General features: G+C 45.1%; 1 protein-coding gene across 5 annotated transcripts; it reads left to right on the top strand.

Moving 5' to 3' along the window:
• Positions 1-87,828: 87,828 nt before the first annotated feature.
• LOC146857827 (PRKC apoptosis WT1 regulator protein-like) lies at positions 87,829-254,754 on the top strand. 5 transcript variants are annotated; one of them, XM_085648503.1, is made up of 8 exons: positions 88,258-88,457; positions 114,621-114,767; positions 164,139-164,614; positions 165,668-165,763; positions 204,455-204,489; positions 233,067-233,229; positions 233,521-233,638; positions 236,244-254,754. In XM_085648503.1, exons 3-8 carry the CDS (start codon positions 164,186-164,188, stop codon positions 236,258-236,260), a joined length of 858 nt encoding a protein of 285 aa, XP_085504629.1. In that variant the 5' UTR covers positions 88,258-88,457; positions 114,621-114,767; positions 164,139-164,185; the 3' UTR covers positions 236,261-254,754. The 5 variants fall into 5 exon arrangements, with proteins under 5 accessions (XP_085504627.1, XP_085504628.1, XP_085504629.1 ...); XM_085648499.1 differs by having other exon boundaries at positions 88,259-88,457; positions 233,534-233,638; XM_085648501.1 differs by lacking the exons at positions 88,258-88,457; positions 114,621-114,767 and adding an exon at positions 87,829-87,925 and having other exon boundaries at positions 233,534-233,638.
• The last annotated feature ends 15,967 nt before the right edge of the window (positions 254,755-270,721 follow it).

The following is a 270,721-nucleotide window of genomic DNA, read 5'->3' as shown; positions in this document are numbered from 1 at the left end:
GAAACCGGTCCTAGGATGCTTGTTTCCAGTCCAGGGAGGACCTGGCTTGGCAGTTCGGGCTGGACTGTTCCCATGAGGCACTGGGTCAAGACTGATTTGCATATGGCTGGGTTCAAACTGGAATGGCATGGTGAGCAAAAAACGATGTATTTAGGCCCAGATCTCTGTACTGGGGTAAATGTATGACATTGTTCTGCATTCTGTCCATCAACTGTTGTTTTTACATCTCTCTGAATAGTGGCTGGTCTGAGCCAGCTACCTGCTGCTGTGTGGTACCCTGACGTGTGCTCTCCAAGGGCTTGTCAAGCTTGCTTCCTGTTCTTTGATATCTCAGGTACATCAAAGATCTCGTACGAGGAACTCCCGCTGTCTGCCTGTGACAGACAGAGCAGTGTCCTTGCATGTGTGTACATTGCCAGCTGGAATCCACCTGGTAATACGGCGTGGGTGAAAGACTTAGAAAAGCTTTGAAGGCATGGGGCCCCCTGATCGTAGAGACTTCGGCATACATAAGCATCTTGTTGGTGGTGAGTGGATTCACTGGTTGTAGGATCCAAAGTGACCCGCGTCGCTAAACATGCCGCATTTCTCTTGTGCGACACGCCGACTGCATGCTCATTATGTGTGGTGTCCGATTTACAGGTTGCGGCCCTTGAGGGCGTAACCGTAATAGTGCCTTATTCTACCTCATGAGGCATTGCTGAACTTGCGCCTGAGTATGTGTGTCCGGATTGTCTGCTGTAACAAATATCAACGTGCGCCAGATGTCGTGCCTCATTTCCTGGGAGGTATGGAATTGTACTCTTTTATTTTGTCAAAATCTTTTTATTGGATTTTCACAAAAATACAAACTTTATAGCTCAACCGAGCTCATATATTCCAACAGATACATGGCAAGATCATTAGATAGCTAAAGATAGTGTACAGCTTATTCACAAGTTCCTCGCTTGCCTGAGGAATTTAGTCAAGAATAGGAAGCCCTATAAAGGCAAAATCTCCTTACAACACATTACACGTCACATGTTATTTCAGCTTCCTGTTGTAGGAGCTAACAAAATAAATCTAACTTAAAACACTAATTTATTAAAGGAAAGAGAAAAAAGAAGAGAAACAAACATTTCCAAGGTGTCATGAGTAAACAGTTACAATATGGAGGGGTGGAGAGCGAAGTATTCGCCTCCCACGACCAGCGTGAGAAGGCCTGGGGGAGATCAGGATCCTTGAACCCCGGAGGGGGCTCTATCAATTATATTAAGAAAAAGTGGAGGGCTCTCAGCCTAGACCCACAGGCAAACAATGGAACTCCTCCGACAAATATCCCACCAAGGGACTCAAAATGTAATCAAAACTTTTTCGTGAATCTTCGATGACATCTGTCATCCGTTCAAGGGCTAAGGCGTACCATAGATGAGCGTGCCATTGGATAAGAGAGGGGGCCTCAGGTTTTTTCCAGGAAGCAGCTATGTCCATCTTAGCTGCCCCCAAGCATAGCCACATAGTAGATCGGTCTCCATGGGTTTGGTGTTTGAGGCCGGGGTCCCGAATACCCAAGAGTGCATGTTCAGAGAGTCAGAGATCGGATAGCCCAGGATTTGTTTGATTTGGGAAAGGATCTCCTTCCAGAAGGGTTGGATAGAGGGACAGTCCCACCAAATGTGACGGAAGTCTCCCAAGAGTACGCATCCCCCCCAGCATCGATCAGATGTGTTTGGAAAAATAGCGTTTAATTTCTGGGGGTGGAGATACCATTCATATATAATTTTGTAGTGGGCTTCCCTCTAGAACATAGAATGGTTGTACTTGGTAATATCTTTATCGAGGGACCCCCATTGCTTCTCCATCGGAGGAGCCTGTAAAATGCCATCCCAAAATCTTCTGTGTCGTGGAGTCTGGTGTGGACTGATGAAGAGCAAGAGGGCAAATGAGAAGGAGATGCAGCCCTTAGTTGTGATACCAGATTGGACAAATCTTTCCACTGGGAGCAATTCTCTGGTCACCGCCTATTGTAGCTGAGTCTGCTGTACCCAGTGTTTTAACTGACCGTAATGGTACTCTTCTGTAGATGGGAGCTTAAACTGGGTGATGCAATCTGCGAATGTCCTCACCTCTCCCATATGGAAGAGGTCCAATATCATGAGACAGCCCCCCTCTTACCATTTAACAAAGGGCCCTTCCTCGAGCGCAGGGGGAAAGGCAGGGTTGAAGTGAATAGGGGTGTAAGGGCACTGAAAAGTGGTTAACGGCAGGGCATTAGTTACACTGTCCAACATCTTTAGGGTGGTCACTGTGAGGATAATCAGGTAGGTGTTAGTCGGTCTATCTGTCTTCCGTTTCCAGGGCAAGTCCCAGATAGTTCTTCCCACCACCTGTCTATCCATATGAAGCCACAATTTCTCTGAACCCTTAAGGGACCATTCTACCAGGACCCGAAGCTGCGCGGCTCTATAATACAGAAGCTAGTCCGGGAGAGCGACCGCCCTCTGAACATGGTCTTGTGAAAAGACGTTGGGGAAAACGTGCCCTCTGGTCTTGCCAGATGAATTTTGTAGGCTAATCAAAAAAGGGAGAGAGAGGTACGTATCATATAATTAATCAAAAGAAGTCAACTCAAAAAGGATTATTCAAAATTAATTTTCCTAAAATAACCCTCACCAACCAAAAGGGTACTTGGTGGCATGCTTTTCATACTTTTTTCACTATTCCTTTGACCCTTCCTCTCCTACTCCAACGATATATCCCACACTTTCCACAAAAGTGCTTCCACGTCTCCATCGGTCGTAGCACGCCCGTACCGCAGCGGGACAGAAAGAACCCGATGATGAAGCACGCCACCAAGGGGCCTTTTGGTGGGTGAGGGTTATTTTAAGAAAATTAATTCTTTCCCATAGGGATCACCAACATTTGGAAAGATAACGTTTTGAATAAGCTTTTTTGAGTGGACTTCTTTTGATTAATTAGATGAATTTTGTATTCATAGTTGTAATTCTTTAAATAGTTCTTTATCTAGGGTGATAGGGAAGCCCTGGAAGAGATAGAGAAGGTAGAAAGGACGTTCATTTTGATGGCATTAATTCATCCTAGCCACGTTAGGTATGCCGAGCTCCATCTTTTTAGATCGGCTTTGAGTTGTCACAGCAGGGAGGGAAAGTTAGCCTTGTAAAGGTCTGCCAGTTTGGGGGTAATATTGATGCCCAGGTATGTGATTTCCTTGCGTGCACATCTAAATGGAGATGTACCCTTAATGTCCCTCTGCATACCTGGAGGCATTGTCAAATTTAATAGGAAGGATTTAGAGAGGTGAACCTTGAACCCCGTTACTCATTCGAAGTGCGCCAGTTCAAGCTGTATCGCTGACATTGAGTCAGGGAGATTAGTGACCGGTAGAAGGACATCATCTGCAAAAAGTAAAATTTTATGTTCGTCAGAGCTAAAACTGATGCCACTAATCTCCAGGTTGGATCTTATCTTTGCCGCAAACGGTTCAATACTAAGGGCAAAGAACATTGGGAACAGGGGGCAGCCCTGCCTGGTGCCACACGCTAGATCATTAAAATCAGAGGCAACCTCATTTACCAATACTCGGGACTTCAGGGATCTATAGTTAGCTTTCACCATTCCCAGGAAGGCCTCACAGAACCTACAATGGTGTATGGTATGTAGTAAGAAGGACAAATCGAAAAGGCCGAAGGCCTTCTCTGCATCCAGAGAAAGCAGGGCCACGGGTATACATTTCTTCTGGACTTTATCTTTGAGGTGGAACACCCTACGAAGATTATCATGGGTCTAGCACCCCTTGATGAAGCCGATTTGGTTGGGGTGAATAAGAGTGGACAAGACCTCCTCTAATCTATTGGCTAGGACTTTGGAATATAGTTTAGCACCTAAATGTAACAGGGCAATAGGCCGATATGAGGGGCATTCTTGGGAATCCTTCCCCACCTATGGGATTACCGTGATTAGGGCTTACCCTATGGAAGAAGATACAGTCTGGTTCACTGCTATATTGTTAAAAAGGTCAGTGATTTGGGGGAGTTTGCTCGGTGACAAACGTTCGGTAGAACTGAGCAGTAAGTCGTTCAGGTTCCCGGGGCTTTATGCAGCTTAAGCCAGTCTATTGCGCCTGGAACCTCTTCTTGTGTTATGGGGCGGCTGATCTCGTCATTAGCAGCTGTAGTGACTTGGGGGAGCACCATTGAGTCCAAATATTGGGTCTGGTCTCATTCCAGAGGTGGATTGACGTATAGAGGGCTCGATAAAAATCACAGAACGCCCCTGCTTTACTTGTTTCGCTCAGTTGTAGGGCACCCTCTTCATCGACAATCTGTTTGACATATTCCCTTTCCTGTTTTGCCCTAAGCAATCGCGCTAGCAGTGAGCCAATTTTGTCCTTACCCTCATACCCTCATGCCTGGGGTCTCAAAAAAAAATTCTCAGCCCTATTGGTGTAAATGGCTTGGAGCTTCCCTTTGATAGCTGTAACATTCCACAAAGTGGGGATGGACGGGGAGTCTTTGTGCACCCTCTCTGCCTCATGTAACTACTTCTCTAGTGTCAATCTTACCTTAGTCTGGAGTTGTTTCAAGGAGGTAGTGAGTGTGATGCATTGCCCTGGTATAAAAGCCGTGAAGGTGTCGTAGTTGTTTACGTAGGATGTATCAGCAGAGACATTGGTGATGAAAAAATCCTTAATCGATTTTCGCAAGTCGTCTCGGTGAAGTCTATCTCAGCATAAAATATTGGGAAAATACCATCTAGCCAGTTTGGAGCATGGCGCCAGCCAATTTAATAGACAAGTTAAAGGGGCATGGTCCAAAAGGCTTATGGGGTGGAAGTGGGGACCCGTGAATGTCTGTAGAAGTGATTGACTAACAAAGACATGATCAATCCTTTAGTATGATCTGTGGGAGTTGGAGAAGAAGGAGTAATCACATGCTGAGTGATTAAGGGCCCTCCATACATCCAGCAGCCCTATTAGCTGCAAGGATGATTTCAGCACCTTACTAAAGACTCCCCCCGTGGCCCTCTGTGGATGAGTGGTGTCAGTCTTGGGATCCCAGATAAGATTAAAGTCTCCCATTAAGACGATGTCCCCTGCGGCAAATCCCTCCAGTGTTATGAGAATTGTGAGAAGAAAGTCTGACTGTCCAGTATTGGGAGCATAGACCGTGGCAATAGTGCAGGGCCGACCCATCAATTCCCCTCGAACCATCAGGAACTTCCCCTCCCTGTCTGTTTTAGTGTCGTGGGGGTGAAACTGTATAGAAGAGTGAAACATCAAAGCCACCCCATTCTGCTTTTTCACGTTGGAGGATCGAAAAATCATGGGGTAGCTTCTATGCTTAAGCCTGTGGTTTTCCCCTTTCATAAGATGAGTCTCCTGTAGAGCGACTAATTGTGCCTGCTGGTCGCCAAGGAATTTCCACATGCGTTGCCTTTTGTTAGGGAAGTGGAGGCCCCTAACGTTCCAAGACATAAAGTTCACTACCATTCATGGTGTCATAGCGTACTGTCCCTATGAGGACCCTTGTTTCACACAGTCCTCCCTGTCATCTGGACCCCTGCCCCCCAACCCCCATCAACCCACTCACAAGATCCCCATGTTAGACACCCTGGAAAAAACATTAACAATGAACTATACCAAAAAAAGGTGGTTTTGGAAGTCCGCAAGGCCCCCTTAGGGCTTCATTTTGTGGTGGCTTCTGGGGCAAGACTATTCCCGCTCCCAAAACCCGTGAGTGTTCATTTTGGACAATGAATCTGGAGCGACAATGCTTGGAGTCCATGGTGAAACAGAAAGAGAGCATCTGAGGGCAAACTGTTCCTCAAATAAAGAAAGGACAGGGGGTTCTCCCCAGCTCTGGTTCCCAATAACTGAGATCACTTAGAGACTCTATGGTGTGACAACCTCCCCTGTGACAGATCCATCATCGGAGTAGCAGAAGATGTGTGCCCACTCTGCCCGGCATCCGGACAGTGATGCAACCCCATTGTTAACATTGTATTGACCTGCCTCCCTTCTTGGATGTCTGCCAGGGTCCGGGTGTTCCTCGATCCGAAGGTCACTCCGTTCTCATGTTCCCAGTTGGTGCTTCCTGCTGCGGAGTCGATTTCCCGAGGCCGAGGAGGAGCGCTGCCTCCTCCGCCTCCGTGAAGTGGTGTTGTTTATTGCTGATAGAAAAGGCTATCCCGAAGGGGTAAGTCCAGCAATAATTTATCTGGCACTCCCGCAAGGCCGCTGTGATCAGTAGGAATTGTTGACGACGAGCGAGCGTGGCCTGGGCCACGTCTTGGAAGAATGCGCAAGATGCGCCCTGGGATTCCACAGAGTCTCTTCTTATAGCTTTTTGAAGGACTAGTTCCTTGACTCTAAAGGAGCTAAATTTGGCTAGGATATCTCGCCTTGTTGTGCTGGGCCCACTCTGTGAACGTGCTCCAATCGAACCTCTGCAGCGTTTTCACCAAGCACACTAGTGAAGAGGCCTACCATGAATGAGTCCAAATCTGATCCCTCTCTTCCTTCTTCAAGGCCCCTCATTCTAATATTGTTTCTTTGGGAGCGATTTTCCAAATCTTCCCATTTTATTAGGGCAGAGTTCAGCTGAGCGATGAGGGATTCCGCACTCTCTTCCAGTGGTTGAAGTTGGCCTTCCAGCTCCTGACATTTTACCTCCATATCCAGGGTGTGCACGCCAATTGAGTCCACATCTCTGCTCTGAAGGAGTCAAATGAGGCGCAAATGTCCGCTTTGATGTCTTCCTGCAGTTCCGTCTTGAACTCCTTCAAGGTTGCCAGTAGATCCTCTCGGGTGAGCGCCATCTTCTCGGCCACTGGGTTTCCTTCTTCCTCACCCCCACCAGGCCTGGATGAGCCAATGTAGCTGGAGAACTTGTTGGGCTTGGCTTTTTTCGGTGGCATTGAGGCAGGCAACACGGTCTATGCCGCGCCACCCACTGTGTGAGCTAAAAGGTCAGGTGCGGAGGTGTGGGCGCCAGGGGGCCGCTTGCTGTCAAACTCGCAGAGTAGTGGCGCGGAGGTTCTTGGGTGCCTTCAGTTCAAGTCCAAGTGATGGTTTCTGTAGGGGTCCCCCCTCAGCTTCCAGGGTGCATAGTTCGATTACTGGGATTCACTCCTCGTCTCGACATGCTGCTTTCATTTTCCCTATTTGTTAATGACGAGCGCCATCTTAAAGTCAGGCACTGGCCCTCGTGTTAATCAATTCGCTTTGGGAGACTTCTCACTTTCCCTCTTGGGTGGCTTGGATCGCATCACTTAGTCCTAAAATTAAATTTGCCTTCTGTCACTTCTTGGGAGTTATCCTCCCGTGCCTTAAGCGCTGCGGGGAGAGCCGTCCTTACCATCCAGTCGCGTCTCACCGGGCGTGTCACAGGGCCTCACCGCGACCGGGGACTGATCATATCCCAGTGGGAGCAGAGGTGACCCCACGGGCAGTAACTTTTACTTGGGGCGAGCTCCACCACAGGGTCAATCTGCAGGAAGGCCTCCCAATCTGGCATCTAGCAGCCGCCGGGCTCCGCCGCCATCTTGGCTTCACAGCGCGGCTCCGTTGTTGCAGTCTTGGAGTTGAAGCCGCTCTTCTCTGCCGGATAAAGAGTGTCCAGAATTGTCTGCTAATGTTCGCATGCTTGGCACCGGCCTTTCAGAGTGTTTTCACCAGGTGCCGCATAGCGAAACGGGCAGACTCACGGGGCTCATCGAGGAACCAATCGGAGTCACGTCCTCGCGGCCATGATGGCTGGCCACGCCTGGAATTGTAACTCATTGTGTGTGAACAGAATGGGCTGGTGTGACTTGTATCATTGCACACCAGATGCTGTGCCCAGATTGCCTGGGTGTGACTCCGATCAACGTGTAACTGACGAACAGCCTCTTCCTTCCGAGAGGACCACATCTCTGCTTCACTCTTCATTCCTCACTTGTTTCCTTCCAGCCATCATCGCGGCAGACCAACTTCCCTCTCCTCACCCGGCCGTCCCCTATGACATTGTGGTGCCAGGAAGTATCGTCTGGCTGGGGCAGAGTGGTGAGAGTGATTGCCTGGGATGAAGGAATGTTTCCATGCTTTGCAGAGTGGGCTGGTGCTGGCAGGCCCTTGTGGACCCCTGTTGTGTGACCGGCTATTGCTCTCAGCCCATTCCTGCTCCGCATCCTATGGGTAAACTTTTCGAGTTTCTGCCAAACCCTTTAGTCCAACCGCCTCCTAATTGACCTTGCAACCTATCCCCACCTGCTTCCCTGGGACCCTGACTAAGAGTGACTTTGGCTGCATGCAGCCTAGTGCCTGGAGGGAAGATGGGGTGTCTCCAATTACGGGGATATAGGTTAGTCTGGGTGAATTGGAAGGAGGAGGGAGGCTTGGGACCGTGGCGTCTGCTGGGTATCAGTGGCACCACATTAGGGTGCTAGGTGCGTATGTGTGCAAGCATGTCCTGTACGGACGTGTCTGATACCTGTTGCACTATGTAGCGGTGCGGAGTGAGAGTGAGTGTGTGAATGGGAGTGACAGTGGGCAAACCGCCTGTGATTCACAACACTGGCTGGCGGTCTGACAAGTTTGTTTATTTCTTGTTAGGAAAGAATTGCATTTGACATTGGTTTTTCCCGCACTGCCTTGGCCTGCGGTGCTGCTAAAAAGTGATATAATTTTGTAAATTAACATAATTTTGATATTGTTTTGACCCCATCTATCTGTGTGTTATTTATTTATATTACTTGTTGGGGTAGGCCTGGTGTGGATAACGCATAGCACCGCAGAAGGGTGCTGGGGGAGTATAGGAGAAACTCTTTCCCATGTGTGCATATTAGTGATGTCATTATAACTCGGGTGGGCCTAGTACTGCTAGAAATAATTCTCAATGTGATTTATGCCCAGAAGCACATGATGTTCATGTTATGTTGATTATTAAGTGTTTGTTGAATATAAACATTATTTGCATACATCACGTGTGAAGTCTCTTTTGTGACACTCCAAGTATTTATTGTGATTGATTTCTGTGCCAATGCTTTACACATTGCCTCTGTAGTAGCCTGACTGCTCATTGCCAAGTTACCCAAGGGTGTGCAGAGGCTATACAGTGTGTCAGATCACCTGCCTCTGAGGGGAGCTGTAGGATCTGCCTGGCTGGGCATTTGCCTCAACCAATCAGAAAGTGCTGGTTCCAACAGACCGGGTCTAATATTAACCATGTCTCATTATCAATATTCCACATGCACACTTTTAGTTTGGTTAAAAAATCATGAGTGTTGGCTATGAGCATAACCTTATTACAGACCATTCCTGGCTTTAGGAGTATTAATGGTGGTTCATAAATTTGTATTTGTATTTGTATTTTTAACTTGTAGAGCGCCTTATCACCCCGGGGTCTCTAAGCGCTTAGCAGACGAGTGAATACTGGCAGGAAGAAAAACCGACTAGATGTTACCCCATGCCTCTTGAAAGAGCACAGTTTTTAGCTCTTTCCTAAAAGGCAGGAGTCTGGTTTCTTTGCGCAGATTTTCAGGCAGTTGGTTCCAAGCTTTGGGCATTGTGTGGGAAAATGTCCGACCACCGATGGTGGATCGTTTGATCCTAGGGCAGATCAATAGGGCGGCGTTGGCTGAGCGTAGGTTCCTGTTAGGAGCATATGGGACAAGGCGTTTTTTGATGTATTTTGGGGCTTGCCCATATAAGGCTTTCTGCGTAATGCATAGGCCCTTGAACTTGGCTCGTTGATTCACTGGCAACCAGTGTAGCTCCCGGAGGAGGGGGGTGGCCGGTGTCCTTCTTGGTTTATTATATATAAGTCTGGCCGCGTCATTCATGACGATCTGGAGTCTCTTGGTGAGTTTTTTCGGAATGCCGAAGTACATGGCATTACCATAATCCAGTCGGGCCAGAATTAAGGCTGACACTGCTCGTCTGAGAGTGTCTGCCTTTAGGATAGGAGCTAGCTTGCGCAGTTGTCTCAGGAGGCCTACACAAGTGCCCACCACCGCCGAGACCTGGGCTGACATAGTGAGATTTGTGTCGATGATTATGCCCAGGCTTTTTACTGCTGTTGCCGGTATTGGGGCGTTACCTAATTCGGATGGCCAAAGGAGGTCGCACCAAGGGCTAGATGACGTTGTGATAGGTAGAACCTCCGTCTTGTCCGGGTTGATCTTCAAAAAATTTGCCGTCATTCAGTTGACTGTAAATTTTAGAATATTCTTCAATTTTTGATCAGCCATAGGGGAATCGCCTATCTGAATGATGATCTGGGTGTCGTCGGCATAATTATATATGTTGCAGTCCATCTGATTCAGAGATGAAATGAGGGGCTGCAGATATGTGTTAAACATCAAGGGGGACAAGGCAGAGCCCTGCGGGACGCCGCATGTGATTTTAGCAGCCTCTGACACCATGTCATCCAGTTGTACTTTCTGAACCCGTCCACCAAGGAACGAGGTCAGCCAGGCGTGGGCCGTGCCCTTGATGCCAAACTCCCCCAACCGCGACAAAAGAAGGTCATGATTGACCGTATCGAATGCCGCGGAGAGGTCGAGTAGCACCAGGGCACAGGGATCTTTATTATCTGTTTTAAGACGTAGGTCATCTAGTACTGATAACATGACTAGTTCCGTGCTGTTGTGGGCTCTAAACCCTGCTTGGTTGGGTTCGAGTAGTGCGTTACTCTCCAGGTGGTGCGAGAGGGCGGACAGCACATGATGTTCCAGTATTTTTGCTAAAAAAGGTAATTGAGATATGGGCCTGTAATTCTTTAAAATCTTGGAATCGGCACCAGCCTTTTTTAGCAGGGGGATCAGTCTCGCTTCTTTGAGAGTAGATGGGACTAGTCCCGAGGTAAGGGAACTATTTAGGAGCGATAAAATGTCCTCCTCAAGGCCTGGCCATGCTTGTTTAAATATCTGCGGGGGGCAAGGGTCCGCTGGGGAGCCTGATTTAACTTGGTTCATCACTTTTGTCAGGGAGTCCTTGGTAAATAGGGGTAGGGAGGTTAAAGGCTCTGTGATTGCGGGCGGGAGAGTTAGCGGAGTTTCCGGGCAGTCGAATCTAGGGGTACTTTCGATCTCTATCAGGAGGTCAGATATCTTTGAGGTAAAGAAGGATTGAAATTTATGGCAGTCCTCCTGCGTAAAAGAAGGCGGTTGTTCCTTCTTTTTCCTCAGTTCAGTAAGTACTTGGAAGATTTCCTTCTGAGGGTTAGGTGCTGTGGCAATTCTGCTCTCGTAGAACTCACTTTTTCTAGTTCTGATGGCTTGTTTATACAAGGCAAGCTTTTCCTTGTATAAAGTCTGGCAGTTGAGATCATACCCCTTCCGCCAAGCTCTCTCGCACTGACGCAGGGCCCGTTTTAGGAGTCTCAAATCGTCATTGAACCAAGGAGCGCCTTTGCCTTTTTCCCTGATTTTTATCTTACGAGCTGGGGCTACCACCTCAATTGCAGATTCTAGTTTTTGCGATAGCTTTTGACTGGCCTTCTCTAGGTCATCTTCAGGTAGTCTGTTTAGGTGGGAGGGTTGCAGTAAAGTAGATAGCAAAGTATCCGGATTAATGGAGTTCCATCTTCTCACTACCCGCCATTTGTCGGCTGAGATGCTTTCTTGTTTCGGGAAAGCTAAGCTACCCTGTAAGAGGTAATGGTCTGACCAAATGCAGGGCAATGAAGTGACTGGGCGCAGGGCAGGAACAGAGGTCCATATCAGGTCCAAGGTATGGCCCTTCATGTGTGTTGGGCCTGTCACAATCTGGGTTAATTCTAGTGCGGTCATTGCGTCTTCAAGCTGTTTAGACGTAATGTCTCTAATGGGCTCCTCCCAGTGGAGGTTAAAATCGCCCATTACCACAAGACCCTCATATCTTGTACGGAGGTCGTGGACCAGACCCAAGAAAGGTTCTAAAAATGTTGGGGGGGTTTTGGGCGGGCGATATACGATGATTATCGTGAGGCAGTTTGTGGGAGAGCAGAACTTGACGCCTAGGATGTCAGCTCCCTCAATGCATTCAGCACAGATAGTTTCTGCTTTAAAGGCATTATTATATAGCAGCGCGACTCCTCCCCCTTTTCTGCCATCTTTTCTGTTATGGGAGATAGCCCCAAAGTTGGGTGGGAGGGCGGCCACTAGGTCGGGTGCGGAAGAGTCATCCAACCATGTCTCCGTGACTCCAAGAATATCTATATTCCCCTCCTGGAGCAGGGAGAATACCTCTAGATGGTGTTTTTGGAGCGAACGAGTGTTCAGCAAGCTGACGCTCAATGACGTTACCGTTGCTCTCCTTCTCTGATTGGTTTTTTTTTTGGCTGTTTCAGCTGCGGGTTTCAGTATGTTCTCCCGCCTCAGAATCTGCTGTGTAGGTTGGCTGATGGAATAGGTAGTACTATTAAGCGCAATTAGGTTTTCCTTGGAATACCACGGCGCTGAGCTAAGGGTCCTGGCCCCTGGTCCCGGCCGGTCGTGGACGGGCGCAGACGGGCTTGCCTTTGGTGCGCCTTCGGCGCCCCGCCGGCGCCCCCGCTGCGCCCGTCCGCTGCGCTGCCTGTATGAGGGTTCCATTTTATGCCCACGAGGGCGGGAGGGTGGGCGTGGCTAAGTGCTTGCTTCTTAGTCCCCCAGCCTTCTCCTCATCTAATATGGCCGCCGCTAATAGTCCTACCTCGAGGTCAGTGACCAGAGAGCAGGGATAGCTTAGGATAGGAAAGCAGATAGATTTTGAAAAGCAGGACCCGGCTTTCCGCCTCAGGACACTGCAGAACAGAGCGTTTTAGGCAGAGGGTAGGTACTGTGCAAAATAGCAGTATTCACAGTGCAAAACACGCAGGTTAAAAAAAAGCAACAAGTATTTTTAAAATTTGTTAAAAATAACCAAACGCTTTCGCGCACAAATCGTAGTACTCACTCACTCTCAATCAGTGAGGAGAATGAAGGAATCGATTCTTTTATGCCCACGAGGGCGGGAGGGTGGGCGTGGCTAAGTGCTTGCTTCTTAGTCCCCCAGCCTTCTCCTCATCTAATATGGCCGCCGCTAATAGTCCTACCTCGAGGTCAGTGACCAGAGAGCAGGGATAGCTTAGGATAGGAAAGCAGATAGATTTTGAAAAGCAGGACCCGGCTTTCCGCCTCAGGACACTGCAGAACAGAGCGTTTTAGGCAGAGGGTAGGTACTGTGCAAAATAGCAGTATTCACAGTGCAAAACACGCAGGTTAAAAAAAAGCAACAAGTATTTTTAAAATTTGTTAAAAATAACCAAACGCTTTCGCGCACAAATCGTAGTACTCACTCACTCTCAATCAGTGAGGAGAATGAAGGAATCGATTCTTTTATGCCCACGAGGGCGGGAGGGTGGGCGTGGCTAAGTGCTTGCTTCTTAGTCCCCCAGCCTTCTCCTCATCTAATATGGCCGCCGCTAATAGTCCTACCTCGAGGTCAGTGACCAGAGAGCAGGGATAGCTTAGGATAGGAAAGCAGATAGATTTTGAAAAGCAGGACCCGGCTTTCCGCCTCAGGACACTGCAGAACAGAGCGTTTTAGGCAGAGGGTAGGTACTGTGCAAAATAGCAGTATTCACACTGCAAAACACGCAGGTTAAAAAAAAGCAACAAGTATTTTTAAAATTTGTTAAAAATAACCAAACGCTTTCGCGCACAAATCGTAGTACTCACTCACTCTCACACTTGGATTTTTTGTCTGTTTTCTACTGAAGGGACATGAGACCTTGAAAAGGCAACCACCTTCCTATTCTGAGGATCTGGCATGTATTTGATGACAATGTCAAAATCTGAGAAAAACAAGGGCCATCGAAGCTGCTGAGGAGTAAGGGCCCTGGCAGATTTTAATTTTTTTTAATTCCAGTGGTCAGAATACATTTCAATGGTATGTCTGGCCCCCATCAGATAATGCCATCATTCTTCGAATTCCCGTTTTATCGCCAACAGCTCTTTATCTGTGATACTATAGTTTATTTCACATGGAGTACATTTTCGAGAATAATAGGCCATCGGATGCATCTGACCAGTATCCGGGTGAGGCTTTGAGAGAACCCCTCCCATTTCATAAAATGAAGAATCTGCTTCAAGTATGAATGGGAGGTTGACGTCAGGATGCCTCACGATAGGGGCTTGATTGAATTGTTGTTTCAGATTTTGAAATGTTTACTCCAATTCTCCTGTCCATGTAAATGTAGCTCTTTTCCTCAAGAGGTGAGTGATGGTTTTGACGAAGCTTTTAATGAAATGCCTGTAAAAGTTGGCAAATCCTAGAAAGCTTTGAAGAGCTTTTACATTTAACAGAGTCTTCCACTGAGTTATAGCAGACATTCCTCTTTCATTCTTATGCCTTCAGGATCCATGCTATTCTCAAGAACTTGCTTTCGGAGATGTAAATTTGGCACTTTATATGTTTTGCAAACAGTCTACATTCCCTCAATTGACTGTAGATGGCCTTTACATGACCAATTTGTTCCTGAATGGTGTCTGAGTATATTAAAATGTTATCAATATAGACAATACAAAATACATCTAAGTATCTTCGCAGTACATCGTCCATGAAATATTGGAAGACTGCCAGAGCGCTGTAGAGTCCGATGGGCATGACCTGATACTGAACAGGACACATTTGGTCCTGAATGTGGTCTTCCATTCATCAACCTGTCAGACTTTAACGAGATGGTAAGCGTCCCAGAGGTCCAGCTCGGTAAAAATGTTCACCCCTTTCAACTGATCCAGCAACACTGGTATTAGAAGTAGAGGAAACCTACTTCTTACTGTCACTGGATTTATTGCTCGATAGTCTATACCAGGCGTAACTCATCTCCTTTCTTGGGCACAAAGAAGACAGGAGAGGATGCTGGTGACTGAGAGGGTCGCATAAACCCTGTTGCTAAGTTCTCGGCTAGGTACTCTTGCAAATGTTGAGCCTCTGGTTCAGTCAGAGCATAGATCCTGCTGCATGGCGTTGCTACCCCAGGGACTATATCTATCCACCAGTCATATTCTTGATATGGAGGCAACAAACTGGCTTTTTGTTTATCAAATAATTCCTGATAATCTTTATACCATTCCAGAAGAGTATTAATACAGCAAATCTGAGACTCAGCACTTCCATAAGTTAGGTATTTTGCTGGGTTCTCTTGATTTGGATCTTGAAGTACTACCTCTTTTAAACAATGTTTCTTACAAAAATCCGAATTCATTAGTACTGACTGTACTGCCCACTGAACTGAGGGTTTGTGGAGTTTAGGCCATAGAATTCCCAATATGAGCATAAATTGTCATGCATTGATTAGATCAAGTCTAATGTTTTTAAGATGATCCTCACCAATTCTCAAAATTACTTGTCACGTATGGTAGCGAACTGGTCCAGACTTCAAACAGGTTCCTGACCACCGCTTTCACTTGATCCTGTATGTCTTTCCTGATAGAAAGATATCGTAACTCTCTGGCAAATTTCTTATTGATAAAATTCCTAGTGGCCCCAGAATCTAAAAAGCAGGAGTCCCTAGTTCCTGACCACTTGGTAATTTAACTTGGGCGCTAATGTTCAACTTTGTTGGGTTTTCGCCAATACCACAGAGCTCTCGTAAAGGCCTCTCTCAGATAAGGGACTTCATGCCTATTATGGAGAGCTAGTTTTCTGAAACTTCCTTGATATTGGAACCAGTGAGCACCACTGCCTGAATTTTACTTTCAGTTACTTTGGTCCTTGCGCAACCCACCTTTATAAAATGCTCTTCTTTCCCACAGTACATACACAATTTTAGTCTTCTTCTCTTCTCTTGCTGTTCTTTGGCCAAAGAACCCGTAGTCCCTTCATTTGTAGTGGCTCTACACCATTTGAGCTTTTACTCCATTCATCTATTATAGGTTTGTTAAGTCATATCACAATCAACTTAGAGTCTGATTGAGGTCTATCTCCTTTTTGTTCTAACAGTCTGGGATCAAGTTGTACAGTAAAACCCCATCCACTCCTCACAATTATTTGGAAGATTCACAACTTGAGTCATCACATCTTTCAGTTCACTCGTTAGTCCTTGTTAGAAAAGAGAAGCTCTCTTCCTAATTGGCCACTCAGTCTCAAATACTAATCTGTTAAAGGTTGTACTGTAGGTTAAAGGATCTTGGAACCCTTGCTTTAGAGTAATAAGCTCTCTGTCAAAGGAGAGAATATGGGATTTACTGTCAAATAGTTTTTTCATTTCTTCACAGAAGTTAGAATAGGGTAATCTCTTCCAATTTGATGAATTGACCAACAAGCGGCATTTTTTAATGCCATGTAGGGTAACACAAAAGATGTCTTGGTCTGTTCATCAGGAAAAGCCATTGGTTTACACAAAAAGTGAAGCTTACATTGATTATTTAAAAATCCTAAATTTATTTTGATTCCCATAAAAATGTTGGGGGGGGGCTAACAGAACTACAGGTGGTTGAAGAACATGAATGGAACTGGCAGTAGTCTGTGCAGGAGAGGGAAAAGCAGATTAAGATGCCACACCGTGAATTCCATCCCTTGAAGGAGAAAAAGTAGTTGTCTGATTAGACCATGTTCCCATATCTACCTAGGGAGGAGGCAGAGTCAAAAGTTTTAGAGTTACTCCAGCTCTCTCACCACCTGTCTCAGTTTTTCTCTGACGGGAAAAACCTGCCACTTCTCTCGTATTTCCATAACTGCTCTCTTAAATCCTGAATTTTAGCCCTAAAGTCTTGCATTTCTTGTTGCAAATTGGTGATGGTTTAGAAAATAGTAGTTAAAATGTGATTGGTGTCCATTGCTCAGGCTGGGAAGATCAACATTGGCTATGCAATCTGTCAGATACCACAATTACTGAACAGAGATTTACTAATCTGTGATAACTGGCTTGGATGGAGTGATGCACAATGCTTGTCCTTCCACCTCCCCTGATGCTCAACTAAGCATGTTGTATACAGCACTCATTCTGGAGGAACACCAAGGGGAATGGCACGAAATACGAAAATAGCCAATCGCTGACTGTATGACAGCTTCCTTGTGTCACCCTTCAGGCTCGTCTGTCATCTGCCTTTGAATGTGCGAGTGCCTGAACAACCAGAACAAATACTTATTTAATTTTTTTTTTACTGCTTTTCATTTACAGTTTTCAAACATTTACATTGTCTCTCTCAATCTAGACTCAATACACCTGGTAATTCACACGAGAATCCTTTACACCATTAGCTCTTTCTGTTCTAGTTGTTTCTTCACTAAAATGAAACTAGTCTCTGGATTTGGCACACGCTGTGTGGTGTCCTTAATGTGTTTCTCTGGTTAGCACAGATTGCACGATTCATCAAATAATAATTAAGTACTTTGTAAATAATCAACTATCTTGCATTTTTGTCCACCAAGTTCTTTTATTGCTGCTCAATAATGATTCCTTTTTTTTTTCAAATTCTTGACTTCTTGCTGATTATTGAGAACTTTTTCTAGGAAGCGTAAGGTTAACAGAGGAAGTAGATTTCCTGGATATGCAGGTAAGGTAAGTCGCTAGGAAAAACACGGGTGATGTCTTTACTGGCACTCCGATTACCTAGCAAGGGTAGCAAAGGGAGTGGTATTTATAGCCTCCTGAAATAAATGATGGCTGCCACCATCACATGGCTGTTTTCAGAAACGTCTGGCTTTTTCAAGATGGATTGTCATGTGCTATCAGCGTCTATTTACTGGCTTGTTCCAGAACCTTCTGGTTTGTTCCTGAACCTTCTGGCTTGTTTCTGAACCTTCTGGATTTTTCCAAGTAGATTGCAATATGCTTTTAGAGTCTATTTATAAGTGATTAATCGACAACCTTGTTTCCTTTTACCAACAGTCTTAAATTATGTTTGTTTGTTGCAGTTCTATTACATTTAAACACCTGTGACTCCCCCTGCCTTCAAAGCTTTGGAAACTATCTTTTTACATTTCCACAAAATTACTCATAAGGACCTACACCCTGGGATGTCCTGTGAAACACCTGACTCTGTAAACTGGGTGGCCATGTCAGTGAGTGTGGCTGTTCAAGTAGGCATTGCCAGTGTTGTGGAGAGCTTTGTAGGTGTGAGTGATGAGTAAAAGTATGCGGGCTTGTCTATCAGGAGCCAGTGGAGTTCCCTAAGGTGTGGTGTGATGTGGACTTGGCGTGAGAGATGGAGGACTAGTCTGGCTTCTGCATTTAGAACGGTATGCAGTCTTGTTGTGAGCTGGTTGTTATTCTCTGCATACATGGTATTTTCATATTCTAGTTTGCTGGTGATGAGGGTTTGGGTGATTATTTTCATGTTGTTAGTCAGCATCATTACTGTGTTGAAGCAGGCGGAACCAATGCGTTGACTTGGGCGGTTGTGTCCAATTTATTTGTCTATGATGATTCTGAGGATTCTTGCTTTCGATCAGGCCTTGACGGTGAGTCCAAGGTCTGCAGGCCACCAGATTGAGTCCCATGGCAAGGCGTTCTTCCCGAAGATAACAACCTGGGTCTTGTCCGAGTTCAATTAGAGGCAATTGGATTTCAGCCAGATGGCTACTTCTGTCATGCATGTGGTGAACTTGTTCCTGGTGTTTTGTCTGAGAGGAACAGTATCAGTTGTGTGTCATCAGCATAAGTGAGGATGTTTATGTTGTGAGGTCGTATGACATTAGCCAACAGGGTCATGTAGATGTTGAAAAGCTTTGGGCTGAGTGAGGAGCCCTGTGGGACTCTATGAATAAGAGTTTGTGCTTCAGAGGCATAGGGGACATGTTGATGGTTTGGGTTCTTCCAGTGAGGAAGGAGCAGATCCATTCGAGGTGAGTCCCTGGATTCCTGCTTCATGGAATAGTTGTAATAGGTTGGGGTGAGAGAAGGTGTCGAAGGCTGCTAATAAGTCTAGACGGATGAGGGCTGAGGTTTCACCTTGCCGAGAGGCTGGTTTTTGGCGATGTGGTTGGAGAGGTGTTTGTCGATGGCTTTTTTCCAGGACTTTGGCTGGGTAGAACAGGAGGGCTATCAGTTGATAATTGGCGAGTTTGGTTGAGTCAGTCAAGGGTTTCTTTAGGAGGGCGTTGATGGCTGTGTGTTTTCAGAGTTCTGGGAAGGTGGCTGTACTGATGGAGGTTTTGCGGATAGGGGTGAGGGCCTTGCTGATAGGGATTTCGCCTTTGTTGAAGGCATGGTGGGGCAGTGGTCCGCTGAGCCCCAGAGTGAATGGTCTTAATGATTGTTGTGGTTTCCTCTGTGCTAATGGTGTCCCATGTGGTGATTGAGTTGCCAGTGGGTCTAGTTACAGAAGAAGTTGGTGTATATGGTTATGATTTTGCGGCAGAAGACTTTTGAGAGGACATTGCACAGATCTTGTGATGGGTTGATGTTTACAGTGACGTCTGTGGGTGTGGTGAAATCTTTGACGATTGCGATTATTTCTTGCTGTTGTTAGAGCTGGTATTTATTTGTTTGACTAGGGCCTTCCTCTTGGTTCTCAGATGAGCTGGTGACACATCCTCTGGGTGACTTTGAAAGCGTCTTTTTCCACTTCCAATTTTCTGGTTCTCCATTTCCATTCCAGGTGTTAGTAGTGTTGCTCGGTCATTTTGAGGTTTTCTGTGTACAAGCTAGCTTGTGTTCTGGTTTTTGCTGTGTTACTTCATTTCATGGGGGCCAGAGTGTTGCTGCAGTTGGTGGTCCCGTCGTTGAAGTTCTTGATATTGTGTGCCAGGATGTCTGTGGGCACCAATCTGTGAGTCATCTAGTCTGCCTCTGTTAGGTTATTCCAGTGTCGGCGTGATGGGCCTTCTGTGGGGCCTCTTCTGGGTTGGGGGATGCTGATTGTAAAACTGACTATAGTGTGGTCTGTCCAGGTGATAGGTCTTGGGAAGTTGATAGTAATGTTATCTAATGATGTGGAAATGGGGTCTAGGATGTGTCTGGCAACATGGGTGTGCTCTGTGACGCATTGGGTTGGTCTCAGGTTTCCGAGGCTGTCAAAAAGGGCAGCTGAGATGGAGTCCGTCTGGTCTTCAAGATGAAAATTGAGGTCTCCTACGAGGATGATAGTGATGGCATAGAGGACAGGGGAGGGTGATGAAGTCGGTGATGTTGTTTGTGAAGTTGGCTCACAGGCCTTGGGGGGCGGTAGACTAGGGTGAAATTTGCTGTGATTTGTAAATTGAGGTTAGGGTGAACCATGTAGTTTGTTCCAGAGTCGGTGGAGGCAGGGCATATGAAGGCGTCTTTGTAGACAATTCTTATTCCTCATCCTGGCCTGTTTGGCAGCCTTACTTGGAGCTCTTGTGTCTGGCAGAAATGGCTGTTGTGATGTCTGCCATTGAAGCTGTGGTCAGTCATGTTTCTGTAAGGAAGAGAAGGTCTGGGGCGGCATCTTTCAGCAGGTCCCAGATCTCCATAGATTGCTTGCTGAGTGAGCGGGTGTTGAGGAGCATGCATACTATTGGTGTGTGTATTGCTGTGTGGGTGTGTTTGCTGATAGCTGTTTGAGTGTGTGGGGGGTGGGTGTAGTGGATGTTGTTGGTTGGTGTTGCAGTTGCTGTGGTGCAGATCTAGCAGCATAGGGAGCAGGTGAAGACTCTATCCATGTTGTGTGGTGTGACGTGCCAGCAGAAGGTAGTGGGGCGTCCGGGTTCCAAGATGCAAAGGAGAGTGTCAGGGTAGTGGTGGACGATGGGGGTGACGAGGACGGGGGTAGTAGGCGGGGCTGGGGAAGAGCTTGACAGCAGGGAGGGAGAAGAGCCTGAAGGAGCAGGTTAGGAGCAGAGTGAGGAAGGAGTGAGGTGCATAGAGGGAGAGAAATGGATGCAGAGAAGCTGGAGAAATGGCAAATATCAGAAAAGGAGTGTGAGAAATGGCAAAAAGAGTGAGTGAAATGACACAGACAAGCCACAAAGAGAGTGAGAACAGAGTGAGAGAAATTGCACAGAGGCAAAAAGAGCAAGAGAAATGGTATAAAAAAGTCACAGGAATGGTGCAGAGAGGAAAATGTGTGAAAGAAATGGCACAAAAAGTCACTAAAACGGCACAAAGAGGCAAAATGAGCGAAAGAAATGGCACAGTCACACAGAAAGTGAGAAGTGTGAGAGAATTGGCCCAAAGAGGCAAAAAGAGCAAGGAAAACGGCCTGGAAAAATCACGGAGAGAGTGAGAGAAATGGCACATAGAGACAAAAAGAGAGAGAAACGGCACTAAAAGTCACAGATATGGCACAAAAAGACAAAAAGCGCAAAATGGCATACAGAGGCAAAAAGAGCAAAACGGCAGAGAAAAGTCACGGAGTGAGAAAAGAGTGAGAGAAATGGCACAAAGAGTCAAAAAGAGTAAGAGAAACGGCAGAGAAAAGTAACAGAGTGAAAAAAAATCACAGAGTGAGAAAAGTGTGAGAGATGGCACAAAGAGGTGAACAGAGCAAGAGGCGCCACAGAAAAGTCACAGAGAGAGGGAGAAACGAGTGAGAGAAATGGCACAAAGAGGCAAAAAGAGCAAGAGAAATGTCACAGAAAAGTCAAAGAAACGGCAAAAACAGGCAAGAAGAGCAAGAGGAACAGCACAGAAAAGTCACAGAGAGAGTTAGAAAAGAGTGAGGGTAATGGCACAAAGAGGAAAAACGCAGGAAATGGCACAGGAAATTCGCAGTGAGAGGAAAAGTCATACAGAGAAAATGCAGAAAGAGTGAGAAAGAAGGGACAACGAGCAAGTAAAAAAGGCACAGCCTCAGTATGAGTGAGAGAAAAGGCAGAAACTGTGTGAGAAGTGGCTCAAAAGTCCCAGAAAGCGACTGAGGTGAGAGAGAGAGCAAGAGGGAGAGAGGTGAGGCGGGTTGCTGGAGGCGCTGGAACCGGGTCCGCATGTACCTTGACTAGTTGGAAGACTGTTCGCAGGTAAGTCCAAAAGGGGCTGGGCCTATGCACCTGCTTGCTATAGCGAATATATCATAAGTCACCACTGAAACAATCACTTGGCAATTGAGGTCCATTGAACCATGTGCTTTCAGACTGAGGGCACATGAAGGAGTGGCCAAGTATTAAAACTGTTAAACCTGCCATTACTGTTGCTGCCAGGTCTGTCAAAAGAGTGCTTAACATATTGGAGTGGTGGATGCTATGCATTGGGAACACCACAAACTGACACCCTAGAATAGGGCAGAAATTTGGAGATGATGGTGCATGGGACTTATGATAATTTTTGATTCAAGCCCCATTACTGCCTTCTTCTAAATTAAGCCATAATTTGCGTACCCAGGAGCGAGTTCAAGACTTCTGCCCATCTCGTCTAACTACACGTAATGTAATATGGTAAATTAATATGAACAGCTAATTGTTTGTGTTGCGTTGCTTCAAGAGATTGGTGTGTTAGTACTATACTTGGGCATATAGTTGGATCATGTAAAGGGTATATATATATTTTTATAGAAGCCGGAATGTAAAATGACTTTCAAATTTGACGTCTGCTAATAGGAAAAGTACGGTGTTCATCAGGTTTTGCAAGCATACAGACCACACTTGTGACCATCACTCTTTGTTCTTTTCTTTCGATCTCACACCATTCTCAGCCTTTCATTTTTGTTCACAATGTTTTGAATCTTTGTCTTATGTCTATTTTAGGGTGTCTTCCTTTAAACAATGTTTTCTACTGTTTCTCTTTCTTTCGTTGCCTCTGTTTTCAGTCACTGATGGCCATTATTCACTGACGAGGATTAATCACATTCCCAACCCTTGATGTTTTTCTGTTTATTATTTGTAATCTTATTCTCCTGGTCTTTGGTCATCTTGATCTCTGGTAATCTTGGTCTTTTGGTTATTGATTTGTCCCTGATCTCTCTTTGCTCTCTCCTCTGTTTCTTTTTTGTTCTCTTTCCTTGCGTCACCCTCTCTGCCCTTTAAGCTACATGGTTCAGCTTTTTCATTTGTTCCTATTGGTTATGATTCCTATGTTTCATTTTTTCTCCTTGTTCTCACTCATCTTTCTCAGAGTCAGCCCAATTACTCCTCATCCCTTCATTTGAGTTGCCAGTTACCTTATATTGACTTCTTTCTCTGCCTTTTGTTCATCTCACCTTTAAAACTCTATCTTTTCTGTACTCTTGTTCTGTCTCATTTTATGCCCTTGATCCTGTTCTCCTTTCCTGATGACCTCTTGATCTTCTATCTTGATCTTTCTGTTCTTGTTTGTTGATCTCCCAGTTAATTGCCCTGACGTCTCTTATTAGTTACCTATTATTGATTTTCCAAGTTATTGATTTTCTGTTCGATAATACTGTTGAGCTCTGTTGCCTTTTTCACCTCTCTCTGTATTTGATATCAATTATCTTTACTTAAACGGTGTTCATTCTCGGCTTTCAGTCTGCTATTTTTCCTGAACTCTGTTTTAACTCTTATTTTCCCTGATCCTTTTTTTAAAATTGGTATTTGCAGTATAAACCAAGCCACAACCATACAACAGTATGCATTTAGGGATCAGAAAAAACAGTATCATGAAAAATCAAGGAAAATGGAATGCACCAGGGAGGGGATAGGGAGAAGAAGGGAGGATTGGAAGGGGAAGGGAATAAACTGGCCACTCATTAGAGGTGATATTTGGCATAGATGGTGGTGTCCAACATCATAGTTTCTAGTCTGACTATTGGTTTGATCGATACTCCTAACTGTTGGTAGTGTAAGTTAGCAGAACTCCTTATGAAGATCATTCAAGCATATTCTCAGCCCAGGGAAGATTCCAGGGGGTCATCTCCTGCGTTGTCCGTGTGCTGAAGACTGAGGAATGTCCCCAGAGTGGACAATATGTCTGTTGGGCGCTAACGGGCAGGCATCAGATCCCAATATGCGTCATGTTGCTCTTGGCAATAGGCAGCATCCTGTGGCCACATGTCCCTACTAGGTGCCAGTCGTCTACCCCAGTGAATCGCCACCCTTCACTTATCCAGCAGCAGCTTTCTTGCCGTCAATCTATGCATGTCTGGGGGAACCTCCTTAACAAAGCCCAGCAGCGCAGGGTTAGCACTAAGGGGAATGGCCTGTGATACAAGAAATATCAGCAACTACTACCATCCAAAAATTCCTGACATCAGTTCAGTCCCATGCTAAGTGTAGAGAGTCAGCTTACAATGCAGTGTGCGTCTGTCGCCAAACCCATCCTAAGTTTCTGCGCTGGTGTGCAATAGATCCTATGTAAGAATTTGAAATTTATTAGGCACAGCCTGTAATTTGGGGAGAGAGCTTTGGATTGGGAGCAGCAGTATTTCCGTTGTTCATTGCTAATCTAGATATTTAGGTCATCAGACCAGACTTGTCGAGATGAAGGTGTGTGGAGCGGCGCAGTCTCTTGCATATCAGTGTAAAGGCACATTATAAATCTGCGGGGGATGGCTTAGTAAGAATTGCTTCTAAGACAGTGAATTTTGGGGGCGCAGCCGGGAAGGTGAAATGCAGGGCTTGCAGGAACGCTTGGAGCTGATAGTAAGCTAGGGTGTCCAAGGTACCCTCTGGGTATATCACAACGACAGATGTCAGCTGCAGCCGAGAAGCCTTGAGCAAGCTCCCGCTTCTGCCGACATGGTCAGCAAAGGATGACTCGCAAAGGTGAGCGAGCCGTGCCCTTTTCCGCAGCTCATTCCATGCCCAAACCGTGCAGACCACTGTGTCTATCTGGTTTTGTGAGGGGCCATACAGAGCCATCTGCAGTGGGCACAGTGCGGGATCATGCTCAGGCGCTGTATGCATCTAGAACTGTGTGCGGTGCAACCAATAATGTGCAAAGTGTGCCTGCACACAAAAGAAATATAGGTCCATACCAAGTGACCCTAGCCCACTCTGTTTGAAGGGAAGTATCAATATCTCCCACGCTACTCATGGTTGTGTGCCTGCCCACGCTAGTGATATGAGGTGGGACCATAGTTTCTTGTGAAAGAACACCAGCAGTGGAATTTGCAAGTTGATATCCAAGTACATGAATTTAGGAAATACGACCATTTTGCCACAGCCAGCCTCCCAGTGAGGTATAGTGGTAGTTTCGACCATGCCACAACCCGGTCCTCGAGCAATGTCATCAAACAGCCACAGTTCTCTCTCTAAAGGTCATCCAATCCTGACTAAGCCAAATCCCCAAGAACTGGACTGGGGCACGTGCCCACGTTAGTGGGAATTGAGAGATGAGGGCCTGGGTTGCCCCGTTATCGGAAATAAGATGTATTTCGCCCAATTGGTGGTAATACCCGCAATGTCACTGAAAAGAATGATTTTATTAGTGACAATGGTCCCCATCAAGGAAACATAAAGTCATACACACAGGACTACAATCAGAGCTGTGTGGGTGTGTGTCTAAATGGAAACAATGTATTTATTTAAACTTTCAATTAACACAAAAAACATATAATTTAATGCAGTGAGCAAGAGGTGGCAGGGTTCGGAAATCACCAGATTTGCAGACCTCAACCATTTGTTTCCCAAAGTGACTTTTAGTGATACATTTTTTACATCAGTCACAATGACGTAAACATCTTATGCTCTACATAAAACATAAGCAAAAGGTTGGAGTCAAGATGTAGTTGTTGTCGACGTTTTGATCCCCAACTGTGGTTGGGGGATCATCATCAAGACAGATGCCTGAGAGTTAGCCTCTGTAAGGCAAGAGAAAGGGGGCATGGAAACAAGGAACAAAAGGAAGGGAGTAGGGAGGTGAAAATGGGGGAAGAGGAAAAGAGGAAAAGAGAGGAAAAAGAGGAAGAAAACCAGGTTATAAAGGGATATGTGGGAAATAAACAATTCAAGGCATGCGATTAGTCATTATGGAGGTGTGCGGTGGGTGGTGTTGCAGTGAATCACATTTGCAATAGGCTGTCCGATTGTGCTGATAGATGTAAGAATGGGAAGGCAGGGACATGCTTAGTGAGGGTAAGGAATGGAAGTTCTGTCCAAGGTGGAGGTACTGGTCCAAGGTGAATTGCGGTGAGTGAGATGCCTCCAAAAACTGGATAGATCTAAATTGATCAGTAGAGGACACCAAATGATGAATTAAAAAATCACGGGAAGAGACGCCGAACTTACTGCCAGCCCAAGAGGTGAACCGCGAGGTCAGATGAGTAAAGGATCTGTCCTTGGCAACCGGGTGCCAGGGCACGGGGTCGGGTGGCGATGAGAATGTCTGAAACAAGTGAGTAAGGATCAGTGAGTCCCGAATGACAGGGTGTGGTGACCAACGGTGCCTGGTGAGACCGCTTACTTATCGAGTTCCAGAATAATGCAGGGTCAAAGAGGGCCGCGGATCAATGTCCTGCCCATGGCGTCCTGCTGCCAAGGCTTGAAGTTGAGCGGATAGTAGCAGGGATCCTGAAAGCATCAAATCAGGCTGATTAAGGTTCAGTGAGTTAATTAGGCATGGGGGCCAAGGATGGTGGGTGAGTGTCCGGTCATAGTGCTTACCTCAGGGGTCTTGATTAGCGTACCAAATGGAAATCGGTAACCAAGGAACTGGAGCCCAGGAACACCGTGAGTGTGTGCCAGTGCCCGTATTAAGTAAGGCAGCACCTAACACGAATGCGCAAGCGCATTGGGGGTGACGACTAGATGGACCAGTAGAAGGAGTGTGGAGATCCGTGGGCGCCAAATTGGGGCGCCTCGTGAAGGACAGAGGGGTGGTAGGGGTGTGAGGAAATGCATTGAGTGGATAGGAAAAAGAGAAATAGTAGGAAATCGCATTGCTAAAGATTTCGCAGCATGGAAATACTTTGTAAGGAGAAACACTTATGGAAAGAGACACAACCAGCATACGACCCAGGTGACTCTGGAGCGGAGTAGGAATAAGCATAGTATTGAACCATAATTACATGTAAATCATACATAGGGTGTTTTGATCAATCATGCATAGCTGGTACCAATAATTGCAGTATTCAGCACATCAGACAACCATAATTAATGCGCTGCGTGAGCAGCAGTGCGGAGGCTTGGGGTACCCAACAAGTGTGTTGGCAATGATGTGACTTAGACAACATTAAGAATAAGAGGCCAAAGAACCTTTAAAGAGAAGGAATTGGTAGAGAAAAAAGAGATTAGAGAAAACAGAGAGTAAAAACGGTCACTGGGAAAAATTTGTGGTTTAGACCAGTGGGTCGGCAATGACATGAATTCAAACAATATTACGCATAAGGAGGCAAGAAACTTTAAAAGAGGGAAGGAATTGGTAGAGAAAACAGAGATTAAGAACGGCCACTGGAAACAATTTTGTGGTTTAGACCAGGTTAGATTAATCCACCAAGCGGTTCAGTCCAGTATGGAGGCTGTTGGTGCGTAAAATCCATTTCAACTCCTCCTTATTGAGGATTCCATTAATGTCTGTACTCCAAGGTGGTGGTAGCACCACATTGATAACATGCCACTTTAGATCATTTTCCGTGTGTCCCTGACTTGTGAAGTGTTCCACCAACGGCGTGTTCGGTTTTTGGCATCTCAGCCTGCTTTGGTGTTTGGAGTTTCTAATCCTGACTTTCTGCGTGGTTTGCCCAAGATAAATCTGATCACATGGGCATACAATCGCATATATGACATTGTTGGTGTTACAGTTGGAAAAATGGTTTAGGGTTACATCAATATTCCCATAGACAAATGTTTTGCTTTTAATATTAAGGTTCAAAAAAGAAACAAGGAAACCCTGAGGTCAGAAGTGACCAGGGGTAGACAAGTATTTGCAAGGAACAGTGGTCCCATTCAAGAGGAGTCAAAATTAAATATCACAATTACTACAATAAGGAATTGGAATTCAAGACAATGAACAATGCATGTGATGAAAGAAGGTTTTTAATGTAGATTTTGTAAAAACACGTGATAAATAACAAAATGAGTGAGCTAGCCGTGAGGAGGTTAGAAGGGAAATCAGCCGATTTCCTTAACCCAGGCTGGTGACTTAAAAAGTGACTTTAGAATAAACAATGCAAATACGTAAAGTCAAATCAACATCTCATACTCAGAAAACAAATGTACAGTAGGGTTTTGAGTTTAGAGACGTAGGTCGAAGACGTTTCGATCCCCATACGGATAGTGGGATCTCTTCAGGACAAGGCGGTGGTAAGGATGCCTGGGAAGTTAGCCTGGGTAGGTGGGGAGAAATAAAAAGGAGGGAAGGAAAGGGAGGAGGGTAGTTAAACCAGGGCGGTGGGGGGGGGGGAAGAAAAAGGAATTAGGTTCACAGTAGGTGCTGGATGAAGCGAATATGTAGAGAGAATTAGTGATATATGGAGGTAAAGGGGTAAGTACCGAGTGAAAACCCAGGTGGTTGAGGATGGGGGCAAGAGGGTCAATCGAGAAAATGGAAGGGGGAGTAAAGGAGGGGGGGTGGGGGGGGAGGAGAAAAAGGAAGCAGGGAAAGCGACCAAGGGAAGTTGTGGTGGAAGCAATAAAAATAGAAAGGATGTGTGTGGCTGGTGCCAAAGGATAAAGGCTGGCACGGAGGGGGAAAGAAAAATAGAGACAGGATTGAAGGAGACGAGGGTGCTGGGAGGCAGGCGTGGTAGCGAGGGTAAAGCGTGTGCAGAACGAGGGCCGGTGGGCTCAGGTGTAGGAAGACAAGAAAAGAAAAGCCCGTCAGGCGTAAAATAGGACTTACTGGGAGGCCACGAGATGAAGGAATGAATGGCCGAGAACCTCAGGTGCTGAGGCGCACACAGAAATGAGGCGAAGAAGGGGCGTCCAGGGTCCGCACCTTGGGGATGCCAAAGCGACACTGCGAAAGAATTAGCTAGCGGTCCGGGTCTGGGCCGCAGGGCGGCGGTGAAGACAAGCTCGCAGGTGCTGGAAAAATAAATAAAATAAATAAATAAAGGAAAAGGGGATAGTCATGTGACGGTGGGACGAAGGGGCGCTAAAAGGAGAGATTGCAGTGTCTCCTACCTGGTGGGGGCTGTGATGCCGGTATGAGCAGGGAAGAGTACCGGAGCGGGAAATCCAGCGCCGTATGTGCCGTGGTCCGTTGACCAAGGGTCGGCGGTAAAGGGGCTGGAGCCTACGATGAGCTTGGGACGTCCGGGAGCTCAAAGCATGGCAAGTCACGTAGTGCGGGCTCTCGATAGAGAGTGGAAGAGACGGGCAAGTGAGGGGCGGGCCTTGCTGTGTGTCAATGCAAACTTAAGACCATTACAGTGGGTATTAAGGCATTCAAGGAATAACAGCAAGGAGGCCTCATGTCCTTTCCAAATCAGAAAAATATCATCTATACATCTCTTCCACTCCAAGATGTTAGGTGCAAAAGGGCATACCATGGACAGGATCGTATTGGTTTCAAGCCAGTCCATATATAGGATGGCAAACTGGGCAAGTCAGAAGGGTTTATTCGCAAGAATGACTTTCTATACCTTAACACCAAATCACCTAGGACACCAGTGATTTATACCCTTCCTATAGTACACAAAAATTCTGAGCCCCCCTCTCCCCCCCAGGTAGGCCTATTGTGTCGGGATGCGGTTTAATTTTAGAAACCCGTAGCTGTTATGTAGATTACTTCATCAAACACTCTCCACTCCGGCTCCCCGTCAGACCCGTGCCCTCACCACATCTTCAACAAAGCCAGTACCACCATCGCACCCCACCTCCGCAAAGCCATCAACATCTTCTTCGGGACCGCGACCTTCCCGGAGAGCTGGAAGCACGCCGAGAAACCCAAAGCAGACCTCAAGGATCTCAAGAACTTCCGGTCCATCTCCCTGCTCCCGTTCCCGGCAAAGGTCATCGAGAAAATTGTCAACAAACAGATGACCCGCTACCTCGAGGAGAACAACATCCTGGACCCGTCCCAGTCCGGGTTCCGCAGCAACTACAGCACCGAAACTGCCCTCATCGCCACCACCGATGACATCAGGGCCCTGCTGGACAACGGCGATACCGCGGCCCACATCCTCCCTGACCTATCAGCCGCTTTTGACACAGTCTGCCACCGCACCCTACGCACTCGCCACCACGAGGCAGGAATCCGAGGCAAAGCACTGGACTGGATCACCTCCTTCCTCTCCGACAGAACGCAGTGCGTCCGCTTCCCCCCCCCTTCCGATCCAAAGCCACCAAGATCATCTGCGGCGTACCCCAAGGATTCTCCCTCAGACCGATGTTGTTTAACATCTACATGGCCCCGCTCACCCACGTCGCCAGACTGCACAACCTCAACATCATCTCGACGACGACACACAACTGATCCTCTCGCTCACCAAGGACCCTCTCACCGCCAAAACCAACCTCCACAAAGGAATGAAAGCCGTCTCCGAATGGATGAAGAACAGCCGCCTGAAGCTGAACTCAGACGAGACGGAGGTCCTCATCCTTGGCTCCACCCCCTCTGGCACCAACACCCACCAACCACGCACGCACGCAACCTGGGATTCATCGTCTCCATGACCAAGCAAGTCAACGCCATCTCATCCTCCTGTTTCAACACCCTCTGCATGCTCCGAAAGATCTACAGGTGAATCCCCACTGACACTAGAAGAACAGTCACCCAAGCCCTCGTCAGCAGCAGACTGGACTACGGAAACGCCCTCTACGCGGGAACCCCGGCCAAACTGCTGAAACTACTGCAACGCATACAGAACGCCTCTGCACGCCTGATCCTCGACATCCCTCGCCACAGCCACATCACACCCCACCTGAGAGACCTGCACTGGCTTCCCATCAACAAGAGGATCACCTTCAAGCTCCTCACCCACGCACACAAAGCACTCTACAACACCGGACAAGCATACCTCAACAAACGACTCACCTTTTACACCCCGAACTGCCAGCTCCGCTCCACCAACCTCGCCCTCGCCACCGTCCCCCACATCCGGAGAGCGACCACTGGCGGCAGATCATTCTCCCACCTTGCTGCCAAGTCCTGAAACACCCTCCCCATCCTCCTACGGTGAACCAAAGAGCTACTAACCTTCAGGAGGCTACTCAAGACCTGGCTGTTCGAGCAGTAGCAGCAGCCCCCCCCCACTAGCGCCTTGAGACCCTCACGGGTGAGTAGCGCGCTTTATAAATGTCTTGATTGATTGATTGAAGACTCTGTCCCAAACACACGCTGTTATATAAAGGATACCATGGACATGATCAACTTGGTTGAAGAACTCCCATTCGACACCACCAACTGCATACTTTGCACCCTGGACTGCCCCCTTGAGAAATTGCTCACTCCAAAGCCTAGAAATAATAGTGACTGGATGGTATGTGTGACAACAATTCCCGACTTCCAATCAGGTTAAAAAATGTATTATAAAACACTGGCCAATTTTTAATGCTGGCAATATGACACATGAACGCCCTCTCTTTGCATTCCACAAAAACAAAAATATAAAAGATTACCTAGTCAGAGCAGCATTACCAACCAAAAAGACTTCCCAAACACTGACTGAGATATGAGGCCTACCACCAACGCTGGGCCACTATCGTTGTGGGGATACAGTGTGTGCCACCTTACCACTGAAAGCCAAAAATTTGTCTATGGGAATATTGATGTAACCCTAAACCATTTTTCCAACTGTAACACCAACAATGTTGTATATGCGATTGTATGCCCCTGTGATCAGATTTATATTGGGCAAACCATGCAGAAAGTCAGGATTAGAATCTGCCAACACCGAAGCAGGCTGAGATGCCAAACACCGAACGCACCGTTGGTGGAACGCTTCACAATTCAAGGACACACGGAAAATGATTTAAAGTAGTTATCAATGTGGTCCTTCCACCACCTTGGAGTACAGACATTAATGGAATCCTCTATAAGGAGGAGTTGAAATGGATTTTACCCACCAACAGCCTCCATACTGGACTGAACCGCATGGAGGATTGAACTAACCTGGTCTAAACCTCAAAATTGTTCCTAGTGGCCATTCTTAACCCCTTCAGTGCCCATGACGAGATGGTCTCGTCATGAACTCCGCCCGCTAATAAAAAGCCCGGCACAGGGCGGGGAAAGGGCAGGGCACAGAAGGGGTTAATCTCTGTTTTCACTACCAATTCCTTCCCTCTTTTAAAGTTTGTTGGCTCTAATGCTGGTTGAATTCATGTTATTGCTGACCCACTGGTCTAAACCACAAATTTTTCCCAGTGACTGTTCTTAATCTCTGTTTTCTCTAATCTCTGTTTTCTCTACCAATTCCTTCTATTTTAAAGTTTCTTGGGCCTCTTAGGTACCCCAAGCCTCCGCACTACTGCTCACGCAGCGTGTCAATCTTGGTTGTCTGATGTTTTGAATACTGCAATTATTGATACCAGCTATGCATGATTGATCGAAACACCCTATGTATGATTTACATGCTTATTCCTACTCCGCTCCAGAGTCACCTAGTTCATATGCTGGTTGTGTCTCTGTCCATACATGTTCCTCTTTACAAAGTATTTCCATGCTGTGAAATCTTTAGCAATGCGATTTCCTTCTATTTTTCTTTTTACTATCCACTCGAGGCATTTCCTCACACCCTTAATGCCCCTCCGCCCTTCACGAGGCGCCCCAACATGGCACCCATGGATCTCCACACTCCTTCTACTGGTCCGTCTAGTTGTTCCCCCGATGTGCATGCGCATTCGTGGCAGGCGCTGCCTTACTTAATACGGGCACCGGCACACACTCACGGCGTTCCTGGGCTCCCGTTCCTTGGTTACCAATTTCCATTTGCACGCTAATCAAGACCCCTGAGGTAAGCACTATGACCGGACACTCACCCACCACCCTTGGCCCTCATATCTAACTAAATCACTGAACCCTAATTGGCCTGATTTGACGCTTTCAGTATCCCCGCCACTAGCCGCTCGACTCCGAGCCTCGACAGAAGGACGCCATGGGCAGGACATTGATCCGTGGCCCTCCTTGACCCTGCATTATTCTGGAACCCCATAGGTAAGCAGTCTCACCGGGCACCATTGGTCACCACACCCTATCATTCGGACTGACTGATCCTTACTCACTTGTTTAAGATCATTCTCATCGCCGCCCGACCCCATGCCTTGGCACCCGATTTCCAAGGACAGATCCTTCACTCATCTGACCTTGCAGTCCACCTCTTGGGCTGGCAGTAAGTTCGGCGGTTCTTCCAGCGGTTTTTTAATTCACCATTTGGTGTCCTCCGCTGATCAACTAAGATCTACCCTGTTTTTGGTGGCCTATCACTCGCCGCAATTCACATGCGGTCTTGGACCAGTACCTCCACCTTGGACAGAACTTCCATGCCTTACCCTCACTAAGCATGTCCCTACCTTCCCATTCTTACTCCTACCAGCACAATCGGACAGCCTATTGCAAATGTGGTTCACTGCAACACCACCTACCACACACCCCCATCACCCCTTTTAACTAATTGCATGCCTTGAATTGTTCATTACCCACCTATCCCTTTCTAACCTGGTTTTCTTCCCCTTTTTCCTCTCTTTCCCTCATCCCCCATTTTCACCTCTTTACCTCCTTCCTTGTGTTCCTTGTTTCCCTCCACCTTTCCCATGCCTTACACAGGCTACCTCTCAGGCATTCAGATTTTTCTGTCCTGATGATGATCCCCAACCACAGTTGGGGATCGAAATGTCGACAACTACATCTTGACTCCAGCCTTTTGCATATGTTTTATGTGGAACATAAGATGTTTACCTCATTGTGACTGATGTAAAAAATGTATCACTAAAAGTCACTTTGGAAACAAATACCTGAGGTCTTGAAATCTGGTGATTTCCAAACACCGCCACCTCTTGCTCACTGCATTATATGCTTTTTGTATTAATTGAAAGTTTAAATAAATACATTGTTTCCATTTGGACACACACCCTAAGCTCTGATTTCAGTCTTGTGTGTATGACTTTATGTTTCCTTGATAGGGACCATTGTCACTAATAAAATCATTCTTTTCAGTGACGTTGCGGGTATTACCATCAATTGGGCGAAATACATCTTATTGCCGATAACGGGGCAACCCAGCCCCATTGTCACTAATACCATACTGCTTACCCTTGGTCCCTCTCGACTTACAGGGTTCCCTTGTTCCGTGTTCACTGACTGAAAAGAATGAAGCAGATCCAGATTAGATGAAGGGTCTCTAACATATAAGATGATGTCATCCGCGTACATGGAGACTAGGATCTTCCTGTTGAGGAACGCAAGCCCACTGTGAGAATGGTGCTGTCATAATCGAACTGCCAGGGGTTTCATGGCAATTGCGAAGAATATGGGTGACAGGGGGCACGAGACACCAGAAAGGAAGCAGAAATTGCTCCATTAATCCTAAGGTGCATGACAGGCTGCGCATAGAGTATTCGAATGAGCCGTAAGAATTTATCACTGATCCGAGGCGAGCTAAAAGATGGAAAAGGCAAGGCCATTCTAATGAGTTAAGTGACTTAATGGCATCTAAGAACACTGCAGCAGCACTGAGGTTAGGCTCAATAGTATGTAGAAAAGCAAAAAATATGCGAAGGTTATGAGTTGTTGAATGGGCAGGTACAAAGCCTTACTAATCAGGCCAAACTATATTTGACAGCAGAATGAGGAGGCGCGAAGGAATCAGCTTGGTTGAGGTTTTATTATCAATATTTATCATAGAGAGAGGCCGATAAGAATAACAGCGCCAGGGATCCTAATCTGGTTTCAATATAGTAACTATGAGTGCCTCATATAGAGAGGGAGGAAGCAGTCCACTTGTTACAGCCTACTCGTACATATTTAGGAGATGGGGGGCATGTAAGGGTGTGTATACTTTATAAAAGGCAGGCAGCATTAAGGCTGTCAAGTGCTGGGGCTTTATTCCCTGGTAAGCTTCCTATGAACTGGACTGTTAGTTATTGGGTGTCTAGTTGGCAAAAGTATGCACCCTGTCCAAGTAGGGACCACCATTCTAGTCAGGGAAAGTCAGATACTCACCCTAAATTAACCTGTGCTCACCCTGTGATAGCTTGTCACAGAGCAGGCAGGCTTAACTTAAAAGGCAATGTGTAAAGTATTTATGAAACACTTAATAGAGTAAAACAGTGAAAATATCACACAAACATAATCCACATCTTGTTAGTAAAATAGAGCCTAATTTATTGAACAAAACAAGACCAAAACAACCAAACTCCAATAAGTGGAAGTGGAGGTATGAATTTTTAAAGAATATCTTGAAATATAGGGGCACATCATCAAGGCGGAGCAATAAAATGATCGCAGCTTTTGCGTCTGTTTTCGGCCGAAAACCTGCAATACATTTATCGCCTTATCAGCAAGGTCACGCTATCGCGTGAATCCTTGCCTTAGCGCCCTTTCCCTTAATGCCCAGCTTTGCATCTCTAATGAGATGCAAAGTGGGCGTACCTTGCCAAACTTACATGGAGAATGACGCTAAACGACATTTCTCCAATTAACAAGGAAATCGCTAACCTGCTTAGCGATAATAAAAGGAGCGCTAACCGCGCTTAACGCAGGTTTCTGTATGCCTACTTTTAATCTGACTTAGTCATGTAATCCAATAGGAGGTGGATTACATGGCTAAGACCACCCTGCCCTATCAGCAAGGCATCGCCTGTCGCAGTGTGATTATCACCGTTTTTTTAGTGATAATTGCACTGTTTAGTAGCTAACGCTTGAATTTCTATCGCTTTGAAGATATGCGTTGCTGATAGCACGCTATCTCCACAATAGAATCCAACGATAGCCAGCGATAATTATCCTAGCACTAAGTGCGCTTAGCGATAATTATCGCCGGTTGTTGATGATATGCCCCATAGTGCTTAAAAGCTCCATGTGCAAAACCGGGGATATCTGGTCGTCAGTCGCGGCCCATACAGGTAAGAGCGGTGGGGCAATGGGGCCGGGTGTGGGTGATTTTTGATTGACGATGACCAGGGCAAACAAATTATTTATTTAATTATCCCTGGTTATCGTCCATCGAAATCCCCTCACCCGGCCCCACTGCCCACCGCTCTTACTTGTACGGGCTGCAGCTACTGGTTGTGCTGCACCGGGTCCAATCTGAAAGTTCAAGTCAACTACAATGGAGCACTGGTCAGATACAGGGATCAACCTTGTCCCACTGAAAAGTACCTAGGATGGAGGGTGCGTTGACGTTGAAGACCTGGTGCGGGGAGCAAAGGAGGTGATGCATCGACATTGATCCCTTAGGATGTGGGCGATGCATTCATTCCGACCTGCGCTTTCGGAGATGCGTCATCGGCGAACCCTTTATGGTGAAGGCGATGCGCCATAAATGATTGGCTGAGAAAAAGGAGGTGGCCCTCTTCCAGCCACAACAATTTTGTTGTATCCAAATAAGATAAAATGTGAGAGTGGGGCAGTCGCTGAGAAGAAGAGTACAGATCAGTATAAAAGGAAACCATAAGATGCCGCTTAGAGTCTGTGCCTGAATGTACAGCATGGTGATCGTCTATGAGTTCGACAATATAGGCGCTCGCCCAGAGTTTGCGCAGAAGCCCATTAAGAGTCTAGTCGGCCCTATCCCCTTCGCTGTAGTGCCCAGAGCAGGTCTCCCTTCCCAAATAATGTGTTTCCCAAAGTACTGCCTCCTCATACTCCAGTAGTTTGCTGCGGATGAACACCAGGGTATCTGCATTGCAAGACTCAAAGCAGTGGGGTTCCAGAGCGTGAATCTCCTCTTCGAGGCACATCAATTCCCCTCATAGCGTTTCTATCACCCCTGCTTGCTTAACAAAGCACACTCCATGGATGACCACCTTAAAGGCCTCCCATAGTATGGACAGAGAGGAAACAGACTGCAGGTTATGTTCAAAATACTCAATAATGGTTGTGTTTATACCTCACTCCAGACACCTGATTGCGCAGCAGTCCCGGGGGTATTTCATTGTATTTATTTATTTAATTAATTATCACATTTTATATAGCACGAACTAGACCTGAAGATATCTGAGTACTTTACAGGGATATCAAAGCAGCAATAATATGAGATACATGTGGAGTTAATAAAAATACATAGTGACACTATATAAAAATAGAATAGAACATATGATAAGATATGTAGACAAATAGTTTGGAGGTTGTTAAGTTAGGGTGTTACAAAAATGGGGAGAAGTGGAAACACAGAGCTGACACAGCAGCAATTACATGAGTTACATATCAAGTAAACGAAAATACACAGTAACAGTATACTTTCTTTATCCGGAGGTGGTCCGGATGCTGTTGGGATGTTTGCCCTCTTTCTGGCCATGGCATCAATAATTGAGTCTGCTGGTACTGTTATGTTCCATATAGGTACCCTAATATAGGCCCGGGTAATATCATACACTTTCACCTAAATTACTTCCCCTACATTACACAGTAATGAGCCTTTTAGGATTGAACCGTTACCTAGTTCTAGTCATGGGCGCAGAAGGAGGGTTTTCCCTGAACAATAGTGTTCGAACTGGGGTCACCAATTCCGACACAGTAGCTTGGCGCGAGGCAGGAAGACACCCGAAGGCAATGTGTAAAGCAGTGGTGCAGCACACACTCACACTGAGACAGCAACTCGCACGCAATAGAAGGATGCATGTGGATTATTCAAGTAACATTTCTTAGGCCTGGGTATCATATAAGTAACATGCACAACATTCCCTATGCAGGGGCACTCTAAACAGAACAGTCCCTATGCAAGGGTTAATTCGGGGCACAATTCTTAGGCAGTGTTCATACTCAGGTAGTACCTTCCTCACTAGAGGCCCCACCTAGGCAGAGCATTATTCAATTTAGGCCCCAGTAAAGTGGCAATGCGGGGCAGATTCCCCTAGGAGGAGCAGTTTCCCCCCTCCCTCCAGCGCGGCATTGCAGGCGTCCGGCCCTCAGCTGTCTCTCACTCACCAGCCGAGTCCTGGGTAGGCGCCCCCTCCCCAGGCAGCCCGCTGCTTTTCTCTCGCGGGGCTCTCACCTGGGGGGGCGACGGAATTCTCTTTCGGAGATGGAGTCCGCGCAGGCAGGGAATCAATCAAGGGGCTCCCACTGGCAGCGGAGCCCCTCCGGCGATGTTCGTGACTCGCCCCGGACCTCAGGCCTCCTCGCGGCCCAGGAGCCAATGGGGTCACGGCGTCTCGACGGCCGGGCACGGCAACCAATCAGGTGGCGGCTGTCAGTGGGCGTGACTGTGGCAGCCAATGGGTGCACGACTTGGAGGGGGCGCAGCCGATGACGCGGCCAGATCCCCGGTCGCGTAGCAACGGGTGCGTGCAAGGCCTAGGCCCAGCACAGCCTTCGTCAATACCGCGGCGGCCCTCCCCAGGCTTTGGGGGCCGCGGGGGTGCAAGGGACTGCACGCTCTTCTCCTCGGGTGGCCTCAGCTCACTTCTTCTCCTGCCACGCCGGGCAGCGGCGGTGATTTTTGGCAGATAGCGCGCTTACCGACACAGCGCTAGATCGCAGGTACCTGGGCTGCGGCGGTGATCGGGGCATGCAACGCTGGGAAGTCACAGCACCATGGCAAGGCATAGCCACAGTACACCGGATGGGGGACAGATGCGGCACTATAGCGCAGGATGGCCACAACGCTTTAGGCAAAGGGCCCAGCCTCAGCAGGAGGCATCAAAGCTTCTCAGTCCAGCGCTGGCAGCAGGGGCTTCTCAGACTAGCGCTTGGTTGGCACAGCGCTTTACCTGGTGATCCCCCAGTAGCAGCAGCGCTCACAGGGTTCTCAGCACTTCAGTCCTAGCGCAGGTGGTGGTGGTTCTTTAGTTGCAGCTTCTTTGGTTGCAGTATCTTGGGGGAAAAGAAGGGGGTTGAGTTGGCAGGCACAAGAGGCAGGATGGTTCCCTGCAGCATACTGGAGTTGCTCTCCTGGGTTTCCCCCTCACTGGGCAAGGTCAGCAGTCTGGCAGAGTCCCTCAGCTATCTTGGGTACAGCAGGGCCTAAGCTCAGTCAGTCTCAGTAGTGTAGGTTCCCTCCTAGGTCCAACCGCCTATACTCCGGCAGAGGTTCCCCCAGGTCCAGTGGTGCCCCACTGACTAGTCAGGTTTCCCTCCTTTCCTCTTATACCCCTAGGTCAGGTGACCCTCCTGAAAGGCGGCAAAGCATAACTCCTCCCTGGGCTGGAAGGTTCCAGGAGCTTCGACATGTCTGTCTATGGGACAAAAAGGCGGGACGGCAAAGATACAGTAGCACTATGTCCCAGCCTGCTCCTGACTACTGGTGCGTTTGTGTTCAATGGCCACTCCACAGTAGCAGGGGCCTGTGGCAGCCATGTTATTAGGAGAGAGCACCTGCACCTCAGCACTGTTTGGCAGTGGTAAAGAGCCCAGAGACCTAGGTCCAACAAAAAGATGGTGGCGAAAAATGAGGCGCAAAGGGAAAAAAACGGGCTAAGACCACCCTAGGGCTGACAGGTCTAACAAATAGCGTCCTATAACTTCATCAATAGACTCACACAGTATGAATGAATATTCATAAGGGTTCTTGGAAACCAGGCAGGGGCTACACCACCTGCATAATATCTACGTACAAGGTTCATACCATACGTCATCCTCAAATCCAACAATGGCTAACACAAGAAACAAGGGACAAAGGAACCCTAGATACTTTCTGTAGAAATACAGCACATCTTGCTAGTTTTAGCTAGAGGAGACCGAGACTTCCAGCCAACACACTGAACAGAGATGCTAAGGCTCCTGCATGCAGATGCTCCAGCTGACAGTGGTCTGACACATCCCTCTCGGGGTGTCCAACTCGAGACCAGGACGGAGTCCCACACTCTCTCACTTTAGGTAATGGGGTTAGACTAACTCCTAGAGGGATTCTTGGCTGCACACCTACTCACATGCTAGGTACACTTAGGTACATCTAGATAGGCATCGTAGGAGTACGCGCTTTCTTTTTATCATGCATTTTTTATTCATGTATGTATTCATGATCATTGCAAGATGGTAGAACTATACTATCCTTTTATATTCACTGTACTGCTAATCACATATATATGCTATTGTCTTACGGTTGTTGCAGCACATCTATTTTACACTAGAAGAACAACTGTGCAATAAATTCTTATTGTAACACACCCAACTGTTTCTTCTGTGTAACTCTCTGAGACCGAATAAGTGAGCACGAGTGACTGAGCGAAAAGTAGTACATTGTTTCCATGATTCTGAGGGATCAGGGTTCTCATGTTCTAAGGTTGCCAGAAACTTTTCTTTCCCCGATAAGAGGAGATTCTAGTGGCAATGTGAGCTAGTTAATGCAAACAGGTTAACATTCTCGGTGGGGGTGCTCGGAACCAGTCTGCCACCAAACCCACAGTTTGTTATCCGAACGCGCATATTCTGTATAGGAATATATAGGAACTACACGACATGGCACCGCCAACGTTTGTTGGGTCCTTATTTAATAATAGAATCTGAGTAGTTCAGTCGTGCTATTCTCAGAAACCCATACTCATAAAACGCTAGAGACGTCTGGAGTGGGTGGGCACAAACTCCGCCACTGCTGAGTAGACGAAAAAATCCTATTTATTAGCTGTTGGTTAATCAAGCTTGAAGGACACAGTGTTCTTAAAATTGTGTAATAAAACTTTATCTTAGTTCCCCTGAACAGACTTCTTCGTTACAAAAATGACTGAGACAAGAGATAACCCAGTACTGGATCTGCACCTCTCAGCAGGAGAAGAAGATACAAACGCAATTCAAATTGCATCTAAATTCAGACAAACAATCACTCTGATACTATTAGAAATTGGTTAGTAGCTTTTGTGATTGAGGCACAAGAATCAAACAAAACAGAGGTATTTTATTTGTGGGTTACATTCCCAGTAGCAGATGCGAGAACACAAACATTTCACTCTTACACAGAGGGAGATGCACCATTGGAATATGGCCCGATCGAGGACATAGAGATTCCACTCACGTACCCGGAACACTTATACTGGTTTAAAGGCGCCCTACCCCACATAAGAAGATGAGTAAGATTAGGCCCGCTCAGAGGAGAGGGGGCAACATGGCTGATATTAGCAGCCTACACACCAAATCCTGACATTGAAACAATGCTACAAGGAGACTTACTCATACAACACAAAGATTTACTTAAAATTTACAGAAACTTGACGCAGTTCGTCATGAGGACTTTCAAAGTCCAACCAGCAACAGGAACTTAATCTCAGGGTACAGCAACTAAAATTACTCCACAAAGTTACACGCGGTAATGGGTAAAATGCCCACGAAACGTGCACAAATGCCATTCTGGGTAGCTCAGAAAATAACTTAGCTCGAGGCATTATTTCTGAATACTACCTATATGAAAAACACAGAATGCTAACAATCTGCTTGACCATGGGCATAACTCCACAAATAGAGGATTGTATCACTTGGGGTACAGTCTTTGCTGTCATTTATACCAGGACTCATGGTATTCCTTTATTAGCGGTGATACCGGATGTATTAAGACAAATACAGAACGAGTACGGAGCAGAGCCTGCTGTGAACTTAGGGATGAAATTACTAGATAATTATGACCAGCGGCCGGCTCTCCTGCTCGACCATGATGCAGTAGGTCCTAATTGCTGCCCAATGTACGGCCTGAAGACGGTTTTTATTCTGCCTCATGGCATCTCCACCCCTCTGTACTACTCTGGCCTCAGACCTCTTACCCACTGTCCTGACCAGACGGTTTCTTTTGAAATGAACTTCAGTTCTGGTAATATCGCAAAATTTTCTAATGAGTTGAACTGTATTCTCCTTAACACAAGGTCAATGGCAAAGCATAAGTATGAACTGGAGGACCTTATTTCAGCCACCAGTTCAGACTTGGTCTTTCTCACAGAAACTTGGTCATCGGTCACCTCTGCCCCAGATTGGAACAGTGCTATTCCCCCGGGATACTCACTGGCGCAAGTAGACCGGACAGGATCGGTCGGAGGGGGTATTGCGCTCATCTATCGCTCCCACCTCAAAATTTCTTTCAAACAAGAATCTTCATTAGAGGCCGAAGCCATGTCATTCATTATAAAATTCAACAATGTGGAACTTCTATCCGGTCTACTGGTCTACCGACCTCCTGGAGTAAGAGCTCCTTTCACAAAATCTCTACAGACCTTTCTTGAATCGTGTTTTGATACCACAACACTTACGGTTCTAGGTGACTTCAACTTCCACCTAGATGACCTTACCAATTCAGACTCATCTAACCTTATTGACATCATGGCAGGATATGGACTTTGTCAAATTATAACACAGCCCACCCACTTGGCAGGTCATATACTAGATGGAATTTTCACCAATAATGATAGGCTTGAAGTAAAAGATATTCAACGGGTCCCTTGGACGGACCACGCAGTAATCCTTTTTAAGGTGAACCTCCATCTACCCATAACTGGACGAAAATCTCGCCCTCGGCTGGTTAACACCCGCCCTTGGAAGGACATCCAAGGCATCGAACTAGCTGAAGCCTTGCTAGATGGTTCTCCCCACCCTAAGGATAGCAATGGCGGGCCCACCAAATTTGATTCCTGGATCAGTAAGGCAATAGACAAACTAGCCCCAGAGAAACCTACCCAGCCAAAAAAACGACTACTGACTTCACCCTGGTATACACCAGAGCTGAAACTTGCCAAAATCAAATGCAGACGGCAGGAACGTCTTTGGAGATCAGATTACAGTCCTGCATTAAAGAAGGAATATAATCATACTCTGAATCTGTATAAGTCCTTAATAAAACAAGCCAAAATCACATATTTTACTAACAAAATACAAGAGGCTAATAGTTCCTCGAAGGAACTCTTCAAAATAGTGACATCTTTATCTAAGAGTCCCAACGATTCCATTTTCTGTCCTGATCAAAAATTTGTTGATAATCTCGCCCTTTTCTTTCAACGTAAGATCCAAGATGTTTAAAATGAACTCCAGGAGCTACAATCTGATCCTGGGAAGAATATAGGCCATCCCTTGGACGACCCCATATCGCTCAACAGCCTGTCCCAATTCTCTCCTCTTAGTGAGAAACAGGTCAGTGACATACTACTCCAAATAAAATCTGGTTCTCCCCTAGATCCCTGCCCTCCTCGTATTTACCACTTGGCCCCTACGGTAATAAGTGCATCTTTGACTCCCTTGCTAAACGAGATCATTAGCTCAGGTGTCTTCCCTTCAACTTGGAAAAAGGCTTGTATAAGGCCTATTCTCAAGAAGCCTTCACTTGACCCTCAGGACACTAAACATTATCGCCCTATATCCTGTCTCCCACTGCCCTGCAAAGTTTTAGAAAAAGTGATCAATCAGGAGCTAATGCAATTTATCGAGATTAATAGTTCCTTGGACACCACACAACATGGTTTCAGACCGCGCCACTCCACTGAATCTGCCTTAATAATGGCCACAGAGGAAATTCGTAGAGTCATGGACAGTGGGGGCAGGGCTACTCTTGTCCTACTCGACCTAACGGCGGCGTTTGACACCGTCAATCATGGAGTCTTACATGATAGATTGAACCAGCTAGGCATAAAAGACTCTGCTCTGGCGCTTCTTCGCTCTTTTCTCGAGTCCAGATCTCAGCAGATCCACTGGGATGGACTCCAGTCTGAAGAAGTCTCTCTTCCCTGTGGTGTTCCTCAGGGATCAGCATTATCTCCCACACTGTTCAATCTATATGTAACTCCACTAGCAAACCTAATAAAGGATCATGGGTTAAATCTGGTTTCTTACGCAGACGACACACAATTAGTGGTGTCCCTGACGCAAAGTGTTGAAGTTACTGCAGAGAAATTTAGAACCTGCCTCTCCAGTGTGATGAGATGGATGAGCCTGAACTTCCTCAAACTTAACACTGAGAAGACGGAGGTGATGGAATTCGGTCACAAACCGTCCATCTGGAACCATCTTTGGTGGCCTTCTGAAGCGGGTACCTGTCCAGTTCCCGCACCCAAAGTAAAGAACCTAGGTTTCCTGATGGACAAAGACCTCTCATTGTCGCTCCAAGTCAATCAGGTGACCTCGGCTTGTTTCCTGATGATCAAAATGCTCCGGAAGATCCTACCTTTTATCCCGTTCTCCTTACGGAAAACAGTAGTGGGGGCCTTAGTCCTCAGCTCTCTAAGCTTCAATCCCTGCAAAATGCGGCTGTCAGAGTTTTGCTCGATCTCCCGAAGCATCATCCCACATCTTCTCACATGAGACTCCATTGGCTCCCTGTGCGTAACAGGATACAGTTTAAGACCTTATGTCTAGTACACAAAGCTGTACATGGAGGAGGGGCTGACGACATGAAGTCCCTTTTTCCTCCCTATGCCCCCACTCGCACACTCAGATCCTCCACCATGGGCCTAGTTTGCCCATCAAAATTTAAGAGGTCCCGATGGGGAGGCAAGGCCTTCTCGTTCCAGGCAGCAAGATTATGGAACACCCTACCAACAGTACTTCGATTGGGAACAAACATGATCCCGTTCAGAAAGGCCTTGAAAACCTGGCTGTTCACCAAATCTTAGTCCAGCTCCACCTCACCTCTTCTATCACAGCGCCAAGACGCCTCGGCATAAGTGCGCTTAATAAATAACTCAGTCAGTCAGGTATCAGCCATGATACTAGCTAATATTAAAGGGGAAGCAGCTTCAGTGGCAATCTGCCAACGCCTAAGGGAGTTCAGTGCTTTGGATCCTCAACACAAACTGCCCAAAATAATTGAAACTGCGTATGCAGAATTAGGCAGAGACCGTTTGGGTGGGAAAGCTTTAAAACCGCAACTGATGGGCAGTCCTGAAAAGGACACTTCTAAGCAGACACCTGCTTCTTCTAAAAAGAAGTGGGATAATAAAAAACAACATAACTTTAACGGAAACAGATCTCAATCCCGAGGTAGATCTCCTCCACAGGAGCCCTCTGAAAAGAGGTACAAACTTAGGAATAGGGATAATATTAGGAAACCTGACAGGTATCAGGATACTGATACATTCCTTTCGTTTCTTTCAGTGCTCGACGAAAAACTTCAGGAGAGAAGGACGGTCAGAACACAAAGAAGAGCGTACAAAGTCCAGAGACAAACAGCACGCTCAAGATTATACTTCCAAAAAAGAAAAAAAGCCAAAATCAAAACCTCAGTTTAAAAAGAAGAAAGTTGCAGGCCTGAAGATCAGACACGCCCAGAATTCTGAGGACACAACTACTGAACGGGGAATGGGCTTTGACGATGCTAGACAGTGCGGCAGGGTTAACAATAGCTCGCCAGAACCTGATGGAATTTCTGGTGACAGCGTACTTGAATGATTACATCCCGGTGGAAACACCAGATATGAGGGTGAGCATCCCACATAAGTTACTTGAAATAACACTCCAAATGGAGGGGCACAAGCCCAGGAATGTTAAAGGTCTCTTTTGGGAGAACCTGTCATCTGGTTCTGACATCCTATTAGCTGAACAAGATTGGCTGCCAGCATTCGTTATGGAGTGCCCTAGGGGAGAAAATATAATTCTTCCATCCTTCTCCAACCTCGTTCCCATTCATATTAAACACATATATGCATGGGAGTGGGCAGTTGCCCTAGCTCCAGCATTATACAAAAATCATGCCGGATGGGATGAGGATTCAACCCACCACGTGATCCCGTTAAAAGTCTCACCAAATGCACATATCCAATAAAGCAAGAAGCTAAAAAACAGGTCAGGGAGATCTTAGATCAACTTGAATATCAAGGGGTCATTGAAACCTGCACCTCATCAATGAACAATCCTTTGTTTCCTGTATCAAAACCAGACAACTCATATCATCTAGTTTTAGATTACAAACATTTAAACACTTGCACAAAGACATTCGCTGTCCAAAAGGCACAAAGTGGCGCATTAATGCATAGCATTGTGTGGAAAAAGTACAAAACAACACTTGATTTCTCAAATGGATTTTTCTGCCAAAATATAGCACCTGAAAGCAGGTATTTGACCGCATTCTCAGCGTTGGGGTCTCAGAGACAATTTTGTCGTCTCCCTCAAGGGTATATGAAAAGCCCGGGGGTATTTCCAGCAAGGGTAACTGAGTTACTCAAAAATTTTGATGAGGATGCATTCTCCTATGTGGATGATATTTATCTGACGGACGATGACTTAGAAAGGCACTTGACCAGGGTGAACACCATAATTATGGGATTTGCCTCTGAGGGCTACAAATTTAATTTAAAAAAATGAAAAATCGCCCCCCTCAATGTCCTGTTTTTAGGATATGAGCTGTCAAGTGAAGGGGAAAGTCTGGCAGCTAACTTTTTTGAAAATTGTGCGCTGCTCCAAACTCTAAAATCATTAAAAAATTTACAATCAATACTGGGATTCCTAAATTTCGGCAGAACATACATTTTGGAATACACAGAAAGAGTAAAAGCTTTCTATGACTTAATAAAACCTGACTTTTCAGTTAGACATGGACACAGGAAAACACAAACATCCTACATTCACTACAAGAAGACATGATAGCTTCAAAACACTTACAGACACGGATAAACGTACGCAACTTAGTGATCCGTGTAATAACGGGTCAATGCGGGTACACTTACTTAGCCTTCAATGAAGGCGAAACAGTACCAATCACTTACAAATCACACCTATACACAAATGCAGAAATGCATTTTACTTCAACCGAGAAAATCCTGCCAGCAGTTCAGACCGCTGTAGCAAGAGAAAGAGCACTGCCTCAGGGAAAACGCATAATTGTCGTAACCCCGGTACCAGCTTTAGAAGCTGTTACAAAGGCTAGCATTCCAAATGCAAAAGCCTTAAATTCGAGATGGATACAATGGGCTAATTCTCTTACTGCAACGGATGTTGAATACAGATTTTATCCAAGTCTAAAAACACAAGCATTCCTGCAATAAGAACAAGAATACCCTCTACCAAATGAAATCTTGCCTCTAGATTAGCATGAATATATAATTTACACTGGCGGATCTAGTAAGCAACAATACAGTGCGGCACTCGCAATCGCTAAAGGTCGTATGCGGGATAGAAAGTTCCATCCAAGTTGCACGAAAACACAGTCTCTCGGGGATTGTAGGGCACAGCTGGCAGAATTAAAAGCATTGATACTGACACTGGTGAATACGGATCACGAAAGGTGGCACAATTAAACATAAAATGCTGTGGGAACAGGTAGTTGAGTTGAAAGACAAACTACCATGGGCTCACGTGATTCATACACTGAGTCATCAATGTGATGGCGTTCACGTTGAAGGGAATTCATTGGCTGATGAAGCCGCGAAGGGGGATGTACGCACAGCTTCCGTAGCTGCAATCACTCATTCAAAAACGAGGATAGACGGTGATAATATGGTTGCTGTCATTGCTTCACGCAAGGGCAGCTCAGCAGTACCAAAGAAATTTCCACTCAAGCACTCCTACAAGTTAGATGCAAACAACATTTAATATGCTCAGATTCCTGGAGTGGGGGATAGGGTAATACCAAATATGGATCGTAGACCAGGTTTGATTGTTGCAGCACACAAGGGTTTGGCCTCTGCGCATACAGGTGTTACAGCGACTATTTCATTATTGAAACAGCACTATTGATGGGCAAGTCTAACAAAGCAAACTAAAGACTAGGGGGCATATTCACAAGGATCTATCGCCGAGTTAACGTCATTTTATTGCAGCCAGAGTTGCGATAAACTTATCACCCCAATCACAAGCTGGTGTAAACAGCCCACAGCACCTGTTTACCCGCGATAGCAGTTACAAAAAACATCGCCACAGATGACCCCCACAACTATCACTAATGAGATTCAGAGTAGGCGTTCCCGTGCCAAAAGCCGCGTCAACACCACTCCACAACTTTCACAACGACAAGCCAGAACTGCGATAAGAACACAAAACAGGCGATAAGGCGTGTTAGCAGCAGTAAAATAACACTTGCTCTGACCTGGTGCAAAGAAGGACCACAGCCTGCACCACAAAAGGGAGCACAGCCCACAGCCACACCTTAAGAACAACAGATGCACTCGGGCAACTGAACATGCAGCCCGGAGGCCCGAAAGGGCAACAACACCCGCCGCCACCACCCGTAGGACCCTCCCGCCCCAGTCCCCCCACCAAAGACATGGCACATCCGCTACACCTAAACATGCACAAAATAATCCGCTTGATGTAGCACAATCACAACTGGTGACATGCATGTATTGTCACAAAAATTAGCATCACACATTCACTTTCGAAGCAACAAATGAAACTTTATTAAAATGAACACTGAAATGAAATGAAGACACATGGCGGCTCCCCTTGGGACAATCCGTAGGTCACAGCCTGCAAGACCTAAATCATGATGAGAAGGTGTGTCCTGCGCACATCAAAGGGCAGAGAGAGAGCGAAGGAGAGAGAGAGGAAGAGAGAGAGAGAGATAAGAAGAGAGGGGGAGAGAGAGAAGAAGAGGGGGCGAGAGAGAAGAAGAGAGGGGGAGAGAGAGAGAAGAAGAGAGGGGGAGGGAGAGAGAAGAGGGGGGACAGAGAGAGAGAAGAATAGAGGGGGACAGAGAGAGAGAAGAGAGGGGGAGAGACAGAAGAAGAGAGGGGGAGAGAGATAGAAGACGAGAGGGAGAGAGAGAGAGAGAGTGTGCCGCCCCTGTGCACCCAGGCCACACTGCTCACCTGCTGCCACCAGTGTGTCTCCAACCACTTGCTGGTATGTATAGCAGTACACCAGGTCACACATCTGAGATAGAGCCGTCATCTGAAACAGAGTCCAGATACATGATTGTCACAGTACACACACTTGCACAAGACAACATCACCTGCCCGCCTATGCGCACCCAGACAGAGGCACCCCAGCCCCTCCTGCCGCCCATCGGAGCATGCCCGCCCATGCACACCCAGGCAGAGGCACCCCAGACCCTCCCGCCGCCCATTGGAGCATGCCCGCCTATGCACACCCAGGCCTCACTGCTCACCTTGCACCACTGGCAGGTAGACAATAGGTCCCACCACGCGCCGCTGCAAGCCACAAGCCCTGGGCCCGTGGACATGACACCCTCCACACCATGCAGCTCCGCTCCGCAGGCCACCAGGTCTCACGTTTGGTGCTGGGAATTGATTACTGCATGGCAGAGGACATACCAATGCACCCGGCATCATGGCAGGCTGCACACCCGCTCAGCCCAATGGGTGCTACTAACTCTGGGATCCCGGGAGCGACGCCACGTGGCCGTAGGCCTGCGCTGCCCGCTGGCGCTGGCCTACACTGCGGTCCAGCAGGGCACACAAAACCTGAGCTGTCCGGACCACCGGGACGGGGCATCATCGTAGGCTGCACACCCGCTCAGCAGCTTAAGGTGCCACTAACTCAGAGCACCCAAAGTCAGCGCCATGTGGTGGTAGGCCTGTGGCGGCCACAAGGCCTCGGTTGCCACTAACCCTGTGTGCAACAACTCATGGGCCCTATATGATTGAGAACCATTGAGCGTCCGTCATTCAGTCACCACAGGCAGAGGGGAATGTGACGTCGTCAGCCCCTTATGTTGGCAGAATCACATGGCCTGTGCCGCCTGTGCCGGATGGGTGTGGTGTGCGTGCAAACCTGCCATCAGGGAGTGGCTATGACATGCTGACAACTAGACCAGTGACCTGCACACCACCAGCTAGTGCGCCTGCGACGGGTAGCAGTGAGGGCCCCCCTCGGAGCGTAAGCGGAGTGGTCTGGCCTGCCGTATGCCGGACCAGCGCAGGGCTCGCAACAATGACTTGTGGGCTCTAGGCATGGTTCAGTCCATGTCCGGACATGGAAGTGACTGATGCGTGTGTCCCTGTTGTAGTGTGCATTAGACCTGGTACACAATATGCAATGTAGCACCCGCTGACTGACATCCCACAGTATGGGCATCATTGACGCAAGGGAAATCACTGCCCCTACATTCATCCACACATTCATACATGAATGATGAAAGACATGACACAGAAGTGCGTCACTGGATGTTTATTGCACATCCAGTGCAGTTCTTCAGCTGGAGTGGTACAGGGCAATGCCGAGCACACTACATAATATGGGCCCGTGGAGGGCCAGCCAGAGTCCATCTGGGGATGATAAGTACTGCGGAAGAGAAGGGGTACAGTCCGCAGTCTGGTCGCCGTGTCACTGGTCATCAAACAGGATATGTCAGTCCATGTCGCTGTCCAAGATGAGTGCATCGGAGTGTATCGGGGGTCAGTGGAAGGTCATGAGGCCATGTGCGGCACCAAGCAGAAACAGGCCAGGTGGCGGAAATTAATGTTAGTGCCCCCTGATCACGAACCCATCCACGTCCTCGTCTCCGGATGTGTGCTCAGCCCCACCTGTGGGTGTTGCAGTACCTGGTGAGGCACTGTGTGCCACTGACACATCAGGTTCCGGAGTGGATACATCTGCTGCACTGTGAGGCAATGGCACACCAGGGGGCAGAGATGTGTATGGTGTGGGGGCAGCAGCATTCATCTGCGCCACGCCTTGTGGCAGCAATGCCATGATGATGATTTGCAGGGCATGGTAGATCCCAGCTACATTTTGCTGATGTACAGCGGTGGCTGCCATCCTTTCCGCCTCCATACGCACCATGTCCTCAATGAGCTTCAGCATGTGTGCCAGCTCACAGCTGGTATTATTGGTGTCCCTCTGAGCGGACAGGTGTTCTTCTCTCCCCGTCAGGACTCCAGCGATGTCAGTCAGGGCTCGTTGGTGACCATGGAGCGTGCCTAGACACCCATGGATGGTGTCCAGTTTGGTGGCCATGAGGTCGAACCCCACCTGCACCTGCTCAGCCGTCTCCCTCTGGCCCTCCAGCACACGGCGTTGGAAGGCCATGTGTTGTTCCTGGGGGTCTTGGGAGACTGCTGGGCCGTGGGTGCCTCCTGCTGTGTGGTTTAGGTGGTGGGATGGGTCTCCTCCATGCAGCTGGTCAGCCCTGATCCTGAAGGTGACTCACGGATGATGTCAATGATGTCTAGGAGGGCTTGTCCATCGTTGCTGGGGTTGTCCTCCTCATCATCAGTGAAGAGTGGCTGGGACTGCTCTGTAGGGTGTGTTGACGGTAGTCCTGCAATGTGAAGGGGAGATGGTGTATTGCAATGTGTCCACATGTATGTAGCCGCATGGTACATGTTGACATTCAGACAGCATGGCATTGTACATTGTGACAGTCTATAGATCTGGGCGATGACCCAGAGTCATTGAGGGTGTGCACTGTGCTCTGCTTGATTGTGCATGTGTGCCATCGTGGCCATCTCCACCCATCCCCAGTACCTGGTGGTCACTCACCCTGTTGCGGTTTTGTTGTGTCCTGTCGAGCAGTGTCCGGTCCCCCGACTCCGGCCACAGTATCCACACTGATGACTGTCGACACCAGCTCCTCCATGTCATCCAACACGAGCTGTGGCGCTGGGCCCCCACCTCCAGTCTGCATTGCTGCCTTCTGGTTGGCAGCGAGTTTCTCCTTGGTCTTTCTCTTGATGTCATTCCATAGCCTCTTGACCTCGTCCATTGTCCTCTTGTGCTCTCCGACGGCATTCACCTTGTCCACGATGTCCCGCCATATTCCAGTTTTGGTGCCCAATGACACGTTGGAGATGATAAACAGTTGTTGATGGTGTTCCATCACCTCCATGACTATGAATGATCCTGTTCGCCTGCGGACTGAACTTCGTCTTCCTCTTCTTCTTGTCCTTGCCCTTCCCTGTCCCCGAGGTCTCGGCTGGTCGTCCGGGGTGCTTGTGGGGTTGCGCTCATCCTCTGCGCATGCTCCGGCTGCCTCCATGGTGCTTGGGTGTTGGTCAGTTTGTGTTTGGGTGTTTTTTCTACTTTTATGGTGACTTCCCACCTGCCAGGTGTGTGTTGTAGGCCTGGTGCTGCTCATCGCTGATATCCTTATCGCGCTTTGGCCCATCAAAAAACTTTTTGTGTTGTGGTTTGTGTTTTTATCTCCATCGAGGTGGGTGTATCGCGGACATTGTCCGTGGTTTAGGAAGACTATCGCAGGGTACCGCCTTGTTGTGAATTCCACGTTGACACAGGGTTATTTTCCCGCGATGGGCTGCGATGTTGAGAGTTACGTTAAGCTACTGTTGCGGTAGTTATCACACGTTCTTGGGTCAATCAACTATATGGGGTACAGAGAGCCCTCAACAACCAGCCAAGAAGTTCTCTAGGGGATGTCACTGCTTACGAGGTCCTATTAGGGACGAGAATGTGGGTACTTGATTGTGAATGCACAGTGGCAGATGAGAAACCATTTGATATCCATGATCGTTTGGCTGTTTTACAGGATCTAAATGATTCCAGGACACAACAAAGTAACGTCCACATGAAACAAACCGCCACTGGGGAAGTCAAGGCAGTCACGGCAAGACCTGTCTGGATCCCAAAAGTCAGGGATCTGGTCAGAGAGAAAATAGCGGATAAAAAAGAACTTGGACCATCATACAGAAAGCTTGTTAGGTAGGTCGCTCCCCCTCCGCACAGCACCACTCATGCATCCTGACCCTGCCCCAGCTACCTCTGCTGAGGAAAGTTGAGGCCCTCCTCCACCCGCAGGCTACCACCTGCGCCCCATCCCTGATGGCCAGTGGTAGGCCTCAGGTCTGTCCTATTGTCGGTGTCATTCATTGTATTGCCCTTATTGTTTTTTGGTGTCTGCTGTTGTCTGTCTTCCCCCTGTGCCTGTATTTTCTCCTGTACCCTTTTTTCCTTCTGTTCCCATCATTACCCCCATGACTCTGTGCCCTTCTCCTTTGGTTCCCATCGTTGCCCCCGTTATTCTGTACCCTTTTTTCCTTCTGTTCCCATCGTTACCCCCGTGATTCTGTGCTCATTTTTCCTTCTGTTCCCATCATTGCCCCCGTTATTCTGTACCCTTTTTTCCTTCTGTTCCCATCGTTGCCCCCGTGACTCTGTGCTATTGCCTTCCGTTCCTTTCACCGCTCCCGTTCCCGCCGCTGCGTCCCCTGCGGCCCCCCCTGACTGCCCATTCGCTGCCCCTGCCCCCTGCCTCCCGCTTTACAGCTGCTCCTCCCTCCCACCTCCCCATATATGGCGGACACGCACAGCTGGCACGCCCGTCTGCACCCGTCCGCACCTGGACCGCACCCAGCGCCAGAACCCCTGGTCCCGGCGCCTGCCACGACGACCGCCGCCACTACAATGCCAGCACACTGCACGCTCTCAACTCCGGACGGACCCACACCTGCTTCAAGGTCGCCCTGAAACGCACACACACCCCCTTCACCTGCTGGAACTGCAGCTACATCAGTCTCAGAGCCGCCAAACCACCCGCCAAGAAAGACCTCAACCACCTCCAATGCATCCTACTGAACACCCGCTCCGCACGCAAACACGCCGTCGAGCTCTGGGACCTGCTCGACACATCATCCCCGGACGTCGCCTTCCTGACAGAGACTTGGATGAACGACTCCTCCGCACCCGACATCGCCATAGCCATCCCAGACAGCTACAAGATCACCCGCAGAGACCGCACCAATGGAGTAGGAGGAGGAATCGCCATTGTCCACAAGAACAGCATCAGAGTCTCGACCAGCACCGACAACACTCTCAGCACCGCCGAACACATGCATTTCCAGATCCACAAAGACCCCAACTCCACCCTCAGAGGCACCCTCGTCTACAGACACCCCAGACCCAGACCCCAGTTCAGCGACTCCATCGCCGACTTCATCAGCACGCATGCCCTGACCTCCACCGACTACATCCTCCTCGGAGACCTGAACTTTCACCTTGAGAACAACAACGACAGCAACTCGACAACCCTGATCGATAACTTCGCCAACCTCGGACTGAGGCAACTCGTCACAATGCCTACCCACTTCACTGGCCTCACTCTTGACCCTGTCTTCTCCTAAAGCCCCCACGTCTCCTTCAGCCACACCACCGAACTCCTCTAGACCGACCATCGCTGCATCCACTTCACCTTCCAGAAACCCACCACACACCATCGCACCCAACAGATTCTCCGCCACTGCTGGAGAAAAATCACTTAGACCAACGACATGCAAACCTCGCTCTCTGCCCACCCACCTAACCCTTCAACACCGACGACGCTGCCCACAGCCTCAGACACTGGATCGACGACTGTGCCAACACCCTCGCCCCGCTAAAGAAACCCCCCCACAGAGACACCAGCAAGAGGGCCAGCGGTTCACTGCAGAACTCCTAGCCTCCAAGCGAACATGACGGAAACTAGAGAAGAAATGGTACAGTGAACAGACTCGGACAGCCACGCAGCCCACAAGGAGGCCTCCCGCAACCACCATCACCTCATCAGGACTGCCAAGAGGGCCTCCTTCAAAGACAGCCTCGACAAGAATGCACACAATAGCAAGGATCTCTTCAACATCGTAAAGGAACTCTCCAACCCCAACTCCAACACCAACGACATCCCGCGTCGCAAGCCCTGTGCGACTCCCTCGCCACTTTTTTCCACCGCAAGATAGCAGACATCCACGACAGCTTCAACACCCAGACAGCCCCAACAGACAGCAACAGAACAGACTCTCTGCACACCATTGACCACGACCCCCTGCTAGCCTGGACCAGCGTGAGCATCGATGACACCTTCAAGACCATGAGCACAATCCACTCCGGCTCCCCGTCAGACCCATTCCCGCACCACTTCTTCAACAAAGCCAGCAGCTCCATCGCACCCCACCTGTGCAACATCATCAATCTCTCCCTCGAGACCGCGACCTTCCCAGAGAGCTGGAAACACGCCGAGATGAACACCCTACTTAAAAAACCCAAGGCAGACCCCAGAGACCTCAAGAACTTCTGGCCCTTCTCTCTGCTCCCGTTCCCAGCCAAAGTCATCGAGAAGATCGTCAACAAACAGCTAACCCGATACCTTGAAGAAAACAGAATCCTGGACCCTTCCCAGTCAGGGTTCTGCAGCAACCATAGCGCCGAACCGCCCTCATCGCCGCCACCGACAACATCAGGACCCTGCTGGACAACGGTGAGACCACAGCCCTCATTCTCCTGGACCTCTCCGCCGCCTTCGACACCATCTGCCACCACACACTACACGCACGCCTCCTCACCGTAGGGATCCGAGACAAGGCTCTGGAATGGACCACCTCCTTCCTCTCCGGCAGAACCCAGAGCGTCCGCCTCCCCCATTCCGATCCGAAGCCTCTGAGATCATCTGCGGCATACCCCAGGGTTCTTCCCTGAGCCCGACACTGTTCAACATTTACATGGCCCCGCTCGCACATGTCGCCCGACAGCACGACCTCAACATAATCTCCTACGCCGACGACACTCAACTGATCCTCTCCCTCACTAAGGACCCCATCACCGCCAAAGCCAACCTCCACGAAGGAATGAAGGCCGTCGCCGACTGGATGAAAATCAGCCGACTGAAGCTGAACACGGACAAAACGGAGGTCCTCATCCTAGGCTCCAACCCTTCAGCCTGGGACGACTCCTGTTGGCCGCCTGCACTGGGGACAGCCCCGACACCCACCGACCAGACACGCAACCTGGGAATCATCCTCGACTCAATGCTCTCCATGACCAAGCAAGTCAATGCCGTCTCCTCCTCCTGCTTCAACACCCTCCTCATGCTCCACAAGATCTACAGGTGGATCCCGACAGATACAAGAAGAACAGTCACCCAGGCCCTCGTCAGCAGCAGACTCGACTACGGAAACGCCCTCTATGCGGGAACCCCAACCAAGCTCATCAAACAACTGAAACACATCCGAAACGCCTCGGCACGACTGATCCTCGACGTACCACGCCACGGCCACATCACCCCCCACCTGAGAAACCTGCACTGGCTCCCCGTCAACAAGAGGATATCCTTCAAGCTCCTCATCCACGCACACAGGGCACTCCACAAGACCCTTCCAGCCTACCTCAACAGACGACTTTCCTTCTACACCCCCAACCGCCAGCTCCGCTCCGCCGACCTCGCACTCACCACCGTCCCGCGCATCCGAAGAACAACCACCGGTGGGAGTTCATTCTCCCACCTCGCCGCCAAGACCTAAGACCTGCTGACCTTCAGGAGGCTACTCAAGACCTGGCTGTTCGATCAGTAGCGGCCCCCCTACCCCCTCCCAGCACCTTGAGACCCTCACGGGTATGTAGTGCGCTCTACAAATGACTGATTGATTGATTGATTGATTGATGATTGATTGATTGAATGATTGTACCTGTCCCAGCAATTCAAGGAACAAGAACTGTACTTTTGCCGCCTCTTGCCAGGAAAAAGGAGAAAAGATTTGTCTCAATTGACTTAATCAAACCACACTATGAGGCCAATCCTAAGCAGTAGGCCTCGTGGACTCCACAGTAGCAGACGCCCTCCTCCAGCTACAATAAAAGAAGTTCAAACAGAGAGACTCATCACGTTTGAAGAGCCTCCTGTACGGAATGAAGCACTATGCAACAATGCTATGGAACTCGTTCCCCTAGAACCTGAAGTTCAACTTCAAAATAAAACTCAAAATAACAACCAAGTTGCAATTAGACCAAATACAGATGTCTACGTCAACATGCCTCGACAAGAGCAAAATACGATTTCAACAAATCCTGTTGCAATTCCAACAATTGATCGAACTGCTTCTGGCTACTTCATGAACTTTGATACGTTTTCTTTGGATCCAAGTGAACCAGAAACAACACCAGCCCAACAAACACGCAAGCAACAAGTCAAGAACTTTCTTCACTTTCTCAAAAAGACTTACCTGGTATCGCCTTGGGTAGAACTCTGGGTAATTACTGGGATACTGTTCTTTCTTTTCTGGCTAGGCTTAGTTATAACTTTTAACATGCTTATTAATGGACGATACCTTCAACAAAGCTCTACAGCCCAAAAAGTTAATTTGATTCTGAAGCCACATCAATCTTCTCATCGTAAACAAAAAGACTTGTCATCAGTGAACATTACAGCAGTTCCTATACCGGACAGTATAGTTTGGGACAAGGTTGATTTCGACATATTCGGTCTGACTGAACTTAGAAAAATTTCTCATGTATTTAAAATTTAATTGAGTGATATCATTACCTCCAGTACACTTTCTGATGATTGGGACTCTTCTTTTCTGGCTAGGCTTAGTTATAACTTTTAACATGCTTATTAATGGACGATACCTTCAACAAAGCTCTACAGCCCAAAAAGTTAATTTGATTCTGAAGCCACATCAATCTTCTCATCGTAAACAAAAAGACTTGTCATCAGTGAACATTACAGCAGTTCCTATACCGGACAGTATAGTTTGGGACAAGGTTGATTTCGACATATTCGGTCTGACTGAACTTAGAAAAATTTCTCATGTATTTAAAATTTAATTGAGTGATATCATTACCTCCAGTACACTTTCTGATGATTGGGACTCTGAAACTGTTAATAACATGTTGTCTTATTTAGAGAAAACTGCTGTATTTCCGAACACTGAAATGCTAGAAGGTACTTCAGACTATGACACTTTGTACTGTTACCAACATTATGGTCATCTTTTTTTACACAAATCTATAACACCTAGAAATGTTTTTGAGTACCATCAGTGGGAACATTGCCCTGCACCACCAAGAAGCAGTTCACAAACATTTGCACAGAAATTTTCATATTTTTCAGGGTTTAACACTTCTGACAGACTTCATTTTATTATAAAGCTAAACTGACATCGGCACTGAAAATTATGTTGACAAACACCAAACAGATTTACTCTGCTTCCTTTATTGCCCAACTGTCTGAACAGGGTTTTGACCTATGGAAGGACACTCTGGGCCCGATTCACAGAACTAACTTAAGACAAAATCCTAAACTTACTACCATTTTGGTATTCACAGAAGGCACTTACTCATTTTGGTATTCACAGAAGGCACTTACTCATTTCGGCATTCACAGAAGTTAGGAGTCCTAACTTTAGAACTCCTAAATGCCTTCGGTGCATACCGAAAGTCTTATAGTTAGGATTTTTCTCGGTTTAGGAGTAGTAAAGTTAGGACTCCTAACTGTAGGACTCCTAAATGCCTTCTGTGAATACCGAAAGTCTTAAAGTAAGGATTTTTCTCCGTTTAGGAGTAGTAAATATGAACCAATCGATATTGCTAAGACTTCATCCTTAGCACATATGAATAATTGATGAGTACACACTCCAGGAGGTCTACTTCACCTCTCCCATAGACGCACAAGGTTTAATCCCCAACGTCATCCTCATACTGAACAATGGGTAACACACGTACATAGACTGTATAAATACAACACCTCTTGCTATCAGAAAGCAGGAGGGACCGAGACTTCACGGCCGACACACTGACCAGAGATGCTGCAGCTCCGGCATGCCATCGCTCCAGCTGACAGGGGTCTAATGATCCCTTGCGGGGTGTCCAGCTCAAGTCCAGGACGAAGTCCCACACTCTCACTATTTCAGGTATGGGAGTTTGACTAAAGCCTAGTGGGATTCTTGGCTCCTAGGCTCAGGCTATATAGCTACCACTCACATGTTAGGTACACTTAGGTACATCTAGTCAGGCATCCTAGGAGTACACACTTCATTTTATAAATGCATTTCTTATTCATGTATATGTTCATAACTATTGCAAAATGGTAGAACAATACTATTCCTTTTTATTCACTGTACTGATGGTTCTATATCTCTGCTACTGTGTTACAGTTGTAACAGCGCACCTATTCTACATGAGAAGAACTACTGTACAATAAATTCTTATTGTAAACACCCTGACTGTTTCTTCTCTGTATCTCTCTGAGAGCAAAAACAAACATGCACGAGTGACTAGGTAAAAAGTAATATATTGTTTCCATGAGTCTGAGGTTATTGTGTTCTAAGGTTGTCAAAAACGAATCTCTCTGATATAGGAACTAAACTACATGGCGCCCAATGTGGTATATTGAAGGCGCACTTACTCAACAGTAGAATCTGAGTAGCCCAGTCATGCTTATTCTCAGAGACCCTACTTACAAAACCCAGAGACGTGTGGAGTAAGTGGAATAAAACTCCGCCACAGCTAAGTAGGCAAGATATCCTATGTATTGGCTGTTGGTTAATCAAGCTGGAAAGAAAAATTTCCCAAAATTGTGCCTAAAACCTTTGCATAAAACCTTTTCATACCTTCCTTAGACAATTGGCCTGTGTTCAAAACACAATGGTTGAAGAGGGAGATTTAAACGTTCTAAATCAAGGACTTAATCAGTCTAGTAAGGAGGATGCAAATGCAATACATATTGCACCCAAAGTAGACAAACCTTCACAGTTAAACTACTCAAACAGGGGTTACCACCCAGAGGAGTTGTAGTAATATTCGTGATAGAGGCACACAAAGATTTCAAACCAGAGGTATTCTACTCATGGGTTATATTCCCAGCAGCAGATGCTGTAACAACATTTTTTCATTATTACTTACATGATAACATTCCAGCGGACTACACTCCTTTTGAGGAGACTGAGATTCCGCTTACCTACCAGGAACGTATTTTCTGGTTTAATAGCACCCTACCCCACATAAGAACAAGAGGAAGGCTTGGTCCTTTAGGGATTCCAGGAGCAACATGGCCGATATTAGCGACCTATGCACCACATCCAGACATTGACACAAGGCCAGGTGATGAACTACTTGTTCAACAGAAAGAGCTGATAAAACTCTGCAGAAACATGACACATTTCGTCTTGATGACACTCGCGGTCCAACCTACAGTAATTACACAGACTGCAGCTCCTACACAGAGCTCAGGGACTAAAATTACTCCACAAACATTACACGTGGTAATGGGCAAAGTGCCCACAAAACGTGAACAAATTCCTTTCTGGGTAGCTCAAAAAATAACCCAGTTAGAAGCAGTTTTTCCAAATACAACACCATTTGAAAAACACAGAATGTTAACAATCTGTTTGCCCATGGGGATAACACCACAGTTAGAGGACTGCACCTCTTGGGGTACAGTCTTTGCTGCCATATATACAAGAACTCATGGTATTCCTTCACTAGCAGTAGTTCCAGATGTATTAAGACAAATACAAAACGACTATGGGGCAAAACCTGCCCTGAGCTTAGGGATGAAGTTATTAAATAACTGCAACCAGGTATCAGCCATAATACCAGCTAACATCAAAGGGGAAGCAGCTTCAGTGACAATCCGCCAAAGCCTAAGGGAATTCACTCCATTAGAACAGGAGAACGAACTACCCAAAATAATTGAAACTGCGTATGCAGAATTAGGCAGGTATAGTTTGGGGGGAAAAGCTTTAAAACCTCAACTACAAGGCAGTCCTGAGAAGGATACTTTTAAACAGACACCTACTTCTTCTAAAAAGAAGTGGGATAGCAAAAAAGACAACTCTAAAGAGAAAAGATCTCAGTCCCAAGGTAGGTCTCTTCAACAGGAGCCCTCTGAAAAGAGGAACAACCTTAGGAATAGGGATAATATTAGAATACCTGACAGGTATCAGGATACTGATACACGTGCCTCTAGTTCGTTTCAGGGCACGAAGAAAGGCTCCGAAAGAGAAGGATGGTCAGAACACAGAGAGGAGCGCAGACAGTCCAGAGACAAGCAGCGCACTCAAGACTTTACTTCTAACAAAGAAGATAAGCAAAATCCAAAACTTCAATTTAAGAAAAAGAAAGTTGCTGATCTGAAAATCAGACATGCCCAGAATTCTGAGGACACAACTTCTGAACGAGGAATGGGCTCTGACGATGGTAGACAGTGCGGCAGAAGTAACAATAGCTCTCCTGAACCTGAAGGAATTTCTGGTGACAGCAGAGTTGAATGGTTACATCACGGTGGAAACATCAGACACCAGGGTGAGCATCCCACATAGGTTATATGAAGTAACACTCCGGCTGGAGGGCGACAAGCCTAGGAAAGTAAAAGCTCTTTTTTGGAAGAACTTATCATCTGGTTATGACATCCTGTTAGCAGAACAAGATTGGCTGCCTGCATTCGTTATGGAGTGCCCCAGCGGAGAAAGTGTAATTTTTCCTGCATTTTCCAACTACATTCCGGTTCTCTTAAAACATGCTTATGCACAGGAGTGGGCAGTAGCCCAAGCTCCAGCACTGTACAAAAATCATGCAAGGTGGGATGAGAACTTAACCTACCACGTGATCCCGTTAAATGTTTCACCAAATGCTCAGAGGCGATACCCAATAAAGCAATAAACTAAAAAACAGGTCAGGGAGATCTTAGATCAACTTGAGTACCAGGGGGTCATTGAAAAATGTACCTCTCCAATGAACAATCCTTTGTTTCCAGTCTCTAAACCCGACAATACATATCATCTAGTTTTAGATTTTAGACATTTAAACTCATGCACAAAGACATTTGCTGTCCAAAATGCACACAGTGCCGCATTAATGAATAACATTATGCGCAAAAAATAAAAAAAACACACTTGATATCTCAAATGGATTTTTCTGCCAAAATATAGTGTCTGAAAGCAGGTTTCTGACCACCTTCAGTGCGCTAGGGTCTCAGCGACAATTTTGTCGTTTGGCACAAGGGTATAAAAACAGCCCAGGTGTATTTTCAGCAAAAGTAACAGAGTTACTTCACAAATTTGATGAAGAAGCGTTGTCATATGTGGATGATATTTATCTTACTGACGACGACTTGATGAGGCACTTGACCAGGGTAAGCACCATTATTATGGGATTTGCCGCTGAAGGCTATAAGTTCAACTTTAAAAAGTCGAAAATAGCCCACCTCAATGTCCTATTTTTGGGATATGAGCTGTCATGTGAAGGCAAATATCTGGCAGCTAACTATTTAGAAAAGTGTGCGCTGCTCCAGCCTCCAAAGTCATTTAAAAAAATTCAATCAATACTTGGGTTCCTAAATTTCGGCAGAACATACATTTTAGATTACGCACAAAGGGTAAAACCTTTCTATGAATTAATTAAACCTGACTTTTTAGCAAAAGATTGGAACCAAGAACATACTAATATTCTTTGTTTAATCCAGGAAGACATGATTGCTTTAAAACACTTACAGACACGCGTAAATGTACGCCACTTAGTGATCCGAATAATTGCGGGTCAATGCGGGTACACATATTTGACCTTTAATGAGGGAGAAACTGTACCTATCGCTTACAAATCACACCTGTATATAAGTGCAGAAATGGGTTTCACTTCAACAGAAAAAATACTGACAGCCATTCAGACTGCGGTAGCAAGAGAAAGAGCACTGGCTCAGGGGAAACGCATTATTGTCGTAACTCCAGTATAAGCTTTAGAAGCTGTTACAAAGGCCAGTCTCCCAAATGCAAAAGCGTTACATCCCAGGTGGATACAATGGGCAAATTCTCTAACTGCAACAGACGTTGAATACAGATTTGATCCTAGTTTAAAAACTCAGGCATTCCTGCAATATGAACAAGAATATCCTCTACCAAATGAAATCTTGCCTCTTTATCAATATGAATATATTATATACACTGACGGATCTGCGCCACAGGCCTTAGGGACTAAGCAGCAATATTTTTCGTAAAATGTAGCATGCATGATGGCAAATTCCTTCCTAATTGCACAAAAACGCAATCACTAGGCGACTGCACTGCTCAGTTGGTAGAATTAAAAGCCCTGATTTTTTTATTTTTTTTAAACAAACTTTATTGTGATTTTCATATGCAGGTATTACAAATTACACCTCACATTGCACAGGTAATTATTTCCGGAAACACAGGATACAATTCAGGTTTTGTGTATTATCCTGTCAAGTTGCGCTGTTGTCCACAATAGAACACGATAACGTCCCAATCACGCTAGGAGGGTCGCCTGTACGTCACAGTATTATGCTCTCCCTACCCAGCTTTTGAACGAATGTGGTCAGGAGGAGCGGGAACCGCTCAACTATTCACAAACCCCAATCCCACCCAAAACCCACCCTCCATACCCACCCACGCCACAAAGTAAACAGTCACAGTCTGGGGGCCTCGAAGCATTCACTTGGGGGGGGGGGGACGGAAGGGACCGCCAGCCGGGGCAGAGGGCAACCCCATCCCAAGCACATGGATGAGGGCAAACAGAGGCCAATCCATGTATCCCGACAGAGGGGCCCCGATCACACCATACACCCCACCGCACAACACCCGGAGTCAGGCACCCCCTCTCACTCCCACCGATCCACCTCTATCAACGATCACCACCACTGATGCGGGGGGAATCCGGGGGGTAGGCACCGTAGCTCCTCCCTCCGCCTCCGAATTAAAAGCCCTGATACTTGCACTAAAAAATACGGATCACAAATTCCCCACATTAATTGTGTCTGATTCTTTTTACTGCGTAGAATGAGTACTTACAGCATTGGGAACAGAACAGGTTTAAAGATGCAAAAGGTTGCACAATAAAGCACAAACAGGTAGCGGAATTGAAATCCGAACCACCAAGGTCTCACGTGATCCATACACCGAGTCATCAACGTGATGGCGTGCACGTTGAAGGGAATTCATTGGCTGATGAAGCCGCAAAAGGGGCTGTTCGCACAGCTTCCGTACCTGAGCTGACTCGTTCAAAAACGAGAATAGACGGCGATATAATGGTAGCTGTCATTTCATCCCGAAAGGCAGCACAGCAGTACCTACAAAATTTCCACTCAAATACTCCTCTAAATTAGATGCAGAAAACATTCCATATGCTCAGATTCCTGGAGTGGGGGATAGAGCTATACCAAGTATGGATCGTAGGCAAGGGTTAATACGAGCCGCACACGAGGGTTTGGGCTCTGCGCACACAGGCGTTGCTGCGACTATTTCTTTACTGAAACAGCGCTATTGGTGGCCAGGGATATCCAAGCAAACTAAAGACTATGTCTTGAAATGCGACATCTGCCAGCAGGTGATGAAAGGCTCCACCGTCACATGCCCGGCACAGACACCATTACTAAAATCAGACAAACCTCTCGCATGTGTATACTTGGACCACTGACGCCTCTTACAACTGGACGGGGCTTACAGGTATATAATGGTTGCAGTGGGTTCATCCTCAAGATTCCTATGGGTTTGGCCTCAGCGTTCTGCTGACGCTTGAACTGTTATAAAAGATTTGCAAGTCTTTATCGGTACATACGCAGTCAGCACGTTACACTCTGACCGCGGACCTGCCTTTAGCTCTCTGGATTACAAAGAGGCCATGGAAGGGATGGGCGTAGCATTGCAATTCTCATCTCCGTATCATCCTGAGGGAAATTCTGTTGTGGAGAGAAAAAACCATGACTTAAAGCAATTTTTAACAGCTAGGGTATTAGGCAAGGGCGGTAGTTGGGTCACAGACCTGTATGGGGTTCAGCGGGCATTAAGTAACCAGCCAAGAAGCTCTCTAGTGGGAGTCACTCCATATGAGGTCCTCTTTGGGACACAAATGTGGGTACCTGATTTTGATTGTGAAAGCGCAGTGGCGGAAGGAAAACCATTTGATATCCATGATCGTTTGGCTGTTTTACAGGATCTGAATAAATCCAGGACAAAACAAAGCAATGTCCATCTAAAGCAGACCGCCACTGAGGAAGTTAAGGTAGTCACGGCAAGACCTGTCTGGATCTCAAAAGTCGGGGACCTGGTCAGAGAGAAAATAGCGGACAAAAAGGAATTTGGACCTTCCTACAGAAAACCTGTACCAGTCCTTGCAGTACACGAACAAGAACTGTGTTACTGCCCCTCTTGCCGGAAAAAAGGAGAAAACATTCATCTCAATTGACTTAATCAAACCACACTATGTGGCCAATATTAAATAGTAGGCCTAGCGGACTCCGATGTAGCAGATGCTCTCCTCTAGCTACAATCCAAGAAATTCAAACAGAAAGACTCATCACGTTTGAAGAGCCACCTGTAAGGAATGAAGGACTAAGCAACAATGCTATGGAACTTGTTCCACTTGAACAAAACATTCAAAATAAAAATAAAAATCAGAATAATTCACAAGTTGCAATTAGACATAATCCAGATGTCTACATCAACATGCCTCGTCGAGAGGAAAAGGATATTTCAACCAATCCTGATGCAATTCCAAAAATTGATCAAACTGCTTCTGGCTATTTCATTAACTTTGATACGTTTTCACTGGATCCAAGCGAGCCGGAAATGACGCCAGCCAAAACACAGTTCAAGCAACAAGTAAAGAACTTTCTTCTCTTTCTTCAAAATATATACCTGATATCACCTAGGATTGAATTCTGGGTAATTTCTGGGATAATGTTTTTTCTTTTATGGCTAGGTTTAGTATTGACTTTTAGTATGTTTATTAATGGACATTATCGTCAACAAGATTCCACAACCCAAAAGGTCAACATCCTCCTGAAGCCACACACATCGTCCCATCGTGAACAAAGAGACTTGTCATCAGTGAACATCACAGCTGTTCCTATACCAGATGGTATAGTATGGGACAAGGTTGATTTTAACATATTCAGACCAACCAAACTTTTAAAAATTAATCATGTATTTAAAATATCATTAAGTGATTTCATTACCTCCGGTACATTTTCTGATGATTGGGTCACTGAAACAATTAATAACATGTTGTCTGATCTAGAAAAAACTGCTGCATTTTCAAAGAATGAAATGTTAGAGGGTTCATCAGACTATGACAAATTGTACTGTTACCAACATTTTGGTCATTATTTTCTGCACAAATCCATTTCACCTAGGAATGTATTTGAGTAAAATCAGTGGGAACATTGCCCAACACCACCAAAGGGTAGTTCACAAACATTTGCAGAAATATTTGCATACTTTTCAGGGTTTAACATCACTGATCCAGCCTCATTTTATTATAAGGTTGCACCAACATCAGCACTGAAAATTATGTTAACAAACACCAAACAGATTTACTCTGCTTCCTTTCTGGCCCAGCTGTCTGAACAGGGTTTCGACCTATGGCAGGACGAAATTGACACAAAATCAATTTGGGGTTCAAGGGACTGGCAAGTCCAGGGTACAGAGGCACTATTTAGAGCATGCCTCATTCCACAGCAGATGATCTTTATAAACGATACTGTGCAACAGACATCCTGTCTTGGAATAGCCAAGATAAAGGAACAGAACACTCCAAAGTTTCCAGCACCAAACCATGGGTGGCAGAATTCTTCTACAAAGGTAGGAGCAACACTTGATGACATACTAAAGTACAATAGAACAGATCCCAATTGGAAGGAGTGGGCGGTTTGGGCCTTAGACAGCAACACTTGTCACAAACGGTTCCTGCACAGCAGTGAGGGACTCAATATGCATAGGTCAGACCCACGTCATGTACAGAGAGCACATCCAGGGGTAGTGACATCCTATAGTGTTGGGAAGTTGTGCCTACAATGGCTAGAAACCTCAACACTTTCAGAAGTGAAACAACACTTATCTCTACACTCACAAGACATGGATCCTAGGACCTTTTTACTAGGCCCTAGGGTAAAACAACGTCAAAAACGTTTCATATATGCAGGCATTTATGCTGCCTATAATGAAATCTGGAAAATTTCCCAGCAAGAAGCCGCAGAGAGAATACGGGAAATAGACTGTAATAACCTAGAAAAAGCATTTGCTGTGGTGGATAATGGGTTAACAACTTTGACCTCCGGAGTATATTCATTGGGCAACATTGTATCTTGTGCTATTGACATAATGGAACAAGACTTAGTCATATTACAACAAGGCCAATCACAGTTATGTTCTATCATGTTATTGAGCTGGACGCTGCAATCTTTGCATACAGGCCTTATGCCTTGGGGTTTTATAAACAGCATGTCTCTGTTTTCAGAATACAATCTAACTGATACACAGATTGAAATGGCACAAAGGGGAGCTAAATATACAATGCTGCAAATTGAAAAACTGCACAGGCTACCATTTACAGTGGCTGAATTACCATCAACAGAATGGCTAATCCATGGCCACACAACTCTACCAGTCACTACTTTTTCAGTTTCAATGTTGCCTTGAGCAAAGGCAGGCAGGCAAATATGAAAAAATGGGTAAGGAATACATTAAGGAATCTTGGGAGTTACCACACAGATTTCGATGCCAGAGTGGGGATCAAGAAGTGCTTCTAAGCGGCACAAACTGCAAGAACGCTTTAAGCAGTTCTCTCATGTTCCAGGACATTTCGCTCTATGGAGCATGTAATGGTTCGGTAGCAAACTTGTCCAGCCACATGAAAGGGACTCCAGCGGCCCTGATTACTCCGGTATTCAAGCTGCTCTTGAATGGGAGTTACTTGATGCTGAACGATCAAGGTTGCTGTGGGATGCTTCCGGGCATTTCCTATCTGGTCACTGTGAACTCCAGGTTACTTGCTGTATGCAAATATTGTCCCCCCCCCCGTTATGGCCTTCATTGAATGTTTCCTTTATACAGTTTGATACTTAGAGCAGAATGAAAGCCTTGCTTTTACAGCAAACCGTACCCTTAACTTCTGCTCGAGAGACCTTTGAACTTCAAATTGCATGGACCTCGACTGAAATACAGGCACATATATGTACAAACTGCCCCTTTCATTTCACAGAAATGGTGTATCGTATCTTTAACATGTCTGATATGAGTGGTATTGTACACCTATTGAAGACCATAGGGTCAGGATTTCTAAGCGCCTTTCAGACAATCCTCGGAGTTATTCCAAATTTTATACACTCCGTATTGAGAAGCATTTTTGGAGGTCTAACTCTGATCCTGCTCTCAATAGCAGGACTCCTGATTGTTATTTTTCTGCTACTCAATGGACGGCCCAATCACCAACAAGATGGCATAAGCACCCAGGAGCGCAAATACCGTGAGCGCACGGTACAACATCTGGGCAAACCTCGCCTACGGGAGCTGAGCGCCTCTTGGTTCCCATCGTTTATACCAGTCTGGATGAACTGCATCTTACCTGTTCTTCGATGCCTGTTTTGTGGAGAAGAATGCGTGTTGGATCTCTGTCTAACACTTGCATAGGACACACCTACGGACTTGAATATCAGGCTGGAACCCGTGAGGTCCCATGCTCAGCAATGTCCCCAGCATACTCCTATATTGATGGCTGCATTCTTGGAGAACCCTCAGGTGCCTTTTGCTACAACTGGGTTGAGCATCAGCTCTTCCACTAGCACTCAGGTATCGACTACAGCACCAGCTGCCTATGCACCAGCTGCTGGCAGTTCTGAATATTATCTGTGCTCCATCGACGTACTCTGCGAGGTGTTACAGGGACCTCCCTCTGAAGCGGCAAGCAACAATGATGTTGCTTCTCCCAGCTAGGACACTTAATCTATAATTGGCTCATCGTGTGCTGGGAAAGAATTCAGATTTTTTCTTTTTGGTTTCAAAACTCAACTAAATTTGGAACATTTCCTAAAAATGTACACTTTCGCTGGAAAAGCATGGCCTTCTGACGATTGTAGTGTTTCGACTTATGTAAACAAGCTCATCTGGGACTTTGGCTTGAGTAACAATTCCAAAAACTAATTTTCAGAAGAAATTTTTTTTTCCCCCTCTTAGACTATTTTTAAATGATTTTAATGATTTAAAATGTTTTTATGAGGCTCACTGATAATTTAATGTGCTGCTACCTAGTAAAAAGAGTAGTTTGCTAGCATTTTATTATTGTTGACTATTCGGAAGAGGAGTGTGTGTTATGTTCCATATAGGTACCTTAATATAGGCCCGGGTAATATCATACACCTTCACCTATATTACCTCCCCTACACTACACAGTAACAAGCCTTTTAGGATTGAACCTTTACCTAGTTCTAGTCCTGGGCGCAGAAGGAGGGTTTTCCCTGAACAATAGCATCCCATAACTTCATCAATAGACTCACACAGTATGAATGAATATTCATAAGGGTTCTTGGAAACCAGGCAGGGGCTACACCAACTGCACAATATTTACCTACAAGGTTCATCCCATACGTCATCCTCAAATCCAACAATGGCTAACACAAGAAACAAGGGACAAAAGAACCCTAGATATTTTCTATAGAGATACAGCACATCTTGCTAGTGTTAGCTAGAGGAGACCAGACTTCCAGCCGATACACTGACCAGAGAAGCTGAGGCTCCTGAATTCAGACGCTCCAGTTGACAGTGGGCTGACACATCCCTCGCGAGGTGTCCAACTCGAGACCAGGACGGGGTCCAACACTCTCTCACTTCAGGTAATGGGGTTAAACTAAATCCTAGAGGGATTCTTACCTGCACACCTACTCACATGTTAGGTACACTTAGATACATCTAGATAGGCATCGTAGGAGTATGCGCTTTCTTTTTATTATGCATTTTATATTCATGTATGTATTCATGATCATTGCAAGATGGTAGAACTGTACTAGCCTTTTATATTCACTGTACTGCCAATCATATATATATGCTACTGTCTAACGGTTGTTGCAGCACATTTATTTTACACTAGAAGAACGACTGTGTAATAAATTCTTATTGTAACACGCCCAACTGTTTCTTCTGTGTAACTCTCTGAGACCGAATAAGTGAGCACGAGTGACTGAGCGAAAAGTAGTACATTGTTTCCACGATTCTGAAGGATCAAGGTTGTCAGAAACTATTCTCTCCCCGATAAGAGGAGATTATAGTGGCACTGTGAGCTAGCTAATGCAAACAGGTTAACATTCTCGGTGGGGGTGCTCGGAACCATCCTGCCACCAAACCCACTGTTTATGTTATCCGAATGCACAGATTCTGTATAGGAATATATAGAAACTACACGACAGTACAGTGACTTGAATGGGTGGGTGAACTAGGAGGCTTAACACCCTCCCGGCATGGTAAGCGATGGCTGGTCGGAAGGGAAGACTAATGTCACTGGGGTAGGACCAGAACCATTGCCAGGGCAACGCAGGTGGGCTGCCCGACAGGATGACAACTACTGGGGGCATGCCGGCTCCCGTCAAAGAAAGGAGTCATTGAGAGAGGCCACCATTTCCGGCATCATGGCCTATCATTGTTACATATGTGCAAAGTGGAGATGTTCTGTCAGTCATTATCGCTGAGGTGACTACGGCTCGATCTATCAGTTGGCAAGGAGGAGACGGTGGTGGCAGGCCTCTAGAAACGTAGTGACAGCCTTGGGGGTCAGTGAAGTAATGGGTTTTCTGGAGTGGTGTATGTGGAGTTTGGTTGGGTAAAGCAAAGAATACTTGGGCTCCGTCTTCTGTAATTAGCTTTTCACTGGCTGCCTGCACTGCTAAGTTGAAGTCTGGAAAGAAGGTGATCTCATTGCCCCGATATTGGAGGGGCCGATGTTCTTTGTCCAAGTGCAGCGTAGGTGTCCCTATCTCGATAGTTTCAGAGCGTGGCAAGGATCATGTGCACAGGGGCGCCAGGGGGTGGTCTCTGGCCCAGTAATCTATATGCCCTCTTGATGATAAACATAGGGTCGAGGGTATCTCCAAAGAGAGTTCGGGGCAGCGCTTCTACAAAGTCCTCCATGCGGTCCATCGCTGTCGACTAAGGGACTCCTTCACAGATTATTTCATTACGAACATGGTTCTAGGTTTTCATTCCTGTTGTGGATAAAATCAAGTACCTTCTCCATCTGGAGTAGGCACTGCCCAGCCAAGGAGGGTGCATCTTCCACTTTAGACAAGCGGAGTTCAAGATGGTCTATCTGCTCTTCATGCCTGTCGACTTTCTCCTTCAGGCTGTCAAAGCGGTCAGCAAGCAGATCTATTTTCATTTCAATGGCGTTCAGGCTCTGCTTGGGTTCTAGAAATATGGAGTCTAGTGAGAGCCCATCATTGTCCTGAGGGTCCAGAAGCTGACCCTCAGTAGCCAAGTCAGTAGTGGGCGTCGTTCTGTGCGATTTGAAGGTCAACTTGCATTGCTTATTGTCTGCTTTCCCCATGGGTCAGATGAGCCACGAAGTTAATCGTAGGAGAGGAGTGCCACTAAAAAGGAGGTGCTGGGACATGAATCAGCCTTTAGCGCCCACTGTGCTCCTTCATTCTCTAAATGTGTCTCGCAAGGGGGTAAAGGTAGGTCTAGTCAGGAGTCACTATGTGCTGTGCTCAAGCAGACTGTCATTCTCCATGCACAAACGCCCCCGAAGGCAGCCTGCGCCATATCAGTCAACAGAAGTACGGATATGGCAGATCCCAGATAGAGTACAAAGACAGATCTTTTCCCATTGGCCACACCTTGCTCCAAAGACCAATCACGGGAGGCAGGAGCAGGGGCCCACAGCAATCCCCAAAGGGCAAGGTGCAGTCACAGCGGGAGGAGTACTTAGCACTAAACAGCACAATTATGGAAGCAGGCAACAGCTCCTCCCGGCATGCCCCGGGGGGCCCAAGCAATTTGTGCAATCCGCGTGGCACCAATATCGTCACTCAGGCCTCACCAGGACCTGCCACCTCACTCATCACCATCACCGCTTTACTGATTCCCAGGAAGGTGAGTATCTCTATGAGTTCCCAGACCCCACCTTACCCGAGTGACCCAGCCCGGGGGGAAGGGCACGAGCAGGCCTGGGGGGATCAGAAGGCTTCTCTGGAAGCAGCGTTCTCAGAGCCGAGGAGGAGAGGAGTGGCCTGCAGCACAATGGAAGGAGCAGGGCACCGCTCTACCTTCACGAGCCGCTGCTGGGACCATGTAGCTCAGGTACCACAACTCACCCCCGGGGCCACGTCTGGCACTGTCAGTGCATCCGTCTCTGTCGCCATGCTCCGGGTCTTTAATAGGGAACATCCATACCCCTATTCACTAAGCTTTTTAGTACTAACCATTGGGGACACTAATTAAAGTATATTTCGTCTCCTTTGAGTTCGTTTTAATACACTTTTTTCACTCTATTTGCACTTTGCCCCTCGCTCCGTTCTTCCATTGGATGATTTACGAACAAAACACCTCACGCTCCTCTTCTTACAGGAGAGTTGAAGCCCACACTGTGAACCTTGCGGTCACAGTGTGCAAGGGGAACCCAATGATGAATGTCACCCTTGGGTTTGTGAGGGTTCTTGTCTTTATAATGCCCTAGCCCTTCCTTGCACCGACACCATAGTCAGTAACAGATAAGATCGTGATATTTTTTGTGAGTTTAGCCATGCTCCGGGTACCAGCACAGGAGAGGATGTGAGGTCCACAAGGGGAACAAGCATGTCCGGTGGCATCTAATCAACAGGCTGCAGCCCACCTAAGGTCTGCAAATGGAGGGTGTCTCTTCTTCCTTTGCAACAGGAGCAGGTTCAAATGGAGCAGTGACCGCCCAGGAGCTGAGGCACCGCCAGTCTAGCCCAATGCCTCCAGAAAAAGCCAGATTAATGATGGATTTTCTTTCCAACTGGCAGAGCCGCCTTAGAAGGTGGCCATCTTGTGGCCGGGTTTGCTAGTGCACACCTATTTTCCATGATCTTTGTTGTCTTGACCACACCTGAGTCCCTTCTTTATCCTTGCTATCAGTCATCTTATTGTGACCTGTCCATATTTATACCCTTGATCTTTATTATTTTCACTTTACATCTGTACCTAACCTCTATTATTTTCCATTAGAATGTGCCCATACTTTATAATTGATTTGTTATCTTTAACGAGTTTTTTTGTCTTCTTAACCTTCAATCAGTCAATGAGGATTTATAAAATGTTGCTAATCCCCTGATAGGGTATCCAGGTGCTTGCAGGTACTGAAAGGCTCATTTAAACAGCAAGGTCTTGTGGGCCCATCGGAATTCCAAAGTGAGGTGATGGTCCGAAGTTGTGTGGGGAGGCTGTTCAAGGTCTTTGCTGCAATGTAGGAGAAAGAGCATCCTCCACTTCTGCTTCGGTGGAAGCAGGGAGTGTGGGCAAATGACAAGGAGGTGAAATGTAGTCTTCTCGACAGTTGGTGGAAATTCAGGCCGTGTTTAATGTAAGTGGGTCCTTGGTTGTACAGAGCTTTATGTGCATGGGTCAGCAGCTTGAAATGACATCTCTTCTGTATGGGGAGCCAGTGGAGTTGCCTGAGGTTGGGTGTGATGTGGTTCATCAGGGGGGTCGAAGATGAGTCTGGCTAAGGCATTCTGTATAGTTTGACGTCTCTGTAGGAGGTGTACGGCAATACCTACGTAGAGAGCATTGCCATAGGCCAGTCGGCTGGTGATGAGGGCCTATGTCATGGTGTGTCATATGTGCTTGGGTCGCACTTGAAAATCTTACATAGCATACACAGACTGAGGTAGCAGATGAAGGAGACGGCAGTGATCAGTGATTTCATGGTGAGCTAGTTATCAATGATGATTCTGAGGTTTGTGGTGTGGTCTATGGGTGTGAATGCTGGTCCTGGGTCTGATGGCCACAAGGAGTCATTCCATGGGTTTCTGTTGTTGCTGAAGATCAGTACTTCCGTCTTGACCATATTCATGCTTCAGGCAGTTGTTCTTTATCAGTCATTGACACTTGTCATGCATCTATGGAAGTTGGTTCTGGTGGTGGTGGGTCATCAGTGAGTGAAAGGATGAGTTGGGTGTTGTCTGCATAGGATATTATGTTGAGACCGTAAGATCTGATGATGTTGGCTAGTGGAGTCAAATATGCGTTGAAGAGTGTAGGGCTGAGGGATGAGCCCTGGAGGACACTGTAGAAGATATCCGTAGGTTCAGAGGTGAAATGTGGTAGGCAGACCCTCAGTATTTTGAATCTGATTGTGTCCCTTTGGATGCCGATGTAGTGGAGTCTTTCGATCAGCGTGTGGTAGGATATGGTGTCAAAAGCGGCAGAGAGGTCAAAGAGGATCAGAGCTGCCATTTCTCCTTGGTTAAGGAGGATTCAGATGATTTTGGTGGCTGTGACCAGGCTGGTCTTGGTGCTTTGATTGCTGCAGAAGCTGGATTGGATGGCATCTAGTAGCTGACTCTGCTTCAGGTGTGTCGTGAGTTACATGTTGATAGCCTTTTCCAGTACCTTGTCTGGGAATGGGAGCCAGGATATTGGCTGGTAGGGTTTGAGATCTCTCGGGTTGGCGGAGGGTTTTTTGAGTAGTGGTCTGACTTCGGCGTGTTTCCAGGAAATGGGAAATGTTGTGGTAGTGATTGAGGTGTTGAGCAGGGTGGTGAGTTCCTGGCCGATTCTTTGGTTTCTGAGGTTGAAGATGTGGTTAGGGCATGGGTCTGTGGGAGCATCCGAGTAGTCAGATTTCATGACGGAGGTGGAGAGGTGGTTCCAGGTGGTCAGTCTGTGGTTTATCTTGGTTGTGGTAGAGGCGTATCTGTTGAGGGAGTCCAAAGGGGTAGGTTGGGGTTTGGAGTTTCCGTATATGGGTTGCGATCTGGTCATGGAAGAAGTTGGCAAGTTTGTCGCACAGCTCTGGCAAGGGTGTGATGTTGTTTTCGCTAGTACCGGGTTGGAGAATTCCTTAATTATGTTATAAAGTTCCTTCCTGTTTTTGGTGCTGGTTTTGATGTGTGCAGCTAGAGCTGTCTTCTTTATATCTGCGAAGACTGTACAGGGAATTGACTGCAGTTTCGTACCTTTTGAGTTAAAGAGAAATTCTGTGGAACCATCTGTGGAACCATCTGTTGTTGTCATCTCGTAGATGCTGAGAGACTTTGATACCTTCCTAGATCCACTATGCTGAGATTGCTCTCTATCTAAATACTTTTCCATGACCTCTTTCTATATATTTGAGTATTCCCTTCAAGCTCCACTTTCTTGTGAACAATGCCATCCGTCTCTTTTTGCCTATTTTCAAGGCAGATACATATATAGGGATTCATTTTTCTCTGAGTCTTTGGTGATCTGTGCCAGGGTTGCCTCTCTTTCCTTTGGACCTTGATATACTTATTACGCTTGTTGCCCTGAAGAAGGTTGACCTCAGACTGAGGTCTATACCAAAACACAAGTTGGTGCTTCTGTTAAGAACAGTTAGACCAGGACCACTACTGCAATTGAGCCCTATTGGATGTAGGAAATGTGGGCCATCCTACAGCTTTAAACGATAAATGATTGGAGACATTTATGCAATATGTGATTTACCTACATTTTGTGAATCTTGGTGTTTATGATGTGTATTTGTTGGAAAACGAGGCAGCATCTGTGAGGCCTGCACAAATAACATGACTACATTTGTCCTTCACTGGGAACCAAACACCCAATTGTAGCGCCTGACTCTCAGAGGGTAGCGTTGCAGAGCAGTCTGAGGCTTACTCAAGGGGAGGTGATGTGGGCTAGTAATCGCCATTTGCAGGTGCGCAAAAATAACACTCAATAATTGATTGTCCAGTCTGTACTTTGCTTTAGAAAAGTAAAAGTACATTTATTAAACACACACACCACTCAATACTATGCACCAATTTACAAATATACATAAGCTGTTGGAATAACTTTGTGACATTGCATAACATCTCCAACCCTCCCGCAGGGGGGGTGGGGTCTAGTACCACCACTCCCATGTATGCACATCATCTTGCCCCCAATGCAGTTGGTTGAACATAGCCTGGGGCGAGGGCCCGGCGCACTAGCACTATCACAGTGGCGACCCCCCCCACCATTATCTCCACAAGCATTTAAAATAGGTAACCCTGCCTCGGTGACATATAACCCTGACTGAGCATGTCCTACTGACCATAAAGTATGCACCTCTATATCTTAAGGGTAGCAGTCTGGGTTCTTCACCTAAGCGCAGCAGCAAAAAAACATGTTTAAGCAACACTTTAGAATGACAGTACTCATCACATTTGTGGATCACTAGAATGCATTGCAATTGCAGCCCCTAAAGGCATCACAGATAAAAAATAATCATAGGATTACACATATACAGCCAGACACCCTAGGAGGAATGTGGGGCAACATAATCCCACTTTGCTTATGACATCACCTCGCACAAGTACTTCACATTACACATGTGACCTTCAATTCTTCTACAAGAAATAACATTAGTAAAAGCATTTCTGGTGCAATTACATCTCTTCACCTCCAGGGGATGCCCTTCTCTAGACATCCCCTACTCAGCCCTTCACTCCATTATGCATTTCTCGACCCTCCTCCAGCTGTAGAACAAATGTTCCAGCCCAAGAAGAGTTCAAATTCTGGCTGATCCCTTGAGGGGTTTTTCCTTTTAAGGAAACTTAGGGTGACTTTTCTCTTCGTGCTGGGGGGGAAGACTGAGCGTTCCAGCAGCTCCTCCCAGCACCTTTTCACAAGTGAGGGTGACCCCCCCTCCTCTGGGGGCCACCAGGAACCAAAACGACAGACTTCCAAATGCCTGGCAAGGCATTATGGGGCGCTTCGTGCTCCTGGTTATGAATACTAGATGAGCCGCTCTCCCGCTGTGCTGGGGAGAGCCGCGCTGGCAGTGTTGGTGGCTACGCCGTGTTCTTGTGCCTCGGTGGGGGGCCGGTCCCAACCGGACCCCCAGGTGAGAGAATGTGGCTCGGGGAACCCCCCCCCCTCGGCCCGTTTTCAGGGGCCCGGTCCCACCCAGGCCAGGTGCAGTGCCTTGTGTCCTCTCTGAGTCCCGGTCCCACCCGGGACCCCCACTGGCCTTCCAGTTGGAGGGAAGCCAGGGGAGCCCACCCCCGGCTGCCCCCACCGGCTCCACGTGCGGCCAGCACCCTCATGTGCTGCCGTGGGAGCCGGACGATCACTTCTGGCAGACGCGTCCTGTTCTCCGGTCCGGCTGGACTGTAGGGGAGGGTGGCGGAACTTCCCCGGCCTCATCCCCTTCTTCAGGGCCCGGGGATGGGGTCCCAGGCCCCTGGAAATCTTCGGGGGGGTGCGACGGCGCCCCCTTCCATCCTGGTCTCCTCGGGGCCCAGGGATGGGGTCCCAGGCCCCCTCCTTCTCCTCGCGGGGAGCGCGGCGGCGCTCCCTGTCTTTGGCGGTTTTGGCAGGCGCCCGGGTGGGCTCCTGGCACTCCGCTTGGGGCATCTTCACGGGGAGCGCGACGGCGCTCCCCGACTTTGCGTCGGGGCCTGGGGATGGGGTGCCGGGCCCTGTACATCTTCGAGGGGAGCGCGACGGCACTCCCCTGCCTCTGGAATCACCGGGGGCCAGGGTGGGCTCCTGGCCCCCTTCAGGGAGCATTACGTAGAGCGCGGCGGCGCCCCCCGCCTTTACTTCTTTGGGTGGCAGCCCCCGGGACCTGACCCACCCCGGGGGCATTTCTGAGACCGACAGCAGAGCCCCACACGCTTCGTCGTCGGTCTTCTTGGAGGTCAAAGGTCGCGTACCTTCTGGGGGGCATATCTCAGCCCCCAGGGGTCCACTCTTCTCCATTTTGGCATCTTCTTGCTCCTGGTGGCGCCCCTCAGCCACTGGGAGCACTCTACTTCGCCCTCCGGGTCTCCAAGAGGGTGGATTCAGCAGGGAGCTGTCTTCACTGGCTCCCTGCGCCAGCCTTTCGCCTGGCTCTCCTCCTTGGCCTCTCTTCTCCCTGCGCAAAGGCCACTGCTTCTGCACACCGGTCCTGGGCTCTTCTTCTGGTGCTGATAGGGTCCTGGGGGCAGTCGGGGTGTCTCTCCTTCCAATTGCCCATTGCGCCAGGCTCCAGCCCCTTCAGCCTCAGCAGACCACACCCCAGAGAGAGCTTCTCTTCCTGTGCAAGCACTTTTAAAAAGTTGAGTAGGGGGCTGGCAGGAAGTCTCTGTTGGTCCTATCAAACAGCGACACATCACTTCCCTGCTCCCTCCTTCTTGTCCAGCCTCTGGGCTTGTTCAAAATGGCGTCGTCCAGGGTCTCTGGCCACATGTCTCTGAAGCCCTTTCCCCCTACGCTGCCTTCCCTCCTTGGTGCAGCCTGGTGCCTGGCACCAAGTGACAGCTGCTAATGGATGAGCCTGTAGCCCCACCCATCTTCTCTTCGTGGAGAGGAGGTCCTAGCTTGTGGAAGAAAGGTTATCAATCCATCCAGCTGAGATCAGCCCTCAGCCTGGGTCTGGTCATGGCTGGCTCAGAGAACTATGACAGTTCTGGATGACCCAAAAACAGTACAAATATGACTTTGGACTCTGCAGAATACTTCTTTTCACATCCGCTACAGTGGACTTAAGTGTGTGTCTGGAATATGTAGGCCTAATGGAAGTTAATCTAGCCCATGAGCTCCACATTCCCATAGGGGAATAAGGAAGTTAAAAAAAACAGTAAGACACACTGACTTTCCCTGGCATGTTTCTTTCCAGTGTATAAAGCCTATTCCATGTCTCCACCCAATACTGCATAAGTCCTGCCACACCATTCACTTTGTAGCTGCTCCTGGACTGCGCACGCTAGGAATCTCCCCTGCGCAGCCCGTACACGTTTGCACACGCATGTACACATGTGTCTGCATGTAACCAGCCCGGTGTCCCTTACTCCAGCTGCTGCGCAGTGGCCTGGTCAAGCCAGGGGGACACCAGTAAAATCCCCTTGCAGTCTCTTACATCCTAGGTTCACTGTGGGTGAGTCCCAACTTATGAGGCTCCCCCACAGTAAAAGCTCAACAATTAGGTGCTCAAAAAGCAAAACATCCGGGTGGCCCATAGTGTCAGAACCACCTTCTAACACACGCCGCGCCCAGCTGATTCCTACAGTGAAGAAGTAGCCACTCTACATGGGCACACTTCCCGTAGTCAGCGATAACTAGTAATAAGCGGTTCTGATCAGACCCCCCTTACTGACCAGTTATCCACTCAGACCACCTACTCCTCCCATCCATGAAATCTCCACCCATGACAGGGATCCCAGACCACTCTAAGAACCCTCCGGGCTCTAAGTTAGATACCTCTAGGTCACTAATGGTCTACATGGACCCAGCCTAACTAGGCCCACCTTTGACCTTGGGCATGCAACTCTATGCCTACCACTTCTCTGGACAAGGGTACAGTGCCTCAGCACCGATGCGGTCTTCTGGGATAGGTCTACATCCCACCCCTTGGGTCACTAGCTGGTCTCCCTTCCAGAGTTTGTTCCAACCAGTACCCTCTCTCCGTTTGGTCCTTGAACCTCAAAGGTGCAACCTCTCTGGACCCTCACCCTCAGCCTGCCGCTGAGGTCATTCTGCTGCCACCACCCTTTCGGGATCACTGGCTTCCCTAAAGAAAGCACAGCCACTAGTGCTTCCCCACACTGAAAAGCACCCTTTGGCCACTGGCCTGGCTCCCTGATAGGACCTCAGACCGGCCTCACCACCACACTGGCAGTGCCAGGGAGGAACACTGAGGGTGCCTCATCAGACATCCTACAGCTCACTCCCCCCGTCAGTAGCTCCACACGGAAACTACCCCAGGAACATAGACCCCTTCCTTGTTCTCCGCTGGGAGAACAGGGCCTATGCACCCTTTCCTCCGAGAGGTGCGCTCTCCTCCCGAAGTACCCTTATAGAGCCTGTGGGCCCCGAGTTAGCTAGACCCAGGCCCTCCACTCCTAAATCTCCCCGGTCTCCTGCTGTGCCTTGGGAGACCGCCCAGGGACCTACATGGTCCCTGGATGGCCTGCACCACCCCTTCTGAAGAGCAGGGTCCCTTCACTTCAGATAGGCCCCACCTGCCTTCAGGGTAGTACTACCACTCTCAGCCCGGGACCCTAAAGATCCCGGCTAGGCCTGCACCACCCCTTTGCGAAATACAGGGTCCTTTCACTTAAGATAGGCCCCACCTGTGTTCAGGGTGGTACTACCTGGCAGAAGCCCACCTCCCGCCTCGAGCTCGGGGATCACCCCCATGCTCCTGGTCCTGGGGTTCAAGTCCCACAGGGCCTACCTGACTGGTTACCGGCTACGCATCGCCCCAGCCACCACTTCAGGTTCCCTCCACCAGCTCCTGGTTCTGGGGTTCAAGTCCCACAGGACCTACCGGACTGGTCACCGGCCACCCGACCCTGACACCTCAGGGTCTATCACTAACCCTTCACCAGGAACTAGGAAGCACATCGCCCCCACTGGGTAAGTTACCTAGCCCACCTAGGGTACCTAGGGGCTACCACTATACACCATCACTCAAGAACTACCCTCCTTGGGGGCCACCCACTACCAGGGGCCACCCCTGGGTTGCTCACCTCCCCACCAGTTAACTTGGGGGACCTACTGGACACCCAACTCTACCATACCCTGTTCCCACCGTGATGTAGGTATCATCAATCCAAAGCTTTGTGGGTATTGCTTAAAGAGCTGCACATCCATTTATAATAATAAATCTAGGTCATTTGATTTTGAAAAAAAAACTTTTTTTTCTCCTCTTTGGGGTGCTCCAATGGTGTTACACTACCCACCCACCAGGGTATATTATCACTATAACTCAAGAGCCTAGAACAATGTTTCAACCAAAATACACCAGAGCACACCAGATCATTATATCTATATTCCACAGGTGAACTTTTTGACACCAACGATGTTCCACTTGACCATTAATCAAATGTCCTTTTGATCAAAAAATAGAGTAGAGTCTTGCATCAGGTCCTTCTGAAGAATTTTATTTTCACTTCTTAAAACATGCAGAGCAACAGCAGCCGACGCACGTTTCGGGTCCCCCCCCCCCCCGGGCTTTTTCAAGGCTCAAATTTGACGAAATTGTGTCCTAATCAAAATATCACTGTTCACGAAAAGCTAACCTCTTTGTTGGTCATTCCCAGACATTTCACAGATGCGAAGCCATCCCAATTATTCACGATGTCAATTGCTTTAAAATGACAGGTCCTTTCCAAGCGCTAATTCCACAGTCGCAGACAGCCGCTTCGTATCATTTGTAGGACCTTGATAAGTCCTGTATCATGTACTTATTCACCGCTATTTGTAATCGGCAGCTCAGTGATGTAGGTACCAGTTGCTGTCCCCATCTCTTGAGGAGATACCCTCCTCATGCAGGTGTAGTGTATGTAGTGTTAGGGTTCAAAGGTGTACAATATGGCTTAGAACATTTGTATGCAATCATTTCCTGGAAAGCACCATCCCGCTAGCACATGATAATCAACATTGCGCGGTCATATCAGTACAGTTTACATTTAAACCATAATAACTTCACATGACACATATGGGCGTGGGGCTTTCCTTTGCCATACCTTTAGTTCACATAACCAAAACTTTGAACCCTTCTCAGAGCCTTGCGCTCCTCCGTTTTCTCATTGCTGCATAGGTAATGTGTGGCAAAACTGGACTTATCAAATGCTATAAATGCGCACCAGAATGAGATACTATGTTTCCCGCCGCTAGACACCAATGTTGGAAAACGGGGCAGCATCTGTGAGGCATGTACAAATAACGGGAAACATCCTGAACAACGAATCCGGAACAATGAGTTCCGGAGTCACGAAAGCGGAACAACGACTTGCCCGAACAACGACTCTGACTTAACCACGCATGTGCGTGGTTAAGGCTGAGTCGGTCTAGTGTTCGGCCACGGCGGAGTTCGGACGAGCATCACAGTGGCAGAGGAACAGGTAAGAGGGGTTGATTTTTATAGGGTGGGGGTTATGGGTTAGTTTATAGGGGTTTGGGTTTAGTATTTAGGGGGTATGGGTGATCGTGATAGATTAGAAGGTGTGAGAGGGATTAGTATAAAGGAGTAGAATACGTAAATAGGAGGTGGGGGTATACGTGATTAGTAAAAGGGAGAGGGAAATTCGTTTTATGGGGGTTGAGTTAGTATTTAGGAGGACGGGGGTTTCGTGATTAATTAAAGGAAGAGGGGAAATAGATTTAAAGGGGTTGAGTACGTATTTAGGATGAGGGGGTTTTGTAATTATTTATAAGGGAGAGGGGAATTCGATTTAGGGGGGTTGCGTTCGTATTTTAGGGAGTGTGAGTGATCGAGTTTTTGTTTTTGGGTGGGGGGAATTCGTATTTAAGGGGTGGGGGATCGGGATAGTATTTGGAAAGCATTTTTTTTAACACGCATTCCTTTAACAAGAAAAATCGTGATAAAGGAATGCGTGGTAAAAAAAACGTGGTTTAGACGAGGTCGTGGTTGCGACCTCGTTGTTAAGGAAGTCGTGGTTGGGGAACTCGTTGTTACAACATACAACCACAAATAACATGACTACATTTGTCCTTCACTGGGAACCAAACACCCAATTGTAGCGCCTGACTCTCAGAGGGTAGCATTGCAGAGCAGTCTTCCAGTTGGAGGGCAGCCTGGGGAGCCCACCCCACCAGCTCCCCGCGTGAACAACACCCTTGTGTGCTGCCACGGGAGCCGTCTGATCACTTCTGGCAGACACGTCCTGATCTCTGGTTCAGCTGGACTGTGAGGGAGGGCGGCAGCCCTTCCCCGGCCTCATCCCCTTTATCGGGCCCGGGGATGGGGTCCCAGGCCCCCGGAAATCTTCGGAGGGGTGCGATGGCGCCCCCTTCCATCCTGGTCTCCTCGGGCCTGGCGATGGGGTCCCAGGCCCCCTCCTTCTCTTCGCCGGGAGCACGTCGGCACTCCCTGTCTTTGGCGGTTTCGGCGGGCGCCATGGTGGGCTCCTGGCGCTCTGCCCGGGGCATCTTCACGGGGAGCACGACGGCGCTCCCCGACTTTGCTTCGGGGCCCGGGGATGGGGTCCCGGGCCCCCATACATCTTCGTGGGGAGCGCGAAGGCGCTCCCCTCCCTCTGGAATCACCGGGGGCCAGGGTGGGCTCCTGGCCCCCTTCAGGGAGCTGCACAGGGAGCGCGAGGTGCTCCCCGCCTTTATTTCTTTGGGGGCAGCTCCCAGGACCTGACCGACCCCGGGGGCATTTCTGAGACCGGCGGCGGAGCCCCATGCGCTTCGTCATCGGTCTTCTTGTAGGTCAAAGGTCACGTACCTTCTGGGGGGCATATCTCAGTCCCCAGGGGTCCGATCTTCTCATTTTTGCGTCTTGTTGCTCCTGGTGGCGCCCCTCAGCCACTGGGAGCACTCTCCTTTGCCCTCCGGGTCTCCAAGAGGGTGGATTCAGCAGGGAGCTGTCTTCACTGGCTCCCTGCGCCAGCCTTTCGCCTGGCTCTCCTCCTTTGCCTCTCTTCTCCTTGCGCAGAGGCCACTGCTTCTGCGCACCGGTCCTGGGCTCTTCTTCTGGTGCTGATAGGGTCCTGGGGGAAGTCGGGGGTCTCTCCTTCCAACTGCCCATTACACCAGGCTCCAGCACCTTCAGCCTCAGCAGACCACACCCCAGAGAGAGCTTTTCTTCCTGTGCAAGCACTTTTTAAAAGTTGAGTAGGGTGCTGGCAGGAAGTCTCTGTCGGTCCTATCAAACAGCGACACATCACTTCCCTGCCCCTGCTCCCTCCTTCTTGTCCAGCCTCTAGGCTTGTTCAAAATGGCATTGTCCAGGGTCTCTGGCCACATGTCTCTGAAGCCCCTTCCTCCCACCCTGCCTTCCCTCCTTGGTGCAGCCTGGTGCCTGGCACCCAGTGACAGCTGCTAATGGATGAGCCTGTAGGCCCACCCATCTTCTCTTCGTGGAGAGGAGGTCCTAGCTTGTGGAAGAAAGGTTATCAATCCATCCAGCTGAGGTCAGCCCTCAGCCTGGGTCTGGTCATGGCTGGCTCAGAGAAATATGACAGTTCTGTATGACCCAAAAGCAGTACAAATATGACTTTGGACTCTGCAGAATACTTCTTTTCACTTCCGCTACAGTGGACTTAAGTGCGTGTCTGGAATCTGTAGGCCTAATAGAAGTTAATCTAGCCCATGGGCTCCACATTCCCATAGGGGAATAATGAAGTAAAAAAACAGTAAGACACACTGACTTTCCCTGGCATGTTTCTTTCCAGTGTATAAAGCCTATTCAATGTCACCATCCAATACTGCATAAGTCCTGCCACACCATTCACTTTGTAGCTGCTCCTGGACTGCGCACGCTAGGAATCTCCCCCGCAGCCCGTACACGTGTGCACACGCATGTACACATGTGTCTGAATGCAATTAGCCCGGTGTTCCTTACTCCAGCTGCTGCGCAGCACCAGTAAAATCCCCATGCAGTCTCTTACATCCTGAGTTCACTGTGGGTGAGTCCCAACTTATGAGGCTCCCCCACAGTAAAAGCTCAACAATTAAGTGCTCAAAAAGCAAAAAATCCGGGCGGCCTATAGTGTCAGTACCACCTTCTAACAGTAGTATATAAGTATTTTTCTATTTTTGTCAATGTATGTGTTATATTGTTGTCTGAATTGTATCATTGTTTTCTAAGTTATGACACAATATTTATATAAAGAACAAGAAACAGAAAAGAATACATTTTATAAAAATGTCATCTTTGTGATAAATAAATCACTGTAAGGGATTGCTTGTCACTGTGGCGTGGTGGGCTATTGCGCAACATTTTGTGATCTTCAATGTATGATCCTTTCATTGGAATTGTATTTATTCACCAGGCAGGAATTGCTTTTGTTTAGGGTTCTTTGTTGCCCTTAGCAGCCTGTGGTAAAGGTTGAGGGAGGTCTTGAAGGCTGCTCTGTCAGATGTGTCCTTGCTGGAGTGCCATCTCCTCTCCATCTGTTTGCTGTCCCTTTTCACTGTTCTGAGTTCTTGGGTGTACCAGCCGGCCATTTTGGAGGATCTTCCGATTGTTGCTCTTGATGAGGGTGATGCTAGTGGCACAGTTGGTGATTCAGGTGTTGAAGTTCTTAATTCTCTGTTCCAGGTTGGTGGCAGCAGCTGGGTTGGAGCCGTTGAGGGCATTCGTCCAGCTGATCTGTGAAATTTTGCTGCAGCTGTGGTGGTGGGCGCTGGCCATCTTGTGTGTGGAGGTACAGAAGTTGGAAATGCTGAAGTGGATGATGGAGTGATCGGTCCATGTGAGTTCTGTGACATGGCTGTATTTTACACAGTTGCTGGAGGTGAAGATGGGGCCCAGCGTGTGTCCTGTGGTGTGGGTGGGGTCGTGGACAATCTGGGTCAGTGGGATGAGGCTGCTCATACTGTCGAGGAGGTGTGCAGTGTTGTTGTTGTTGGGGTTCATCGGTGTGGAAGTTGAGGTCGCTGAGGAAGATTTAGTCTTTGGAGTCCAGGGCTAGGGGCACAATGAAGTCTGCAACTGTGTTGCAGAAGCTGGAGAGCAGGTCCAGGGGTTGATATGTGAGGGTGCCTTTGATGGTTTTCTTGCAGTGTGGAGCTTAAAGTTAAGGTATTCCATGGGGGGGGTGGTATTGTCAGTATTTGTGGTGCACTGTATGGTCTCTTTGTGGAGGATGGCTGTTCCTCCTCCCGGCTTGTTGGTGCAGTCCTGATGAGTGATTTTCTATTCATCGAGGATCATTGTGGCAATGTCAGGGGTGATCCAGGTCTCGTGAGGAAGACAATGTTGGGTGCGAAGGTGGTGATGAGGTCCCAGAACTCGGTGGAGTGCTAGCACATAGAGAATGTGTTGAGGAGTAGGCAGTGGAGTTGGTGGATCACTTCTGGTGTGGTGAGACGAGGGGTCAGTGCGGTGCTTTTTAGTTTAAGGGTGATTGTGCTGGTGCAGGAGAAGGTCTATCTGGTGCGGGAGAATGGCTATACCATATAGTTTGGTGTGGCATGGTAGCAGAGTTTGCTGGGTTGTCTGGTGTTCATGTCACTCAGGATGGCTGTGTCGTACCTGTCGTTGTGTCGGGAGCCAGGGGTCCTGGTGCTGGGCACAGTCCAGATGCAGACGGGTGCAGATGGGCTTGCCTTTGGTGCGGCACGACCATGCTGCGGCCTCCATTAGGTAGGTCCGGGGAGGAAGGAGGGTCTGGGGAGGCGGTGGGTGGGGCTAGGCGGGAGGCGAGAGCACGGCAGTAGCAATCATGAGAGGGGTTTGTGGGAGGTGAGAAAAACAGGCAGCAAGAAAAAGCACAAGAATTGAGCAAAATGAATAGCGCAGTGAGACAAAAAGCACAAGAATTAAGCAGCAAAATTGGCACAAGAATTAGGAAACAAGAATGACGCAGTGAGACAAAAAGCACAAGAATTAAGCAGCAGAAATGGCACAAGAATTAAGCAAAAAGAATAGCGCTGGGAGACAAAAAGCACAAGAATTAAGCGGCAGAATTGGTACAAGAATAGGCACAAGAATTAAACAAAAATAATTAAACAAAAGCACAAGAATTACCGAAGCACCAGCGAGGGCTGTCAGCACAAGGGGGGTCTGGGACCTGCTCAATGGTGTCGCACTGCAGCCTCTATTTAGTAGGTCCTAAGAGGAGTGAGGAGCGGTGGGGAGGGCTAGGTGAGGAGAACCGGGGCAGCAATTGGAGGGGGATTGGTGGGAGGCGGGAAAAAACAAGCAACAAGAAAAAGCACAAGAATTGAGCAGCAGAACTGGCACAAGAATTAAGCAAAAAGAATAAGGCAGTGAGACAAAAAGCACAAGAATTAAGCAGCAGCATTGGCACTAAAATAGGAACAAGAATTAAACAAAAAGAATAGCGCAAGTAGACAAATGCACAAGAATTAGCGAAGCAGGTGGAGGGCTGGCAACACAAGGGAGATCTGGGCCTGGGATGCTTAACCTCGGTTATTTACTCTTGATTTCTATCTATTCTTCACCTATACACTCAGTTATCTTTCTTTGCCCACTGTTCTCCATCCTTGTCTTATATTATATTGCATTTACCTTTCTCTTTTTCTGTTATCATTGCTTAACATGAATCCCTTCCCTACACTTTTCAACATCATTTTCCAGTGACTTCTATCTCTACTGAAGAGCCTTGATTTTTGTTATAATTCCTTGACCATCTCTTGTGCATGCATAATGTCTGTCATATTCCATTGATCTCTCTCTCTCTCTCGATCGCTCTTTCTATTGTCTGTCCTCTGACTTTGGTCCCATCTCTCCCCTATAGTTGGCCTTTATTCTCTCTCCCCTTCACCACTGTCCTCTCTCTGTCCTTGATCTAGGTTTTCATTTTTCGAATTCTCTCTGTTCTCTGTTCTTGACGTATATCTTCATTATCTTCAATTTATGTCTCTGCTTTCCTTGACCACTGCTCCTTTTTCGCCTTCTTTACCCAGGACCTCTATTATCTTCTCACATCCTCTGTCTGTTCTGTACCCTTAATCTTCGATCTATTTTCTTGATAAGTTTTCAAAGTGTATGTTTCTTTATGTTTATGAGATTTATTGAGAGCATAGCTGCTCAAGGGCTTCCCAGCGCTGAAGAGAGAGGGAGTGGGGGGGGAGGGGGGGAGAGGGGGTGTGTCGAGGAGGTGTAGAGGAGCAACACTATTATCTTCCACCTGCCTTTCTATTTTTTTTTTACTCTTGACCTCTATTATCTTTCGTGAAAGCCTCTTCTCTACACATTTTTCTTGACTTCCCTTGACCCCTGTCTCTTCTCATTCCTTGTTTTCTACTATATATCCTTGTTGTCTCTGTTTTCTAACCTTGATCTGCACTTGTCCTTTGATCTCCCTGCCTTTCTATCCCACTTCTGCTTCCTTCGCTTGGTTTCTGTTTTTCTATCCTTGATCTCTGTTATCTCCCCTGGACCTCTTTCTTCTCTACCCTTAGTCACTGTTGTCTTCCTTTGTTATTCATGTCTTTGATCTATTGTGTTCCTTTATATCTGTCGTTCTGTCGTATATATGTTATTTGCACTTAATCTCTATTTTTTCTACTGCCCTTGACCTTTGCCCTTCACTTGCCTTGCCCTGTGTCCCTCGAGAACCTTGAGGGGTTATTTTCCTTTGGTTTCTCTCGCCACTCTTGGTCGTTGTTATTTTCCCTTGGTGTCTTTATGTTTTATACACTTGATATATCTTCCATGACCTTGACATCTGTCGCTTTCAAACTCTTGATCGGGTATATTCCCTTGGTTTCCTTCTCCACTCTGTACACTAAATAATTGTTATTTTTGCTTTATCTCCTTTAGATTTCTGCCCTTGATCTGTTATCCTCCTTGACCATTCATTCTCTGTTGGTCCTTTAGTCTCTGTTACCATCCTCACTCACCGTTGCCTGTCTTTGACCTCCGTCCTTCCTCTCCGCTTGATCGCATCTTTCGTGCAGTTGTTATATAGCGTGAACCCGACTCTGAAGGTCTTGAAGCGCTTTACACGAGAACCGATTCTCCCCCTAGATCTCTACCATCATCCCAGATCTTTTTGGTGTGCTACTTTTCTTCTTCCTGTTCTTTGGCACATGATGGCGCACTGACTGCAGATTTGGGATGTTAAGAATGAGTTGCTAAGAATAGTTGCTGGCAGGACCCCCTCCTCCGACCCCCACCGGCGGTCTCATTCTTGGATCCGGAAGCTCTTCAGCCTGCACTTCAATGGGTGTTGACTGGGTAACCTGCGAGCAAGAGGGGTCGCCTGCAAACGTGATGTAAATTGGGGAGCTATGCAGGGTGCTCGACTTTGTACGTGCTTGAGCTCATTGCAGACTCACTGAGGGGCGGGAGGAGGAGGGTGTCCCACTGCTTGTATTCTCATTCCTCCCGTAAAAGATCATATTGACTTTCTTCCTCATTTTATCAATCTTCCCGTCTCCAACTTTCACAACCCTACGCTCGACTATGCTTCTTGAAAGTAGGAGTTCTCTCTGCCTACAGCCCGTTTTCCACGCTTCCCCTGTTTTGTCCTTCATTCCTGTCTCGCTATCTGCTTTCTGTCCCTACCCCTCCCTTTCCCGCGTTGGTCCCTCCCTGTCCCCTCCTTCGTCTTCGGGAGCAGTAAGTTTACATGTAAAACAGTAAAATATGGACAGAGACCTCTCTTGAACAGGCGGGAGATCCCCACCCGACAAACCTTCGCTGCACTCTGTGGTGAGCGACAGAGTGCCCGGTGGGTGATTCTGTCTGCGGAGTGACCGTATCTATCTACAGCGAACCCCTCTCTGCTGCGAGTGCCTGCTTGCGGTGAGTAGCTGTCTAGGCGGGTGAGTGACTGTCTTCAGCGAGTGACCGTCTCGGGAGAGAGACTGTGAGATTAAGTGGGTCACTGTGTTTGGTACGCAACTGTGTTCTTGGTGAATGGCTGTCTGGTTGCACACATGCTAGGTTAACCAATGTTTCTTTACAGTTTCTGTGAAACGGGGTCTCGTGAGTGTGTGTCTTAATTTTAAAATAGTATATGTATTGTTTTGTTTATCAAGTAGATTTTGTGAATGATGTGTGCATCTATATGTTTTTTATTAACTGCCAATAAAGCTTTAGCCCGGAATGTGTATGGCTATCTGCGATGTGACTGTTCTGACGTCTTCTGCTCCTTGCAGTGAGAGTGTGGCTGCAGAGACGGTCTGCTTCAAGCGCGTTTCTACAGAAAGTGACTTAGTCTGCAGTGAAGTCCAATATCATCAGTGAATGATTCTGTCTGCAGAGAGTAACAGAGTATGTGGTAACAATATAGGTAGAGAGTCAGTCGCCAGTGGCTGGATCTGAGGTGAAGGAATGCCAGTGATGACGTGCTGCCGTGATAAGGCTGCGTGTGATCAACAGCTACAAATAGAATGAGAGTCTGCCCCGGATGAAAGACCGCCGAGGGCGGTGTTGTGTAAGGTGAGTAGGTGTCCACAGCGAGACAGTGACTGTGGTGAGTGGCTGTCTGTAGTGACCGACCAAGCGTGTCAGCAGGGAATCATTTTATATTTGTCAGTTGACTGTGTCTGGGGTCGGTGACTGCCCTCAAGGTGCGAATGTGCCCTATCGGTGATTGTATCTACTGCGAATACGGAGGATGCAGTGTGTTAGAGTTAATCGGCTAAACCAGCAGTTCATAATTGTAGTGAGTGACTGCAAAGAAAGGCCGTGGGCAAGGAATGACTTTGTGTCTTTTTTAAAGTTTTAAAGAGATGATGAGGGACTGTTCGTGGGCGTGGCTAGCTGCAGCGAGAGGGAAAGACAGTACTGAGTGGTTTCCGCATGATGTGACATGCATTGAACGGCAGGCAGTCCGCCGTTAAATTATTGCCTTCTGTCAGTGACGCCTTCTGTGACAAAGCTCTTAAGTGTCTGTCGTGGGAATGATGGATCTGCACCGAACAACGCTGGTGAGAGGCTTGATCTAGAGGGGGGGGGGGGGGAGAACAGCAAGTGACTATGTAAGGCTGCCCGGGGGGGGGGTTGCGCAGCGGCCCGCCCCTTTGAGGGCGGCCGCCTTAGTGCCACAGGAAGGCACAGGGGTGGGAGGTCGTGTCCCTGGGTTTGACCAAGGGAGACCCCAGACAGGTAGCTGCTTCCGGCGGGGAGGAGCAAAGGGGGGTACATATGCTGTCCCCGCCCCCTCCTCGCCCTCTTGTCCGCTCGTTCGCCTTGGGTTAGATCGTCGTCGCGAGTCGTCGTATCGTTGCGCCTGCTCCTTCTGATTTCGGTGAGTTGGCCGGTTGCATTCCTCGCCCCGGCCCTGTCCCTGGGCAGTGCCAGGCGACGGGGCCCTGTGGTAGGCGTACCACGGGCGGGGGGTGGTCGTGCCCTGAGCTGAGGCCAGTTATTGCCGAGGCGTGGGGGGGGGGTACGAGGTCGGGGTCGCGTTTTAACGTGTACGGTGGGGGAATGAGTGAACAGAATACTCGCAGCTCGGCATGGACTGCAGTACACGGGACACGGGTTTGGTCCTGGGAGTCGTGTCTTCAGCTGTGTTCATAGGCAAATCTCACCCCCCACCACTATCCCGTCGTGATGGTTTGGAGCAGGGAAACAAGTCTTGTCTTGGGGGGGGGGGGATCGCGCACGCCTCCGGCGATGGGCTCGTTTTCCCCCGCGCTTACAGGTGTCAAGGGAAGGCTGGAGCCTTCTCGGGGCTCGTCTCTTACCAACGCGCCCGTCGGAGCGGGGGTTGTTCGGTCTACCACGTTCACCGGCGGGGGGCAGGAATCCTCGGTCACACGAGGCGGCTGGGAGCCCCTTCCGGGTCGCCGTGGGCAGCGCGGCGGAACAGGGCTCCCGGCGGCCGCTGAAAGTACGGGGTAGGCTCCCGCGTAATTTACCTATCGCGGGGTGGGCACCCGATATTTCGTTGTCAGCGTCAGGTCCCGGACGGGGTGGGCACCCGCTAAGGACAAGCACTCTTGCGATAGTTCCCGGTTCGGACCGGGCGGAAACGCATTCAGGCGGGGTAGGCGCCCGCGATTGAGTTGCTGTGGCAGAGGGTACGGCGGAGGCTCTTCCCTTAAGGGCACAGTGTTAAGTTTTTTCATTATTTCTGGTATAGAGGCCGGGTGGGCTCCCGGATGGACTACGGCGCCGTGGAAAATCAGGTCGGGGGCCACTGGCCGCAGACATCCGCCTCGCACCTACGCAGCGTATGCAAGGGGCCTCTCGCGTATCCGGCTACGGCCTGATTCGCGTCAGGGCATATGGGGCCAGCGGGCCGGGAGTTCCCTCGCTTAATTTTACGTCGCTTGGCCCGGCAGGAGTGGGCAGTCGGCTGCCGGGGGTGCAGGTTGCAGGCGACTAGACTGGGGGTGGTCTCAGCAGATAGGGTCCCTGGGCAAGTTATACATTTTACCCCCTCTTGGCGCCTGGATAAAACCGCCGACGTGCGGGTTTGCGGTAGCCTACAGTTGTTGTTTTACTTTAGGAACGACCAACGCTGCACACTAGCAATTGCTATGGGTGCGTTTGCCTACCGGTTTAGATTGTTAATGAGTGATTTACACCGGTATATGGTTCATATCTCGTATTGAAGTTGATGAGTTGTAGGAGTCATTCCGCATTTCAGTGTTATGTTCGCCGACGCTGCATTGTCAAGCTACGCTCTTTCAGAATACCTTGGACCCTCGTTGAATGTTGGAAAACCCGTGCTGCTTTCATCTTGGTCGGTGAGCTTAGTTGGTTAGATCGGGGGCTAATTACGCCAAGGTCGTGGTTGGACCCCGTACGGGCCAGAATTAGGTATACTTCCTCATGTATTTATTGTTACATTCTTGTGTCGCGGTTCCAAGTACGTAGATAAGGACTACACCGGTTTGTGACTTTGCGTATTTCGGGCCGGTTGGGTCTTTACGTTAGTTATCGCCCCTCACCTGTATGCGTAGCGTATTGAGGCTTCTTAAGCGCTACATTCATCGGGTTGTTTCGCGCCATATAATTATTCGTATCGGACATCGTGCTTCTCTATCGTTTACCCTCGGCCGGGAGGTGCATTGCTTATTGGGGCCCGGCCTGCGCTCCAACTTCTTCGGGTCCCGTGCGCGACAGCTTGTTGGCCCGTGTAGTGCTTAAACCGGGGTTCGAGCCTCTCGTTCGAGCGTTCCTTACCTCTGGGTCGCGCTCGCGCCCACATCATATGCATCTATATGAGCGGCATATTGAAGTTGCCGTGGCATCCTGTGCTTGTATGTACTAAAACAAGTGCCCTGCCAGGCGCGCCATTCCCTCGGGTAGCCACCGCGTCATGATGGCGTGGCGCGGGGGCGAGGGCAGTGGGCGTGGCTAGAGCAGCACAGAGTGTCTGTGCGAGTCCCGGAGGGGCCTTTGGCAGGGTAGCCTTGCATACGCAGTTGGGGGACAGGAGGCGGGTTGTCCCGTGTAATCTACAAATAAGCAAGGCACCTATGCACTGACTTGCAACTGCAGTCATGTATTTATTCATCATCTGAAGAAGCGTTTGATGAGTGGGTAGCACGCATCTCCACACGCTTCAGGGGGCGCAGGTGTAGGGTAGCTTTCTGACAGGGTGTTGAGGTGAGGGAGACTGCATTACTGGGGCACAACATTCAATATCGCCGTGACTGAATATGTCATATGGTCCGAGTCCCCTGCTGTCAGTTATTTTCAGCTAGGAATACAATTGCAGATGCTCTTGTGAAATGAGGCTGTACGCACTTTGGGTAACACAATCTTGCAGTGGCAAGCATTGTTCACCAAACCCCTCTGGGTGGGGTGTTGGCGCGCCACTGTAAATTACAGTATGATTACTGCTTGAAAAGTGCTGCCAGGGGTAATACCAGGCCTGTAGCGAGTGGCTGGTGAATTTGTTGTTAGGCCCCTCTGTTATGTTTTCGTAAGCAGGGAGGTTAGCATCTGTTTTAAAAACGTATTGTAAGTTTTCTGGCACAGCACTGGCTCAGGTGCAGTGCTTTTAGGTTCCTCCGGTCTCTTTGTAGTTTTATTGGTGTTCTGACAGCCCTCCCGGTAACTCCTTGGTAGCTGTATTGTTGTGGCCGCACATCTGGTTTGGGCCGGGTCCCATTAGAGAGAGAGAGACACAGGAGTCCACTAATACTAAGAGCATCAATAAGTAAGTGAGTTTGGGGTCGCAAAGTGAGTCACTTGGGTCCCCCCCCCCCCCCCCCCCCCCGGCTTGCTCCTATGGGAGCCCGCTCGTTCTCGGCCCTGGGCTGCGCAGCCCTGGTTCCAGTCTCGGCGGGGGCAAACAAATCAGTGAATCGGGGCAAAATCCTTCGACCTCCCCTTGTCCAATAAATAAAACGTGTGTAATGTAAATGGGCCTTATGTAAGTGCTCCATGTTGGGGCCACTGGGTGGCATTGGCTCGCAGGAATGTTCTCCCTGGACTTGTGATTTATTTGTATTATGGTTTACTTCCAGAGTCGATTGTATGCATGTACTAGTGGCTGATGCATATTTTCAAATTGCACTTTTCACTCCAGCAATTGATACTACCATGCCAGGTGTAGCTATCCACCCTGTAGGGCATATTGGGAGTGTAAACGTCACTATGTTTAGCTAGTAGAGTGCTTTAATCATGAAATAAGTATGCATCGCGGACCCTGGCTCACACGGATGTGGGCTAAGATCACACACACCACTGGTGCCGAGGCCTGCTCTGTTGCCTGGCATAGGGGTCCCGGGTACTTCTGAAATGGCCAGCCCTTCAGATACTGAAAGGATGTCCGTTGTTAGTTACTCGATTGTTAACCGATTGGTCACTTCCGGGGCCATCCGCGGGTGTAGAGCGTTAGGCTCTTGTTGTCCTTCCAGCGGGTCGTTTTGATGCGGGTTCATGTTTTTTGGGCACAGCCACGTGGTGGGTCCTTCTGTGTCTGACTGGGGTTAGCCTCCCTTATCTCCCGGCTTGTCACACACGGTTGTATGACGGGGGGGGGGCTACCAGCCCTGTGCTGATTGAGTTGTTACCACGGTTATTGGTACTAAACACATTAGGTTCTCGTGGGACTGATATTTGCACCCAAACAATAGGTACTCCAGGACGCATGTCCTCCATTCGCACATCTCCACACAGTCAGCCCCTCCCCCCCCCCCCCCCCCCTTCAATTCTGGGAGCTTAGGGGGACATTTTCTTGTGGGGGTTGGCAGGCTTGGCCAAGAGGTTGGTGGGGCTCCCACTTCATTCGGTAGGAGGATTTCATAGAGTCTTGGGGCAGGTCACATGCCGCTTCCTCCCGCTGTGATCGTTCTGCTAGGTGTGGTCGGGTCAAGTGTCGGAGGAGAGCAATCATCGCATGGTATATCTGGGCATAAAGGAATGACAGGCAAGATGGTAGCGTAGGCAGATAGTGGTACTCAGCGGATGTTGGTCTCTATGGCATGCCGCCAGGCAAGGGGACCATGTACCTAGGTCACGTACACCAGGCAGTGACAGGTGAACTGGGACCATCGGACTAGAATATACAGGAGTGGTTCCCACCACGGTCGGTCAGGTGGGCAGCTGCCATCTGGATTCTCACTGGATACCCTTACTCCATCACGCCTATTGTAAGCTGAGGATGCCTGTCGACGCTGTTAGACCTGCTATTCCACTTACAGTTGCAGCTTCTTTATAGGTGTGATTAAAATGGTATCTAAAAGGAATGTCGTGCCATGCGGCTGATCACATACCACAGTCAGTCTGCCCTTTCAAACAGCAAACTTTTCGCACCAAGGGCCCTCCTGCTCCTGGTGCCTTGCGGCAGGGGTGCGATCCTCTAGGGGTTTTGGTTTCTCAAACTGATGCAAGTGCTGAGAATTTTTCGCCGTAGTCTTGTTTGGATTACGTCGCGATAAAGTGTCACTCATAGGTGCATTCTCACGAATTACACTGACTTCGGAAACGGTCACACATAGCAGTCTAAACTCTGGCTGCTTTGTTCAATGTGTTTGAACCCAGATCCTCTGTGTAGGTCGGGCTGATGCGGCTATTGCATAGCACCCAATCTTTGCCCACCGGTCACACAGCAGTATAATTGTTCTATCTGCAGCAGTCTGTGGGGAATGTCTGAAGTTTTGCAGAAATGGTGAGGGAGGTCAGGTTCGGGAACCGGTCCCCGGGACATGGGTGGGCCATTAATCACGTTGAGGGTTTCTTATTTAAGGGCACAGTACGGCCTTGGGTACAGTAGCCACACGTACCTCTGCTTTACTGCTATATTTAATAACGCACAGACGGTAGGTGCATTATGTGGTGTGCAGTTGATAGGCGGGATGCATTAGTGTTAGAGCAAATGTTTGTTCTCACGTCCCCTTCCCTTCCACAGAGGTCCCAATTCTGTCGTAATGCTTTGCTCCAAGCTGAGTTCACCAATTTCAGAATTCATCAGGTCAGACTTCCACAGTTGACAAAGAGTAACTGAGCAGAACCTCAACCACTCTGCGCTGCAGGTCACGGTTCGTTGCTGAAGATAGATGATAGCTCTGGCTCACTGTAGGTACCACATACTGGTCCAGTGGCTACCGGGCTGACCACTGCCCAGGATGTTTGTATTAATTGGGGGTTTCTGAAGACCTCGAATAGTCGCACTTACACACAGGTACTTGGCAGCGTTGGCACTGGGAATAGGTGAAGGAAGCTGGAGTGGTTCTTGACTGGTGCCCTGGCCTGACAGTTATTTTAAAATCATGCACTGCCTAACGTAAGGGTGGTGTGATACAGTGGAATTTATTTTCGTTGTCGTGTGCTGCACTGTTTGACCAATATTAGGCCACAGATGAGCATGTCCATTGAACAACAGTCCCACAGTGTCGAGGTCAGCACAGGATATGTCACGTGTTTGAGCAGTCACGACAGGAGCCATGCTTCGCAGACGCCTCACACAAGCACACAATTTGATTAATTTCATTATAGGACCACTCAATGCAAATACAGTTAGGGGCTCAGACTGGGGGAGAGTTCTTTCCCATGATGGGGTTGACTTCTGGAGCCAGCGAGACAATTGAACTATACCGGCAGTCAGCATCACAGGTCTCGCCGCCCTAACATGTTTCAGTAATGTGCATGGGTAGGTTGGACATGCGCCATATCATTGACGGATTTCGCTCCCACTGTAGTGCCATTTATAGTCTTGGAATGTCACCCACAGGGGCGTGGTCATTATGAAAATGTCATACATAGCAATATGAAACCTTGGCAGCTAGGGATGTAGGCGTCGTGCCTTGGCTCGGTTTGTCTCGCATCAGGGCCAGTTTGGGGTTACTGGCGAGTTGTTTGCTCTACGGCGGAAGCGGGTGCTTCTAGAACAGGGCAAGATGGATTAGGCCAGGCAGCATGTCTAAGGTCTTTTAGGCACTGGCAGAAGGGTGCAGGCAGCGAAGTAGTGCCATTACAGAACATGGATTTGCCAACATTCAGCTAGGAAATGATTAGCAGCAGGAAGGTATTGAACCATGGTGAGCAATTGCTTCTGGGTTCGTGCTCAACAGGAGCAAGGGAATTGCATTTTGTTCCATCAGGGTACGGGGACCGTCTATAGCACCGGATACTAGGGCGGAGCATGGTTGCTCACTTAGCAGCCCGCCCTTGAGTTTGACGAAACATGCACCGTGATGCGAGTATCGTTTCCGGTTAACTTCTCCCGCCCTCCGGCACTGGCTGGCAGCTATGCAGGTTGTGGAAGTGGCCTTCCAACAGGGGCGTGTGGTCCATATGATCGAGGGAAACACCGGGGTAACACCTTTGGGCTCTATTCCGCAGGAGAACATTTGGCTTTCCCAGTAGTCAATTAGAGAAGCATTTTACAAGTTTTTCTCCTCTGTGGTCACCCTGACCTGTCCCTCCCTGGTATACTAGCAATTTTCGGGAGGGCAAGGCTTACAGTTGAGGGTGACTGATGGAATGCGATGGGCGTACTCCAACGGAGCGAAAGAGGAAGCAAGGCGGGCTTGTTATCTCTTACCACCTCCCGCATGGGCACTGCCAGGCAGGAGTGTCTTGTCAAAGGGACTGTTCTGTAGCCATGCAAAGGGAACCTTGGACCATCGCTCATTTTGGTGTAGGTCAATACAGTCAAATCCATGGGAGAGTTTAAAAGGACGGGGGAATTCGTCCTGTTGGTACACGCTGGCCGCCGGCCCGGTTGAGCGTAGTCTTGTTTGGCTGGACCTGGGAGAAGCCCGGTACCGGTATGCTATAGGTATAAAGGCCTACCGGGAGCCATGCGCAGTGGCGCAGAGCAAAGAGGTCTTGGCATCAGGATGGTCTTATACACGCCAAGTCCACAGGGTGCCTGGAGGGAGATGAAGGGCACCCCTCTAGTTTAGGTATGGATGTTCTCCGACTAGACCTAGGGGAAACTTTGTCTGCAGCAGGTTTTAAGTACATAGGTCTACCTTGGTGGGGGGCCCTGGTAGTGACGGTGGCCACTCCCAAGGCTGTGGAGGAGTTACAGGGCGATCCAGGGTCTGCACATACCAAGGGGTATAGCATGCAGCAGCACCGTGTGGTGCTAAGCCAGGATACCCAGGGATCTTTAGCGTGTCCACTGGAAGACCTACGGCGCCCCGCTAACCGACAGGCGGTTGTGGGTCTGAGCAACCGGGGGCTGCCATGTATGCTCCGCCCACCCATCACGGGGGGGCGTGTGAAGCATGTGGACTGGAGGTCCACGGATGGGAGGGGGGGACCCTCCCAACATTTGGTAGACACCAATTGGCGTTGCCATGGTGACTCTAGGCTTATCAGACGGGCAGGCGGCATGGGGCTGGCCTGCCCTGGGATCGCCCGTAAGATAACCCACCGTGTTTGCATATTTATTATGCTAATAAACCTGCAGCAATATTTCTCCACTTACATTCAGTGTCGTGTGTTTTATTTATGTACTTATGTGTGTTGTGATAACTGTTGCCGATATTGGCACTATGTAAGGCTGCCCGGGGGGGGGGTTGCGCAGCGGCCCGCCCCTTTGAGGGCGGCCGCCTTAGTGCCACAGGAAGGCACAGGGGTGGGAGGTCGTGTCCCTGGGTTTGACCAAGGGAGACCCCAGACAGGTAGCTGCTTCCGGCGGGGAGGAGCAAAGGGGGGTACATATGCTGTCCCCGCCCCCTCCTCGCCCTCTTGTCCGCTCGTTCGCCTTGCCCGCCCATCCGCTTACCCGGCATCCGGAGGGACAAAGGGGGGGGCAGGTTTTTCTAACAATTTTCACTTTGTGTTGCAGGAGGAGTTACAGGGCGATCCAGGGTCTGCACATACCAAGGGGTATAGCATGCAGCAGCACCGTGTGGTGCTAAGCCAGGATACCCAGGGATCTTTAGCGTGTCCACTGGAAGACCTACGGCGCCCCGCTAACCGACAGGCGGTTGTGGGTCTGAGCAACCGGGGGCTGCCATGTATGCTCCGCCCACCCATCACGGGGGGGCGTGTGAAGCATGTGGACTGGAGGTCCACGGATGGGAGGGGGGGACCCTCCCAACATTTGGTAGACACCAATTGGCGTTGCCATGGTGACTCTAGGCTTATCAGACGGGCAGGCGGCATGGGGCTGGCCTGCCCTGGGATCGCCCGTAAGATAACCCACCGTGTTTGCATATTTATTATGCTAATAAACCTGCAGCAATATTTCTCCACTTACATTCAGTGTCGTGTGTTTTATTTATGTACTTATGTGTGTTGTGATAACTGTTGCCGATATTGGCACTATGATCGAGTGACGTGGTCTACCATGATGAATAACAGCTGAGAGCCTTGTGTGAGCCTGGGGCCAGAGATGGCCTCCGATATTTTCATGGCGAACATGCCCCTGTGTCACAGAAAGACGTGCCAGGTGTGGCGCTCTCATACACGGCCCGGCGATGCAATGTGGCGCCTTTTGAAAGGTGGCTAAGGTTCAGCGCCAGGAGTCAGCAGGCGGTGATAAAAAGCAGTGAGCAAGTTATTAGCAGCTCAGTTGTGCCCCCGTAGTTGGGAGGGAAGAGGCTGGGTTTAACAGCCCCCTAGAATGAGAGGTGGTGCTCGTTTTCCCCATGTGTGCTGCGAGTTTGTACTAAGTGCATTATTCACAGACTCGGTATTCTGGGCATGTGACTTTTGGGTCAGATGTGCGTAATTTGTCAACTCACAGTATGTGTGACAAGAAAATGTGTTTGATCCGGTTACAAAACATATTTTACAGACTACTGAAAGAAATTGGTAACCTGCTCACAAACAGTAATGGTCCCTAAGAGAACTCTTTCCCTCAGTGAATTGTCAATAATGTTTATATTTGAGTGGTCAGTGGGACAACTGCCTAGTCTTAAAACATTATTGTAAAAACTTTCCTTTTTGTAAATGCACCCCGTTCTCCTTTAAGGAAGATTGCTTTATTTAAAAGCAATCACAGACATAGTGATCTGCTGACCCCAGCAGGCTACCATCTCTGTGATGGCAGTAAATCCTAGTGGTTCGTAACTTACTCATTGATCAAATTGCAAACCGCTGTGATTCACTATTTTGTGAAGCCACCTATTAGTACATAGGTCACTTTGCAAAAAAACATAAGATTTGTAAAAAGTTGGTGCACAAATTGTGACCACCTTTTGCGAATTTCATCTTAGTATATCTGGTCCTACATTTCTGCACCCTGTGACAAAATACGAAAGTGGCATGAGTGGGATTGCGTAGACAGATGTCCCTGGCAAGTACGGCACTATCCTATGGTGGATGATTCTTTATCATCGACCCTTTACAAGTCGGCCAGAATTCCACGCAAATATTCATGGCAGTCAGATTTACTGTTACTAGCCGGTCTATCCCTATGGAATTTCACTAGTATGAGTTTGAGAGAGAGGTATGATTGACGTCAAATAGGGAGATGGTGAGAATGAGAGAGTTGCATGGTAAAGTGAGAAATAGGGGTGAATTTGAAAGGTGTATAATGAGAAAGGTTCAGAGAGGAAGGTGAAATAGAAAGAGAAAAATTGATATATAGAGAGTGAATTAGAAAATAGTAAGGTAGAAAGAGGTGAGTTAGAGAGAACCAAGGCTGAAAACGTGAGAGAAAATATGGAGAGGTGAAATAGAAAATAAATGACTTGATAAATTGAGAGGTCAGGTCGAGAGATGAAGAGAAAGTGGTGTGGTAGAGAGAGATGAGAGTGATGGAGAAGTGAGCTAGAGAGTGAAACGAGATAGATAAAGAGGTGATGTAGAGTATGCAGAAACAAGATAGATTAACAAGATAGATAAAGAGGTGAGGTAGCGTATGCTGAGGCAGCGAGATTGCTGAGGTGAGGTACAGGGAGATAGTGAAGTAAAGTAAAGAGAGTGATGAAGTTGAGAGAGGTGAAATAGATGGTGGGGATACAGGGAGGTGATATGGAACCAGCACATTGAGAGGTAGAGATGTAGAAATAGATAGACAAGTGTGCGAGAGCAAGGAAGAGAGGCGTATTCAGAAGAGTGAGAGAGAGTAAAGGTAGAAATAGGTGAGTCAGAGATAGTTTAGAGAGATACAGTGGTTATGCACATAGAGAAAGCCAAAGGCTGATAGAGAATGAGACAGAAGAGGCAGGTGAAGAAAGGAGAAACATGGGACAGACATATTATTTTTCAATGTAATTGGCACCAATTGCCAGAGAGTGTGAGGGCTAATAGCGCACATGCCCAGCTGCCAAATTAAAAATTAATGTTTTTCATGCACCCTTATAGTTGGACTTCTCACTTTTAAGATCCCTTCAAGGATGGGGGCTTTAGCAGATGGAGCCACTGGATGATTGCCCGTGCCTTAAAACATCGCTGTTGTAGGCTGGTAACCATCAGGGGAGCAATAGTACAGTATTGAGGATAGTCTATAATATGCCACAGAACCTCTCGAGCTGTAACAGAAAGGAGGTTAACCACAGGCCTGGATGAAGAGGTGAGTTTTCATGGATTGCCTGAATTTCAGGACGTGGATTTCAAGTCTTGCTATTGAATCTATGGATCACTACACTCAGTGAATGTGACCAGGGACTCTTTAGAAAAGGCAGCATGCACTATTGATTGTTGGACATTGCAGTGAGTGGTTGTTTACAGGTCCTCGAGTTCTGAATTTCTGGATTTAATTAACCAAATCATGACTAATAAAACTTTGACATAGGAGTTTACTGTCTATAGAACACTGAATCTATTGTGAGCATTTGTATATCCTCACACAACAGTGCTGTACATAGTTAAAGGCAAAGATACAGTCAAAAAATGATTAGAGAGGAGCTGGGTTTTGAGAGAGAAAATTACCTGTTAATGTTTTATGGTACATTATGCTTTAAAGTGGCCTGCCTTTAGTTCTTTCCTAAATTGGAGCAGTGTTAGTTGGTCCCGATGATAGGGGGATGTTGTTGCAGGTCCTGAGTGCAAACATGGAGAAGTCCTATTGTCTTTTATTTTCTTTTTTTTAGTTTTTGCACTTGCACTTCTCCAGTCTGATAGTGTCCTGGATGTGGGTTTGCCAAGAGCCACCAAAGATGGTAAGCTTGTGAGCCAGATAGGCGTGGGTGGAGGTCATGACGTCTTTGTACATGATGCAGCTACCTTTGAAGGTGATGCGGGCTGGCAAGAGAAGTGTGCAGAGTTCCATCAGTATGGGGTGTTGTGGTCATATTTCTTCAGGCCGTTTATGTGGTGTTGCTCCTGTTCCAGATGCAAGAGTACAAGTGCTTGAACAGCAGTTCTGTAGTCACATTCTCTGAGGAATGTTTTTGCTGTATTTAGTAGAAAGAGCTGGTACCGGGTGCCCTTGGTTTTCTTGCCAATCAACGTGTTCCTTGAAGATGAGGTTGGTTCCCATGTTAAAGTTGAGTCAGTTGGCATTGGTTAGAGTTGGGCTTTGAATCAGTGCAGGTTCATATCTTTGAGCCAGGATTGGATTGTTTTCAGATGTGTGCACGCTCTGATGAGTGGTGTTTCTTTAAATTGGTGCACTTTGGATAGTATAACTGCATGCTGTGAGTTCATTTATCTCTACAGTAAGATCAAAGGACCTAATTCACAAACCTAAGGTACACTTCTGAGTAAGTTTACATTTTGAAGTAAGTTTACTACTTTTGGAATTCACAAACTCTGTGTAACCTTAGGACAAGAGTATAAGCCTCATGTCTCCAACAACCGAGTAATTCAATTGGCTTACTCTTGCATGGGTTGGTGAAGTCCTGTAATAAACCCCTCTCTATATCTGTGACTTTTTCCTAATCCCATCCCCTTTAGTAGTCAGTCTGCCTCTTTTCCCACCCTCCCCCCTGTGTCCTCCCAGGTATATTATTCAAATCTATACTTATATGTGCGAACACTCGACAGTTGAGGCAGATAAATATATGCAACATTTACATTTTGTAGTATGTTTATAGTACTACAAAGTGCAGTTTGAGAACCAGGCCCTAAATATATATCTGTAGATCACTCTGCTCTCGGGTGAGTGATTGGCACAGACCCTAAGGGTTGATATTCTAATGAAGAGGATCCAGAGAAAAAATTAGTCTGAAGAGATACAAGGTGGTTTGGTGAGCTAGTTTGTGTTGATATTGAGAGGCTGGAACAGCTGGCAAAATACAAGAAAGTGAACTGAGCATGATAATAGGGTGCCAGGGGGAAGGTGTTGTCCAGGGCTCTGTTGTGTGTCAAGTCCCACCCAACCTGGCGTTTAAAGCAGGTATCGGGGACGTGTAAGCCTAATGAGACTGATGAAGAAAGCACATTTAGTTTTTTACTCTCCAGTGTGAGTATCCGTATATATTGATGCACTCATCAGCATGTACCTGCCTATCAATTACTGCACTCTGCGGTGAGTGGGTGTACATTTGTTCACTGTGACTAGACAGCCTATAGATCACTGCACTCTGTGGTAAATGACTGCAATTATTTTGAACCTCTGATGAGGGGATACATTTGGGTTGCAGCAAACTGTGGTAAGTGATAATTTCCATTTTTATCTCTATTATTAGTCTCTCTTTCTCTCTTTTTCTGTCTTTTCACTAATCTGCGTGAATGACTATTCTTACTTATATATTGTACACTATGGGCCTTTTATTTCTATGAATGGTTTCATTTCTCTATTTCTATACCTCTTTTTTCACTCGCCTCTATTTTGTCCTGCCCTGGTCTGTTATGCCACCTCTCTTTCTCAGTTTTTTTGTTACTCCCCTCTTCAGTTTCATTCTGCATTTCGTTTTTTAACTCATTAGCTTCTCCTCTTTGTACCCTTTCTCACTTTCTCCTTTTATTTTTCTGCCTGGTTTCTCCTCTTTGTTTCTACACCCCTTTCTCTGTTTTCTCCTCCCATATTTTTCTGCCATGTCTTTCTTTTCAACTCCCCCCTTGTGTCCCGTTTCTCGCTACCTATAGTCTTCCTTTCTGTGTTATTTATCCTTTGTTTCTCTTTTTATCCCATTCCCTGTTACTCATCATCTATTTTTTCTTTTCTTTTGCCTTCTTCTGTTTCTTTCTTAATCTGTTCGTAATTATAGTTCTCTCTGGGAACTCTCCTCCCTCTCATTCTTTATTTTTCTGTTTCTTCCCACAACTCTTTCTCCCCTCTATGATTTTCCACTCTCATTTCCATACTTTTCTCTTGTCCCTGTCTCAGTTTTACCTTCCAATTTCCCTTCTTGTGATTTCAGGCCTCCTCTGTGTGTATAGTTCTGCTTCTCACCCTCCTCTGAGTTTCTAGTGCTTCTTCTCACATTTCTACTCCTCTCCACCTATGTGTGTAAACCATCTGTTTTGGAATAGTTTTTTCTCTGTCTCACTTTGGTTTCTGCTCATTTCATAGGAGTCTCTGAACTAAGGGAACAAATCAGACTCACCTGTTCTGCAGAATATGGTTTCTTGGTTTTCTCCTTGGTTTTGGATGACTGAGTTGCTGGGTAACAATTGAAAAATTACTTACTTGGGCCTACACTCTACTTGTTGAGTGCAAGAATGTAAAGAACAATAAAAGAATAAAAATACCAACAAAAATACCCAATACCTCATATAATGCTCAAGGGATAAATATGACAGAAGGCCACACACACACTTACACACTCACACATGCACAGACACCCTCCCCCACATTTAACACTGTACTCTAAGCCTAAGTACCTAAATGTAAACAATAGCATCGGCATAACTGGGTACAAATACATTTCTGTTTGATTGACTGCCGCCGTGTTCCTGAACGAAGGTTGCGTCGGCCAAACATTTAGTTAGCTCACTCCATATAAATCCTTCATATCCCTTCACTCATCTCAAGAAAAGATGCTGACACGTCATAATTTGAGAAAAAACACAGTTCCAGGGTGTCGGCAGCTTTTCTTGAGATAAGTGAAGGGATAGGAAAAAAAAAGAAAACTATATATATTACCTAGTGGCCAGTATGTAGTTCTAGTCAGGATGTAGTTTCCATAGGAAGAGCTTTTTTTCATTTGCCAATAACTTTGGCATTGCTTGATGAATCACACATTTTTCAAAACTAGTATGGCGCTCACCCCAGCTGCTGTCTTGGAAGTTTTGTGGTGATCCTTCAAGCAGGGACCGAGAAAAAAGGGGCATCCCAAGACGTGTTTTCCCCATGCTAATTCCCAATAAACAGAATTACACCAAATTTGGTAGGAAGGCAGATTTTGGTCCAGGAAAATGCCTTTTTGTGATTTGGTGTAAATCCATTCAGTAGTTTTAGAGATATTAATGGAAATCCAAATTTGTATATATAGAGTTGCAAAGGATCTGTGGCTCCGACTCGGTACTAAGTGAGTCCTTGCGCCCAGAGGAGTGCTGTAATTGGCTGGCCGCAGGCTGTCTGTTAAAAAACATGGAAGGGGTCAGAATAGGAGTGCCCTGACCCTCTGGGCGTATTGTAGGGGTGTGTAATGGATTCGTTATGAGTTCAAAATGTCAAAATTAGTTTTTTCCCCGCGTGGATGAAGTCGCGACCCCATCGTGGCCCCCCTTGTAACATTGTGATGGAGGTGTGAACCTCGCTAAAAGAAATTAAAAGAAAAGATTTAGACCGCCATTTTATGAGGTGGGAGCCGGTCCCAGGTGACAGTTCTAAACGTAAAAAAGATAGAAGGGATCAGGGTAGGAGTACCCTGACCCCATACCTGTATTGTGCGAGTGTGGTATGGAGGAGTCACGACCCCATCGCGGCGCTCAGAGAGGCCCCTATGTAACATTGCGGTAGAGTCGTGAACCTTGCTGAAATAAATCAAAAAATACTTTCAAACATTAATTCACACAAAAATGCATGCACTTACACAGACACACACATCCACTTACAAACCCACTCAGAGATTCATGCACCCACTGTCAGATCCACTCACCAAACCACTTAGAGAGTCACTGAAACACTTAGCCTTTCAGTCACAGAATCATGCATGAACTTCCAAATCCACTCAGAAACTCATGCATTTACTCACAGACCCACTCAGAGAGTCATGCACCCACTCACAGAGCCACTGATACACTTATACACTCATGCAAAGACCCAGTCAGACTGATGCACCAAGTCAGACAGCCAGAGTCATGCACCCATTCACAGACCCATTCAGCCATTTAAACACTGTCTCACAGACCCCCTCAAGGACTCCTGATCCCACTTACAGACCCATTCAGACACTCACTCGTGCACTCACAGACCTACTCAGAGTCACACAGCCACTCACAAACCCAGTCAGGGACTCACACAGCCACCCACAGAATCACTCCGACAGTCTCTCACCCACTCAAAGACTAAGTCTCAGACTCATACATCCACTTACAGACCCACTCATGCACTCACTCACAGACCCACTCAGACACTCACACACAGATCCACTTAGAGACTCACCCACCCACTCACAGACCCACTCAGAGACTCACCCACCCACTCACAGACCCACTCAGAGGCTCTTGCACTCTCAGATCCACCCAGAGACTCATGCACTCACTCACAGACCCAATAAGATGCTCACACCCCCCCACAGACCACTCAGTCACTCTCCCACTCACAGCCCCACTCAGATACTCATGCACCTACTCACAGACCCACTCAGACCCCATGCACTCACTCACAGACCCATTCAGAGACTCATGCACCCACTCACAGACACACTCAGACATTCAAGCAATCAGTCACACATTCACTCAGAGACTCATGCATCCACTCACAGTCACTTGGAGACTTATGCACCTAGTCATGCACCTATTCAGAGACTTGCACCCGCTCACAATCTCACTGAGAAACTAATTGCACCCACTCACAGACCCACTAAGACACTCGTGCTCCCACTTAGACACTCACCCACAAATTCAGAGCCCCACTGAGATATTCATGCACCCACTCAGTAATAAACCCACTCACAGACATACTTAGAGACTTATGCATCTTTTCACACACCTATTCAGAGACTCATGCACCCACTCACAGATTCACTGAAAGACTTGTGCACCCAATTACAGACTCACTCAGATACTTAGACACCCACTCACAGACCCATTTAGAGACGCATTCTCTCTTTGACAGACCCACTCAGACATTGATCCAGCCACTCACAGACCTACTGAAAGACTCATATACCCACTGATAAACTCAATTAGACTTTTACGCACCTAGCCACACACCTATTCTGATACTTATGCACCCACTCGCAATCCCACTCAGATGCTCGTGCACCCACTCACTGACACACAGAAACACTCATGCACCCACTGACAGACCTACTCAGAGACTCATACACCTACTCACACACCCACTCAAAAACTCACGCCGCCGCTCACAGACCCACTCAGAGACTCATGCACCCACTCAGACATCCACTAAAACACTCATGTACCCACTCAGACTGAGAAAGTAATATATGTTGACACAGACCCACTCAGACTTATGGACCCATTTGCACACACATTTATACACTCACAAAACTACTCACAAAATCCTTGTAACATATATAGATGTAAAATCAGAGTTTTAAATCTAAAATGTGGTGTTGTGCATTGAATTCACGCTTTCACCTTGTGGGTCCACGACAGAGTCGCAACTCCAGAAAATATCTTATTTTTAAAAAAGATTTAAAATGAATATCATTTAGTATTGGGCAATATGGTGGCTCTTGAGAGACTCTTTGTATTCATTGTGAGTATATGATAGCTACATATAAGACAGGATGCAGAGTTTAAGGTTGCTGAGAAGCACCTTGTTGCCTTCATCTGTAAAGTGAACTCCATCACTTCTGTAAATTCCATGCATGTTGAAACATAGATTGTTGTTGTAGATAGAGCCCATGTTATGATCTCTGTGGAATGCAGAAACAGCTAAATTAACATGTTTCCTGGCTTTGTCAGTCTGCGGAGAGAATTGATTTGACCATTTCCATTTCCGCCTTTGTCTTATGTTGGAATATACCAAGACGGTGCAAGGCAAAATTGTAATTAATTGGCCAAAGATCTGTTCCATTGCAATTTCTGAACCAACCCCAGCAACAGTGCCTAGGTCATTGCCACCACATTGCACTAGTAAGAGGTCTGGATATTGGTTATGTGCAATACCCTCAACCAAAGGCAGCAATTGGTGCCACTTTAAACTTCTCTGGCCAAACCATTCAATATCCACATCAGGGAAGTCCAAGTCCCAGTCAATGCCACTCTTTCTCCCACACTCTCAGTGGCCCAGAAGACATAGCTGTAACCCACAATCCACACTCTAACCATTTTGAAGGAAGGAGTAGTAGCACACGGGACAAAGCTATAGCTGAATGTGACTGTTGGTAGAATGAAAGGCTGGCACAAGGAGGAGTGGAGTTGGTTTCAGGAAATTATGTATTTGACTGTGTGGTGTAAATAATGTGATAAGTAAAAAGAGGTTGTGATTTTATTACTAATGCAACTACATCTGTGATTGGCTGCGGATAAATGTTTCACAAATTATACTATTGTGTTTAAGCTTACATTTTAAGCACTCAATCACACCTGTTATAGTTGAACTTGAAACTGGTATGTTCCAGTTAGAAAGTGTGTAAACCTTTGACCTAGTGGTACAGTAGAATGTTTTAAACCAGGTTGTTATGGGAACTAAAGCAAAGCAGTGTGGGGGAAGGGTTCTAAATAGTTTGTGGTTTTCGAACTATACTACTTCAGATCTAGTTTATAGAGGAAAATATTTGTTTTTCAATGAACTACTATTATTGTATCTCATATGTAATTGAAAATATATACTAGTACTATTGTAAATGCTTCAACGGACTCCCATATGGAGTCATGACTCCATCACGGAGTTACAATGAAGCAACAAGAGAGGGTCTCTGGAAATAATACAGGTAAGAGGGAAAAGCCGGGGAAAAACGTACTAATCAACATGAACAATGTCCCCCACTCAGTTTTTATGCAGAGAAGTAATAAATCCAGCCAAACATATATGCGCCCCACAACACTTTTAATTTTAAATCATTTATTATCAAAAATACACATATCTTTTTTGTTTTTCATTAGTTTTTCATTTGTTTTCTCCAAGATAAAAAACATACAATCCATGATATTGTATCTAAATAGAAGGGGAAAGAGAAGAAGAAGAGCCCTGCAATCTATACTTGATAGACATTCAATAGTTATACATGTTTCCAAGGTGAAAAACATAGAAATCATGTGAAAAAAAACCAATACAATAATATGCACACCTAAATAAAACATATAGACAACATTACATTACATACAAAAATTACCAAAATGGATACAAAAGATTACAAAACAAAGGAGAGTTTGTGCCGACTCGCGTTTCGGAAGTACCATGTAGTTATGAGTCCTTCATCAGGGCGTAGGATTCATCATTGTTCAATAGTGGTCCGAATTGCCATCTGTAATTATGGTACTATAACCAATATTAACATTCAGCGGGGCTCCGAATAATAAAAATCAAGTTTCTGTGGGGGCAAACACACAATGAATATTCATAAAATAATGGTCAAAAGTTGCTATTAATGTGGAGCAAGATCAATATCTATATCCGGAATTTGTGCAATACAAGAGCCATCACCTAGGATATAAAAGGTAATGATACCAGAAAAACCTGATAATGGGAAATGTATAGCAGCGTGTATACCAGGAAGGAAATACATGAAAGAGATAAAGAGTCAATCTTAAGATGAAAAAAAATGCGGAAAAAAGAAAAACCAATATGTACATACTGTAAAAGCAAATCATATTCACAAGGAAAGTCCAGATTCTGGGTACAGTAGTAGGGCGTCTCAAGAAGCAATCATACCACAGGTGGTACTATGTATTGTCTAGAGTTCCTGTAACGATAATGGTAGAGGCATTACATCTCTATGGGAATTTCTTATCTATAAGTAACTCATAATGGTTAGCAACATATTGGTACATACGTAGGTTCCCTAGTCCATGCCAGTAATGGTATGCAATTGATAATATGGGCTGGCTTAATTAGTTATTCACAGAAATGTATGTGGAAAATACCTATAATCTTAAAGGTCTGTAATGCCGGGCTAAGCTCCCCCGAAGTCGGAATGGTCCACACTTAGAGAGGATCCATGTATACAGATAGAAAGAATATATAAAGAATGAGCAGTGAACTTAAACATATAATAATAATCCACATTTATAAAGCGGGAACAATCACCCGTAAGGGTCTCTAGGCGCTGGGGGCCGTCGGGAAGATTAAGCAAGCTATTGCCCAGAGTCACATGGTGCTGGGCTAATCTGTCGCCGGCGCCGGGGATCGAACCGTGATCCCCAGATTCCGGAGTCAGTCGCCCTGGCCACAGCGCCACACCTCTTCTATATATATAGAGAGAAATCTATAAAGAAATCCATGCAGCCCCATGGGCCATAAACTACGTACAAAGGTTGTAAAGGTGATCGGTATCCCATAATGCTCAGGGGGCGGATATACAATAAAAAATAATTTGCAAATGACAAAGTTTGGAGGTAATGAGGTGAGTAAGTGGGGGGCTGGAGGTGTAGAGAGAGATCCCGCCCCTCCTTACTTCCCGGGGCAAAGTATATTCACAATTAATTCATGTCGGCAGTGTGAGGAAACACGTCGGCCATTTTGAAATGGTATTGAATAAATATTTGGAGATGCAGTTGAATAACTAGCGACTCACCGAGTAAATCGCTACTACTTCACTCAGAGGCATAGTAACAAGCCTCCATAAAGTTAGTGAGATAAAGCTGAAGTGCCAGATACGCGCATATTAGGATGACCATATTACAAGGAGGTAAACTGGTACACCGAGATTGAGCATGATAAGCTAAAGCAGGGGCCATGTTACAAGTGAGTAAAACATATTAATAAAAGGATAGAGGGGTACCTCCCACTCTATTATGTATTGCACAATTTTCGGATATAGAATGTGATCTTGCTCCACATTAATAGCACATTTTGACCATTATTGTATAAATATTCATTGTGGGCCCGATTCACAGAACTAACTTAAGACAAAATCCTAAACTTACTACCATTTTCGTATTCACAGAAGGCACTTACTCATTTTGGTATTCACAGAAGACACTTACTCACTTCGGTATTCACAGAAGTTAGGAGTCCTAACTTTAGGACTCCTAAATGCCTTCTGTGAATACCAAAAGTCTTAAAATTAGGATTTTTCTCAGTTTAGGAGTCCTAAAGTTAGGACTCCTAACTCTACTACTACTAAACTGAGAACAATCCTAATTTTAAGGCTTTCTGTATTCACAGAAGGCATTTAGGAGTCCTAAAGTTAGGAGTCCTAACTTTACTACTACTAAATTTAGAAAAATCAAAATTTTAAAACTCTCGGTATTCACAGAAGGCATTTAGGAGTCCTAAAGTTAGGAGTCCTAACTATACTACTACTAAACTGAGAAAAATCCTAATTTTAAGACTTTCGGTATTCACAGAAGGCATTTAGGAGTCCTAAAGTTAGGACTCCTAACTTCTGTGAATACCGAAATGAGTAAGTGCCTTCTGTGGATACCAAAATGATTAAGTGCCTTCTGTGAATACCAAAATGGTAGTAAGTTTAGGATTTTGTCTTAAGTTAGTTCTGTGAATCGGGCCCTGTGTGTTTGACCCCACAGAAACTTGACTTTTATTGTTCAGAGCCCCGCTGAATGTTAATATTGGATATAGTACCATAATTACAGATGGCCATTCTGACCACTATTGAATAATGATGAATCCTTCTTCCCTGATGAAGGACTCTTAAGTACATGGTACTTCCGAAATGCACGTCGACGCAACTTTCCCTTTGTTTTGTTATCTTTTGTACCCATTTTGTAAATTTTTGTATGTAATGTAATGTTGCCTATGTGTTTAATATAGTTGTGTATTTTATTGTATTGTTGTTTCACATGATTTCTATGTTTTTCACCATTGAAACATGTACAACTATTGAATGACTATCTAGTATAGATTGTAGGGCTCTTCTTCGTCTCTTTCCCCATCTATTTAGATACAATATCCCGGATTGTGTATTATATGTATGTTTTTTATCTTGGATAAAACAAATGAAAAACAAATTAAAGATATGTATATTTTTGATAATAAACGATTGAAAATTAAAAGTGTTGTGGGGTGCATATATATTTGGTTGGATTTATTACCTCTCTGCATAAAAACTGAGTGGGGGACATTGTTCATGTTGATTAGTCCATCACGGTGTTACACTGAGGGGCTGCGCTGGGCAACGCATTGGGGTTGTGACTCCACCCACAGGCACTATCAGATTGGGCTTCTTAACAGTACACTAATAAAGGGTTAAAAAGAACTGACCAATGAAAACATCTATAAGAATGGGAAAAAATGGAGGAAAAGTTTTCATTTTCTTACGAAATTAGAATCACTGGAAAAGAGAGGGAAAAATTGCCATTAATGGTTCTTTCTTGCAGAGAGTGGTACTAATTATTTTCTGTGTGCAGAAATTTGAAGTGAAAGTGTGCTAATATTTGAAGCTCTACAAAGCAAATTAGCGAGTATGTTAATAATGAGGAGATTGATAATGTATAACTATTAATATATATATAAAGGTAGACTGTTCTAAGTGATAGTTTAATGTACTAAATTTTGAATCATTAGTTATATAACGTATAACATAAATGCAAAGGATTTGAAATATTTGCTTATAGATGAAGAGTAGTGGATATGGAACTAGTTATGTATTTGAATAGTAATTGATATGCACATTTAAAGAGTATTTTAGATACGTATTTGTATAATGAAACACTCAGCATCACTAAAGCTTATCTTTTCAACCTTCCATTTCAAATTAGATGATTGATTAGTTTGAGCTGGTTTAGTGAATATCTTTAAGTGCTATATGTTGTGTTGCTTCCTTATCTGGAATTAGTTTATTTTATTTGTTTGTAAGGTTGTACTTCAATGGCTACTTGTAGTGGAATCCTGTGCTGTAGAACATGTGTATGAAGTGCCACTGCTTGCTAGATTTGAGTTTTAAAAAACATTGTTGAATTTTAAATTGGTGTTATGCTACATATAAGTGAACTATTAAGTAGCGGATTCATAGGCCATAAGATACTCCCCTACATGCATAAAAGATAACACACGTAGTTAGAAGTTTAAGAGAGCTATATGCACACTTACAGGCCTATTTGCTGAGTTGTATATTCACTCTCCCCCCCAGAGTTGTAACATCTATATGCACATCCAAAAGCAAAGACCCACTAATACACCCCCTAAGACAGTGTCAGAAGCATATAAACATCCATTCACACACACAGAACCACCTCCTATATAGCTAGGGTTGATCAAGGCAGTGGCACAGTCCAGTGCTTAATTTGTAAAATATGAAGTGCAGGTGCTCAAATGTTTGTCGGGGGCCACACCTACTTTTCTCCGGCCCCACCCACTTCCTCCAATGGCTCCACCCACTTACTCTATTAGCTCCACCCACATCCTCGACTGGCACTGCTAAAAGTCAGATGTAATACCTGATCTGAATTTCAGCAAGGGAGCCTACCTCATAGTAAGATTTTGATAGGAGGTTCCCCTGCCCTGTGAACTTTTTGAAAAAGATTACATCAAAAGTGCATTTAAAGCACAATTTTGGAATAAATTAGCTAAAATCACTAAGGCATTTCAGTGCTCTATGTGCTGATTTGGGGAAAAGGCAATACTGGGGTAAGCAATTTTTAACAGAGTCTAGGAATTTAAAGATACAACTTTAACATAGCTGATGGGACAAAATAAACCAAACTGTTGTGAAAACACTCTAAACAGATACACTTAAGAATACCTTTACCAGAGGCGCATCTACTATTACTGTCACAGGTGGAGTGACACCAGGGCCTTGAATCCTGATCATTGCTGTATTGTACTACCCCCACAGCATTAAAAGGGGCCCTTTTCATTGCTTGCACCAGAGCCCATGGTATCCTAACTGTGCGACTAATCCTTACACTATACACAGCTTTCCTTTATATAATTTACGGTTAGTAAACCTCAGAAAACCTTTACTCTATATACAGCTTTTCATTTGAATCATCTATGGTTAGTACACATCAGAAAACGGAATTAAATCATGCAATACACTTAAATGAGTCAGTCACTGTCACTTCCAGTGGCTGAAGGCGTTTAATTTCACAATAACCTTGTTGTCCTAAAAATTACAAACATTGCTTAAAGTTGCTGAACAATCATGGACGCGTAATGTCCTGTTTGGGAGCATAATGTAGCGGAGTCCCCGGTATTCTTTCTCTCTCTTACTTTCTTCTATTTTTCTCTCTAGAATCTCATGTAAGCACATGCGAAAGGAGACTACTAATACATGCTCTCATATGGTATCATAAGCATGTAAACCTTCACTAACATGCACAGACACAACTCTTATATATCTAGCAATAATGGAGGCAGTACGCACTCTCTTTAATAACCCATTAGTGACTGACTTACCCAAGAGGCAATGCATGCCAGTCCTTACATATAGATTTACAGACCCATACAGTCAGAAACAGAGGCAGTAATGTACCAACAAACTAACTTACGTATGGAAAGACACATTTACATAGGAACTGGGACAGTCATTCACATATCTAGTAAAGAACTGATAAGAGCAAGTCACCTATCCAGGGAAGTAGACCTTTAAACATGTCTCAGGCCAGCTGCATTTGAGGCTGTGCATTCAGATCAACTGCTAGCCGTACTTGGCATTTAAAACTGCTTGACAAGTGTTAACCTGCTCTTCTACCACATATAACTCACCCCTAAGGTAGCCTGTAGCTAGGCCATATGGTACGCTCCTATGGGCATAAAAGGTAGCACACGTCGTTAAAAGTTTTACTGATCTATACACACACTTTCACATCTATATGCTCAGTTATACATCCAGTTTTTCACCCTGATTTGAATAACAATTAAGTACATACAAAAGGGGGAAGCCACTAATACACTCCCTCAGACAGTGTCACAAGCATTTAAACATTCACTGACATGCACAGACACAACTTTTATATATCTAGTATTATTGGCGGCAGTAACATATTCAGTTAAATAACCCAATAGTGACTAACATACCCAAGAGGCAATCCATTCTGACCTTTACAAATACATATACAGAGCCAGTCAGTCACAAACAGAGCCAGTGATGTACCAACAAACTTACTTACATATGGAAACACACCTTCACATAGGGAGTGTGACACTCATTCTGATAGCTAGTAAATAACTAACACTACCAAGTCACCTATCCAGAGAAGTAGTCCTTTAGACATATCTGAGGCGTGGTACACTCGAGGCTGGGCACCCAGTTATATTTCTAGGCCGAGTTGGCATTTAAAACCACTTGTGAAGCGTTAACCTGCTGTTCTACCACATAAAACTCAACCCTAACGTACGCTGTAGCTAGGCCATAGGGTATACTAGTTATACAACATATTGCTGTGTACTTGGGGCCAGAATTGTAAATAGTAAAATAAACATATATCTATGATTTTTTATTAATGATTTTAGCTAGTTTAATTATAGAACATTACATTTGTATTATATTTTCTTTTTAGATATCTGCTTCAGTTCAAACAGAGTACTTTAAGATTCCCAGAAAGGAACGGAGGAGAAAAGCACAAAAAAAACAGTACTACTTTGAAAAAACTCATAAGAAAAAAGAGGATAATGGACAGAATGTTCTACAGAAAAACAATGTACTGGTAAGAAAATTAAGCAGTTTCTTAAAACGGTTGTAAGAAAAATGAAAATTATGGAAAATGATGTCAACAAAAAGAAAACTTTACCAACAACCCAGAAATGAAGCGCAGTAAGTCATGTTTAAAGATGAAGCCATTGCAAAACAAGGAGAGGGGCTCAATAAAGTCCAAAGGGATAGAGCACCAATAACTGTTTAGTTAAGAAGATTTTTCTCTTTGAACTAAAAAATAAAAAAACTTTTTTCCTTCCTCCAACCATATTATTGTCTATATGTTACTCTGTCTATTTTATTTGCATCAGAGGTTATACTTTATAATCTCTTGCTTTCTTGATATGAAATCCCCTTTTATTGTATTCCTATAGTTGAGGCTTGATTTTTAGCTTGTGATTTGTGATTATTCCTATGCAATTTAACAATGAGTTGTTTTTAATTTGTCAATAAACTTCAACTGATATTTTTTACTCAAGTTAGGTGTTCTCCATTGTTAATTTTCCAACATTTCATGTTAAGTGTTTACCATTGTGGCTGTGAGTGTGTAATTGGACGAATGCAATACGTGACCTTGATGTGGAAAAAGGAAAAAAGTTTTTTTATTTTTTAGTTCAAAGAGAAAAATCTTCTTAACTAAAGATGAAGCCAGTCTAAAAAAAGTAGTAATCTAACAGCTAGGCTGAAACAGTACACAGAGGAAGGAAGAAGAATGTTTAGAAATAGGGTTATACAAATTTTGTGAGAAATATAATACAGTGTAAGAGAAGAGCAGCAGCTTATGAGCAAAAATAACACATATAAACTGTAGTAGATAAGGGGTTTGCCTTGAAGTGAAAACTGTTTATATTAAACAGAATGAAAACACTGGATAAAACAGTGTTACGTTTGAAGAGAAAAAGTCAGAAAGAAAGACTTGTGAATAAAAATAACTTTTGTAAAAGTCTTAGAGGTGAATGGAAGCATACATCTAGCAATGAGCCTTTATTTAACCAAGAAAGCTACTTCCAAGAGAACACATTAGTGCATGCAGTTGAAACAACTGGTGGATGTTATGAAGTGAAGGGTGTTATTCCTGTTGAAAAAGAGGAAATTGTTCCTAGGAAAGTTGAAGAAGTGATAGCTGAAGAGGTACAGGGAAGACTTAGACAGGCCCTTGTATATAAGTGGAATTGTAGCAGTATTTATAGTGTTTGGCAAGAATCTATTGACATAATGAGCTGCTTTCTACATGAGTTTTCATGCAGAAGTTTGAAGCAGAAAATTACAATTTTGCAAGGCTTACATCCATGTAAAGTGAGAAAGTATAATAATTTAGAAGGATATTCACTAGTGTGTTTATCAAAGAAAGTGTGTGAAAGCATCTTTCATCATTTCAGAATGTTAGCTGTTCCCCACTCTGAAATGCGGAAGTTAGCTAGGAGACTATTACTCTGTTAAAACTCCCACGCTATGTTTACAAGAAATGAATACAGCTCTTTTGAATGGTACAGTAGCAGACATAGAACATTTTTGTGATGATGTTCAATTTAATTTCTTTGGTCCTGAAGAGGAGTGTAGGGAAAGTGAGGACTTGCCAAATGCAGTTGTAGTACAACAATACATAGAGCTTACTATTGGTAACTTTGTAGAAGAGATTACAAAATGTAACACAGTTTCTGCTGAAAAACGAAACTGTGTTTGTATTTATTGTCGACGTGCTCACTACAAAAGACAAACTCGAAATGTTGATTTGTATCTAAAAAGTGAAAAAAAAACAATGATAAGTGGCAACCATTTGCTGTTTATTTATTTGTACAGAAGTTTGACTTGTCGACCCGTCAAGTTATATGCAACCTCTGTGACAGCAAATTAGAAGAAAGCAAAATGTCAGCTAGAGCAGTAAATTATAACTTAAAGTTGGTATCTATTCCAAAAGAACTAGCAGATTTAAATGTTTATGAGTCTATTCTAATACAATGTGTACATCTATTCCAGGCCATAGTTTGTATGGAGCCTAAGACAGGGAAGCTCCCACTAATTGGCCTACAAAAAGGTCTTAAAGGAAGAGTTGTATACTTACCTTTAGATTTTTAAACAGAATATTACAACTGTTTGTGTAGACAGAGACGTTCAACAACCACTTGTTATTCTAGTGAATGGTGTGCCTACAAAAAATAGATAAATCTGGCAAGAGTTACTAGATATTAGTAAAGTTAAAAATCCAACATCATACCTGGCGCAAAATAATGTTTAATACAAGAATGTTGATGTTCCTGAAGATACGACAGATATACTGGATGAAACATTACATATAAGCGGACAGATTGGAAAAGTACATTGATCCAGATCAGAAGAGATTTATGAACACTACAGCATCCATCCTCTAAATTCTACAGAAGTAATCTGTGATGCTATTGAATTATTTCAAATGCAGCAAGCAAATGGAGCTCACATGAGTATATGGGAGAAAAGTTTAGAAGCTCGCTGTTTTCCTCAACTCTTACCCACTGGAGAAGGTGGACGCTTTGATGACTGTCCTGTAAAGATACCAGCATCTGAATACCGGTCAAAAAGATCATACTCAGAAGATCCAAGGTTTCGACAGTGTATTCCCTACATATTTCATCTTCTGTTTGTGAGTGATTTATCTGGGCTTTCATGCTCTTTTAACCACATATTAAAGACAGGACTTCATCTAAAAATCTTTCTGCAAGGGAATTCATTGACAAACTTCATTGAAGAAATGAAAATTTGGAATATAGCTTCATCAATTTGATAGCATGCCAACATGGTACCAACGAGTATTGGTATTGTCATCATGGTGAACTCAAATGCATGTTGAGAAACCTTGGAGCACCTACTTGGTTTCTAACACTCAGTTGTGCTGAGTATGCTTAGTATGCATGAGATGACCTGCTTGAATTCTTGTGTGAAGCAAATTCAAGCATCAAGAATATTGAAGTTAAGACATCCAGTGAAGTTTGTTCCTTAAATCCTGCTAATGTTTGCTGGTATTTTAACCACAGATTTGAAGCTATGATGTCTTTCATCTGAAACAAAAGAAATCCTTCTCTTAGAGAAGTAACTGATTTCTTTTGTTGAAGAGAGTACCAAGCCAGAGTTGTTCCACATTTACACATGCTATTATTGATAAAGGATGCACCAAAATTTGGAACAGATAGTGATAAGGCTGTCCTGTCTTTCATCGAGCTGTATTCCACATGTGCCATCCCAAAAGATGGTGGTGAAAACACCTTGAGACAACAAGTTTTATGGTTTGAAAGTCATAGATGTGGAAAATACTGTAGTCGAAAATGCATATGCAAGGCTATATTTTAAACAAGATGTCGTTTCAGATTCCCACATCCTGTCATTTCACAAGGAAGGGTAAACAGTTTTTTTGAAAACGTGGATTTCAAACATGTATTTTCAGTTTGTTGCAGATTGCTGTTGCTTGTTGCGTCACATCATACATTAAAAAATCACAGAGGTCAGAGATGAAAGAGACGTGGGAGGAGATTTCTGCGGAAAAAAAGTCTCAGCAAAACATTGTACAGCTTCAGCTTGAAGATGCTTTCCCATAGAGAAATAGAATCCTATGAGTGCTCAGGTCGGTTCAGCTGAGCCAGTTTGTTCTCAAAGTCAAAAAGAATAATTTGGGTAAGCTTAGGCCTAGACAGCACAAAGATTGTTGAAGTCTACGCCAGAAATCCAATACTTAGCAGAGTTTGAACCAAAAAGTACACTATCCAAAAAGGAGTCCACATCAGGAAAATATGAAGTAATTCAACACTACAGGTATAAAACAAATGGAATAGAAAGCATACAAAAGAAAAGTATACAGTAGTTGGATGTGACCAATGTTTGTTCAAACATAAAAGAATCATATTAACCATAGAAAACTCTGATGCCAAACTCAGAATAAGAGAACATTTTTCTATTTAGCACTTCTGCAACTCTTCAAGCCTTGGCGTGTTGAAACAGAATTACTTGGATATTATGAATGCTATGAAGTTTCTTTCAATGCTGTAAAAGACAGTATTCAGTGTTCAGTCTTTCCTATCTATTTGAAAATGTTAAATGATGAGATTGAACAAGACTAAACTATTACAGTTGAAATAGCTAAAGAAAGTTCACAAAGTAGCCAAAGTTCAGGACCAGTAAGTGAAGATCCTCTTGGACAACCATTTATTCAGAATGAAGCTGCAATAGCCATGAATGAGGTGGAAACTGCAATGGAACAAGAGAGACAAGACACTATTGATTTTGAACTGTTAGAAGGACAATTAAGCACTGAACAGAAAGAAATCTCTATAGAAGTAAAAGATAAAATACAACAAGGATTCCTCCACAAGAAGAAAGAATGTCAATGCTCATCATTTAAACCTATTCGATTATATACCAGTGGTCAAGCTGGAACAGGAAAAAGTTTCTTAATTAAAGTTCTCACTAGTTATCTACACAGCACTACAGAATCAAATTTATCATGTGCAGTAACAGCACCAACTGGATTAGCAGCACACAACATTAAAGGATTTTTTTTATATTGGCTACTTATGCTACCTGTTAAACATGATAATAAACTGGAATATCAGAAGTTATCTGGTAAAGCTTGTCATGAAGTCTCCAGAGTACTAAAGAAAATTAAGCTTTTAATAATTGATGAGGTGAGCATGGTCTCAAACTTAATGCTTGCCTTTGTACACTTGAGAATGCAACTGATTTTAAAAACAGAGTATGACGTCCTGTTTGGAGGAAAACCTTTAAGTGTCCCTGTGAAAGGGCAACCTGTTTTCAAGACACTTCCCCATAATGAAACAAGGAATTCTTTGGGAAGCATTGGCAATGTAAATATTTGGTTAAACTTCAAATACAAGGAACTACTTAAGAATATGTGTCAAGCCTCTGATGTGGAATATGGAAATATTCTAAAGGACATTAGAATAGGAGTTTTGACTAAAGACAGCAAACGTGCTTTGGAAAGTCGACTAATCAAAAAAACAGTTTTCCTCTCAAAATACACCAGCACAAGTAATGTATAATTCCATTGCAGAATACAAATCCATACTTTGTATATTGCCTACACTACAAGAGTGCTCCAACTTGAATGAAGAACTACTAAAATTGTAAAAACTGCATATTTTGGAAATTATAGCTATTGATCAAATGGAACACCAGGGAGTAACAATACCACTAACTGGAAAACTAGAAGCAAAATTGGATTCTTTGGAGAAGTCCGTATCGAAGACTGCAGGTTTAGAAAAGTGTTTATGTGTGTGTAAAAACTGTTGGTAATTTTGAGGCAAAATTTGAATGTAGAGGAAAGATTAGTAAATAGTGCTATGGGTAAAGTAATTGATTTCATTAATTATCCAAGCAAGGATCAGATAGAATTCTTGGCTATAAAACTTGATCAGATTTATAGCATAAAGCAGATTGGGTGATGTGTTGTAAGTTTCTTACTTGTAAAGGACTTGTATGTCCGACTACAACAGTTTTCAGTGTGCCTAGCGTGTGCTTTAACTACCCAAAAATCTCAAGGTTTAAGTGTAGCTTTTGTGAACATTGGTAGTAGTTTTTTAAAGAAGGAATGGCATATGTTGCATTATCTCAAGTAAGAACATTATCCATTTTGTATTTGATGGAATTGTATGACAAAATATTTAGTGCTGATGGAAATTGTGTAAGAGAGTACAGTCAGTTAAGAAGTCTATAGGCTCTTTATTTAGGTCAATACAATTTTTATGAGAAATGGATAATGTGCCCAAAATGGAATCATAAAAAACAATCAACTGATGTCGAAGAAAAGAAAGCAGGACAATGTAGACGGTGGTAAGAAGAAAAAAGTGGAAAGTGAGGGAAATATTGTAGGACACCAGTTGGAAAACACGTCAGGTATCAACTGCTAAGCAAATATGGTTCTCAATGTAGACATTCATATACTACATCTTGTTAATCAAATTGAACAAAAACATGAAAAAAGGTTCTGTTTTGCACTGTATCATTTACTCCAACATTTAGTTATTGATAGAAGTGTAATACATTCTGCTTCAGGCATTTAAGATCTTTTGGATAATTGTAATGGTTCAGTAATATTTAGTTTCAACATTCAACAAGACGCACAAGAATTTATAATGGTGATGCTTGCTGTTTTAGAAGAAGAAGTAAATATTTGGACTTAGTTTCAAATGGGACCATGACTGTGAAGATTGCTTACTTACATCTACCACTGAAAGAAATGCTGAACTATTATTATACTCAACACTACCAGATTGCAAAACAGTATCTTTTGACAGATTAATTAAAACCGCAACTCAAAATATGACCTGCCAAAATTGTAGATAAGAGGTGATGTCTACGTTGCGAATATAAAGAAGTGGAGAATACCCCCTATTAATGCAATGATGTAGAGCAGGTTACAATGCAACAGTCTGGCTAATTTTTTTTATAAATAAAGTGGAGCAAATATATTTAACAATAGATAAAACTAGGCCTCTAGTACATACCCAGTTAGCACCCGAGTCGGAGTCCATTTTTTCAAATGAACTGACAACTAAACTCGAAACGTGGTCCCCTCTTAATATTGTTTCTCTAAGAAAGATTTTAAACAGCCTTAAGTCAGGGTCTCCTTGCGATCTTCTTCCAGCTTTTGTACTTCAACAATTTGAGTTGCCATCTTTGGAAAATATTATGAGACTACTTAATGCTTCGCTCCAAGAGGTCATGCTTCCGCCTGACTGGAAACATGCTATGGTCCTACCACTCCTGAAAAAGGTCAATGCTGATCCTTCAAGATTCTAGAGAAACACGTTAATCTACAGCTTACTGAGTTATCTTCTAATTTTTTGCATTCTTCCCAGTCTGGCTTTTGTGCAGGCTTTTCGACTGAAACGACTCTTCTTGGTGTTGCTGAATTGTTGCGTCAACACTTAGATAAAGGTAACACAGCAGTCCTTGTTTTGTTGGACTTGAGTGCTGCATTTGACACGGTCTCCCATACCGTGTTAATTAAATCCGTGTAGTCTCTCGGTGTTTCCGGCACGGCACTTGGTGGTTGTCCTCTTTTCTATCTAGACAGACTTTTCAAGTCTTTTCCTCTAGAGCCACCTCAAAAATCCATTCTTCACCTTATGGTGTGCCTCAGGGGTCCATCCTTAGTCCTCTTCTATTCAATATTTATGTGCAACCTTTGGCAACAATTGCAGAAGAGGCTGGGTTGTCTCTCTTTTCGTACGCCGACGACACCCAAATAATTTTTTCCCTCTCAGCAGATAAGCAGTTAGGCCCTTCTACTCTTCAAACTGGCCTGAGTAAGATTGCCTCTTCGATGCAAAGTAATCTTCTCAAGCTCAACGGCGAAAAAACCGAGGTCCTTATCTTAGGGAAAAACAAAGATCTATGGGGCCCCCAACACTGGCCCACAGAAATGGGTCCTCACCCTGTGCCCTCCTCTCAAGTCCACAACCTAGGATGTATCATGGATCGTAATCTTTCCATGAAACAACATGCGGTTAAAACGGTGGCCACCTGCTTCACCATACTGAAATGGTTAAAGAAAATCATTTGGATGCTCCCTATTACTACCCAAAAGACAGTTGTCCAGGCACTGGTAACATGTAGACTGGATTACGTAAATATTAATTTTTTGGGCGCAAATAGGGATGTTCTACGTAAGCTTCAGGTGGTTCAGAATTCGGCCGCAAGACTGCTTTGCAAACTTCTTAGAATGACTTCCATCACTATTGCCTTGAGAGATCTTCATTGGCTTAGAGTGGAAAACCGGATTAAATTTAAAGCTCTGAATTATATGTTCAAGATTAAGACAGGTACTGCTCCCCACTACCTGCAAAAGTTAGTCCGTCCCTATCAACCATCTCGCTTGTTACGATCCACCACTCAGGAAAAATTTGTAGTACCCAGGTCAAGCTTGCATGAATGGGTGGTCGTTCCTTCTCCTATCCCCGCCCTCTCTTATGGAACTCTCTCCCCATAACGATCCGTAGAGAAACACTATATACGAATTTTCACAAATTACTAAAAACCTGGTTATTTAATCAATAAACATTTGACTTTTCTCTTCCTCTGACCTCCATCCTGCGCTGGGAAACCCTTTTTGGGTAGCTGTGCGCATCATAACATTATTTTAACATAACATAACATAACATAAGCTGGAAACAGAAATTACAAACTTCAAAGCAGGTCAAATATCAATTTCTAGAAGAACAACAGTAGCTATTATCTTTCATGAAGGACTTAGTCTAACATCTGGACACTACACTGTCTATTTAAAAAGTGACAGCAGATGTACGGATTGCAATGATAGCAACCTTAAATTCAAAGCTAAACTGCCATTCAAACTACGACATCATTACCTCTTGTTTCTTCAATCAAAGTTCTAACAACATCATTCGGCCTATTGGGTGTGATGTCCTTAAAAAGTACTCTACAATACATCTGTCCTTTTATCTTCTGCAAAAGAGTTCTTACAAGAAGTATATATAACACTGTCTAATACGACTTAAAGACTGAAAGAACAGATTGGAATTCTAGCACCCTTCAAATGAAACCAAAAATGCCTTTGGAAATCAAATGTATTATGTTTTCTTTCTCCAACAAAAGTTCAATAGCCTATTTGTACGAAAAACGAAATGTATTGGATTTCATCGGCATGGATCATCAGTGTTTTAGACATCGTTCTGCCTAATAGGTGTGTTATTTTAAAATCTATCTTGAAAATTCAAGTATGGGATACATTTATTTGTAGTACTGTACCAGGTATAATAATGATAGAAAATATTTTAAGATGCATTTGTTTTCAGTACTACATGAAGTCTAGATAAACCAACTAATTATCAAATCGTAGTGATGGCAAGCATAGTAACACATATTTACAATGATGTATTGTGCAGTTCTGTTTTTCTTTTGTACATTCCATGCAATTGTTTTTTCCTCACTGTTCTAAGATGATGCTACATACAGACCACCGTGTATGGTGAAGTAGTATGAAAGCAGAGAACAGAAAAAAAAGGAAATTAATACGTTTATCACATTGTAATACAGAGCTATAGTATAAGAAAGATGTATTGTTATAATACTGTAGTTTTCAAGATCACATACTAATTTATTTTTCTGCCTTTTTCTTTTTAATAGTGGCTACAGTTTAACATTCTAAGATGTCACAAAATACGTTTTTTACCATAAACATATTCATTATAAGTATTGATGGATAATGATTTTATAAATGAAGTGGTCTTGTGATAGCTTCTCATTACTTTGATTTGCCTGTTTTGTAATTAAATAGCAAAACGGCCTAGCTGTAGAACTGCATACTCAAGCACAAATGTCCCAGGCCTGGATGGGTGACTTTGTACTGTCAGTTCTTTAGTAGATATCTAAATTGGTGTCTCAGTTCCTATGTGTGGGGGGGGGGGGGTGTTTCCATATGTGACCAACTTAGTTGGTGCATCACTGGCTTTCTTTGTTACTGTAAGGATCTGTAACTCTATCTGTAAGGGCAGCATGGATTATCTCCTGGGTCTCTTAGTTAATATTGGGTTATTTAAGTTAGTCTGCATCCACCTCAATTGCTCCTAGATACATAGAAGTTGTGTCTCTGCACGTGACTGGGTGCCCGATGTACAACCCTTTTTAGCGGCCGCAAATGAGCAATCAGCCCATTTGCGACAGCTAAAATGGGTAGTGGTGTGTACAAACCCTATTTTGCGAGTCAGTAACCTATTACGGACTTGCAAAATAGGGTTTGCGATTCGTTATTAGTAAGGGGCGTGCCAAGGACATCCCTTCCTAATTGCGAGTCACACTGGTATGTACGATTGTTTTGCGACCGCAAATGCGGTTGCAAAACAATTGCAGTTACCACCTGCTTCAAGCAGGTGGTAAGCCAATTGCAAATGGAAAGGGCTCCCTAGGGGATGTAAGTGAAAATATTTTTTTAAGATCAGGCAGTGATCCCCGGACCACTGCCTGCCCTTAAAAAATGAAAAGATTTTTTTTCTTTTTTATCTTTTAGACTTATCCCATTTTCCTTTAATGAAAAGGAGCTGCATTTGAAAAAAGAAGTTGCTTTATTTAAAAAGCAAACACAGACATGGTAGTCTGCTGTCCCCAGCAGGCTACCACCGCAGTGAAATGTGAGATTCCTAAGGGGTCGTAAATTGTGACCTACCTCATTAATATTAATGAGGTAGGTCTTTAGCGACCCCATTTGGAATCTCAAACAGTATCTGAGACACTGTTGTACATTCCATTTTGCAAGTCTCAAATTGCGGGTCGCGAAACTTCGAAATTTGCGACTAGCAAAATGGAATGGTCGTACACGTGGCACTGAAAGTTTACATGGTTCTGACACTAGGATAGGGTACGCTCCTATGTGAATCAAAGCTAACACATGTAGTTACTAGTTTCAGTAGCCTACATGCATACTTTCAGAGCCATATGCTCAGTTATACATCCAGTCTCTCACCCTGATTTGTATCTTAGATAAACATATAGAAAAGGGGTGACCTACTAGTGCATCCCCAAAGAGTATGTCACAATCATTGAAACATTCACTCAAATGGACACACACAAGTCTAGCACTAATGCAGGTGGTCACACTCTGCTAAATAACCCAATACTGACTAATACACCCAGAGGCAATCCATGCCTTACCTTACATATACATTTACAAATATATACACTCACAAACAGAGACAGCAATGCACCACAAACATACTTACATGTAGAAACTGACCTCCAGATAGGGACTGAGACAGTCCTTCAGATTTGTAGTAAGGAACTGACACTACCAAGTAAACCTTCCAGAGTAGTAGTCCATTAAACATGTCTTATACCTGGTATACTTGCCGCTATCCATCCAGTTCTAATGCTAGGTCAACTTGACATATAAAACTCCTTGAGAAGCCTTACTCTCTTGTTCTGTCAGATATAATTCAACTGTAAGTTAGCATATAGATAGAGAGTAGAATACTCTCTTATGTGTATAAAAAATAAAACATCTAGTCAGTAATTTCAATGACCTACAACTACACACTCAGGCACATATACTCAGTTATACATCCATCCTCACATATTACATCAATCATGACATGATCAGTAATATCACTGATGATATCACTCATGTCATCTTAAATATTATTACTGATGACATCACTCATGACATCATCCACAGAGCCATTCACACACTCTCTTACACCCCCATATAACCGCTCGAACACCCATTCACACACCCATACAACACCTCACATACCCATTGAGACATCCATACAACAGCTCATACATCCAGTTACTCATTCATGCACCAACAAACACACCAATTCACTCACTCATACAACCACTCACACAATCAGTCACTCACCCATATAGCCATACCTGGAAACAGTCATTCACACAAACAGCCACTCACATATACATACAGTGACCGATACAGCTACTCACAGACCCACGTATTCACCTATACAGCCACTCACACACCCATTCACTCACCCATACAACCTCTCAACACAGCCACTCACCTATACAATCAATCAAACATTCAGTCACTCAAAGAGTCAGTGACTTACCCATACAGCACATTTACATACCCAATCACTCACCATACAATCACTCACATACCAATTTGCCCACCCATACAGCCACTTACACACCCATTCAGTCACCAACACTGCCACTAAGACACTCATCCATACAGTTACGTATACATCCATTTATTCACTCATACACTCACTCACATAGCCCGTCAATTACACATTCAGTTCATCACACACCGGTGACCCACATAAAATGCACCCACTTACTGACTCATACAGCATCTACTCTTATACTCACTCACTCAGTAATGCATCTATGCACACACTCTGGCATCCCCCCATACATCCACTAATACCCCACTCACTTATGCACTTCTCACTCAGTCACACAAGTACTGAGACAGCCACTGATTCATTAATAGAAACAGTCAACATCCATTCACCTATGCATAGAGGCACTCATACACTCTCCCACTCACATATATTCACACTCTCACAGTCGGTCACTCACTTATAAAAGAATTCATATACCCTGCCACACATCCATACAACCACTTACACACACACAGAATCACAAATACAGTTACTCACATACACAGTCAATTTCATACACACTAACTCACACACCAAAACGTACTAGACATATGCACACTGTTAAAAACATACATATACCATGTCATTTTTCTTTCTTAAACCAGAATAAGTGGTTCTAGAAGAATCATGTTTTTAAAACAATTTTATAATTTTTTTGTATTTTTCCTGAAAAATAAAACAATAACAGGAACAGAAAAAAGCTGCGCTTTAACAGTAAAAAAAATTAACAAGTGTTAATAGGGTTCAACATCTTTGCGACAACTTGCGCATCCACACTTAACACACTCTTGCACTTTGGGCAGAACAGTCCAGCCTTGCAAAGTCAGGCAAAGTTAGAGGAATGTTGACAACTTGTCCTCCTTGTGTAGATTTTCCAGGCTGACCTTCTCCAGCACCTTGTACCGCTACCTGCTCCTTTAGTCTTCTCAACTCTGCTCTGGCTAGCCAAGTGCTGTGAATTGTGCATAGATGTTTGTATATCGACGATGTACCGCAAGAGTATTTTCGGTCTGTGTCACATGACAGCACTTGCTGACACACTGTGCATCTCACTTTCTGACCATTAACCTTTTTTGGCCCTCTGGAATGCTAAATAATTCCCACACCACACATGCTTTTTTCATCTTGGGAGGTTCTTCATCCTGTTCCTGCAGAGTATCTTCTTCCTCCTGCTGGAAGTCTTCGGCAGCTGCCATCATGAATACAAGAAAGCAAAAAAACACCCAAAAACACTTCAAAATGGAGGATCCCTCAATAAGTGTGACCTCTAACAGCCACACCCGAATTTAAACAAAAGGGGTGGGATCTGTCTTTCTTGAAGATGGGAAGCTGTTTAGCCTAACAAGTCATTTTATTATTGTGTCACATGGAATGCGTGACCCCTACTCGGCTCCGTCGCGCCTGGAACATGAATCCATAAAATATATTAAAATCTTATTTATATTAAGTTACCTTAACAAATATACCATTTCTTTTTTCCTATCACTATACCTCTTTCTTTAAAGTAAAGTAAAAAAGTCTTAAAATATACATTTTTGTAATGTCAAAAAAATGCCATTGTCACGTCCCCTCTGTGGCGCTGGAAATACGTGCTGCGACTCCATAAAATCTAGTAACATAACCATTAAAATGTTTTCTATCCAATATTCCGTTACTTTTTTTTCTGTATTAGTAAAGCTTTTGGGTAAAAGTAAACTATAGAAGTATCCATATATATGTATTACTGCTACCAAAACTACATTAGTGTCGCTTCCACTGCATGACTCCAGAAACACAAGCCGCAGCGGTGTGCGTGGGCATAATGATGCCTTAAAATCAATGAAAATCACTATAAACATTATTTTTACTTCTTCCTACAGTTTTATGTTTAGCATATTACTAATCCTCTAACCTCAAACTAGATGCTAGAAATCTCTAAATATATATGTTATTATGGTCTATAGTATGTTGAAGTCGTGTACCGTACATGAGGGGTCTAGATGGGTATGTGACTCCTAATTTAAAAACAACACAAAAAACTTTAATTACACTATACACACCTTACAATGCACTGTTTTTTAAAAGATATTGAGTACCATTTAAAACAACTTATTGCAAAACTACTTACACTTATTCACTCAACTATCCATACATTCAAACAGAGATGCTCCCATTCACAGACACAATCAAACACTAACAAATGTCATGCACCCACTTACACAGTAATGCATACTGTCACACAACCATTTTCACCAGTTAATACTTACAACAATATATGGAAAAAAACTGTCGTTATTAACTGTTAATAACAAAAATTATAGGGAACTTTTAGTTAAACCATACAAATTCACTGAAAAAAACAAAGGTTACAGGGATGTTATAGTTAGGAATTAGAATTAGAAAAATCTTAGAAATTCACAGAAAGAAACAGAGGTTACAGGGACATTATAGTTAGGATATATGACTTTATGTTATATATATATATATATATATATATATATATATCCGGCTCAACTTTCCGTCACGCCCCTTCACTCGCGGTCGGGTGCTTTCTCTGCGGCGACGGACACCGCACTCAGTCAACGCTCCGGGTACACAAGCACCAGCACTCACGGGAACAGTTATCCAAACGCGTTTCAGCTATCGCCTTCGTCAATTGCTAGAGGCAACAACTTTGGAGTGGACATAAATACTCCCTTTGCATAGACAACAACATAGGACTTGCTTCAGTCCACTTTGGCGGCCATCACTGAACATGCAAGTACAAATACATTTCTTTGTTGCAATACAGTTCAGCCCTGAATCACACCCTGGATGGGTTTGAAATCCCCATTGGCGGCCATTACTGAACATAAATATAGTTCTCTTTCATGATAATACTGCCCTGAATGGGCCAATTCACAAAATCACACCCTAAACGGGTACTTTTTCTGTCATATGTTGAAAAAACAATTCAAAATAATTAAAATTATATGCAGCATAATTAAAATCAATATATAGATACTTTTAAACTACAGGTGTACAGCCAACTCCTCCCCACTATTCAAACCAAGTGGCATTTTGGTCTGAACATCAATGATATACCTTGATTCAAGTTTCCTTAATTGTAACTGCCTGTCGCCCCCTCTAACATTTAATGGAACATGATCCAGGCAGAAAAAACTCAATAGATCCCTATTGCTCTGGTGAAAAGATTCAAAGTGCCTCGCCACCGGATATGACACATCTTTGTTCTGAATCGCCCTCATATGTTCCAAGATGCGAACCTTAGTTGGGTGAATGGTGCTCCCTATGTAATATAAACCACAGGGGCAAACCAGGCAGTACACTGTAAAACTGGTATTGCAATTCATCAGTTTATTAATCTTTCTGGGAGACTTAAGACCTGGGACTTTGTAGTGTGTTGTTTTCTTGCTATTCTTACAGGCCCTGCACTTTAGGCACGGATAAAAACCAGTTATTTTCCCAAATGGTGGTGCTACCCTTTCTTTATTGCAGTGGCTTTGTACTAGGTCATCTCTTAACGTTCTGGCTCTCCTGAATGTTAACGGTGGTGCTTTTGGTATATCTTTTCCTAAGACTGAATCCGTTTTTAGGATGTGCCAATTCTTTCTCAGTATGTTTCTGATGACCTGAGCATCCTCAGAATAATCTATGATAATCCTGAATTTGTTGTCAATCTTACTTGCTGGTCTAGTAATGTGATCCTCGGTTTCAATCAAATCAAGTCTGGATTTTGTTTCTGCCTTCCTCATAGCTTCATTAAGGATGTCCTGATGATACCCTCTTAACTTGAACCTATTCATGCTTTCTCTTGCTGCTGCTTGATAGTCACTATCTAGGGAGCAATTCCGTTTGATTCTAAGAAGTTCACCATAGGGTATGCTACTTATGGTCTTCTCAAAATGGCAACTCCGAGCATGCAATACGGAATTCCCTGCGGTCGGCTTTCTATGCAGGCGAGTGCACAGTCTACCTTCCACAGGGAACACCTCTAAGTCCAAGTAGTTCACATGTTTGTTACTGATATCCCCTGTGAACCTGAGGTTAAGGTCATTGTTGTTAAGTACTTCCACGTAATTATTTGCCATTTGCTCAGTTCCATTAAAAACAATGAACAAATCGTCAATGTATCTAGTCCAACAAATGACTCTATGAGTCCAACATGCATTGGTCTCCGCCCAGGCCACCTGCTCCTCCCACCAGCCCACAAACAGGTTCGCGTAGCTGGGGGCGAAGCAGGTTCCCATCGCGGTACCGCGTATCTGTTTAAACAAGACATCCTGAAACAAAAAGATGTTATTATGCAGGCAAAATGTCGCAAACTCAATTATCATTTCATTATGTTCTGCCAAATTAATTGGCCGATCATTCAAAAAGTGTTGAACCGCCTGCATTCCTTGATTATGATTGATACTCGTATATAGACTAGAAATGTCTAGAGTCATCATTACATAGTCATTCTCCCAGTGGATGTTTTCTACTCGTTTTAAAAAGTCCTTGGTATCCTTGATGTAGGAGGTGAGTTTGGTGACTGGTTCAGACAAAAAGAAATCCACATATTGGGACATGTGCTCAGTTAGACTTCCCAAAGAGGAAACAATTGGGCGTCCGGGGGGGTTTGTAGAGTCTTTATGTAGCTTTGGTAAGTGGTAAAATGTTGGAATTTTAGGATATCTGCACTCCAAAAAACCATATTCCTCTTTAGATAGCATCCCCTTATGGTACCACCTATTGAGAAGATTTCTGTAAGATGTTACGCTACTTTCAAATTCTTTGCGTGTTATCTTCTTGTAACTAGATGTATCATTTAGTTGGTTCAGTGCTTCTTTTTGATAATAATCAAAGGTCATCAAGACAACATTCCCCCCTTTGTGTCAGACGGTTTGCAGACGATTGATTTGTCATTCTGTAAACTTTTGATTGCCTGTTTTTGTTCTGCAGTAATGTTGCCCCTCCTTCTGTTATTCATGTTGCTTCCTCTGAGTTTGATTAGATCCTGAGTCACTGCCTCAGTGAAAATATCTATGGAGTCAGCCGGCATCACCGGCACAAATTTAGACGTTGGTCTGAATGGGCTGCCTGGATTTATTTGAATGATCTCAGATTGATCCACACTTTTCTTTGCAATCAGTTGTCTAGGATCGCCCTCATGTTGCAAATCTTCCATGACTGCCAACGTTTCCAGATCACCGGCTGTGAGATTTTCAATTTCACTGATAGATGTTATTTCTTTCTGTTTTGTAGATTTTTTGCCCTGAAAATATTTTGCGAGTTTCATTTTTCGCGCAAATCGGAACAGGTCAATTTTATTTTGCGTGTATTCAGATCTCCTTGAGGGGCAGAAACTTAAACCATATTTAAGAACTTTTAGTTCCGCCTCCGTTAGTGTTCTTGGTGTCAAGTTTACCACCGTGAGAGACTCTGATGTTACCGTCTCGCCCCTCTCCTGCTCCGGGTGATCCGAGGCGATGCGGTGCTGCTGCTTTCTCCAGCCGCCCCTCCTTGTTCTACGTCTGCTTTTTTCCTTTGTGGCATTGGTTTGCCTCTTCCACCTCGGCTCCATGTTTCCCGGATAATGCGAAATTCCTCGTGAAAAGGTGTCGCCGCTGCTGCCTCAGCACGCCTTGCTTCTTTTTCATCACTGCTCAACTCGGCATCAGTGACATCTGACTCTGATGTGTCACGTTGCTCAGTTGTTGTTTTGCCTCTGCGACTCAGTAACTGTCTTCTCGGTAAGTCATACCTTTTGGCAAAGGTCAATACGCGTCCTTGTTCATAGTCCCGCTCATCGCGTTCAAACTTGCTTTGTTTCCTTTGCTATATATATGAAAAACCTTTTCCTAATCGCTAACTTGTTTTGAAATGGTTAGCAAATCGCTATTTGGAAGCATCGTGTTTTGGGTGTCCTTTCCAAATGAAGATTCGATTCCCTGTTGATCAATATTTTGCAATGTAATCCGGGTGGAAAATATTCTAATTTGGTCAGAAAATATTTGCAAGATACCGTTTTCCTAAATTACTGGTGGTCCATTGATAAAAAGTGTAGGCAGTGGTCCAAGGGACCACTGCACAGCCTTAAACTTAAAAAAAAAAGTATATATAATGAAGTATTAGAAGGTGACGTTCCAGTTGAATCTCAAACTGAGACTTTAGAAAAGGAAGATCATACCCCATTCCGACTGCCTTCAAGGTTTATACCACAAAGTGCACGTGATAATTTGGATATCTTTGGGGAGATTGTAACAAAGGAGTTGAAACAACTGTATTATAAAACTCTCCAAAAGAAGAAGAAATTTAATCCGAAGAAATCGATCTTGCACAAAACAGTGGTTAAAATACAGAAAGATGAAGGGGTAGTGGTAAAACCGTTGGATAAAGGCAGAAATGTCGTATTATGGGGACGAGAATTGTATAAAAAGGAAGCACTCAGTCAATTGGACAATTGTGAATGCTACTCAAGGATTACCATGAGGGATTATGAAAAAATGAAGGAACAATTTTTAATGAGACTGGAAGCCTGGAAAAAAGAGGGATTGCTTAGCTGGGATGAATTTAAATTCATTAAACAAGAGAAACCGGTCTTACCAGTTTTTTATATGCTCTCTAAAGTGCATACGAGCACCACGAATCCACCAGGGAGACCCATAATTTCCTCTTGTGGTAGTCTTTTTGAGAACGCTTCGAAGTACATAGATTATTTTTTAAATCCCATTATGAGGACATTAACATAATTTATTAAGGATTCAACAGACTTTTTAAAATGTATATATGATATACGTTGGAATGTTAACAGCATGGTAATATTAAGCCTCGATGTTGCTACTTTATACACCAGTATAAGACATAGGGATGGCCTAAAAGCGACAGAATACTTTTTACATTGAAGACCCATAAGATTTGTAAAGCAGAATTTAATGATTTTGGAATTAATGGAGTGGTGCTTAACCAGAAATATATTTTTATTTGGTGATGAATTATTCCAGCAGGAACAGGGGACGGCGATGGGCACCTGCTTCGCCCCCAGCTATGCCAACTTACATCTAGGCTGGTGGGAGGAGCAGGTGCTCGGGGGCCCCCCCCTGGAACTTTGGTCAAACCATATATTATTATGGGTCCGATTTATAGACGACATTTTTGTGCTGTGGCAGGACACAGAAAGTGAAATAGAACTGTTTGTTAATGATCTGAACCAGAATAACCTCAATTTGAAGTTTGTAGGACATTATAGTCGAACTACTATAGACCCCCTGGATGTTAGAGTAACACCGCAGGGGGATAAATTGGTGACCACAGTATTCAGAAAGCCAACAGCTGGTAACACTATTCTTCACGCGCATAGTTCACACCCCGCACCTTTAATTAGGAGTATACCATTCGGGGAATTTTGCAGAGCAAGAAGGGCATGCAGCGATTTAATTGAATATTCAAGCATAGAGCAGGAAATGACTGAGAGATTCATCCAAAGGGTTTTAAAAAATGTCTAAAGTGTAAGGCGTGCCAACATGGACTGAATCACACTAATTTTACAATTTTTTTTAACAAAACAGTGACTGTCAGAGGTTTCCTAACGTGTAGATCGAGTTTTGTGGTTTATATTCTGCAATGCCCATGCTCAAAAATGTATATAGGGAGTACCACTCTACCTGTATACCAACAAATCTTGCAACATCGTAGAGCAATTATCAATAAGGATAGAACTTATCCTATTGCGAGACATTTTGAATTGTATCATGAGAGCAATCCCTCAAGTCTGCAGTACAGTTGTTTAGCAGAAATCCCAAAGAAAAAGAGAGGGGGGGGGACAGGGAGAGAGAACTCAGGAAGCTTGAAACTGATTTTATTCTAGAGTTCAATAGTAAGGAGCCTCATGGGTTAAATATTGATGAGGACCTTTATACCTGTCTCAAATAAATAATAAAAAACAAAATAGAAAGATGAAGAGTAATGCTGCACACAAGGAAACCAAGATCTTTTGTAAAACAATTGGACATTTTTTGATAGACATGGAATAACAAAGTTTTGGAGATGGAGGGTTGTTGAAATTTTAATTTGACGTTAAAACAGTACAATTAATTGTTTTGTTTTGTTTTGAATTTTGCTAATGGTGCTATAATAATTAGGGTGGTCATATTTCATGAACAAACAGAAGTATATTAGTTGAAACTAACTATATAAAATTCAGCTAAAGCATTTGCACTTTTTACTCATGTAGCTACTCACCAACCCATGCAGCCACTTATACACAAGGTGAGAGACTGATACAGATATTTACATATTTAAACATTACTCACTAAGCCATGTATTCACTAAGATACACTTAATCAGTCAGTTATACAATCAATTTTTAAAAAACAAATCATCCATTTAGACACTTATATACCCATTTATTCTTCCATCGACCTTGAGATATACATATATAAAACATATGTAATTTTCTGAAAAACACACATTCACTGGATGATGTCATCAGTGATGTCATTTGAGATGTCATCAGTGATGTCATGAGTGATGTCACTGATCATGTCATGAGTGATGTAATATGTGACGTCATCAGCAGTGCATTGCGGGCGCGCGAGTTATAGTTAGCTGAACTAACTATAACGGGGGAATTTCAATGGTTTTGTACGAGTGAAAAGTCCAGCTAACTATAACGCCCCTGAAACCTATGTTTTTTTCAGTGAATTTCTAAGGTTTTTTAAATGCTAATTCCTAACTATAACATGCCTGAAACCTATGTTTTTTTTCAGTGAATTTCAAAGGTTTTTTAAATGCTAATTTCTAACTATGCCTACAGAGATAGGACATGTGAAGAAAGAAGAAAAAACACACAGAAAGAAAACAAAGAAATGCAGAAAGAAGCAACAGAAGTCCTCAAAGACGAAGAAAAGTGCAGGAAGAAGGATAACGTGCAGAAAGAACAAACAGAAGAGCAGAAAGAAGCCTTGTTGCAAAATCATCCTGTACCCTCAACTTTTTCAGACGGATACTGGTGGTAACTAAGTCTGACTAACCAGTCCTAGAGCCAGTGCTATGTTAAAAGACACTCAGAATACAGTGAAAACACCTACATACACTAGGGAACACTATGCGTTGGGGTCCCCCTGTGATCAGCATGACCTCCTCTGTAAGCCCCTAGTATATAATAGGGCAGTGGATTAAAACTACCTCTTAAAACGCGCCACAGGGCGGTTTGCACACGTCACCTCAGGCCCCGTCCCCTCACTTCCCCACTGTGTAAACACGCCCTGTGGCCGTTTTAAGTTGGGAGATTAAGTCCCCTTGAATCCTGAGGGTCCCTAGGGTCCAACTAGACCACTATGTACCTCCAGTAAGCGCCACAGTGCTGCGTTGCAGAGAGATGTAAAAAGGGGCACGGCCTAGACCACCTCTCTGCAACGCAGCGCAGTGGCGCTTTCTGGAAGCACCTGGTGGGCTAGTTGGCCCCCAGGGCCCCTCAGGATTGAAGGGGAATTACTTTCCCAACTTAAAACGTGCCACAGGGCTTGTTTGCACATGTTAACTCAGGCCCCGTCCCCTCCCTTCACCACTGTGTAAACACGCCCTGTGGCCATTTTTAGTTGGGAGATTAAGTTCATTTGAATCCTTAGGGTCCCTAGGGTACAACTAGCCCACTAGGTACCTCCAGTAAGCGCCACAGAGCTACGTTGCAGAGAGGTGTAAAAAGTGGCACGGCCCGGACCACCTCTCTGCAACGCAGCTCAGTGGCACTTACTGGAAGCATCTGGTGGGCTAGTTAGCCCCCAGGGGCCCTCAGGATTGAAGGGGAATTATTTCCCCAACTTAAAACGCGCCATAGGGCGTGTTTGCACACGTCACCTCAGGCCCCGTCCCCTCCCTTCCCCACTGTGTAAACACGCCCTGTGGCCGTTTTTTAAGTTGGGAGATTAAGTCCCCTTGAATCCTGAGGATCCCTAGGAGCAAAATAGCCCACTAGGTACGTCCAGTAAGCGCCGTTGCAGAGAGGTGTAAAAAGGGGCACGGCCTGCACCACCTCTCTGCAACGCAGAGCAGTGGTGCTTACTGGAAGCACCTGGTGTGCTAGTTGGCCCCCAGGGTCCCTCAGGATTGAAAGGGAATTATTTCCCCAACTTAACGCGCCACAGGGCGTGTTTGCACACGTCACCTCAGGCCCCATCCCCTCCCTTTACCACTGTGTAAATGTGCCCTGTGGCCGTTCTAAGTTGAGAGATTAAGTCCCCTTGAATCCTAAGGGTCCCTAGGGTCAAACTAGCCCACTAGGTACCTCCAGTAAGCGCCACAGAGCTGCGTTGCATAGAGGTGTAAAAAGGGGCGTGGCCTCAGAACACCTGTCTGCAACGCAGCTCCCTGGCGCATACTGGAGATACCTGTTGGGCTAGTTGGCCCTCAGGGACCTTCAGTATTGAAGGGGAATTAATTCCCCAACTTACAACTGGCCAGGGGGCGCGTTTGCAGAGTGCTGCAAGGAGGGGGCGTGGCCTCCGGCGTGATGCCGGTCTTTTATTTTTTTTATTTTTTTAAGAAGGAGGGCTGTGTGGCCCCCCTTCTTTTTCTAATTTACTGGCCCTGGGGACCCCATCCCCCAGGGCCTGCACCCTAATTTGTTTTGTTGAAAAAAAAAAATGTGGCCCTCTCAAGGCCTTAATCGGCCCCGGGGACCCCAACCCCCGGGTAATGACCTTTTTTAAAAAAAATTCTTTAGGAGGGGGCTGCGTTGCCCCCCTCCTCAGGCCACTTATGGCCCCGGGGACCCCATCCCCCGGGGCCAGCCTATGTTTTTTATTATTTAAAAAAAATATATATTTATAGAAACACCTAGGACATGCTGGACAAACTGTATGTACCTATGACCATGACGATTTGCGTGATATTCATTAAAAGGCGACTATGCATAGAATGAATCCACATGGAATGTATTTACACCGCTAGTGAAGCTCTGACGTGTTTGACGCCCTACCGTGCCTAATCTCGGCACCCCGCCGGTGGGTACTCTCCAAGTAGACACCCTTGTCGTTTATTTATACAAACATGGGTAGCTATTGACAGGCACATTTAATATACAGGCACACCAAGCCATTCAAAGGGGAATCAACAAAAACTATGCAAGAAATTCCCCTCACGGTTAATAAAACACACATCCACCGCCGAATGTGTAATACTTTTTATTTTACTCTCTGGAAAGGAAACGAACCTCACTTGAGAGTCACAGCGTGCTCCTGGCTGAGCCCAATGCTATGTTACACCCATCAGTGCCCGCCGAGTGCCTCACACCTCTGTGTTGTATTCCACCAGCTAGTGCGTATGCTATGACACTCTCTAGCCCATGTGCACTGTAACACCACCCCGTGAATATGTCATGCCACACTTGCCTTCGCACGGGTTATATTGCCCCATCTAACGTGCCTTCCTCGATGCCTATGTTATAACGCACAGCGCTATGCCATACATATTACAATCTGGGATCCATATCTTTGTCACAGTGCATATGCAACTTTACACTCCCCAGCACATATTTTATATTACCACTTTAGAGACTAGTTAGGTTACACAACACTGCCCTGTGCATATTACACTCCAAGGCGCATATCGCATAGCACGTGCTAGTGCCTGTGTTATCTCGCGCTCTCCAATGAATCTGTCATTGCGCACAATGTATTGCATATTACATTTCACGCCCCAGTTCATCTTATATCACAGTTTTTGGTGCATAGTTTATACCATATACTATATCTAGTTTTCATTTTCAATCGTGCTCTCAGGACTATGTTCTATATAACACTGCGTCCACCTACCCTTTTCACGGGCATTACATTTTGCGATGGGGGGGTGGAGGGTCAGGGGGTGTTTCTGCCAAGTGAGCCCGGAGTCACAGTCACAAACGTCCTCTTCTTCCTGAATAAAAGTGAGATTATGCTGCATACTTGTTCATATTTTAAGTAGTTTGCACAGACACACATTTTAAAAACAATAAAGTTCCTAATACCCACCTTCTCTGAACAGTTAGCTTGCTGCCCCATCCACCTCCTCCCTATCCTCTGTTGTCTGAATCCATGGACTAGCCTCCTCCCTCCTGCCATGCATGGTCTGATGTGCTGCTGCTGGAGCGGGTTATGCAACATTTTTGTATACCCATCCCATTTTGCATGTCGTTTTATTAATTAGATTAATTAATTAATCATAATCGTACTAATGGCTTGGAGTGATGTGGAAATAACTAATCAACCTTATTAATGACCGAAATACACATGGGATTTGCACCTGCATGGCCTAATTAATGACGTGAACTAAATTTCGTACGCATATTAATGATAGATAATTAGAACATTGCATGATATATGTCGCTTTGGTGATGAAATTGTGATTCGTGCTTTATTTAGTGAGTATAAACTGCATTGAGTGTTGCTTTTGGCTAGATAAATACACACACATATGGGTATTAGCGAGGGAATAACATATAATTAGTCATTTCTATGTATTAATTACGTTTTTGTGTTTCTTTGCTTAAGTTGACTATTCTGGCCTATCAAATGATGGCTGCTTTTGGTGCCTAACCCAACTGCCGACGCTGAACCAGGCTTGGGTGAAGTGCGCCTGCGCTAAAAGATGAGCAACAATGGCCCTGTCTTGACCCCAGGCAAGCTGTACTTATCAAGGCCACTGGGAAAGGTGCCAGCGCTACAGACAAAAGGCTTTATTAAAGAACCGGAACCAGCAAGTATGCTGACAACATGGACTAAACCTTATGGGAATAGAGAGGTTGACCCCTGATCAGCCAATCAGAACAGTTTAAAACTCAATATTGTTACATTTTGCTATTAAAATATTATAAAACCCATAGAATAGAGAGGTTGGAGGGTCGCTCCTTCGATTTCCTGATGATATGCTGACGAAAAGGACGGTGACACTGCAAGACAGCTGTTAGCCTGAATCTTTGACGGACTGAATTAATGCCCAAAATCCTGATGAACTTAACCTGCTAAATTGATGGGCATAGATTTGCGAGATTGCCAGATTTGACATAGAGGACGACTTTAGCCAGAATAGGTAAATATGAATGGCAACTTGATCAAATGAATGATTTAATCTGCAATATTAATATAAATTTGGATTTGAACATCTACAGAAATGAGTTGGGTTGTTTATTCATTGAAATGTGTTAATGAAAAGGTTAATTAGAGTATTAGAAATTCATGTAAATCTACAACTAACAGATCCATCCCGGTCATGAGGGGAATACCAAATGTAGAATCTAGGGCCTAATGAGTATAAGAAGGGTTTGTAGGTTTGTTGCTCATTAGGGTAAAGTGGTATCTTCCTCCCTCATTATCCAGCACTTGGAAGGATAATCGCCTCTCGTACGGACTGATGGTGAGTGTGTGTTGGTGTTATGGGCCCCACCATCGAATGTATGGATAGTGTGCGTGCGTGAGATCTTTTGGTCCGCAATGGTAGGGAGGGATTTTGCACTCCGCGCTGGAGCACTGCCACTGCCCTCCATTTAGCATGATGTACCAGTCCACTCCTCCTGCCCTCCATTGCCCAATTCTATGGCCCATCATTGACCTCCTGATTAGCCTCTGTGCTTAGCTTGCTGCCCCTATTCTCCTTCCCCCTGCCCTCCGATGTCTTTGTGCATGCCCCTGCTCCATCCTTTTTACCCACCATGTTCCATGGACCTGCCACTCCTATCTACTCTGAGTGTTCTGTTGAGCTGCCACTCTCCTCTCACCTGCCTAGCATTGTCAGATGACTGTAACCTGTCCCTGCCACCTCCACCCTGCCTGTCCACATGCCATGCCCCTATCCCCTTCCTCCTGTCCTCCATGGTCCATTTTACTGCCACACCCTTCTGCCCTCCCTGGTCTGTTGTGCTGCAACTGCTCCTCCTGCCTGCCCGCGCGGTCTGTTGTGAGGCCCCTTCCCCTGAACTCTCTTGTCTGTGCCCAGGTCCTGACCCTCCCTTCTATCCTCCATGGTCCTTTGTGCATGTCCCTGCACCCTCCTTCTTGCCCATCATAGCCATTGTGCTGCCACTAACCCTCCCGCTTGCCATGCATGGTCTTCTGTGCTGCCATGGCCCCTCCCACCTTCCCTGTGTGGTCAGCTAGCTGCCCCTGACCCCCTCCCACCTTCCCTCCAAGGTCTGTGTGTATGCCATCATAGTCTCATTGTTGCTCTCCATGGTGTGTTTTGTTTCTAGTGCCCAACCTGCCTGACCTCCGTGGTCATCTTGCTGCTCCTGCCTTACCCCCTTGCCCCCAGCCCTCTGTTTCCATGTGCAGACCCCTATTCCCTCCCTCCTGGCTTGTCTGTTCCATTGTAATGCCCCTGATCCGTCCCTCCTGCCCTTTATGGTCTGTTATGCTGCAGCTTTCTCTCCTGTCTGCCCATTATGGTCAGCTAGCTACCATTGCCTCTTTCCCCTCTGTTCTCTGTTGTCCATGTGCATGGTCCTGTCCCCTTCCTATTGCTTTCTATGGATTGTTGTGCTGCACTCCTGTCCCGCATGCGCTGTGTGGTGTATTGTGCTGCTGCAAACCCTGATGCCTGCCCTGTAGGGTCAGTTTGGTTCACCTCTCCAAGTCCCTCTTGTCCTCTGTTATCCGAGTCCATGTCTCTACCCCAATTCCTCCTGCCTACCATGATCCAATGTACCATACTTGCGAACATTTTGAACTTGGTAAGAGGGAGATTTTGAAAAAAAACTGGGGTATTGAATTTCCCCTTTGAGTTACATTGAAAAAGAGGAGATTGTAGACAGGAGAGAAATCAAATAAAGCCCATTTGAGCTTAAAAACATTGGACGTTTCCTGGCTGAAACGGGTCTGTTGGCATGTATGGTTGTACTACCACTGCCTCTTCCTTCTGCCCACAATGGTGTATTATATTGCCACAGCCTCTCTTGCCAGTCCTGTATTGTTGGTTTGTTGCCCCTGCCCCCCTTTCCACTGCCCTCCATAGTCTGTTGTGCTGCCACTGCCCTTCCTGCCTGCCCAGTGTGGTCAAATTGTTGCATCTGCACTCTCCTACCTGCCTTCAATTTTCAGAGTCCGTGCCCCTGGCCTCTGCCTCTCAACAGTATCCCAATGAACAACTAGATTGCTAACATTCTATATTTATTACAAAAGTGTGGAACGCCTGACGTCATCTTGATGTAATCAAAACTGTAATACCTAGAGTATTTCCTTTAGAAATTACATATATGAGAGGGTCTTATTTGCATCAAAATTATGGTTAGTGCTCTAAAAAACTAAAATGAGGACATATTTTCTGAGTTTTCAAATAGCGACAAAGAACTTTTACATTATTTGTATTCTTTATGTTTTTTTTATCCAGTTGACCACTTGATTAAATGTTGCACCTAGGGGAGAGGATGTGGTGTTACTTTCAGAGCTGCAGACTTTGCAACTGGGGAACCAGGTTGGAGTTTCTGCTTCAGCTCAACATTCTGTGATTCTGGTCAAATCACTTAATCTCCCCATGTCTACAACCAAAATTAATTTGGTCTTGTGTGATGTAACCAATGCTCATGTAAAGCACTCCAATACCTGACAAGTCTGCACTATATAAAACTGCAAATAGTCAAAAAATAAGTGTTTTGTACACTTCTGTCATTGGGCTACATGTGGGCTACATCTGGGTGATATTTGTGCTGCATTTGGGCTCTTCGGGAGATTTATTTGTTATGAAGTTTCCTAATTTCCTCATTTACTGCAGTCTCCTCAGTAGGAAATGCTTTCAGTTTTTTACTTTGATTCCATCAAGAAGGTATTCAGATATGTCACACATTTGCCATAAATTCGGAATGTTAGCACTCTAGTTGCTCATTAGATCACTGTAGTAAAGCTACTGCTCACCACGGAAGTCTGCTGCTGGTATTAAAAGTGCATGTTTCAGTCTGCATATCAGAAGTTTTTAATGAAATAGCAGAGGATTTGAGAAGTCACTCAAAATGTGCCCTAATTTTTCTTTCTTCAGCACCAATCATAATTTCTATGGCAAAATGAACCCCCTCATTGTGTTCCTTTTTAAATTAAATGTTTTAAGTGTTACCAGTTTTTTCCAATCAAGATGGCTTCAGGTGTGCCATACTTTTGTCATAAGTAAGACAGTAAGCGCTCTAGTTGTTCTTAAGAACACTCTGGGACATTCTGTCATTGGGCTTTACTTGGCTACATCTGGGTGATATTTGGTCTACATTTGGGCTCTTTTGTCTCTGGTGGCCATCTTGGGAGATTTATTTGTTATGAAGTTTCCTAATTTCCTCATTTACTGCAGTCTCCTCAGTGGGAATACTTTCAGTTTTTTATTTTGGTTCAATCAAGAAGGCATTCAGATGTGTCACACATTTGCCATAAATTCTGAATGTTAGCACTCTAGTTGCTCATTAGATCACTGTAGTAAAACTACTGCTCACCAGGGAAGTCTGCTGCTGGTATTCAAAGTGCATGTTTCAGTCTGCATGTTAGAATTATTTTATGAAATAGAAGTGGATTTGAGAAGTCAAAATGTGCCCCAATTTTTCTTTCTGCAGAACTAATCATAATTTCTATGGCACTTGGTGAATTGGTCAGTGTTTAGTGTCATGTAATCCTTATTTGCTTGTAGGAGTAGCACCAGATGTGTACCTGTGTTTCGAGTAGTTTTGTGAAACTGATACCTAGTGAACCTGATTGTTTTGTTCTTCTATTTCAGTAGAATTAATGTTGCTAGTTTGAGTGTCCTTATTCTTGTGACGAACTCTGAGTCCTAACTTGCACTACGCATTGAGTATGGTCGACTTTTGTCGTATTTTGTCTCAAGTAGCACTATGCTGATATCATAATTTTGAAGTCATTCTAGTATGTTATCGCACATGTGACACGTGTGACACTCACCATTTGATTCATTGACCTTGTGGCTTGTGTATATATTCACCCAGTCCTGATTTTGCACTTCGGGCATTATGAATTTGGGGTTTCACGCATATTCTATACCATATTGGACTCTCATTTCAATGTCAAGCAGCACTATGTTGTAACCACCATTTTTGAAGTCCTTACGCATGCTATATGCTTTAGAATATAACTGTGTTATTTCAATATGGCGACTTTGCCAGTGAACTGCCTGAGCCTTCGCTTATTTTTCGAGTATTATGATAATCTTCACAGTAGTACAATTTTCGCTATTCATAGCTATGCATATCATCGGTATCATGTTACTGTTTCATTTATGTTGCATGCTTATGTTGAACTACCAGACATTCCATTATGGCGATTTCGCCAGGTTAATACACGAGTCTTCGCCAAGTCCTCTTTTCTTTGCCATGACATTTCCTTTCCTTTTCACATACAACATTATTTAACTCTGTGTGTTTGTGTTTTTTGATTACACGTGATCAAGGCTCTCGCCGAAACGCGTAGTGTAATAAATATTCTGACGTTCAGTGAAGTACTGGGAATTTAAAGCCCAGCGGTGCAGGGGAACACACCCTAAGACTTCGGGTTCTTCCTGTTTCAGACCTACAGAAACACAGAGTCTTCTAGGTGAAGTCAAAGATCGATTTATTGGCTGCAGACCAATTGCAGGTATCCGAGAAGTACAACACAATGTATGTTCTCAGGAGACTGCTTAAAGTTACAGAAACGGGCTTCTCCTTAAATACAAAATATCATGCTTCAGGCATACATTCCTTGTTTTACGATATGGTCATCTACATGTATCCATTACAAACGAAAAGGCAGAGTCATGATGACCATCCCACATTCCAGTTAAGCCAGCCCACCATTATTTACCCAGCGAGGCTCAGATCCCACATCAGATATCAACAGGCCCCAATAAACACGGGCATCTCCTGTTTGTAAAACAAGCCATAGAGCAGGAAAAGTCAGGTGTGAAAGAGATTAGCCGGAGGCTTGTGTGGGATGAAAAGGCTTTATGGTGTGTCAAACCCTGATGCTAATCACAGGTGGCCGTAGGACGGGGAGCTTGTGAGACCGGACTGACCTGGGGCAGCGGAGCCAAGCTGCACAGGTCACGGGGAAGTCAAACAGAAAGTACATGTGTTCTAAAGGCCCATATTTGTTCGTAATGTGTAGCCTATGTGAGGGCAACCATAAGATGGCCACCGCTCTAAGATGGAACCCACGAAGTCAATGTAAAATATCGTATACACAGTGCATTTATCGCTAAAACGTTATACAAAGCACTTGTACATACCGCATTGACCATTCGCGGTTTGCTAATACCGGAATAGACAGGGGTAGGGCCCTGTCTCCTACGCGGTCCCAAATTCTAAAGTACCACAGACCCTCCTTTTGCCCTTACATAGGCAATAACTATATTCACATCAATCCGAGTCTAGGTCAATATTCACGAAGTCATGGAGATGTTGCTGTAGCATCATCCTATTACTTAGCTCGTCCCTCGATACAGGTTTCCTTACACATAATGTAGCACAGAGGCCACATATCGCAGGAGCACACTGTATGCACAGACAGAACAGGAAAAGGATGGCTAAGATCATTCCAATGACCATCAGAATTTTCCAACCCCAGGCAGATATCAGTTCCCAGAACCACCCCACCAGTGACCAATCTCCTTTATCCACGTGTATGGATTCAGATATTTTATGCAGTTTGGAGATGGCCTGGTAAACTGTTGGAGCGTTGTCTGGTATGAAAATGCAACAACTAGATTGGATAACCTTACATACCCCACCGCGGTCTGCAAGTATGACGTCTAGAACCATGCGGTTCTGCAAAGTCATGAGGCGATCCGCTTGGAGCTCAGCTGTCAAATTACCAAGGGCACCAGCCGTAACATTAACAGTGGATTCAACCACACAAGTCAGTTGTCTCAGGTTCCTACTATTGACCATAGGTCCCCAAAACGGCAGGAAACCCAAAAAGAAGTCTACCGCTTCCTGACCGACAGTATCCTCCTTACTAATCACGCCTCTTACAACTCTGGTCTTGTGATAGTCAGAGGCAGCAGTAAATGTTGGCGGTAGCAAGTTTGCAATATAGCATGTGCCCGAGAAATCAGGGGGCAACCATGTATATGCTCGGTCATTGCAGACAAAATATGTACCCTTGGCAGCCAAAAACGCAGGGGAAAACTGTGATGGAAAAGTGTACGTTTCAGTACAGTCACTTTTCCCCAGTTGAGCTCTTGGATTCTGACCATTACCTTGTAAACAGAACCGACCTATGTGGGGTACAACCCAAATTGGGGATGAAATTTTCCGCTGCTTTTCACCCAGACTAATGCTATACCCCGTCGCGTTCCACCCTACATAAGCTCGCAATTCATCCTTGGGAATAGATGAGTATGCGTCGATATCTCTGCTCATATCGGCAACTCCTTTCATTAAAGCTTTATTATTTGTGCTAGGTCTGATGGAACGCAGTTGTCGCGGGGAGTAGGCATCTAGTGCAAAAAGAAACATGGTCTGGAATGCCCATGACGATCCATTGTAACTAAACGGCAGCACTAGATAAGGAATACCCTTGTTAATGGTATGTGGCATTAACCCACACACCCAGCAATTGGTTGTATTCAAGACTAGTTGGTGCTGGTGCAGGAGCTGAATAAACGAGTTGTTTACAAACTCTGATCGTCTAGCTTGTTCGTGTTCAGGCAGGGGGTGGAAAGAGTGTGAGGAGACAGTAGGAGGAGGTATAGGCTGTACAGTGGGTGCAATGGGCTCTTGAGAGGAGAAGAATACAAATCCTACAGTAAACACCATCATACTACATAGTATAAACAGACATAAAAATACAAAACGTTTGCTCTTCATTATTTTACATATTTTCGCTTTAAATTTCACTTCCTCAGCGAGTCTCTCCATCTTGAAAAACTCCATCCTCTAATCGTGCCGCTCGCGGTGGGTGAGTATCTTCTGCTAAGGAGTACGCCTGTCAGTCCAGGGAACGCCCTAGACCAACCAGAACCGTTGACCTAACGTCTTCGGCCTGTACCCCAAAGTCTTGGCACCGCGACCCTGCGGCTGAACCCGGATGGTGGTTCGAAAAACAAAAATCAAGAAAGTCCTTCAGATGGGAGAGCTATAATATCAAAAAATAGTAAGGGAAGGGGATCTTTATTTGTCCATAGGCCTTGGTCTCAAGTTGTAGTGGAAACGGCCAGGTACTGACTGGTCTTGAAACAAGAGTTCGGGCTCTGTGGTGTCCAATCGAATTGACGGTGGCACAGCTTCTTGCAAAATATCGTCACTCTGTTGTGCTGAAGTTGTGCCTCTTACGCGTGCATCACTAAATGGTACAAAACGAGATACAGTGTCTGTTTCAGAATCGGCGATACCCTCCTGGACCCACTGGTCATATGGTAGAGGCAAAGGGATCCTCCTGCAGTGGGCGCCATGAATCCAATTCTTCTTCCCCTTTACTCGAACCGCTGATCTTGTCGACAGAAGGACGAGGTGAGGGCCAATCCAACGGGGCTCATCGTTGCTCTTTCGCTGGAAGTTCCTCACCAGAACCCACGTGCCAGGGTCGATAGGGTGTCCTGGAGCTTCAGAGGCCTGGGGGAGAGTATCATGCACCTGTTGGTGTAAAACACGCAATTTAGCCGTCAATTCATACAAATAATCAAGCAGTAATGGATGTTCGATTTCGCTGAATTTTGTCGGTCTTGGCACACCCCATACATTGGCCGGGCAGCCAAAAATTATTTCATATGGGCTAAGTCCCACTCGTGAACGCACGGTCATTCTTGTGGATAGGAGTGCTAAAGGCAGAGCGTCAGGCCATTTAAGACCGGAGCTCGCCTGGATTTTGGCTAGTTTTTGCTTGAGAGTGCCATTGTAGCACTCTACTAATCCAGCTGATTGGGGGTGATTTGCAGCGTGAAACTTTTGCTTGATCCCTAACCCCTCACACACATTCTTCATCACTCGACCCACAAATTCACTCCCATTATCACTCCACACCATTCTTGGCATTCCAAACCTAGGAAAAAATTCATTCACAAGGGCTTTGGCTGTGGATAAAGCAGTGTTGTCTTTTAGGGGATATGCTTCTATCCATTTTGAAAAAGCGCAAACAACAACCAATACATATTTCAGGTTGTTGCACCTTTCCATGTGGATAAAATCTAGCTGCAAAACTTCAAATGGATATGATGGAGGCGCAAAATGACCAGCTGGAGTTGGGGTTCCCCTACCAGGGTTGTATTTCAAACATACCATGACAATTCTTGACCACATTCTCTGCACACTTGTGAATTCCAGCATTCTGCCATACTGGAGCCAACAACTTACAGATTCCTTTCATACTGATATGTGCCATTCCATGTGCCATAGTAACTACTGGAAGCACATATGCATCAGGTAACAACCATCGCCGGTGTTCTGACAAATCAACCCAACAACCATTCTCATCCAATTTACCCGTACTTTCTCTCCACTTGCTCAACTCTTTCTCTGTGGCTTCAGCTTGAAGAGACTTCACACTCTCTATTGTGTCTTCACACATTCCAACATCATTAACCCATCTTGCAGGGCCCGCAACATACATTCGAGTCTTCACATCTTTTGCTGTTTCTTTCGCGATTTCATCAGCAAACGCATTACCACGACCAACATCATCAGTGATTTTCTTATGCGCACTGCATTTCATAATCGCAACTTGTAACGGTAGGGTCAGTGACTCAAGGAGATCATTCACTAACTTGCCATTCTGAATTTTAGCTCCATGCGAAGTCAGGAACCCACGTTCCTTCCATAATCGCCCAAAACTATGAGCCACACCAAAGGCGTACTGGCTGTCAGTATATATGTTCACTTTCATTTCTTCAGACAATACGCATGCTCTTGCAAGGGCAATCAATTCTGCTGCTTGAGCCGAATTATGTGGCACACGTGCAGTTTCAACAATCGTGTGCAAAGTCGTGATAGCATATGCAGCAGTCGTATCACCATTCGGAAGCTTGAAGCACGAACCATCCACCCATAAGGTACCATCACACTCAGTCAGGGGAGTATCTTTAAGATCTATTCTCCCTTTCGTCTCTTCTTCTGTTCTGAACAGACAATCATGTTGCTCAATCTCATCTAGGTCTGCTGGAATCGGCAATAATGTAGCTGGATGCAACGTGTTGCATCTCTTTATGTGTATATGATTTGCCAATAATGTCAATTCATAACCTGACAATCGCGCACTAGTTAAGTGCTGTGTCTTGGTCCTGTCTAACAATGTGTCCACAGCATGTGGAACCATAACAATCAATGTATTATCCATTACTAGTCCAGCAGACTGTCGTATAGACATAGCTGCGGCGGCTGTAGCTCTCAAACAACTTGGCAATGCCCTCGCTACCGGGTCCAAGGTTGACGAAAAATACGCGCACGGACGCGGTCTGTCTCCAAAAGGCTGTGTTAACACTGATAATGCGCAACCATCTTTTTCATGAACATACAATGTAAAAGGCTTACTGTAGTCAGGGGTACCAACACAGGAGCTGAACATAATGCATCACGCAATTCCCAAAAACTTTTCTGACACTCTTCAGACCATGGAATAGGATTCGGTGTGTCTTTACATGTTAATGCTAACAGAGGTTTTGCCAGCAAAGAAAAATTTGGTATCCAGTGCCTACAGTATGAAGTAATGCCCAAGAAAGCACGCACTTCTCTCTGTGTTCTTGGCACGCTCAATTGTGCAATGGCTTGAATTCTTTCTGGGGTCAGTTTCCTTCCCTCCTTCGATAAGAGATGACCTAAGTAGGTCACTTCTTGTCGACAATATTGCAGTTTTGAGAGAGACACTTTGTGATGGAAGGCAGACAAATGACGCAACAATGACAATGTAGCTTCTTTGCAAATCCTTTCAGTATCCGTGGCGATTAGCAAATCGTCAACGTACTGAATGAGGATAGCGCCACTAGGTAAAACCAGTGCATCAAGCTGCGCTTTCAAAGCCTGACTGTATATTGATGGACTTTCTCAGTAGCCCTGGGGAGCGCGTTTAAAACGGAAGCTTCGACCTCCTAAACTAAAGCCAAAAATGTCTCTGCTCTCCTCTGCAATTGGGATGCTAAAGAAAGCATTCTTTAAATCGATCACTGAGAACCATGCAGCGGAGGCTGGAATCATAGTTAACAAGGCAGTTATATCAGGGACAACTGGAAACTGTGGCACAACAATCTTATTTACCTCTCTAAGATCAATCACAAATCTGTAAATAGGTGGCTGTGAAGGGTCCGTTCGTTTTAAGACAGGTAAAACAGCACTATTGCAAACGTTGCCTCTTGTCTCTTCAATCACACCCTTTTTAATCAAATCACTGACAATGGCTAGCAACGCTTTCTGACCTTCATTGGAGATCTTGTACTGGGGAATATGTGGCAATCTGACATTGGCTTTTAAAGTGACCACGTATGGCTATATTTCCAAGAGACCCACATCATTGGGACCAGTAGCCCAAAGGACATCCGGAAGGGATGACAATTCAGGCGGCATTGCATTCTTAGACAAATACATCGGGGAAATCACTTCCTTACCTAATGTAAGTTGTACTCCTGAGGGAGAACAATATAGCGTCGCATGCAATCTTTTTAACAAATCCAATCCTAACAAATTTTCACCACAACCTGTCGTTAAGATGAGGGGTGCTTTTAGCTCACAAGGTCCAACAGAAAGTGGCATAGGACTAGAAATCGGGTTTCTAACTGGGGTGCCAGAAAAACCTACTGAAACATTCATTTCGCCAGACAAAGGTGCGCCAGGGAGTTTTGAATGCATGATTGAACTCTTTGCAGCACCAGTGTCCAGCAGAAAGGGCTCTGTTACACCCGCTGTAGTCACTTTAACATATGGTCCACTCTGATCCACTGGTACTGAAACAACTCCCTCTCTCAGTCTATGGCTGTCCTAGTAATCATTACCTTCCACATTGTCGTCTTCTGCATAATAATCATTATTATAGTACTGAGCTGTATTACCAGTAGCATTGGCTTGCTGATCAAAGCTATTTATGGTATTTTGAGGCGGAAGAGTATGCGCGTTCTGGGGAACATTTCCACGCCCCCTACCTCTAGGAGCTTGCTGACCACCTCTACCTCTTGCACCATACGCATTACTAGTACGCTGCATTAATTTAGGACAACTATACTTGAAATGACCTTCCTCTCTGCAGTATGAACATTGATTGGGACCTACAGGGATACGTGGTTGATAATACCCATTCATTTGCTGGTTATTCTGAAACTGTTGGGGTTGCTGATAGATACCTTGCGTTTGCCTATAATTATTCTGTCCTCCACGTGGCGGATAAGCCTGCTGTAAAAGGACCTTCGTTTTCAGTTCTTTCGTTTTCTTATCTGTTCTATCCTTCTCGTCTTTATCTCTATTTTCATAATACTGTGCAGTAGCCAGTATTTGCGCCGAAGAGGAAACAGCCCAAGAACTTTCTGAATCTTTTAATTTCTTACACAACTCGGGGAGTAGATTCTGCACAAATGTATTCACAAATAACCGTTGGACACCTTCAGTACTCATGTCTTGACCACTGTGGACGATAAACGTTTATTCAAACCTGGTAAAGAAATCAGACACTGTCTCATCTTTCTTCTGCTTACATGCGGATAGTTTATCCCAATTTACGCGCATCGCGGGCATTAAAGTTTTCATGTATGTAATAATTCTACCAGGGAGGTCTTCTACCAAAGGGTCAGGCTTCGCGCCACCAACTTGGCCAGCGTCTGCAGCAATGATATTAGCCCATGTGCCCCCTAGTTCTGCAGCATGATCCGTATTACGGATGGATCCCCATAAAGGCTGTGGAACAACATTCCCGAACAACATATCTATGTCAGCACGATTCTGCAGTTTGTGATAACTCCTCATAATATCCTGCAGGGTTTTTACGGGGGTCAGGCAATGTCTGCTTAAGCGCTAACACCTCAGAACGCTTCCATGGGACATGTACCCAAACACGCTGAAAATGTGCTGGAGCAGCAACAATACCTTGAGCGGCATCAGCCGCAACGGCTTCCTTCCATACCGGAGGGACTTCTCTCATAGGGTATTGTCGCGCTTTTCCCTTTTTCCCCACAGGGAATTCCTGTTCGAACAATGATTGCTGACAATCACCATTCCTGAAGGACAGTAAAGTAGCAACCGCTCTATCTACATCGGGACCCACAATTGTACCTTTTTCGAAATCAAACCGCACTCGACATAACTCCTGCGGGTTTGGGTTTGAACCATGACCCTCCAATTCCTCACAGAGGAATTCACACATTTTGTCAAAGACATATCTCTGTTTTGGGGCATCCCATTGGTGGAAAACGTTAACAACTGATTCCACATTATAGAGTGTAGGGAAACCAATCCACCTACGCGCCAGATGATCTAATACCTCTTTCTCGTCAGGACCAGGCAGCTGACTACGCAATTGCTTACGTTGTAAACCAGTAGTCACACTAGATGACCCAAAGAGAGGCGTAATTAAACTAGTAACTACATTAGCTAGTCATTGTCGTGCTGAAGGAGAAGTTGAGGCGAAAACGGGGGGATAGACAGAGGGAAGAAAAGCGGATTCAGATACAGGTACCGGGATAGTGCAAGAAGGAGCGCCGGGGGGGCAGCTGATGTGCTAGGCAAAGTCGCTGGAAGCGCGGGGGCAATAAGTAACACAACTGGCAGCCCTTGAGAGGGCTGCACTGCAGGGATAGGAGCCAGCTGAGGAGGAGCTGGCGGCTGTGGGAAGGCTTGCGGCATATTAACTGGGGGCTGCACATTTCCGAGCTGTGGAGGCGCTGTGGCATTTTGCGCATACGGGGGTGGCGAACTTAGCAAATGGGACATTAGGGAATCTTTCTCTTTCTCTATTGTTTCATCTTGCACAAGGGGTGACAAAACAGGGTAACATTTATCGATCCCTAGTTTGCGCTGTCTATGTAGCTGTTCATTCATTTGTTCCTCCTCATTATCTTTAAATTGCACAGCTGCTTGCATCATTGACATACCTCTTTCTCTCTTATTCCTTTTCGCTAGCTTAATTTCCTTCTGTTTGGCTTCCTTTCCCCATAGGCGGAAAGAATCAAACATCGCCAGCCGGGCTTTCTTTTTAAACAATTTAACTTCCAAATTATCTAAGATATCTGTATCGAAACTACCATTTTGGGGCCATTTTAAAACACCGTCCTTTCTGGTGTATCGGATCCATACTTCATTATATGCAATGGGGCCCACGCCATGTTTTACATAAAGCTCATAAGTTGGAGTTCCAATTGGAGGAACCGGACATGAATCCTCTAACTGGGAATCCCTTCTACAACCCAAACAAAACAATCTTCCAAATACACTAGAACCAGGCATCTTCGCTCACTAGTCTAGTTTCAAACTTCAAAGGATTATCGATTACGATAGTCTCGTGAATACACGAGTCCTCTGGCTTTGGCGCTTGCAAACTCCAAATCAAAATGATCCCGAAGGATACCAAATTCCCAAAGGATACCAAACAAACTGGGAGACGCTCCACTTATACTTAACTGAATATCGATGATCGATGGCGTCACCAGAAGACTCTCTCGATTGTTTTGCTCTACCAAAATCGTCAAGGGTCCAAAACAGGGCGATTAATCAGGGCAGCAGTCCTTCGTAGCCGTCGGGACGCGGAGAACCTCGCAGAAAAGACTTTCGGACCACGTCGACATGCAGGGGTCGATGAAGTGGCGGCCTTCCTCCAGAATTTCCACACGAAGCTCCTCACGAACCTCTGGCTTGGACCGGTACCGCTGAAATCGTCCCGAGTTGGGCGCCAACTGAAGTACTGGGAATTTAAAGCCCAACGGTGATGGGGAACACACCCTAAGACTTCGGGTTCTTCCTGTTTCAGACCTACAAAAACACAGAGTCTTCTAGGTGAAGTCAAAGATCGATTTATTGGCTGCAGACCAATTACAGGTATCCGAGAAGTACAACACAATGTATGTTCTCAGGAGACTGCTTAAAGTTACAGAAACGGGCTTCTCCTTAAATACAAAATATCATGCTTCAGGCATACATTCCTTGTTTTACGATATGGTCATCTACATGTATCCATTACAAACGAAAAGGCAGAGTAATGATGACCATCCCACATTCCAGTTAAGCCAGCCCACAAATATTTACCCAGCGAGGCTCAGATCCCACATCAGATATCAACAGGCCCCAATAAACACGGGCATCTCCTGTTTGTAAAACAAGCCATAAAGCAGGAAAAGTCAGGTGTGAAAGAGATTAGCCGGAGGCTTGTGTGGGATGAAAAGGCTTTATGGTGTGTCAAACCCTGATGCTAATCCCAGGTGGCCGTAGGACGGGGAGCTCGTGAGACCGGACTGACCTGGGGCAGCGGAGCCAAGCTGCACAGGTCACGGGGAAGTCAAACAGAAAGTACATGTGTTCTAAAAGCCCATATTTGTTCGTAATGTGTAGCCTATGTGAGGGCAACCATAAGATGGCCACCGCTCTAAGATGAACCCACGAAGTCAATGTAAAATATCGTATACACAGTGCATTTATCGCTAAAACGTTATACAAAGCACTTGTACATACCGCATTGACCATTCGCGGTTTGCTAATACCGGAATAGACAGGGGTAGGGCCCTGTCTCCTACGCGGTCCCAAATTCTAAAGTACCACATCAGTACGCTGCTGCTGTGCCTTTATTACTGAGAGCATACTGCATTTTTGGGACTTTTTGAAACTTTAACCTTGCCGGTGAGCTTCGCCGGCGTGTTTGCCACCCTCCATGGGTCCCAGCACCCCAGAAGAAGCAACCTTTAATTTTGGAAAATATATATATATATATATATATATTTATATGTATATATATATTTATATGTATATATTATCTACTGGCGGTCGCCAGTAGATAGTTATAGTTAGGACCGTGTTTCCATAGGAAATCCGCAACATTCTATTTGGAATAACTTTGGCGCCGGTTGACGAATCCTCGCGAAATAGGTGGGGCGCTCCGCTCCGCTCCTACCCTGAAAGTCTCGGCGGGATTCGTCAAGCGGGGGGTGAGAAAAAAGGGGGGTCCCAAAACGCGTTTTCCCCATTCAATTTTCCATATGGACCTTTAGTCCAAGGTACAGCCCGAACGGCTGAACAGAATTACTTGAAATTTGGCAGAGAGGTAGTCCTCAGGTCAGCGAAGTTTTATTTGCATCTGTTCAGTAGTTCCTGAGAAAATCAAAAGTAAAATCATATATATATGTGGGCGGAGCCTAACCACACATCTCATCCTGAGATCTGATTGGCTGTCAGCACTTCATCCAAGAAGTGTTGGCAGCCATCTTGGGACCAATATACATGATAGCACCTCATTAAAAAGCATTGCAGTTAATAGAAGGTTTTAAGACTTTAGTTACATTATAAATCATTTGTTGATGGTACCATACTCATTTTAGGAATTGTGGTATGTTCTAAGGTGATTTCACCATGTGAAAAAGCCTTCTGCTGGGATATCATGATTGAGAGAAAAATATTTTCTCATGCTTTTCCCACAGAGGTTTGGAAGGTGATCTATAAGCTAAACTGAGAGCTTATTTTCTGTAAATTCACATTATCTTTCTCAGTCATGTGAGAATGAAGTCTGACATTCTCAGTAAAACATGTACATCCAACAAGGGCAAAGACTGTCAGTTGATTCCTTTGTGTTCTACTGCAGCTTCCCAGAGTGTTCCAAAGAACAACTAGAGTGCTAACAGTCCTACTTATGATAAACGTATGGCACACCTGAAGCCATCTTGCTTGGATTAAAGTGGTAACTCTTAAAACATTTAATTTAAAAAGGAACAAAATGAGGGGGTTCATTTTTCCATAAAAAGTATGATTAGTGCTGCAGAAAGAAAAATTAGGGCACATTTTGAGTGACTTCTCAAATCCTCTTCTATTTCATGAAAAAATTCTGACATGCAGACTGAAACATGCACTTTCAATACCAGCAGCAGTTTTCCCTGGTGAGCAGTAGCTTTACTACAGTGATCTAATGAGCAAAAAGAGTGCTAACATTCTGAATTGATGGCAAATGTGTGACACATCTGAATGCCTTCTTGATGGAATCAAAGTAAAAAACTGAAAGTATTTCCTACTGAGGAGACTGCAGTAAATGAGGAAATTAGGAAACTTCATAAAAAAAAAGTGTCACAAGATGGCCACCAGAGACAAAAGAGCCCAAATGTAGCCCAAATATCAGCCAGATGTAGCCCAAGTATAGCCCAATGACAGAATGTCCCAGAGTGTTCTTAAAAACAACTAGAGCGCTTACTGTCTTCATTATGACGAAAGTATGGCACACCTGAAGCCATCTTGATTGGAATAAACTGGTAACACTTAAAACATTTAATTTAAAAAGGAACACAATGAGGGGGTTCATTTTGCCATAGACATTATGATTAATGCTGAAGAAAGAAAATGAGGGCACATTTTGAGTGACTTCTCAAATCCTCTTCTATTTCATTAAAAAATTCTGACATGCAGACTGAAACATGCACTTTTAATACCAGGAGCAGACTTCCATGGTGAGCAGTAGTTTTACTACAGTGATCTAATGAGCAACTAGAGTGCTAACATTCAGAATTTATGGCAAATGTGTGACATATCTGAATACCTTCATGATGGAATCAAAGTAAAAAACTGAAAGCATTTCCTACTGAGGAGACTGCAGTACAAGAGGAAAATAGGAAACTTCATAACAAATAAATCTCCCAAGATGGCCACCGGAGACAAAAGAGCCCAAATGTAGCCCAAAATCACCCAGATGTAGCCCAAATATAGCCCAATGACAGAAGTGTGCAAAACACTTATTATTTTGTGTTTTTGCAGTGTTATATAGTGCAGACTTGTCAGGTATTGGATTGCTTTACATGAGCATTGGTTACATCACACAAGAACAAATTCATTTTGGTTGTAGTCATGGGGAGACTAAGTGATTTGACCAGAATCACAGAATGTCGAGCTGAAGCAGAAACTCCAACCTGGTTCCCCAGTTGCAAAGTGTGCAGTTCTGGAAGTAACACCACATCCTCTCCCCTAAGTGCAACATTTAATCAAGTGGTCAACTGGATAAAAAAACATAAAGATAACAAATAATTTAAAAGTGCTTTGTCGCTATTTGAAAACGCAGAAAATATGTCCTTATTTTAGTCTTTTAGAGCACTAACCATAATCTTGATGCCAATAAGACGCTCTCATATATGTAATTTCTAAAGGAAATGCTCTAGGTATTACAGTTTTGATTACATCAAGATGACGTCAGACGTTCCACACTTTTGTAATAAATATAGAATGTTAGCAATCTAGTTGTTCATTAGGATACTGTTGAGAGGCAGAGGCCAGGGGCACGGACTCTGAAAATTGAAGGCAGGTAGGAGGGTGCAAAGGCAACAATTTAACCACACTGAGCAGGCAGGAAGGGCCGTGGCAGCACAACAGACTATGGAGGGCAGTGGAAAGGGGGGCAGGGGCAACAAACCAACAATACAGGACTTGCAAGAGAGGCTGTGGCAATGTAATAGACCATTGTCGGCAGAAGGAAGAGGCAATGGTAGTACAACCATACATGCCAACAGACCTGATTCAGCCAGGAAACGTCCAATGTTTTTAAGCTCAAATGGGCTTTATTTGAACTGTCTCCTGTCTACAACCTCCTCTTTTTCAATGTAACTCAAAGGGGAAAATCAATACCCCAGTTTTTTTTCAAAATCTCCCTCTTACCAAGTTCAAAATGTTCACAAGTATGGTAAATTGGATCATGGAAGGAAATGGGGTAGGGACATGGACTTGGATAACAGAGGACAGGAGGGACATGGAGAGGTGCACCAAACTGACCCTGCAGCGCAGGCATCAGGGTTTGCAGCAGCACAATACACCACACAGGGCATGCGGGACGGGAGTGCAGCACAACAACCCATAGAAAGCAAGACGAAGGGGACAGGACCATGCACATGGACAACAGAGAACAGAGGGGCAAATGGCAATGGTAGCTAGCTGACCATAATGGACAGACATGAGAGAAAGCTGCAGCATAACAGACCATAAAGGGCAGGAGGGACGGATCAGGGGCATTACAATGGAACAGACAAGCCAGGAGGGAGGGAGTAGGGGTCTGCACATGTAAACAGAGGGCTGGGGGCAAGGGGGCAGGGCAGGAGCAGCAAGATAGCCATGGAGGTCAGGCAGGATGGGCACTAGAAGCAAGACACACCATGAAGAGCAACAGTGAGACTGTGATGGAATACACACAGACCATGGAGGGAAGGTGGGAGGGGGTCAGGAGCAGCTAACTGACCACACAGGGAAGGTGGGAGGGGCCATGGCAGCACAGAAGACCATGCATGGCAAGTGGGAGGGTTAGTGGCAGCACAATGGCTATGATGGGCAAGAAGGAGGGTGCAGGGGCATGCACAAAAGACGATGGAGGATAGAAGGGACGGTCAGGAACTGTGCACAGACAAGAAAGTTCAGGGTAAGGGGCCTCACAACAGACCGCACGGGGCAGGCAGGAGGAGCAGTTGCAGCACAACAGACCAGGGAGGGCAAAAGGGTGTGGCAGTACAATGGACCATGTAGGACAGGAGGAAGAGGATAGGGGCATGGAATGTGGACAGGCAGGGTGGAGGTGGCAGGGACAGGTTACAGTCATCTGACAATGCTAGGCAGGTGGGAGGGGAGTGGCAGCTCAACAGAACACTCAGAGTAGATAGGAGTGGCAGGTCCATGGAACATGGTGGGCAAAAAGGATGGAGCAGGGGCATGCACAAAGACATCGGAGGGCAGGGGGAAGGAGAATAGGGGCAGCAAGCTAAGCACAGAGTTTAAGCAGGAGGTCAATGATGGGGCATAGAATTGGGCAATGGAGGGCAGGAGGAGTGGACTGGTACATCATACTAAATTGAGGGCAGTGGCAGCACATCAGACCATGCATGGCAGGAGGGAGGAGGCTAGTCCATGGATTCACACAACAGAGGATAGGGAGGAGGGGGATGGGGCAGCAAGCTAACTGTTCAGAGAAGGCGGGTATTAGGAACTTTATTGTTTTTAAAACGTGTGTCTGTGTGAACTACTTAAAATATGAACAAGTATGCAGCATGATCTCACTTTTATTCAGGAAGAAGAGGACGTTTGTGACTGTGACTCCGGGCTCACTTGGCAGAAACATCCCCTGACCCTCCACCCCCTATAGCAAAATGTAATGCCCGTGAAAAGGGTAGGTGAACACAGTGTTATATAGAACATAGTCCTGAGAGCACGATTGAAAATGAAAACTAGATATAGTGTATGGTATAAACTATGTGCCAAAAAGTGTGATATAAGATGTATCGGCCGTGAAATATAATATGCAATACATTGTGCGCAATGACAGATTCATTGGAGAGCGCGAGTTAGCACAGGCACTAGCGCGTGCTATGCGATATGCGCCTTGGAGTGTAATATGCACAGGGCAGTGTTGTGTAACCTAACTAGTCTCTAAAGTTGTAATATAAAATATGTGCTGGGGAGTGTAACGTTGCATATGCACTGTGACAAAGATATGGATCCCAGATTGTAATATGTATGGCATAGCACTGTGCGTTATAACATAGGCATCGAGGAAGGCACGTTAGATGGGGCAATATAACCCGTGCGAAAACAAATGTGGCATGACATATTCACGGGGTGGTGTTACAGTGCACATGGGCTAGAGAGTGTCATAGCATATGCACTAGCTGGTGGAATACAACACAGAGGTGTGTGGCACTCAGCAGGCAATGGTGGGTGTGACACAGCATTGGGCTCTGCCAGGAGCGCGCTGTGACTCTCAAGTGATGTTCGTCCCCTTTTCACAGAGTAAAATAAAAAGTATTACACATCCGGCAGTGGATGTGTGTTTTATTAACCGTGAGGGGGGTTTCTTGCATAGTTTTGGTCGAATTTTTGTCGAATCCCCTTTGAATGGCTTGGTGTGCATGTGTATTAAATGTGCCCGTCAATAGCTACCCATGTTTGTATAAATAAACGACAAGGGTGTCTACCGGGATTAGGCACGGTAGGGCATCAGACATGTCAGAGCTTCACTAGTGGTGTAAATACATTCCACGTGGATTCATTGTATGCATAGTCGCCTTTTAATGAATATCACGCAAATCGTCATGGTGATAGGTACATACAGTTTGTCCAGCATGTCCTAGGTGTGTCTATAAATATATATTTTTTAAAAATTATAAAAAACAGTGGCCGGCCCTGGGGATTGGGGTCAAAAAAATATAATTAGGAGACAGGCCCTGGGGGATGGGGTCATCAGGGCCAATAAATTAGAATAAGAAGGGGAACCACACAGCCCCCCTTCTTAAAAAATTAAAATAAATAAAAGACTGGCATCGTGCCGGAGGCCACGCCCCCTCCTTGCAGCACTCTGCAAACGCGCCCCCTGGCGAGTTGTAAGTTGGGGAATTAATTCCTCTTCAATACTGAGGGTCCCTGAGGGCCAACTAGCCCAACAGGCATCTCCAGTATGCCCCAGAGAGCTGCGTTGCAGACAGGTGTTCTGAGGCCAAGCCCCTTTTTACACCTCTCTGCAACGCAGCTCTGTGGCGCTTACTGGAGGTACCTAGTGGTCTAGTTTGACCCTAGGGACCCTTAGGATTCAAGGGGACTTAATCTCTCAACTTAGAACAGCCACAGGGCGCGTTTACACAGTGGTGAAGGGAGGGGACGGGGCCTGAGGTGACGTGTGCAAACACGCACTATGGCACGTTTTAAATTGGGGATATAATTTTCCTTCAATACTGAGGGCCCCTGGGGGCTAACTAGCCCACCAAGTGCTTCCAGTAAGCGCCACTGAGCTGCATTGCAGAGAGGTGGTCCAGGCTGTGCCACTTTTTACACCTCTCTGCAACGCAGCTCTGTGGCACTTACTGGAGGTACCTAGTGGGCTAGTTGGACCCTAGGGACCCTCAGGATTCAAATTAACTTAATCTCCCAACTAAAAACGGACACAGGGCGTGTTTACACAGTAGTGAAGGGAGGGGACTGAGTTAACGTGTGCAAAAACGCCCTGTGGCCTGTTTTAAGAGGTAGTTTTAATCCCCCTGCCCTATTATATACTAGGGGCTTACAGAGGAGGTCATGCTAATCACAGGGGGACCCCAACGCATAATGTTCCCTAGTGTATGTAGGTGTTTTCACTGTATTCTAAGTGTCTTTTAACATAGCACTGGCTCTAGGACTGGTTAGTCAGACTCAGTTACCACCAGTATCCGTCTGAAAAAGTTGAGGGTACAGGATGATTTTGCAACAAGGCTTCTTTCTGCTCTTCTTTTTGTTCTCTCTGCACGTTATCCTTCTTCCTGCACTTTTCTTCGTCTTTGAGGACTTCTGTTGCTTCTTTCTGCACTTCTTTTTTTCTTTCTGTGCAAGTTTTCTTCTTTCTTCACATGTCCTATCTCTGTAGGCATAGTTAGAAATTAGCATTTAAAAAACCTTTGAAATTCATTGAAAAAACTATAGGTTTCAGGCAAGTTATAGTTAGGAATTAGCATTTAAAAAACCTCAGGAATTCACTGAAAAAACCATAGGTTTCAGGGGTGTTATAGTTAGCTGGACTTTTCACTTGTACAAAACCATTGAAATTCCCCCGTTATAGTTAGTTTAGCTAACTATAACTCGCGCGCCCGCAATGCACTGCTGATGACGTCACATATTACATCACTCATGACATGGTCAGTGACATCACTCATGACATCACTGATGACATCTCAAATGACATCACTGATGACATCACTGATGACATCATCCTTGTGATAGAGTGGCAGACCTCCTCTCACCCTAATATAACCTTTGATACACACATTCAAAAATAGAGACTAAAATTTTCAAAACAATGGACATACCAATACCAGTTACAACAACCTCTTCAGTAATTCTAAGATCCACATACACATCCACTCATTCACCAACAGTCCTATACAGTCACTCATACATGTACTCACTCATCATATGTACTCATACACCTATACATCCTGTTACACAATGCCACTCATCCATAGAGTTACTCACACACATAGTCACTCATGCTAATAAAGAATCAAACATACATTTACTTGCATATAGTTATACACACACCACCACACTTACTTCTACGGAAACTTACACAAACTTAGTCTTTTAAACAATCACTTATAGAAACACGTACTTATTCATACAGGAACTCTTTCAATCCCTCACTCTCACATATACTCACTTATATACACCAATAGTCACATATACTAGTTTAAAACATATGTAGTTACTCATAAAGACACTATTGAGACAGTGATTCACTCACTAACACACCCACACATACACTCATCCACCCATACAGTCCTGCACACATGCTGTCTTCAACACATACAAACAGTGAGTCACTCATTCATGCACCTATGCACTTCGTAATACCCCCCACCGAACCATGCAGACACTCAGACTGATACTCAAAAAACCAATTAATTATCTATATAGACACCCATGTAGCTACTCACCAACCCATGCAGCCACTTATACACAAAGTGAGAGACTGATACAGATATTTACATATTTAAACATTACTCACTAAGCCATGTATTCACTATGATACACTTAATCAGTCAGTTACACAAGAAATTTTTCAAAAACAAATCATCCATTTAGACACTTATATACCCATTTATTCTTCCATCGACCTTGAGATATACATATATAAAACATATTTAATTTTCAGAAAAACACACATTCACTGGATGATGTCATCAGTGATGTCATCAGTGATGTCATTTGAGATGTCATGAGTGATGTCATGAGTGATGTCACTGACCATGTCATGAGTGATGTAATATGTGACGTCATCAGCAGTGCATTGCGGCCGCGCGAGTTATAGTTAGCTGAACTAACTATAACAGGGGAATTTCAATGGTTTTTTACAAGTGAAAAGTCCAGCTAACTATAACACTCCTAAAACCTATGGTTTTTTCAGTGAATTTATATTGAAATTGATGTGGGACCGGAGGTTTTGAACCATTCACAGCTTCACTACGGTACGGCAGGATTATAAATATGCAAACCGCATTTGCCATTGAGAGGCCCACTGGAGGGCTTTTAAATATACTATTGCAATGTTTTTGGCACACAACCCACTGGAGGGTAAAAAAGTTTTCTTAATGGACTACGAACCCCAGCATGCTTAGGCAGAATGACACACTGGAGAGGCCCACCGGAGGGCAATTACTTAATTAGCATGCAGTCGAGAGTGAAGTCCTGACGTGTTGCCAGCACCTTGCATAAATGCCTGTGATCAAGAGCGATGATGCTTGAAACGCGTAAGGCGAGGGAAATCTATCTTTAATGCTGAATGCTGTTTGCTGAAAATAAAGGACTCTACTGAGTTAAACTGCCTTGAGAGTGCGCTTTTAATGAAGGGCAAACTTTGTTTGATGTTTAACGGCAGCCCAGCCGTGAAAGCCAGCACCACCACCAGAGAATGATGTGGGACCGGAGGTTTTGAACCATTCACAGCTTCACTACGGTACGGCAGGATTATAAATATGCAAACCACATTTGCCATTGAGAGGCCCACTGGAGGGTTTTTAAATATACTATTGCAATGTTTTTGGCACACAACCCACTGGAGGGTAAAAAAGTTTTCTTAATGGACTACGAACCCCAGCATGCTTAGGCAGAATGACACACTGGAGAGGCCCACCGGAGGGCAATTACTTAATTAGCATGCAGTCGAGAGTGAAGTCCTGACGTGTTGCCAGCACCTTGCATAAATGCCTGTGATCAAGAGCGATTATGCTTGAAACGCGTAAGGCGAGGGAAATCTATCTTTAATGCTGAATGCTGTTTGCTGAAAATAAAGGACTCTACTGAGTTAAACTGCCTTGAGAGTGCGCTTGTAATGAAGGGCAAACTTTGTTTGATATATATATATATATATATAATTTTATATATAATTTTAACACAGCCTCATTGTACTGTACGGAAACTAGGATTCATTAAAACAAAAACTCTACTTAAAGGTGATCACAGACATATCTTTTGATCCTAGCAGGCCATTATTCTTGCAATAGAAGCCACTAATGAGAGAGAGTTGTAGTATGCAACCTACCTTATGAATATTAATGAGCTGGTTCGGCTTGCAACCAACTCTTATTACTTATTTTAAGGACCGACTCATGTCTGCATAGGTCAGTTTGCAAAATAATTTAGTAGTCGAAAAAATTTCAGTAAATTGCAACCCTTTTTGCAACTGCATTTTTTGTACATCTGGCTCATAGTGCGAATTTTAACAAATGCATAAAATAAACCCTTTTGCAAGCTTCATATGACATTAAACCTGAATATACAAGGCATTGTGTAACAAAAGAAGTTCTTAATGTTATCTATGTTTCTTATTCACCTCATTATTTCAAACTTCAGTGGACCCCTCCTTTCTTAACCTCCTCCCCTCCAGAGCTTTAATAATTTATACTGTGTTAAAAAGTCTGATACACTTAAATACAATTCACTGCTTGGTCTGAACCTTAGCATATCTAATAAATAATATTAGTTTTGTACACCAACTCTTCTATTCCTCATTTGTTTTTCTCCACTCTGTTGTTTCTCTCCTCTTTTATGTCGCCCCAGTTACTTTGCTGCTTTTTTTATCACCTCCTCTCATCCACTGTTTTTATCGCCCTTCCTTTTTTCCCTGATCTGTTACTCTGCCTCTGTTTCTCCTTTCCATCCCTCTTTGCATGTTTGGTGCTTGAGAGCCTTCCTTGATGTACCTTTCTTTCTTTGCTTCCTGCAGACACTGTGTGAGTGTGGAATCCTCATCAACAGTTCCAGAGTTGAAGCATGTCCAGGGACAGCAGATCCTCCACCTCTGACCCAGTTCCCTTCCTGGAGGAGTGGAAAGCTAAAAGGGAGCGAATGAGGCTCAAGTCTTCCTCTTCCTCAGGGGCTAGTGAGGTACACTCCCCTGGTCCCTACATCCCCAAGGAGAGTAAGAGTCCAATGAGCCCTAAGTCTCCTCAGACCCCAGTCCAGGCTCAGTCGGTGACACTGCAAAAGGCATTGGATCCAGGGCACAAGGGCAAGATAGTGGCTGAGCCCAACCGGGTAGGCCTCTTCTCTGGAGAGATGGACAACTTGAGGAATGAGAGCCAGGCATCACATGGCAAGGAAAAGAGAGGGAGCGGCCAGAGGAAGACCAGGACACAAATTGAGAAACGGAAATTGAGAGAGAAGCGAAGACCAACAGGTGTGGGGAACATCTCCCTGGAGGTGAGCACAAATTATAGAATGAACAGGTCATCAAGGGGCAATTGATTACCAGATAGGTACTTCTGGGAGTGAAGTGGCATGGTACATTTCTGAAATTTCACATATGTCTAAGCATCTAAAGCTAAAGATCATGGCTGGGTAATGTACACCTGGAAGTGGTTTCAAAGGTGGTGTAGGTCTAAGAAAGCCTAGCTTAATTGAAAATGTCTTCCAGTAGGTGGTAACAGATGGCAGTTTGACAGCATTTTATGTCTCAAACTGTGAAGGGTAATAGGGAAATTATTTCCTGGAGATAAAATGGAAAGGCCCAGAATCTCAGTATTCATGGGAAATGCTATAGTGGGTGTTAGGTTGTATATAGGTTTGATTAAGCACTAAAGGAATTTCCTTCGGAGTCTGATAGGAGTAATAACATGTCACCATCGCCTGAGAACCTTTCCACTTTCCTCCATGCCTTCAAGCTGTCCCCTCCAATATCTACAGAGGCCACTTTTTCTCCTACTCTTTCCTTTCTTCCACCTTTCCCTCTACTTCACTCTCCAGCAATGCCTCTTTGCTGACCTCTTGTCCTCCAACCCCTTCCTTCTGGTCCTTTACTGACATGCCATGCTGCTTTTCCTTGGTATCCAGACGTCCTCCTCTTCTTCCTTCTTGTATCATGCTCTCCCTCGTGTTCCATAAGATTTCTCTGCCCTTCTTCCTTCCCATCAGAATTTTTAAATCTCCTGGAGGGTCTCTCAAAATCTTGTCTCAAGGACGTGTATTCAACTTCTCCTGAGAGACCTCACGTCCCTTCTTGCAATGCCCCCGTGAGGCATCTTTCTTCTTCTAGCCTCTAGGGACTTCACTCACGCTCCCTTTCCGCCTCTTTACAACAGACTCTGCCCTTCTCTTAGAGGATTAACCCTTACTCCTTCGCACCTCTCTCTTTTCTGTGATATTCTTATACCCCTTAGACATATGTATTGGCAGAGGGTAAATCATTGAGGGATGTATTTTTAAATGTTCAGGACCTTGCCTCCCATTTGCACTGACACTTCTGGTTACTTGCAGAGTTTAGAGGACGATGAGGATGTTGCTGATCAGGAGCCTGTCTGTTTTCGACAAGTCCAGGAGTCTAGCACCAGCCGCAGGACCTCTGAAAACCAGGTGTGTGTGTGTATGTGTGTTGGGGGATGGGGAGGAAACAAATACAAGTGATATGCACCATAACGTATTCTTCTGACAACTCATCTCACGCACTTCATTTTATAAACTGGATCAAAATTGATGGACTACCCACACCGTGTTACAGACACACTCTGCATCTCACATATAATAGTGTACACAAAACACTGCAGAGTGCTCAACACTGGTATGGATGGTCCTCTAAGCAGTGATCCAAAATTGATACATGCTAGGAGGGGGCTCTAGTGAGATTTTTGAGAAGGGGGCTGATGTGTTTTAATGTCTATTGGTTGGCGAGGGTTGCAGCTACATGGAGAGTTGCCTTCAAAAGAGGAGGAGGCAAGAATGGCATGGTGTGTAGGAGGCTAGTACCCTGAGTGCTACCTCTGTCAATATGGGATATAACGGAAGCTTGCACCATGGAGTGGAAAGTGTTGGTAGGAAGTCAATCAGGCGATATATAGGACGCTAGTTGGCATTACATTGTCTCGACTTCCTTCATCACTTGCTCCTTAGTAAGGATTCGATTTGCATGTTTGGGTGCAGTATTTTGCCACTGATGTGCTCATTACTGATTTATTTAGCATTGTTTAGGAGGGAAGGGGGGATTTAGCCAATTGCATGTTAAAAGCCCAGTAGTTCCAGTATTTGATTCGGAGTGGAGCATTCCACCATTTGAGCAGGAACTCAAACTCAGTTTTGGTCAGAATAAAAGGTAAACCGCTTATTTCCATGGCTGGATAAGTGTCCAGCCGCATTGTAGTTGGTGACTGGGACTAGTATGGAGCCTTGTGGGGGTTTGGTAATGATGGGGATTAGAATTAATTTCTTTTGTCAACTAGGAAGGACAAGCTCCAGGTGGAGTACTGTTTCAGTGATATTCATGCTGGTGGAAAGGGCATTGGGAGGCTTTTAGTGACTAATCGAGGTGAAGGCCACTAAGAAATCTAAGCAGGCCAAAAGGCAAGGGTCAACTTTGCGTGAGGGCCTCAACAACCAAGTGTGTTGTGGTATCATGCTGCAAAATGGGCAGAAAATTGGATGGTTTTCCGTAAAAGAATTTGACCTGGGTGATTTATTCTTGCATTGAATGGCCACTGCTCTTCCCACAATTTTGTGTTGGAAGGGTGTGTGGGTGATGAGGCAGTAGACTCACAAGTTATTTAAATAAGGCACTGATTTTGCTAGTTTTAGGAGAAATTATAAATTTGCTGGTGCAGAATGAGCATTTATAGTATTCAGGTAGGGACAGAGTGCTGTTGGAGATAGTGCTTTGTTAAGAGAGGAGATGGAGTATTTCTGTGCTCTCTATGAGGTTCTGTTGAGGAATTCCAGGAAGCTTGACTAAGGGATCAATTGCAGTTTGGCAGATATCCTGTTCCACCAAACCTGCAGTTCCCCACCTCTCATGGAGAGTCAATAGAACTCCTTAGTTTCTGATGGTGGAGACGCAGCTGCCGTGGCTGTCGGAAATCCTTGTCGTATAAGAGAGTCCTTGAAGGCCTAGAGGGTGAATATCAGCCAACGAGCAGTGTGTGAACATTGTTGAATTTTGGGGTTGGTTAAGTAGGATGTGTTGAAGAATTTGGATAGGGGCGTTTTTGAATGATGTAGAGGTGATCATCCATGGTTTTCGGTTGGCCTTTATGTGGGGGAAAAGGGGCAAAATGTGAAGTGGTAAGTTTGGATTGTTGGTCCAGTCTATGGTAGAAACTAGAAAGTAAAAATGTGAGTATCAGAAGATGAGTTCCAGGTTGGTCTGAAGGTCGTGGGTGAATATGAATACATCAGATGTGTGAATAACTGAGGGACAGAGACTAAATGAGGACGAGAGGACCAGTGCTGATTCCCTCGTTAATTTTGGTGAGGGGCAAAGAGAGGTGTTTGAAGTCATCGAATTAGGGGTTATCGATTTAACAGATACATGTTCGGAAGGTAAGGCTGGAGTTAATGCAAATGATTTGTTCACAGCCGTCTTTGCAGATGAGATGACAAAATGTTTGTTTGTGTGAGAAACAGGCGTTTAAAAGTTGTGGAGTTCTGAGTGCTGTCCTAGAGACGGTGGCTTGGGGCATAATAGAGTGGCTACCACCAGGTTCTTGTAAGCACAGTTGTTTGATGATGTAAAAGCCACCTAGAATGATCTCATCAAAGATGTAGGTGTAAGAGCAAGGGCAGTTACAAATATTTATGAGAAGAGTGAGTATTTATGAGTACGAGGAACGAGTGGTGACTCATGAGGGCGTGAGAGGGGGAGTCAGTGGTGTTCTTGTCTATGGTGTGTTTTTACCAGTTGTTGCATGGGGATGAGAGGGGGAGTCAGTGGTGTTCTTGTCTATGGTGTGTGTTAGCCAGTTGTTGCATGGGGATGTTTTATGTTATGTATTTAGCCTTAGCCTGCAGGGAGAAGGAGATGGTGGTGGAGGCCTCTAGTAAAAATCGAAGCCTTCCTTGTGGGTGAATATAATGGTTTCGGGCCCGGGCCTTTTCCGTGCCCTAACTGACCAATGATTAGAGACAACAGAGTTGCCCTTGGCCTTTCTGAGCTCTGCTAAGGCTCCTGGGTTGGATTACCTGGGAAAAACAGGTATGAGGCACAGGATGTAAGGCACATTATCCGAGAGAACTAGTGACAGCAGTCAGACAGTCTTCTAGAACAGGGGTCTAAAGCAGCAGCTTCTGCCTCAAACTCGTTGTAGTTTGCTCTTCCTGCGTTGCAGTCAACCTAATTACAAAATCCATAGAATGATTACCATGTGATTAGCACACAATGTATACATTATTAGAAATTATTTCGTTCATAGATACGTTATGTATTACACTAAAACATCAAAAGAATAGATCGTAAAAGATTTACATTGCAAATTTTTAAATAAAGCTAAACACTTCCTTAAAAGGGGGGTCAATTTCTCTATACTCTATAGACCCTATAATCAGTCAAGTATAAATCCATTACAGCCCATATTGTTCATTTTATTCATCACCAAAGCCAAGGCAAGAGGTTTCTCACACAAAGTACACGTGGGAATCACCGACAGTTAATAGCCACGCACAGGGAAGGTTGTAAATCCTAATTCCAGATTTTTTAAACAACGGCATTTTTCTCCGTTCTATTTTTTGATGTCACAGAAGAAAAAAACTGTGATTATTAGATTCCATGCTTTTTTACAAAAAAAAGTATTCAAATTTGTGGAGCTATCAATGTTAGTTTTTAGTGGGAGCAGGTGAAATCTCAATCTCGTTATTATAATCCCAGCAGAAACACATTTTCGATTTTGAACAGGGTGCTTTCAAATGACCTGAGCAGTACATATGCTGAGTAAATTCCTTAACTAGCTTTCTTCACTTTTGGCTGCCATTTTATAGCAATACAATTTTAACGATTTTTTTTACAGTTAGTTCAGTTGAACATTTTATTTATTAATTTCTACCAATAAACGTAGGGCATTGCTGAGTCAATACAGAGATGTGTCGGTAGCGCTTGGAAAGTTTGCTAGATAGCAAGACAGGAGCCATGTAAATAATATGACAAAAAAGGCAAAACCCTGTTCTCTATGGGGCAAAAACCTCTTTCGCTAGAAATAAGTTTTCTTCTTGCTGTAAGGTTGTGAGGCTAGAATATCCCCTTATGCAGCTCCTGCGTGTTATGGTAGCCACAGACTTTGCTCAGTTTTCATTAGGGCTTCTATTGGCCATCACTGAAATTGATGCAAAATCTAACTATCTACTTTTTATCTAGGCCATTTGTAATTGATGTTATTCTATTTGGTTGGTCCAAGTGAGTTTATCACTAAATGACATCCCAATTAGCGAAACATTAACCACTTTCCATGATAATATTTTGAGCTATGATATGTTTTGCCTTGTTTTTACACGGGCTTAGGCACATCACCCTTGACCTACGGACATTTGTAGAAAGGTTCTGGATAGTCACATAGGATACACAAGTCAAGTAAGTGCTAGAAGCAAAGTGGAGCTCTAGCAATTAAAACGGTGGTGTCATGTCCTTTAGGTTAGTCCCATCATGTACATACCGATTACATACATTGTGCCCCATCCACATGACATAGCAGTCTTACACAGGTGACTGTTTACCTAGTAGTTTACTTCCGTCTCCCTGACATCAGACTCTTGGTACCATATCTTAATCCCTGTACCTGACGTACATAAACATGTCCCCAGGCACAGTATATTTATTCTGTATAAGGGTCACCACTTTTTTCATCCATGGCCAACAGCCAGCTGTGCATGATCATGTTTGATTAGAAAAGGATTAACAGGGGATTAGCGAATGTTTTCAAAACATATTGATTCTAGAAAAAACCTGGAGTGACCATTTTAGTATAAAAGACCCTCACTCCCACTTACACAGACAGAGAAAAATTCCTTCCAGGCTGGACTGAGACTCTACAGGCTGATCCTTCGACAGGCAGAGACCTGAAATCCTTGCGGGGTGCTATCCTCGACGCAGAGACGGGGTCCTACATTCAGAACCATCAGGTGAGGGGTTAGTACTTCCCCGGGGAATTCTTAGCTCCATTAGGTTCCATTAGGACATATCCTAGCGCTTACACATACATGCTTCACCTACATATCTATGCTATACACAGTTAGGTAGGCTGCACACCGTAGGAGTACGCCAATGCTATTATTTTATATAATATGTTTTTATTCATCTCACTAGCACTATGGTAGAAATGTATCTACTTTTTACGATATTGGTACTAGTTCTTACAATTCTCTGCTCCTGTCTCTTGATTGTCGCAGCTAATATGTTTCATACTAGACTGGCGCTTGACCAATAAATAATTATTGAAACTGTTCCAATCGTCAATCTATGTATTCTGAGAAAAGCAAGCACGAGTGACTGAGCGAAAGATACTGTATTGTTTCCATGATACCTGAGGAATCAGGGTTGTCATGTTCAGTGGTTGGCAGAAACTACATACACCACTGTAAGAATACAGGGGGGTGGTAGTGGCATCGTAGAGTTAACTGGTCTAACGACTGACTCATCTTGTGGGGGTTGTCCAGAGACTGTCTGCACACCAAGCCCTCAGTTTAGGTCATCCAAAACACGCAGGTCCTGGGGGGTCCTAGGAACTACACAACAGTGCAATCATACATTAAAAGTGGCCTGTGTCTCCCTTTTTTGGGGGGGAAATCCTTGTTGAATGTATCCAATGTAAGTTATGAGGGTATATCTAAAATTTAAATAGATTAAGGATGCACCCTTGCCTTACAACCCCTGTTAATTTAACCCAATTAGTTAGTTCTCCCAGAGGGCCATATGTTGCATCATTCTAGAAGCACAGTATCACAGCTATATAACTTATAATAACTATATCCACCACTAGCTGATCGGTACCCCTTGCTGCCGTAATCTATTCAGAGTCACCTTTTGCAATCATCATAGTCCTCCTTCAGATACTAACTACAAATGCCTCTGCTTTAAATAGTATTTGGAATCAACATCATGGACGTTGATTGATGTGGGCAAATGTGTGTATTAATGTGGTCTTCGTCAGCAAAGTCAGTGGGTTGTCAGCCTCATTGCCTTTCCATCCTCATGCTTGATTAGCGCTGGGGTTTGACAGACCATGTTGGATGGTTGTAGCCACTAAGGTTAGAATGTTCTAAATTAAAAAGGGAGAAACACGAAGCCAAACATTGGAATGTTGGAGCTCTGGGCTTATACCAGCCACTGTAAGCTCAAAGCTGCTCCATTGTCTTCAATGGAGCTCTCAACATTCCAATGTCCTAATAAGGTTTTCATTCGTACCTCCACTTGCTCAAGGTACTCACTGAACAATTTTCTTGCAAATGGCATCTTGTTGAGAATACATTTTGCTTTCTTAATATGTGCATGTCCTCCATCCTCCTTCCCATTCCCCATGTATCAAACTTTATACTTTCCTGCCCAACTTACCACCCTGACCTGTCACCTTGGGCCCTAGCTTCCTATTACCCTATCCAAATATCCTATCATCATGTTTCTCCCTGTCACGATAGCTGCTATTCTGTTGAGCCTTCCTCCCCGCCTCATCTTGCTCTTTTCCCACCTTCAGGTTGCCGCCCAAATGCGACTTCCTCTATTTGCCACTTTTTCCTGGAGCTTTTGTTATTTCATTCCTACTCAATCAGTTAAAATGTCTACTTCTGTCTCAGAAACATCAGAAGTCATATTTGAAATCTCGGTTATGCCATCACTGTTCATAACCCATGTCTGCTCTTCTGCCTTCCCTCTCTTTCTCCCATTCATCCCTGCTCCGTTTCATACAACACGTTACTTTGCTTAAGCCACTCCTTCAGCTTTATATTTCCTTTTGGAAGTTCTCCTGCTCTTTGTTATTTTCTTGCCTGGTATCCAGCCTCTGAGCTCAATATTTTTCTCTTATGGCAATACCATCATGACTGCAGGATTCCTGGTATCAAATGTTTCTCATTATTGCCTTATAGCCCGCTGCCGAGGGCTATACTGGTTGTTAAATGCCCTGAACCCGAGTTCTGGCTCAGGCCTATAACAAGGGCATGGCCTTTAACAAACAGTATCCCAAGGTAGAAAGGCAATAAGGCTATTAGAACATTCTACCCACTGAGGGTAGAATATTCTACATTAAAAAGTGAGAAACGTGGAGACAAACATTTGAAAGTTGCAGCTCTGGGCTTATACCAGCCATTATAAGCCCACAGCTACTCCATTGTCTTCAATGAAGGTCTCAACATTCCAGCCTTCTAATATGATCTTATACTGGCAATTAAAGGCCCGCTCCAGCTTTTAACAAGTGAGCGGGACTTTAATGCCTGTATAGCCCAGCTACAGAGGCCTATAAGGCTATTAGAATATTCCGCCACTAGAGGGCAGAATTTTCTAATAAATAAAACAAAATAAAACAAGGGCCTCACTGAGCCCAAGGGGATTGAAATCCCCTCGAGCTCCGTGAGGCCGTTGTTTACAGCAACAGCTCTGTACTACAACATTGGAATGTTAGAGCTCCGGGCTTCTACTGGTGGCCATCAGAAGCCCAGAGCACTCCATTGTTTTCAATCAAGCTCCCAACATTTCAATGTTCTAATATGCATTAGCAAAGCCTCATTGATTGATGAAATCCTCCCTGAACTACTAACCCCAATTCCCCTGAAACTTCTGTTTTAATCCTTCACTAATGCATACTAATGAATTGTTCTCTATTCTCCTGCCTAGCCTGCTGCACAGTGGCAAGACTTTCCAACCCATTTTATTCCTAGGAGTCAAGTCATCAAAGGACACATCACTCACCTTGGATTATCTATCATTTACTTTCACAACCCAATAATACTCTCTATTCCTTTTGTTTTGCCATAGCCTAAAGTAGAGCCCTCCCATTAGTGGGATCTTTCACCTCTTTCTCCACTGTGCCTGGCAGTAGCCCACATGGAACTGGAATCTTTGAAAAGTCTGTTGGTCTAAGGGCATTAAAATTTCTACCCAGCTAGGCTTCACATTTATCCGCAATACACCGGCCAACTTTGGGTAGCCTGGTGGTCTAGTGGTGTTGCTCAATTAACTCTCCGTATGTCAGACATTGGCCTAGTAATGTTACCTGCGCAGTGACTGGCGATGTTTTTCAGTGAACTGCATGGAACTATATACTTTGGTTAGCCTGGCATTTATCACTATGGAAATGGACTCTCCAGGCAGCTGGATGGCCTAGAACTGCTGCTTAACTTGCTATGCATTATGTCTGACAATGATAGTTACTAGATGGTTACATGTCACCAAGCACACAGTACTCTAGTACTGGAATTTTCTTTTACAAATCACTGTTTTTAGGGGGGTTTGCTCAACTGGATCATCACACGGGTACCAGTGCTACAAACTTGTTAGGTTGTTAGATGGAAACCCAGGAATGGCGCACTGTGTCTTGATGACATGAAATAATCGGAAAGCCATATCTATCTGAGACATTCTTGGTACTCTAGCGGGTTAGTGACTACACCTTCCAAAGTCTGTTTGTTTCTTTTTTATATACCCAATGAGTCTAGAGCAAGCTGCAGGTTTAGCACGCTTAATGTATGCTCCCTGTGATCTTCCTTTGGAATGGTAGTCTTCTTTTTTCTTCCAGGATCCTATGCAAATATAATTAAGCAACCTGTTATAAACCAGTGGACTCACATCCCCAGGGCACAGTGAAGAGAAAAAAAACCAACCACAATATCCCTGGTGCACAGAATGAATTATACCAGCGGTCAAATCTGCAAATTCTGACTGCTGTACCCACCGGATCTGAAAAACCCCAACTGAGAAGCACGCTGTTAGTCCCAGGTTCTAAAAATCCCAACAGTTCAGAGAAAATATGCAGTAAGTCTAGATGTTCAACCTGGCTGTTTAATTCAGAACGACTGGAAGTCATGATCCATTCCTCCTTTGCAGTGCTTACAGATCCTTTTTAACTTCTTTTTTAGGACACCTTGTGACTGCCTCCAACTGCTGCTCTATCTTCTCCCTAGTAGTCTTTCTCTGTCTCGCTGGATGGGATGCTAACACATTTATTTATTTAAAGAGGTTTATACACTGCTGGCAAGACCTGAGGGTATCAGAATACTTTAAAGCATTATAAGGTAATAACACTCATTTGCAATACATTATGATTGTACTGTCTAGAGTCCAATCATTTTCAATCAATAACAATACAGTACAATTGTAGTGACGAGTGTCAAATCATTTTAAAGACATTGGGAGAGACATGAATATAACGTGGTAGTTTTCCAGTGTGCGGTAGGAGTTAATTCCCCCGAGGGTTAAGGTGCTGCTTTAGGAGGAATTATTTTAATTGTCTCTTGAAGCTCAGGAAGGAGGGGTTAGTTCTGATATGTACTGGGAGGGAGCTCCAGATTTTGGGAACATTGCCCAAAAAAGGGCAAGAGAGGGCTTTTTGTTTATCTTTTTAGGGAGGATGAGAGAACATGTAATCCTATAAATATGCAGGCAGTTTCCTTAACCCTGAGGAAGATCGGGAAGACAATATCAGCTATGCGTAATGCTCAATGCTTACTATCAGAGATAAACCCAATACTAAAACAACAAAGAAAACAAACAGCTGACCTAGGTCAAGCACTTAAAGTTCCATTAATCATCCATATAAGCATACGAGTGCAACAACTTCCAGTATCTGCTGTTTAAAGATACTTGTTTCCCACAAAGTCCACAAAAAAGAAAGGAAGGTGCACTCTATTGCGAGTCATGCAAAATCAATACTTGTAGTAGAAATAGTTTTCTTCTTTTATTTGTCGTCTTGATTAAAAACACAGGCACACAGCTAACGCGTTTCGTTCCCTTGTGCCTTGGGAACTTCGTCAGGGCTTACTACAGGTATCAAGAGTGTTCAAACCAACCCAAATTAAGGTAACTAATCTGTGGATTCACAGGAATCTAGTCTGATATTCAAAGTCGCAAGTACATATAATTCTTAGTAGGTATAAGTTATGACTTCAATATGCCGCTACTTCAATGTTTTCAAAAACAAACAAGCAAAAGGTGGAGAAGTCTCCAAACAGTATCTCTATTCAGTTGTCTGTACACGAAGCAGTGTGATAGCTGTCCGTTCCATCAATATACGTGAAAAGGGACACTCATCAAGCATCAACGTTAAAAGGACGCGCTAAAACATCACGTGACCGGAAAAAGGGGGCATCGTGCGCGTATTAGGTTGTTGTATACGTTATATGTTATGTCGTCCTTCTGCTCATGCTCATATAATGCGGAAGCCATCTCGTAGTTCTTGTGTCGCTGTTCTGCTCATGCTCAGATGGCGCTGTCTTCATACGGGGTACTGCTCTTTTAAACCCAATACTACTTTACAAAAATAACAGACTTCATTTGCCACTCAGAATTTTATTATTTGCAGATATTACATTTTAATAACACATTTTGCCATCTGTGGAATAATACTTGAGAAGCTAATTACACAACTATTTGCCAAATGTCTGTTTTTTTAATTTCATTTGTATATTTACACCAAGCATACATAAAACCAGAATTACTTTCCATGTACAATTCAAAGACTCCACAACTGTTTTTCATATAACAAACGTGCTTCCGCTACAGTGTGTGTTAATTTTACAAGGATTATTATTTTGTAGAAATAATGAAATACTCACACTTCTTTTTTTGCCAAATATTTTTTTTTAAAGTTTCTTAAATTCCTAGGGGGCGTGGCTAAGCCGAGCAGCAAGATGGCCGCATAATAAGGTGGCTCTGCCGGCAGAGCACATAATCCGTATGGAATCCGAGGCCTGGCGTACAATCCAAGTTAAAAATATAGAAGGCACTAGTCGACTTACCCCCAGGCGATCACTTGTGGGTCTCCGAACGGGGAGATCCGGCTGGAGGAGGCGAGACCGGCAGAGGCTCGAGGGGCCTACACAGTGACCGGCAGACGTGGAAGGGAGCACACAATAACTGCGATCACTACCGAAGTAAGCCTGAGGCCCCCCCGTGACGCTGCCGCATAAACCGCTCGCTTCAGGAGTGTGGTCCGGACAGATGCGGCATGAAGCGAAATAGTGGAAGATCGTAGGGGACGAGAAGGGGCGAGACCCGACCCAAGATGGTGGCCCCCTGCAGCCGGAGACTCCCTTGAACACACACGGCAGTTGAGCGAGTCGGCGAAGAGCATTGTCTTCGGTGAGTCCCGTGGGCCGGAGCATCCCTATTCACTACCCTCTCGCCCGAGTTCAACTAATTCAGCGTTGGCCCGTTGCAAGCGAGGGCGGGCTGGCGTGAGCTGTGGGAGCCAGCAAAGGAGAGCGGGTGCGGTGGGAGAAAGAGCCCCCGGAGAGAAGAGCGGCCCCGTTGAGGCAATATATAGAAGCGAAACCAGCGCAAAGGCGGCCCCCGAACCTCCACCTGCTCAGAGCCGCAATTCCCCCGGCGCTCGTCATAAACGGATCTGATCTTCGTGGGCTGCAGATCTTAGCGTAAGACTGCTATACTGCCACATATTGCAATCCCACACGGGTGATGGTCACAAAATGCAGTAAACCTAACCTGAACAACCCATACAGAGGAAAGGTGTTGGATGGTAAGAAACCCTCCCCCCAATATAGCCACACAAGATATACGGCCCGCACTGAACGGATGCCCTGGGGAGACTCGATGCTGTTGTCTGCCCCCGGGTACACCGTAGTGTTGATCAAAAGGCAACTGATTCTGCAGCCCCTCATGAGAGCAGTGGCTCGGCGGATGCCAGACAGGGGTTAAGCTACGGGAGGCTGCATCAGTACATATAACCTGCACGAACAGCCGCTTGGGGTGCGGCCCGTGCGGCACTGCTACTTTCGGTGGGTGTCCCATGACACGGCAGATGACAGAACAACTACCAGCCCTCCGGGAACAGTAGATACGTGCAGGGCCACCCCTGTGACACAGTCCAACCCACCTGACCTACAGCACCAGTATATATACTATCGGAGGTGCGTCTCTACAACATCGTAAAAGACGGAGCAACTTACCCACACTCAAGACTAGACTGTGCTACACGTGAGGGGAGCTGGGCATAGCCTTGGTGAGTCCGGAAGCGACGAGCCGGTGGAGTTAAAACTGTCTACCATCATGGGCAAAGCCGAGAACAAACAACCGAAACTCACCTTTGAGAAAAGATCAACTCGCCTTCAAGAGCCTCTAACTGCCTCGCTTACACTAGTCCCTGAGAACCAAATGGACTCAAACCCAGACAACGACATCCGAGCAATGCTGCGCGAGGTACGTGGCAGTGAAAACCATCGATACCAAGTTAGATAACATGGCGGAAAGAATGGATCACATGTCCCAAAAGATTGACAAACACAAAAGTCGGATAGACACGCTGGAATGACGAGTCTCGGACTCGGAGGATCGTCAAGAAACGTCACGGGGAAGCATACTCTGCATGGAGAGAGTGCTTGAAGTGATTTAGGGCCCGATGTAGGTGGCTAAATACCGGTCGGTAACCCCAAAATTCGGTAAATTTCAGGGTTACCGACTGGTATTTAGCCATTCCTAATGTAGGTGATGATTCGGTAAATACCGAATTGGTATTTACAGATTCGGTATTTTCCGAATCAGTATTTACCGAATCGGTATTTACCTAATCGGTAAATGCAATGTAGAAAGCACATAAAAGAGTGCTTATGTGCTTTAATAATTTGTTAATTACCACCAACTTCAAGTTGGTGGTAATTAACGAATTCCTTTAAAAATGCACTTTTGAATTTTTTTTAAGTGCCATGTGGCACTCATCCATGCCCTTAGGGCATGTATGTGCGCCACATGTGCACACAGGCACATTTCAGGGGTGCAACAGGGTGTCCTTTGGACACCCTGGCACCCTTGAAATACCTCCCGGTATTACCGATTCGGTAATACCGAATTGCTAATACAGAATGGTTTTCGAAATTAATTCCTATGGGCCTCCAAGCCCATAGGAATAAATGGGTAGGTATTCCTTATTACCGAATCGGTATTACCGATTCGGTAATAAGGAATATTAAGGAATCAGTATTTTTTACCGATTCATTAGCTACATAAGAAATACCGATTTCTTAATACCGAATCGGTAAATTTCGATATTAAGAATTCGGTATTTATGGATTATCTACATCTGGCCCTTAGAACCTCAATGAAGATTTGGAGGCGAGGTCTAGGAGGAACAACATTCGTATCACGGGGATCCCGGAATCGAGGTGAGGGAGAGAGTAGACGTCCAATATCAGGGCAACAGAATTGCGCTATACCCGGATTTTACCCAGGCAGTCCAAACTGCAAGGCGTGAATTCACTCAGGCCAAGAAACTGCTTCAACAGACTGGTACAAAATATGCCATGATGTACCCACCCAAATTGAGAGTTCAAACCGGGGGAAAGCCTTTGTTTTTCACAGATGCCAGCGCTGCCTTGAAGTTCGCGAAACAGCATGCCAAGAAGAATCGGCAACACGAAGCAGAGGCTTTACATGATCCTCACAGTCAGATGAGTGACAATGACTGATAACTTATATGCCTTGAGGAATAGTTTGTTATCGCTCCGGAGGAGCAACTGTTGTTAACAATGTACGCCAGAGTCATCCATAGACGCTCTGCCACCCAGTCCAAAAGTGACAGGGCTGTTAGCTGACTGACACGTGCCCCCTGAGGGATGATTCCCAGTTCTAGAAAGTTCTACAGAGTCCCTAATGGAGGGCGATGTTCAGTAAGGGATGCACAACCTGATTGGGGGGTTGGTGTGGTTGAGGGTTGTGGGGGGGTTATCGTTTGTTGTTGTTTGATGTAAGACAATACAGTTGTGGTATTATATGATCTCACTTACAGTCAGCGGTGACTAGACGCAGAAATAGGAAGACTTACAAGTGCGACAGATAGTGAATTCCATGCGACAAGGGAGACAAAGTGGGAGAATGAACCAGATAGGGACACACCTGCTAGGAAGTTAAAATTGCCGCTACAACCGCCTGTCTAAACTCACTTGCTGTACTTGGAATGTAAGGGGGCTGAATGACCACTGGAAATCCAGGCTGGTGCAATCTTACTTATCTAGACACCAAGTAGACATTGGCCTCCTACAAGAGACTCACCACCTAGAGATGACGGGCACAAGACTATCTGCTACTCGATGGAGGGAAATTCATACTGCGGGCTATTCCAACTATTCCAGAGGGGTGGCAGTTCTCATTTGTAAAGGGATCCCCTAGCAGACGCACCAAACGTTTAGAGATCCTGAGGAAAGATTCCTCCTCTTAAAGGGTACATTATAATACCGCCCGCTGATCATAGCAAACGTTTATGGACCAAATATCGACGATCCCACTTTCTTTCAAAATATTTGGCACAAGATCCAGTCTATAGGAGACGCTGCGATACTCTGGGGTGGGGACTTCAACATCACGCTCTCCCCTCACATGGATGGGGAAGACACAGCACGCGCCTATCACCCCCACGCAACAACAACATTACACAGCATAATACAAGACTATAATCTATCTGACCCCTGGCGGGCGCTTCACCCCACATTGAGGGAGGGTACCTGCATTACACACCACCGACAAGCCTGGTCCAGAATTGACTTTTGGCTGTTGACCAGAGACCTACAGGTATGGGTACACAAGGATAACCACCATGCGAGAACACTGTCGGACCACGCCCCGTGGCTTGAATGCTTCAGATTCCGCAGCCTTATCGACAGCCATTTTCATGGCGCCTTCCCTCTAATGCCCTGTTAGACTCAGCATTCTGGGAGAGTATTCCGACACACATCCAAGACTATTTTGAATTCAACTCCGGCTTGGTGAAGACAGAATGCAATGTATGGGAAGCATTTAAGGTGGTGATCCGGGGTCACTGTATGGCAGGGCAATCTGGGATCCTCCGAGACATAAGAAACAGTCTTAACCGGACTGAAAAGAAATTACATGACTTGGAAGCACAACATTGTAAAATGCCAACACCCTCTCTATTGGCCAAGATTCGCAATGCACTCACGTCTCACCAAGAGGAGGCTGAACGGGAACTCAAATTTTTACATAAACAGGCTACAGCACGTAGATATGGAGAAGGAGACAGACCGAGTAGGACACTGGCCAATCTCCTACGTAAACCCAGAGGATCCCCACTCATAACAGAATTATCCAACGCGGAGGGTGAACAGATCCATTCTCCACTAGCCATTCTCGATGTGATGTGCAGCTTTTACGCACAACTGTATACATCTAATACCAGCCTGAGGGATACCTTATTGAATTAATATTTTGACTCCATAGCACTTGTGTGGTTTGAAAGAGCCCACAGATAATACATGGAGCTGCCCTTTACAATAGAGGATATCAAACAAACCGTAGGGGGAATGCCAGCCGACAAAGCCCCTGACCCTGATGGCCTGACAGCCCAATTTTTTAAGGAATACGTGGAGATCCTAGCTCCTCAACTCCTTGCGGTGTATCATGAAGCCATGGAGGTGGGACAATTACCCCCTTCGATGAGAGAAGCTCTTATCATAACGATTTTAAAGCCAGATAAAAACTCCACCCACTGTGACTCCTATCGCCCAATTTCGCGAATAAACATAGATGTAAAAATGTTCGCAAAGCTTTTAGCTACCCGGCTACACTTTCTGCTCACCCGAATAGTTCTACCTGACCAATCCAGTTTCATACCTGGACGGTCAACATCCCACAATCTCCAAACAATATTTGCTCTAATGCACTACTTAGCACTGCACGTTCCTGCAATTGCGGCCCTGCTCGACGCCACTAAGGCATTCGACTCCCTAGAGTGGAGCTTTCTTTTCCCTCTGCTACATCGAATAGGGTCCAGCCCAGATATAACTATTGTACACAATGCCCACGGCGCGAGTTAGAGTGAACGGACTGGTTTCTGAACCCTTCCACATAACCAGGGGAATGAGACAAGGCTGCCCCTTCTTTTCGCCATCGCCACCGAACCATTCACAGCTCGTATTCGTCAACACCACACACACCGCAGCATAGGGTTTACATCGCGAGGCTTGCTGATGTCCCTCTATGCCGACGACATCACACTTTACATGATCGACCCTAGGGAAAATCTGGCGCCCATGATGCGGTAATTGATCAGGTACGGGGAACTCTCCGGGGTGCGAATCAATTGGAGCAAGTCTGTCATATTCCCTTCAACTTCCGAAACATGCCCCTTCGAGACAGAGTATTCCATCACCTGGGCGACAGGTCCAACGCAGTATTTGGGTATTTGGCTCAGTAATAATTTAACTGAGCTGTGGTCGAAAACTACGGCAGGACTATTAACTGGATCACGGAAAGGGTACACAGATGGAAGACACTGCCCCTCTCATGGATAGGGCGCGTAGCACTAGCCAAAATGATCATACTGTCCAAGCTACTATTTCTTTTTGTTAACGTCCCCATCCCACTAACAACGCATTTCTTTAAAACACTGCGGTCCCTTATGATCAAGTTGGTATGGGCCGGGAAACAACCCAGGATAATGTGGGAGGTACTTACCCTACCCCAATCCCAAGGGGGACTAGCCGCACCTGATTTTATGTTATATGCCTACAGCGCGCAGGCGCAGTTCCTTCAATACTGGGTACACCCTACACCCTTTCAACCGCATGTAGCTATAGAAATGGACAGGGCAGCAGCACTACCATTGGCCACGGCTGTTTTCCAAACATTTAAAAGACCACGAGAGGAGGTTGACACAGTGGAGGCGCTGCGCTGGGCATGGGCAGGACTACGCAGAAGAGCAAAGCTCGACATACTATATGCCCCTACGATGCAGGTAGCAAGTCACCCACAGATACCCCCGCTGGGAGAGCGCAGGGCGCGAGAAAGAGCAACTCAACTTAAAATATGCAAAGGCAAAGACCTATTTCCTGCAAACACCTTCTTTACGATGGAACAGATGTGCGGACAGACCGCCCCAACAGCTGCAGACATGCTCCTATATTACCAGCTGCGTTCTTCTTGTAGGAGTAGATTCAACACATTCCCAAACCCCCCCCTCCCCCCCCCCAACACTGGCTGCTCTGGAAAACGTATTGGCGGTCGACCGTAAACTGATTACCCGCATATATAATATAACACACTAATCATCCCTGAGGCTAAAGCAGGGTGGGAGATAGAGACTAACACAAGCATTTCAGACGACCAATGGAAATCGATATGTGGACAGCTGAGGTTATTACCCTCCAATTATAGGCTAAGATTAATCCACTTTAAATATATACATCACCTGTTTTGAACACCAATGCAATTGCACCGCGTGGGGTTGAGCCCTGATGACTGCTGCTGGCGATGTGGGAACACACAAGCTAACTTCCTACATTTGGCATGGCATTGTAGGCCGGTGGCCAATTTCTGGTTAAGCATATTACATTACATACAGGCCATTACTGGACATAAGCTATCTTGCACGCCACTGGCGGCATTGCTAGGCGACAGCACTGATATTCCACCCAAACGCAAGAGGCTAACTGCGATGTTAATAATCATGGCGAAACACTAAGTCGCCATTCATTGGAGAGCGTCGCGACCGCAGACACGAAAAATTGGATAATTAGTGTCACACATTGTAAAACGCAGCTAGAGACATACTGGGAACAGCTGCCAATGAGATCCCGGCCCCGGGACTTCTGGGAGCCGTTTGTAGACTGGCTATATTCAGTGGCAGTGGACGAACTTTAGCGAGCACACATAGCGGATAGGCCCCTTCCTGGAGCGAGAGTCTGTGAACCCACTGCATATCACTACACCGAAGTTTGAATTGGGGCTTTGTTTGATGACCAGACATGATACTAGTGTAATGTACTGCTATTGATCCTATTTGCTGTATGTTTAATCCGTTATGGCAGGCCGTAACACTCTGACCTGCAAACCGCACGATGACTACTGATTGACTTGCTGAATGTCATTGTTTTTGTTCTTTTTTTGTGTTTTACAAATGCAAATAAAAATACTTAAAAAAAAAAATTCTCAGTTTTCCTTCAAAATTGTGTTGCCTGTTCACAATTTTTAAGACTTATCAGAATATAAAAGGGAACCATATTGTGATCTGCCAGTATTATGGTGTATTATTCAAATAAGCATCTTGCATGAAGAGCATAGTCCCTTCAGAATAGATTTCTCTTAAATATGCTGTCAGTGTCCTCAGCCACAGCAACTTAACTCATGTTTCTCTATACCCATGTAATAAGATGTTAAGAGATACGTTGGGAGTTGCAAGATGCATGCTCATGAAGTGGCTGGTATCATACAGATCAATCTTTATTGTTTTTCTTTTGAAGTACCCATGCTACATGTACATAGTGCTTTCTAGTGAGGCCATTCGAGGGTCCATCTGCCTGTCAAAATGAGCTCGATTGTTATGGGCATAAATCCTAACTGTTTATTGTCACATACTGGTCCTGGATATCCCATGAGCATGGAGGAAGGAGATTTTATGATTTCTAATACAAGCAGGGGCGCAACTAAACCCAAGCTTCGGGGGAGAGACTGCCAGCCAGAGTACCGGCTCGAGCACTGGTGTCGGCCGTTCCGACAGTCTTATTTGGCGCTCTCCTCCCCCATAACCTCCTTCTCAATTAAATCCCTAACCACCAGTCTCCAACAGTGCACCTTATCTCTCCAAAGCCTCTCTCTGATGTGTATTTAATTTATTTTTAGAGCTACTCATAGTTCACTCACACTACTCAGTTCTGTGATCTGCATGGTACACATTCTTTGCAGCAGGCTCATTAACCCTCAATGCTTCTTTACAATGAGCCAAAACTGCAACTAGAAAACATTATGAACTCTCACTAGTAGGAACATAAATCACCAGAGTTATCTTGATATTTTTATTATTGCCTGAAAACTGCCTGATGCACAAGGAAGTTAATGCGCTTTTAAACAAAAAAATATTTTTAAACACAGCTCCACCCACCAAAGTCAACACCAGGTGCGGCAGCACCTGTCGCGTCGCCCTAAAGTAAGTCCTGCTCCCAGCAATGGGCCAAGACAAGCATTTCCAGAAATCGGGTGGGAGCTAACCTCATACCCATTATATGACAAAAAGATCTATGTAGTGGTGGGAGGTTATTCTTCCCCCCAATTCCAGCAAGGAAAACAAGTTAACAGATTTCTGGTAGATAATTTAAAGAAGAGTAGACTTCTCCCCTGAGAATTTCTTTGAAACTTTTGGGGTTACATTTGCTAAAATGTTGCAGACCCTTATAGGCATTCATAATATATTACGGTACTTTCATGGTGCTTTATGGAAGCCTGGCCTTTCCTAGGGGTAGATCTCGTTTTTTTCAAATGTCTTAAGTCAGGAATTACTTCCACTATACCAAGGCCATAATTTTTTTCATGGTTGAGCCCCTTATACCAAGAAGTACATTCAATATGACAGCGCTAGAAATTTACCATGAATACTTCTGCCACATCCATGAGTACCTCTAAAAATGTCCTTTGGTGAACAAGGGTCAGCCTTTTTGCCATTGACTCCCCCTATAAAATGAGTACAGGAAATCTTATGACAAGAGTTATCTCAAATACCAGTTCCAACATTTTGTATTGGATCCACCCCATATGCTAAGAATTACGTGCGTTATGTCAGGGCCTTCGGCCAGGTGTGGTGGAGTGTAGTGGACAGAGGGCTGCCTGTGCACTGTTTAAAGTGCGCATATCCCTTTGGCAAGCTTTCTTGCGACGGGCAGCCAGACATTTGCACTTTAAACTTCTCAACCCAGCTGAGTTGGGAGCATGTGCAGGCCTCCGGTGCCCTCAGGAGCGCCAATAGACGCCTTCTCCCTCCAATTCTGGCGCTTCTCTCATGATGATTAACAGCATGAGAGAAGCGCCAGGATTGGTTAAGGGAGTTTGCTGGGGCCCTGATGTCACTGAGAAGAAGAGGACCAGAACGAGGAGGATGGCTGCAGCATGGTAAGTAATGTTTAATTTTATTTATTTAATGCAATTTCACCCCTCCCTCACTCGCAGTAGTTGCCAGCCGCCACTGGGACTAAAGTCCTTTTAGCCCTATAGGCGTTGCATGCCTAAATACAAGCATTAAATGTCTAGTATCTTGCACTTCTTTCATGCACTCTATCTCACACTCTGTATCTCTCCATTGTATCCACAAACTATATCTATCCCTCTTTATCTGGCCCACATCGTCCTTTGCTGGGATGAGGGCGGTTTCAGTGCTGTGGCTGGTTCTAAAGCTGGATTGGATGATGTCGAGGAGGTTGTTGTAATTGAGGTGGGACGCTAGATGTTTGTTCATGATTTGCTCCATGACTTTTGCCGAAAGGAGTAGCAGGGAGATGAGCTGGCAGTTGGCATGTATTTTAGGGTTCAGTGAAGGTTCCTTTATGTGTAGGAGAAATGGGGTATGTCTCCTAGTGTCGGGGAAGGTGGCTGTGTTAATCAAGATGTTCTGGATCAAGGTGAGGGTTGAACTGATTCAGTCCAGTCCTTTAGTGACTATGCGATATGGGCAGTGTATGGTGCGCATGGTTGCTGCAGTTTCTTGAATGGTGATGGTGGTCCAAGTGGTTAGGGTTGGCCTCTGGGTGTTAGAAGTGATGGGTAAGGTAGAAGCGAGGGTGGACGGGTCCTGTTGGGGCTTGAAGTTGTCGTGGATGCTGGAGATCTTGCTGCTGAAGAGGGATTAGCTGTGAGCAGAGGTCTTGTGAATGAGTGGCACTGGTGGAGCTTGCTTCTGGAGAGGTAAAATCTTTCACGATGGCAAAGATTTTATTGGTGCTATTGGTGCTGCTTTTGATGCTCTGATTTGTTAGTGGCATCATCTCATGGCTGATCTATAGTTGCTCTTGTTGGTGTTGGCTTTACTGTGGATCAACTTGCTTGTGGTCTGGCTCTGGTGGACTTGGTGGTCTTAGGTGGGGCCATGGTATCCATGTTTTAGGTGATCCACACGTTGAAGTTGGAGATTGATCTGGCAATGTCATCATTGAGGTGTTATGGTCGGTGGTGTAGGAACTCAGAGGTCCACGATTCTTCAGAGACCTTGTTCCAGTTCCATTGTGAAGGGTTGGCATTTGCATGCTGTCACACATGATGTATTTCCCTCTATCTCACCGTGTACTGTATCTTGCATGCTCCAAGTCACACACTATATCTGGCACACTGTCACATAATGTATTTCAATCACTGTATTGTGTCTTGTACCGTCTGCCGCAAGCTCCAGGTCACACATTATATCTTGCACGCTTTCGAGACTCTTGCTTTCCTTATCCTCCAAAGATCTCCTTATTTAGCTGAGTCTAATGGAATTCATCTGGAAGCACAGAGACTGAGGTCTTCTAAATTTAGCATTGATCATGAATAAACTGTTGCAAAATATAGGATTTACAAGCTCTCCTTAACTGGAAGGCTTTTCTCTGAGACGCGTAAGTGAAATTGGCAACAAATGGCATATTTTGAATAGTTTATTGTGGGAAGAGAATGATGTAAAGACTCGTATGTGTGTAGGCCCATTTTAAATTTTGTGACTTTTTTTTATTAACTTTTGATGATTTAGTACTGTATGGTATTGTGATTCTTCTGCCATATAATTAAGCTGAAAGTGAATTGAATCTCACTCACGGTTTCACGCACGCTATCATGCACTCTCTTAGTGTTTCTCATAAAATTATAATATCACACACTGAATGTAGCATCTTGCATCTCATGAACTCACACACTGTACCTAATTTGCTGTATCTCACACTTTGTATGTCTCATGTTGCTATTATTATTCATGAAAAAGATACCATTTTTAATAAGGAGAGCTATGTGCTGCAAAAAGTAACAAAATCCAAACAAGTTTAAATTTCCTAAAACAATAAGCATTAAATATAAATGCACATTTCACTTTATCAAAAGTGTCAATCAAGGATAACACATGCTTTATAAAATTCATGTGGGTTACGAGTATATGCAACCATTATATAATCTAGGCATTCGACTGAGGTATTGCATGTACACATGCTTGGAAATACACACTTTTAGTTCTGGCTTAACAGCTTTAGTTGTTTGCTGGACGTTTTGTAACTAATCAAACACAAGGAGATGATGGACAGAGTGCTGAAACTTTTCAGACACTCACCCCCAGTCACAGATCTTTGTTGAATCCATCATTGTTGTTTAGCTCACTTCGACACCCAAGTTTGGTCCCAGCCATATGCAAATCAGTCTTGACCCTGTGCCTCATGGGAACAGTCCAGCCCGAACTGCCAGGCCAGGTCCTCCCTGAACCAGAAACAAGCCTCCTTGGACCGGTTTCGGGGTAACACCCTTCATCAGCCAGGCTATCTTGAATCCAGTGGCAAAGTGAGCAAAGGACTCACGTCTGGGCATACCCTGCCAACTTAGGGAAAGTTGACCTCATCCTTCTGCTGCTTACGGCGCTGGCCCACATAGCTAATGATCTCCCACCTCAGTCCAGCTTCAAAGGAGTCCCACACTACCCTACGTGAGATGCTATATCGGTTCATGTCAAAGAATTCCACTGCCCAATGCTTTATATAAGCTAGAAATCCTTCATTAGCTAATAGCTTCCAATCGAATGACCAGCCACGCTGCCTCACGTCTACTCCTTGCTCTGTTACTTCCAGGAGTAGCAGATTATGATCCAAAAAGAGTTGGGGGAGTTTCATAAATCTCTATCTCAGTGAGCATATTAATTGAAGCCAGAAAATCGTCCAACCAAACATTCTTTTTGTGGGGGTGAAAGAAGTCGGTGTACCCGGGATCAGTAAAGTTCTTATCTGCCCAGACATCAGCCAAGCCATGACTATCCTTAAAGGAAGTCAGTGCTCTATATACTTGTGGCTTCCTTACATTGTATTTTGGCGATCCAACGTTAGTGACTCCAAGATGTATTTTCAGGTCGCCACATATTATCAGTGGGTTCGGCCAGGAGGCTAACTGCATTTCAAAATCTTCCCAGATTTTGGGATCATCCTGGTTCGACCGGTATATTGTCCCTATTGTCAGTCAGGTAGTGAGGCTATTGCCCAGCGCGCCCACTTATCGGCAAAACGTACGCTTTACTACTTTGACTTGGTGTTTAATATGTATGGCTGTTTTTCACACGTGGAGAGTGAGAGAATAACAACACAGTTGCGTTCTCCCAAAATAAACTTTTTTTCACAATCAGCAACTGTTGTTGGAGGAATAGAACCTCATAATCTTCAGCTGTAATGGAGTATTTATTCCAATACCTAGTTGTCAGGTGGAATATCAAAGATATTGAAGTAAAAGCCTCACTCACATAATAGTGACATGCTTCATCATAGGCAAATACTCCACACCCAGAGTAGATGATACTCTCTGGGCGGACTCAACCAAGGATATAATGGGAGTGCTTAGATAAATGAGTAACTGGTTAAGCAGGGAACCAGGTTGAAATTAAAAATACCTACGAGTATACCCCTGTTTAATCCTTTATTCTAGGGTACTCTTGGTATCGTTAAAAACTGTATGTTGGGGTTATTTTGAGCCTAATTTCATTCAAATATACCCTCAATTGTATGCCAACATGTTTCGGCCCATATAGGTAGCCCAGTCGGGTCTGGGGGCCTTCGTCAGGGCGATATATTTCTGTTCTGTATCTTTTATGTCCCTGCCGTGTATCAGTGCATGTGTTACATGCAACCCAGAAGTGAGGCCTAATGCACTCACCTGTACGTATTAGTACTCCAACTCCAGTAGATTTTTTATTAGAGATATCAAAAGGAGACAGTAAAACATCTACACTTTATAAACATTTATAAGTTTCGAAATTGCTACTGTGCCTATATAGTGCTCTTATTTGCTACAATAAAGGTGGAGTGTAGGTGCACCACCTGACTACGTGCTCACTATTTAGGGCTTAGTGGACTAAATCGCTCAATCCATCAAGGGTGCCAATTCACTGAAATCCAATCACCGCACTACGTGCTCTCTAAAAAGATTATTGGACTCTAGATGTAGGTGCCAAAATCGTTTCGTTGTTAAAAAATACAACATACGTCGCGATCTGTATTGTCTCAAGAAATATGCTCAACATGATGTTATAGGTTCATTCATTAGGATTCTTTAAGTGCTGTTCTATATAGTGCTTGCTAGAACGTCTCTAGACACGATCTATTCAATAATCTGTTTTTAGAAAAAAAGGGGAGAAATATTTCCGACCATAATGCTTAATAAAGCATATTTGAATGAAATTAGGTGCAAAATAACCCCAACATACAGTTTTTAACGATACCAAGAGTACCCTAGAATAAAGGATTAAACAGGGGTATACTCGTAGGTATTTTTAATTTCAACCTGGTTCCCTGCTTAACCAGTTACTCATTTATCTAAGCACTCCCATTATATCCTTGGTTGAGTCCGCCCAGAGAGTACCATCTACTCTGGGTGTGGAGTATTTGCCTATGATGAAGCATGTCACTATTATGTGAGTGAGGCTTTTACTTCAATATCTTTGATATTTCACCTGACAACTAGGTATTGGAATAAATACTCCATTGAAGCTGAAGATTATGAGGTTCTATTCCTCCAACAACAGTTGCTAATATGTATGGCTACCTCACTTATCATGGACGTCTGGGTAGAACATGTAGCCAGCTCGTATGCCCTTATCTGAAGAGTATCCTTATTGCACCATTGAATAGGCATCTCTTGTAGGCAAATTATGTCTGGGTTAATAGCTTTTAGTATCTTGTATACTTTGGCTCTTTTGTTTTTATCATTCAGTCCCCCCACATTTCCTGATCAGATCCTCAATTTAGCCATGATTATATAAAGAAACCATCAATCTAAACCATGTCACTCTAGTATTCCGTCCTTGATCATCTTCTTTTACTTTCTCTTTCTGTTTTTTTCCCTATTATTCTGCCCCCGCCCTGCCCTTGCGACCACCCCATTTCCCCCTCCCCCCAGCCACTCCACCCCAACCTTCCCCTCCCATCCAGCTCATCTCCCTCCCCACCCATGAAAGGTTCCAGACCTCTTGTCTGTAAGGTGATGAAGCAGCACTACACCAAGACCAGTGAGATCCCCCTATTCATTGGGCTCATTTTGAGCTATAGCTAGATCCCCCCTATAACATACTTACATCATATTTGCTGTGCTAAAGTATTGATAGAGAGAAAAACAAAAGAAAACACACATTTGTGAGTCCTGTAATTATCCCTTCCTCAGCAACCCACTTCAGTGCTAATCTAAGTCCAACATCCTGGCCAGCTAGACAGTTAGGCATTTGTTTTGCTCAGGCTACCGACTGTCCTATCACCTGAGTTCCACTAAGAATTCCTTTGTTTTAATCTTGGATTTGAAGAAGTGAACCTGGTTGCCAGTTATCAATTTCAGCTTTGCTTAATTTATCAGATAGGCCTGCGCACCCTTTGCCTGAAATAAGTTGATCATCAGCTGTAGTCTCCAGCGCCGTTCAACAGTTACGTGGCAAAAGTCAAGTCGGGCAGAGAACGTAATATCATCCACCTTGCGCTTATTTTCTGGTCTTGCCTTCATGAAAATATTCTGCCTGAGGAGGTAGTGCCCGAAATAGACTAAAAGAGCCCTGGGCTTTGTGTCTGGTCTGGCTGGCTGTTTCAAAATAGGGGGGACCCGGTGGGCGCATTGGATCTCCTGTGTCCAGTTCCATCCTTCCAAATTGGGAAATGCCCTTCTTAGTAGATCTACCATATAGAGACACATATCTGTACCCTCCTTGTTCTTAGGAGTACCCAGGAACCGCAGGTTCTACCGATGCTGGCTGTTTTCCTGATCTTCTAGTTTCCATTGGATATCAACCAGTCTGGCCTTGTGTGAATCAGTCTGGCTCTGGGTTCCCGCAACATCTACCTCAAGGGCTCTGGTTCTTGTTTCCAAGTGTGTTAAGCATTTGGTGATGTTGCTACATACTTTGGCAACTTTCGGTACCATCCCTTGCACCTTGCGGATATCTATCTGAGAATGTTGGCTATCCTGACTTGTTTCTTCACGGTGTGACATAATGGACTGAAGAATAGCATCTAGTGTTGAGGTAGCACTGCCTTCAGTTTTGAGTGCTTTGTCCCCAGCGACCCCCAAAGCTGATTAGTTGGAGAAAAGTCCCAATTGAGGTCCTTTCCTTTCTTTGTAGCTTGGCCCAAGAGCCCTTACTCACTATTAGCCCAGGGTTGCGGCGGAATCCATCCCACTGGTGTCGGGTAGGCTTTCACTCTCACTCGTGTCCGATAGCGACGCAAAATCATCCACAGAGCAGGTGTTGCCCGACGGTGGGAAAAAAACAGTCTGTTGCCTCTACATTAGTGTCCTTCACACCCCCCCTGCTTTCCTGATTATGCTTTGCTACCTGTCATCGTAATTTCCGCACAGTCTCGTGGGGGGATTAGTGGCTTGTTGGTTTTCTTTAGAGGGTTCTTCCCGTAGCTCCTCGTCTCCCCTTCTTGTGGCAGTGACTGTTGTGATTTCAAGTTGGGCGTTATTGCTATTACAATTGCTGACTTTATCATTTTTGCCCTCATTTCCTTCCTCACCCCAAGCTGCACTGAGTGCCCCAGCTCCTTCTCCCCTGTCACCAGGAATCTGTGCACTACCAGGTTCTACCTTGTTTAGTGTTGCCTGAGAGTCATTTACCATTAATCCTGGCGTTGCCTTCCGGGTGCCTTTGTCCGACCCTTTCCTTCGCCATGTTTCTCCGTGGGACCACTGCATCTGTTCCCATCTGGGGCTTCGGAATCCCCCATGGTCCCTGGTCCAGATCGCAATTTGGAGTCTCTGAGTAGCTCTGCAGCCGTGGGGCCAGTTAGGTTGCTGTGGCACAGCCCTGCCCTTTCCCTTCCTTTCCAAAACCTTCTCCGTCTGGGTTGAAGTCTGTCCTCGGTGTCCAGGTGATGCAAGCGGTCGCCTCAGTTGACTGCCATCTTACTTCCCTCAGAAGAGCATACTGTTCTTTATTTTCACTGCAGCACATTAGATGAAAGCATTTTTTATGCATTTCTTAATGCACTAGACCAAATCTGATTCTATAATGGCTTCCTTATTGACTTTTTTTTGCAGATCAGTATGGCCTGGCCCTAAGATGGCCACTCCAAAGTCTTGCAAAATAAACAACAAAAGCTGCAATCTTGCAAGATTTTGCGCCGGCCACCTTGTGTTCAGGATGTCACGATGTCACACAGAAAAGACCTTATTTTCTCAGACAGAAATGCCTTCTTTTCCTGTGTCACTGTGCTGCTCTCTTAACATTCCCCCCTGCTGCACTGTGGGCTGATCAGCGTTTCTTGGTGAACATAGAACCTTGCTTTATATTTTTTAGGTCTTGGCTAGGCAGCGCTTGAGCTGTCTCTTCGAGACATGCTGTATCTACTCTGTGGGATTTTACCACAGCCACTTCTTATCATTCGTTGTTTCCTGTGCTTTTCTAAATTTCTTTCTTTTCATAGATGAAACGTTGCTGTTTGTCCTACCTTTGGGTGTGTTTTCCCCTCTCATGGAGACTGCCCCTGTGATGTGTCCCTCTACTCCTTTGCTTATCTATGTTTTTTTCAAGGCACTCTTTTGTACTGTAGGCTTGGCTTGTATTTTTGAGCATTGTTTATTGAATTGTTTCCGGGCCGTTTATTGCTTGCCCCAGCCGCTCTCCTTCAAGTCACGCCACCCGCACCTTTTACTGTGAGCATCTAGTTAGAAGTGGATTGCTCCCCTACTTTTTATTGCTTGTTATCAGGGGCGGCTGCCCTGATTTCACAAAGGTCGGGCAAATAGCGCTTTATGACCCTGCCTCTTCACTGGGATGCCAGCAAACAATGTCAGACCGGACCGGTAACAGACCTGTTAGTTCTTTGGTGTTTTTTTTGTTATATAGCTCAAACTTTACCCGTAGGTAGTGGAGCGCTTTACATGAGCACCATTTAAGTTACACAAGGTCACATGAATTTTTGGTAGGCAGGGGGATATTAAGTGATTCAGTAGGACACCTGAGTGGGAGGAGTCAAGACTGCTCTCGTCATTTGCCTTGATGCCTGCTTGACCCCGGTTGCCATGAAGCCCATGATGTTGTGCGGTGATGGTGCAGACCCCATGCAGGCCCCATGGCCGAGCAAGTTCTTATACGGTCCGGGGCCCCCCTGCCCTGACACAGGCTGCTTTGGCCCTGGTGCAAGAGTTAGAGGTGCGGTCCTCGGAGCCGTTGCGTTTCCTGATGCCTCTTCGGGGCATCGCCCTGGGCAGGCAGGAGGTACTGAGCACTGCGCGGATGCTGTGGTACCCGTGACTGGCACTTTACACCCTGAGGTGAGGGGGCTTAGAAGCAAGGGGGGCCCGAGTGTAGCGGCCCTAGGGCACGCATTAGTTCCAGAAGCCTCTTAGGGGTGCAATGGGACATGCAGCACCAATGCATAGACTGGAATACGTATACGACAGCTAGGATAAAACTTGTCAACTTGTCAGAAAACAAACATTTTGTATTGTTTTTGCGAATTAGTACTTTGTTTGTGAAACACAGCCCCAGTCTAGATACTTTAATACAGTAGCCGCCTGGGGAGAAAGGTCACCCCATCTTCAAGTCCATTAATGGCAGTAAGATTTTCCCTTTGTCTAAGCCACACCCACTCATGTTTTTTAAATAGTGTAATATACTTGCCCTCTCTTTGGCAAACTGCAGGTTATCTCTTCTGCATGATGCAGCAGCTTTCTGCATTCCATAAACTGCATGTTAGCAAAAGCAGAACTAAGACGTTTAGCGTGTGCTTATGGTATACAGGTGTTCCGTCAGGGTAGTAAGAGCTATATAAATGCAAAAACCATACTATGCAGATGAGAGGACATGAAGGCGGCCCTGTTGTTTCTGAGAATAAGGTGTTTAAAAAGGCAAATGCTACCCTCTTTGAAATAGAAAATTGGGTTAGCTGCAAAGATCTCTGCCAAAGCTTAAACCAGCTTATGTGTCTTTTGTTGGCAGTAAACGTTCTGTGAATTGCCTTAAATTACATGTTGTGAAGCTTCCTACTGTCACTGCAACTTAGTTCACAAGCAGGCAAGTTTGCAGATGTCGATATCAAGCCGCCTTTGCTGTTTTTATTGTTCATTTGTTTTAAAACATACCGTTTGATACAGAAAAAATGACATGATTATTGATGGCACCAGTAAAACAACAAAGGGTCTGGGTGAGCCGGGTCTGGTAGCTTAGCGGACTGAAGCAGCCACTGTAGGGGCTTGTGTTCAACCTCATGGTCACAGGTTCAGATCCACTCAGCCTTTCATCCTTCTGAGGTCAATAAAATGAGTACCACTGAGTTGGGTAACAAACATCTGCTATTCAGCGCCAAGATACCCTTCGGTGAACATGCGCTTTATAAACACATATATGTTATGATTGTGTTTCACCTCCCCTCTAGGTGCTTCTTCCTCTTGTCCCTCGCTCTCTTTCTCGCCCATCTCTCTCACACACTATTCCTACCTCTCTCATGTGGCTAACTTCAGGTCTTCAAGCACAGTTTCTATCCCATAACTTTTCTTCAAAGTGTCCGTCCCTCAAACCCATGCTCCCCTCCTCTTCTTAGGGTGTCTCCTGTGTACACAAAATCTCCCTCTTTATTTGTCTATGGCCTGCTCTCCCCTTCTTTTTATTTTTCTCACACACTATTTCTGCTCCTCTGTCTCAAGTTCAGTAACCGGTTCCTGCACAAACTACATCTTCCTTTTTATCTATTCTCTGCAGCTCTCACCACTATCTATTCACCATGCCACATAATTCCACTACACAAATACACTACACAACGCACAATTCCACACCACACAATTCCAATACAACCCACATAATTCCACTCCACACCACATACATTCACTACACTCCAAAACAAAACACAAAGTTAAAAAAAACATTAGCATTTACAATGCCAATAGCTCTAACTCTCACAAATGCGAGACCTATTGTATTGCAAATGCTAGTCTTTTCTATTATTTATTCTAAAATATGTAAGGGAGGTGTTCCTAGACAACCAAGGTTAAGGCAGCTGCTGGGTGGCTAGATATTTGCATGTGCCACAGCAGTTTACACATGCATGGGCTTTAAAAACAGGGGGCCTGAGTCACAAAGGTAAATTTACACTTTTGAGTAAGTTTACTCTTTCTCGGTATTCACAAACTAAGAATTGATAGTAACTTTATAACTGTGGAGACTACACAGTCAGGCGGAGGATTCCATCTTTTCAATTGCAGAGTTTGCATAATTTTTTTTAAAATATAGTACAGGCCCATCTTTTTACGTGTGGAGATCTCTGCCCCAACTGCGGAGTCTATGCAGTTGTAAAGTTTCTATTAAAGCATAGTTTGCAAATACCGAAAAAGAGTAAACTGACACAAAAGTGTAAGTTTAACTTTATGAATCAAGCCCAGGTTACAGGAAACAATATGATTTCATTTTTTCCACTTTTCGTTTCAAATATGTGTGGGATGCCTTTTAGGAACTAATGATATTCTTGGGTTTATCTATTCTTCCCCTGCACTGATGTACAGATTCCTACAAAAATCCACTTTGCATCATCCAGTGGGCAGACCTATCATAACAAGTAAATTTATGAACTTTCAGTGGCTAAGCAGCAGGGGCAGCTCCTCCGCAAATGGCAGAGAAGTGTCGCCCCACTGGCTCAGAGCCAGCAGCTGAAATAGAAAAACAAATGTTATTATTGTTTTATTTTTTAGCTGCTGGCTGAGCCAGAGTGCACAGCAAGGGGGGTGCTGGGCCATGTGAGGGGGATGGAGGAGTAGTTGGTGCACTTTTAAATGGGCATTTCAGTTTGGCCGTCTGTCTTAGGCCTGCAAAACTGACATGCACACTTAGGTTTCTCCAACCCAGCTGTATTGCACAACCAGGTTTGAGAAACAGCACAGACTCCCTTGTGCCTGAGTGAGTATTGATTCAGCACTTTCGGGCCAAACCCCACGCTACTCTCAAACATGCCCATGAGAGCAGTGCTGGGATTGGATGGGGAGTCCGTGATGCTGTCCCAGGGACTGCTGGGATCAGGAAGTGGATGCAGAGGAGCTCTTTGTTGGACACCACTGGTATGTATGTGATAATTTAGGTGGTGGAAAAGGACAGATCGCTTATCTATACTGTACAATTTATGCAAGACAGTGTTTTTAAGCATTACATTAGCACATTTAGACCAGTCTAATTGTCTTTGCCAACGCTTGATATCTAATGTACACCATGTAATCCAAAGAGTTGAGAATTATTCTTAGAACACTATTTTGCTTTGCTCCTGAATGCTGAAGAGGCACAAGTACAGTGCACAACCAGGGTCATCTTGGTCGTCTTCAAATAGTGATTTATCTGGTATCAACATAATTTTGAACAATTTCGAGACTCTTGCATCTTACAAGTCATTGCATTGTCAGCAGCTCATACATACAGTGCAGCTCCCTTTAAGAGCATGACGCCAGGGGTATCTTCCCAGATATAAACAAAGAGTTTTGGTTCCATAATCATCAACCATTTCAACCAGTACAACAACCCTGGATTACTACATGTATCTTAGTCATAAAGGGACAATGTGACTGTATCTGTGAGCCTCTATCAGTTCTTTAATTGAAAAAAAGGTTGATGACTGACCCTGGTACAAATCAATTAGCGTATTTGCTATCCCGTTGGATCACAGAGCTTGAGAACCGCCCAGATCTTCAAATATTTCTATAACTACAGTCACCGAGAAAGTCATCCTATGCTGGACTAAACTTCCGGCTAAGGGGATTCAAATTAATAACTTTTTTTCAAGATATGGAGTTCACATTTGAAATGACAGTATTGCTACCATAATGTATTTAATTTTTGATTGTGGACATAATCTCAATGTTAGACATTGCCACCAGCATAAGGGGCACACTGTATTCCTTTTTTTCGCATCAATTATTATTTTGTAGTGTGTTTTATACTCTTTCAGCATGGACGTCAATTTGTCAAAATGCCAGGGGTAGCAAAGTGACATCACAACCCCTTTGACCTGCACTTTTACTCAGGCTTACATACACTCTCTTTCATACCAACACACTCACCCGCGAGCACACACACAATAGACAGTTAAAAGCATTTTGTTACTCACCTGAGCTCTCAGGTAAGATCATGTTCCACCAAATTGTGCTCCATGTTCTATTACACTGATAGTGACTAATGTATTATTTACTATTAGTGTAATAAAAAAATGACTGAAAACAGAACGAGTGGAGCCTCAACCAACGTCCATAAGGACGAGCTGTCACTGTTATTCTGGCACTGATTTTGCTACCTCTGAGGCCAGGGGTCCCAAAAGCAGTGCCAGGGTTCACAAAGGGCAAGCTGCGACCTCTGCTGACCCATAAATGACGTCCATGCCTTTCAGCCGATTTATTTCACTTTGAACCTTTTTGCACATCTAAACTTCTCAATCTGTTAATAGATTCTATGGGGCTTATTTATGAGCCACTGCGTCACTTATGCACCGCCGCTGCATTACTTTTTGTGACGCACCAGCAGGGTAAAAAATGCGCCGCGTCATATTTACAAAGTGCTGCATCTAGGTAGATGCGTTACTTTGTAAACCCCTGCGCCACATTATACCTGTGCCAGGTATAATGTATGCAGGGTGGGTGTTCTGATGCAAGTTAGCCTCGTAGAAGTGACGCAGTGAAATCTATGAGATCTCACTGCGTCATTTCTAGGACGCAAATGCGTCAATATCTTACGCCTGCCTCACAGCAGGCGTAAGACTGACGCAGGCACATTTGAAATGGGACTTGCCCATGTAAAATGACCCATTGATGGACTTTCGTGACACACTCCAACAATGCGTCATTTTTGCGCCTACAGATACGTCACAAATTCTGACGTATCTGTAACTCCTTGCGACATGATGCATCATACTGTAAATATGACACATCCAGCATGTCAAAAGGAGGGCGCATTGTAAACTGACTCATCGCTGTTTTCACGAAGCGATGTGTCACTTTTCATAAATGAGGCCCTATGAGCTCGACATCATGCAAACCAGTTTTGGGGTATTGACTGTATGATTCTTACTCGTAAATCTATTCAGGGAGGTCATCAGGTGGTCAACAGCTTCTTGGTCTTTCTTAATTTGTATGATAAAAACGACTTTAAGCAGCCTCATTCTGACACTTGATCACAGTAACTCATACTGCACTACAGACTGTATTCGGAGATTGCGATCTGACACACGCCACATCGCACTCAGATTGAAGCATATATAATGCACCGTATATGACATATGTACACATCTTATCTCAAACACTCTTTCGTAGCTATTAAGCCTTACACCCACTACGTTTCACAGATGTTATCTCACACACTGTATCTCACTTATGAGCTGTATGTCCATACACTCTGCATCACACCCTTTGTGTGCTGAGCACAGTATCTCACACACTAATTTACACCCAGCCACTGTTCCCACTAACTAGCGGACGCGCGCAGGATGGTCACCCGGAGTGTGCAGTGTCCTGCATTTAGCGTGCACATTGTGAGACATCCCTACAAGACCCTTCGCGCCGCCGCTTGTTAAACGCGAGCAGCGCGAAATCCAGGCGTGAGGCAGGGGAAGAGACATGGTGCTAGCAGGCGTGCAAAGCCCATTGTGCTTAAAGGGCTTCTGCTTCAGCCCCCCACACCCCTGTCGTGTGTCAGCCCGGCTGTGCCAGCTTCCCGGGTACACAACAGCCGCACGAGTACTTCACGGGTCTTTAAAAGAGCATTTGCATGTCAATGAGCTTTGTCGTTTTTGGAGAAGACCTGTATTTTGGACTCCTCTTCCGAATGGTCCCCGGACTACCTAAAGCACTCCGAACCTCATTTGCACTCTGAGAAAGTCACTTCTACTTCCTTTTTTTATTTTTGCACATTTACATAGCGCGAACTCGAGCTGAGGGTATTGGAGCGCTTTATATGAGCACCGGTTACATTACACATTCAGGCACGGGGAGATTAAGTGATTTGCCCAGAATCACAGGATGTGGACGCGACCTCGAGGCTCGAACCCTGGTTTCCAGCACCAAAGTTGGCAGTCTAGCCGACGGACCACATCCTCACCCTTCCTTTATGTCTTATCTGGATGGAGGCTCAGGAAAGCCTCAGCACTTAGTCCTGAAATGCGCCTATGGTGCCTTTTGGTCTTCTTGCATCAAAAAGCTTCACAAGATGAGCAGGCAGACTCGTCATGGTCACGTGGGTGGCAGAATAGGGTGACCAACCATCCGTAAATTTCTCGGACAGTCCGTAATTTCGGCCGTCTGTCCGTTGTCCGTGAAGGATTCTTTAACGGACGCCATTTGTCGGTAATTTTAACCGGACACCGGTCACACCACCCTAAAGCCGGCACAGCTTCCACCCACCTCCCTGCTTGACTCCGATGCTGTTGAGGTCGGGTGTACCAGACTCCGATGATGTTGAGGTCGGGTGTAGCACCACCCTAAAGCCCGCACGGCTTCCATCCACCTCCCTGCTTGACTCCAATGCTGCTGAGGTCGGGTGTAGCACCACCCTAAAGCCGGCACAGCTTCCACCCACCTCCCTGCTTGACTCCGATGCTGCTGAGGTGGGGTGTAACAGACTCCGATGCTGCTGAGGTTGGGTGTAACAGACTCCGATACTGTTGAGGTCGGGTGTAACAGACTCCGATGCTGTTGAGGTTGGGTGTAACAGACTCCGATGCTGCTGAGGTGGGGTGTAACAGACTCCGGTGCTGTTGAGGTCGGGTGTAACAGACTCCGATGCAGCACCAAAGCTCAGACCCCCAGTAGCATTGGAGAGGCACAGCGGGATGGCAACCCTCACACCTTCCAGCCTTGATGAGCTGTTAACAGGTGCTCGAAGGTGACAGAGGGAGGGGCTGCAGCTTCAGGATCAGGGGCATCTATTCAGATGCAAACAGCCCTGAATGCGTCATGTCTGTGCAATTTAGAGGGGCCTCACACATTCCCTTCCTGCCCAGTGCCCCAAACATCCTAGAACTGCCCTGATTACCTCGAGGCAGCACGTGGTTCTCTTCACAGAGCTTAATTACTGTCACTAAATTGTAAGCAAACCTCGGTTCTTCAAACCTGCAGTCTATAATGTAATAAAATGAAGAAATGGCACAATTGCACCCACACTGATTAACAACGTATGGAGGACAATCAGTTAAATCAGTTCTCTTGGAGTATCTCCTTTAAGTACTGTACATCACATTGGGGGGGGGGGGGGGGCGTGGCAAACTTAATATTTTGGAAAGAGAGCCTGTCGTCTCGTTGTCTTGTCCAGGAGGGGGTGAGGAGCCCTACCCCACCCTGGAAGAGATCAAGATGATAGTAGAATACTGCATGCTAACCCTGTGCCCACCCTGGTGGATCCTGTTCCCCCTCCTGTGATGGCTCCTGCCCCCCCCGTGATGGCTCCTGTCCCCCATGTAGTGGCTCCTGTTCCCCCCCCCCCACCTGTGATGGCTCCTGTCCCCCCTGTGGTGGATCCTGTCTCCGCCCTGGATGGCTTCTGTCCCAGTCCTGGAATGGCTCCTGCAGCAAGGTTGAAGTTCTTGATGGGCCTCTTCTCAAAAAGGCTTAGCTCAAAATTAATATGAAAAGGTGGGCGAGTGAGTAAGTGAAGGGATGGGTGGATGGCTGGATGAATTAGTGAAAGGGTGAATTGATGAATGAAAGATTGAATAGATGGATAATGAGAGAGGATGAATGGATGAGTGAGTGGAAGGATGGATAAGAGAAAAGGTAAATTGCTGGATGTATGGGTGGAAGGGTAGCTGGATGGGTAAATGGGTAGCTGGATGGGTAAAAGGGTGGATGGATGAGTGAAAGGATGGATGGATGAGTGAAAAGGTGGATGATGAGTGAGTGGTTGGATGGATGAGTGAAATGATGGATGGATGGATTGATGAATTGATAAGTGCAAGGGTGAATGGATGGACGGATGAGTGAAAGGGTGGATGTAAGGATGGATGAGTGAGTGAATGGGCGGGTAGATGGACAAAAGGATGAAGAGATGAGTGAAGGAGTGAAAGGATAAATGGATGAGTGATAGGGACAATGGATGGATTCATGAGTGGATGAGTAGATGGGTGGGTGGGTGGATGGAAGGAAGGATGACTAAGTGAAAGAGTCCATGGATAGAGAAAGGGAGGATGGTTGGATGACTGAAATGGTGGATGGGTGGAAGGATGAGTGACTGGGTGGATGGATGGATGAGTAATTGAAAGGATGGCTGGATGGGTGAACGGGTAAATGGCTGGATGGATGAGTGTATGGATGGATGGGTAGAAGAGTGGATGGATGAGTGTACAGATGGATAGGGTGAAAGGATGGATGGATGGATGGATAATGGATAAATGAGTGAAAGGATGGATGAAGGGATGGATGAGTGAAATGATAGATGGAAGGATACATGATGGATAGGTTTGCAAATGGTTGAATATGTTTGGATATGGCTGGGCTTACTTATATACTATTGCGCGGCCTCCTCTGATGTGTCTGTAAAACTTACCTATTGTCCAGAAGTTTTGTCCTGAATTTTGACCTCCTGTCCTGAATTTGTGTCCTGAATTTTGACCCTTTGTCCTGAATTTTTACACTCACCATCCTGAATTTACACCAATGCCAGTTGGTCACCCTATGGCAGAGGTCACGGACAAAGTCGGTTTAACAAGAGAAATTTACTATTGCAGTTGTGCCAAAATATAAACAACGCTCTCCATACCGTCCACTTACGAGTCATTCTCATCTGACCGGGTCCAAGGCTTCTTGATCCTATTCCGCTCTAAGGTGGCCGGAAGTCGTACGAGGGTCTATAGAGTGAAGCAGCTGGGGTTTGCACAAACAACTCGCATTTTAACTTATTTTTCCACTGCCTCGATGTCATAAGGATCGCCTTGAAACAGAAACTGCCCTTTCAAATAAAAAGAACTTGCAACATCCAAACTGAAAACTAGATAGCAGGATCGTAGCTGCTTCTGTTTTAAAAAGAAAACTGTGCCAAATGAGGAGTAGCTCTGACCCCTGCTTAACGTAAGCTTTTGGCACTGGTGACTGATGACATATTTTAATGCACTTTGGTACAGCGAATAGGTTTGGCTTACGAATAGAGTGAAGTCACAGAGGGGCCTGGCAGACTATGCACGCACAAACACAGATCCCCAAGCACAAAGAGATAAAGATGCAAGCAGACAAATGGACATCTAGGCATACCAAGACATATGTGCCTCAGAGCAAACAGACAACACATATGCACCTACAGACAACAGTACAAAGGCACACATACAGTCTCAAATATACAGCAAGAGGAATGCACGACTGTGTGAGTAGATGGATACGTGTGCAACTGTGAATGCACACTTGATTTAATGTATACACATGGGTGCATGAATGGATTAACAAATATACATTTGTTGTTTATGACTTGTTTTTTGGCTTACAACAGATTGGATTTGTTTTACTATGATGCGATTTTGCAATTGTTTGCATTGTAAGTGCAGAGAACAAAGATGCTGGCACTTTTTCTGTGGATTATGTTTTACTAAGATATATGCTTAAGAAGCAGGTTCTAAACTTCAGTCTCCTTTAAGAACATTCAGTAGTGAAAATATCAAACCAAACATTTGAATTATTCACTACACGCCTTTACGGAAAGCAACTCTGAAACACATTCAGGCAATTACAAAATGTGTGCCCCTATCCTGGTATCTGTGTAGAAACAACCCCTTTTTTAATCATAGATCAATGGCATCTAGAGTATGTACATAATGCCTTGTTAGCCAATCACGACCACAAAACGTATAATAATTATATAAAACAACCCTCAGACACTTATAGTGACACATGCAGAAAAGTAGCACAGGAAGGAAGACCAAAAAAGCTCATTCGATAATTATTACTCCTGTTTAGACAGAGTAGTGCACAGTGGCAGAAAATAAACCTGAATGGCACATAAAAGAGCAAGGTCCACTTAGGGAGGCTATTTTTTTAACTGTCATAACCCTGCCTGGACTTCAGCTTTTGTTTTATTCTTGAAACACCAAGACTGACGAGCTCTGCTCAAACTTCATGTTTTTGTTCTCACTACTTACACTTGAGATTTTTAGCTGGTCATAAACCTTCTCACTAAAATAAACTTTTTCATGTGCTACTTCTGAGGCTATCTCTTTAACCTTAAAAACATGTTCCCTCTGACGTAGTACTTCTATAAAACACACACACAAATACACTCAACAACTCACAGATTTGCATTTTTTCTAGATACATAAAAGCCTTGTTCAAGAATAATGTGTTAAGAGCTGTAAGATACCCCAGTGTAGGACATTATCCAGAGAGTGAAGCAAATGCAGAGGAAAAAAATACTCTAAATGCTGGGTTCCACCTCAACCAGCTACATGTGTGGAAATGCACTCTTTTTTCACTTTTTTAAGCAAAGGTTTGGAGTGATATTTGGCGCTGCACCACATACGCTGTCTGGTTTCCGGCGCACATAGCCTTAGTTGCAGTGCACAGAAACCTTATACTGCCGCACAGAGGAAAAAAATTAGAGGGAACATTGCACCCAGCCATTCCGACTGTATCGCGCACTGCAATTCGTCAGTATCTCAGAGTATCTGTCTCGTGCATTGTACAGTTTCTCACACAATATATCGACCACTTTAGAGTGTACGTCAGACACAGTACAGTGCTAGATATAGTTTTATGTTTGTTTTGTTGTAGAATGGTTTGGTTTGTTTTGAGTAATAATTGTAAACCTATCTTGTTACCTGCCTCCTATCACATCTCTTGCTCCCATTTTGATCTCATTCTGATCATTCCTCCTCTATCTCAAACGAGCCCTCACTAAATCTTTTTTCCCTTCCACTGTCTCTACCTTCTTCTCTTTTATTCCCTTACCATCTCTAACCTTTCTTTTTCCATCTCTGGCCTTCTTTTCTATATCTTCATACCCTCCCCTTTTCCCTCCTTCTGACCTTTTTTTGTCAGCCTCTTCTCTTTCCTTTTTCCTTCTCTTCACTTTATTTTTTTTCATCCATTCTCCGTTCTTATCTTTCCTCCCTATCATATCTCTTGCCTTAACCTTCTCTTTTCATTGTTGTTCTTTTCCTCGTTCTACCCACCCTCACGCCGCTCTGCCACTCCCCACCTGTCTCTGCATGGATGCCTGGAACCCATGGTAGGACATGACCAGAACTCCCTACAGCCGACAGAAGAGGTAACTGTGTCAGCTAACATTTTCATGTGAGCACTTTCTAGACGTGAGTCTATCAATGAGGTGGTCTTGACTGTATTTTTGGGGAGGCCATCTTGATGTGTTTATGGTTCTGAATAAAAGCAGCAAGCAAGATAAACTGGCTTTGCGAAACAGGTTGTGGAAGAATGCATGTAGATGGACAACCGGAGTTGTGTTTCAAAAGTGCTGAAATAAATTGGAGCAATTGTAGATGGCGTTTTGAAAGGAATTTTGAAACTTGAAGCCTCCTTTTCTGGTGGCTTTGTAAGACTACTACCAACCGCGGTGTAGCTTTGGCCTTTTTATTATCATCATGATTACGACATACAGAAGTGGAATGTTGTCAGATGGGAAATATATCAATGGGTTTAGAATTTGGCAAACTTTCATACAGCACCCCCAAAGTGACTATGTCTTAGAGTTGCAGGAAAGAACTATCCCTCCGTAAAGTATCAGAGATATGGAGTGGCCCGATATCCCTCAGAGAAACTGGACACACAGATATATTTCTACATAAAAGTGATTTTCAAGCGAAGTTTAAAGACATGAACTAACTGAATTTTAACTAGTTAGTGGGAACTAATACTCCCCACAAAGCATCAGTCCCATCATTTGCTAACAGTTGTGACAGATAAAAAAATATTCTATTTATCATAGGAATACTCATTTTATTAAAACCCTATATCTTATATATATACATATATATATATATATTATCTACTGGCGGTCGCCAGTAGATAGTTATAGTTAGGACCGAGTTCCCATAGGAAATCTGAAAATTCTATTTTGAATAACTTCGGCGCCGGTTGACGAATCCTCGCGAAATTTTCAAAACTAATGGGACGCTCCGCTCAGCTCCTACCCTGAAAGTCTCGGGGTGATTCATCAAGCGGGGGCTGAGAAAAAAGGGGGGTCCCAAAACGCATTTTCCCCATGCATTTTCCCATAGGACATTTAGTCGAAGGTACAGCCCGAACGGCTGAACAGAATTACTTGAAATTTGGCAAAGATGTAGTCCTCAGGTCAGGCATGTGCCTTTTGCATATATGGTGTCAACCTGTTCAGTAGTTCCTGAGAAAATTGCAGTTAAAAGTACAAAAATATCTATATGCGCGCACCGTGCGCGCACCAAATGTCCGCGAGCGTAATTCTGATTGGTGGTCAGTCAACATTCCAATCGGTCGAAATCAGGAAGTGTCGGAAGCCATTTTGTGTGTGACAGTGAAAAAGAAAGGTGGAGAATGTGAAAAGGGGGCAGGGTAGAGAGTTCCTGACCCCCTAGCCTTTGTCAGGGGGTTCCTGAAGGAACCCGAAGGGTGAAAAAAACATTTTATTTTTCTTCACAAAATCGCGGGGTGCGCGCATGGTGAAAATCTCTTAATAAAAAAAAAAAACATTTTAAACTGTTTATAAGTTTATAGGAGATATTAACTATGCCGTTCAACTTTATCCAAATTCAGCCATTCCATATTACAGGATACAGTCAATCTATAACTATATACATTGGTAGTTTATTGTAAAATAAATATATAACAAATATAATAATACATACATAAATTAGCATTTAAAAAACCTTACAAATTCACAAAAAAAACCCATAGGTTTCACACACGTTATAGTTAGAAATGAGCATTTAAAAAACCTTGCAAATTCACTAACAAAACAATAGGTTTCACACACATTATAGTTAGGAATTAGCATTTAAAAAACCTTGCAAATTCACTGAAAAAACCATAGGTTTCACACACGTTATAGTTAGGAATTAGCATTTAAAAAACCTTAGAAATTCAGTGAAAAAACCATAGGTTTCACACATGTTATAGTTAGCTGGACATTTCACTCATACAAAACCATTGAAATTCCCCCGTTATAGTTAGTTCAGCTAACTATAACTCGCGCGACTGCAATCCACTGCTGATGACGTCACATATTACATCACTGTATTCACTAAGATACTGTTAATAAGTTAGTTATACAATTAATTTTACAAAAAAAAATCCATTTAGACACTTATTTACCCATTTATTCTTCCATTAACCTTTAGATACACATATATAAAAAATATTTATTTTTCAGAAAGACACATATTCACTGGATGATGTCATCAGTAATGTTATCAGTGATGTCATTTGAGATGTCATGAGTGATGTCATGAGTGATGTCACTGACCATGTAATGAGTGATGTAATATGTGACGTCATCAGCAGTGGATTGCGGTCGCGCGAGTTATAGTTAGCTGAACTAACTATAATGGGGGAATTTCAATGGTTTTGTACGAGTGAAATATCCAGCTAACTATAACATGTGTGAAACGTATGTTTTTTTCAGTGAATTTCTAAGGTTTTTTAAATGTTAATTCCTAACTATAACGTGCCTGAAACCTATGGTTTTTTCTGTGAATTTCAAAGGTTTTTTAAATGCTAATTTCTAACTATGCCTACAGAGATAGGACATGTGAAGAAAGAAGAAAAAATGCACAGAAAGAAAAAAAAGAAGTGCAGAAAGAAGCAACAGAAGTCCTCAAAGACGAAGAAAAGTGCAGGAAGAAGGATAACGTGCAGAAAGAACAAAAAGAAGAGCAGAAAGAAGCCTTGTTGCAAAATCATCCTGTACCCTCAACTTTTTCAGACGGATACTGGAGGTAACTGAGTCTGACTAACCAGTCCTAGAGCCAGTGCTATGTTAAAAGACACTTAGAATACAGTGAAAACACCTACATACACTAGGGAACATTATGCGTTGGGGTCCCCCTGTGATTAGCATGACCTCCTCTGTAAGCTCCTAGTATATAATAGGGCAGGGGGATTAAAACTACCTCTTAAAACAGGCCACAGGGCGTTTTTGCACACGTTAACTCAGGCCCCGTCCCCTCCCTTCACCACTGTGTAAACACGCCCTGTGTCCGTTTTTAGTTGGGAGATTAAGTTCATTTGAATCCTGAGGGTCCCTAGGGTCCAACTAGCCCACTAGGTACCTCCAGTAAGTGCCACAGAGCTGCGTTGCAGAGAGGTGTAAAAAGTGGCACGGCCTGGACCACCTCTCTGCAATGCAGCTCAGTGGCGCTTACTGGAAGCACTTGGTGGGCTAGTTAGCCCCCAGGGGCCCTCAGTATTGAAGGAAAATTATATCCCCAATTTAAAACGTGCCATAGTGCGTGTTTGCACACGTCACATCAGGCCTCGTCCCCTCCCTTCACCACTGTGTAAACGCGCCCTGTGGCTGTTCTAGGTTGAGAGATTAAGTCCCCTTGAATCCTAAGGGTCCCTAGGGTCAAACTAGACCACTAGGTACCTCCAGTAAGCACCACAGAGCTGCGTTGCAGAGAGGTGTAAAAAGGGGCTTGGCCTCAGAACACCTGTCTGCAGCGAAGCTCCCTGGTGCATACTGGAGATGCCTGTTGGGCTAGGTGGCCCTCAGGAACCCTCAGTATTGAAGAGGAATTAATTCCCCAACTTACAACTCGCCAGGAGGCGCGTTTGCAGAGTGCTGCAAGGAGGGGGCGTGGCCCCCGGCACGATGCCAGTCTTTTATTTATTTTAATTTTTTAAGAAGGGGGGCTGTGTGGTTCCCCTTCTTATTCTAATTTATTGGCCCTGAAGACCCCATCCCCCAGGGCCTGTCTCCTAATTATATTTTTTTGACCCCAATCCCCAGGGCCGGCCACTGTTTTTTATTATTTAAAAAAAATATATATTTATAGACACACCTAGGACATGCTGGACAAACCGTACGTACCTATCACCATGACGATTTGCGTGATATTCATTAAAAGGCGACTATGCATACAATGAGTCCACGTGGAATGTATTTACACCACTAGTGAAGCTCTGACATGTCTGATGCCCTACCGTGCCTAATCCCGGTAGACACCCTTGTCGTTTATTTATACAAACATGGGTAGCTATTGATGGGCACATTTAATACACATGCACACCAAGCCATTCAAAGGGGATTCGACAAAAATTCGACCAAAACTATGCAAGAAACCCCCCTCACGGTTAATAAAACACACATCCACTGCCGGATGTGTAATACTTTTTATTTTACTCTCTGAAAAGGGGACGAACATAACTTGAGAGTCATAGCGCGCTCCTGGCAGAGCCCAATGCTGTGTTACACCCACCATTGCCTGCTGAGTGCCACACACCTCTGTGTTGTATTCCACTAGCTAGTGCATATGCTATGACACTCTCTAGCCCATGTGCACTGTAACACCACCCCGTGAATATGTCATGCCACACTTGTCTTCGCACGGATTATATTGCCCCATCTAACGTGCCTTCCTCGATGCCTATGTTATAACGCACAGTGCTATGCCATACATATTACAATCTGGGATCCATATCTTTGTCACAGGGCATATGCAACGTTACACTCCCCAGCACATATTTTATATTACAACTTTAGAGACTAGTTAGGTTACACAACACTGCCCTGTGCATATTACACTCCAAGGCGCATATCGCATAGCACGCGCTAGTGCCTGTGCTATCTCGCGCTCTCCAATAAATCTGTCATTGCGCACAATGTATTGCATATTATATTTCACGCCCGGTTCATCTTATATCACACTTTTTGGTGCATAGTTTATACCATACACTATATCTAGTTTTCATTTTCAATCGTGCTCTCAGGACTATGTTCTATATAACACTGTGTTCACCTACCCTTTTCATGGGCATTACATTTTGCGATAGGGGGTGGAGGGTCAGGGGGTGTTTCTGCCAAGTGAGCCCGGAGTCACAGTCACAAACGTCCTCTTCTTCCTCAATAAAAGTGAGATTATGCTGCATACTTGTTCATATTTTAAGTAGTTCGCACAGACACACGTTTTAAAAACAATAAAGACTCATGACATCACTGATGACATCTCAAATGACATCACTGATGACATCACTGATGACATCATCCTTGTGATAGAGTGGCAGACCTCCTCTCACCCTAATATAACCTTTGATACACACATTCAAAAATAGAGACTAAGGGCCCGATTCACAAATCTAACTTAAGACAAAATCCTAAACTTACTACCATTTTCGTATTCACAGAAGGCACTTACTCATTTTGGTATTCACAGAAGACACTTACTCATTTCGGTATTCACAGAAGTTAGGAGTCCTAACTTTAGGACTCCTAAATGCCTTCTGTGAATACCGAAAGTCTTAAAATTAGGATTTTTCTCAGTTTAGGAGTCATAAAGTTAGGACTCCTAACTTTACTACTACTAAACTGAGAAAAATCCTAATTTTAAGGCTTTCGGTATTCACAGAAGGTATTTAGGAGTCCTAAAGTTAGGAGTCCTAACTTTACTACTACTAAATTGACAAAAGTCCTAATTTTAAGACTTTCGGTATTCACAGAAGGCATTTAGGAGTCCTAAAGTTAGGAGTCCTAACTATACTACTACTAAACTGAGAAAAATCCTAACTTTAAGACTTTCGGTATTCACAGAAGGCATTTAGGAGTCCTAAAGTTAGGACTCCTAACTTCTGTGAATACCGAAATGAGTAAGTGCCTTCTGTGAATACCAAAATGAGTAAGTGCCTTCTGTGAATAACAAAATGGTAGTAAGTTTAGGATTTTGTCTTAAGTTAGTTCTGTGAATCGGGCCCTAAACTTTTCAAAACAATGGACATACCAATACCAGTTACAACTACCTCTTCAGTAATTCTAAGATCCACATACACATCCACTCATTCAACAACAGTCCTATACAGTCACATTATACATGTATTCACTCAACATATGTACTCATACACCTATACATCCTGTTACACAATGCCACTCATCCATATTCACACACATAGTCACTCATGCTAATAAAGAATCAAACATACATTTATTTGCATATACAGTTATACACACACCACCACACTTACTTCTACGGAAACTTACACATACTTAGTCTTTTAAACAATCACTTATAGAAACACATACTTCTTCATACAGGAACTCTTTCAATCTCTCACTCTCACATATACTCACTTATATACACAAATAGTCACATATACTAGTTTAAAACATATGTAGTTACTCATAAAGACACTATTGAGACAGTCATTCACTCACTAACACACCAATACACACACTCATCCACCCATACAGTCCTGCACACATGCTGTCTTCAACACATACGAAGAGTGAGTCACTCATTCATGCACCTATGCACTACGTAATACCCCCCACCAAACCATGCAGACACTCAGACTGATACTCAAAAAACCAACTAATAACCTATATAGACACCCATGTAGCTACTCACCAACCCATGCAACCACTTATACACAAAGTGAGAGACTGATACAGATATTAACATATTTAAACATTACTCACTAAGCCATGTATTCACTATGATACACTTAATCAGTCAGTTACACAATCAATTTTTCAGAAACAAATCATCCATTTAGACACTTATACACCCATTTATTCTTCCATCGACCTTGACATATACATATATAAAACATATTTAATTTGCAGAAAAAAACACATTCACTGGATGATGTCATCAGTGATGTCATTTGAGATGTCATCAGTGATGTCATGAGTGATGTCACTGACCATGTCATGAGTGATGTAATATGTGACGTCATCAGCAGTGCATTGCGGGCGCGCGAGTTATAGTTAGCTGAACGAACTATAACGGGGGAATTTCAATGGTTTTGTACAAGTGAAAAGTCCAGCTAACTATAACACCCCTGAAACCTATGGTTTTTTCAGTGAATATATATTCATATATATATATATATATATATATATATATATATATATATATATATATATATATATATATATTATCTACTGGCGGTCGCCAGTAGATAGTTATAGTTAGGACCGTGTTTCCATAGGAAATCTGCAACATTCTATTTTGAATAACTTTGGCGCCGATTGACGAATCCTCGCAAACTTTTCAAAATAGGTGGGGCGCTCCGCTCCGCTCCTTCCCTGAAAGTCTCGGGGGGATTCGTCAAGCGGGGGCTGAGAAAAAGGGGGGTCCCAAAACGCGTTTTCCCCATGCATTTTTCCATAGGACCTTTAGTCAAAGCTGCCGCCCGAACGGCTGAACAGAATTACTTGAAATTTGGCAGAGAGGTAGTCCTCAGGTCAGGGATGTGCCTTTTGCAGGTCTGGTGTAAATCTGTTCAGTATTTCCTGAGAAAATAGCATTTAAATCAATATATATATCTATAGGCGCGCTCCGAGCGCGTACCGTAAGCTTACCGTACGCGCACGCTGCCGCGCGCGAGTGCGATTCTGATTGGTTGTTAGATCTTAGTAAACATTCGAATCGGTCGAAACCAGGAAGTGTCGGCCGTCATTTTGTCTCTCGCAGTCTGAGGGGGTGAAAAACAAAGGTGGATAACGTGAAAAGGGGGCAGGTTGGACAGTTCCTGACCCCCTAGCCTTGGTCAGGGGGTCCCAGAAGGACCCCCAAGGGCAAAAATATATTTTAATTTTTTTACGAAAAATCGCGGAGTGCGCGAAGCGTACGCGCACGGTCGAAACGGAAAAATTCCGCGAAGCGCACCGTGCGCCCACAGCGCGCGCACCGTGCGCGAAGCGCAGCGTGCGCGCACGGTGAAAAAACATTAAATAAATAAATAAATAAATAAATACATAAATTAGCATTTAAAAAACCGTACAAATTCACTGAAAAAACCATAGGTTTCACACACGTTATAGTTAGGAATTAGCATTTAAAAAACCTTGCAAATTCACTTAAAAAACCATAGGTTTCACACATGTTATGGTTAGCTGGGCATTTCACTCGTGAAAAACCAATGAAATTCCCCCGTTATAGTTAGGTCAGATAACTATAACTCGCGCGCCCGCAATCCAGTGCTCATGACGTCACATATTACATCACTCATGACATGGTCAGTGGCATTACTCATGACATCACCGATGACATCATCCTTGTGATAGAGTGGCGGTCGCGCGAGTTATAGTTTTCTGACCTAACTATAACGGGGGAATTTCATTGGTTTTTCACGAGTGAAATGCCCAGCTAACTATAACATGTGTGAAACCTATGGTTTTTTAAGTGAATATATATATATATATATATTGTTAGTGGGGAATATAAAAAATGGTGTGATATACTGAGTGAGATTTGTGAACAAATATAGACACACTGGTTAAACAGTTGTCACAATAACCAGTAAGTGGATTGTTTGTAAGTCCGGCTTTAAGCGACATATTGGACTTCAGGTATTGATGGCCAATGTTTTGGGGTCCATTTCACAAATGAGATGAACCACCATTAAGGCTAGTGCTACAGCTGCCTCACAAGGCTATTAGTTCAAGTTGACCAGTATAAATACATAACATAATATGGTGTTGATCAATGCTTTTGAGTTAATACATATTTACATTTGTCACAGCATTTCGTATCCATATTTTCATTTGAAAGAGGTGCTACGTTAGAGGATATTATAATATCCAACATTTTAAAAGTCTAACAGCAAATGCACAGGGTGGACAAAATTTGTGGAACAACAGTCACAACATTTAAAATTATCTGATTATTTGAACATAGAAAACATTGCTATCAAATTGGAGCCTTCAATGCTCTGGGCTGAGAAATCTATATGGGGTTGCTTATCCTGAAAGTAAATGGGTACAGCATGAACCAGCCTTTGCAATGCAATGGGTCTCGCATTGGTGAAAGTTAGAACTGTTGGCGCTGCGAATGATAATTATTATTAGATTTCTTTAAAACAAATATCCCAGCAGTTGCTTAAGCAATAAAACAAAATCCAAAAAGCATGAAAAGGGTGCAGTACTACAGGCTGTTACACCATAGGCGCAGTGTTAGGTTCTCCTTCCATTCGCTGAGCATCCGGAATTTTCGTACGTCAAGAGAATGGAAGGAACCTTGTGGTGCCGAGGTTCTGGTCAGTGAGAGGAATTTTATCTTGAAGACAGATCGTTTCTTGGTCCTGTTGACTTTACAATAAATACTTAAATTATTCATGCCTGCGTATATACTTCCTTACACTAGCATCGGGCTGCCAGTCAACAGGACATCCACACGTGTCATCCACAGCTTGCCTCCTACAATTTGTTTTCCTACTTTCCTGTGGTGCCGGACTCAGCCTTCATTCCTGCTCTCCAAATAGACAACTTCCTCATCCGGTAAGGCGCGTCCATGCAGAAAATCACACTGCGCTTTACCACATTTCGCAATGGTTGTGACTTTCCCAACCGTCATCGCGGTAATGCGCGAGCGCTCCTCGCATCCGGCATTCCAGCTCCATTTTGTTGCTTCCGAGTGCGGTCCACGGTGATCGGCACACCACCTCCATACGTCAAAATTCTTGAGGTCATCGCGCTCACGCTCGGTGGCCATCTTTAAACCAGGCATTACTCCATAGCCTGCAAAGCGTCTCACAGTCAGGCATACCGTTCGCTGTGCCGATCTCGGTGATATGCACACCAATTTCTATTTAAATAATTACAGGCATTACTCAACAGCCTGCAACGTATGCGATGAATTTGACATACTGTTCGTTGTGCCGATCTCGTGATCTGCACAACATTTCTTATTTAAACAAGTACTAGCATAACTCCATAGCCTACAACAAATTTTCAAGTGTTCTTGGGTATACAAACAATTTATATTGTTCCAATATCAGTGATCTGCACACCTTTTTCTTGTTTTAATATCCACAAGTGCTGATCTTGGTGATCCGCACACCAATCATTTTATTTCATTTTTACTCATTCATTTTCTTCAGTACACAATCATTTGAATTCAATTTTGTTACGCCTATTTATGGCCTAGCAAACCATTATTTCAGTCACTATCAATGTTCCAAGCTATTTCTCCACCAGCTCCTTTTCTACCCAATCCTGCTTCTCCAGAAATAGATTGGGAAAAATGGAAAGAAGGATTTAAAGCGTATCTTGAAGCCCTTGATGAAGAAATATGCTGTTCTCAGACATTGTTTAGGCACAGAAGGCCGCAATATATTAAAACATATTCCTAAAGACATTGTCATTGTTGGTGATGGTGAAGGTGACAATGTTGTAGATGAATATGCTACTGCCATCAAGGCATTAAACAATTGTTTTAAAGTTTGTAAGAATGTAACTTTGTAAAGACATACATTTACAAGAGAGTTCCACTGCAAGGTGAATCAGCTTCAACTTATGTTGGCGATTTGCGTATTCTTGCTTCTTCCTGCGAGTACAAAGCATTTGAGGAGGAGATGATTAAAGATCAACTAGTCAAAAAGACCAACAACAAAAAGGTTCAAGAGGCACTCCTACCTAAGCCCGATCTGACTTTACAAAAGGCATTAGATATTGCTACAAGGATTGAAAGCACCTGTTCGTATATGGAACAAATGTCTGTAACTGACACCAAAAACCAAAATGTCTGTGCAATCAAATCTAAATACAAAAAATCCAATGACTTAAAGATTAAATTTGATAAAAGAAACACCAACACTGCTTCTTGGAAAGTACCAGTATGTTACAGATGTGGCAGTACTAATCATCTTGCTAATACTGTATCGTGCCCTGCCATCGACAAAATATGTGACAAATGTTCCAAAAAAGGTCATTTTCCCTCCGTTTGCAAATCAAAGAGAAATGGATCATTCAAGAAAGTACATAGCGTTGAACCTTTAATGGAGGATAACTTTTCATCTAGCGAGGAAGATGAAATTTGCACCATTGTGGACATGTATTGTTCTAATGGTATTTGGGGTGTCAATAGTCAAGGACGGAAAAGACCCCTATGTACAATTATAGTGAATGGTGTTAACGTACAAATGATGGCAGATTCTGGATCTCCGTTCACTTTGATAATTGAAACCCTCTGGGAAAAATCCTTTCCAAAGCAAATCCTTAATCATTCTTGTGTACATCCCATTGGTTATGGTGGAAAAATCATTGATGTTGTTGGTGAATTTAATGCTGATTTTGAATTCAGGGATAGTAAATCCAAGAGCATCGTATATGTAGCATGTGTGGCATGTCTTCTTGGGTGGGGAGACCAAGGCAATCTTGGTATCATCCTTGATCCAAATGATTACTTCCAGGTTCAAAATGTCCAACCTAGTTCTCGGGAAGTATCATATCCAGAAGTTTTTAAAAAAGAGTTGGGTCTTTTCAAGGGTTTCAAACACATGATTAAATTAACAAATGGTGCTCAACCTGTGATGCACAAGGTCAGAAAAGTGCCTTTAGCTTTACAAGCTGATTTAAAAAAAGAATTGGATGGATTAGGTTCAAGTGATGTAATTGAACCTATTGAATTCTCTGATTGGGTGTCTCCTGTAGTTCTAGGTATAAAACTAATGGCAATCTATACATGTGTGTAGATTTACATGATTTAAACAAGAATATATGGATTGATCAGCATTCTCCTCCTAACATCACGCAGATGACTTCTACTCTCAAAGGTGCCAAGTTCTTTAGTTTACTAGATATGTCATCTGCATATCATCAAATTGAGTTACATACTGAATCAAGGCATCTCATTGCTTTCATCACTCCTGAGGGTCTTTTCCAATTCAAGCACATGCCCTTTGGCCTGGCCTCTGCGTCTGCTGTTTTTTAGAGGGTGGTTGAGAGTATGTTCAAAGGTATGCCTGGAGTCCTGGCTTTTCAGGATGACAGTTTGGTGTTTGGTGAGGATCAATGTTAGCATAATAACAGACTGTGCCAAGTCTTATCTTTGTTAAAATCTAAGGACGTTACCCTTGGCATTGATAAATGTAAACCTAATTGCACTAATGTGGACTACGTAGGGTATATGTTATCAGCTGATGGTGTACAACCCAAACACAGCCTTGTCAAAGCCATTGAAGATTTTGGTATTCCCAGTGACAAGGATCAATTAAAGTCCTTTATGGGCCTCATTGAATTTTATTCCAGTATCCTACCAAATTGTGCCTCTAAAACTTACAACATTAGATCTCTCCTCAAGAAGAACGTTAATTTTTCTTGGAATGATACATGTACTAAGGAATTTAATTTAATCAAGCATGAAGTAGTTCATGCCCTTCCCCTTAAAGCATTTGATCCTTGTGACAAAACCATTATCATGACTGAAGCCAGTCAAAAGGGTTTAGGTGCTGTCCTTTTGCAAAATAGAGAGGGCAGAGATGAGGTAATTGCGTTTGCCTCCAGGAGTTTGCATGGAGCTGAACCTTCCTACACCATCATTGAGCGCGAAGCTCTTGCATGTTGGTGGGGCATCACTCATTTTAAGCATTACTTGTATGGTTCAAAATTTGTTGTATGTGTTGACCATAAACCCCTTATCGACCTGTTCATTACTAAAGGGGGAGGGAAAGCTACCCCCAGAGTTGCTAGATGGCAATTCAGACTCATTTAACACAACTTTAGTATTGAGTATGTACCTGGCAAAAGGAATCTCCTTGCTCATTGTTTATCCAGGTTACCTTCAGACAACAACAATGTTGTTGAAGCGAAAGATGCTCATGATGATTTTGAGTTGGTGTGCTGTATTTTTTGGTCAATCTGAGGATGTTATTTCTGAGAGAGAGTAGAGAGAAGCTTCTGAATGTGATCAGGAATTTAAGGACATTTTGAAAATATTATCTCAAGGGTGGTCTCACAACATTAATGAACACAATTGTGCTTACAAGTACAAGCATGTGTTTGATGAGTTATCCACGGTGAACTGTCTGTTGTACAGATCATCACTATTAGTTGTTCCAGAAGCCATCAGAAACAAAGTTCTTACATAAGCTCATGAAGGCCACATAGGTATGCTTGCAATGAAAAGAAGAATAAGAGAACACTTTTGGTGGCCGACTTTGGACAAACAGGTGGAGCATTTTGTTAGGGATTGCATGGAGTGTGTCATCAGTGACAAGTCACAAGTAACTTGTCCCTCCCCTGTTGAAGCCATTGAAGTTCCTGACAAACCCTGGTTTAAAATTGCTATGGATATTATTGGTCCCTTGTATTTGTCTGCCAATTTACCTGAGTATGGCATTGTTCTTATGGATTTTTATAGTCACTGGCCAGAAATCAAGTGGGTAAAAACTGCTGATTCTTTCTCTGTCATTGCATTTCTCAAATCACTTTTTGCTAGAGAAGGTGTTCCAGAGGAACTTCTCACTGATAACGGACCCAATTCGTTTCAATTCAATTTGGGAATTTTCTGCGTTCTGTTGGCATTAAGCATGTTAAAACCTCTCTTTACCATCCGAGAAGCAATAGCCTTGTGGAACGTTTTAACAGGGTCATTAAACAGAATGTGCAGTTAGCCAAAGCAAGTTGTTTAAATTGCAAAGCAGAAATTGAAAAGCTTCTTTGGGCTGTTCGCACTGCTGCCAATTTGGATACCAGTGTGTATCCATTTGTCTTATTAAGAGGTCGCCGAGAGAATGGAAGGAATCTTGTGGTGCTTGGGGTTCTGGTCAGTTGGAGGAATTTTATCTTGACTTTACAATAAATACTTACATTATTCATACCTGCGTATATACTTCCTTACACTCAGCACTTAGGAACATGTGTATTATGATAAATTGTAATTAAATTTATTCCCCCAGCACCAGTAATAATGCTTTAATGAAGTCTTTTGTAAGAGCAACACATATGAAAGGCAGGCTGCAGATGAAGAACAAATGATAATATTTTGGATACATAAGGGGAGATTTAATAAGATTTTGTGCCCTGTTTGCATCACAAAAGTGATGCAAATTGGCTCAAAATCTTTTTTTCCCAATTTATTTTCCAATTTTAGCGCTGGAAATAACGGAAAAGTAATGTGAAGCAGTGTATAGTGCTGCTTTGCATTATTTTGCGCCATGGGGGCATAACAAGGGTCGTGGATGGGTGTCCCCATGCAACCACCCAAGGTTTCTGACGCTAAACCCAATTTACTAAATAAAGTAGATTGGGTTAGGCGCAAGGAAGGAGAAATGCTTTCATTTCTCCTTCCTTTTTTCCTCTTTGCATGTGTGCTGCACTGTGCGGCACACATGCAAAGAGGGAAAAGGTTTGCAGTGAGTCCCGGCATAGTATTTTGTACTGGAAGGGTTCCTTCCAGCACAAAACCTATGCTAGACTCACGAAGACACCCTTGCACCATGGCGCAAAGGTGTCTCTGTGGTGCACGGCAGCTGATTTCAGCGCCGGCGCTAGTGAGAGGGGAGTATAGTCCCGTATTTTAGTAAATAGGGCGCTCTCCTGCTCTCTCCTTTCCATGTAGTGCAGCGCGGCATTTGCGGCTGCTGCAGTGCGTTACGTGAAAAAAATAGTAAATCTGCCCCCCAGTGTTTGAATGCTGCTGTTTGTGGCAGAATGGCTTCTGCTGGCAGGCAGCGGAGGCCCTGTTCGATGATCAACTGCGACTGTAATGAAAGGATGCTTTTGCGGTGCTGGATTGCACTATTTGTTGCGTTGTATGTTGAGAAGAGCCTGGGTATTTGTATTTATGCAAAGGTTAAAACATCTATCTAGTGTATGTAAAAGCGATTCTGTTGAGACCGTGGTTCTATCTTAGTTCATTAATAAATAAAATACCCAGATGTAAAGAAGTTGTGGCCAAGAAGGACGTCAGCAATAAGCAGCGTATACGCTGCCCAGGCTCGACCTAAAAACAAGCCCTTTAAAGTAACTGATGTTAATGTAATGCATATGTACTTCGCGCTTTTACAATGTACATTAAAACATGCTGGAGGAATGACATTTTTTTCTTTTTTTTTCTTAAAGGGGTCCCTGTTTAACAATTTACTTATAGACATGTCTGCTAAGGTGAATAGGGTTAGGTTACAAAAGTGACAGATAGGGACATGGCCAAGCTGGAAAAGAGAGAACTCGAGACACATTCAACACTGTCCATGCTAGTAACAATCAAAAGACTTCTAAGTTTAGTTATATCTATCCTTCGCTTCCAACCTAATTTCGGTCACGCAGGTGAGTGGCTTGCATGATAACCCTCCGTCTCTGCTTTGTGTCTACAGCCTGCACAGCAGAGCTAGTCACAAACCTATCTGCATGTGGAAATAATGCAAGCTGCACTGTCCACGCACCACAATTGGGAGCCTTTGTTGGGCAGTGTAAGGGGTGCCATGTAATGTACAGAGGTAGGTAATACCACAAGCTGCTTCCTGCTATGTGGTGTGCTTCTTTAAAGGATACACAACAGCAGCACCCACCGTCTAGCGCTGCGCCCCTCAGGCCCAGTTCTAGAGGGTGGGCTGGGTGGGCCAGGCCCACCCAAAGATGAGCCTGGCCCACCCAAACATGAGCCTTGGCCCTCGCAGTGAATCTGCCATCGATGTACAACAATAAAAAATGTTCAGATAACTGGTGCTTTATGATCCTGCTGGAGAGCAGTCATTTGTCTGTTGGTAGTTTTTAAATGCAGATAAACTGTATTTGATGTGGATAGCTCAGTGGGTTACTGCCTTTGTCACAGAGGTCCTTATGTTACTTGCAGTTCAGAAGTTACAATCCTAAAATAGGACAGTGACCTCTGAACTGTCATCAAAGCGCTGCATACAAACTTAGCTTTTTTGTGTTGTGATATAGTTAGAATTTACCCAGTCTTTCATTATTATAATGTTGCTAAAAGGAGTTTGTTCGGGCAGATATACATTTTATCAGTAAAGCCAACCCGCAACAACTGGAGTACTCTTTAAATCCCGTGTTTGTGCTTCTCCAGACCAAACCCTCTTAAAATATAATGCCCACCAGTACAGATGACGTGATTCCTACACCTTGTAATCCTCATGAATTTATGTGACATTCCATGTAGACTGATTTATTGTCTCTGTATAATGTGTGCATGATGTAAAGTACTGTGACACCCTACACTGATATGAGTAGCGCTATACAAGAAATGAAATGCATGTGAGAGAGGGGCTTCGGAGAGATGAGGAGCACTGGTGGAGGGTAGCAATGAGGGAATCCGAGAAGGAGCTCATTGGGGGAGGGGCTACGGAGAGATGAGGGGCACTGTTGGAGGGTGGCAATGAGGGAATCCGAGGATGAGTTCATGAGGGGGAGCTACCGAGGGATGAGCGTGGTAGTGAGGGAATCTGAGGAGGAGGTCATTGGGGAGGGGCTACGGAGCGATGAGGGGCACTTGTGGAGGGTGGAAATTAGGGGGTCCGAGGAGGAGGTCATGGGGTGGAGGGGGGAGCTACAGAGAGATGAGGGGCACTAGTGGAGGGTGGCAGTGAGGGAACCAGAGGAGGAAGTAATGGGGTGGTGGGGCTATGGAGAGATGAGGGACACTGGTGGAGGGTGGTAGTGAGGGAGTCTGAGGAGGAGGTCTTGCGGGGGAGAGGCTACGGAGAGATGAAGGGCACTGTTGGAGGGTGGTAGTAAAGGTATCTACGGAGAAAGAGGTCATTGGTGGGGTGCCAAAAAAGACTTTTGACTTTCGCACCAGCACTAAAGCCGGCCCTGTCATGGCCTTTCAGTTTTTGGTTATTTAATTAACAGTTGGGTCATTAGGGCAACTGTGGAACATACTTCAAAGTACATGCTAATTACATTTACTGCTATATTCAATATTGCAAGTTTGGAGGTGATTTTACTAATGGTTTTATTTCCGGAAACAATGAAAGTGGAACTGGATGGTAGCTGACATGGGGCTGGGGCCCATGGTCAGCTATGAGATAAGGTGCACTGGAGAGGGGTGGTAGAAAAGTGGATAATCAAGCCTGTAAGGGAGTGCGCTGTAGAGTAAGGGGTCAGGTGGAGGTAGTAATGAAGAGGGATTCTCCCTAAAGGCTCGCACAGAGGGAGCCCTAGTAGCGTCACTTGCCTGATACTCCCTCCTCAGAAACCTCCTCTTCCCATCAAAGGGACATTACATGGAAAAAGACAGTTTTTGAGAGTGATAACATTTAGAAAGAGATTTGGAAAAGAGTGCATTTTACTGGGCCTTGTAAGACTAAGAAGAGATAAAGGAGGGCCCAGAAGCAGGCCTGGCTAGACATATAAGTGAAAAATCGGGCCCGCAAGGGCCCACCCCAATGCACCCTTGGCCCACCCAAATAAAAATTCCTGGAGCCGGGCCTGGCGCCCCTACACCAGAGGGGAAACACTAGGACATACTACTTCAGACAGCCACGAGCGGCGATGGGCTCTGTGATGGTGCGGGTAGGCACCCGTGAATACACCATCAGGAGCAGCTAAACTAGACATGCTCGATCTTAAAGGACACATAGCGGAAGTTAATATGTGGCAGATAAGAGGATTTTTACAGAGGATCAGAAGGGATTGTGAAAGTGGTACATTAGGTCTCTTCGTGTGCTTTTGCAAGGTTCAGCCCTACACGCTGCAGGCTTGGGGTCAGGGGTGAGCTTCTTTGGGTGAGTGTGATCCTGCTATATTGGTGTTGGGGCTCGCCTGGCCTGTAATCTACAGGCTCTCCCTACAGGCTCGCCGCAGACAGGCAGTGTATATGCTCCTCGCTCGTGGCCAGCATACCTCGTGCTTTAGTAGTTCATGCTAAAGGCTGGAGCGGGGAGTGCAGGGACTCTGTTCATGGATCAGGACTCTTGTGCACATGGTTCAATGCCGACCGGCCGTCCTGGGATTCAGAAAACATCTGCCTGCGCCCCCAAAAGTAGCCTGCTATCACTTAACTGCAGCTTCCTGCCTGGCACCCGCTGCATTCAGCTGTCCTGCCACGCCTCTCCCCCGGCACTTTAACACCCAGAAGCACCTTCCAAAAACAAAACATAATTTCAGACAGGGGCGGCATGTTCTCCTCCCAAACACATACTTACTCCCATCAAACCAGGGAGGGACACAACCTTGGCGCAGTGCAGAGAAGGGCAGGCCAGGAACCTTCAGGGGACAGAAGCACCCGGGGTGAAACAAGTCCGGGGACATACCTCTGCCCCATCTTCTACTGAATGTGCACCGCCCTGCCTCCAAATGCTGAACTTCCCATTGTGAACGACATTAATTGGTAGCAAAAAAAACCCGCAACGCCCGTTTCATAAAGTGCAACTTCCATTTTATGAGCACTGCACAGAGAAATAAGTATGTTTGAAGGCGAGCCGCGCCGTGCACAACTAAAGAAAGACGTGGCTTTTTTTATTCAAGTTTTTGTATGTTGTTAAATAGCGCAACCTTATATAACATATTAACCTGTGAGGTTACATCCAGACTTTTTTTTTAACAATCAGAGAGAAGATAAGCATTAATTCATCCTACTCAAAAATACAGTCAGAAAGAAGATAAACAATAATTCATCCTACTCCAAGATACAATTAGGGGAGAACTCAGTCATATATCAAGTAATACGTCAAACTATAAAATTTACAGCATTTACTAACAGATGTCACACCAAATAGATTCTCCTATCCCTCTCAGCATCTGGTTCAGGGATCGTTAGCCATCTGTGACTCCTTCCATCTTGCAGTAGGAGCCCAGATGCGTCAACCCAAGAGTCTCCCTCTTTTACCCTTTCTCTCGTAGATAGCTCTTTCCAGGATAAACATTGAGAGGAGCCGCGCAAGCCACTGCTGAAATGTTGGGGGTACCGGATCTAGCCAGGCAGAGGCAATACATATCCGTACTACGGCCATAGCCAGAAAAAGAAATTGATAAGATGAATCTTGCACTTCATTGTTACTGACTCCGAGAAGTATCAGAGCCGGGGTTAGCGTAACTTTCAGCCCTAATGTTAAATCAAGAAATTTCATGATGGACTCTATCAGGTTTTCTAGGTGTGAGCATGATGCAAACATGTGTACAAGGTCAGCTTCAGGTGCGTCGCACAGCGGGCATCTGACTCCTACCTGCCCACCCCACCGTGCAATCCTCGCCGGGGTATAATAAAGTGCAAAGATAGTCTTGTAGTGCTGTGCTTAAGCCCTGACGAGAACACAACCGTCTGACCCAGTTCTAAAGAGTTGAGGAACTGCTCCGATTCAACACCCACCCATTCCGCCCATTTACCCGCGTGTTTTATCAAATCGTCTTGTTTAAGCGCTACTAATTCAGCATATATTAACCTTATAACGCACTTCCTGCTGTCTCTGATGATATCGATAACTTTAATTTTCCTAAACCCATTAAACCCCCCCACCTTCTTGCTAAGGAAGCTTCGGAACTGCAAGAATTAAAAAAAGTTACACCTATCTAGCCCATACTCCGTCTGGATATCGCTAAACTGCCGAAAGCCTTCCCTCTGTATCGAATCCCCAACATTACGAATCCCCCGCACCGCCCAATCTGCCATAATCCCATCAGAGAATATTTCAGGAAACATGGGGTTTTTATATAGCTGAGTATAATAATTGATCCTCCCAAGACCAGTCTTTTTTTTAACTGCCCAGATTTTAAAGGCGGCCAGTAATGTCTTAAATTTCGTCTTCTTATAGTAACTGGGCTCGCTAAATTTCATAAAACAATTCACTGCTTGGTCCCTGAGCAATAGCTTGTATACATCAGAGAGCCCTGCTTCCTCCCCGGAATCGCCAGGGAATGCACCAAACAATATACTCATATACTGGAGAGCCACTGCCCAATAATAAGTTTTAAAATCAGGAACGGCAAAGCCCTCTCTTTCCCGGGGGAGTGACATAAACCTAAGGGCCTTCCTAGTTTTCCCGTGCGCCCAGATGAAGCGGTTAACTATGCTCTCCAAAGTTACAAATTAGTGTTTTTCGAATTCTATCGGTATTGCCCTAAACAAGTAAAGTATTTTCAGTAAAAACATCATCTTAACCACATTGCAGCGGCCCACTAATGACATGTGCAGAATATTAAATCTGTCAAAATCAGTTCTGGCCTTCCTTATTACCGGCTCAATATTCCTGGCGACCAGATTCCCCAGCGCCGGCGTAATAGTGATACCTAGATACACTGCTGAATCGGTTACTCGCGGGTCAGCCATAATAACATGCCTATTCTTAATGATCTGAGTTTTTGCTTTATTTAGTGCGTACCCTGAGAATCTACCAAAATCCTGTCCTACAGCTTCCACCACCGTAAGCGCAGTTGAAGGATTCGCCGTGACGATGGTAACATCGTCCGCGTAGGCCAGTACTTTAGATTCCAGACCCTGACACACAACAGGCTCAATTCCGTAATTGGCCTCCAGTAGTCGTATTAGGGGATCTATATATATAGAAAATAGGAGGGGTGAGCATGGACAGCCCTGCCTTGTTCCATGCTCAATAAAGAAAGGCACTGTATAGCCCCTATTCAATCTTAAACGAGCTGTAGGTGCTCTATACAAAACCTGGATGGCTTTAATAAATCCTTCCCCTAAACCAAACCATTTCAGAGTCTCCCACACGAACTCCCAGGAGACCCTATCAAATGCCTTCTCAGCATCCAAAAGCAAAGCAGTCATAGGGTCCCCTGAGATCTCCGTTACATCAAAAAGTGTTATTACTCGGCGAATATGCTGCGTTGTTCCCCGACCGATTATAAACCTGTGTTGACAGGGATGAATTATTTTCCTCATAATGCCATTTAACCTTATTGCCATAGCCTTAGAGAAAATGTTAACATCACTATTTAAAAGAGTTATTGGCCGATATGAGCCTGGCTCCCTCAGTGGTTTGTCTTTTTAAAAAAAGATTACGATATCCGCCCCTGCCCATGACTCAGGAGCAGAACCACCCCTTTGAGCTTGACGAATAACCTCAGTCAGGTGAGGTCCTATTATATCTGCAAAACTTTTATAAAACTCTAATGGAATCTGATCTGGGCCAGCAGCCTTGCTAGATGGTAAACTTGTCAATGCGCCCATTATCTCCTCTTGTGTCAAGACAGCCTCGAGTGTCTCCTTATTTATTGAATCAATCCCCTGCAAGGGAATCTTATCTAAATACTCTTGAATTAAGTTCAGCACCTTTGAAAGTTCCTTGCTATAGAGCCGTTGATAAAATTGACGGAAAGCCTCCCGAATCCCCAAGGAATCAGCTACTATACTCTCATTATTATCCAAAATTTCAGATATCTCTCCTGCAGTAGTCTTTTGCCTTAGTCTTACCGCTAGGGTATGCCCCACCCGCTCGCTAAACTCATGGCAGTGCTCTCTTTTTGACCAAAAAGTTTCCGCAGCTTTAGCAGCAATCTGTTCTTCCGCATCAGCCTTAGTTGCGGCCGGCTGTAGTAATATATCCTCGGTTGGTCTGCCCATATTGATAGCGATAGCCAGATCCTCGTCTATCTTAATCAAGTTTTTTCTAATTGCTTCTTCTTTCTGTGCCACATTATTTTGCCGGTACATGCTATAGCTCATTGTTTCCCCTCTGACCCCCGCTTTAAAAGCATCTCAGACCATCCCTGTGCATGTGCTCTCCCTATTAAAATCCCCAAATTCCTTAATCCACCCCTTCATATGAGACACACATTCTGGATCATGTAATAGCCTCCGTTCAAAAGGTCCAACCCCGTTCTTGCCTTACCCACCCAGTAAGAATGACTGTAAGAACTAGTATTTATAATCCGAGAGTATCCAAGGGTACTTCTCTATCCTGAGCTATGAAATAAAATGGCGAGACACAAAAAAAAAATCAAGTCGTGAGATAGCCTTATGCGGTGCTGAAATGAAGGTGCTACCAGGGTCTTCGGGTTACAAATATGCGTCAGTGAGACCATTGTTCCTAATTAAGTTCATGAGAGCTGCAGAGACCCTTTTTTTCCTACCATAATATCCACCTCACGAATTACCCCAGCGCACCCCCAGCCCATTAATGTTAAAATTCCCACAGACTATTACCGGCATGGGCCAAGTTGCAAGTTCAGTATCCAAAAATTCAAGAGCCTCAGGGTCATCACCGGTTGATCCATACACCAAGCAAATTGTGAATTTTTCACCACCCCCGAGCACTCAGCCATGGCCCAATGACCCCATCGATCAGCTAGCTTTCTTTTAACCTTAATATCACTCCTACGGGTAAGAATTGCAACCCCTCTTGTACGGGTGCCATGTTTGGTATTCACCATAAGCTTATATCCTAGTTGTTCCAGGATGATGCCTCTGGAACCGTTTATGTGAGTTTCTTGAACACATAGTATGTCGATTCGTAAAGTTTTAAACAAAATTGTTGCCCCTTGCCTTTTGCCTTGATCGTTTAACCCGCAAACGTTAACTGAAGCTATTTGCAGACTCATTATGTTATACTTTGCCCACACAAAACCATCAGAGTCCCCATCATACTATCACTTTTGTATACATCAAAACTTAATCTTACAAAGCTCATTCTCATCACATTTTTATTCCCAAAGCTCATCTCCATAACTTCCCTCACGTATTGTGCTGTGCAATGTTGTGCTGTGCCCTTGCTCGCCCCCCCTCTTATCCCCCTCCCCATTGAAAAGAACGAACCCCACCCTCCCCTACAACCCTTACAGGCAGATAGGTCAAGCCTATGTATGGCAGCCGATCTCACATCTCGAGCCGCGTCAGTCCTCCCAGCCCCGAGGCCCCCCAAACCTGTGTGAACTCACCCCCATATGCCTATCTAAATCACTGACAAAAACCGAATCTAAAAATAAAAAGACAAAATATTTGAACCAAGAGCACATATATACTTCGAGTCCCCAGGACCTACATCAAAATCAATGATTATTCAGCAGTTGAACCCCCTTGCGTAATAAGGCCCGTTCTGCTCCGCTCCTCCCCCTTGCCTCCTTAAGCTCAGTGATATATTAATGTGCCTTGATTTTGGGGGAAAACATTCTCACCCTCCCATTCAGGATAACCTTGATCCGGGTGGGGAATAACAAGAAAGCCTCACAACCCAACCCCTGAAAGGGGGTTATCAGCTGCCGGAGTCTCCACCTCCGCTCGACCGTGGTGTGGCAAAAGTCAGGCCGAGCGAAGAAAGTGTGGCCCTCATAAGACCGTTTCGAGTCTGGTCTGGCCCGATCAATTATGGCCTGCCTTAGAAGAAAGTTCCTGACATAGATCAAAATTGCTCTAGGTCTCTCCCATTGGCTGATTGCGTTAGACATCATAGACAATGGGAAGCGATGAGCTCGCTGAACCTCCATCTCCCAGTTCCAATGGGCAAGGTCGGGAAAGGCACCTTTCAGCAAGGAGACAACAAAGGCCATAATGTTTTCCCCTTCCACATTTTCTGCCAGTCCAAGTAACTATACGTTATTTCGGCGTTGCCTGTTTTCAAAATCTTCAAGCTTCCAGCACATAGCCAAAGACTGCTTTTCCTGTGATTCCTTAAATGTCTGGAGCTTGTCGACTTCCACCTCCAAGGCAGCAGTTCTTTCTTCCACCTGGGTTATCCGTTCAGTCATGTCGGTGCAAAGCTTATTGATTTTGCGAATAGACCCCTGCAGTTTTGTAGTGGCCTGGAGTGATCTTTGGATCTCCTGTCTGGCCTCCCCCTGCATCTGCTTAAGGGTCGCGTACAGTAGCTCTAATGTAGGTGAGGAAGCCACAAATTCAGAGTCATTTGGGCCATTAGAACCACCTTGCACAATATTTGGTGAGTTGGATCCATAAACCATGCTTGTGGTCATAGTTGTTGCAGAATAATCCCATTCCAGCTTGCGAGCTGTGGCTGAATCTAATTTCGAGGATCTAGCTTTAGCCCTTGCCTGTCACTTTGAGTTGGAGGATCTGCTGCAATGTGTTTTTTGCGTAGCTGACGACTCCCCCGAGACAGTCTCGTCAGATGTATCGAGATCACTGAGCCCAGATGATTCGGAGTCATCATTTAAAGAGTAGAACATATCTCCCTCTGGGGACAATAAGGGTGCGCTAGACCACGATGGGGTCGCAGTCTGGTCAGTAAAGCTACATGTGACATTACCCCCAGCTATATCCACAATAGCAGGCTGTGCATTCGATAAGATAACTGATAAGATATCAGGACATACAGCAGTGACACTGTCATTCTGAGCTCCGGCTTTTGTGGATGCAGGCTCGCTGTCAGCTGTCTCGCGAAACAATATACTGATATTGACCTGAGAGGAGCATTCCCCAGCTTCCAAAAGTCTTTCCTCCCTACTCACAGTCTCAGCCAGCTCCCCAAGAAGCCGCTGTAATTGCAGACCCACCACAGAGTTCTCGGCATTCTCAATCGCGGTCTCTTCGGTCTCCTGATTCATCGCGCAGCATGGCTCCAGACCAGGTTTTGCAGCCAGCCCAACAGCAAATTGAAGTGTAGGAGTACACTGACCCAGGCTCGTGTCCCGGAGCGCAGCCTCAGCGACCACATTGACTGCCGGATCACGACCGATGTCCTCCGCTGTACCCTCCAAGACACTGGGGTCGACTTTGGCTCAAGCCTCGCACCACGTCCGTTAAAGAATCCTTCACAGCCTCTTTGGTCTTGCTTGATTTGGGAGCCATAATTTGTAGGCGGTGCCTGCACAGCCTCCAATATAATAGTGAGAGCAGCCGGAGAGTCAGACCAAGCCCCCTTGACCACAGCAGCAAATGTCCATGGCACCCGGGTCCCAGCACTCGAGTCCATAAGCCAAGCAGGTGAGTTCCCAAAACCATATTGGAAGTCCAATGCATGAGAGAGGCAAGATGGCCGCCGACTGACCTCAGTGAGAGCAGCGGCAGCTTTCACTCCTCCTGAGGCGCCTAAAGATGTATAAGCAGATGGTATAATATGGTTTTGGGAACTCAGCGGCTGCCATATTTTAAGATAAACGTTGGCATGCTACCTGCAATAATTAGAAACAAGCACTTGCAATGCAATAGGACTCGCATTTACACAAGACCTATTGCATTGCAAACGGGAGTGCGGACGGGCGGGGGACAGGGGGGTGAGAAGGCACGGACTGTGGGAGTACGGGGTGGATTGGGGGGGTGAGAAGGCACGGACTGCAGGAGAGGGGGAGAAGGCACAGGCAGTAAGAGAACCTTATTAAAGAAAATAGTGCTCACAATCTAAATAACACATACTGTGGCACGCTCGAAGTAAAGGGGCCAGTAGCCATGGAAGGATACAAATGACGGCATGGCCATAATAAGTTGTGACTAACAAGCCTCATAATCAATCAGAAGGCAGATTTACGAAAGACAATGACACAAGCCAATTAAAAACATTGGCGGAGAGTGAGCGGTGCTTTTCACTGCATACTCCATTAATGCATGCTTTGCAGACCGAGCAGCGCATGCGGGCTGCCGTATAGGCTCGACCTAAAAAGGAGAATCCGAGAAATGTTAACCCTTTGAAGTCACAGTTAATGTAACATTCAGACAGTAATTGAAAATATGTATCATGAGGTTGATTGGTGAATGACTTCCAGTTCAGAAATAGACTGCCGACAAATTGAGATTTTGAAGTCAGCGTTGGTGAAACAGTAGATTTGCAGCTAATAGTTGTATGAAACTGGCTTTCTATGAAGTGTACCAAAATGAGGTACACTATACAGAAAGTCCAGCAGACCCTTATTGGTTTTAAAAGGGCTTGCTTTAACAATCCGAAAGTGCCCTATTTGTGGTAGTGTGGGTGAGCAGTTTAGGCTTATCAGAGGGGAGTGTTGAGCATTTGTTGAACACATAGTCAGTAAATGAGACACACACTCAATAAGAAATCCGAGACCAATTAAAAAAATAACATAATATTTTATATCATATTTTAGACACCAGATCTTCGGAATCAGGTAAGTACTTTGATTTGTTATCAGTTTACACAGTAAAACAGTTGACTAGCAAAGCTGTCAGATTTGAGTCATGAGCCTCGAACATAGTAATGTTATCCGATTGAAGGAAAAGACATATACTGCATACAGGAATTTGCAACTAGTTGTAGAGGGTACCATTTAGGACTTAATGAGGTGGGGGGCCAAGATCCAAAGTACTACCAGCAGTTCGGGTTTACCTGCCCTGGTGTGTCCGGGTGCAGAGGTGCTGGTTGTGATGGTAGCCTTGAGTGCGGTCAGCTATCAAATTTTAAAGGGACCTGTCAAAACAACAGAGGCTCCAATGGGGGACTTGTGGAAAAGTCTGGCGGAACCAAAAGGGGCACTCAGATCGTGGGGACTCCTAGGCAAAGGGGAACCAGGCAAAAGACGTGTACTCGGGCTGTCGGGCTTGGGTGCCGAGGTGCTGGCTGGTGGGCCACTTTAGCGTTGGAAGCTCTCCCAGTTCTTGGTATACCTGCAGAAGAGAGAAAAGAAACACAACAGGGCTACTCTCAGTGTGGAGCTCACCTCTCTCGAAATCCCTCGATGTGCAGGTAAGTTTTCCAGTGGTGGTGTCTGGGCTGGACACAAATAAGCCTTGGTGGGCGCATGTGCCCCAGGAGTCAGGGTATTAGATCAGGGGACTTCTAGAGGGTCTAGCATCTCAAAACTCACCAGAGGGATGGGGCTGACCTCCTAGAGATTCAGGAACCTCTTCCTGTCATACTGCTCCTTCGATGGGCCCTATGGCCAACAGCATGGGTTACTGAACAGAAGCTTTGGGTGTCTGCAGATGCAGGGGGATGGCTCCTCCACCCCAAGGGAGTTGCTGTTTGGTTGTTAAAGTCGCTGTATGTTCCTACAAAGCTTTGGGAGGAGTTCAGCTTTTTGAGGAGCCGGGTCGGTGTAATTGTCAAGGTTCCAGCTGTAAGGCAAGTAGTGGTAAAGTCCTCAGTACTCATGGTTACTGTTCTTATTTTTCCTTCCTTTGGTTCCCAGTAGACAAATCTAAGTTCCAGGTGTCAGGGAAGCTACTAAATACAGAATTTAGGTGTGTTACAGGGGTACAGGATAATAGCCAATGAGCTACTTACCCCTGGGGTGATTACACCCCCTATATGACCACTTCCTGTGTGGGGTGGGCATAATCTTGACCCAGAGTTCCTAGTTTTACCAAAAAGAAGATGGTGAAACCATTCCTTGACTGTTCACTTCGGGTGGCCCACCTAAGGGGTGTGCCAGCCTGTAAGTGTGACACACATTCTGACTAACTAATTTTTCCACCTGCTCTAGAGACAAATGGGTCCCAGGGCAAGGGGGGTGGCAGGTCTGGGAGGAACCCGGTGTCGCATATCCAAGGTGGCAGAGGGTTTGAAGCCTCTGGTGTTGATATGCTAAATTTGCTAGCCACCCTGTTGGAGGAGATGTGATCAGCTTTCTCTGGACAGGCATTGTTTCTGACATCAAAGCACGAGAACTTTCACCTGCAGGGGTTCAGAAACTCACCCATGGTGTCAGGCTGGAAGATACCAGTCAGCCGGCACACTAAGAGACTAGTAGGATTCAGGGAGCACCTCGAAGGTGTCATCTGGGTGTATGTCATAATAAATCTTGTACTGGCATTAGTGCAGATTTATTAAGACGAGGTGTTTGATACCAAACACCATCATTTCCAGTGGAACCATTATGTAGCTGGGTAACTCATAATGACCAGTACCCAGTACATATGCTTAAGACTACTTCCTGATCACTTGTAATGTCGTGGCAATGAAACCATACATCACATGGGCATATCTGCTCATTCAGATATGTCCTCACATATGATATAATGCACTCTACCTTAGGGCTCTAAGGCCTGTTGTAGAGGTGACTTCCATATAGTATATGGAGTGCACAGAAGCATGGTACACAATGAGTGTGCAATGTCATGTCTTCGGAATGGTTTTCACCATTTCATGCAGCCTGCAATGGCAGTCTGCATGCAATTTGTGTGTGGGTCCTTCAGGGTGACTAATACATGCTGCAGGCTGGGGAGACCCTCTTTAGTACCCATGACCTAGGTATCAGAGGATACCATTTACCAGGGACCTACAGAGGTGCTAAAGTCCTTGCCAGTTGGGTTACAATTAGACATTTACCAGGTTTTAAGGGATGAATACTAGCACTGGGGGCCTGGTTAGCAAGAACTTAGTGCACTTTTAGTTGAAAAGCATCAGTACTAGGGCAAAGAGTGGGGTGACCATGTCACAAAGGGGCACTTTCCTACAATAGCAAATGTTGCTACTCTTGTCAAGACAGTATCGATGGATTACACCAGTGATCATTACCACAATTGTGGTTTCAAACTTATCTACATGGACACCAGTTTTAAATAGTCTAATCATAATAATGCCCCCAAAAATAAAGGCAAGAAAGGGTTTCTGTTGTTTATAGCCAGAGCACTATTCATCAGCTACTTTCCTTATGTGTGCATCGTTCAGACATGTTTACCTGTAGTTGCACCGGCAATGGCATCAGTTTGAGGAGGTAATCGATCAATCATCCAGCTTGGTAATGCCACCTCCTAATTGTATTTGACAACTCAGTCTTGCTACATTGGGCTTCTACAAAATAAACTTGATTTTGTAATCCTTGATAGTGAAGAATTGGTCATCTGTGGTTGTTGTTCCACCACATACATGAAGTTCACAGAATTATCATCCCAACTCATTGTTGGTGGACGGATTGCAAAGATAACCTATCTTGCAGATACCGGTTTCTGTTTCAAAACCATTTCACATGCTGCATGAAGCACATGCATAAGCTAAGGAGCTGATGCCCCTATATTCTGATGATTCTAAGTGAACTACCTGAAACTGGAGTCCCTGAAGACAACAGTGAAAATCATTTTATAAGCAAAACACTTTTTGAAACATTCTTTTCACAAGGTCTAACTGTATTTCTAACATTCCACTCTGTTCCCTTCCCCATTCCAGCCCTGCCAGTGGATCAGCGGGATCAGTCCATGCTCCCTTGATTAAGAAATCCAGTGGAAATCATTCAAAATTCTCATCACTTCAGGACAAGGAATACAACAGTGGGACCAAGAGCGATCACAACTCCACTCAGCTGGAGAAGAAGATGAACGAACTTCAGCAGGTATTGAATTGTCAAATCCTTTACAATAAGGGGACCCCAGAGTGGTGACAACCGACAAGCCCCCCATGCATGATTTGGACACAAGAGATACATAAAGTTTCAATATCGTTACTCAGTGCAGCATTAGTACTGATGAATCCCATACTCTGCCAGTACACAATAATCAAGTTAATTGACTGTTCTCAAAGGAACCAAATCCAATGTCAGCTATGGGATAATCAATATAGTGTCTGTACCAAGAAACAGTGATACTGCATTCCATGACTTCTGCATCTCCTGACATCTGACTAGGTATGCTTTTCAGGCTGTCTCTGGAGAGAAGATGGAAAACCAGAAGTTAAAGCAACAGCTGCAGGAGAAGGATGGCTCAATGCAGAAGCTAAGACTCCAGAGGAGCTCTTTGAAGGAGGTAAGAGATTGTAATTAGGTTCCGATGAAATCTCTGGTGCATGGTGGATGATTAGAGGATCTGGAGGCGATCCAGACACACTATTTCATTATGATAAATAAGTAATTAGGGCCCAAATGTGCAATTTGACCAGGTACTAGCAAAGGAGTGGGGCCCAGTTTTGCTCTTGAAGTATGTGGATGAGTAAATCTTTACTCACAGGGGCGTGAAAGCATGTCAGTGAGTTCTAGGTACATTTTAATGTAAATTTAATTTGTTGTGTTATAATGAAGCATTCTGTGAAAAATCATTGCGTAAGCACATTATACAAACATATGTTCCATAAACCCTGGGAGACATTTTAAAGGTACATGCGGTGGTAGGGTATTTGTTAACACCATCAATTGCTTTGTTCCGTGGCAGGGAGGGCATTTTGAGGTCTTTATTCCCTGACAGCTGCCACAGAATATTTTCAAACCCACCCATACTTGGGCAAGGTGGGTAGGACGATGTGTACATAGTACACCCTTGCCCTTTGAGAAAACATGGAGGGAAAAAAGAGGAGGTAAAGATACAATACTAAACTGCCTTTAGGGACTATTTAGGGAGACATAAAGGGACTTACACCAGGGGCGGAACAAAGGCCCCTGCAGCCCCTGCGATGTGGGGGGGCAGGCTCACCTATAATGGAGGGTGGCCCCTTACCTATACTTGTGGGGGCCCCTCAGCCCCTACTGAGGTGTGAGGGGTCCCTTCAGCATATCTTGCGGGGGGGGGCTCACGTTTTGTTACGCCACTGACTAACAACACTCTTGATCTTGTGGAAGACCGGTCATGTACCAAAGACCCACCCACTTGCCCTTGGCAAGGTGGAGGCACAGTACTCCCACCTTTGAGCAAGACAGTTGGGCTACAAATGCACCCCACAATTCTTTGGCGTTGAAGAGGGTAGGGAAAGGCCATGTGAACAACTCTCCCAGCCATCAAGGCCATGAGGTCTTATAAAAAATAACAGCCTCCATCTTGGGGGTAAGATGGTGGGGCAACAGGTACATCTCCTTCCTTGGGTAAGTTGGGGGGGTAGTCGAAAACATAACCCCTCTCTGGCCCCTACACAAGGCTGGGAAGGAAGGAAAAGAAGCCTCCCAGCCTTAAGCAGGAAGTTTGGTTCTTTCTACCAATCTCATCTAAATAGTAGAGTTTTTCAAGCTATTTCTTGCAAGTTTGAGCTAAACGCATCGGTGGAGGAAATTTATGACGTTTAAATTACTACAATGGGGGTGGGAGAAAAGTCTAACATAGTACCTAAACTTGTGTATGTTGTGTTTTTCTAAAGGGTTTTTGTTCTATCCGTTATTGACACCTTCTGAACCTTAAGATCCATTTCAAGTGTGTATCTGCCCATTACATGGCCGTCTGTAGTTACTAAGTAGTTCTGGATAAGTTGATTAATACACAGAAAAACATTCTGCATACAACCTTGCTTCATTTGATGAATCTGCATAACGCCTTCCAGTATACATGCACCCCAGATTGATCCTTTAAAATTTCGTTCAGACTGGTCAATGGAGGCGAAATGGAGAAGTTACATGTGGAATACAAAAAGGTTGCTTTGCATAGTGAGCTCACATTAACTCCTACTATCCTTCAGTAAAAATAAAAGGAATAATGATGCAAGGATTGAGAATTTACGTTCCACACTGTTAACCTTGTAAAGACACAGACATAAATATGCGAATTTCATTCTTCTATTTCACTTAGGGTAAGCACAATTTGCAGACTCTTGAGTTTTGAAGACTAATTTACAAGAGAACACACAAAAAGGCAAACAACACTAGAAAACCTGGCCTGTGTCATTAAACTCCTAACCGAGCAACCTTCTACAAATCTGAGAATGGCGAGTGGGGAGCGTCATTTAAAGGACAGTTCTCTTCCTTTTTCTATCCTGCTCTGAACCAGGAGTCAAATGAAGGTGCCATGCAGCTGAAAACAGCGGTGTAGGGTTCCTCTGCCATGCACCAGTCCCACGACCTTGCTCACGGACTGGGGAATGGAAACATGTCTAGAGATCCCTTAGGATTCTTCTTGCCTGCTCTATGATATTCAGAGGAACTGGGGGCAGAATGTGTGCAGCCAGCCTTCACAGCTTCCCTAGATAATAAAAGCGCAGGTGTGTTTAGCTCCTCAATCTTGTACACAAGTGGAGTGGGTGGAACAGTAGAGAGCAGCCCTTGGGCCACCACAGAAAGATGTTCCAATATTTTTATGCTCCACAGATGATTCTATGTTACAACACAGGAGGGACTGACCCCGGTTGCACACTTCAGGAATGAACATACCATAGCCAGGTAAATCCATTCACATTCTCCATAGATGATCTTAGGGATGAGTGCACACTACATTAGAGGACCTCCTTGACTCTGCAACTCTAGAAACCGCTTAAATGCCACGGTCCATACACAGTGAGTCTCTGATGTCCAAAGCATATGCAGCTACACTTCCTTATCAGCATTGACTTTGCCACCGAAAGCCATAGATGCGCTACAGCTTGTCATTAGCCATGATAGCTCCCTATATTTACATATTTACATGATGTAATGCCCTACTTTGCCTTGTTTCCTTGCAGGATCTGGATGGTGCTAAAGATGAGAACCGGCGACTTAAAGAGGAGCACCAGACCCTGCTCAGGGTCGTGGGGCAGCTGAGCAGCTGAGATGAGGGCGAGATCTGCACGCTGCCTTCCCCACACGCTTGCAGGAGGACGAAGGGCCATCAACCCTGTGCACAAGAGCCTACTACATACACCCAGGGCTGCTCACTGAGGGCAGAAGAGTGGTAGATGGATGCATGGACATTGGGGGGATTAGAGTTGAATAAGGAGAATGGAGGTGAGATTAGTGACTCAGGGACAACAATGTCTATAGGGATCTGGAGATAGAGTGTGAACATGATTGCTCGTAGTGAGCTGCCGCATTGTCTTTAGGGACCCCCATTTCATTCACAGATCCGTTCCCAGAGGGGCTTCAGCTACCCATGTCATAACTGTATGAGGTGCAAAAACCTTGTATTCCCTGGCAGGCAGAAGTAAGTCTCCTGGAGAATGCTCTTCATTCTGGGGGCTACTTCCCAAATTAACTGGCTTTGTCACCCAGCGCTGAGGTACAAAAGGGTGTGAGAAATCAATTCAAGAGTTTCTGAATTTACGCTCTGGATCCTCGTGTCATTTCTTGGTTAGTTACCCGTTCTGCACAGGAGGAGTGTTTAAAATAGAAGCACTACTGTCACAAGAAAATAATTTAGAGCACATCGAAATAACATAAAATAATTACTTCTGTAAATGCATTTTAAATATGTACATTAGAAATTATATGTGTCAGAATCCATTCAGAGGGTCATGTGGCAGGCAGGGGTTACTGGCCCAACCGTATAGCCTTTTACTCCTGCTGTCCTGGGTTCGATCGACTATGGATCATGATTAATTGGGCCAGGTACTAGCCTTTCAGCACTTGACGCTCAGTGGTTTTGTGGGTTGAGCAGTTCAAGTCTTGTTATGGGGGAAGTAGGTGAAAGTTTTATATGGGTGCAAGACTCAAAAAATGCTGAGGAAACTCAGTTAATAAATATCCAGTCATATATTTGCTTTTATTAAAAAAAGGCAGTATTTATATACAAACAAAAGTTAAATATGGTACACCACAAATAATATGCGGAGTCTTTTTAAGGCCAGCGTTGTCAGGGCACATTCCTAAATCCCAATGACCTGTCAACTAACTGTGATAATGCCCCATTTACGCCCGGCAGCATTCAGGCTAGGCTCCAGTAGTAAGTGGGAGACACAGATGACTTTTAAAGTCAAAGTGCTTCAGCATTATAGACCTATCGTTAGAGCAAGGTTGTCCACTGGCTCTGTGGCCCAGTGATCAGTCTTACCTGCTTCTGCTGGTGTTGTGATACTGAAGGCCTGGCAGTGTGACAGTTGAGTTGCTGCATGCAAGGCCGCTGGAAGTCCATGGTGTTTCTCAGGCTGTGTGGTTAGCCCCCCTGATTTTGGCTGTAAGTCTCAGGTGGCTTCTTATTTTTACTTGCAAAGTAGATGATCACAATCTGCTACACTTAATTTTTTCATTACGCACAAGGGTGACGACCCTCTCTTCATTGCAGCCCCCACCTGGCACGTGTCGCAGACAGTGGCACGGAGGGCAAAAGCCCCTGCAGGTCATAGTGCTGAAGAGGGCAATGGTCCTCTCGGTCACAGTGATGCATCAGGGTGACAGCTTTTAATCCTCATGGTGGTCCCACATGGCTTATGGGGTTGCCAACATGGCACATGGGCTGAAGGTCCAATCGGTGCAGGGGTTCTGCATGGATCATGGATTTCACACTTAAGGGGTCCACTCAAAAGGATCCCCATTGGACCTCGCTCCCTCTAGGCCAGAGGTCTTCAAACTTTTGGATGCCGAAACCCCCCTGTCAACATTTTGAGGCGTAAGGACCCCCTCCTGACAAAAATGTCTAAACCTGTTGACTAAATCGCGTGGGATGAAAATGTAAATGAGGTTATGTGATGCAGCGTATTTTGGGATAGCATTGCTTCATTATTTTGACATTTGTTACACACAGTAACACAGAGGAAAGATTTCACCCAATCAGTACCCATTTATAACCAATATACAGCAATTATCATCAGAAAGATTTCAAGTCAACCTTTGTGAAGGGTCTTCCTCTCTGCAGCAATACGTGCTGCCACATTAGAAGCTCACCTGACCCTGGACGGGAGTAGCAGGGGTCCCTTAAAACCCTGGGGGTCTTGTGCAGAGTTAAGCAGTTTACCCATGCAGCTTTCCTCTCACCCCCTCCCTTCCATCCCTCTCTCCTCTCCTAACCCCGGATCCCTCTCTCATTTTTCAGGCCATTTTCTTTCACCACATTTTACAACTTCTGAATTCTCCCCATTCAACCTCTCACTTCACCTTTAATCACCTCTTGCCATTTTGTCTTTTCACTGCCCTCATCTCTAACAGTCTCTCACATTTATCTCATGGCCTCTCTGGCCCTGTCACCTCCCGTGCCCCTCAGCACTTCTCATTTACCTCGTCTCTCCATTCAAATTTTTGTCTATTTGTATCTTACACCTCTGCAGTCCCCTCATTCCTCTTTCACATCTCCCCTTTGTTCTAACAGAAGCCCTCACCTTTGGATCAAACTCACTTCTTGTGTGTTCACACTTCTCTTCGGCAATTCACATTTCTACTCATCCCTGACCTCTTCAATCAAATTCTCTCACTCCCTTGCTGTCCTCTCTCATCACCGACCCGTATGCTCCTCTCGGCAGGTGCCACGCTGCTTATTGTTCCCTAATTCAAGAAGGCATGAATTGTCTGTCTCGCTGTTTGGTGCAGGCCGCGCAGTTATGGAACGTGCACCCTCCTTTGCTTTTCTCCACCAAGAATCTATTATCCTTTAGGAAGATATAAAAACCTTTCTCTATGCTCTGTAGGTTACCCCATTTGGCTGGTTCTCCTTCTCCTTCTGTGTGTTTCTCATTTGCCTTCAGGCAGTAGATGGTTATTAGCCCAAGGACATCTTTTTGTAACAGTAGTGCACTACAAATGTAAATAATAATAGGCAGAAGCAGGGGAGCCACTAGACCAGAACTTCAGAGGGGGGGGGCTAACACTCCCAGTCAGGGCTGGTCCTAACACTGGTCGCACCTGGTGCATCAGTCTTTTTTGATGCCCCACCCTCGTTTCCTCCTTCTCCATGAATTCCTTCACTGCCACTCACCAACAATGCACCGCATCTCTCTATAGCACCTTTCTGAAAACATTAAATTTTTTTATAGCACTACTCATAGTTTACTCACACTCATTTCTGGGATCTGCATGGTACATATTCTTTGTAGCAGGCACATTAACCCTCTGCACTGTGTGGGTGACAAGAGTGCCCATGTGAGTGCACGGTGAGCGATGCAACAGTGAGAGTAGGACGAGAGGAGTGACTGCAGGGTGAGTGAGGTGGCGTATGAATTTGGGTGCGGATGCAAGTTCAGAATGGGATGAATGAATGTATGATTACTGATGGGCTTGTTTGAGTGAGTTGCATATTGAGTAGTGAGGGGGACAGGTGATTGAAGTGTCACATGAGTGCAGGATGAGTAGTGTACTCGTGTGACTGCAGGTTGAGGTAAAGGGTGAGCAGCACAAGTGCATTGTGAGTGCAGAGTGATCACTGTGAGTGCAAGGTGAGCGGGTGAATGGTGCGAGTGCATGGTGATCAGTGTGGGTCCAGGGTGAGCGTGAAAATAAAGGGCGAGAATGAGGAATGAGTTGTCTGAATGCAGGGTGCATTCCCAGACCCATGAAGTAACTCAGCATGTTATTGACGGCGGCGTAGAGTTCAAGATCTAAGTTAAACTATTGCGGCATTAATCGGGGATCGGGGGTGAAGGAAATAAATAATGTGCTGATCCTGTAACAAACTTCCAGTCCTATGGTTAGGGTTGCCAGCAGTTTATTTTGATGGCCCAGTCGGTACAAAAAAAAGCAGTCACCTAAAGCGGTATTTTCAGCACTTATCTGTGCATACTTCCAACAGCAAATATAAATAGAAAGCCCTTTTAATTGTGTTCTAGGGCTGCCTCAATGATCCATGACTGATAATTAAAGAGAACAAAGACAGAAAAGTCACATAACGAATGCATACATACTTTTTTATTTTAAGTCTATTTAGTACCAAGAGGAGATCTTTGCAGGCTCTTTAAACAAAACACGGCATGCATTTTTCTTTTGGCAAGCCTACTTTGTATTCCTTTCCTTGAAATGCATTCTCACACTACAGCAGTAAATGTAAAATACAAATGAAAGGAATAGGCTGAGTGGGGACCCAGGGAGTACTGGAACCAGGAAAAAAACCTAAGCCTCTGTAACCAGTTTGCAAAGGCATGTAAAAATGCAAATGGTCTTTATAGACCTGTGAAAAACACAGGGGTGCCGGAGATAAGACTCCAGACACTGCCCAGCTGAGCCCCCAGCAGCTCAAGTTTCACTGCAGCAGCCCGGGCTGAGACACAGGACGGGGGAATAGGTGGGGGGGCTGAAGCCCTTGGGCCTAGGCAGAAGTGTGACTTGGAAGGCGCGACCCTCTTTGCATCACTCCACGGCCCCCCTGGGGGTCGCGCCCCACAGTTTGAAGACCCCTGCTCTAGGCACTCTTCCTCATAGGGTCCCCTGGTCTCAGCAGGTAGGTGCTCTATGCTCCAGGGCAATTTGTCTTGATTCTCCTGGGTGATATCCCAGCAGGAAGACTAGCAGACATTTATCCCCAGTCCTGGTCACATAGGCAGAAGTTGTGCTGAGACTCAAACTTCCCTTTTTACAATCCATTTCCAGACACAGATGTGATTTAGTGTTTCAGTCTTTGAAATAGGTCCTGAGGGTGTTGTCCCCTATGAAGTGCCAACTCCTCTGTCCTGCCTTTTGTCCAGGGAGCAGTCTATCAAAGCAGGAGTGACTCCAATCTTGATAGCCCCACAACACTAGCCATTGGAGTAACTAGAGGATCACATCAGGATGTCAGGCTCACTAATATATGTCCGACAAAAGGTTACAAAAGCCACAGCCCCTCTCTTTCCCTTTCTCTGCAGTGTTTTCCTTATGAACTGGAGCATCTCTCGGACAATGTGCCCATGCCCCCCGGACCAGTGAACTTTCCAGAATCAAAGAGCCCTTTTGAAGTGCACAGGTATGCCTGGCTCCCCTTTCCTCCAGTGTGAGTGTCCCAACCAGCTCTCAGCAATGTAAGCAATCACATACCTGTCTGGGAGGACTCCAAGGCCCTGGGTTGCCAACATGGAACCCACAGGCCTCGATGTACCACATACAGGAACTCATACATTACAGCACGCCCATGTAAATACACGTCTACATACTAACATGATGTAGGCCAATGGCGAGTTAAGTACATAGTAATGGAACATTACATGAGTGGGTCGGTACTCTCCACTAAAGTGACACGTTAAAAACCCTGTTAGCTCTACGGATCACTATTACAAAAACAGCATGCTGCCACACTAGTGCTCGTGCACCTTAACTCTTGGTAAGGGCAGTAGCCCTTTACCATTATGAGGGAAGCACTTTTTACACCTCTACCAGTCTAAGACAACAACCTGTGAGATAGGCCTTGCTTATGTTTCACACACGTTATCTGTGTTTGCCCATGACCAAAAATCAGTACCAAGGATCCAGCTGTTTTTGTAGCTTGGGCACTCATGTCATAGATGCTCATCCGTCACCATGCAGGGATGAGAATTGGATATGATAGATGATTACAAGGGTATTGGGATACAAGGGATTCCCAAAATATATATGTTCTTAGCATGTGTGTATGGAGATGCACATGCTCTGCATAATCCTGCCATTTGGTGTTGGTCTTGGATATTTGAAACTTGTTTCTCTTTGAAGACGTTTGAGTAGCAAGACCTGCTTGGACTCCACCTTTGGTCCATAATGCCCTCACACACTGGCTCCATATCAAATTATTTTCTTCAGCCATCAGACTCAGACGTACGGGACCCCTGCTTTGGAAGCTATATGCCTCTCCCCTGTTTTATCAGTAGCAGGTACTCTGCTTCGAACCCTGCAATTAAAATAACATATTGTGCCTCCGAGAGATTCCAACGGTGATATCAGGTCTTCAGACCAGACGATCACAGACTGTTAACCTATGATATGCCACTCCTTTGGGCCTCAGTCCTCAATAAACTAAGAGTGAGCTTTGTCCTGGTTTGGAGAAGGCACTTAGGGTTAGTGTATGGAATGTACACCCTTCTAATTCTGCTCTAGGTCTGGGTATGGAATTTACAGCCTTCCAGTTCTGCTTTAGTTGTACTACCAACAAAAAACCTGGAGTTGACTGGCACGATGTCCGCAATCTTCTATTGCCAGACTACAATGAGACCTCCTGTGCTGCATTTCACTACCAGACCATCTGGAGGGAAAGATGGTGGACTTACCATAAAAGGCAGTGATAAGTGTTGGCGGAAATGAGATGACTGTCATCTTCAGGGCTGAAGACTTGCCTGACCCTCAGGAAGAAGAAAAAGCCAGGCCCTCTGGCATTTCAGCAGGGCAAGGAGGAGAGAGTCCAGAGGCCATCTTCTCGGAGGCTTCCCACACTGAGAAGGAGGAATTTCCAGAGCCTGTGGTGAACAATCCCAGCCCCAGGCCTGAAGAACGGATCGACTTCCCATGCCTCGATTGTGCCATATTCCCCACGTGGTCAGTCTCAAGCCTAGAAATATTCTCTGACAGAGGCAGAACACCACTCCTGTGGGAGTCAGGTTTCAAACTTTGAGTCAAAAACAGCTGAAACCTCTGACTCTGATGCCCCAGACTTGAGAGATTGGGCCGACGGCAGCCAAAGCCCCATCCACAGGCACCGAGCAACATCATGCTTTGATGCCGTCTAAACCCCGAGGTCCTGAAAAGCTGCACTCAGAGTCAAAATCAACACTGATAGCTGCTGTGCCACAGGCATCAAACCTAACATTGAAGCCTTCCTCAAAGCCCAAATTGCACACCACTGACTGAAGGACTGGGCAAATTCTAAGACCCAGCGGTGCCAGGGGACAACACCTGAGACCTTCAGGGTTCACCTGTTTTGGCGTACTAAACAAACAGAGACACTGGACTCTTCCTCTGGCGTCAAAGATCGTCTTTAATGACTGCAGTCAGGAACAGAAGTCACAGAAGTATCATACAAGATAGATTCTAAGGAGACTGCTCAATTTGTACAAAGCAGGTCACTCCTACAAGTTTACAACTATTCCCGTTTCTGTATTCCAAACAATAAGATCACACAACATTACATTCCCATCCCCAGGTGTCCAGCCTTCAATCACACAATTCTGATGTCCCTCTATTGAAATTCCGGACCGCCCTATAATAAAATTGGTCACCTCCTCATCATAAAAGGCCAAAGGGAAAAACAGAAACAGATGCAGAAAATAGAAGAGCCAGATAAGACATATTTGTAGACAATAGAAGAAGCGTGGTCTATTGTATCAGGGTCAGTAATCTTGCTCAAGCAGGACAAGACAGAAAACCAGTGTGGCAGGGTCAGCCTCAGGCGGTAGAGTCAGCTTTCACCAAGTCATGCAGAAATCAGCAGAACGCGCACTAAGGAGTACGTGTCCTCATGAGGTTACCTAACCAGGGTCATCGCTCGGACACCGCCCATTCACTGACTATGTGAGGGCAATGATACAAAATGGACGTCATGCACAAAATGAAACCCGTAGGTTCGAACACGAAAACCAGCAATACATGACGAATCCTTCAGTGCAGCGTTACGAAAACACTCGCACATACTAAACTCATCATTTGCGATTCACTAATACCAAAATCGTCATGGTACCATTAGTTCCAAAACACGGGTTCAGTTTTCACGGAACCTCAGACCCTCCTTTTGCCCTTACATAGGCAAGCACTAATCGATATCTAAGTCGATACCTATATTCATCAAATCACTGAGGTGTTGCTGAAGCATCATCCTTTCCATCAATACCTCCCTAGTAACAGGCAACCTTCTTATACACGTTGCAGCACAAAGGCCACATAAGGCAGGACCACACTGCACACAGAGACAGCATGAAAACAGGAGAACCAAAACAACCCCAATGACCATCAGAATCTTCCATCCCCACGCAGATAATAGATTCCAAACCCATCCAGTTAGCGACCACTCTCCTTCATCCACGTGTATAGAATCAGAGATCTTATGCAATTTGGAAATGGCCTCATAAACTGTCAGAGCATTATCCGGAATGAAAACACAGCAACTTGACCGGATCACTTTACATACTCCATCTCGATCTGCAAGTACAACATCTAGAACCATACGGTTCTGCAATGTCATAAGGCGATCCACTTGAAGCTCAGCTGTCAAGTTACCAAGGGCACCAGCCGTTACATTAACAGTGGATTCAACTACAGGAGTCAGCTGTCTCAGGTTCCTACTAATGACCATAGGTCCCCAAAACGGCAGGAAACCCAGGAAAAAGTCTCCCACTTCCTGACCAGCAGTATCCTCCTGACTAACAACACCTCTCACAACTCTGGCCTTGTGATAATCAGAGGCAGCAGTAAATGTCGGGGGTAGTAAGTTAGCAACATAACATGTTCCCGAGAAATCAGGGGGCAACCATGTGTATGCTCGATCATAACAGACAAAGTATGTACCCTTGGCAGCCAAAAACGCAGGGGAAGACTGTGATGGAAAAATGTACGTTTCGGTACAGTCACTCTTCCCTAGCTGAGCTCTCGGATTCTGACCATTGCCTTGCAAACAAAAACGACCTGAGTGGGGTACGACCCAAATCGGAGACGAACTCTTGCGCTGTTTCTCGCCCAGACTAATGCTATACCCAGTCGCATTCCAACCCACATAAGCTCGCAACTCATCCTTGGGAATGGATGAATATGCATCGATATCTCTACTCATATCAGCAACTCCTTTTACCTCAGCTTTATTGCTGGAGCTATATCTTGTGGAACGTGGTGGTCGCGGGGGATAGGTCTCAAGTGCAAAAAGGAACATAGTCTGGAATGCCCACGATGATCCATTATAACTAAAAGGCAGAACTAGATACGGGAAACCCTTATCAATGGTATGCGGCATCAAACCACACACCCAGCAATTAGTCATATTCATCACTAGTTGGTGTTGGTGCAGAAGTTGAATAAACAAATTGTTTACAAACTCAGAACGTCTAGCTTGTTCGTGTTTAGGCAAAGGGTGGAAAAAATGCGAAGAAGCAGTAGTAGCAGAAAAAGAAACGTGAGGAGGCACCGTAGACATGGCAGGTACAAAAATTAACTAGATACCAAAAACAATTCCACTCACCAAAGTTATCAAGAGAATAAAAAATATTAGGGCACACTGGATCAGGAAACATTTGTTGTGCAATATTTCATGCAATTTCACTTTACGCTCAATCACAGTATTAACACCTCGCAGCTCAGGAAGCTCCATCCTCTACTCGAGCCGTCCGCGGCGGTTGGTTTGTACCTGTTCAGAAATGCGTCCGTTAGCCTTGGGAGTTCCCAAAGACCAACCGGGGAAACCGACCTAGTGTCTGGTAACCTGCAAATCAAAAACTAGGCACACGTCACGGCCCTACGGCGAACCCGGATGGCCGGTTCAAGAACACACATACATCAAACTTCCTGGCTGAGGAGAATACAATTGTCCAAAAACAAGTTGTCAGGGCAGAGGGGGCAAAAGAAAACAAAGAAAGGGTATTTACTTTATTAGTCCTTGGAATGAGAGCGTAAAGAGTAACGATGTCTTCCAGGTTGTGTCTGCTCTTCGAACAAAGGACCAGATGACGAAACAGTGTTCAATTGTTCAGGTAAATGTTCGAATGGAGTAATGTTCAAATCCAGGGGCGAAGGCACAGTTCCAGGTGGAGCAGCAGTGTTCTTTAGTTTAGCTGATTCAAGACTTTTAAATCGTGCATCACTGAACGGGACAAACCTAGGAACACACTCTGTCTCAGAATTTCCAATTCCCTGTCTAATCCACTTGTCATACGGTAAAGGAAGTGGTACACGCTTCGTATGGGCAGCATGCACCCAATGCTTTCTTCCAGCCAATCGCACAGCAGTCCGTGTTGACAACAAGACCTGGAATGGTCCGATATATCTTGGCTCCAAGTTTCTGGATTTCCCAAAGTTCTTTACGACTACAAAATCGCCAGGCTGTAACTTGTGTCCTGGTCCCTCTGTTGGTTTTGGCAGAGCCTCAAAAACCTATTGATGAATGACACTTAGTTTAGCAGTCAAGTCATAAAGGTAATCGATCAACATGGGATATTCCAGCTGGATAAATTCCTTAGGTTTAGGGACTCCCCAAACATTCGCAGGACGACCAAACACAATTTCATATGGGCTAAGCCCTACTCGAGAGTGAACAGTCGCCCTACTGGACAGAAGAGCCAAAGGCAATGCATCTGGCCATGACAATCCAGTAGTTGCTTGGATCTTGGCTAACTTCAATTTCAGAGTCCCGTTATAACCCTCAACAAGACCTGCGGACTGTGGGTGATTTGCACTATGGAACTTCTGTCTAATCCCCAAACCCACACACACACTCTTCATAACCTTTCCCACAAACTCACTTCCATTATCCGACCATACAATCCGTGGCATGCCAAACCTAGGGAAAAACTCTTTGAGAAGGACTTTGGCTGTGGACAGGGCTGTATTATCCTTCAAGGGGTAGGCTTCAATCCATCGTGAAAATGCACAAACTACAACAAGGACATACTTAAGGTTGTTACACCTTTCCATATGAATGAAGTCTAATTGGATAATCTCAAAGGGACAAGTCGGGGGAGCAAAATGACCAGCTGGAGTTGGAGTTCCCTTGCCAGGATTATGCATCAGGCACACCATGCAATTCTTAACCACCCTCTCCGCACACTTAGAAATTCCATCATTCTTCCATACTGGGGCCAACAACTTGCAAATTCCTTTCGCACTAATGTGCGCCATTCCATGTGCCATTGTAACTACTGCAAGCACATACGCATCAGGTAACATCCATCTCTGATGTTCAGACAGATCAATCCAACAACCAGTCGAATCCAATTTACCCATGCTGTCTTTCCACACATTCTTCTCACTCTCAGTAGCCTCATTCTGAATTGACTTCACACTTTCAATCGTATTTTCACACATTCCAGCATCCGTAACCCATCTTGCAGAACTTGCAACATACATTCGACTCATCATGTTCTTTGCCGTCTCTTTCGCAACCTCATCTGCAAACGTCCAACATCATCCGTAACCTTCCGATGCGCACTACACTTCACAATCGCAACTTGCTTTGGCAAAGTAAGTGATTCAAGAAGCTCATTCACCAATTGTCCATGCTGTATTTTTGTCCCATGGGACGTCAAAAATCCTCTCTCTCTCCATAATCGTCCAAAACTGTGTGCAACACCAAACGCATACTGACTGTCGGTAAACACATTCATTCTCTTTCCCTCAGCCAAAACACATGCTCTCGTCAACGCAATCAACTCTGCAGCTTGTGCAGAATTCTGACTTACTCTCGCAGTCTCAACAATCGTACTCAATGTCGTCACAGCATACGCAGCAGTCACATCACCATTCGGCAACTTAAAGCACGAACCATCCACATACAAAGTACCATCCGAATCTGACAAAGGGGTATCTTTCAAATCGATTCAACCCTTCGTTTCTTCTTCAGTTCACAAACAACAATCATGTGGTTCTGAATCACTCGACTCTACAGTAGTTGGCAACAATGTGGCTGGATTCAACACACTACATCTTTTAATCTGGATATGACTCGCCAAGAGTGTCAGCTCATAGCGTGACAACCTAGCACTCGTAAGATGTTGAGTTTTCGTCCTGTTCAATAGAGTATCTACTGCATGTGGAACCATTACCACTAACATATTATCCATGACCAAACCAGCAGACTGTCGAATAGACACATCAGCTGCCGCTGTCGCTCTAAGACAACTCGTCAATGTTCTTGCTACTGGATCTAAGGTCGAAGAAAAATACGCACATGGACGCTGTTTGTCACCAAATTGTTGTGTCAACACACTCAACGCACAACCCTCTCTTTCGTGAACGTATAGTGTAAACGGCTTACTGTAGTCGGGAGAACCCAACACAGGAGCTGAACACAACGCATCGCGTAACTCAGAAAAACTCTGCTGACAGTCATCAGACCATGGCAGAGGATTCGGAACATCTTTGCATGTGAGGGCTAACAAAGGCTTCGCTAACAAGGAAAAATTTGGAATCCATTGTCTGCAGTATGATGTAATATCTAAAAAGGCACGTACTTCTCTCTGAGTGCTTGGCACAGTCATTTGAGCAATCGCTTTAATTCGTTCTGGGGTCAACCTTCTTCCCTCCTTTGACAAGAGATGACCTAAGTAGGTTACCTCTCGGCAACAATATTGCAATTTAGAAGGTGACACCTTATGATGTAAATCAGACAAATGCTGTAGCAAAGAAATCGTAGCCGCTTTGCAAGTTGCCTTGTCATCAGCAGCCACTAAAAGATCATCAACGTACTGGATCAAAGCAGCACCAACAGGTAATACAAAGGTATCAAGCTGACTCTTCAGAGCCTGACTATATATCGAAGGACTCTCACAATAGCCTTGAGGTGCGCGCTTGAATCTAAAGCTACGACCACCTATGGAGAAACCAAAAATGTCCCTACTCTCTTCTGCTATTGGGATGCTAAAGAAGGCATTCTTCAAGTCAATCACAGAGAACCAGGCAGCTGAAGCAGGAATCAATGTCAATAAAGCTGTAATGTCGGGAACCACAGGAAACTGCGGAACCACAATCTTGTTCACTTCTCTAAGATCAATTACAAAACGATACACAGGGGGTTGGGAAGAATCGGTACGTTTCAAAATCGGCAAAACAGGACTATTACACACGTTACCTCGTGTTTCCTCAATCACACCCTTCTGGATCAAATCATGGATGATCGCTAAGAGTGCTCGTTCACCATCGCTCGAAATGCGATATTGCGGAATTCGCGGTAATCTAACATTCGGTTGAAGCTGAACAACATATGGAGGAATTTCCAAAAGACCCACATCATTAGGACCCGTAGCCCAAAGAGATTCAGGGAGAGAACGCAATTCCGGTGGAAGTGTGTCTGTCGACACATACATAGGAGAGATCACTTTCCTACCCAATGTAAGTTGTACTCCCGAAGGGTAACAATGCAACGTCGCATACAATCATTTCAACAGGTCCAAACCCAACAAATTCTCACCACAACCAGTAGTCAAAATCAACGGGGCTTCTAACTCACATGGTCCAATTGAAAGGGACAAAGGACTAGAGACTGGATTACGAACAGGGGCGCCAGAAAATCCTACTGAGACATTCATTAAGCCAGACAAAGGTGCGCCAGGGAGTTTAGAATGTATGATTGAACTTTTTGCCGCACCAGTATCCAACAGAAAAGGCTCAACCACACTTGATATAGCTACTGAAACGTAAGGCCCACTCTGATCGACTGGAACTGACACTACTCCCTCTCTTTGTCCATGGCTATCCTAGCAATCATTATACGCAGCACTCTCGCCCTCTACATAGTAATCATCTACATGGTACTGCGGAGATCTACCAGATTGCACAGTCGATTGATCAAAACAATTAAGAGAACTCTGTGACGGGAGAGAACGCTCATTCTGAGAAAACGCAACACCACGTCCTCTACCTCTAGAGACTTGTACCACCACTACCTCTCCGAACTGGCATACCATTCATACGTTGTCGCAAAACAGGGCACTCGTTCTTATAATGACCCTCTTCCTTGCAGTATGCACATTGGTTCAATCCTAACAAGGGCCTAGAAGCAAAATACTCCGGTCTCAGTTGAACTTTCGGAAACTGTGTCTGTTGCTGAAATGGCGAACGTTGCTGCGAATCGTTTTGATTCGAGCGAGGCGGATACGCCTGCTGCAACAACACCTTAGTCTTCAATTCCTTCGTTTTCTTTTCCACTCGTTCCTTTTCTTCCTTATCTCTATTCTCGTAATATTGGGCTGTAGCTAGAATCTGAGCCGTCGAAGAAACTGCCCAAGCACTTTCTGAGTCTTTTAATTTGTTGCACAAGTCAGGCAACAAGTTAAACACAAATTTATCGACAAATAATCTCTGGCCTCCCTCCGAACAAAAGTCTCTTCAAATCGCGTGAAAAAATCGGACACACTTTCATCCTTCTTCTGCTTACAAGCCGACAATTTATCCTAGTTAACTCTCAACGCTGGCATCAAAGTCTTCATCAAATTAACTATCCTATTTGGTAACTCCGCTACTAGGGGCTCAGGCTTTGCACCTCCTACTTGGAGAGCATCCGCAGCTAAAATAGCAGCACAGGTACCACCTAACTCATTCTGATGTTCCTCATGGCGAATCTTCGCCCATATCGGTTGTGGCACTACATTGCCAAACAACATCTCAATATCTGCAAGGTTCATGATACAAGCGTCCACTGTCTGGGACAATTCCTTATAGTAACCGGCAGGATTCTTACATGGGTCTGGCAAAGTCTGTTTTAATGCTAAAACTTCAGACCTCTTCCATGGGACATGTATCCAAACTCTTTGAAAATGTGCTGGAGCGGCCTGAATACCTCTCCCTGCATCAGCCTGTACCGCATCACGCCATACTGGCGGAACCTCTCTCATAGGATATTGTCCTAACGTCTTCGTTGTCGAAGAATCATTCGCAAACAAAGCTCTAGAGGGTAGCACGGACCTGTAGGCAAGAAGTCGTTCTAACGCATGTCTAACTGCAGAACCCACTATCAAACCTTTCGCAAATTGACTCTGGAGTTCGAACATTTCAGTAGGGACTGAGTCTAATTCGTCGCTATCCCATTCATCTCGCAACAACTTACACATCTCCTCAAACACATACCTCTGAGTCGGTTCATTCCATCGAGAAAACGTATCGTAAACTATACAAGAACTATACCTGTCGGGTTTCAAAATCTGCCTATGAGCCATCGAATCTAATAATGCTCGTTCCCCAGAGTCAGGGAGCTGGCTACGTCTCTGCGTAGAATCAGAAACGACGGGCGCAATTAGCGACCCAAAAAGAGGAGTCAGAAAATTGGGGACGCGTCGGTTACTCGCCGACGAACGGACGGTGACGGAGACATAAGAGCAGGAGAGACAGCATTCAATGAAAGCAAAGGAGCAAAAGGAATAACAGAAACAGGAGTAACAGACGTAGTAAGGTGAGGTGTAGTAGTTAAAGACAAAAGAGGCAACCCAGGAAGAGGGGGTGCCGGAGGAACATAACCTAGCTGAGGAACAGGGGCAGGAACAGAAACAGGAACAAATGGCGGAGGCGGAACTACCAAAGGCCGACCAGCAGCTGGTTGTACAGCAGGGGGAACTAAAAGAGCTGTAGCGCCTTGTACATAAGGAGGTGGCGACTTCAATAAATAGGACATCAGAGGATCCTTTTCGGGGTCCTCTATTGGCTTATCGGGACACGATGGCAGAACAGGGTAGCACTTATCAATTGCCATGCTATGTTGTCTAGTGGAAATCTCGATCGCTTTCTCTTCTTCAGCGTCCTTAAACTGCCTAGCAGCTTGCATAATCGTGACACCTTTGTCTCGTTTATCCTTTTTAGCCTGTTTGATTTCTTTCTGCTTGGCTTCTTTGCGCCATAGACGAAAGGAATCAAACATCGCCGGCCGGGCTTTCTTCTTAAATAACTGCGCTTCCAAATTATCTAAAATTGCAGTTTCAAAACTACCATGTTGTGGCCATCTAAGAACACCATCTTTCCTCGTATAGTGAACCCATACCTCATTATACGTGATAAGACCCACACCATGCTTCGAATAGAGCTCATATGTCGGAGTTCCAACCGGAGGTATCGGACAAGAGTCCTCCAATCGGGAATCCTTGTTGCAACGTCCAAGACAAGACAAGAAACCAAGACTACAGTTAGGCATCTTTGCTCACTAACCAAGTTTCAAACTTCAAGGGGCTATCTACAAGACCCTCGGTTTTTGGGAAGTGCAGCTACCAAATAATACTTAGGACCAAACTAAACCAAATGCAATGGAACCATGCAAACCAAAACTAAGGACCAAAGAACTCGAGTTACCAAACAAAAACTAAGGAATCCAAGAACCAAGAACTAAGAACAAACCTAAGGACTGGGAGCGACCCACTGATACTTAACTGAAAGATCGATGACGTCACCAGGAAGACCCGTCTATCGTCTCGCCGTACTAAGGACTATGCCAGGCTCCAAAACAGGTCAACAGTCAGGGCGCCAGTCCTTTGCAGCCGTCTGGAAGCGGGAACCTTCGCGGGAAAAGACCTTCGGACCACTTATGCGACATACATAGATCGATGAAGTGGGGTGCACCTCCCTCGGGAATTTCACACGAAGCTCCTCACAATCTGTAGGCTTGGACCGGTACCACTCGATGTCGCACCCCGCTAGGGCGCCAACTGAAGGACTGGGCAAATTCTAAGACCCAGCGGTGCCAGGGGACAACACCTGAGACCTTCAGGGTTCACCTGTTTTGGCGTACTAAACAAACAGAGACACGGGACTCTTCCTCTGGCGTCAAAGATCGTCTTTAATGACTGCAGTCAGGAACAGAAGTCACAGAAGTATCATACAAGATAGATTCTAAGGAGACTGCTCAATTTGTACAAAGCAGGTCACTCTTAAATACTAAATATTATGCTTTGGGCAAACATTCCTACAAGTTTACAACTATTCCCGTTTCTGTATTCCAAACAATAAGATCACACAACATTACATTCCCATCCCCAGGTGTCCAGCCTTCAATCACACAATTCTGACGTCCCTCTATTGAAAGGCCGGACCGCCCTATAATAAAATTGGTCACCTCCTCATCATAAAAGGCCAAAGGGAAAAACAGAAACAGATGCAGAAAATAGAAGAGCCAGATAAGACATATTTGTAGACAATAGAAGAAGCGTGGTCTATTGTATCAGGGTCAGTAATCTTGCTCAAGCAGGACAAGACAGAAAACCAGTGTGGCAGGGTCAGCCTCGGGCGGTAGAGTCAGCTTTCACCAAGTCATGCAGAAATCAGCAGAACGCGCACTAAGGAGTACGTGTCCTCGTGAGGTTACCTAACCAGGGTCATCGCTCGGACACCGCCCATTCACTGACTATGTGAGGGCAATGATACAAAATGGACGTAATGCACAAAATGAAACCCGTAGGTTCGAACACGAAAACCAGCAATACATGACGAATCCTTCAGTGCAGCGTTACGAAAACACTCGCACATACTAAACTCATCATTTGCGATTCACTAATACCAAAATCGTCATGGTACCATTAGTTCCAAAACACGGGTTCAGTTTTCACGGAACCTCATGAGGGGTTGATATTCAAAAAAACTGTCCGAGGCCCTTGATAGAAAGCAGAAAAATATACTTACACATCTGGACACTGGCAAGATTCTTGTCAAGCCCCGGCTCTAGCATTTACCTGGATCCCAGGAAATCCAGGCTGGCCTTTAAAGATGAACCACGCCTCGACATCAGGAGGCCACCTACCCTGAGAAGGGTCAGGGACTCAACCACTAGTCGACCATCATTCCCACTCCTACCTACAACACCTCTACCTCTGCTGCTACCTGCAAACTCCCCTCTTCCCCAATTCGCAGGACACTGAATGAGAACTTAGGAGCCCTTATTACCCACAGCATCCTTATGATGAGCCCTTCAAGCCCTTGGAGGGACAAAACCAGTAGAAAGACTACATAGTCCACCCTCAGAAGATACTGACTGTAAACCTCTGCCAAGAAGTCAATATCCTACAAAACTGCAGGCTATCATGTGGTAATATAATGGGCTGCCTGACACCATCAAGGAAAGATGGACACAATGCAGGATGAGGATGACTTCTTACGCAAGAATCTCTCCAAAACACAGCAGACAATGCACTACCTTCCGATGCTGAATGGCATGCTTAGGTTGGACACAAGAATTTTAAAGGTCCCACAAAGGCCAAAGTGGTCATTCCAAGGGTAAAAAAAAGTACAAACAGGCCCAGATGACCCTGTGCATATCCATGGGCAACTAGATCCTGATTACGTAGGTGTGCACACTGTCAACAGGATGGTGTCCACTCAGGTGATCCTCAACCACCTGATATGGAGTTCAAGCGCATAGACTCTGGAGGGAAGACTGTAGCTCTTGCAGCAGCAACTCAGTGGCACATTGACTATTCTGTTGGTCTCCTCTCTCTGTACGTCCTGTAGCATTAACCATGGAGGAGCTAGAGAAGCACTCCCCAGTGTCCCACAGGAAACTGGGACAGGAGCTAGTTGCTGAAGGCAAAACCATCAGCAGCGCTAATATCAGATGCACTATCAATGCAGTAGATACTGTTGCTTGAGGGATTACCACCAGCATCCTCCTCTGCAGGCATGCCTGACTGCGGCTATGGGGGGTGAACCCAAGGTGTGGCAGCACCTCTGGAATGTCTCCCTTGATTGCGAGCATCTGTTAGGGCCTCAGGTGGACCAGATACTCAAAAAACAAAATCAAGAAGGCAGTAGGCTTTTTTCTATATCCTAGTACCAGAGATGCCTTCTGCAGACAAAAAACTAAAAAAAGATAGGTAATGTAACACTGGTGGACTCAAGCCAGATATCTCCAAACCAACAACACCAACAGCCCTCTCAGGACCCCTAGAAAACCACAATCTTCCAGTGGGCTACCACAGTGGAAATGGCCATGGTAGATGCAGAGGTGGATCCACGAGATGCACCACTGCCAGTAAAAAGAGACTCCCCATCCCCCTAAATCTCCCCCCCACCACTCCACACCTCTCGGGGGAAGACTAAGGTACATCTTCACTCAGTGGAAAGAAATCATCTGGGATCAGTGGGTGCTCTCCATTGTGGGAGTCGGATACTGCCGAAAATTCTACATCGTCCCACCCACTGCCACATCCTAAGTTCAGACCACCTGCAACTCCTAGAGTAAGAGGTTTAAGCACTCCTTGCAAAGTGTACCATCAAACCAGTGGCTTCTCAACAAACGGTTAAAGGGGTGTGCTCCCACTGCATTCTCATTCCCCAAAAGTACAACTTTCTCTGTCCGATCCTAGACTTCTGGCCATTGAACTGGTTCATCTCTGCAAATATATTCACATGGTCATCATATTTCATGTTAGTGCTGAACCTGAAAGACACATACTTTCGCATCCCAATCCACCCAGAACATCACCAATACCTTTGATTCATGGGAAGTGCACAACATTACCAGTTCAAGGTGTTATCCTTTGGAGTCACAATGGCTCTAAGGTGTTCACAAAGTACCTAGCCATATGCAACTTCAACAACAAGGTGATGGATGGATTAATCTCTGCAAATGGCATTCACCCGGGCCGTATTCCAGTCCATCATTTTTCACCCACCATGCCGCTATAGATAAAAAGCCTGTCTTATGCAAATCAGTACTGGTGCTGCACTTCATGGGAACAGTCCGTCCCAGTTCCTCTGTGCAGAGATGCCATACTTGTCTTTCCATACTTGGAGGACTGGCTGATCAAGATCAACAGCAAATGTCAGTGCCTAACACACACTCAAGTATGGGTGTCCCTACTTCACAGGCGAGGATTTACCATCAATGTAAAAAGTTGAACCTTCGAACGCAAAGTTCCAAACGCGGTAACAAGGAAAGAATACTTAAACAAACCGAGGGTAATGGTATTCCAAAAGTTGTTGCCTCTTTTTCAGGCACACCATCCAAACCAGGATGAAACTGTTGGGGATGATGGCCATGTGCATAGCGATGGTGTGGTGGGATGCTTACCACCATGAGATGGCTGTCTAAGGCACCTAAACCATTTGAGTATCAGGGGTGTCACAAACTACCTGGAGCTGCTAACCATCACTCTAGCCCTTTGAGCATTCTTCAAACTTACGTGGGGCAAGCCAGTTTTAATACAGAAGGACAACTTGACAGTCATATGTTACATCAGAAGCAATGGAAAAATTATTCTCCCAGCTCCTTCGCTCTGACTCGGGAAAGTTGGTACAGGGCAATCGCAACAACATTGACTCTGATGGTCAAGCATTTGTCTTTGCTCAGCAGGACTCATCAACAAGTCGATGAGTAGGAACTCCATCTCCTATTCCTTCACAAGTAATTTCAGCTGTGGTGGAGCCCAACCATAAACCTGCTCACCACTCCTGAATATGCCTCCAGGTACCCGGAGTCTGTGGGCAATGCAGTATAAATTAAGTGGTCAAGGATATTTGCCTAAACTTTACTGCCTGTCCCCCTTATCCTATATTTAGTGAGAAAGATGAAGCAGGTGCCCATGACCCTCATCTCAATGGCAACAACCTGGACAATACAGAATTGGCATTCAATCGTCCTAGAGATGTCAGTCAGTTCCCACCAGGAGATTCTGCTGAGGCCAGTTCTTCTCACTCTGCATCAGGACCAGCTCAGACAAACAGATTCCGAACCTCTGAACCTTGCGATCTGGCACCCGCATTCCTAGGGTTCAGCTGTCTCAAATTTCCAGAAGAAAGCATGTTGTTATTCTGTGAGGGGCAAGAAAATCCACTATTTGTGCCTGTTAAGCAGCTTAGTAGAAAAGGTTCCTGAAGTAGCTAAACAGCCCGGTTTAAGGTTTCAGTTGCACTTGCCCACAGTTGTGGAGTACTTACAAAACAGACACCACTCATATGTTTTTAGTACCCCAGTCATTAAGACCTTCTTGGAGGGTCCTAAGATGGTAATACCTTAGAAAATGCACCCTGCACCTGTCTGGAACCTCAATGTTGTCCTCACATGACTCCATTGACCTACAGCCTTGGAAGGTGGCTTTCCAAATTGCAGTTACCCCCTCAGATGCACCAGTGAGCTCCTGACTCTTACAATACTGTATCCATTCATTCACATTTACAAGGATAGGGTAGTTCTTTGTATCAACCCCCAAATGTCTGCCCAAAGTTGTCTCACCTTCTCACATGTACCAGGCCAATCAGCTGCCCATCTTCATCCCACCACAAGAGTCATTGGGGGAAAAGGCCCTAGAAAGGTTTGATGTTAATTGGGCACTCATGTATTATACTAAGCCTAGTAGGAAGTCCAGACATCTTTTTTGTGGCCTTTCTTAAACCCCACAGGGGTCATGCCATCTCTAAAGCAGGTAATGCAAGATGGATTTTTAGTTGCATCCAGACTTGATATGCTAAAGCCAAGCGTACAGTACCTGTGCCCCTACTGCCAGTTGTACATGCAAGAAGGAGAACCCCCTACTCCCTCAGCCCTCTTTGTGTAATATCCCTTTAATGGATATCTGCAAGGATGCTACTTATTCAAGGCCACACACCTTCACTAAGCATTGTTATGTAGACGTTCTAACACATCAACAGGCTTTAGTTGGCTAGGCTGTCCTTACAAGATTCTTTCAAACATCTGCTTTGGAAAGGAACTGCTTTATAGTTTATGCAAAGCCTGTGTATCTATAGCCACACATGCTATGAATAGAAAACGTTATTTACCCTGCAATCATATTTTCATAGTGCGTATTTCTAAAGATTAATATCTTATCACCATCCTTCCTGGAAGCCAGCTATTATCAGAGATGTTTCTAAGTCCTTTTCACTCCCTTTATTATGCACAGCATACTCTGTCTTTGACACTACTCTCCACTTACACTACTGGCCCATTGAGCCAAAAACAATCTGCTGTGGAGCCAGTGTGCTGGTGCATTATAGACCAAGGATGGAGTCACAATAGGACTTGTTACTCAAACTTCTTCAAAGAAAACAAGTTGCATACCACATGAATCTACAGCACTGCATGCTACAAACATGAGATGCTCACAGGGTAAGTGCCTTTTTCCATCTATATTCACTGAAACAAACCTGTTAAAACTAAGTTATGGTTCAAGCTCAATCATGTAAAACCATCGAAATGTGCTAGTTGTGGTTATCAATCCACACAACACTCACCATAAATCACACTGTCCACCGTGTTGCTCTCTTGATTCTGTGTTGTTGGCAATCAATCAATCAAGATATTTGTAGAGAGCGCTACTTACCCGTGAGGGTCTCAAGGCGCTGAGAGGGGGGGATGCGCTACTTCTCGTAGAGCCAGGTCTTGAGGAGTCTTCTGAAGGCGAGTAAGTCTTCGGTCTGACGTAGCTGGGTAGGTAGGGTGTTCCAGGTCTTGGCGGCGAGGTAGGAGAAGGATCTGCCGCCGGAGGTTGTTCATTGGATGCGGGAGACGGCGGCGAGTGCGAGGCTGGCGGAGCCGAGCTGGAGGGTGGGGGTGTGGAAGCTGAGTCTGCTGTTCAGGTAGGCGGGTCCGGTGTTGTGGAGTGCTTTGTGTGCGTGGGTGAGGAGTTTGAAGGTGATCCTCTTGTCGACGGGGAGCCAGTGTAGGTTTGTCAGGTGGGGGGTGATGTGGCTGCGGCGGGGGACGTTGACGATCAGTCGGGCGGAGGCATTTTGGATGCGCTGTAGTCGTCGTAGGTGTTTGGCCGGGATTCCGGTGTAGAGTGCATTGCCGTAGTCCAGCCTGCTGCTGACGAGGGCCTGTGTCACCGTTCTTCTTGTTTCGGTCGAGATCCACTTGTAGATCCTGCAAAGCATGTGGAGGGTGTTGAAGCAGGAGGAGGAGAAGGCGTTGACCTGTTTGGACATGGAGAGGGAGGAGTCGAGGATTAATCCCAGATTGTGTGCGTGGTCGGTGGGTGTCGGTGCTGTCCCGAGAGTGGTCGGCCATCAGGAGTCGTCCCAGGATGAGGACCTCCGCTTTGTCCGAGTTCAGTTTCAGCCGGCTGCTCCTCATCCAGTTGGCGATGGCCTTCATTCCGTCGTGGATGTTGGTTTTGGCGGCGCGTGGATCCTTGGTGAGGGAGAGGATGAGCTGAGTGTCATCGGCGTAGGAGATGATGTTGAGGTTGTGGTGGCGGGCCACTTGTGCGAGGGCGGCCATGTAGATGTTGAACTGCGTAGGGCTGAGGGAGGAGCCCTGGGGGGCGCCGCAGATGATGTCGGTGGCTTTGGATCTGAAGGGTGAGAGGCGGACGCTCTGTGATCTGCCGGAGAGGAAGGATGAGGTCCAGTCGAGGGCCTTCTCCTGGATACCGGTTTCTTGGAGGTGTGTTTTTAGAGTGCGATGGCAGACCGTGTCGAAGGCGGCTGAGAGGTCTAGGAGGATGAGGGCTGATGTTTCGCCGTTGTCTAATTGGTGCCTGATGTCGTCTGTGGCGGCGATAAGGGCAGTCTCGGTGCTGTGGTTTCGTCTGAATCCGGATTGGGACGGGTCCAGTATGTTGTTGTCTTCGAGGTGGTGGGTCAGTTGTATGTTGACGATTTTCTCGATGACCTTCGCCGGGACCGGGAGTAGGGAGATGGGCCGGAAGTTCTTGAGGTCCTTGGGGTCCGCCTTGGGACTCTTGAGGAGGGCGTTGATTTTGGTGCGCATCCAGCTTTCCCGGAAATGTCGCTGTTTCGAAGGAGATGTTGATGACCTTCCGTAGTTGGGGGCGATGGTTGCGTCTGCCTTGTTGAATATGTGGTGTGGGCACAGGTCTGTCGGAGATCCTGAGTGGATGGAGTTCATGACCTTGCGTGTCTCGTCGTCGCTGACGTTGGACCAGGAGGTAAGGCGGTTGGCGTTGTTGGTGCTCGGAGGAGGGGTGGAGTCTGGCGTGGTCGGGTCAGTTGTGGTGTTGAAACTGTCGTGGATGTCAGCGATCTTGCGGTGGAAGAAGATGGCCAGTGAGTCGCACAGTACCTGTGAGGGTGGGATGTCGTTGGTGTTGGCACTGGGGTTGGATAGTTCTTTAACGATGCGGAAGAGCTCTTTGCTGTCATGTGCGTTGTTATCCAGGTGGTCTTTGAAGGAGGACCTCTTGGCTAATCTGATGAGGTGGTGGTGTCTGCGGGTGGCGTCCTTGTGGGCTGCGTGGTTGTCTGGTGTGCGTTCGTGGAGCAATTTCTTCTCCAGTTTCCGGCATGCGCGTTTGGAGGCCAGGAGCTCGTCGGTGAACCAGATGGCTCTCTTGCTGGCGTTGCTGTTGGGGGGTTTCTTCAGTGGGGCGAGGGTTTTGGCACAGTTGTCGATCCACTGTCTGAGGTTGCGGGCTGCAGCGTCTGGGTTGGTGGGGTCAGTGGGAGGGTTCTGGGAGAGGGTGATGAGCAGCTGGTCTTCGGTGACTTTGCTCCAGCCGTGGCGAGGCAGCTGTTGGGTGCGGTGGTGTGTGGTTGGTTTTTTGAAGGTGAAGTGAATGCAGCGGTGGTCGGTCCAATGGGGTTCGGTGGTGTGGTTGAAGGTGACGTGGATGCTTGTGGAGAAGACGGCGTCCAGCGTGTGGCCGGTGGCGTGGGTGGGTGCAGTGACGAGTTGTCTGAGGCCGAGGTTGGCGAGGTTGCCGATCAGCGTGGTGGAGTTGGCGTCATTGTTGTTCTCGAGGTGGAAGTTCAGGTCCCCGAGGAGGATGTAGTCCGTGGAGGCGAGTGCGTGAGCGCTGGCGAGGTCAGCGATGGAGTCGCTGAACTGGGCCCGGGGTCCAGGGGGTCTGTAGACGAGCGTTCCTCTGAGGGTGGTGTTGGGCTCGGTGTGGATGCGGAAGTGCAGGTGTTCGGCGACGTGGAGGGTGTCGTCTGCGTGGGTGGTGACCTTGAGGGTGGACTTGTGGACGATGGCAATACCTCCTCCGATGCCGTTGGCGCGGTCCCTGCGGGAGATCGTGTAGCCGTCTGGGATGGCAATGGCGATGTCTGGAGCAGAGGAGTCGTTCTACCACGTCTCGGTCAGGAAGGCTACGTCCGGGGCAATGGCATTGAGCAGGTCCCAGAGCTCGATGGCGTGTCTGCGTGCGAAGCGGGTGATGAGGAGTATGCAGCAGAGGTGGTTGGGTCTGGTCGGCACCAACTACACAGTGCTTCAGATAGGTACCACTCAGGGTTTAACCCTGAGTGGCTTTTTTTTAGCTTTTAATCTGAGTGTTTCCACACTGGGTAACTTTTTCATTATACAACCTCAATTCATAAAGGACACCATTATCATTTGACTGCCCTACAAGGATGCCCCTACATCTTCTTGTCCCGATGAGAGTGAGATCCAATATCTAGTGGAAGGGATTGAAACATCGACACAATATGAACAAACAAACCTAAAGAGCCTGATTGTGAAATGGGCTAAGGCACACAAGGGCCATGGACTTAAACATTCAGAGTTGTTTGTTGTAACACACTTTTTTATCACTTCCTTTGATTGTAATTATTAATGGTTGACGGTTCTGTTCAAATGGTACACATTACACTGTTGAGGGGGGTTGGAATTGGATGTGGATGTATAAACTACTCTGACGACTGTAAAACTGATTGATGGTCTTTTTATGGATCGCTTGGATTAATTGATAACAGTAATTGTTGCTGGCAAGATCTAAGATGATATTTAATGACCCCAATGAGAATCACTGTTGCTTTAAAATAATTGAATTGCGAGGTTCCCTTGAGGTTAAGGGTTGATCTTGTAAATAGAATACACATTGATGTACTGGCACAAAATGTACTTCCAAGTTTCTATTTATACAGTGCAAACTTATCAACAAATGAGCACGTTTTTGCTCTCCATCCCCTGTGATGGATCTGCACGAATTTGAAAATATCAAGAGAAATATGAAGATACTAAGCTTCTGCCAAGTTTCATACATATTCATTAAATGGTGCCTACGTTCTAAGCAGATCAACAAATGACTTTTCAGCTGACAAAATATACAAAATTATTAACCCTTCCAAGCCACATCACCCCTTTTTCAAATATCTGTCGAATGTATTTACACCAAACCATAAAAGTATAGGGTATGTTCTCCTTCAGCAGTTTTGATAGTGCACGCAAAATTTCCCATAGAAACTGAGAAGCGAAAATACATATTTTGTGTCCCCCCACCCATCCTCCTTAACTGCCTTTGTCCTGCATGACATTTTACAAAATTTGGCATGCTAGGCAATAGACTACACTAAGGGGCATATTATCAAGCCCGGCGATAATGGGCTTGATAATATGCTCTATGAAATTCCAATTGAAGCCCATGTTAGATGTGAAGGACATCTAACATGGGCTTCAATTGGAATTCCATAGAGCATATTATCAAGCCCATTATCGCCGTTTTAGCGGCAGTTTTCTGCCGCTAAAGCGGCGATACTTTTATCGCCTGGCTTGATAATATGCCCCCACATGAGTACCAATTTCCCACAGATCTATCAATGAAAAAACTCAAATGTTTACATGATGTCATAGTGGTCCTCAGCACCTTGAAACCTTAAGGGGTGATATGTTTGCACTTTATAATTATGGATTATTATTATTATAGTTGAATATGGTAATAAATTCTGAGCTGAGCTTAACACAGACAAGACATTCCATTCTATTCTATTTCATGGGTCTTATAAAGCACTTGGCTACCCGGAGGCTAACTGCTATATAGCCACAAAGGACTGGCTAATTGAAAGTTTCAAGTTTGGAAGTTAGATAAGAGACAGAATGGCCACCGCTGCGGGACCTGCAAATCTTGGAATCCTGCAGTAGATGTGCTGAAGAAGATCTAAGTAGCCTTCCAGGAGAGTAAGGAATGGCTAGCAGTCTTAAAAAGGTGGGAACTTTCTCGTGAAGCAGTCCATACAGAATGCAAGGGTCTTAAACTGGACCCTCTGCTCAATTGGAAGCCAATGGAGGTCCTTTAAGGCTCTTTTTACAGAATGATGCCTCAAGAAGTTCAAAAGAAGCTGAGCAGTGGCATTTTGCATTGTCTGTGGTCTCTTTACGACATAACTGGGTGAACCTAGATAGAGACATTGCCATAGTTAAGGCGTGAGATGATAAGAGCCTGGACAATTCATCTTCGAGCAAGAAAGGGAAGCAAGCTTAACACCTTTCTAAACATTCTCAGAATGCCAAAGCAAGTGGCTGCAAGTTTCTTTGCCTTGCAATCCATAGGAAGATAAGCAGCTAGACACATCCCAAGGCTCTTGATCACCCCCTTAGGGCTGCGGATCCTCGACAGACCATCTGGCACAGAGGATGGAGACCTTTTATGAAACTTTTTGCCCTGTATCATCACCTCTGTCTTTTCTTCATTAAGCTTCAGTTTAGAGTTTGCCATTCATTTGGCCACCTCCTGAAGACAAGGGGTCAGACTGAGGTGGCTAGAGGTAGGGTCTGGGGAGATTGAGATCACTTGCTGGGTGTCGTCGGTGTATGAAACCGGCGACAGCCCGAAGGAGTGGATGATCTCGGCTAAGGGGCAAAAGTACAAGTTAAAAAGGGTGGGGCTAAGAGAACACCCCTGAGGTATCCCGCAATGAATGGGAAAGTTGTCCAAATACGAGGATTGATCAAGCACCTGGAAAGTTGTATCCAGGTCTGAGCCAGGTCAGAGAATGGCTGCCGATATCCACACCAGACATCCTATGGATGAGTGTGGAGGGGTCTACCGTATCGAAAGCAGCACTTAGGTCCAAGAGAATAATGCGGCTGAGCCTCCTTTGTCCAACAGCGTTATGAATTCCTCAACCACAGTTTGCAAAGCTGTTTCTGTGCTGTGGTCTGAACCCCATTTTTGTGGGGTGGAGGACACATTTGGATTACAAAAAAGCAGAGAGATGGTTGTTGCCATGCTTCTCCAGGAGCTTTGACAGGCCAGGTAGTAAAGAAATTGGTCTGTAATTACTCAGACAAAGGGGGTCTAATCCAGGCTTTTTTAAAAGGGCCTTGACCACTGCATGTTTCCATTGCAGGTCAAGACTTTCCCACATGTGAGTGAAAGACGTAATACCTTCACTACAGTAGGGGTGATGCAATTGAATCTATGGTGCAGGATGTGAAGAAGAGCAAGATCAAGGGGTGAGACAGATTTTACTGTATTCAAAAGATTTGAAAGAAGGCTTACTATAAGATCAGGGAAGGCCAAGAGCTTAACCTCGGGCTGTATGGGGAGGGATCCACTGCCCAGGAGCTCCTCAGCTGTTGGGCCAGCGGGAAAGGAGGAGTAAATACTAAAATCTTTTTGTGTATTACTGTGCTCAACTGATTCTTCTAGGAAGGAGTTGGGGGATTTAGGCTCTCTTAAATCATTAAGTATCTGGAAAATCTCCTTAGGAGAATTAGCAGATTCCTCAATTTTAATAATTTTAATAATCCAATTGAGCATATTTTATTTGCGAGTGGTAAAGTCTAACTGCATTCTTGAAATTTGCTTTATTGACTTCATTATATGTTTTTCTCCAGCATCTTTCAAGATGTTTACAATTCTTTTTTAAAGCCAACAGTTTGGTATTAAACCAAGGTGACTTTTTTTCTCATTGGGAGAATTTATGCCATTTCACTAGCAGAACGAAGTCTAGAAATTTGGTAATCTATTAGTTAAAGCTAGATGTTGAGGGTGTAATGTTATCCCCCAGAAATCTGTAGGGTGGCAGACCAATCCTCCAAATGTAGCTTCAACCAGCGTCTATCAAAACGTCTGACCAGAGGTCTGACCAGAGGTATATTAGTGGGAGAACAGGGCACTGTTAACACCAAAGGGAGCAGAAAGTGATCCGACCAGGTCAGGGGGATTGGATTATGTACCTGGAGATTATTCAAATGACTAAAGAATAGGGGGCAGATTTACATCCTATCATTGCTCGGATGTTAAATTATCGCGACCGGGACACAGCCCTCAGGGTGGTTAGGGAAAAGCAGCAACTGAATTTTGAAGGCAACCAATTTACCATATACCCAGACTTTACAGCAATAGTGCAGGAGGAACGGCGCAAATTCGTACCTGTTAAAAAGAAACTGCGAGATGCTCAAATCGACTACGCCCTGCTATACCCGGCACGCCTGAGAGTCACTCGTCAAGGGAAGCAAGCATTTTTCACCAAACCGCAGCAAGTGGATGAATTTCTAAAGCACCTCCGACGCTACAATAACTCCACAGGTTCACCTAACTCATCCCCGAGAACTGAATCACCAGAAACGGAGTAAAATAACCTTGAAATTTGGGAAGGGTTGCCACTGAGAATGCAGAAGAACACACAAAAGTCTGGTAACTCCATCATGGCATGGAATGCGCACTTAAGGTGCTAAGACTGAACGATGGACCTAAACTCCTGGACACACCTGCCCGCCTGGAGGCCAACACCAGATAAGTGACAGTTGGGATCATGGGACACAATATACTCTGGGCACCCCTGCCCTCTTGGAGTTGAGCCACTCCAACACCGGGGCTCTTTGAGGGCGGGGAGAGTATGTGCTATCCCCTGGGAGGTCCCCCCAAGGGCGCTCTCCCAATGTTTTATGCTGGAATTACACCAGCGTTTGTTTCTGGGCAAGTTGGGGAAAAAGAGAGGGGGGTGGGGCAAATAACTCTGGCATGATTGGGATGCTTCAGTGGGAGGGGGAGGGGATAAGGGTGTTAATTCAGTTTCTTGGCAGATCGCACGATACATGTGAAATCCGATTGTACTGTTTTTATTCTATTCCACCTCGCAAGCGTAACGGACTTATCCGGCAATTCAACCCACCACATGAGCCCCCATGACTAACCTAATGGGCTCTACGACTGCTCAGATCCTCACCTGGAATGTCAGGGGTTTGGGAGACCCGAGAAAGCGCCGCCAAGTACTGGCGTATCTAGATAGGCATCAGATACATGTAGCCATGCTCCAGTCGACCCACATTAACTCCTTTGCCAGTAAATGGGCAGAACATAGAATCTTTTCCTCATTCTCTTCATACTCTAGGGGGACGGCAATAACTATAAAAAAAGGCTTTCTTTTTGTCCTGGCAGATCAGCAAGGTCGCTACTGTTTGGTCTGGGGCAGATTTGGCATGGACTCCATTACACTGGCTAGTTGTTATGGCCCCAATATAGACTCACCCGAATTTTTCACTACCCTATGGGGGAAAATATTAGAGATAGGCTCCACACATCTCATCTGGGGGGGGGGGGATTTTAATGTCGCTTTAAACCCCACAAAGGACAGATCCAACCCCGCCCCGCAACATTACACTGGCTCATACAAAGCGTTGCGCAACATAATGGAAGCTAATGGTATAATAGATGCTTGGTGGTACCTCAACCCACACACAGCTGAAGGCACACACCTCGCAACTCAGTACGCATGCTGGGCCTGCCTAGATTACAGCCTTGTTACACAAGGCCTAGGCCCTCTGATTGCCACGACCAAACATCTAGCCAGAACGTATTCGGACCATGCTCCAGTACGCCTTTCATTTAATCCCCCTGGATATGACGTCCCACAAAGGACATGGCGGCTCCAGCCACTAACAATGACAGACCCTGTGTATCATGAGGAACGTGGACAAAAAATACAGGAATTCTTACAGAGAAATAAGGGATCTGTGGACAGCGTAGAAACAGTGTGGGAGGCATTTAAGGTCACAATTAGGGGGTTCTGCATGTCCAAAAGCTCGGGCGTACTACGAGACATACAGAGGTCCCTGAAAAAATTAGAAAGGGAGATCAAACAATTAGAGTCATGTCTCAGTATCAGCACTGATAGACAAGGGAATCGAGAACTTAGAGACAAAATCACTGAATACACTAACACAGCAGACAGAGAAACTAAATATAGGGGCAAACACTGGGTCGCACGGAAATATGGAGAAGGAGAACGCCCCGGGAAGGTGTTAGCAGACAAAATACGTGGGCCACGTTTCACAAATACCGTCTTGGAGATTGCGGGTCCGGGAGTTGTCAAATACAGGAATAATGAGGATATACTATTATTATTATTACATTTGTTAGGCGCACAGCTACCCTATTAGGGTTTCCCGGTGCAGGTAAGTCTAAATTAGACTAAGTAACTAGGCCAGTTGCTGAGTGAAGAGCCAAGTCTTAATGTCTCGACGAAATTTTAGATAAGAAGGCTCCTGCTTCACATGATTAGGAAGGGAATTCCAGAGTTTTGGTCCGAGGTACGAGAAGGAGCGTCCAGCCATTCTTGTCAATTTGAATCTGGGAAGCGCCAAGTTACCCTGGGTGGAAGAGCGCAAGGCGCGATACGGTGTCTAAGGGCAAATGAGTTCCCGTAAATACACTGGAGCTGCACCTTGCTTTATTTTAAAAATATGACAAAGAGCTTTAAATTTAATGCGGTTGCTGATGCAGAGCCAATGAAGATCCTGCAAAAAAGGAGTGACCGAGGTTCTCCTTGCAATATGGCAGAAAAGGCGCACTGCAGAATTTTGGACCATTTGCAGCCTCCTCAAGGGTTCCTTATTGCAGCCTAAGTAGAGTATGTTCCCGTAGTCCAATCGGGACATAATAAGGGCTTGGACTACGGTTCTTTGTGTAGAAAAAGGGAGCATCCAGATTATTTTCCGCAGCCATTTTAGTATGGAAAAACAGGTACCCACAGTGCTCACTGCTTGTTGCCGCATGGAAAGTTGGCTGTCAATAATGAAACCTAAATTACCGGCTTGAGTTACCGGCTGAGGAAATGAACCCATTACTTGAGGCCAATGAGAATAATTCCAAAGATGTTTATCTTTACCCAAGATGATAACCTCCGTTTTGTCCCCGTTTAATTTAAGGCAGTTGGTATTCATCCATTCCGAAACTTGGAGCAGACCATTCCTTAAAGAAGATATCGTATTGTCTTTAGAGGAGGATAGCAAAAAAATTATTTGAGTGTCATCTGCATAGGAGTATAGGGTGAGCCCTGCGTCCTCAACGATGGTAGCAAGGGGACGCACATAGATATTAAAAAGTAGTGGACTCAAGGTAGAACCCTGTGGAACTCCATATGCAGATGCTCGAGAAGTGGAAGAAGAACCAGATGAAAAGACTTGAAATGAACGGTCGCTAAGAAAAGAGGACAGCCATAGCAGGGCTGAACCTTCCACACCTGCTAACTGAAGGAATTTCAACAGGATAGGGTGAGACACAGTGTCAAATGCTGCGCTCAGATCTAATAGAATGAGCGCCATGGTCTTACCCTGATCTAAGCAATGACGTATTTTTTCAGTTACTCCCAAAAGGGTAGTTTCAGTAGAGTGGTGTGTTCTGAAGCCCGATTGAGAAGGGTGCAGATATCCAGACTTTTCGATATGATTTGTTAGGTGAAAATTGACGTGTTTTACCAGAATTTTAGAAAATACTGGTAGAAGTGAAATAGGGCGGTAATTCATCAGGACCGAAGGATCGGCATTGGGTTTTTTCAATAGAGGAATCACCATTGCGTGTTTCCAATCAATTGGAACATATGACTCGCGTATCGAGGTATTTAGGAGGGCTTTACAGAGTCCCAAAATAGTAGGGGAAAGTAGTTTTAAAATATTAGCTGGTAAGGGGTCCAGAGGGGAACCTGAATTTACCTTTGATAGACAATATTTAAATGATTCCTCATTAAGGAGAGGCCACTGTAAGATTTTCACTGTGTCAGAATGGGAATCCATTTTCACTGTGTCAGGAGGGGAATCCATGTGCATCGTATCTGTGCCAGACGATTTTGAGTCCTGAGAAAAAGTAGGGACAAATTTACTATATATTGTCTTCACTTTCTCGGTAAAAAAATTAGCAATGTTGTTGCATTTAGTAGCATCCAGGGCAGGGGGTACAGGGAGAGTGTTTGCCCCGGACAGTTTTTTAACCATTGAGAACAAAACTTGAGGTTTGTTCAATGAGTTAGTAATGGTTTTGGAAATATGCATTGCTCTTGCTGCCTTACAAGCGGCATGATATTTATGAAGAGGTGTCTTGTAGTCAACTTTACAGTTAGGAGCATAAAGTTTTCGCCACTTTCTTTCTAAGGCTTTGCATTGTGATTTTAGAAACTTCAGGTCTTCATTAAACCATGGAACTGGGGTGCGATGGGAAGAGCAAGTTTTCGACGAGGGAGGCAGGCAGAGATTTATAGAGGAAAATAACCAGTCCGATATTGCCTTGTTTAAGAGGATAAGTGAAAGTGTCGGATCTGGAAGATTCCCTTCAAGGAGACCATTTAATGAGTCTAGTTTCAGCTTATGCCGGGGTCTCTTACTCCCCAAGTCAGATATTGGCAGAGACACTGTAGAATCAAGAACCATAAGTTGGAAGTGGACCGCATAATGATCAGACCAACAAAGGGGCAGGGAAGGACAGTTCCATACAAAGGGAAGATTGGAAAAAATAGGGTCTAGTAAATGCCCTGCTTGATGTGTATACTACGCATGTTTACTTCACATTCTGCCTCGCTATACACTACGCAGAGACACGATGAACTCGATCTCAATGCTTACTTATAAGACATCGCGCTGGGGTGGCTGGGCGACACTCAAAGGAAGTTCCTTGGCACCCATTTTGAATTGGACGAAATAAGAGAAGCCATAATGCATATGAAATCAGGGAAAACGCCGGGATCGGACGGCCTCCCTATAGCCTAAGTCTATAAAACGTATATCGATTTGCTAGCCCTCATCCTGCAAGAGGTTTCTGAAGATGCGTTAGATAATGGCAGACTCATCCCGTCCATGCGAGAGGCACACATTATCTCTCTGCTGAAACCAGGGAAATCCATTCTACATTGTGACTCATACAGACCATTGTCACTTATGAACTGTGACACCAAAATCCTAACGAAGGTCATAGCAAACAGACTAAATGTGATCATGGACAAACTAGCCCTCCGGGATCAGTCAGGCTTTATACCTGGCAGAGCGACCACCCACAACCTACGAACTTTTTTTGCAATCCTCCACAACGTAGGCCCCGAACTGCCATTAGCGGCAGTTTTCCTAGACGCCACTAAGGTGTTCGATTCAGTAGAGTGGGATTATTTATTGGGAGTCCTACAGCATATGGGTTTTCCCCAATATTTCTCTCTTGGATTCGGTTGTTGTATGACCTTCCGACAGCCAGGGTTTGCATAAATGGCCATATATCGCCTGCCTTTCATATCACCAGGGGCACGCAACAGGGGTGCCTGCTCTCCCCCCTATTATTTGCTATAGCAATAGAACCCTTGGCAGCTAAGCTGCGACAACACCATCAAGACAAAGCGATGCGTTGTTATATGCACCAAATTTTGATATCATTGTACGCAGACGATATCATTTTATATGTCCGTGACCCACAGACTAACCTTAATCCACAATCTTTGTGAGTTCATAGTGTTTGGGAGAATGTCGGGGATACATATACATTTGGGGAAATTGCAGATCTTACCCCTTACCCCTGCAGCAGCCCCGTTCCCCTTAGACTACCCTCTTGAGTGGTGTCACTCAGACATGCGCTATCTAGGGATTCACATCACCACAGATAGAGATGAGCTTATGCGGTTAAATTATGGTAGAACTTTAGACCGCATCACAGACAATGTCACACGCTGGATCTCCTTGCCCCTCTCGATGACGGTGTGGGCTTCATTGATCAAGATGGTGGTGCTCCCCAAGGTACTATATCTATTCCTGAACATACCATATAATCCCGGAAGGACCTTTTTCACAATGTTGCAAACCGAAATGATCAGACTAGTATGGGGA

Source organism: Triturus cristatus, chromosome 3_2 (genome assembly GCF_964204655.1).
Source record: "Triturus cristatus chromosome 3_2, aTriCri1.1, whole genome shotgun sequence".
In the NCBI taxonomy this organism is placed as follows: domain Eukaryota; kingdom Metazoa; phylum Chordata; class Amphibia; order Caudata; family Salamandridae; genus Triturus; species Triturus cristatus.
This window is presented reverse-complemented; position numbering and strand designations above follow the sequence as displayed.

Excerpts from the sequence above, each read along its gene's own strand:
- LOC146857827 (XM_085648501.1), top strand. The coding sequence starts at position 164,186 with ATGTCCAGGGACAGCAGATCCTCCACCTCTGACCCAGTTCCCTTCCTG. Across the intron at positions 204,490-233,066 it reads CCCTACAGCCGACAGAAGAG|CCCTGCCAGTGGATCAGCGG; the intron begins GTAACTGTGTCA and ends TCCCCATTCCAG. Across the intron at positions 233,230-233,533 it reads AGATGAACGAACTTCAGCAG|GCTGTCTCTGGAGAGAAGAT; the intron begins GTATTGAATTGT and ends TATGCTTTTCAG.